Consider the following 288,358-nt stretch of genomic DNA (forward strand, 5'->3'; position numbering starts at 1 on the left):
AAGCTGGCCTGTGATCTCTCGTTCATCCCTTTCGGCCGCACTGCTCAATTCCTTCCCGCTGAAGTTAGACCGCGCACTTGCCTTTGAGGACACAAGACCCTAGCACATAACAATAACTTGACCTCAAGTTACTGGCAGCTGATTTCCTCACTGTGTGTGCATGTGTGTTTATTTCTAAAAACAATAAATTCCCCTACCCAAATCACCAGGCGATACGTGTACAAATGCACAAAACTGAAAAGCCCTTTTTTTGCAGATGACCCAACTCTTTTATGGAAGAAAGTGCAGGTTAAACAAAAAGTGGCTGAGCTAGGATTTAAACTCAGGAAATCAGACTCCATGGTTCGAGCTCTGAGACCCCCTGACTCGGTGGCAGGTTGCCTCTCAGAAGAGCTGCCTGGTCCATGTGTGACAGCTCAGTAAGTCTGACTCTTTGCAGCTCCATGAACTGTAGCCAGCCAGGCTCCTCTGTCCAACTCCAGGCAAGACTACTGGAGTGGGTTGCCATTTCCTCTTCCAGAGGATCTTCCTGACCCGGGGATCCAACCTGCGTCTCTTGTGTCTCCTACGTTGACAGGAGGATTCTTTACCGCTGCACCACCCGGGCTACACCTGAAACTAATATCCTTAAATCAACTGTATCTCACTTTAAAAAAGATTTACTTGGGAGGGTTGGGCTAACAGAAGCTGACAAGCAGAGCCAGGACTCCTGGGCCCTTGTTTTTCCATATCACTAAAACCATAGAGCCTTGGCACTTGCACAAATAAATGACCTTGGAGACAGCCACAGGAGGCAGGCAGAGGGATGCAGAGTGAAGAGCAAGGCACGTCCTTTATACAAAGCAATCTTGCGTTCAGGCTGTACTGTGCCTCTCAGCCATTCTCCAGACAAGATTTTATGCCCAGAGCAGAGACTTTCCCCTAAACAGCAATATTCCTGTATGTTCTACTTTTCATTTCCTTGATTCTCCCTCCAAAGGTCTCCAAGCAATTTACAAACTGTAGGTTGTGTTTGCAATTCGGAGCCTTAAAGTTTATCTGTCTTTCTCTCCCCTCTCACTTTTTCTTTGTCTTTTATGATTGTGATTGAAAAAGAGGAAGAGTTGGGAGACCAAAGCTCATGAATGTATATGAAGCCATTATATCTGCCGGGTGAGATGCGTGCACAGGCACTGTTTTTTAAATGGTTGTCTCCACATCGCCAGAACTGCTTTAGAGCTTTTCCCTCCAATTGCACAAATTCATTATTTACTCTTTTACTGCATCTATTTATAAGTCCACATGGACCCTCTGGGAGGCCCAGTTCGAGCCTCAGAGCTCCCGTAATGAAGCCTAGCTCACTCTCCTTTGATATATCTCCCTGCTACTGCTGCTCGGGGAATAGAGAGTGTGCCCACCTGGTTTTTGGAAGGTCAGCTTGACTGAGGACAAAGGATTTTAAATTGTGCTCTGTGGAATCCTGGAATCCTGAGTAGGCTGCCTAGAGTTCTAGGAAATAACAATAATAAAATCAGCCATGGACATTCTTTTATTTTTCAAGGCACTATGATTTTATTTTGGTTGTTAAACTTTTTCTGGGGTTAAAATAAATATGTAGCACAAGCCAACTGGACTCCCTGCAGTTTGTTGTCAGAGTTACCATAGGCGTGGACCGAGCAGGTACTGAGGACGTTCTCTGGTTCTGACTTGTCCCAGAGAGAGGTTTTTTTTTTTTCTCTGCACTGGCTGGGTCTCCGTTGCTGTGTGCAGGCTTTCTCTAGTTGCTGTGAGCAGGTGCTGGTCTCTAGTTGTGCACAGCCTTCTTATTGCGGTAGCCTCTTGTGTTGTGGAGCATGGGCTTTAGGTGCCTGTGACGCATGAACTCAGTTGCCCCTTGGCACGTGGGATCTTCCTGGACCAGGGATCAGACCCGTGTCTCCCAGGGAAGTCCCCCAAATAGAGATTTGTCATTTGACTAGGATGTCAGCCCCTAGAGTACCTGGCAATAATAGTAGGCACTCAATAAATATTTGTGGGATGAACAGATGAATTTTCTGACCATCCTATGTCCTCTGACAGCCCTACCTGTAGCTTCATTCTGCTTCGGACCTTGTGTCTATTTTGACCAAGGGCAGCTTTGCTCACATGCTTAGAGTCAAGGTCTTCAGGCCTGATTGGGACCAAGTGACCCCCATCGCGACTCCTCCGGTCTCCTTTCCTGCACGAGATTTGCTCTCAAGGGAATTCCTGAGTGCTTGGCTCACCGGGTCCCAGCTCTTCCCTCTCCCTTCTGGTGATGGCTCAGGTGGTAATTCTGGTCCCTGTTCTTTAGTTCCTCTGATTCAAGGACAGAAGCTCTGAGGTTCTGTCACTCTTGGGTTTTTCTCCAAATAAGTGCCTATTCTCTTAACTCGAGAGTCTTGGCCACCAACTGAGATAACCAGGTCTCTGGAACTGAGAACTTTGTGGCCTGGCTGTTTCCTGGAATATGCTTCTCTAGGTAGCCAGACTTCCCAAACAGAGAGCTGAGCACCTGAGTTTGCGGACAGGACTGCCAGGGCTTGACTCAGTTTCTCTTCTAGCTAGTTGCTCCAGTCCCCCAGCCTCCAAACTCTCCAGAAAAAACAGACTAGAGGGGAGGGAAGTCTCTAACTTCTGCCCCACTGCTCATAGGTAAGTTAATGACAAGTGCCTCAACTAACACACATGTGACTCCTTGGGAACATTTTGGAGTTCCTGGCCTGTTTGCTGTCTGAGGTTGCATTTTTAAGAAATGGACAAATTTATTACCCCCAAATTTCTTTATTACAGTTACCTTGGGAAGAGCACACAGAGTGAGAGAACCTTGCTCCTTAGAGGACTCGACCCACTTCCCTCAGTAGGGAGCCATCCTAGTGTGGCTCTGAGGCGGGAGGAGCAGAAGTCCTGCTGGGGACGTAGGTGGAATGGTTCCACGAGGAAGGAGAATAAAGACCTCACATGAACAGGGTACCTGGGGAGGGTTCAGAGAGAGACGTGAAGATGTTAGAGGAAGCAGCTCTGGAATCTAAGAATTAGGGTAGAAGGGAAAATTTTTAAGACATCTTGCTTGGATTACAATTGCAATCTTCTTCAGAGTTTTTAAAGACCACAACAAAAGGTTCAAACTATTTTGGCTGCTAGATTAGCTTACTTGAATGAGATATCACGCTGTAGTCAAAAAACGTGAGAACCAGGGATTTCAAATGTTGAGTGCCAAGCTACTGTGGATATAGCAATGGATGAAACGGACCCAAAACCCCTCCTCGTGGAACTTCCTGGAAGAGATAGACAGTACATACAGTACGTAAATTATGTCATCTATTTTAAAGCTGGAGAAGCTGTAGGGTATTCCATGTTGAAAATTTTAAATATGGTGAGCCAGGCAGGTATTTGGGGGCAGAGTCCCAGAAGAGTTAGAGTTAGGGCATGTTTGCAGGACACCAAGGAAGTCAGTGTGGCTGGAGTGGAGTGATGGAGGTGAAGCGTGGTACAGGGGATTTCCTTGATCATACAGGAGTTTGCAAATGCCTTTAACTCTCTCAGGAGAGCTCTGAGTAGAGCAGAGAGCTCTGATAAATATTATGTCTAAAGTTTTAAAAGGAGGAAAAATGGACAAGGAGGCAGATATAAGGAGAACAGTTAAGAATTACTAGAAAAATTCAGATGATAGAGATGTTGGCAGTGAATATAGTGAGAAGTGTGTGCATTTGTTTATTAACTTAACACATCACTTGATAAATGAATTAGTAAGTATTTATTGAATACCAACAGAGATTACATCTGAAATGGAAGACAAATAATTATCATAAGCTCATTCAACTCCAGAGTTCTAGGAGTCTAGGAATCAGAGAAGAGAGCAATGCTCCTTCCTGTCATAGACAATATTTAGAAGCATAAAAAAGTATTTGGCAGGTGACATTCCTGTTTTGGGTAGAGAGGACAGAGCAAAAGCAGAGTCCCAGAGCATGGGGAATGCTGAGGAATACAGTGTTGGAACCTCGTGGTGGTTATGCACCAAAGGCAGGTGGAAGACAACAGAGAAGGGTGTGGTGATGAGAGAGCTGCTAGGCTGGGGTTGGTGGTGGGACTGCCCTTGGCAACAGCAGTCAAAGGGCACCAACTTCTCTTAGTCTCACCTGTCCCAAGGAAAAGAGACAGCTAGAGTGCCTGCAGCCAAGTGGGGTGCTGAGGCTGAGGGTCAGGGCCAAAAGAGCCCTCAGAAATCCCCCAGCCACATCTTCTCACTATCCAGATGATGTGTGGAAGCTCAGAGAGGGGAGGAAGTCTCCAAGTTCACCAGTTAGAAAATGGCAGAGCTGTGCTCTTAAGTCTGGACAGAGTTCTCTCCTATTGCACTTGAATATGTCAGAAGGTTTCTTCAATCTCCTTCTCTCCTTTGCTCAGTGGAATATGACCCTTTCTCTTTGGCATCTATTGCTCAGGATCCATCTCTGCTGATGAGCTAGTTTCTGTCGTAGACTTCACCTCAAAGTCACACTGGCCTTGGGCTCTTCCTCAGGAATTTTGACCTGTGGCCCTTTGTGCACCTCTGGCCATCTGCCTGGATTCGTGACTTGCTGTCTTGCTTGTGTGACTGCTCCTACCTGGTGACCCGTCTAAGGCTATGCCCAGCTAGATTCTCTCTTTACTAATCTCCCATACAACACACTCTATCAAAGCTTCACTTCTGTCCCACCCCAAACTCTAAACCCAGCTTGTAAGGTCTCCTATGTCTGGATACATTCTTTCCATTTGTTCTTTTCCTTTTCTGCTTTTAATTCTCCTTTTCCTTTTAAGAGGTATCCTCTCCCTCTTACATTCCCTCTCTTGTTGATTATCCTACTATTTATAAAAATGTCCAGGCACTGATTGAATAATTGGCAAGAAATAGTCACTTAGGGAATGAGGGGTAAGGAGGGAAAGAGGCTGTGAACAGTCATACTTCATTGTTGATTTTTGTCTCATCTGTGTTTCTCATAACAAATACAGGCTAGAGTTTTTAATTTGGCCTAGAACGTGGAGGGTAGAGTGGAGAGTAGAGCTGTTATGTCTCCTCTGCCCCTTCCTCTCTTTCCTCCTCCTCCTTACTATGCATTTTCACATAATAGACAAAGATGTCCATTCCTAAGATTGTGGCTTCAGACTGCCAGTATGAGCGTCCTTTTCTTTAACCCACTGTTCCTAAGCCAGGCCATTTTGGTTTGTTTATTGGAACCCCATTGCATCATTTTTCTTGGTTTCAAGTTTTGATCAACCTTCAAATATTTCTTCTATTCTGATGGCCACCAATGTTGTACCTCCAGCCCAAATATCTTTCTAGATTTAAGACCTTAAAGATTGTTACGAAGCTATCACTCTCATGGCTGTTGCAAGTTTGGGGCTGAGTTCTAATCCCATTATTGTCTGGCTATCATCTAAGGTCAGTTTCTTAGCTCTTGAGCTCCTTCTTTCTCTGCTGAAAATAGAAAAGAATACGAATACCCACTGTGAAAGCTGGTGGGAGGAAAAAATGATACAATGGATGTAGAATTGTCTTGTAATTGGATGTTTTAAAAAATCTCTAAGAATAGCTTTGTGAGCTGTATTTGCAACTTCAGCAGATACCCGCTAAATTTAGACATTGCCCCTGCAATAGACATATGTTGCCACCAGGTGGCAGGAGAAACCTGTGATGCAATCAAGGAGAACACAACGTTCCAAAAGCTAGAATGAGATAAATTGTGCTTGTTAAAAGAAGCCAATTTAACGATTATTAAATAAACAAAAAAGCCTATTTACAAATCACAGTGTCCCCAAATAAACCAAATATAAAGCTTGTAATACAATGTGTTTCAAACAGTGTTTTAGGCAATGGTGACCATTTTGCAGGTAAAATCATATACAAAATCTCATAGATGAAATAGATGAGAGCGGCAGGAAAAGTGGTACTGTTTCTGAAGTGGGGCAGGGACACTGGGAGTCTGTTCTCATCCTGCTCTTTCATCCTTGAGCCACCTTTGCTGAACTTCAGGGCTTCATGGGACAGAGTTTCGTTTTTAAATTATTATTATTAAATTTTTATTTTTATTTTACTTTTACCAAATGGTTCTTTATGAGAAAATAGCTTCATTGTAACTTCATTTTAACTCAATATCTTAGGCTATTGCCTAAATTATAGGTTATATCTATTAAATGTATTCTCTAATAACCCTTTTCCCCCCACCCCTTTATTGCCCCTTCCCCCTTCCCTCTCCCCACTGGTGACCACTCGTTTGTTCTCCATATCTTTGAGTCTGCTTCTTTTTTGTTATATTTGGTAGTTTGTTGTATTATTTTAGATTCCACATGTAAGTGATATCATATAGTATTTGTCTTCCTCTGACTTAGATTTATTTTTTTATTGAGGTGTAATTGACATACATTATATTACTTTAAAGTATACAACATAATGATTCAGTACCTGTGTATATTGTGAAATGATCACTACAATAAATCTAATTAACATGTCGCCAACATAGTTATAGAATTTTGGGACAGAGTTTTAAGCCACTATTCTGATATTTTCCCAACACACTCTTAAAACATTGTTTTATCATTATGAAAAAATATATGGTAGTTTAAAAAATACAGAATTTTAAATAGTTTATATAAAATATAAATTATCAATATATAAAATATATAAATATAAATTATAAAATTTATAGAATTCATAGAACAAATGGAATTTTTATAGACTATCCAGGATTATGACACATAATTATAAAATTTTAAATTTTAGAATAAAAATATATTATTTTAAGGCACTTAAAGAAAGTGTCTTAAATAATATTCTTTTAATAAATTTTTATCGAAGTATAGTTGATTTACAATGTGTTAATTTCAGCAAAGTGATTCAATCATATGTATATATATATATGTATACATTCTTTTTCACATTCTTTTCCATTATGGTTTACTACAGGATATTGAATATGCTTCTCTGTGCCATACAGTCATACCTTGTTGTTTATGCATTCTATATAATGGCTTGCATCTGCTAGTCCTAAACTTTCAATCAGTCCCTCCCCCACCTCTCTACCGCTTTGGCAGCCATGTCTGTTTTCTACGTGAGTCTGCTTCTGTTTTGTAGATAAGCTCATTTGTGTCATTTAGACTCCACGTAATTGACATCATATGGTATTTGTCTTTTTCTTTCTGCCTTGTTTCACTTAGTATAATAATCTCTAGGTCCATCCATGTTGCAGCAGATGGCATTATTCCATTCTTTTTCATGGCTGAGTAGTATTTATTCCATTGTTTGTAAACACCACATCTTTATCCATTCATCTGTCAGTGGACATGTAGGTTGCTTTCATGTCTTGGCTATTGTAAATAGTGCTGCAGTGAACATAGAGGTGCACGTATCTTTCTAAATTATGGTTTTCTCTGGATATATGCCCAGGAGTGGGGTTGCTGGGTCATATGACAAATCCATTTTTAGTTTTTTGAGGAACTTCCATACTGTTTTCCATAGTGGCTGCACCAATTTACAGAAAAATAGTATTCTTTATATTCTCTGCAGCTCTCTGTCTGTTAGGTTGATTGCTGGAAATTCTCTGCCCAAGTTTCAGTTCCTGAAGGCAGACTGAGCACAAGCTTTCAACCCCTTTCACCCTTAAGAATATCAACATGATTCATTAAAATGAGAAAGTAGTGTGGCATGTTAGAACATCAAATATTTTGAAGAATTTCTAGAAAATAGAAGGCAGATTGAGTTTAAACTCATGGGCAAGCCAGAATAGAGAGGGCCAGGGCTCAGTCTTGCCCTAGAGACAGCAGCAGGACAGAGGGGAGGCAGGTTTCTTTGGGAAGGGGAGCCTGCCCACCTCCCAAAGTCAACAGTATGGAGGAACACATCATGGGAGTTGGAGGAGTGGCCACAACAGAGATTAAAAAAAAAAAAAAATAGTCTGTAGGATGGCTGGCTTGTTTAACTTTTTAAACTTCCCTCCTTTCCCCCATTAAATCTACCTGCAGAGTGGGTGTCCTTTCCATCTAAGGCTGAAGAGAAAAGCATATTTTCTGAAGAAATCAAGAAATCTGCATGCAAGAGGCCAAGCCCCACAAATTTTATCAGTTTTCTTTATCTAGACATTGGGGCCAGTGGGCACTGGAGATGTTGCTGCCTGTTCCCTACCCTCACACCTTAAAGAGATGCTTCCCAGTGAACACACTCCACCTGCAGAGGGAGAGCCCACGTTCATGCCTCTCCCTAAGGGGTAGGGAGGGGAACGCTGGTAATGGTTGAGCAAACACACACTCATTATTAATCATTAATTAACCTAGTCCTTTATTCAGCAATATGAATACAACCACAGATCACCAGATGCCTGAAGAAAAGAAGGAAAAAATCATAATGCAATAACAGAATTGATCCCAGAGAAAACAGGGATAATTCAGGGAAAAGAAGAAAAGTTGAGTTTGGAGGCCAGACACCTGGATTCAGGTTTAGACTATGTCACAGCTGGGGAAATGGCTTGACTTCTCTGGGCCTTAATTTCCTTCTGGCTCTGAAAATTGTAGGAGCAGGAATGTACCCAGTGAGGGCACAGCATGAGGTATTTTCCTCTCTTTGATGTTACAGATATTGATTTCACAAGTGGCCCTGTTTAATCTCCAGGTTGCTGAATCTCTGCATTTATAACCCGTTGCTACTTTTTTCTCCTGTGGATTTGAGTATAGGATATGAAGGAGTTGAGGGGACACCCTCTTTGACTACTCATCACCCAAATACTGACTAGTCTCTAAGCAATTCTTTCTTGGTAATGCTTCAATCCTGGACAAGTGTGTTATCTCTTTCATAAAGATGAGAACAGAAAAAAATCAATATAAGGTTTATGGAAAAATTCTCAGCACAAGAGAAGCATGGTAATGTACTGTGACTAAGCAAATTCACTTTCCTCTGAAATAACTCTTATGAGAAACCAAAAATACATTAAAAGATATAATTCCTAACAAGATAGACAAGGCACTTGCTTCTATTTAACTGACCAAGCTGGTATGGGAGGGAGAGGAATAAGAAAACAAAAGGGTGCATACAGAGGAACAAATAAAGTAGCTGAAGTTCACATAGGAACCAAGAAAGTGGAGACCATATACTATTAAAAGAAGCAATTAAGTGAGGTGGAAGACAAATTTTAGATGTTCTTAGAATGCAGAAGAAAGGGGCAAAGATATTAGAGCAATATCAAACAAAACGACATCTATAAGCAAGAGAAAGGTGTTGTTTTTTAGTCGCTTCTGTCATGTTCGACTCTGTGCGACCCCATGGACTGTAGCCCGCCAGGCTCCTCTTTCCATGGGATTTCCTAGGCAAGAATACTAGAGTGGTTTCCCATTTCCTCCTCCAGGGGCTCTTCCCCACCCAGGGATTGAACCTGCATTTCCTGCATTGGCAGGCGGATTCTTTACCACTGAGCCACCAGGGAAACCTCTATAAGCAACAGAAAGAAGAAATTAACTTCATAATTAATAGGCACTCTAGGAAAAGAATCCAGAACAAATGCAGTAGAGGAAATAGAGGAAAATATGAAAAAAGGATTTATGGATTAAAAAACTTTAAAAATTAAGAACATTGAATTTCAAAGAAAAAGAAGTAATCGTACAAACATCCTGATAAGAAGGAAAAAACCCAGTTCTGGCAAATGACCAAAAAGTAGATTGACTTTAGAATTCTTGGCAACAGTAAATGTTAGAAAACAATGTCGTAGTGTATGTAGAACTTACTGGAGAATGCTGTGGCTCTCATATGAAGGGTGTAAGAAGACACCGTCAGGTATGTTTGGTACCTGGAGAGACATAACACCCATATAATATTGCTTAACAAATTAGTGACAAGGTGTTCCAGATCATTAAGACATATTTTACACTGTGGTAAGCATTGAATATATTAATTTAGTGGTAAATGTATTTGCACAGAAGGCACAGGACTATATATTAAGAAATTATACATATTTTATATATCTAAAGGAGAAAATAATATTATCTGAATTCAAAATGAAAGAAAGAATGGAGGGCAAGGGAAAAATACAGCTGCTGATTTTCATGTCTTTAATAGAGTACAGTAAAAATGACCGTCTGTATTTGGTAAATAAAGATAGATTTGAGAGTGCTTTTGAAAGTTTTACATGCAATTCACTACTAGGTTTTCAAACGTTTTAGAAGAGTAAAATAAAGTTTAACCTACAGAATACTAGAACAGAAAGGAAATATCAAAGAAACAAAAACCAGAAAGCATAAAATGGCATTGTGGTTGAGTCGCTAAATCGTGTCTGACTCTTTTGCGACCCTGTGGGTCTGCCAGGTTCCTCTGTCCATGGAATTTCCCAGGCAAGAATACTGGAGCAGGTTATCATTTCCTTCTCCAGGGGATCCTCCCAACCCAAGGATCGAGCCCGAGTCTCCAGTATTGGCAGGCAGATTCCACTGAGCCACCAAGGAAGCTCCAATGGCATTAGAGAGACCAAATATAATAAGTATGAGAGTAAATGTAAAAAAGCTTAAACTTTACTGTTTAAACAAGTTAAAATTTCTGAAATTTGATCACAAAATTCAGTGGTTTGCTATATTCAATAATCAAATAAAATGTAAAAATATGTCAGGAAAACAGAAACAAGAAAGAAAGTAGAGTGCTTATAGTAACTGTTAACCAAGTCAGAATTATCTTATACTGTTGCTGCTGCTGCTGCTGCTAAGTCACTTCAGTCATGTCCGACTCTGTGCGACCCCATAGACGGCAGCCCACCAGGCTCCCCCGTCCCTGGGATTCTCCAGGCAAGAACGCTGGAGTGGGTTGCCATTTCCTTCTCCAATGCATGAAAGTGAAAAGTGAAAGTGAAGTTGCTCAGTCGTGTCCGACTCTTCGCGACCCCATGGACTGCAGCCTACCGGGCTCCTCCGTCCATGGATTTTCCAGGCAAGAGTACTGGAGTAGGGTGCCATTGCCTTCTCCGGTCTTATACTGCTAGAACAGCTGATATAGATCTGTGGTTCTTTGAGTTAAGCTGCTTCGGAATCACCTGGAGGGTCTGTTAATAAGCAGATCCCTAGGCCCCACCCACAGAGTTTCTGATTTATTAAGTCTGGGTTGGGTCATGAGGATTTGCATTTCTAAGAAATTCCCAGGTGAGGCTGATGCTGCCAGTCACTGAGAAACAGTGGAGAGTGGAGATTCAATAGTAATGAAAGTGCATGTGCTAAGGAAACATCAAAATATACATAGCAAAAGCACTGGAAATATTAAGAAAGAAAATAACACATTTCAACACATTGTTATTCTTAAACAGAAGTAATTTTTAAAGGGATGAAATTATCTAAATATTAACATTATTATATAGTACATATTATATTATTATATTAATATCATAGCAAATAACATCCTTTCAAGGATGCATGGAATATTTGATTTAACCACAAATTAATGTACCTTTATAGACCTTTATAAATAATCCATTTATAAAGATTGAGGTAGAAAAATATATAATTAAAGTTTTTGGGAAAAAATATTAATTTTTTATACCAAGAAGCTAGAAAAAGAATAAAAACTTTAAAGAAAGTATAAATAAGGCAGTTATAAAAAATATACTTACAAGTAGAAAACTGTGGAATTTGTAGATTTGTCAGAACTGGTTCTTTAAAGAGACAAACCTGGAAATTTTAATCACAACAGAAGTGGAGAAATTATGTAAATAAAAATGTAGCTCAGAATAGTAATAATAGATATACAGAATATTAACAAATTAAAAATCAATCATGTGAACAGCTGGAGCAGAGTAACTTAGAAATGGATGGTTTCCTGGGGAGGGAGGAAATGATCAAAATTGATTCTAAGAAATAGAAAGCCTGAATGGCATGATAATCAAGGAAAAAAATAGAAATAAAATTATTAAATCTCAAAAAAAAAAAAGAAAACATACTCTAGGCTAGAGGTAATTATGGATAATTCTTCCCCAGTTGATAAGAATTGGAGATTTTCATATCATTTGTGGGGTTTGATCCCTGGGTTGGGAAGATTCCCTAGAGAAGGAAATGGCAACCCACTTCAGTACTCTTGCCTAGAAAATCCCATGGAGCCTGGTGCAGGCTGCTGTCCATGGGGTAGCAAAGAGTCGGACATGACAGAGCGACTTCACTTCACTTCACTACTTGTATTGTTTTAGAATATGGAACCTGATGAGTTTAAAGCCAATCACAAAGTAGCATAATCTAGATATTCTCAACCGAGATGGATTAAAAGGAAACCTGGAGATCATTCTTAAGAACCTGAAAGCTTACGAAAAAAAGTGGATGGAGAATGACATAACAAAACCAATTAGGGCTTATTCCATGGAGGAAAGGATTACTTTCAGGACTTTATTACAATAAGACATCATATCCATAGTGTCACAGTGGGATCCCTGAAAAAAGATGTCTAAGCCAAAATCGTCTTTGGTATAATCGGTTGTTGTGATCAAGAGTTCCCATTAATCTCACAACTTCAGTGGGAGTATTTACACTTCCCAAAATAGAGTATTTGATGGGTTCAGTTTGCTCTCACACATATGGTGTATACCTCTAAAGCAGTGTCTATATCAAGCCATCTTAAGAGTTCATGGGGCTTCTCTTGTGGTCAGACGGTAAAAAATCTGCCTGCAATGCAGCAGACCAGGTTTGATCCCCGAGTCAGGAAGATCCGGCTTTCTTCATACCTTGGAAGCTCCTCCCTGCTACCATCAGCTATGGCTGGAGTGGCAAGGTTGCATATGTGACATATGTACTTCAGCCAGGCCATGCTTGTGGAAGAGACCTGCTTGGGGTCCCTTTTCTCAGGAGGAAAGTGAACTGGAAGGCACACTATGGACTTCTTTTGCAATGTGTGCAGTTCATGGGCATCTACTTTCTGAGCCATATAGCATCTGTGATAGAAAAAAACCCAGAAGAAAGAGGTTTAGAAAGAGCAATGATGAAGTGTGACACATTTCTTTATGCAGGAATCCTTACGAATAGAGGTGATGGCACTGAACTTCCTACAGCTATGTGGGTTGAGGTTTTGAGCTATTTCTCTTGGCTATTAACAGAGTGACTTAAAAGCCTAGAAGTGGTGCTAGGACAGCATGATATCCAAATGCACAATAATGAAGCCAAACTCCTATTGCATTCAATATAGGAAAATTAACTCAAACTGGATTAATAACCTTAATGTAAGCAGTACTACTATAAGATTCTTTAAAAAAAAATAGGCCCAAATCTTCATGATCTCAGTTTTCTATATATGGCATTGTTTCCTATATATGGCAACAGAAGCACAAGCCTCAAAGAAAAAATAGCAAATTGGACTTAATCAAAGTTAAAAACTTTTGCTTCAAAAGTTTTCAAAGGACATCATCAGTAAAATGAAAAGACAATCCACAGAGTGGAAGAAAATTTTTGTCAATCATAAATCTGATAAAGGACTTAGATCTAGAATAAAGAATTTTTACAGTTCAATAATAAAAAAACAACACAATTAAAAATGGGCAAAGGAGGTGAATAGATATTTCTCTGAAGAAGACATACCAATGGCCAATACACATAGGAAAAGATGCTCAACATTATTAGCTGATTAAAGAAAATGCAAATCAAAATCACAATGAGACACTGCTATATTCCTACCAGGATGGCTATAATTTAAAAGACAGATAATAACAAGTGTTGGCAAGGGTGTGAAGAAATTAGAACATTCATATACTGCTAGTAGTTATGTAAAATAGTGCAGTTACCTTGGAAAACCAGTCTGTTCCTGAAAATGTAGATAATAGAGTTATTCTATGACCCAGTAATTCTGCTGAAGACTGACAAAAAAACCAAACTTGTGCATGAATATTCATAACAGCATTATGTATTATTATAATATGTATGTGATATATTATTATTATATAATATTATATATTATGAGCACATAATAGCCAAAAGGTGAAAACAACCCAATTGTCCATTACTGGATTTTGAAAAGTATTGAAAAGAATGAATCTAAAAAATACAGTATATGAAAGAACCCAGCCACAGATGACAACGTATTTTATGATTCCATTTATACAAAATATCCAAATAGGCAAATCTATGGAAACAAAGTGTATTATTGGTTGCCTATCCTAGCGGTTAATGGGGGATAAGGAGTTTAGGGATTCTTAAGGGGTATGGAGTTTCTTTTGGGGTTGATGAAAATATTTAAAAATTATTTTGTGATAATGGTTGCACATCTCTGTACATATATACTAAAAAGCATTGAGTTGTGCACTTTATCTGGTAAATTATATGGTATGTATATTATATCTCAACAAAGGGGCTTCCCTGGTGGCTCAGACAGTAAAGAATCTCTCTGCAATGGACAAGAGACCTGGGTTTGATCCCTGGGTCGGGAAGATCCCCTGGAGAAGAGAATGGCTACCTACTCCAGTATTCTTGCCTGGAGAATTCCATGGACAGAGGAGCCTGGCAGGCTATAGTCCATGGGGTCATGAAGAATCTGACACGATTGAGCACAAAGCTGTTATGAAGGTTAGAATACTGCAGACATTAGGGTCATATGCAGTTTGAATCTCAGTATATCCTGCATGTCTTCTTAAATTTAAAAAATGTTTATTTTTCTACTTTGCTCTTCTACTTCAGTAATTTGATTTTCTGCAGTATCTATTTGCTTCCATTACAGCTTTAATTCCCATTTCATTTTTATCTCTATCCAGTCTATCTTGGAGGAGAAGGTGATGGCACCCCACTCCAATACTCTTGCCTGGAAAATCCCATGGACAGAGGAACCTGGTAGGCTGCAGTCCATAGGGTTGTGAAGAGTCGGACATGACCGAGTGACTTCCCTTTCACTTTTCACTTTCATGCATTGGAGAAGGAAATGGCAACCCACTCCAATGTTCTTGCCTGGAGAATCCCAGGGACGGGGAAGCCTGGTGGGCTGCCATCTATGGGGTCACACAGAGTTGGACACAACTGAAGTGACTTAGCAGCAGCAGCAGCAGTCTGTCTTGGTGTCAGATTATTACTTCTTCATGACTCTTTGTTTTAGTTTCATAGATGCAATATATCCTTGAATCTTGCTTAGAGTATGACATAAATGCTTCAAAAATGTCTCCTGCTACTTGGAGTAAATCTCTTTCATAAGAGGAATTTTTTAAAAAAGATATTCTCTCCCTATTATTTATTTTGTAGATGTGACTTTACTGTTTCTCCACTTGGGGCATGCCATCTCCAAGACAGCACTGCCTGGCCTTCCACAATGAACACTGATTAGCTGTTTCCTAAATGTTGTACATGCCCTGGGGTAATGCCAGTCTTAGTTGTCTTCCCTGGGATCAGTCTACAAATAGCTAATGGAGTGTTAACTAAAGTTTGTTTGCCATTTTCATTGAAATTTGTGAGTGGGGATATCAAATGTCTGCTGTAAGATATCAGATATCAGCTCTATTTGCCAGTCCTTTTTTTTTTTTTATCTGTTAAAAGGTTTGATATTGAATTACCTCGTCATAATTTAGGAAGATTGAGAGTCACAGATGTATTGGTAGGAATTCACATAATTGGAAAAGCACTTGGAAAACTTCAGCTTTGAGAGAAGAATGCCTTATCTTGTGATAGTAATTGCGGGAAGAGGCGACAAGAAGACTTTTATCAGAAACACTGGTTAGCTAGACAAGTGGATCTCAGATTTGATTCCTACCATATTCAAAATGAATTCCAGATGGATTCAAGAGTTTAAAGAATGTATAGTAAGAAAATGAACAAAAGTAAAATAGAGTTGTTACCATTTTTTTTTCCTCTGCAGCAGAATACCTTACCAAGCACTGAGGTCACAGAAAAATAATCATTTAAAGAGTCTCAAGTTTGAGTCCATAAAATGAAAACTTCTGTCCATCAACAAAAATAATCAGAATTTAAAAGTTAAACCTACTTTGAAAGGTAATGATAATGACAAAGTCATGATCCTAGCATTTAATATCTACATGGAACTTTAGGAATTATTGGGTTGGCCCACAACTTCATTCGGGTTTTTTGTACTATGTTGTGGAAAAACCCAAATGAACTTTCTGGCCAACTCAATTCTTTGGTCATTTTCCTCCCTGGGTGCAGTGTAGGCTAGTAGACCCGTAGTGGATTTCTGACTAACCTGAGCTATGGGAAGGCCGTCAAGTAAGTGTACTGGTTAAGAGCATGGCCTTTGGAGTGTCTAGGCTTGAATGTGAGTCTCAGCTTTACTACCTACTAGCTGTGTTGCCTTAGGGGATTCATTTCCCTCTGAGCCTCAGTCTTTTCATCTGTGACATGGAGGATAATGACCATTTCTCCTTTACAAGGTTATAGTAAGGGACAGAGGAGATAAAGGACTTAAAATCCCTGACAACGCCTAGCGCATAGAAAGGGCTTGATAAATGTACCGCTTTATTGATCATCACTGTTACCCTCATGCTCTTCATCATGGATCTTTACCATTATCCACATCCTCGTCAGTCTTCGTCATCATCATGACCTGTGCTTGAGTCCTCCTTCAGGTTTTCTGAGGGTCAGAAGCTTCAGTGGATGAGATAAAATGGGGTCAGATTGGGCAGAACATCACATGTCCTTGCTACTGTTCTGCCCTGGTTCCTCTCCTTGCTTGGCTGGTTTCCTGGTTTGGTACTACCCTCTAACTCTGGCATTCCATCCCCTAGCCAGTCCTGATGTGTTAGGGTGCTGTGTGACATTGGGAATGTTATGAAACCTTTGTTTCTTCCAGTGTCCTCACTTGGAAGTTGGGAATAACAATTGTACATGCCAGTTGTAATGAGGATTTTAAAAAGTGCATGATGATGAAATTTAGCATAGTAGCAGACATGTTGTAGGTCCTCCAAGCTCTTAATTAATTTTGCGAGAGGGTGACTTGCTCAATGTCACATATCTGATTGAACTAAGGAATGCCCTTGGGCACCGTGTCTAAGTATTGTTAGATTTATGGCCTGGACTCATGTTAAATACAGAAGGACTGGCTGTTGCTTGGGTGTTCTATGCTTTGACCCGATTCTCTCTGAGCGCCATTTTCATCCACGTCTGAAATTCCGATGGCGGCTTTTCCTCACTCAGTAGCCTTTTGGCTTTCTGTGATAGCTTACTTTTCTTTTGTTTCTTTTCAAATTACTTATGACCACTTGGTTTTTTATTTTTTTTTTTATACATAATTTAAAGAACTGAAGCTAACACCCCTCCCCCATGTAACAGTTGGCAAAAACACTAAAAATATGCCAAACCTTAATTTTATGTGTGTACTTTTTTTTTTACCCCTTAAGAAATAATAAAAAAAAAATTATACTTGCAAAACATACAGTGTGGGTCTTGAATCAAGTAATCAAGTTACTTCTGCCAGATGCCTCTGACAGCACCCAAGAAGGTCTAGATTTCTGGGAATTGCATTTCCCTGTGTTCCCGTCCACATGTCTGCACTTTGTGTGTATGTAAGGTATGGGCTGAATGCAGCTCTCCCACCCCAGGACACAATTCCTGGTGTTAAAAAACAATGCCGAGGACATTTTGGGGGGTTTCAAACAGCATATTTTTGTCTCAACAGTCTGATGCTGAAGCAGACCTCCTCTGGAAAAGCAAGTCTGTTCCTTGTGCAGTTTATCCCCAGCCCCCTCCCACCCTAGCCATATGCCTTTTCTATCTAACTCCCTTCTCTTGGATGCCATAAGGTTTGGCAGAATCTTGGCATGGGGCTCAGAGATCTGAAATTATGTTGGGTGTGATGTCTGACCATCCTCTCCTTGTCTGTCCAGCTTTCCTTTCCGTGGTGAAATGGATATGCGTGATGATGTGGATTTTGATGTGTCCCTCTGGCAGTTGGAACCAGTTGCATCTCATTGATATTGACATGCTCAGTCTGATTTAAACACTGCCTTTTAATTTAAAGCATTTTATTGGGAAGGTGTTCTTAGCATATGTTCCCAAATGACATTATTCTTCTGTAGCTGTAATTCAGTGGGAACTAGATTCAGTAGGAGCTGGATCATTGCCCCTTGGATGTGATTCCTCTACTTATAAGACGTAGTGCCACAGTGTTAGACATCATAGATGAATGGTTTTCCTTGTGTTATTAATATTTAATACAGAAGATGTACTGCAATACTTTGGCCACCTGATGTGAAGGGCTGACTCATTGGAAAAGACTCTGATGCTGGGAAAGATTGAGAGCAGGAGGAGAAGGGGATGACAGAGGATGAGATGGTTGGATGGCATCACCGATTCAATGGACATGAGTTTGAGCAAACTCCGGGAGATAGCGAAGGACAAGGAAGCCTGGTGTGCTGCGGTTCATAGGGTCTCAAAGAATCAGACACGACTGAGTGACTAAACAACAACGGTTGATATGGCCCCTATGCTGTAAACAATTCAGGGTCCTTTGTGAAACACTCTAGAAAGACCACAGTGTTATAGCTGCCATCTTGCTTCCCTGAACTCTGCCTTCCTCAACAATTTCCCACTGGGTTCCCTGACATCGTCTACCTATAGGATTTCTCTTCCTCAAGTCCTGAGCCCATCATGATTAAGAAAGCTCCTGTACTCCTTTCCCTTAACACTATGGTCCTTAAAAGGAATTCACCTGTACCCTAGATCCAGGCCCCAGCAGCTAGCCACCAATCTTGGTTTCTTTTTTGACCCATCCCCTAAGCCATTTACTAAAGTCTGTTTGGTGGTAACCAAATTTTGGACCTATGCACCACCAGGAGCTGGTTCAAGGTACCTATGCAGTCCTTCCTTCCTTCCTTCATTCATTCACTTAACCACTCAAGAAAGATTTGCTGGATCCCTGCTCTCAAACAGACTTTCCCCCAGGCCTCGCAAAGGAGACAGAAAAGCAAGGGGACAATTATACAATAGTAACGTAAAGGCTAAGTTAAAGTGAAGCCCAGAATGCTATGAAGAAGAGATTCTTCACCCAGTCAAGGGCTGAACAGAGAGCACAGAGAGGGCAGTTGTGCAGACGTTTCATTGGAAGCAAATTCATGGAACTGAGTCTGCACACAGCCAGCACTTCTGCCTCTGTCCATGGGACTTGTTTCTGCCTTAGTTCTCTGCCTCATACTTTGCTGGTTGCTCTTTCTAATTCTCCAGTCCCGCCTTTGGTTGGAAGATCTTGACTAGAAGTGAATTTGACTAGACCCCAAGTTCCATGCCTAATTCCCACCAGTACCTCCTTCCCCTCTGATACCTGAGCCTTGGACTCCCATTGCTACAGCATCTTCATGTGTGGTCAGACTGGCCCAGACAGGTATGTGGAGAACCAGACTTTAGGAGCTGGGTGGGGGGGTCATACACTGGTCCACACCAGCCTGTCCTGAGCCAGGTTAGCTCCCTCAGACCCCTTCTCTTTGGTCTCATATTCTTGATTCTCCTCCCAGCTCAGAGTCCACATTTAACCCCTGTCTCCTGCAAGGTTCCAGCATACCTTACATCTGAGCACAACCGAACTACAAGTATAATTTATATTTATGTTGAAAGGGCTGAATGTTGTAGAATAAAATCTGAAAATAATTTTTTTTCCCCCAACCAAGACTCTTTAAATCAATCCCCACTTCCTATTTGTGGGTAAAATCTCAGAGATATGAGCCTTTCTGGCAATTTCACGTATCAGAACAGACTCACTTTTAGAGTACTAACAGGTTCTGTTTGATTTAAATTAAAATTTCACTCTCTTACCCGATTCTCTTTGTCCTCCAGTTCCCAGCTCAGGGCAGACTCAGACTCAGCCTCCTGCCTTGGAAGGGAGGTCTGTTTTTTCACCCTGCCTTCCAACTCCTGCCCTCTCCTCTCCATTCACCTGCTTCTGGGGAGAAGGAATTAGAGGGAAGTAGTAATTCTTGACACTTGCTGGCATAATTGGGTCTTGATGTTCTCAGTGTGGCAGATGCCCAAATGCTCAAGGAGAGATTCTGTAAGTCCCTGAAACCCCGCCCCACCCAGGGGATGGAGGGGCAGCATATTTCTGGCATGGATGATGCAGCCTCTGGCTGGCTAACAGCCTTCCCTCAGTTCTGACTCAGAGGGAACCGATCCGGACTCTTCCCGCTCGCATGTCTTCAGCCTGCGGGCCATCCTCCTGTATGGCTCCAGCCCAGTACTCTTAGTGGAGTCCACCTAACCCATGGTAAACCTACACACATGCCTCACCTTCTGGGTAGGAGGTTCTATCTCCACTCTGCAGTCACAGGCAGTTCCCTGGGGGTTGAGGTGGGCTGAACACCGGAACCCTTGTCATTTCCTTCCTTCATGGAGAGGGGACGGGGATGTCACATACTTCCTGCTGGATGGGCAACCCTTGTCCACAAAACCCTTCCTCCGACTCTCCTAAGCTTGACTAGGCTGAAGGTGGGTGATAAACGGAGGGCCCCGTGACCCATTTGTGGCCACTTGTGACCTTTGGGCTTCAAAGAGAATTCTGAGACACTAGTGATATTCCCCGGAGAAGGCAATGGCAACCCACTCCAGTACTCTTGCCTGGAAAATCCCATGGGAGAGGAGCCTGGTAGGCTGCAGTCCATGGGGTCTCTAAGAGTCAGACACGACTGAGTGACTTCACTTTCACTTTTCACTTTCATGTATTGGAGAAGGAAATGGCAACCCACTCCAGTGTTCTTGCCTGGAGAATCCCAGGGACGGGGGAGCCTGGTGGGCTGCCGTCTATGGGGTCGCACAGAGTCGGACACGACTGAAGCGACTTAGCAGCAGCAGCAGCAGCAGCAGCAGCAGCAGCAGCAGCAGCGATATTCCCATCTAACAAGAGATATGGTGTGAACTGTTTAATTTGAGAAAATGTACCAGACAGGAACAGGCCAGGCTTGGAGGAACCTGATCTTGAACCAGTTGGATTAATGAACTGAGACCCCGCCCCCTCACTCCGGAGGAGACTTCTGGAACCACGGCTGGTGCTGTCTTGGGGACTTCCTGTTGCCATCCTGAGTCTCTATGAGCCACAGGATCTGGAGGGAACCCAGTGGAGAGCTGGAATTGAATTGTGAAGAGGATTAAAGTGATGCCTGCTACCACTGTGGGCCACAAACATGCAATAAAGAGGAAACTGGCTCTGGACAAAAGCTGGTCATGGCGACTGGCTGCGCGTGTGCCTCCAGAAGACCGGACATGGTGGACTGGCCTCACCTCTTGCCTAAGCCCGTGATGGTGGTGAGCTCGGGGAGGGAGGAGGAGAGATGGAGATAGTGCATGTTGAGATTTAGTGTGCTTAAGCGAAAGCCCACTGGAAGAAATTTTGAGTCAGGAGGGGAGGGAACAGGGTGGGGAGAGAGGAGGAGGTAGGAAAAGGGATGGCAAGTGAGAGTGAGTGAGAGAGGAGGAGAAAGCAACCTGGAGCAAGAAAGCCACAGCATAGGTCCAGAACGACCTGCGCTCTGGCCGCGCTGCCCAGGGTGTCTCGGAGCGCGTGCTGCCGGTTCCGTGACCCCGCAGGCCTGAGCTACAGTGTTGTATCCTGGCCTCCCGGCCACCCTCATGCGACTCCTCGTCCAAGTGGCGGAGAGGATTAGTATGACGGGTTCAAAGTAAGAGACTCCAAGGAAAATGCAAGTAAGGGCTTCCTGGAGGTGCAGGTATCCAGCCGAGGGGGTGTTAACAGTCAGGGATGCGGTGACTGGGGAAGGGGGCCTTCAGGAGGTGGGAGCAGCAGCAGGAAGGACACAGACCCTGACCCAGCAGGAGAGTAGACTGGACAGAGGCCAAGAGTCGGGTCAGGGGTCAGAGGTCACCATCACCTTGGCTGGCTGGTTGTTTGCGTTCTTTGACCTTTAATAATTTCCAAGCTACTCAGTGTAGTTGGAGCCCAGGCCCTGACCCTGCTTAGCCCGCAGTGTTACAGTCTCCGTTACAGGGAGTGATTCGGCTTACCTTCCGCCTGGCCCCTCCAGCTGTATCTTCGCCTCCCCTGCTCCCCTCCTCCTCCCGCCCAGCCCCATCCGGCGCCCAGGTGGACGATGTGTCGGCGGAGAACCTTCGCGGCTGCTGTAGTCATAGTCTCCACCAGCGCACCACTGAACGGACTGCAGAATAACAAATAGGCAAGAGTGTGGCTGACTCTGGAGTCTGAAAGCCTAACTTCATCATTTTCTCCTGGACAAGTAAGTCACTTACCTTCTTTGTTTCCAATTTCCACTTAACCCCCCTGGTGATTGTGTAAGAGTCCATTGAAGTCGCTGCTGCGTAATGCACAAATATCAGCCGTTTAACAAAAACTACAAGGCAGGGGTCCCCAACAGGGTCCGTGGACCGGTCCCGGCCCTGAGGCCTGTTGGCCGCAGGGCAGGATGCCAGCAGGGGTGAGCGAGAAGCTTCGTCTGCCGCTCTCCATCTTTCCCCATCCGTCGCATTACGGCCTGAGTCATTCTCGGATCCTGTCTGGGGAAGACTTGTCTTCAGCGAAACTGGTCCCTGGCGCAAAAAGGTTGGGGACCGCTGCCCTAAGGCAATGGTGTTAACTGCATAGGATTGTTTTCTAGCTAAGAAATTTTCCGAAATTACTTATCATGGCCTTATGTGTTATATCAGAGTTTTTCAATGTTTCTCAAAGGTAGGAGTTATCTGGAACTCTGCTTAGAAATACAGATTGTTGGGCTGCTTCCTAGAATTAGAATTTCTAGGGGACAGGCCCGGTGATCTTGCTTTTAGCAAGCATTCCAGATGATTCGGGCAGCAGTCTGGTTTGGGAAATTGGGCTCTGTGATGTTATATAAAACTCAGGTGCTGGGAATCCAGTAGAGGAGGTCAGAGTGAGACATGTAGGTTGAGGGTGTGTGATAAGAGATGTAGCCAATGATTTATTAGAAGTGAAGTCGCTCAGTTGTGTCCAACTTTTTTCGACCCGGTGGACTGTAGCCTGCCAGGCTGCTCTGTCCATGGGATTCTCCAGGCAAGAATACTGGAGTGGGTTGCCATTTTATTAAAGTGAAGCCTTATTTTTTAAGCGTTGGGCAATATAGTTATTGTTTTTTTGTCCCGGTTGTGAATCCGAGTCTTTGCACTGAGGAACCAGGCTGCTCTTCTTCCTGTCACTCTCATCCTGAAGATTAACAGTCATGTTCTTCAGCAGCTGCTCCTGTGGGAGAAAGGCCAGGGCACTGACAGCATGAAGACAAATAAAATCAGAATCTTGAGGGGATAACCACCATCTCATCCTCTCTGCAGCATCATTCACTGTAGTCAAGCTGTGGAAGCAACATAATTGTCTGTTAATAGATGAATGGATAATGAAATTGTGATAAATACACACAACACACACACAATGGAATACTATTCAACCTTAAAAAAGAAGGAATCTTGCTATTTCCAATAACACTGATGAGCCTACAAGACATTATGCTAAATGAAATAAACACTGAAAGAGAAATGCCACATGGCCTCACTTATATGTGGAATCCAAAAAGGTCAAACTCATAGAACCAGAGCAGGGAAAGGGTGGGGGGAAGAGGAAATGCTAGTCAAAGGGTACAGAATCTCAGTTTTGCAGGATGAGTAAGTTATAGAGGTCTAAGGTACAGCATGGTGGAATTATGGTTATAACACTGTATTATATTAATATTATAGATCTTCAGAAGTTCTTACCACATTTAAAAAAGGTAACTGTGAAGTAATAGATGTGTTAATTAGCTTGGCTGTAGTAATCATTTCATAACATGTGTATATCAAAATATCATGTTGCAGACTTTAAATATATACAATTTGTATAGAATAATAAAATGTTAAAAAATAGAGGTTTACCAGCACTGACAATAGTTTCAGGCTCCTGCTGCTGCTGCTGCTAAGTTGCTTCAGTCGTGTCCGACCCTGTGCGACCCCATAGACGGCAGCCCACCAGGCTCCCCCGTCCCTGGGATTCTCCAGGCAAGAACACTGGAGTGGGTTGCCGTTTCCTTCTCCAATGCATGAAAGTGAAAAGTGAAAGTGAAGTCGCTCAGTCGTGTCCGACGCTTAGCGACCCCATGGACTCCTAGTAGACCCTTAAAGACTGCTGAATGAATGAGCTAGTAGATGGAGGCCCGAATCATTTTGTGATGGCCAGGAGTTCATCCTAAACTGGGACAGTTCCTAGCAAAGGATGCGCTGGACAAACAATCCAGTTGTATCTTCCCGGGAGTGCTATTTTCATTGGCAGTAATCACAGCCACCACTAACCGAGCAGACGCCACTGGCCAGGCATTGTGCAAAGTGCTTCATTGCCGGCTGGGAGGCAGGTGCTACTGGTATCACCATTACCCCCTTTTCACAGAAGAAGCTCAGAGAGGGTAAGTGAATCCTTAAGGATCTGCAGCCAGTGGGAGGGGACCTGAGATTTGAACCCAGGCAGCCTGACTGCAGTGCTGGAGTTCTTATCGTTAATATTTTATTTATTTATTTGGCTGCACCAGGTCTTAGTTGTGGTACACGGACTCTTTTAGTTGCAGCGTGCGAACTCGAGTTACAACATGTGGAATATATTTTCCTGACCAGGGGTTGAACCTGGGCCCACCTCCACACAGTACCTTAGCCGGTGGACCGTCAGGGAAGTCCCTAGTGCTGGAGTTATGAATGTGACCCTGAGCCATATCTCAGGCATTGTGTGAGTTACTGGATACCTTTTACTAGAGGAATCAGGTTGGGTCCTCAGGTTGCAATTTGAAATGGTGCTTTGCAGACAGTTCGTAAGGCTGGAGGCAGGGTGACTGCTCAAGAGATCAGGGCAGAGATAAGGAGGTCTGGATCAGGACAGAGGCTAGAGGGCTGGAGGGGAGACCCTGGAGGGGACATCCGACCTCACACCCACCTTCCAGCCTCACAGCCCTGCACGTCTGTCTCTGATTTATGGTCTTCAGGCCCAGGGCACCACATTCAGTGTGATGAACCTTTGCTGACCCTGTAAGTCTGCTGCACTCCTGTGCTCTTGGGGCTGGCACCTGGTGAGGAATAATGGACTATTCTCCGTCTTGGTAAGGACCTTTCAGTGTTGGGTCTGCCTTGACAAGCTTTACCCCTCACACAGCTTTCAAGATTTATGAGGTTGATTTGCAGTCACTGGTCACTTTCCTGTTCTGAATTCTCTAATGCCTTCTCTCATGTTTTCTGCTTAAGAGTCCTTATCCTTTTCTTCTCTTTATATTTTATTCTGCTTGAGTCATGACAGTTTCCCTCTTTATTGCATTGCTTCAAAGAAACCCTTTCCCTCTAACCCAGTATTGTCCGTCAAAGCAGCTCCAAGTGTAGAAAAACCTGGAATCTAGAATCTGAAAAACCTGTGCCCAGGGACCATTTGATAATTAGCTTGAGCCGTGATCTCCTTGACTGTAGAGTCGGGATCATTTACCTTGCAGAATTGTTCTAAAGGTTAAATGAAAAGATGTTTGTATAAAAAGGCTCTGTAAATCCTAGGACATTATGCAAATGTTGATTAAGTTTGTTTAGTTCAGTTGTTCATAATTTCTTCCCATTCAGTCATCTCCTATCTGCCCTGTTCTTGTGATACCTTCTCTCTGGCTGGATGACAGGAGTTACTAACATGTATAACACCTGCCTGGGGTGGCGGGTAGGACCTGATTGAAATCACCTGGTCAGAGAGACGCACTGGATCACTTTCTCTGCTGGAAGTGGGCTTCTCCCTTCCAGCGCGGTCAGAAGACTTTCTTTACCATTCATGGAGACAGACAGTTTTCATATTGTACTTTCTTTTCTGAAATTAATTATAGCAGTACTTTTCTTTATTAAAAGTTAATTGTCAGTCACATTAGGGAATTAGTTAATGATTTGGTAGTTGCATTGCCAAAAATACTTGAGGCCAAAATTAGTGGACTCATGGGGAGGTGAAACATCTTGAAATTTGCAAGTTGGGTTTGAATAGTATTTTCCTAATTCGCTGGGTTTCAGGAATAACCTGGGGTGCTCTCGAAAGCACAGAGTTCCTGCCCCGCACCCGGCCACCCTTGAGGGCATGAATCAGCTAATTCTTAGCATCAGGCAACTCTGGAAAGCACTGATTTTGTACATCTGGGAGATATTTTTTATACCTGTCTTAGTATTCCTGCCTTATTCCTAAATCTTAGTTTTAAAAGCTAACAAACTCAACATATATATTATTTTAACAAATCCAGTGTGTGTGTGTGTTTTTTTTTTTTTTTTGCATATCCCCTACATACTCGTATACAGCAAAAGTGAAACACACTCCCAAGTTTATAAAAATAAAAAATTTATAATATTGAGTTATGAAGTTAGTTTAGTTTCTGTTGTCTTTCTGTTTTGGGGCTTCCCAGGTGGCACTAGTGAAAGAATCTAACTTGGGAATGGAAAGGTGAACTCCCTTGCTGTTGTTGTTGTTATTTTAAAAAATTATTTAATTTTAATTGAAGGATAATTGCTTTCCAATATTCTGTTGGTCTCTTCCATACATTAACATGATTCAGCCACAGGTATACCTAGGTCCCCTCTCTTTTGAACCTTCCTCCAAACTCTCCCGCCAGTCCCTCTAGGTTGTTACAGAGCTCCAATTTGAGTTCCTTGAGTCCTATAGCAAGTTCCTAATGGCTATCTATTTTACATATGGTAACGTATGCTTTTGAACTGTGGTGTTGGAGAAGACTCTTGAGAGCCCCTTGGACTGCAAGGAGATCCAACCAGTCCATTCTAAAGGAGATCAGCCCCAGGTGTTCTTTGGAAGGAATGATGCTAAAGCTGAAACTCCAGTACTTTGGCCACCTCATGCGAAGAGTTGACTCATTGGAAAAGACTCTGATGCTGGGAGGGATTGGGGGCAGGAGGAGAAGGGGACGACAGAGGATGAGATGGCTGGATGGCATCACTGACTCGATGGACGTGAGTCTGAGTGAACTCCAGAAGTTGGTGATGGACCCGGAGGCCTGGCGTGCTGTGATTCATGGGGTCGCAAAGAGTCGGACCAGAGAAGGCAATGGCACCCCACTCCAGTACTCTTGCCTGGAAAATCCCATGGACGGAGGAGCCTGGTAGGCTGCAGTCCATGGGGTCGCTAAGAGTCGGACACCACTGAGCGACTTCACTTTCACTTTTCACTTTCATGCATTGGAGGAGGTAATGGCAACCCACTCTAGTGTTCTTGTCTGGAGAATCCCAGGGACGGGGGAACCTGGTGGGCTGCCGTCTATGGGGTCGCACAGAGTCGGACACGACTGAAGTGACTTAGCAGCAGTAGCAAAGAGTCGGACACGACTGAGCGACTGAACTGAACTGAACTGAATGTATGTTTCCATGCTACTCGCTCCATTCGTCCCACCCTCTCTTTCCTCTCCCCCACTACCCATGTCCATAAGTCTTTTTTCTATCTCTATGTCTCCACTGATGCCCTTCAAATAGGTTCATCAGTACTATCTTTCTAGATTCCACATATATGCATTAATATATTTGTTTTTCTCTTTCTGACTTACTTCACTGTATAATGGACTGTATCCATTGCTTTCTTAATTCCCCAAAAGAATTTGTCCAAGGAAATATTTTTTATAGCTACAAAAGTAATCAAGGCTGTTAGCAGTGAGGTTATCATTTTAGTGGATTCTGACTGAAAAGGATTTCCAACTATTTCAGTAGGACTAATTTGAAGACTCAGATTAAAGACATGGGCACTGTGCTGAGTGCTTTCTCATATGTAATCTCATTTAATTTACATAGCAACTTTGCAAATATATGATCACCATTTTTCAGGTGAGCAAATAAAGGCTCTGAGAGTTTAGGGAATTCACCCCCAAGTTACATGGCTAGTATGAGCTGTGACTTTCTTGAAAACCTCATCATCAAAAATCACAGTTATCCTTGAAATGAATTGCTCTTGAGCCTGAAGAGTTGAATTTGAATGTGCTTTTTTGAGAGATTAATGATTAACCTTAGAATTTAGAATAACAGCTTGGATGTTGGTAACATGCAGAAACGTATTTGCTGTAATAGAAAGAGAACAGAGTTGAACAGTCAGAAAAAAAATGGCATTTAGGAGTTTTGTGACCTTGAACAAATTACTGAACTTTCCTGAAATTTGGTCTCTGAAAAATGAAGACAGTAAGTGCCTAATTCACTCTTCAGAGATGGTTGTGAGACATGAATGGGACTCCGATTTAAAGGGTCTAAGAGTGTTTGTCACACAGTTAGTGCTTAATAAAGTTGAATTCTTTCTTCCTTCCTCCTTCTGGTCACAATTTGAATATCTGCGGTTTAACCCTGTCATTATACATTTTATTCTCAGGCTTTCTACCAACCCTTTTCTAACTGTAATAGGATTCTTAAGAATAATATTTAAATGTATCCATAATAACTAACATTTATGGAGTGTTTTACATGCATTATCTTTGAATTCTCACCACAGCTTTTTGAGGAAGATAGTATTATAATTATCATTTTCAATTTACAGATGAGGAAGCAGGCTGAGAGAGGGAGGTGATTGTCCAAGGACACACACATAGTAATGGCAGATATGAGATGAGACTAGATCTACCTTATATGCTTTTTTAAACAATATTTGTATTTATTTATTGGGCTGCAACAGGTCTTCACTGCAGCATGTAGGATCTAGTTCCCTGACCAGGGGTTGAACCCAGATCCCCTGGACTGGGAGTGCGGTGTCCTACCCACTGGACTACCGGGGAAGTCCCTCACCTTATATTCTTAATTACCATGTTCTGTTGCTTCCAGAAAGATAATCACTTGCCAGTGTTTCCTAGTCTGGAGAGATAGGTCCATGTGGAGGGGAGGGGGGTGGTCAACATCAGTCCTCTGGTTTTCTTGAGCCCAGGACTGTCAATTTTGGTTCTGAAGAATGGGTTGACTTGCTCATGTCTTTCTTTGGGAACTGGCATCTTGTGATGACTAATCTCATGTGTCAGTTGGACTAGACCATGGGATACTCAGAATAGACATTAATTTCTGAGTGTATCTGAGAGTATTTTTGGATCTGATGAGCATTTGAATAAGGGGACTCAGTCAAGCAGATTGACCTCCCAAATTTGGATGGACATCATCCAAATCCATTGAGGACCTGAACAGAACAAAGAGGCAGAGAAGGGGGGAATTCTCTCTCTCTGCCTGACTACTTGAGCTGGGACATCAGTGGTTTGCCCACAGGCTGGGACTTGTGCCATCAGAGCTTTTGGTTTTCAGACCTTTGGAATTGGAGTGAAATGTACACCATTGGCTTTCCTAGGTTGGTCTTTAGCTTGCAGGTGGCAGGTCATGGGGCTTCTCAGCCCCCATAATCACAAGAGCTAATTCCTCATTATCTGTCTGTCTCTCTGTCTATTTCTTTCTCCTGTTGGTTCTGTGTCTCTGGAGGGCCTGGACTAATACACATCTAATCAGGCTAATTTCTAATGTGATGCTTAATCTCCTATTATGATTTCCCCTGAGTTTTCTTGTAACTTTTCTAAGTAGCAGTAGGAGCAGTGGCAGCAGAACCAGCAAGAGTGATTTTGATCAAGTATGTACAGTTTCTGCAACTTTCTCCAGGGCTTCTAGAGCACCAAGAGGACTTGTCAGATGAAGGCTGCATCTGTATTACTAATGCCAGTGTTTGTCACTGATTTCTTTTTAATCTCATAGGTTTATTTTCCCTGACAAAGCTACCTCCCAGATTCTTCAGCTTTCTTTACCGTTTGTTCTAGTACCACTGCTTCCTCTTCTGTATGCCTTCTTGATGAGTAAGAGCAACAGCTGGTGTGACTGGAGCCCTTTATACTGTATAAAGCGCTGTGTAGTTTAATCTTGTCCCCACACTTTCATTGCCCTTGCTGTGCCTTCTGTTTGGAGCACACTGCCCCTTTTAGGTCTGGCAGACTCCTATTCAGGTTCCCAGGTGGCTCCGTGGGAAAGAATCCGCCTGCCAATGCAGGACGTGCAGGTTTGATCCCTGGGTCAGGATGTCCCCTGGAGAAGGAAATGGCAACCCACGCCAATATTCTTGCCTGGGAAATCCCACGGACAGAGGAGCCTGATGGGGCTACAGTCCATGGGGTCACAAAAGAGGCAGACACGACTTAGTGACTAAACAACAACTCCTATTCATCCTGTAAGACCTAGGTCAGATATCCTGTCTGAGGCTTTTGAATGTCCCAACATTCTGCCGCTTTGATAGCTTTGAGCATGCCAAGCATATCCAACTTTGGACCTTTGCATTGAGTAGTCTCTCAGGTTGGAACATTCTTTTCCCAGATTTCTGCATGACTTATTTCATTTCAGATTTCACTCAAAACTTACCTCCTTTGAGAGAGAGGCCTTCATCCTTCATAGACATTAGCCTGTTACTAATGTTGACAAATATTGATTAATTTAGCTCTCTAAATATCTGGTCCCATCACTTCATGGGAAATAGATGGGCAAACAGTGGAAACAGTGTCAGACTTTATTTTTCTGGGCTCCAAAATCACTGCAGATGATAACTGCAGCCATGAAATTAAAAGACGCTTACTCCTTGGAAGGAAAGTTATGACCAACCTAGACAGCATATTGAAAAGCAGAGACATTACTTTGCCAACAAAGGTCTGTCTAGTCAAGGCTATGGCTTTTCCAGTGGTCATGTATGGATGTGAGAGTTGGACTGTGAAGAAGGCTGAGCACCGAAGAATTGATGCTTTTGAACTGTGGTGTTGGAGAAGACTCTTGAGAGTCCCTTGGACTGCAAGGAGATCCAGCCAGTCCATTCTGAAGGAGATCAGCCCTGGAATTTCTTTGGAAGGAATGATGCTAAAGTTGAAGCTCCAGTACTTTGGCCACCTCATGCAAAGAGTTGACTCATTGGAAAAGATTCTGATGCTGGGAGGGATTGGGGGCAGGAGGAGAAGGGGACGACAGAGGATGAGATGGCTGGATGGCATCACTGACTCGATGGATGTGAGTCTGAGTGAACTCCGGGAGTTGGTGATGGACAGGGAGGCCTGGCGTGCTGTGATTCATGGGGTTGCAAAGAGTTGGACACGACTGAGCGACTGAACTGAACTGAACTGAACGCTAGGTGGAAAAAAAGAAAAGATTAATTGACTGTAGGTATGTGGGTTTATTTATGGCTGTCTATTCTGTTCCATTGATCCACATGTCTGTTTTTGTGCCACTACCACACTATTTTGATTACTATAGCTTTGTAGTATTGTCTAAAGTCTGGGAGGGTTATACTTCCTGCTATGTTCTTTTTTCCTCAGGATTGCTTTGGCAGTTATGGATCTTTTATGGTTCCATATAAATTTTGGGATTTTTTGGTAATAGTTTTGAGAGAAATGTAATTTGATAGAGATTGTTTCAAATCTGTAGATTGATTTGGGTGGTGCGGCCAACAACTCCCCATTTTTAAAGTGTGGGCTGCACATAATTTCCTTTCAAAGAGTAAAGTAGGGAAGTGACTAAAAAGAAAAAGGAGAGAGAATAGCATTATAGCAGAGAAAACTGACAAACACTACCTTCGTCAGGTGATTAGTATCAACAGTAATGTCACATTGACTGTTTGCACCCAGGCATATGATGTGATGAGACGGGTGCATTACCTCTCTGGTTTCCTTCCCCAATCATAGCCACAGACTGATCATTAGGAAAACATCAGATACACTTCAGTAGAAGGGAAACCCATAAAATACCTGAGCAGCTCTCCTCACAATGGTCAAGGTCATCAAAAACAAGGAGAATCTGGGAAATTGTCACAGCCAAGAGGGGAGACCTGATAGCTAAATGTGATACGGTATCCTGATGGGATTCTGGAACAGAAGGATACACTAGGTAAAAACTGAGGGAATCTGAATAAACTATCAGTTCAGTTCAATCGCTCAGTCATGTCCGACTCTTTGCGACCCCATGAATTGTGCACGCCATGCCTCCCTGTCCATCACCAACTCCCGGAGTTCACTCAGACTCACATCCATCGAGTCAGTGATGCCATCCAGCCATCTCATCCTCTGTCATCCCCTTCTCCTCCTGCCCCCAATCCCTCCCAGCATCAGAGTCTTTTCCAATGAGTCAACTCTTCACATGAGGTGGCCAAAGTACTGGAGTTTCAGCTTCAGCATCATTCCTTCCAAAGAAATTCCAGGGCTGATCTCCTTCAGAATGGACTGGTTGGATCTCCTTGCAGTCCAAGGGACTCTCAAGAGTCTTCTCCAACACCACAGTTCAAAGCATCAATTCTTTGGCGCTCAGCTTTCTTTACAGTCCAACGGACCTTTGTTGGCAAAGTAATGTCTCTGCTTTTCAATATGCTGTCTAGGTTGGTCATAACTTTCCTTCCAAGGAGTAAGCGTCTTTTAATTTCATGGCTGCAGTCACCATCTGCAGTGATTTTGGAGCCCAAAAAAATAAAGTCTGCCACTGTTTCCACTGTTTGCCCATCTATTTCCCATGAAGTGATGGGACCAGATGCCGTGATCTTTGTTTTCTGAATGTTGAGCTTTAAGCCAACTTTTTCACTCTCCACTTTGACTTTTATCAAGAGGTTTTTGAGTTCCTCTTCACTTTCTGCCATAAGGGTGGTGTCATCTGCATATCTGAGGTTATTGATATTTCTCCCGGCAATCTTGATTCCAGCTTGTGCTTCTTCCAGCCCAGTGTTTCTCATGATGTACTCTGCATATAAGTTAAATAAGCAGGGTGACAATATACAGCCTTGACGCACTCCTTTTCCTGTTTGGAACCAGTCTGTTGTTCCATGTCCAGTTCTAACTGTTGCTTCCTGGCCTTTAATAAAAATATCTACATTGGTTCATAAATTTTAATAAGTGTATTTTGGGAATGTAAGGGTGAGAGGGTGTTTAAGAACTCCCTGTATACTCTCTTCCTAATTTTTCTGTGAATTTAAAACTGTTCCAAAAAATAAAGTCTTTTAAAAAAAAATGCAGATGCTGGATGAAGTCACTGGGGGTGGGGCCCAGGAAGCTGCGGATTTCCACGTCTAGAGGCTTCCCAGGTGGCGCTAGTAGTAAAGAAAAAGTGAAAGAGAAAGTCGCTCAGTCATGTCCCACTCTTTGCGACCCTGTGGACTGTAGTCCATGGAATTCTCCAGGCCAGAATACTGGAGTGGGTAGCTTTTCCCTTCTCCAAGAGATCTCTCCCAAACCAGGTCTCCCGCATTACCAGCTAAGCCAAAAGGGAAACCCAAGAATATTGGAGGGGGTAGTGTATTCCTTCTCCAGTGGATCTTCCCGGCCTAGGAACTGAACCAGGGTCTCCTGCATTGGCAACCCACTCCAGTATTCTCGCCTGGAAAATCCCATGGATGGAGGAGCCTGGTGGGCTAGAGTCCACAGGGTCGCAAGGAGTCAGACACGACTGAGAGACTTCACATCACTTGTCCTGCATTGCAGGAGGGTTCTTTACCAACTGAGCTTTCAGGGAAACCCTAGTAAAGAGCCTGCCCGCAAATGCAGGAGAAATAGGAAACGGTCAGTTCGATTTCTGCATTGGGAGGATCACCTGGAGGAGAGCATGGCAATTCACTCTGGAATTCTTGCCTGGAGAAACCCATGGACAGAGGAGCCTGGCGGGCTGCACAGAGTCGGACACGACTGAAGCGATGTAGCACACACACTCACGTACTTACTATCAGTCAGTGTTTAAAAAATCACTGGCTCATCATACAGTTGGTTGCTTGGCTGCTCCCCACTTGGACAGGATTTAATCAAAGTCGTGGAGCCTGTCTCCTAGTCTCTGAGACCCTGGGCTGATACAGAACCTGGCTCAGGAAAGTGCTCCATAGAAGTGGACTGAATAATTAGTATTAACGACCAGTTCTGCATCTGTGATGGCACCCGTGGAGAGAAACGGTTAAAACAATAACCCCCTAAGTTCAGTTTCAACTAATCTTAATGACACAGCACTTGCTTGCAGTCATTTCTCTCTTGACTCCATCAGGAGGCATTTACCCTGGGCAATGCTGCAATTGTTAATGATTCCTGGTCCCCACTGCCTGGTCTTTGCAAGGCTGAAGTTGCTGTTTCCAGTCTTGGGGCATGTTCTCTGCTCCCATGGGTGCTGGGGGAATGAGAAGGCGTACAGGAAGGGGTGAGGGCCAGTCATCTGCAGATGTCCAGGTGCATGATGAGGGAGGTGCTAATTGAGCAGAGCTGGGAATCAGCCAGGCCACCGCCAGGGGCACCTGCTTGCTCATTCATAGACTCTTGTGGGGCACTGGCTTCCTGCTGACTGGCTGGAAGCTTGGGCCAGAGAAGCTCAGCAGCCTGGGGAACCTCTGCTGTAAACTCCAGAAGTGCTGGAATCTCCTCCCTCCTCTCGTGGCTTCCCTGTGGCCTGGTCTCATTTCCTGTCGTTTTCTTCCCAGGTTGGCTGTCATTTCCTGGCTTTGATCTTTGGCTCTAGCTTCTGGTCCCAGTTTCTTTTTGACTCTGGGGCAGCGGCATCTAAGCAGACTGAGCCTTTGCTGTTACATTCTCTGGCGCTGCCCTGGGATGCCCATTGTGTTCTGTCTTTGGAGGGACCACGTGAACTGTCAAAACAAATTCAAGAGCAGCTTTCAAAAAGGGCTCCGATGCATGAAACAGGAGCAGCAGCTGGCTCGCTCTGGGCCAGGCAGTGTGGTTTGCATGCATTCTCCCAGGTGCCCCTGAACACCAGCCCCGTGAAAAAATATAAACAGGCCCATTTCTCAGGAGGAGAAACTGAGGGCCAGAAAAGTTCAGTCCCTTGCCTCTAGTAAGTGGTAGAGATGGGCTTTGAATGCAGGTAGTCTCATGCTAGTGTATAAAGTAGGTTGATCCTTAACAGAAACGTATGCATTAACAGAGACTAAGTAATGGTGACTTAAAATAGGTTTTAAGTGACTTAACGAAAAATGGTGACTTAAAATAGGTTTATTTCTTTCCTAAAATTCCAAGCTAGGTCAAAGGGATGGAGAGGTGGGTGAGTGTAGCAGACGCATATGTATGATGAGATAGCCAAGGCTTCTCAAGACTTATCACATCTGTCCACCCAGATTACTGACATTGTAACACCTGTACCTGCCTGGGGCTCTCCCTGACCCCAGAGCACTCTGCCTGGAGTCAGAGTGCCCCCTTCTCTAGTATCCCTCAGTGAGTTTCCGCAGCTGTTGGTACATAACTACCCCAGCTCCCTCGCTCCTTGACCAGGACATCTGAGTCACATTCTTCTCTCTCCCAGTATTCCCCATTGTGACTGAGGTCCAGCTGCCCATATGCAGTCAGTAGGTAATGTACACCTCATTGATTTCTCTCCCTTCTCTGTTTCACTTCCCCACCCCCTAGTGGTGATTCCTGGAATCGCCTCTGAAATCAGTGCAGTGGAATCTTTCAGTTCAGTTCAGTTCATCCAGTTGCTCAGTCGTGTCCGACTCTTTGCGACAGGGCAGCCCAAACAAGTCCAGCCATGGTGTACTCTGCAGAGCCTCAGGGACCCAAGTTCCTTCTATCTTGTTGCTGCATCACCCCTCCCACCCCACCAGGGTGTTATCTTCATCTACATGATCAAAGCTGGTGTATTACCAATACATCCATTTTCTCATTCCTGAGAACAAATAGAAAGTGAAGAGCAAGAAGCTTCTTTTTAAAAAATGTTTTATCGTGACAAAAGTCACATAAAACATAATATTTTAACCATATTTAACTGTACATTTCAGGGGCACTAAGTACATTCACACTGTTGTTCAACTGTCACGACCATCCATCTCTCAAATCTTCACTTTCCTAAGCTGAAACTCTATTAGAAGGGATGGGGGAATGGATTGGGAGGTTAGGATTGATACATACACAGTACTGTGTATAAGGTAGATGACCAGTGAGAACCTACTGTATAGCACAGGGGGAAAAAGGTGCAGTCTGTTTGTGGGACATGCATTGTTAACTTTAAAAATGCATTCCAATATACAGTAGGTGCAGACAAGCACTGTTTGATTTCACTTATATGTGCTCCCTAGAATGGTCAAATTCATAGAATCAGGGAGTACATTGGTAGATGCTAGAGGCCAAGGGTGGGGAGGTGAGGGGGTGGGAAGGGGAGTGAGGACTAAATATTAGTACAGAAGAAGGTTCTTTTGAGTGACATGACCCAGGAGTAGTGCACATCACTTTCCCTTATATCCCATGGGTCACAGTCTCGTCACATAGTCATAGCTGTCTGCAAGGGAGTCCTTGTGCTCAGTGAAAACTCCAGAGTTCCATCTCTAAAAGGAAAGAGTGGAAGATGGATTGGCATGAGGTGGGCTTCCCTGGCTCAGTGGTAAAAAATCTGCTTGGCAATGCAGGAGACATGGGTTCCATTCTTGGGTCAGGAAGATCCCCTTTAGAAGGGCAGGGCAACCCACTCCAGTATTTTTGCCTGGGAAATCCCATGGAGAGAGGAGCCTGGCAAGCTGCAGTGGGGTTGGAAAAGAGTCAGCATGACTGATCATCTAAACAACAATAACAGAGACACTACACTGTACTGTTTCTAAGCAATCGAGGGGGAGGGAGTGGGGGTGTGGGTGGATTGTGGTGAGGTTAAAAAGGCAACCTGGGTGAGAATATGCAGGAAGCTGTTAGGCAGGTTAATGAATTATGGCTCTCTTTGCTGGGCAACCCACTCCAATATTCTTGCCTGGAGAATCCCCGTGGACAGAGGAGTCTGGTGGGCTGCAGTCCATGGGGTCGCAGAGAGTCAGACACAACTGAGCGACTAAGTACAAATGAAGAAACACTTCTGTTAAATAAGGGCTTCCCTGGTAGCTCAGCTGGTAAAGAATCTGCCTTCTATGCGAGAGACCTGGGTTCTATTACTGGGTTCGAAGACCTCCTGGAGAAGAGAACAGCTACCCACTCCAGTATTCTGGCCTGGAGAATTCCATGGCCAGAGAAGCCTTGCAGGCTACAGTATTCTGGCCTGGAGAATTTCACGGACAGAGAAGCCTGGCAGGCTACAGTCCATGGGGTTGCAAAGAGTCAGACACGACTGAGTGACTTTCACTTGGCGGTGATGGTGGGGGATGGTCACTGTTTTCAACAGACCTGTGACCTGATGGAATTAAATTTTTAAAAAGAGTGCTCTGTTAACGGATTGGGAGATTGGAATTGACATGTATACACTACTGTGTATAAGATAGATAACTAAGGAGAACTGTCTGTATAGCATAGAGATCTCTACTGAATGCTCTGTGGTCACCTAAATGGGAAGGAAATCCAAAAAAGAGGGGACTATATGTATACTGCTGCTGCTGCTGCTAAGTCGCCTCAGTCATGTCAGATTCTGTGCAACCCCATAGATGGCAGCCCACCAGGCTCCCCCGTCCCTGGGATTTTCCAGGCAAGAGTACTGGAGTGGGTTGCCATTGCCTTCTCCAGACTATATGTATACTGATTCACTTTGCTGTACAGCAGAAACTAGCACAACATTGTAAAGCAACTGTGCACAGGGAAAAGTCCTCTGTTGACAGCGAGCAGTCGAGTTGACCAGGGAGGACTGGAGTCGGGTCAGCAAGTGGCTGACTTGTGCGAGGATCCAGCAGAGAGCCTAATCGGGGGCACTGACAGTGGGGACAGAGATGAAGTCAGGGTATGTTTAATCGGTATTGAGATGAGAGTTCAGGAAAGCATTTGAGTTTCAAAGCTAGACTCCTGGGTTTTGTATTCAGAGATCCGGGACACTGGGGAGCAGTTTCAGCTCAGCCTAGAGGCAGTTTCTTACACGAGAGAAAGTTGCTTTTCTGTGGTTCCAGGCATGCCAACTGAGTGGCCTGAGACAGCCAAGTCACACAATTTCTTTGCTTGCGAGACAGGGATTCTTAGCTTTTGTGGGGTAATTGCTACAGTGAATAAAGAGGGGATGATCCTTTGCATGCAAAATCAATTCAGTCATGTCCGACTCTGCGACCCTTTGGACTCTAGCTGGCCAGGCTCCTCTGCCTCTGGGATTTCCCAGGCAGGAATACTGGAGTGGGTTGTCATTTCCTTCTCCCTTCCTGACCCAGGGATCGAACGCGCGTCTCTTAAGTCTCCTGCATTAGCAGGCAGGTTCTTTACCACTAGCACTACCTAGGAAGCCCATGATCAACTTTGAGGGTGAGTTAAGTGGAAAAATTTTATAATGAGGAAGACTCAAGAAAGTGTTGAGAAGGCTGAGATCTGAGAGGGAGCATATCACATAGGGACATTTGAAAGCGGCAGCTTTCAGAGAGGCTCTTGGCGTATTTGTTGGTATGTTCTTGTTGTTCAGTCACTCAGTTGTGTCCGACTCTTTGCGGCCCCATGGACTGCAGCATGCCAGGCTTCCCTGTCCTCCACCATCTCCTGGAGTTTGCTCAAACTCTTGTCCATTGACTCAATATGGCATCCAACCATCTCGTCCTCTGTTGTTCCCATTTCCTCTTGCCCTCAATCTTTCCCAGCATCAGGGTCTTTTCTAATAGGTTGGCTCTTCGCATCAGGTGGCCAAAGTAATGGAGCTTTGGCTTCAGCTTCAGTCCTTCCAATAAATATTCAGGGTTGATTTCCTTTACAACTGACTAGTTTGACTCTTTGGTGTCCAAGGGACTCTCAAGAGTCTTCTCCAACACCACACTTAGAAAGTATCAGTTCTTCAGTGCTCAGCCTTCTTATGGTCCAACTCTCACATCCATACATGACTACTGGAGAAACTATAGCTTTGACTAGACAGACCTTTGTTGGCAAAGTCATGACTCTGCTTTTCAATATGCTGTCTAGGTTGGACACAGCTTTTCTTACACTGGGTGGAAAAACAGACTTCGGTGTCTAGCACCTAAGAGCACCAAACCTGAGCTCTCCCAAACCAAACCTCTCCCACCTGAGCTGTGTGACCTCAGGCAAGTTACTCAACCTCTCTGAACCTCAGGTGCCACCTTGGGAAAGCAGAAACAAACATGACTTTGTCACAAGACTATTGTGAATATTACATGACGGTGTGTGATGTGCCCAGCACAGAGCCTGGCACACGAAAGGTGCTTAACAAAGGTGAATTTCCCCATCTGTCTAAGAAGAACCGAAAGATCTATTTGATTCTGTTGGTTTAGTTAAAAAAAAAAAATGGAGCCGGGGGTGGGGGTGTGAATTCAGACAGGAAAAATCACCCCCTCTGATATTTGGAATTCAGTCAAGGGAACCTGGTTGTCTGACTCGAATTTTCTTTTTCCACCAGTTGTGTTGGCATGGTCTCAGCATGGCGTTTGTCAGAGCCACTTGCTAGAATACCAAAAGAAGAGACTCTGTGGAAATACAAGGCAGGATTGATATGGTGACTTTGGAAACATAAAATAGGGTGACATGAAATCGATTAAATCATGTTTCCCCTCCCACCTCAGGGTAATGACTCCAGGATTGAGGGGAACGGCTCCAACAGAAGGGAGAGGGAGCCATAGTTGCGGTCCATATGCCCGCTTCATTTTGCAGTCACGCCTAGTGGCCCATCTGTTCGTGGCTGCCTGGTCTAGCCAGGGGGCTTATAAAACGGTATCCACATCTATGGATGCCTTCACTCAGCAGCTGGGAGGATGAGGGAGACCCTCATCCAACACTAGGCGCTTTCTGTGGCACCTTCATGCCTCCCTCCACTCCTGTTTTCTCCTATTTGCCTTTCAATGTCACTTAAATATAGTTCTCAGTTATTGTTATTTGTAGCAGAATGTAAAAAGGAAAGGATGCTAAAATTGATGGAATTCCTGTTCTGTGCTAGGTACTCGCTGGACACTGTGTCTAATATGTCATTGTCTAATCATTCCCATCAGGTAGGCATGATGAAGAAACTTAGGCTCTGAGAAATTAAGTCACTTTTCCAAGTCCATACACTAGGAGATGGTGGCACTGGCGTCAGCCTCTAGTCCCTCTCTGCAGAGATTTTACTCTTAGACTAATGATGAATAACAATTAGAATACCCTAACGCACCCACCCACCCACATTCACACCCTATCATCACCACCACCAAGAGAGGCACACCCACCCACACAGATACACACACACCCATCACCACTACCATCATGCCAACCAACACTTTCTAGGTTTTTGTCTCTCCTAACAGATGATCTCTTACTTTCAGTTTGAACTGAATGACTTCTTTGATGCTAAAGAATGAGCTCCCTCTAGTGGCAGAGTGTGGTTTGGCACAACCTCACTTCCTTGGGGACACAGGTAAATATAGAAAGACAGACACTTTCTTTCATGTACTACAGTCTTGTCAAAAGACATATTATTGAAGACTTTCTTAATACAGTGAAAAGAAGGAATCCAGATCTGGGCAGATCCCCATTGCAAAGTTAATGCCAAGGGGAATGAGGACCTCTTTATCCCAGCGTAGCGAGAGGACAGTGGCATTAGCTACTGTGAAAACTCTGTTTTCACAGAGTTCTGTGATTTCCTGAGTTTTCACATAGTGTCTCAGAATCGTCACAACATCCCTGGGAGGCAGGCGTTCCTACTTTATAGTTAAGTGAGCTAGAAATCAGTGTTGTTAAGTGGCTTTTTCAAGGTTACACAGCTGGTCAGTAGAGGAGCCATAATTCTAATTTGGGGGTTCTTGTACTCTTTAAACTACACCAGGGAGGTTTTCCAGTACAGAATCAGTTCTTTATCACGGTGGGTTGTCTGTCAGGTGAGGGACAGGTAATCATGGTGATAGATATCAGGATTAAATGAGACAGGTGAAATTATAACAGATGGCTATAATTTCCTGTCACTTGTCCCACTCGCCTCTGGCCCATCCTCTCGCTGTGCCAGAAAGATTAAAATAAAAACCACAAATTCCACTGGATCCTTGCTTGAAAACCCCCGCGGCTCCCATGACTCTCAGGATAGAGCCCGGACTCTTAGGCTTGGCACTCACAGCCTTTCCCAATCAGAACTCTCCTTACCTCTCCAGGCAACTTCTCTTTTTCCACCTTAACTTTCTTTCACATTAGGAAACTCACCTTTTTCATCTTTCCCGACAAATATTAGCCCCTGTTATATCCTGTGCCACCTTCTCCATCCGGAGTGATTCTACTAACTTTCCTGTTCCAGGTGAGATGTCACCGCTATCTGAAGAGTCGTGGAATCTCACGGATTACGCTCTGTGCTCCCTTCTCGGCTCTTCTCACATTTGATACGTAATGTTACTTTAAGTGCCTTTCTCCCTCTCTGTCTGTCTGTGTTTCCATCTCTCAGTTGCTGCTTAGTTCATCTCTGGGTCCTTAGCACCTGACATAGTTCCTGGCACATGAGGAGTTGACGAGATGTTTGCTGAGCGTCTACAGGAAAGGTACAGAGTGTTTTCTTTGGGAATTATGGACAGAATCCAAGCCCGCTTGATGTGTAAATGGTGTTTAGGGCTCCTTGACAATTTGTCATAAAAATTTGTTGTGAGCCTGCAATTCAAATGCCTTTGGCCATGGTGTTAAATTCAGTGTAAAAATAAAAAGTACTTTTAGGGGAAAAAATGATGCAAATAAGACCACTTGGTTAACTGTGGGGCTTTTTTCACCATACTTCTACAAATGCTTTTGAGCATGAGGAAGAGATGAGTGTTTGTGGCTTCTTCAGTGAGTCGGCCTTGAAAGGTCTGGGCTATTGTACAGCCCAGATGCGGTTGAGCCGGTCACCACCAGAGGGCGCTGGCGGCGAGAGTGTGCCATCCCCTTCTCCATGGGCTACTGGGGACCACTGTCCCTTCAGGAACCCATGGAGATCTGACCCAGCTGCTCCATATCCCACCTTCCCTGAGTTAAGTTTTGAATTATTTTAATGATCATCTATAAAATCTTATGATTAAACAAATTAAGCCAGAGTCTTTGACCCTCCCTAAGCCATAAAGAAAGTTGAGCGCCGAAGTATTGATGCTTTTGAACTGTGGTGTTGGAGAAGACTCTTGAGAGTCCCTTGGACTGCAAGGAGATCCAACCAGCCAATCCTAAAGGAAATCAGTTCTGAATATTCATTGGAAGGACTGATGCTGAAGTTGGAACTCCAATACATTGGCCACTTGATGCAAATAACTGACTCATTGGAAAAGATCCTGATGCTGGAAAGATTGAAGGCAGGAGGAGAAGGGGACGACAGAGGATGAGATGGTTGGATGGCATCACTGACTTGATGCATGAGTTTGAGTAAGCTCCAGAGTTGGTGATGGACAGGGAAGCCTGGCTTGCTGCAGTCCATGGGGTTGCAAAGAGTTGGACAGGACTGAGCCACTGAACTGAACTGCTTCTGTGGCATCCTTGACCAATGATCTTTCAGCCTCTGCTTGAAGCTAGTGGCCTTAATGCTCTGGAGACAGGCCATCAGTTGTTATTACAAACACTTTCCTTAAGTATTGATCGAAACTCTGCCTCCTTTAACATCCCCCTTGCTAGTTGCTGGGTATGGGAAGAACAAAATCCTCTTTTCTTCCCTCCAAAAAAAAATTTTCCCCTGTCACCAGCTTTTGAACCCATCTTGCTCAGAGGCTTTGCTGGTGGCTGCCCATGAGCAGTCTCCTCGTGGGCTTGGAGGTCTGCCTGAGTGTGGGCTGCACACAGCTGTCACTGCGAGTGTGAAATGCAAAAGAGCGTCTGCCGGCTGCCCGCCAGTACGGATGTGTCCTCAGCTTCCTCTGGTGGGAGACGGTCAAGGCTGCAAAAGAAGTATTTATTACACACTATGATAACAGGAATTAAAAATGCTCCCTCAATCATAAAAATCAGTGGTTTCATTTGCTGGGTTTGCTGCCAATGCCTGTCCATATGCAGAGCTCGTTTTTATAGTTACACTGATAAGGTGCATATTTCATGTGCTTTTCTCTGCCCAATGAATCCGATTTTTCCTGTCATTTGAAAGTGACTGGAATTATTTCAAAGGCTGTAGGACAGGTCTATGAAGGGAAGCACGTTGACTGACTCATGTGTGGCCTGCTGTGGGACAGGCAGATGTTCCCAGGTGATCGTGGATTGAGAGCAACTGGTGCCAATCCCTCCCATGCCCACAGGCCAGCAGTGGCTGCCAGGGACCTGGCCCGGACTGAGTCATCCCAGTCTGCGAACGGTGGTCAGTGGGGCTTCAAACACTCCATGGGGTCTGCAGAACTCCTGCTGCCTTCAGCCTGCTGCCCACGGAGCTTGAGGAGGGCTCTGGTTTGTTCATACCCACAAAACTCCCACCACCTGGCTCTGTCTGCCTGGGTCTCTGTCCTGATTTCCAGTCCCCTCACAGGGAGCCCAGCCCAGCCCCTGTGGTCACATGCACTGTCCCAATGCTGCTGTGCTGGACGCTGGGATGACCATTCAGATCCCTCTCAGCAATGCAGGCTGCAGTCCTCCAGCTGCCAGGAGTGTTACCCTCAGACCCCTCTCTAGCGTCACCTCCACTGTAGACAGCTGCCTCGCCGAAGTCCTGGCCCCTTCCTTGGCCGCCTCCATGATATAGCAGGGAAATAAAGGCCTTGCCGGCTCCCTGCAAGCCTGGCAGCTATGAAGGGCCTCAGAGTGGAGGCCTCGGTTGAGGCTCCATCACAGCCCAGCTTCTCCCTCTCCCCAGTTCTGCCCCCTTCCCTCCCTTTCCTTCCATGGGTGGTGATCCCCCAGATCACACCCGAGTAAACCTTCTCTATGCATTCTTCAGAGGTGAAAAATGAGGCTTAGAGAGGCCATGGCTTTTCCAAAATCAGATTTCATGATGTCTTTAATATAGAGCAGGTAAATAAGTCTATTTACCCCTCACTTTTTTGGTATTTGGGGACACTGTGTAAATTTGGAGACTTGCAGCTTCCCAGAAAAGATAAGACCAAGTAGAAACAAATGCAAGAACAGGATTGGACTGTGAGGGTATGTGGTGAACGGTGCGCAGCCAGCTCCCCTTGTCCTGCACGTTCTCCTTCCTCCCCGTCTTGATGTTCTCACGCAGACTCCAGGGCAGGGAGACTCCCTGCACAGTGATCAGAGACCAGAGGGGCTCCTCAGTGAGACAGTGACAGGTCCAGGAAGTCAGGGGCTGGCGGGCCAAACTCGCTGTGTGCTTGGACCCTGTGGCGTGCATTTGGATTGTGGCCTTTAAAGTCCCAGTGGCTGTGGGAGTCTCTGGCCACCCGATTTTCCCCAGGTGGGTTTGAATCCATTCCTGCCTCACAGGATGCACTGATGCCCTCAACACGTGCTCTCTCCTCTCTGCCCCCAACCCATCCAGGCTGAACCACGACGAGGGCATTCCTGGCAGGAACGGTGGGGGAGGGTGGACTTGGCGGTGCATCAGCCTCTTTGTTAGAGTAGGGATGGGGCTCCTGGCATGGGTCCCTGTGACCCTGGCTGTTGCCTGAAATGTGCCCCTTCCCCCTGCCTCCGCTTCTTGTATCAGGACACCCACTTCCGGCAGTGATTTTACTACTCCTGAGTTCCTCTAAATCTTGATGGATTCCCTATGATTGGCCTGTGTTCTAGTTTTCCTGCTGAGTTCTGTGTGGTGGAGGGGGACTCCCTTCTTTAAGGCTGCCTTCCTGTTTCCCGACTCCAGTCCTCTTACCCTGACCCCCAGTGCCAACGGTGGGCCCACCTTCTGGTTGGGCATTGTCCATTTTTTGTTTATGATTAATAGCCCAGGATCCAGCCTTATGCCTGGCACATAGTAAGAGCTGAATACATATTTTTTAAATAAATAAATTGTAAACATTTAAGGGAAAGAATACGGTTCCCCAGGTGTTTCAGTGGTAAAAAAAAAAAAAAAAAAAATCTGCCTGTAATGCAGGAGATGCAAATTTGATCCCTGGGTCATGAAGATCCCTTGGAGAAGGAAATGGCAACCCACTCCAGTATTCTTGCCTGGGAAATCCCATGGACAGAGGAGCCTGCTGGGCTGCTGTCCATGGGGTCACAAAAGAGTTGGACACGACTTAGCAACTAAACAGCAACAACAAGGTAAAGGATGTTGCAGGAATGGATGGTGATCGGTTATTTGTTTTCAAAGCCAGCATGATATAAAATGCTTGCATTGTTTTTCACCAAAACCTAACCTGTTAGAGAAACCTAAGACTGATCTCCCTAGATTTTAAGAGGTGCCAGAGGACTTAATTTAACATGCTGCAACTCTTCAGATTTCAGAGCAGTTACCTTGGATGCTTTTGCTGTATAATCCTAAATCCTGTTCACAATTCTGCCATTTGGATTTGGTGTGTATTCCCGTCCACTTGGGGATAAACGGCCTTTTTAATGATTCTTTGATAAAATGACTCCAGCCATCTTTGCTGTTCGAAACCCAAATGCACGCAGATATTTATTTATAAACACACCATCTCATGTGGTGTGAAGGGATTCAGATACTCTTTGGAGATACTTCCACTCTAAGAATTCACTTTTTGAAAATGAAACTTTGTGGTTGTTCCCTGTGGGGAAATTTTTTAAAAATTTTACTTATTTTTAATTGAAGGATAACTGCTTTACAGAATTGTATTGGTTTTCTACCAAACATCAACATGAATCAGCCATAGGTTTATCTAAGTCCCTGTGGGGAAATTTTGTGATTGTTCCCTGTGGGGAGACCAGCCAATTGACTGAGAAAGGGCAAGGACTTCCCTGGTGATCCAGTGGTTAAGACTCCTTGCATCCATTGCAGAGGGCCTGGGTTTGATCCCTGGTTTGGGAACTAAGATCCCATGTACCGAGCAGCATGGCCAAAAAAAAAAAAAAAAAAAAAAGGAAAAAAGACACCTACATGTACTGCAGGCTCAATTAAAAAACAAAAATAAAGGGCAATAATAGGGCTGGGCATAAGCTGCATGTGAGGCTGACTTGGGGAGGTGGCCGAGGGTAGGAGATTTCCCCTAGGCCCTCCCTTTGCTGCTGCCTGTTCTTGGGCCATCATTGCGGAATGTCCTGGGCCCAGTTCCTGGAAGTTAGCTTGTGTTCCAGAATGCCTGCCTCCACGTGCGGTGGTGGAGCCACTTCTGCATGCTCTGGATTTTCACATATTGTTCACATGGCCTCTGTCATGGACCGAATTGTGTTTCCTCTAATTCGCATGTTGAAGCCCCAGCCCCCGATGTGACTGTATTTTGAGAGAGGGCCTCTAGATGCTTCCCTGGTGGCTCAGATGGTAAAGAATCTGCCTGCCATGCGGGAGACCTGGGTTCCATCCCTGGGTTGGGAAGATCTCCTGGAGAAGAGAACAGTTACCAACTCCAGTATTCTGGCCTGGAGAACTCCATGGACAGAGGAGCCTGGCAGGCTACAGTCCTTGGGGTTGCAAAGAGTTGGACAGGATTGAGCGACTTTCACTTTCACTTTAGATGAGGAAGCCAGAAAGGGAGGCTGGCATCTGATGGAACTGGTGTCCTTATAGCAAGAGGAAGCATTCTTCCTGTGTGAGCACAGAGGAAAGGCCATGCGAGGACTCAATGGCGAGGGGACGTCTGTTGGCCAAGAAGAGAGTCCTCACCAGAAAGCAAGTTTGCTGGCACCGTGATTGTGGACTTCCAGCCTCCGGAACTGTGAGATATAAATGTTTTTGTGCCACTCAGTCTGCGGTACTTTGTTATGGTGGCTCAAGGAAACTGAGGCAGCCTTCTCATGGGTTTTCTTTCTTCTTTCTCCCCGGGGACATTGTCTTAGTTTCCTAGGGCTGCCGAAACAGATCACCATACTCTTGGTGGTTTAAAGTAGCGGAAATTCATTCTCTTACACAGTTTCAAGAAATCAAGGTGCTGGCAGGGTCACACTCCCTTGGAAGTTGAAATCAAGTCTGAAATCAAGGTGCTGGCAGGGTCACACTCCCTTGGAAGTTTCTGGTTTGGAATCCTCCTTGCTGCTTCATGCTTCTGCTGGCTCTAGGGCTTCCTTCCTTGGCTCTGCCAGCAGAACTCAGATCGCTTCTCCTTCTCTCTGAATCTTCTCCTGCCACTTGTCATTGGATTTAGGGTCTGCCCAGATAATCTGGGCTTCCCTGGTGGCTCAGACGATAAAGAATCTGCCTGGAATGCAGGAGACCTGAGTTCCATCCCTGGGTCAGGAAGATCACCTGGAGAAGGGAATGACTACCCATTCTAGTATTCTTGTTTGGAGAATTCCATGGACGGAGGAGCCTGGCAGGCTACAGTCCATGGGATCACAAAGAGTTGAATATGACTAAGCAACTTTCACTTTCAGATAATCCAGGATAATCTCATTTTGAGATCCATAACTTAATTATATCTCCAAAGACTCTTTTTGCAATAAAGGACATGCTCACAGGTTTTGGGGGTTAGGATTGAGATGTGGTTTTTTTTTTTTTTAATTTTTATTTTATATTGAAGTATAGTTGATTTACAATATTGTGTTAGTTTCAACTGTATAGACAAAGTGGTTAAGTTATACATATACATATATCCATTCTTTTTCAGATTATTTTCTCATATAGGCTATAAAACAATATTGGATAGAGTTCCATATCATTTACAGTAGATCCTTATTGATTATCTATTTTATGTATAGTGGTGTGTATGTTTGGAGAAGGCAATGGCACCCCACTCCAGGACTCTTGCCTGGAAAATCCCATGGACGGAGGAGACTGGTAGGCTGCGACAAGAGTTGGACACGACTTCACTTTCACTTTTCACTTTCATGCATTGGAGAAGGAAATGGCAACCCACTCCAGTGTTCTTGCCTGGAGAATCCCAAGGACGGGGGAGCCTGGTGGGCTGCCATCTATGGGGTCGCACAGAGTCGGACACGACTGAAGCGACTTAGCAGCAGCAGTGTATATGTTAATCCTGAACTCCTAATTTATCCCCCTGCCCATCCATCCCCTTTGGTAACCAGATTCTGAAGCCTGTGAGTCTGTTTCTATTTTGTAAATAAGTCCATTTGTATCATTTTTTTGGTTTGTTTTTAGATTCCACATGTAAGTGATATCATATGATAATCTCTAGTTCCATTTGTGTGAAATACGTGCTTCCGTGTCCTGGTTGTTATAAATATTATAGTGCTGCACTGAACAGTGGGATGCATTTATCTTTTCAAATTATGATTTTCTCTGGATATATGGCCAGGAGTGGAATTGCTGGGTCATGTGGTAGTTCTGTTTTTAGGTTTTAAAGGAACCTCCATACTGTGCTCCATAGTGGCTGCACCAATTTACATTTCTGCTAAGTATGAGGGTTCCCTTTTCTCTATGTCCCTCTAGCGTTTATTGTGTGTGTGTATATATATATATATATATATATATTTTCATCATGGCCATTCTGACAGGTGTGAGGTGATACCTCTCTGTAGTTTTGATTTGCATTTCACTATGGCACCCCACTCCAGTATTCTTGCCTGGGAAATCCCATGGACGGAGGAGCCTGGTAGGCTGCAGACCATGGGGTCGCTAAGAGTCGGACACCACTGAGCGACTTCACTTTCACTTTTCCCTTTCATGCATTGGAGAAGGAAATGGCAACCCACTCCAGTGTTCTTGCCTGGAGAATCCCAGGGACGGGGGAGCCTGGTGGGCCGCCGTCTATGGGGTCGCACAGAGTCGGACACGACTGAAGCGACTTAGCAGCAGCAGTAGTAATGTTTTAGTATTTAGTAATGTCGAGCATCTTTTCATGTGCTTTTTGGCTATCTGTGTGTCTTCTTTGGAGAAACGTTTATTTAGATCTGCCCATTTTTTAATTGTTTTTTTTTTTTTTTGATAGTGAGCTGCATGAGCTATTTGTATATTTTAGAGATTAATGCATTTGTCAGTTGCTTCATTTACAAATATTTTCTCCTCATCTATGGGTTGAGATGTATTTTTTGGGTCACCATTCAGTCCACTATTGATGGGTTATTTTATATAAATGATGAACAAAATTTTTGTGTTTCTTGGTAGATAAGCAGGAAACCCTTTTGACAGATATGAGCTTATGAGATCCTGACAAATGCTGAGAGAGTAGCTCTTGTCAGAATCTCTATTTAAGAGGAGGAAAGGGTGTTAGAAGTGACTTGCTTATGGCTATACAGGGAACACATTATGTGGCTATATTTTAATCCAGGATTTCCTTTCTCCAGATTCCATGTTCTTCTCACTCTGCCCCTCAGTATCTCACTCTATATGGATGAAATAAAGATGATAGTGTTAAAAAGAGTAACTACGAACCTGTGTTCAGTACTCTGGGCCTGGCCCTTTGCAAAGAATTTTATTTGCATCAACCCATTTCCTCTTCACCACAACTCTAAAAGGTAGTTGGTTTTAATATGTACATTTTACATCAAAGACAGTGAAGCACAGAAATCTGAAGTTAGTTGTCCAAGCCTCCCAGCTTGGCAAACTGCAGAGCTGGGATCTGAATCCAGGTCTGTCTCAAGACTCTACACATGGACATCACTAGGTGCCAACACTGAAATCAGACTGATTATATTCTTTGCAGCCACAGATGGAGAAGCTCTATACAGTCAGAAAAAACAAGATCAGGAGCTGACTGTGGCTCAGATCATGAACTCCTTATTGCCAAATTCAGACTTAAACTGAAGAAAGTAGGGAAAACCACTAGACCATTTAGGTATGACCTAAATCAAACCCCTTATGATTATACAGGGGAAGTGAGAAATAGATTTAAGGGACTAGATCTGATAGACAGAGTGCCTGATGAACTATGGACGGAGGTTCATGACACTGAACAGGAGACAGGGATCAAGACCATCCCCAAGAAAAAGAAATGCAAAAAAGCAAAATGGCTGTCTGAGGAGGCTTTACAAATAGCTGTGAAAGAAGAGAAGCAAAAAGCAAAGGAGAAAAGGAAAGATATACACATTTGAATGCAGAGTTCCAAAGAATAGCAAGGAGAGATAAGAAAGCCTTCCTCAGTGATCAGTGCAAAGAAATAGAGGAAAACAATAGAGTGGGAAAGACTAGAGATCTCTTCAAGAAAATTAGAGATACCAAGGGAACATTTCATGCAAAGATGGGCACATTTAAAGACAGAAATGGTAGGGACCTAACAGAAGCAGAAGATATTAAGAAGAGGTACACAGAAGAACTATACACAGAAGAACTATACAAAAAAGATCTTCACGACCCAGATAATCACAATGGTGTGATCACTCACCTATAGCCAGACATCCTGGAATGTGAAATCAAGTGGGCCTTAGGAAGCATCCGAACAAAGCTAGTGGAGGTGATGGAATTCCAGTTGAGCTATTTCAAATCCTAAAAGATGATGCTGTGAAAGTGCTGCACTCAATATGCCAGGAAATTTGGAAAACTCAGCAGTGGCCACAGGACTGGAAAAGGTCAGTTTTCATTCCAATCCCAAAGAAACACAATGCCAAAGAATGCTCAAACTACTGCACAATTGCACTCATCTCACACACTAGCAAAGTAATGCTCAAAATTCTCCAAGCCAGGCTTCAGCAATACATGAACCGTGACCTTCCAGATGTCCAAGCTGGTTTTAGAAAAGGCAGAGGAGCCAGGGATCAAATTGCCAACATTTGCTGGATTATGGAAAAAGCAAGATAATTCCAGAAAAACATCTATTTATGCTTTATTGATTATGCCAAAGCCTTTGTGTAATCACAATAAACTGTGGAAAATTCTGAAGGAGATGGGAATACCAGACCACCTGACCTGCCTCTTGAGAAACCTACGTGCCAGTCAGGAAGCAACAGTTAGAACTGGACATGGAACAACAGACTGGTGCCAAATTGGGAAAGGAGTATGTCAGGCTGTATATTGTCACCCTGCTTATTTAACTTTTATGCAGAGTACATCATGAGAAACACTGGGCTGGAAGAAGCACAAGCTGGAATCAAGATTGCTAGGAGAACTATCAATAACCTCAGATATACAGATGACACCACCCTTATGGCAGAAAGGGAAGAACTAAAGAGCCTCTTGATGAAAGTGAAAGAGGAGAGTGAAAAAGTTGGTTTAAAGCTCAACATTCAGAAAACTAAGATCATGGTATCTGGTCCCATCAATTCATGGCAAAGAGTGGCTGACTTTATTTTTTTGGGCTCCAAAATCACTGCAGATGGAGACTTCAGCCATGAAATTAAAAGACGCTACTCATTGGAAGGAAAGTTATGACCAACCTAGACAGCATATTAAAAAGTAGAGACCTTTGCCAACAAAGGTCTGCCTAGTCAAGGCTATGGTTTTTCCAGTGGTCATGTATGGATGTGAGAGTTGGACTATAAAGAAAGCTGAGCACCAAAGAATTGATGGTTTTGAACTATGGTGTTGGAGATGACTTTTGAGAGTCTCTTGGACTGCAAGGAGATCCAACCAGTCCATTCTGAAGGAGATCAATCCTGAGTGTTCATTGGAAAGACTGATGCTAAAGCTGAAACTCTAATACTTTGGCCTCCTGATTCGTAGAGCTGACTCATTGGAAAAGACCCTGATGCTGGGAGGGATTGGGGGCAGGAGGAGAAGGGGACGACAGAGGATGAGATGGTTGGTTGGCATCACCGACTCAATGGACATGAGTTTGTGTAAACTCCAGGAATTGGTGATGGACAGAGAGGCCTGGCGTGCTGCAATTAATGGGGTTGCAAAGAGTCGGACATGACTGAGGGACTGAACTGAACTGAACTGTCTCAGTCCCCAGCACAAAGTTGTAATCCATGTTAGCTGCTTTCTAGAAAGAATGATGTACTTGACATTTGCAAATACCTATGGAAGAAAATCCCAGAAAGAAATAACAGTCCAGGCCTTGAATTAAGCTTGCAGTCTATACTGTTTGCTTTTTGAGTCTGGAGAAGCAGCACAACATAACCATTAAGGTCATGGAATCTGGAGTTAGTCTGTCTGGGTTTGCATCCTTGTTCTGCCAGTTACTTTCTACATGAGACTGAGTGAGTAACTTCACCCTCTGGTCTGCTTCCCTGTAAGTAACATGGGAGTAATAGTCATAGTATGTATTTTATAGGGTGGCTACATGGATTTAATGAGTTATTATTTGTAAATGTTTTAGAACTATGCGTGGTATGTTTAGTTCAGTCACTCAGTCATGTCCGACTCTTTGTGATCCCATGAATCGCAGCATGCTAGGCCTCCCTGTCCATCACCAACTCCTGGAGTTCACTCAAACTCATGTCCATCGAGTCAGCGATGCCATCAGCCATCTCATCCTCTATCATCCCCTTCTCCTCCTGCCCCCAATCCCTCCCAGCATCAGGGTCTTTTCCAATGAGTCAGCTCTACGAATCAGGAGGCCAAAGTATTAGAGTTTCAGCTTTAGCATCAGTCCTTCCAATGAACACCCAGGACTGATCTCCTTCAGAGTGGACTGGTTGGATCTCCTTGCAGTCCAAGGGACTCTCAAGAGTCTTCTCCAACACCACAGTTCAAAAGCATCAATTCTTTGGCGCTCAGCTTTCTTGACAGTCCAACTCTCCCATCCATACATGACCACTGGGAAAACCATAGCCTTGACTAGACGGACCTTTGTTGGCAAAGAAATATCTCTGCTTTTCAATATGCTATCTAGGTTGGTCATAATTTTCCTTCCAAGGAGTAAGCGTCTTTTAATTTCATGGCTGCAATCACCATCTGCAGTGATTTTGGAGCCCAATAACTAAAGTCTGACACTGTTAGTGCTAAATTAAATCACAGGCAAAACCCAGCAAGCTTCAAGTCGAGTTTCAAGACAGGAATAAGACACACTTTAGGGAACTCATGTGAAGGTTAAATGTAAACGCTCCCAGTGCAGTGCTTGGTTCAGCACAGTGGTTCTCCGACAAACGGTGACTGTTTTTACGATACACAGGGAGGTGAAGGTGGCCTTGATCCCTCCTCTGGACCTTCTTTGGCAAAAGCAGCTTCAGGATTCCAGGAAAGGAAGTCCTCAAACTTCCCACCCTGGTTGGCACAGAGACACAGGGCCGTCTTGGGTGCTGTCAATCGTAAGTCCTGTTAGAGTGTAGTTTGCTGATGTGGGACCACAGAGGACCTCAAGCAGGGACCCCTGTCTCTCCAAAGACCGAAGCCTTCTTGAAGTACCAGGACTAGCTCTGTTCAGATTTTCCCTGACTCCCTCCTCCAAAAGGCACCCAGGCCCATGCAGAGTGTGAGTAAAGTCATCCACGGGGCACTGTGTGTGACAGCATCCCCAGGACACACGCACCTCGACAGCTCACTGTGTGCTCCTGGGATTCTGGGGTCTGGAATGGAGGCCATCCATCTCGCCTGCCTGCAGGGGAGTGGAGACACATCGGGTTATCTTCTCAGCTGTGTGATGCCTGATCTTCCACCACTGGGCTCTGGGCTTCATGAGGGCGAGAATTGGGCTCAGGTGAGATGCTTAGTGAATCAGTGTTTCCAGAATTGAACTGTATGTGTGAAAGAGCAGGGTCAGCTCTGTGGGCATGTGACCTGTGTAGTTGCCCAGTTAGAAAGGCCCTGATGTTGGCTTAATTCTCTGCTGTCTCTGTCTTGAAACTGTTAATAATTTTAGAATAAGGGCCCCTGGGAATCATGAATTGGCCCCAAGGAGGCTTGTTTACTTTAAGAGTTTTCCGACCACAAGCTCTCAGGAGCTCCAAAAAACTGATTTATCCTTTGGATGGTGACTAAAACAATGTACAGGAGCTGAACATTCTTATTTGATCACTTTTCTTCATTATGTATGCTTTTGGCTTCATGGTGAGAAAGCATCTCCCTGCCTTCCCAAGATGATGTATCTGCTGGTCTTTTTCTTTAATTACTGGGTTTATTTTTATTTATCTGCCAACCTGAGATTGCAGGTAAGCACTGCCTTTTGCCAATCAGACAGCTATCGTTTTGCCCAAGAAAGATAATAATTCAGGCCTGCCCACATAGAAACTTTTACACAGTCTACCCTGCTGAGTGCTGGGGCTAGTGAAAGGATGGGCTGGATTGGATCATTCAAAGCAGGGACTAACCTAGAAGGTTGCGTCTCGGGATCCAGAAACGACTAGTCCTCCTTCCTGGCGTTGCCCTCTGGGACACAGAGCAGCTTGTTGAATTAGGGGTCGTTGTTTGCAGGCAGAGGCATCCGGTCTGGATGTCATGATCTCTAGCATGTACAATTTCTACGAACTCGGGCATCAAAGAGCGAGCAAGCGACAAGGTCTCTATCGTCACATAGCTAGGAGCCTAGGGGATGGAGCAGATGGAAGGAAGCCACATAACAGCACAGATAGGTAATTATTGATAACAAGCACTGCTGTGTGTCATGGTAGGACACTGCAGGGAGTTATGTGTGTTTAACAGGGAGAGAGGATCGGGGCACGGAAGGCTTCCAGGGGGACATGATGTGTGAAAGAGAGTTTATCAGGCAAGGGAATGGGGGTGGGGGGGAAAGGCAGAGCAGGTGCAAAGCCTGCTTCCCTGAAATGAGAAAAAGTGCAGGGCACTGGAGAAATTGACAACAACTGTGTGGAATGGAGGAAGTCAGGGGTGAGAGGGGATCAGTGAGACTGGACAGGTAGGTGAAGGCACAAAGCAGAGATGAAGATTTTGTTTTCTCAGTCTTGAGAACAGGAAGTCATGGAAGCCACTAAGAGAATTTAAAAACTTCGTGTTGTTAAAACTGGTCATCCTGAATGATGGAGGTGGGTTGGATGAGACAGCGTGGGGAAAGGGCCGAACTAAGAGCTAAGGGGCGCCTGGACTTGCTGGTGCATCAGTGGGAAAATCCGAGGGCTATTTAAGGAGAAAATGGGCCTTGTGACGGCTTGTTATGGAGGCTGTGAAGACTAGTAACACTTCCTCCCCTCCTGGGGGAGTAAGGCTGGAACCAGACGAGGTGGGAACCATATCTGCCCACAGCAGGCATTCAGTGTACTATTTCCTTGCCCCTTCTCCATTCTGGGTTTCTGGGGTTCTGTCAGCCCTGGAGCCCCCAGCCCCTGTCCCAGCCTGCGGATGTCTGCCTACAGCCTCAACTTCTCGGAGAATTCAAGAGCATCAGCTCCCAGCTTTTTTGACCCCGTCCCCTGGCTGCTGTTGCCTACCACGTTATGGGCCCCAGTAGGGAGATCACTGTTAGCCAGGGCCCTCAGACTTTGTCCTCATGCTGCAGAGGCACACGGCTGCACCACGGACTTTCAATCCAGACCCCCAGGCCACGGGTGAGGAGAGGCCGTGTGCAGGTGGGGAAGTCCCGTGCCCAGGTGGAGCTGAGGTCCTGCCAAGGCCCTGGGGAACCTAAACTACAGAGTGAGCTCTGCCTGTCCCCTCAGAGCAGGAGTGCGGAGGGGCAGGAGCCACGGGGCCCTCTTCCCCTAGGTAGTGGCTGGGAGGGCGGGGCTTTGCAAGGGGCCATGCTCACGGGCTTGTGCACCTGCGTGAGTGAACCTGTCTGTCGATGGAGATGCGCAGGCGCGTGCGAAGGAGCACGTGCATTGTGTTCCCTCTCTGCTTGAATGCTGGAGCGCCGATCTGCACATCCAGGCATACATGGCTCTGTCTGTGTGCACATGCTTGCTTGGAGGTGTGGAATGTGTGTTTCTGTGTGGGTGCACGTCATGGACTGGGGTGTCTCTGTGGGTCCCAGCAGCAGCCCTGGACCTGAGCAGCCCCGCCCCCCCCCCCGAGTCACACACGCGCCCAACGGCCAGCAGGGGGCCCCTGAGTACCACGTGCGGGGCTCCTGGGAAGGGGGCCGGCGGCGTCTATCCTGCCTTCTTGTCTCATGATGAGGACTGCAGGGGCCTTCCTCTCTGCTCTAGTCCCTCCTGGCTTTAGCTCTCTCTCCTGCCCTCAGCCCACATGGAAGCAGAGGTATATCCATAGCCAAGGGAGACACTGGGCGTTGGAGAATGACTCTGACCTGGGGCAGGTTCCCTAGAATGGTGGGGACTGACCTTTCTGTAGGTTGCTGAAGACCAACCGCCCTCCTGGTTCCTTGTTGGGCTCTTGCTGAGAGGTGCTCGGCCTTGACCTTGGCAGGCAACAGGCTCATAGGCGAAACCCCCTGGCCTGGACTGAGGCCTGGGAGGGGTGCAGTCTGATGACAAGGGCCCTTTCCCTGTGGACCACAGAAGGGGCAGAAGATAATGCCTAGAGATGCCTGCTAACCCATGCTTGAAGTGGCAAGATGGACAGATGATGGCTCCCTTTCTTGAAAGAGGGGCTGTAACATCATCTTGAAGGCAGCGTGAGTGCCACAAAGACAGCCAGCCCTGACTGTGCGACCTCAGGAATTGTAATCAGGAAGACTCGACAAAGAACTTGGGACCCACTGGACTTGACACGTGCCTGCGAGAGCCACCAGAATGCCAGGGTCACTGCTGGTATTGACTCGGGCCTGGATTATCTCCCAGGTGCTGATTCTGCAGTACAGGGCCTGGGCTGCTTATGTCTGGACTCGCCGTGCCCAGTGCAGGGCTGAGCTGAGGCTGGCACTCACAGGTGCCTTCATGAGCAGGAGCACGGAGTGGGAGTGCCTGCTACCTGGGTGTAGCAGTTGGGGTGATGGAGGCATCATGGGAAGACACGGGTGGAACTTAATGCTGAGTCTGGACCAGACCTATTCTGGTTGTGCTGGCTAGAATCTGGAGGAGGTAGGCTTCCTGAGAGGGAGGGCTCAGGTCAGACCCTTGAAGACTGAACTGGAAAAGAGCGGAGCCATCAGGTGATCCTGTGGGTTTTATACAGTTTTTTTGTCAGGCCCTGGGGGTCACCTGGATGTACCTTAAGGCAGCCCAGTGGTGGTGGGAAGGAGAGGGAGACAATGGCAAGACTCTGGACCCCTGGCTTCAGTTCAGTTGAAGCTGCTCAGTTTTTTTTTTTTTTTTAATCTTGAGTACAAATTGGAATTCATTTTTAATCAAGGGAGTATTTATGGAGTGCCTACTGTATGCATCTCACTGTTGTACATTCTAGAGATATTAGATTGATGAAAAAGTAATTGCAGTTTTGGATGGTGAATTTCACATCATTTTAGCTAGCCTGAAACACATCTTTATTAATCAAAATAGGAACCATTACAATCAACACATTTTTGGCAATGAGAAACAAGTTTGTTAATGCCTATAGCATAAAAACCCGTGCTTTGGAATTCAGCGACTCTTGGAAAACATTTTCTGCCTCCTGCTGGTTGTGGATGTATTTTCACTGCAAAAAGTTGTCCAGATGCTTGAAGAAGTGGTAGTCAGTTGGTGAGAGGTCAGGTGAATATGGCAGATGAGGCAAAACTCTGTAGCCCACTGTGTTCAACTTTTGAAGTATTGGTTGTGTGAAGAATTGGGTCCTTTCTCTTGACCCAGGTGGTGCAATTTCTTATGCATCTCATTGATTTGCTGAGCATACTTCTCAGATGGAATGGTTTCGCTGGGATTCAGAAAGCTGTAGTGGATCAGATTGGCAGCAGACCACCAAACAGTGACCAGGACCCTCATTTGGGTGCAAGTTTGGCTCACTGGTTGACATATAAAATCCACTTTTCATTGCACGTCACAATCCAGTTGAGAAATGGTTCATTGTTGCATATAGTAAGAGAAGACAACCCATTTCAAAACAATGATGTTTTTGGTTTGCAGTCAGCTCATGAGGCACCCACTTCTTAAGCTTTTTCACCTTTCCAATTTGCTTCAAATGCCGAATGACCATAGAATGGTTGACATTGAGTTCTTTGGCAACTTTTTGTGTAGTTGTAGGAGGATCTGTTTCAATGATGCTCTCATTTGGTCCTTGTCAACTTCTGATGGCTGGACACTACACTCCTCATCTTCGAGGCTCTCATTTCCTTTGCAAAACTTCTTGAGCCACCACTGCACTGTACATTCATGAGAAGTTCTTGGGCCAAATGTGTTGTTGGTGTTGAGAGTTGTCTCTGCTGCTTTACAACCCATTTTGAACACGAATAAAAAAAAAATCACTAGAATTTGCTTTTTGTCCAACATTATTTCTGTGTTCTAAAATACATATAAAATAAACAGCAAGTAATAAATCATATTCTAAAATACATACAAAATAAACAGCAAGTAATAAGTCATATTCTAAAATACATATAAAATAAACAGCAAGTAATGTCATTAGCAAAAAAACATAAAGCAAGAAATATGCATTCAAATGATTTATAACAAAACCACATTTAAGAATGTATTCCAAAGTCAAACAGCAAAGTTCAACAATGCAAAACAATCATTACTTTTGCACCAACCTAATATTTGGAGAACAAAACATGTAACAACTGTGCTCTCTTGACTGTTATATTCTAGTAGGGAGGACAGGTAAATAATAGATGACAATTTAATTTTGGGGTATAAGTGGTATCAGTAAAACAGGGTGTGGGATAGAGCTACTTGGGTGAGGATGGATGGGGCCCCTTCAGGTCCCATGGTTAAGGATGGCCTCTCTGAGGAGGTGCTGTTTGAGCTAAGGCCTGAATGATGACAGTGGAATGAACATTCTGGATAAGATTTTGTTTTAAGAAAACTCTCTGTGGAAAGATTTGAAAATCTCTCAGTCTTCTTTTATTTGTATTCATTTATTTAAATTTCAAAGGTAATACATATTCATTGTAACAATTTCCAACCTTGTTAATGTACATACAGTCAAATGTAGAAGTGACTTCTTCCCGCTTCACCTCTCCCACCCTCCACCCCTAATTCCACTTCTTGAAGAGAATCCCTTTATCACTTAGGTGGATAACCTCCCGGATTTTTCTCTCTGCAATTGTGAATATATATGTTAATTTCCAACTTTGTGTCTGCTTACTTGTCTTGTAGGACAGGCAAGCTCATCAAGGCCAAAATGGACTCTGGACTTTTTCTGCTGAACTTCTTCCTCCCCCGGGTTTTCTCCTCTTTGAAAATAATATCACCACCCCAGCCAGGTGTTCAGGCCCCAAGGCTGGGAGACATCCTTGGTTCTCCTTTACTGTAGGACTCCAAGTCCAGTCTGCTAGCAAATCCTATAGACTCTATCTCCAAAACATGTCCCTGCTGGACGCTTGTTATACCCCACTGCCAACAACCTGGTGTAAGCCACCAGTACACCTCGCCAGGACCTCCTCACTGCTCTTCGTCCTCTCTTGTTACTTCCTACAGTTCTTTCTGCACCCAGCAGCCAGAGTGGTCTTTTAAAACTGGTAAACCTGGTCATGTCGCTCCTTGCTTATACCCCAGTGGCTTCCCAGACTCTTCATCTGCAGACTGATTCAAGGACTAAGTGATCTCAGACCATGGTCCTTCTCTCCAGTCTCATCACGTCCCTTTCACCTCCTTATTCATTACCCTCCGTGTCTCAGGGCTTGCATTTGCTGAGCTAGTTCTTTGTCATCATTCTGATCTTAACTCTGTGTCACCCTCCAGGGAGGCATTCCCCATGGCTCCAGGTACAACAGCCGCCCTTTTGCTCTGCCCCCCTCTACACCTCCAAACATGCTCTATCCCGCACCTTGTTTTATTTCCTTTGTAGCTCTCAGTTTATTGGAAGGCATCATGCTTATTTGTTTTCTGTTTACCATCTGTCTCCTCTGCCCCCCCCCCCCCCCCCCCCCCCCCCGCCACACACACACACACTGAACTCAGGCTCTGTCAGGGCAGAGATTTTGACTCATGTTCATGTTTACAGATCCACTGATGAATAAATAAAACTGTTTCCAGATCGTTGCTAATGATCAAGGCTCTAGTGAACATTCTTGGGCATATATACATCTTTGGGTAATTGTGGAAGGGATTCTGTGGGACACATTTTTAGAAGTGGAGTTTCTAGGTCCAAGGTGATGTATTTTAAAATTTGATGGATATGCCAAATTGCTGCCCAAATTACTGTTCCAATTTGCACTCCCACTGACTTTGATGGTGAACGCCTTCTTCTAAGTCCTTGTCAACACTGGATCATAAAATCTTTTCCTTCTTTTTGGCCTGTGTTAGGAGCAAAAATCAGGTATTTTATTTTGATTTGTATTTCTCTGATTATGTGAAGTTGAATATCTTTTCACATGTTTTTTGTCATTGATAATTTTGAGTGATAAACACAGTGCTGGTCCCACTCCCTAATATAGTTCTGTTTGTAAGAAAGAAGACTAGGCAATGGGTAGAGATTACCACCGTCAGCCACACATCATTTGGCTATTACTACTTTTTACTGGCTGTTTATCTCCGTCTTATTAATTAGTAATGCTCTTTATGTTTTGTGGAGTTTACTTTGTTATGTATGTTGCAAATAGTCTCTGTTTGTCTTTCCTTTATCTTTCAGTGTTGTTTAAGCTATTAATATCTTTGGATCCTTAACTTTTTCTGTTATTGTGAAGATAGCATGTATACCTGTAAACATTTAAAAGCAATCTATCAAAAAAAAAAAAAAATAAAAGCAATCTATCAGTTCACTTCAGTTCAGTCATTGAATAAGAAGTGACTCTCTCCTATTACACTAACTTAACCTTGCATATCTTCACATTTTTCATGTTTATATGCACATTCATATATCATTCATTTATTCTTCAGTGATTCATTCTTCTAGCAAATATTTACAAGCCACTTATACTTCCAATATTTATTGGGTATTTACTATGTTTCTGGCATTGTATAGTTATATTAGAAAAAGATGCATATATTTTCTTCTATTAAACTTGTTTTTGGAAGATGTGCTTTTCTTTTCTTTCTTTTTTTTTTTTTTTTCACATTTCAGATGCTCCTATAACAGGACCTGTATCTGCCTCATTGTTTTTTAATGTTTGCTCACTGTTCTATTTTATGCCTTTGCCAGAATATATTTAATCTGGTCCTTATTGATGGACATTTACATTGGTTCCTGTGTGTTTGCAATTACAAACCGTGTTGTAGTGAGTATCTCTGTAGCTATATCTTTGCAGCCATGTGCAAATATATCTGTAGGGCAGACTCCTAAAATAGAATTGCATTTTAAGTTGATAGACATTGCCAAATTGTCCTCCAAAACTGTGTTCCAATTCACACTCCATCAAGATGTGTGAGAGTGCCCATTTTGCTACTTCATTTGCAACCCCGGATATTATGTCTTTATCATTTTTGCAAACATCTAGTGCTGAGAATGGTGTTTCATTGTTTTATTTTGCACTTTCCTAATTAGGGGTGAAGCCGAGAAGCTTTTCATATATTTATTGGTCACCTGTATTTCTTCTATGAATTGTATGTTCATATTCTTTCCTTATTTTTTAATATCAAGTTGTCTGTTAAAAAAATTTAAGTTGATTTGTAAATTCCATATAGTATGGGTATTCAAACTTTATTTGTAGATTGCAGATATTTTCTCCCAAGCTGTCTTTAGTCTTTTATTTATTTAAATTTTATTTTTGGTTGCACTGGGTCTTCGTTGCTGCATGTGAGCTTTCTCTAGTTGTGATGAGGGGGGGTTGCGCTCTAGTTGCAGTGTGCGATCTTTTCATTGCGGTGGCTTCTCTTGTTGCAGAGCATAAGCTCTCGGGCGAGGGCTCAGTAACTGTGGCACAGGACCCAGATACCCCGCAATGTATCATATCCTCCAGGACCAGGGATCAAACCTCTATCCCCTGCATTGGCAGACAGATTTTTAACCCTGGACCAGCAGGGAAATCCTTGTCTTTGGTCTCTTAATATCGTTTATGGTATAACCCCACCTTGTCAATGGTGGATACCGCTGAATCCCTAGGACTTCCTGGAGCAGCTTTAGAAATGAATGTCTACAGCAATGCTGAGGGGCCATGCCACGCTGTAGGCAATAGAGCTTTTCAAGTAACACAAGGCCATGAAATCCTAAAAGTTCCAACAAACAAAAGTACTTCTGTTTGCAGGAAAACGTGGAAATCAGTGATGAAGCACCATAACAGCACAGGAGAAAAGGTCAGCAAGGCCAGTAGAAGATTCCGCCTCACCTCGAGGTCAGGATTCACCCGTGGTCCCCAGAGTGGGATTACCTGGAAATCTTGGCCAAAAAGAAAAAGGAAGAAATCTACCTAAATACAGGTTGATAACTGCTACAGGAAAAGATCAGAGAAATGTGACCCACACAGGAATTGTATGGGTCTCCTGGACCAGTCACTGCCAAGAGGATGAGAGTAGTTCAGTCGTTTACTACCTGTTCACCTGTGGTGGTTGGTGGACTGAACCTCATCTGGGGAAAGGGTCCCCTTCCCTTGAGTGGCGATAAGCTCAAAACCAGGAAAGGTCATCGTTCAGAAGGAGGGAGAGATGAAGAGGCGACTGACAGTGGTTGCTGTGAGCTGCTTTTATTGTAATCAGTTAATTTTATTTCCCCCAAACATTAGCACAGTTATTGTTGGAGCAATCTGACCCACTACTATGAGGTTTTCCAGTTCACTTCAAATGATCAGATACGTAAGAAAGAGTGCGTGTACGTGTCTTAAATCTGGCTCCACTTCTGGAAGGGACACTTGGTCGGGGAAGTGAGTCACACTTTCTTGCTGTGAACACAACTGAGCATTCAAGAGACTGAATACTTGGTGTGAAGAAATAAAGTTAAAAAAAAAAGAAAGTTGGAAATTTATTGGAGGCTGCGGATTACGTGTACGGCACCTTTACGATGTCCTCACTCTCTCTTCTTTGAATATTTATTGAACACACACTATCCAATTGCAGAATTTTCTCTCTTTGAGTTTGCATCAGTCTAGTTTGGTAACAAAGCTACCATTTATTAAGAAGAATTTCAATGAATTGGTTAATTATTATTATTTTTTTCAATGGGTTGAAAGGAGCTGGGACATGAGCATGGCAGCTAAATAGTGCTCAGCTGGTTCTGGGTATTTTCTCTCCATGAAACAAAGCCCCAGCTTTTGTTGTTGTTTTTTTTCCCAATGAAAATGTGCAGGTTCCACATGTTGGTTAAAGAGAACAGTAGGGTTGTGCAACGGGGGTCATCCTCAAGGGGTACTTCGGGCTCTGTGGCAGGTTACAGTTGCAACGTGTAGATCCCATCGACAGAAATGAGACTTAACATGTTCTGACTGGAGCGGCTGCTGGGCTCAGAAGACACTGGAAATCTAGTTAAGCACAGCTTGTGCCGTTCAGAGCGTGTGGGATCACGAGAAGCGCTGTGCACTGGGTCTGGATGCCCGTGGTGCCCGGGGATTGCCACAGGCAGCGGAGAACAATAATTATGCTGTAGGTAGCTCCAAGCAATTTGAGCTAAAATTGCCCCTCCAGGGTCTGGAACCCAGTCCAAATTTCCTCCAGCTGTTATACTGGGGAATGCAGGAAAGGAAGGAGAAGGCTCACCCCTTGAGATGTTTTTCGATGCTCTCGAACATCAGAACTGATTCTCCAGAATACTTTTTGTTTGTGCATCCAGACATTTGAACATTGCGGCAGAGTCAAGTCTTGAGCTTCCGTAACAAGGTGACCGGAAATGAAATAGCATTCTCAGCTTGGTAAATGTATATTTCATGACCTCAGAGGAAGAGACCTGGGAGGTCCTGTCCACTTGGGGGAGTGAAGCTGGAAGTGCATCCTGGTGCTCCTGGTCTCAGCAGTGGGGTGAGGGGGGGGGGTCGGGGGATGAGCATCAAAGAATGTTGATGATGAGAGAGAGAAGGAGAGGGAGGGAATGTGCCCTGTGCCTGTTTCTCTCTAAGAAAGGCTCTGGTAACAGGTTTCTGGGTAAATGAAAGTTGTATTGTCTCCCATCAGAGATGACTTGAAAATAAAGTGCTTTAAAGCTAATACTGCAGATGTCTGCAGGAAACTCAGCACCACACCGAACACTGTAGTTAGATAGCTGTGCAAAAAAGTACATGAAGGAAAGGGCTAATGTGCAATACTTCTATTTAAGATAGAAGGAGGAAATAGAAATTGTGATAGCATGCTATTTCAAGTAATAATAGAAAGTACTTGATGTTTACATGGTGAATGGATCAATACTAATTCTGTAGTCAGCGCACATACAGTAGTTTGGATTATACAAGTGATAGATGCACTCAGTATAGCTGAAATCTCCACCCTGCAACATTTATTTCTTGCTGCGTGTTAGATGGAATTTTCCACCCAACTATCTGGAAGGATTTGCATAAGAATGGTGATAGAGCAGTATTCTTTAATGATGCGCTTTTCTTTGTTAAACTTCAAAAATGTCTATGGTGCATGATGAGGTTTGGGTGAATTGCCAAGCTAATGCTTTTTATATTTTCTTTAAAGAGCTTATCTTCAGTGTGTTGTGGGAGTTACTTTATATTGTGGTTTTAAAGGCAGTGGCAGTAAAGCTGAATTTGTAGCAATCCCCAATAAATGCCTCCTCCTCCTCCTCCTTTAGGGCTTGGTCTTGCTAAGAAGGGAATCTGGGGAAGGCTGCCTCCAGTTCAGCTGCAAGGAGTCCCTTGGATTTATGTTTTCCAACCTGGTTTTGCTCACCAAGAAGTGAGGTTGTCACTCTCCTACCCAAACAATAACTTCTTGTTAGCCTAAATCAGCCCGGTTCTTGTCAGATGGGCTTGGGGCTCTTGTGGAGGATGAGTTGAGTTATTCAGATCAGAGCCTGGGACCAACTGTGGTTTGGAGAGTGACCGTTTTTGTCCTTCCTACAAGAACCTAATGTTGACAAAGTGGGGAGGAGAAGGGACTGGAATCTTGGGAATTCCAGGAATGCATCCTCCAAGCAAAAGAAGCTTTCCTTCCTGGCTTATGCTCTCAGAATCTGCTCCATGGCAAGGCTTTGCAAGTACAAAGGTGAGAAAACAAAACCCCAAAGCTGGAGCCCTCGAGGGTAATCCAATAGAGGACTTCATGTTAACCTCAGTTTCAATGAGACAAAGAATTTGAAAGCCAAGAATAGATGGAAACTTAAGGTCACCTAATCTTCCCTTTTGTCTAATGCAGGAGTCTCTTTCCCAACACAGCTTTGCAGTGCATTGATCAGGTGCTGCTTGAATACCTCTGAGGACAAAGAACTCACTTCCTCTAAACAGCGATGACAACAGTGACACAAATGGAGGACCTACTATGGGTCAGGCCTGTGATAAGCCTTGAAAAATCATGGTCTTATTTAATGTTTGCAACAACCTTATGAGCACTGATTGCACCATCACTTTACAGATGGGGGAAGAGGCTTCGTGTGTTGCAGAGAAAGGAATTTAGAGTGTGCGTTCTTATTCCCTGCACACACCCCCTGCCCGGGCTGTCCTGTGGGCTGTCCCATCATGGGCAGCCTCAGTTGTTATTTTTTGTTTCTTGGAGACACTTGGAATACACTGTCAACTTAAACAAAAAGCGTAATGTGAGAGTTGCAAGTTAAATTTTATTTGGGGCAAAGTGAGGACTGTAGCCTGGGAGATAGCACCTCAGATAGCTCTGAGAAACTGCTCCAAAGAGGTAGGGGGGAAGAACAGCGTATATGTGATTTTGATGAAGGGAGTGTACGTGCAACCAAGCATATATTTCCCCAGAAGGTTTGTGCTAGTCTTGTGAAGCTTTCTCCTGGTTGTTAGAAACCATTGTCACCATGAAGGATTTTAGTGCTTTTCTAGATATGAGGAGATGTTAATACAAGAATTGAGCTCATAAAATCGCTCCTGATAATACCTAACTATCTGAAGATCTGTCCTGCCGGTACCCACCCCACCCGCCCCCCCCAACCAAGCACAGAGTGCCTCATTTCTGCTCTCCACCCTGAACTCCTTTCAGGCGGTGTTGAAGGTCAGCAGCTGCAGCAGCACATGATTTAACCCTAGTAGAGGTTAGCTGGCAAGCACCCATGGCAAGTGCCAATTTGTAGTTGAGAACACCTTGCCAGTCTTGTATACACTAGCCCTTCAGACATTTGAGGCAGCCTTCCTGTCCCTCAGCCTGCCTCCCAGTTTTCTTTTTTTCTGTTCCATGTCAACTGACATTGCATCTCAGTTTGGCAAGTTCCTCTGGACCCCTTCCTGCTTACCAGTGCTCTTCTCAAAACATATGTCATTTCCGTTTGGAACATTTTGAAGAGACCTTATCACTGTTGCCTAGTTCTATTAGGAGACCGTGGGCTCTGTTGGCAACAGGGACCCATGAAGGCATCTATTCTGGGTGAGGAGGGAGGCTTTCCAAAGAGCACATGGTGAACTTTTTCCACAGCCCTTTCAGGGAGAAGGCATTTAAAAAATCCAGAGTATTGCAACAAGCCAGGGTTGAGCTTCCATGCCATGGCCAGTGGGAAAACCAGGGTCAGAGTAAGGGACGGAGCCTTCTTGCAGGGTTTTTGTGGTGGTCCTCCCAGGCCCTGGCAGAGACAGCTGCTCTGATATCTAACTTGGCCTCTGAGCTGGAATCTCCACAGCTCACTGGCACATCCCTGATGAGACCCTCTGCACTAGCCTCCCAACTTATGAAAGGTAATCATGTTGTTGACACTCTGGAGTTGTCTTTCTCATGGAGTGAGTCCTGACTCAGAATCAGGCCATCTCCCGTTCACTGTGTGACCTTGGGCACATACCTCTCCCTCTTTAGGCTTTCATATCCATATCTATAGAGCTCAGTGTTGTCTTAACAGTGTTAAATTAATTAAACAAGGAGAACATTAGACTGAGTTGGCTTGGATGCCATGGTGCCCACATCAGCAAACCAAAATCTAAGGCTGTAAATGCCTGTGCTTAGTTGCTCAGTCGTGTCCAACTCTTTGTGACCCAATGGATTGCAGCCCTCCAGGCTCCTCTCTCCATGGGGATTCTCCAGGCAAGAATGCTAGAGTGGGTTGCCATGCCCTCCTCCATGGGATCTTCCCAACCCAGGGATCGAACCCAGGTCTCCTGAATTACAGGAGGATTCTTTACCATTAGAGTCACCAGGGAAGCCCTAAACAAAGAGTGGTGCTGGGCCCCACCACAGGGCCGGTGCACCCCTTCCTGTGAAGGTGAGGGAGGTTCTGCCCATATGCTCTGGCAGTTGCCATGGTGGCCACTGCACAGTTGGGAGGGGCAGTGGCTGGGGGTTCTGGTACCCCAAAGCCTAGAAGCCACGAGATCAAAACACTGAAGACAGCCAATCACAGAGGCCAACCTATCACAGAGGCCCCACCAGTCCTAAGCTCCTGCCAATCAATAATTTCCTTCCTTTACTCGTGTGTCTTCTCTATAAAAGTCTCTCCCTAGCTCCTATTGGTGGGGTTTGGTGCTGCCTGATTGGAATGGATTTTTGTTGTTTTTGTTGTTCAGTCACTCAGTTGTGTATGACTCTTTGTGACCCCATGGACTGTCCTTCAGTATCTCTTGGAGTTTGCTCAAACTCATCTATAGAGTTGGTGATGCCATTCAACCATCTCATCCCCTGTCACCCCCTTCTCCTCCTGCCCTCAATCTTTCCCAGCAATAAGTTCTTTTCCAGTGAGTCAGCTCTTTGCATCAGATGGCCAAAATACTGGAGCTTCAGTTTCAACATCAGTCCTTCCAATGAATATTCAGGTTGGTTTCCTTTATGATTGACTGGTTTGATCTCCTTGCTGTCCAAGAGATGCTCAAGAGTCTTCACCAGCACCACAGTTCAAAAGCATCAATTCTTTGGCGCTCAGCCTTCTTTATGGTCCAGCTCTCACATCAGTTCATGACTACTGGAAAACCATAACTTTGGCTATACAGACCATTGTTGGCAAAATGATGTTTCTGCTTTATAAAATGCTGTCTTGGTTCATCGTAGCTTTTGTTCCAACTAACAAGCATCTTTTACTGAAACAAACTCTTAAAATTTTTACGACAGTGTAGTTCATCTTTTAACAGCTCTGGTGTCAGAAAAAGAGCTGCAGGAGGCCCCTCAGAGTCTCCAGGAGCAGGAAGCAGCCATCAGTGGGGACTGTTATAGCCCCCTCAGTGGCTGCCTTCTTGCGGTCTCTGGACGTGATGGGTGAGCCCCTCCTGAGTCCTGGATCCCAGCTCCACAGCTTTCAGACTTGATTTGAGCATTTCTTTTTTCCAGACTGGGTCTGGAACCTGGACAGTAATAAATTGGATCCTACTTAGAAATTGGTCTGAGTCTGGGCTTGAACTGGGTCTGACTTAAGCTGGACTGGGGCCATTGTGAGGCCTCAGGTGAATAAACTTTAAGGCTGAACAAGTAGGTTAACCTTTCCAAAGATCGTCTTGAACTACCGTTGGCATGGTGGAGAACTTTTAACCCAGATGAGCTCATCCATTAAAAGGTGCCCTAGAGAAAAAAGGAGTCTTGGCCACTTTAAAGGGTGGAGGGAAAATTATTTTTCCTTCTTTACAGTTTCTGGGGACCAGGATAAGACCCACTGAGACACCAACATGTTCTGGAGCCTCTAGACAGCACCCTGGGAAAACTAGCAGAAGCCCGCAAAGGGTAAGAATTCTTCCCAAAGTTGGCTTTCCTTGATCCCTATCTGTGGTGCCTGTTCCAGAGACTAAGATAAAATTTCAAATTGTTCCTTCCTTTCTAAGGGCTTCCCTGGTGGCTCAGATGGTAAAGAATCTGCCTGCAGTGCAGGAGATGCAGGTTCAATCCCTGAATCAGGAAGATCCCCTGGAGAAGGGAATGGCAACCCACTCCTGTATTTTTGGAGAATCCTATGGACAGAGGAGGTACTGATTTTTTCTGTCCCAGAGATGGAAGCTTGTCTCATGCTGTGTTCTAAGAATGTGGCTGACAGCCATCAAGTTGGGGGCCTCCAAAATATGGCTGGACAGAAATGTGGATTGCACCCTATTTGCAGCTGGGGTCCTACTGACTATAGCCAGGCTCTCAGGGGGGAACTCATGAGAGTCCCTTGGACAGTGAGAAGATCAAACCAGTCAATCCTAAAGGACATCACTCCTGAATATTCATTGGAAGGACTGATGCTGAAGCTCCAATATTTTGGCCTCTTGAAGTGAAGAGCCAACTCTTAATTAGAAAAGACCCTGATGCTGGGAAGAATTGAGGGCAAGAGGGGTGGGGGTGACAGAATGAGATGGTTGGATGGCATCTGTGACTCAATAGACATCAGTTTGAGCAAACTCCAGGAGACAGTGAAGGACAGGGAAGCCTAGCAGGTTGCAGTTTATGGGGTCACAAAGAATTGGACAGGACTTAATGACTGAACAACAACAGAGGAACTATCTCTTTCTTTTGGTTATCTGTGAGAGTGGCTCTGAATCTTGGGAAGGGAAGTTCTTTTGAACATTCTGGTGTCTAGGGAGTTATTCAGTACTAGCAGGGATATTTTTATTATTTGTCCAAACTGAAACTTGATATGATGTTTGAAATGATTTTTAAAGTAAGTATCTCTGTGGTCAGAAGTTGGCCAAGTTGGAAGCTAATGTTCAGAACCTGATAGGAAAAAAAAATTTTTTTAGGCCTTTTCCCTAAGCTAAAATGAAACTATGTACACGGAGGGAAAGAAAAACATTCTGAAGCCATTGTGGAAAGATTTACTAAAACATTCCAAAGAAATACAGCTCTAAATCTAGAACATGGGAATCATTTGATTTCTGTCTTAGTTGAAGATCTTCTCCTTAATATAAAAGTGAGTTAAAGATACTGTAGTTGGATGGCTGGATCAGCGGCTGGATATAATTCAGATGGCAACCCAATGATTTGAGGAATTGAAAACAACTCTGGGTACGTGCTCAGTCGCTAAGTCATGTCCAGTTCTTTGCGACTCCATGGACTGCAGCCTGCTAGGCTCCTCTGTCCACGGGATTGCCCAGGGAAGAATACTGGACTGGGTCACCACTTTCTTCTCCAGGGTATTTTTCCGACCTAGGGATCAAATCCGTGTCTCCTTCATTGGCAGGAAGGTTCTTTACCACTGAGCCCCCAGGGAAGCCCCCAAAATAACTGTACTTGACTTACAAATCAAGTTTTTGTAAGAATATAGCTGAAGCTCTAGAAACAGTTCAAAACCCACTATTGTTTTCACAATCCCCAGACCTCCCCTATTCAAACTAAAGAGATAGTCAAAATACCTCTCCAGCCATGATGAAGGTCTTTCTGATGGCCAGGCTGTGTCACTGCATGCCCCCAGGACCCCCATGATGGTGCTGTACTGTGTGAATCAGTATCAGGACAACAAATGAAATTGCACTAAAATGAAATTGATGACAGATGACCTCGTTGAAATAATTGTAAGCTTAAGACACGGACTTGCTAAATCAAGGTTATTTTGAGTTAAAAAATGGTCAACACTCATAAACTTAAAAAAATCCTCTTTTAAGGAGCAATTTTTATAAATAGCAATTTTTTGTAATCCTTGTGCTTTTCTCTGCCTTTCTGAAGAATGGTTTTCTTTCCTTACCCACCCATCTTTCATCAGATCCCATAGCAAAGTTAGGAGAGGGAAAGGGAGTGTCATGTCTCTTTATTGGTTTAAAAATATTTATTAAGCATTATATACTTAATTTTTTAAGTTTTCATTCATTGAAGTGGAAAGAGCACTAGGCTGAATTGGGAGATGCTGCTTCTGGTTGTGGTTTTGTGTGACCTTACGAGAATCTCATTCCCCCTCCAGGTCTCCTGTTCTTCTTCTCTTGGGAGCTGGTAAAAGTGATTTGTAAAGTTGTCCCCAAGTCTGGCTTTCATGTGTAAAAGCAACTTCAGGCTGGGCAAGACAAGTCAATCTAGTCAGCACTATTGGAGTCCCTATTAAGTTCTAGACCTTGTGCTGGGCATGGGATATAGTCAGTGAAAATAGACATGGAACCATTCCAGCTGCTGCCACCTGGGACTATAGCCCAATACCAGCTCTTGCTTGCTAGAGAATCTTAGTCCAATTGTTTCTCTTCTGTGCCTCGTTCTCCTCATGGGATTATGGTACTACTGAAATAAAGGAATACATGTCAAGGGATTCCTATAGTACCTGGTGCATTAATGATGTTGACTTTTATTTTTATTATTGGTAGAGGAGGTATATATTAATCCAATAAGCACAAAAATAAATATAGCATTTCAGTTGTACTAAGTGCTCTGAGAACACATATCAGGAGGATTCCTTCAGCGTGGGAAGTAGTGATTAAGCTTAAGATCTGAAGGATAAGTTCACCAGTTGAAGGAGAATGGAACAGACTCCAGGGAATGGCATATGCAAAGCTGCTCTGGTGGGAAGAAGCACAGATATCTGTGGATTTAGAGTAGGCCAGGATGAAGCAGAACAAGGAAGAGGAAGAGAATAGAGGTTGGAGGTGGGGCAGGGACCAGGCTGTGCTGGGCTCTGCCGGAGCCCAACATTTGGAAAAACTGGTTTTGTAAGTGCCTCCTGGAAGTCAGAGTTCCCAGTTAGACCCATGGCTCTGACACTCTTGAGTTGATATTCACGAGGATTTGGCTTTCTACAGATTGGAACCCATTGGAACCAGATTCTAAGGGACACTAGGAAAGTTCATGTGATGAGTTGTGGCTCAATAGGCTTGACACCTCCTGGGCCATCTTGCATTTAGATCGTGTTCTCGGGACCAGAGTCCCAGACTGTATTCTGATCCTTTCAGTGTCCTATTCAGGGTGTCCATGGGTGGTCACATTTGAATAGGGTTGGAAAGACAAAACCAAATTCTTCCCTGTCTACAGGGAGACAAGGCTTCATGCGTCTTAAGCGCTTGAGAGCATATTTACTATTTGAGAATCAGATGAAATCTGTGGATTTTTCTACTTGAGGGATGCATTTACACACTTAAATCCAAATTAGGGTGTACTTTTAGGTTGGGTTTGTGGGTCTCCTTGAAGCTCAAACATGGTCCCAGATTAAATGTCCTTCTGCTGCTGCTGCTGCTGCTGCTAAGTTGCTTCAGTTGTATCCGACTCTGTGTGACCCCATGGCAAGAATACTGGAGTGGGTTGCCATTTCCTTCTCCAATGCACGAAAGTGAAAAGTCAAAGTGAAGTCGCTCAGTCGTGTCCAACTCTTAGCTACCTCATGGACTGCAGCCTACCAGGCTCCCCTGACCCTGGGATTTTCCAGGCAAGAGTACTGGAGTAGGGTGCCGTTGCCTTCTCCGAAATGTCCTTCTAATATAAGACCATGCCCAACATTATGGACATTCAATATCACTTTCAATATCTAACCCCTCCCTCTCTGTCTCCCCCTTTTATCTCCTCTTTCCTTCTCTGTTGCTTCCATTTTGGACTCTTATTGAGGGTCAGTTTCCCCTTAGACTACTTTAATTTTCTTTACCTTTGTCTTTCTGTCTTTAGATTATTATCCAATCACCTCTTCACATTCTATGGGAAAAAGAAAATGTATCAAGGGAGGGATGAAAGTGAAATAAATGAATAAAATTATAAATACAGATTTTCAGAATAAATCAAGCTTATTATAGATAATTTGGAAAAAACATACAAGTTAAAAAGTTTATAGTCTCAGCACCTAAAGGGAATCAATGGTATTTTTTTTCCTAGTATTTTTCTGTGGAAAATTTTTTTTATAGAGTCATGATCAAAATGTATATGTATATATATTTTTATATTTAAACACCTTACTTAACATTTATTTTTCCTTTAGCCCAAATGCATATATGTATTAAATTTCTTTTATTATGGAAAGTATGAAACATATACCAAACAGAGGCAATATTGCAATGAACCTACTACCCATCCCATGTACCCAACACCTAGCTTTAAAAATTATTAGCATTGTATCCATGAACTTCTGATGTGCAACAAATAGCCTCAAACTTTGGTAGCTTAAAATAGTAACTATTGACTTTGTTCAGAATTCTCTAGAAAAGTGATTTTGGCTGGACTCAGCTGTGTGACTCTTCGGCTAGTCATGGCTGGCCTCAGTCTTGCATCTATGTTTTGCTGCCACTTAACTAGATGGCTTTGCTTCTGGGATTGACTGGCTGACATGTGGGGCCACAAGAGGGATTGGGTCCCCGTATCTCTTGTCATTCAGCAGGTTATCCTTAGGCTTCTTCACATGGTGATAGAAGGCTTCCAACCACAGCAAGAGGCAAGTGCCAATGCATAAGTGTTTTTCAAGCTTCTGGTTGTAGCTCACTAATACTGCTATTGGCCAAAGCAGGCCACAGCGTCAATTTACACTCCAGGGGTGGAGAAATAGACTCCACTTCTTGATGAAGAATCTGCAGCATCATTTTGTAAGGATGTGAATATAAGCAGAAGAATTTGTGGCCCTTTTTAGTAAGGGTACGGCTATAGGCAAGAGACGAATTTGCGGCCAATTTTAGAATCTACCACAAATGTGTTGCTAATACTAATATTGGTAAATCATCATTTTGGATGTTATTGGTAGATTGTCATGAATATATTTAGATGGCTGAGTAATGTACCACCCAGTGCATTGCTGAACCTTGTGTGACCATTCCCCTATTGTTGAGGAGCGAGGTCATTGCCATTTTTTTGCCATTATGAATAATGCTACAATAGATGCTTTGTGCATAAAGCTTTTTCTGGTTTTGGGATTATTTCCTTGGAGTAGTCACAAAAGTGGTATTACTGTGTCAAACATTTTAGAGCTCTTAGTACACTTTGCCAAATTGCTTTCCAAAAGGATTGTATCAATTTACACTCCCACCAGTGTGTGTGAGAGTACCCCACAGGGATCCTTCTGAAATGCAAATCTGATTATCTCATGCCCAGTTTAAAAATGATCTCTACTGCCTTCATAATAAAGATTAAACTATGTAAGACAGAACTATGTCTGCTACATGACTTTTGAAAAACTAAAAGACTGTTTTAGCTTGATAAGACCCTGTATCCAAGGTTTATAGACTCTAGTGAGGAAACAAGATTGATAGCCTCAGAACCAAGTGAAGGCATCACCCTCAAGTTGTCCTGGAATGCAGATGTCATCGTTATAGATGAGGAAACTGAGGGTAAAAGACTGCAGTATTTAAAGTAGAAACCTGTTCACAACTTTATATCTATGGCATCATCTATGGATGTGAGAGTTGGACCATAAGGAAAGCTGAGCACCGAAGAATTGATGCTTTTGAATTGTGGTGTTGGAGAAGACTCTTGAGAGTCGCTTGGACAGCAAGGAGATCCAAACAGTCAATCCTAAAGGGAATCAGTCCTGAATATTCATCGGAAGGCCTGATGCTGAAGCTGAAGCTCCAATACTTTGGCCACCTGCTGTGAAGAACTGACTCTTTGGAAAAGACCCTGATGCTGGGAGAGATTGAAGGCAGGAGGAGAAGGGGATGACAGAGGATGAAATGGTTGGAGAGCATCACCAACTTGATAGACATGATTTTGAGTAGGCTCCAGGAGTTAGTGATGGACAAGGAAGCCTGGTGTGTTTTAGTCCATGGGGTCACAAAGAGTGACCCAACTGAGTTGGACACAACTGAGTGACTGAACTGAACTGACTGATTTTAGCATCATCTTTGCAAAGGAATGTACATATAAAAGTTTAAATATATATTTAATGCAAAGTAACTATAATACGTTTATTTTGTTGGTTAGAATTCTTTAATTCCAAAACCTGAAGACTGTGAGACTTAGAATGAGACAGATCTGAGTTTGAATTCTGGCATTTACTAGAATTTGAGCAAGACTTAACATCTCTAAGTCTCATCCACTTTGTTATCTGTAAGATGTGGGTAATAATGCCTACTTTCTAGGGGTTTGGTGATCATTCAACATACATACCAAATGTCTAGCAGAACCATTCAGCAGGAGCTATTCTTCTTCCTATGTGAGATAAATGGATAAGTAGAAGGGAACAATACATGTAACCAAAATGAGGAGGCATTGATAATCTAGGACTATAAAAAAGACTTTGTGACTTTTTACAGCCACATTGCCATGATTTGAATCTCGGCTCAGTCTACTAGCTGGAATTCTTGCCTTTACTGAGGGTTCCTTTTTCCCAGTGTTGTTGAGAATCCCCAGTTCATGAATCATTGGTTCCCCTTCATTCTCACTTTGTCCCCTTGATGCTCACCTGGAAAGGGAGAACGGAGACCAGGACACGTTCCTCAAGATGCAGTTCCTCAGCTGGGGCTCTCCACGCGGCCCTATCTGAGCTCTGCACGCCTCTGGCACATAGCTAGTGGGGGAGGGCAGCTGTTGGCCAGAGCGGGCACCACCCACCCTTGGCACTTTTCCATAGGAGCATCTGATGGAGCCCCCCCCTGGGCCCCAGGAGCCCCAGGACTTTCTTGTTATCCATTGAAAATATATATCTACAGATTTGCTCAAGCCAACCTGATTTTCTGGTGCTCTTTTTTTTTTTTTTTTTTTAACTTCTTATGTTACATGGGAGTGCCTGGTGGCTCAGACAGCAAAGTGTCTGCCTGTAATGTGGAAGACCTGGGTTCGATCCCTGGGTTGGGAAGATCCCCTGGAGAAGGAAATGGCAACCCACTCCAGTACTCTTGCCTGGAAAATTCCATGGATAGAGGAGCCTGGAAGGCTATAGTCCATGGGGTCACAGAGTCGGACACAACTGAGCAACTTCACTGGTAGGTGATTGACGATGTTGTGTTAGTTTGAGTTATACAGCAAAATGACTTGGTTATACATATATGTTAGTTGCTCATTCATGTCTGACTCTTGGCAACCCCACGGACTGTTGTCTGCCAGGCTCCTCTGTCCATGGAATTCTCCAGACAAGAAGACTGGAGTGGTAGCCATTCCCTTCTCCAGGATACCTTCCTGACCCAGGAATCGAAGCTGGGTTTCCCACACTGGGGGCAGATTACCATATGAGCCACTCTATTCCTTTTCAAATTCATTTAGGTTGTTAGGTTTCAAATTCGTTTAGGTTGTTACGTAATATTGAGCAGAGCTCCCTGTGCTATGCAGTAGGTCTTTGTTGGTTTTCCATTTTAATATACAGTGTATACATGTCAATCCCAAATTCCATAACTGTTCCCTGCCCGCCCCCCACACTTTTTTCTCCTGGTAATGATAAGTTTGTTCTCTAAGTCTGTGAGGCTATTTCTGTTTTATAAATACATTTATTTGTATCATGTTTTAGACTCTGCATATAAGCAATATCATACAATATTTGTCTTCTCACTTCACTCAACATGACAATCTCTAGGTCCATCCATGTTGCTGCACATGGCATGATTTCATTCTTTTTAATGGGTGAGTAATATTCCACTGTATGTATATACTGTATCTTCTTTATCCATTCATCTGTTGATGAATGTTTGGGTTGCTTCCATGTCTTGGCTATTGTAAACAGTGCTGCAATGAATATTGGGGTTCATGTATCCTTTTGGACCAAGCTAACCTGGTTTTCTGATAGTCTTTTCCATAGTGATGTTTTAGTGTGAGAGAATATATAATGTCAGTCACAGGTATAATTTTACATTTTCTAGCAGCCATATTAAAATGTGTAAAGAAATAGATGAAGTTAATTTCAACAATATGTTATTTAATGCAGTGTATCTATTATTTAGCATATAAAACATATACAATTATTAATGACATAATTACATTATTTTAAAATCATATATCTCAAAACTGGTGTATTAATAAATCATATGGAAAAAAGGTTATGACCAACCTAGATAGCATATTGAAAAGCAGAGACATTACTTTGCCAACAAAGGTCCATCTAGTCAAGGCTATGGTTTTTCCAGTGGTCATGTATGGATGTGAAAGTTGGACTGTGAAGAAAGCTGAGTGCCGAAGAATTGATGCTTTTGAACTGTGGTGTTGGAGAAGACTCCTGAGAGTCCCTTGAACTGCAAGGAGATCCAACCAGTCCATTCTGAAGGAGATCAGCCCTGGGATTTCTTTGGAAGGAATGATGCTAAAGCTGAAACTCCAGTACTTTGGCCACCTCATGCGAAGACTTGACTCATTGGAAAAGACTCTGATGCTGGGAGGGATTGGGGGCAGGAGGAGAAGGGGAGACAGAGGATGAGATGGCTGGATGGCATCACTGACTTGATGGACGTGAGTCTGAGTGAACTCCAGGAGTTGGTGATGGACAGGGAGGCCTGGCGTGCTGCGATTCATGGGGTTGCAAAGCGTCGGACACGACTGAGCGACTGAACTGAACTGAACTGATGCTTATGGCACATCTGAAGTTGGACTAGCCGCCTTTTCATTGCTCAGTAACTGCAGGTGGCTAGTGGCCACTAAATGGAACAGCACCATTCTGAAACGAAACTACCCGGACTCCGAGTGGTCCACCTCTCCAGTAGTACAGGTCTTGATACCCACATGCAACTATTTTTCCTGAAAACCTACTTCTGATTTAAGCTTGGATGCATCTGTGGGGAGTCAATATACTATCTACTGTACCTAGAATTATTCTTTTTGACATAGTATTGTGTCCGGTTTAGCAATCTGGACTCTGTTTCCCTTACAGTGAATTCCCTTTTTAGGAGTCTCTTGTGTTTTCCCACTTTGCTACCACCCTAAATGATCAGAGAAGAAATGTTTTTAATCCTTGAACATTAATAAGAAAGGAGCAAGAGAGTCAGCATTTTATTTTTATTCCTCCCATGAGGTTCCTCTGCTCCTCTGTGGATTTGTGGAATAAGAGAAGGTGTGGGAATCTGTAATCCAAGTGCACAGGCTATGATGGGGAATGGATATCTCCTTGCAGTGACCAGCAGTGTCTAAGCCTTAGGCAATGGCCCAGCTAAAATGTAGACACTTCCTAGAAAGAATTTTAAATTAGTGATAACAGGTCCTACTATGTGTAAGAGCTTCACATGCCTCGTTTCCCGAGGTAGACATTATTATCCCTGTTTCATAGATGAAACAGAGAGGTTAAGGAACTTAGTTAAGGTCACAAAAAGAACCCAGACTTGGGTCTTCAGTGACCTGATGCTTTCCCTTGTCTCAAAGCCACCCTTCAATACTGGGTGGCTAAGATTGGCTCTGAGGATCAGCTGGCATGTAGCTGGAGACTTTGCTAGAGAATGAGAGATCTTTGCAAGAAACATTTGTCATTACTTACAAAGATACGGTTATAGGGCATCACTGTTCCAGTTACTACCGCTATAAAACAAATCACCCCCGAATGGCAGGCATGCGAGGCCTCAGTTGGAGGACTTGAAGGCTAAGGGCGGAAAACAGCCAAAGAAACTTGTTTACTCATGGACTTGCTGGTCAGTTAGGTAGCTCAAACCTCTCCGGGTGGCCTTTCCGCATTGTCTCCCTGTGTGGACTGGTTCTGGCTTCCTCCCTCATAGCATGGCGACTGGGTTCAAAAGGCTAGAAGAGACACATGGTCTCACCCCAGAAAATCCACACCATGCACTTTATGCATTTTATTCAACATGGTGGTCACAGAGTCCTGTCCCAAGGCTAGGTGAAACAGATTCTGCCTGCTTATGGGACGTGTTAAGGTTTGAGCAGGGTGAGTGGACCCACAAACATTGTCATGGCTGTTTTTGGAAAATACAGTCTGCCATGGTCATTATCAATGTTACAGAGAAGGAAGATGGATAGGTTCCAGGGAAGGAAATGTTCTGTTGAGTGCCTGGGTCTCTAGAAAATGTCAAAATAGCCTTGTGGACTCTGTGGGAGAGGGAGAGGGTGGGATGATTTGGGAGAATGGCATTGAAACATGTATAATACCATATATGAAACGAATCGCCAGTCCAGGTTTGATGCATGATACAGGATGCTTGGGGCTGGTGCACTGGGATGACCCAGAGGGATGGTATGGGGAAGGAGATGGGAGGGGGGTTCAGGATGGGGAACAGGTGTACACCTGTGGTGGATTCATGTTGATGTATGGCAAAACCAATACAATATTGTAATTAGCCTCCAATTAAAATAAATAACCTTATATTTAAAAAAATAGTGAAAGGGAATTAGGAAAATAATGGAAAGGGAAAGAAGTTCAAATGCAAATGGGGAGTATTGGAAGAGGCTTCCTCCAGCCAAAGATCCCTTCCAAAAAAGCAATGACTGTGCCCTCGACTTAGTCCACTGGCCTGACTTATGCTCTTTTTGTAGCCTCAGGTGGCCTCCACTGGCCAGAGCAGGGTGTCCTGAGTAACCTCCTACAGCCCAGTCCCAGGAAGGGCCACAGCATCTTGCTTTCAGCCTGCCCTCCTGGCTTCATGGCTTAACCCTAAACCTCCTTTTCCTAGAGATTTGGAATTTCAGTAAATCAGGGCTTGAACTGAGAAATAATGACTGCTTTTATATGCACTGGCTCTTTACTGGCAGACCATTACAGGGAAGATAAGGTTCCATAACACTGTAGGAATAAAGCCCAGAAAATTATGCGAAAAGCTCCGCCATCCAGGATAAATGTTATAGAAGGCATTAACCTTCCATAAAAAATCCCTTTGCTAGGCAGGAATTTAAATGACAGCCACTGTGAGAGGAGATATTTAGCCTTAGAAACATATCACCACCTTCTCTTAGAATAGCAGGTTCTTTGGTTATCAGCAGTTGAGTATTGTTCCTCTTTTTCATAGGAATGCGCAGCAGAATAGCAAATACGTAGACAAAGTCTTTTCCGGGTACACCCCTATATCGCGGTATATACTTCCCAAGATGTTATGTGTACACTCTCTGCCTTTATTTAGGAAAATTGAATAAGAGATTGATATTCAAATAAAGCTGAAACAAACCTTTATGATAGCCTCCAAATTACTTGTCTTGAGAGAAAAATAATTTTTTCTCCCTGAGGTATAAGTGCAATTCTCCAATGAATGTGTTAGGGCAGAAATTACAGTGATTACCCTCTCTTTTTATATAAATTTGGCTCTTCCAGCAAGCGAGCCAACCCAATCACAGGGCAGAGACTTTGTACAGAAGTTTATGCATGTTCCACATACATATTTATATGCTTTAGGGGAAACAATCTTAGATGATAGCGTAAAAGTGATTATTTTGTTTTAAGTAGTCAATTTCTGTGTCCCCATGCTGAAAGCATTTGGGGCAGGAGGAGAAACAGAACTCTACTCCATTGTCTTAGAGACTCAGCTGAAGTCCCAGAACTGCTTCTGGCCCTTCCAGAGTTTGGTGTGGAAAAGAGGCTGAATTTCCCAATGTGCTAAGTGGATTGAGTTGTAATACCTACTCTCTTGAGCTCCACTCTGCCTCCCAAGTGGCAGGAATTCACACATGGGACCTTATTTTTCTGTTAACTGAGCAGCTTTGTAAATATTGTTTGGAGGACCCAGTATTGAAACTTAGCATCATGGGTGGTTGAGAAATCCACAGTTGCCTCTCAGTTTGTTTAATCAAGTTGACATACTTACAAGGCAGTAAATTTAAGAATTTTAAGACTCTCTCTAGACTAAATCACAATAAGACCAAACAGATTAACTTTGAGAGTCAGAAACAACTCCAAGGAAATGAAAGGAAAATAGAGCTTCTAAAAGGCTTTATGGTTTTTCCTAATGATAACCTAGTGATATACCTGACTAATTTGTATTAGAAAATATTTATTTAGAATATTTAAAAGTTTTGTGCTTTAAAGTAGACTAAGTGAAAAAAATCCTCTTCAGAGGACTGTATCTGATCCCAAATGAGATGTTATTTTTAGGAAGAATGAAACTAATGTTAATCTAGGGCCAAGATGTTCCAGTACTCTTTAAATTCTTATGATCACTGGACAATGTACATATTATTATCCCCCCTTAAAAAAAAAAAAAAAATATATATATATATATATAAGAAAAACCAAGGCTGAAAGAGGTCTATCAACTTGCTCAGACTTCAGATTACCTGGACTAAACAGAGTTTGTTACTCTTCATTTGAGAATCTTTCTAGTTCTTTAGAATTGCTCTAAATTCCAGCAGGGCCAGATGGTTTCCTAAGTGACAAACCTAGGTAAGATGTCTGATTCTTCCTTCCAGTTAAATCTAATCCATTGAAACTGCTCTCAGTTGTATTCCTAAACCGATCACAAAAGCATGCACTTCTTTCTGTTGTCAGCAGAATCGTCCCCTGAGCACCACCATCCTCTGACCCCTTCCCTGGTTCTTAGGTGTGCTCCCTCCTCCCATGCTTGCTCACCTGACATCATGGTTCACAGCAGCTCGAACCATCTTCCAAGAAATTAAGATGCAGTGTGTCTCTCCTCTGTTTGGGACTCTGCAGATCTCCTGCTGTACCAGAGTAACGTTTGACTGTCTCACCTTCGCTTGTAAAAGCTAGTGGCATCTGGCCCTGACCTTCCCCGCCCCTCTTATCTCCTGTACTCTCTCCTCTGCTCTCCAAGCTCTACTCCCCCATACACATTTGACTGTTTCTGGAAAAGAGCAAGCTTTCCCCCCTTCTTGTTCTTTTTCTCTCCTTAGAACATTCTTCTCCTGGCTCTTCATATGGCCTGAGTCTTGCCCTTCAGGTCTTGGTTTAAAGACCAGTCTCTCTGTGAGAACTTCTTTCACCACCCTATTAAAGACGCTTCCTCCACCACGTTAGTTGCCATCAGAGGGCCTTGCTGGCTTTCTTCATGGTGCTTGTCATTACCTATAATTACGTACAGTAAATCCCCTACATACAAACATGTTCTGTTCCGAGAGCACATTCATAAGTCCAATCTGTTTGTAGAGTCCAACAAAATTAGCCTAGGCACTCAACTAACACAAAAAACTATGTAGTGCTGCACAGTAATATACTTTTTGGGCTTCCCTGGTGGCTCAGATGGTAAAGAATCTGCCTACTCTGCAGGAGACCCAGGTTCAATCCTTGGGTCAGAAAGATCCCCCAGAGAAGGGCATGGCAACCCACTCCAGTATTGTTTCCTGGTAAGTCCCATGGACAGAGGAGCCTGGTGGGCTACAGTCCATGGGGTCTCAAAGAGTGAGACATGACTTAGCGACCGACTAATACACATAATACTTTTCACATGTAATACATAAAAGCACAAAAAACAAAACGTTTTTACCCTTATAGTACAGCACCTTGAAAAGTACAGTAAAAGTACAGTAAAACAGCTGGCATACAGGGGCTGGCATCAAGTGAACAGGCAAGAAGGGCGACTGACTGGAAGAGGGAGAGGAGGTGGGAGAGGGCAGAGCTGAAGGATCGTCAGCAGTAGGTTATGGAGGGCAAGCTGCGTTTTCATTCACACCTGACGCTGACGGAACGCCCGTTCGCATCTTTGATGGTTCATGACTTGAAGGTTAGTATGTAGGGGACTTAATGTATTTGGTGTATTTGCTTACTTGTTTGTTATCTATCCCTGTTCCTCGCCCAGCTCAAACTAAGTCACACGTGACCAGGAACACTTATTCTCACTGTTACCTCAGTACCTGGTCTGTGGTAGGCACTCAACAAACCTTTGGTGCAAAAATTAATCATACTTGTGTAGTCCTTCTGCTCTTAAAACCCTTTGCCATTCCAAATCACAGACTATTCGGTAATCCATCATCTTTTCAGTGTTACTGGGCAAAAATATTGGAGTTGACTTTAAGAACCTTGGTCCATACTCCCATCATGCGTGCTAAGTTGCTTCAGTTGTGTCCAACTCTGTGCAACCCTGTGGACTGTAGCCCGCCAGGCTCTTCTGTCCATGGGATTCTCCAGGCAAGAAGACTGGAGTGGGTTGCCGTGCCCTCCTCCAGGGGATCTTCCCGACCCAGGGAAGCCGTGCCTCACAGCCATTAATTTGCTGTACAAGCTTAAGCAAGTTGTTATTCCTCTCCAAATGATCTTTAAATCCCCTCTGAGTCCTGACCCTGGATTGTTTCCAGTTTTTCTACTACTGTCCCCTTGAAGCAACCTTGACAGAAGCAACTTGGTTTTAACTAAGTCATTATGTTGAGATGCAGCCTGCAGTTTATTTAGGGGGACCCAGCGTTTCCCCTCTGTTTCGAGACTCTTGAGTGGTGTTAATGCAGGGTGTCAGGTGATGACATCTGGGGGAAAAAGGATCCTTCCAGGCAGCAGTGCACGTGAGAGGCAGATGGGATTTATTGCCAGCAGCCTCCGTAAAGATGGGGAGAAGCCCATTTGCCTTTTGTAACACCTCCTCTGGCTGAACAGGCACAAAGGAACTGGTGCTTAATCGTATCTAGAGTCTCAACCTTATCACCTGAAGAATGGGAATTCCTCACCAGGCGTCTCAGCCTGCAAAGGCAGCCAGGGGCCAGCGAAAGCAAGATCCTGCCTGTACACGGGCTCTGGACAGGGGCTGGCTGCCTGTCTGTGCCTCCTGCAGTGTTCATCCGGGGATGGCGGAGGAGAGCAAGGTGGGCGCCATGGGCTGTGCTAAACACTCTGTGTACACAGCCTCTCCAAACGCTGTGAGGCAGTTATTATTTCCATACCGTGCCCACTTTCCAGATGGGGATCCTGAGGCATAGAGATGGAGTGATCTGCTTGAAGCCTCAGCGTTAGGAAGTAACTGTGTTCTGGGGCACTCCTTGCGATCTCCCTCTCTGCTCCTTTCTTGTGCCGTTGGTCAGAGTCTGCTGTCACAGGGAACCCAGCTACACAGAAGGCATCATTTTCAGGGACTGTTTGTAAAGCCGTTGTAACGAATCAAATGTATGGGGGTTAGATCTGGCAAATGAATTCCCAGAGGCCCAGCTTCATGACTTGCAAAATATGAGTGCATCAGATATCCACATGGAGACAAATAATGAACTGTGGGAAAGAATCATCTGCTTAATGGAGAAAAAAATAGAAGTACTTATGTGAACTTGAAGAGATGTGTATTTTTCTTTTTTAAACTAAAGAAAAAAATTTTTTTGACCACACCATGTGGCATGTGGGATCTCAGTTCCCTGACCAGGGACTGAACCTGTGCCCTCTGCATTCAAAGCATGGAGTCTTAACCACTGGACCACGAGGAAAGTCCCTGTGTTTTTCTTTATACCCCTATTGGCATCATGATTTTTCCGTGTTTCAGGAAAGCCAAACTTTTCTCGAGCCAGCAAATCAACCTTCTAGAAGGTCATGTGGCGCCTGAAAGAGAAGCTATTCAACAATGTTTATGGAATGATGATGTTGGACCGGGTCCTGCTGGTCACTGAAGATAACGAGGTGAAGAAGGTGCAGCCCCGCCCTTGCAGAGATCAGGCTGAGGCTGCAGGGCAGGAACAGATAGGTGAGAGGCCGGTTTAATACTCCGTGATTCAGAGCTTAGAACAGGAGACCATGCGAACATGGGAGAAAAACTTCCTTAGAGGAGGCAAATTTTGAGATGAGGTTTGAAGGATAAGTCAGCAAAATGGGGAAGATAGTGTGGGCAAAACCCACAGAATCATGGTACATATGGAGTGTCTGGGGAAGTAGGAAAAGAGGCTGGAGAGAAATTTAACCCAACTGTGAAGGGCCTTCCAAGTTGGACTTTGGAGCACAGACATTATTCTGTGCTAATAGCTTGAAAGATCCCTCTGGGGGGTGGGTGGAGCTATTGAGACTGTCCTGGAGAGAACTGACTGGAGGAAGGTTGCCCTGGTAGTCACACACACACACTGGAATATTACTCAGCTATAAAAGGAAAGAAAGAATGCCGTTTGCAGCAACATGGAGGGACCTAGAAATTATCATACTGAGTCAGACAGAGAAGGACAAATACGATATGGTATCACTTATATGTGGAGTCTGGGACTTCCCTAGTGGCTCAGATGGTAAAGCGTCTGCCTACAATGCAGGAGACCCCGGTTCAATCCCTGGGTCAGGAAGATCTCCTGGAGAAGGAAATGGCAACCCACTCAAGTATTCTTGCCTGGAAAATCCCATGGATGGTGGAACCTGGTAGGCTACAGTCCATGGGGTCGCAAAAAGTTGGACACAACAGAGCAACTTCACTTTCATATGTGGAATCTAAAAAAAAAAAAGGTACAAATGAACTTATTTACAAAACAGAAATAGACCCACAGACATAGAAAACAAACTTATGGTTACCAAAGGGGAAAGGGGGAGGGAGGGATAAATTAGGAGTTTGGGATGAACAGATACATACTACTTTATATAAAGTAGATAAACAACAAGGTCTTACTACATAGCACAGGAAACTGTATTCGGTATCTTATAAAAATGTATAGTGGAACAGACTCAGAAAAAGAATATATAGAACTATGTATATATAAAAAGGGTGTTAGTCACTCAGTCTTGTCGAACTCTTTGCTATCCCATGGATTGTAGCCCACCAGGGTTCTCTGTCGGTGGAATTCTCCAGGCAAGAATAATGGAGTGGGTTGTCATTTCCTTCTCCAGGGGATCTTCCCAACCTAGGGATCTAAGCTGGGTCTCACACATTGCAGGCAAATTCTTTACTGTCTGAGCCACCAGGGCAGCCCATGTATATACAAAGAATATATAAAACTGAAGCACTTTGCTGTACACCTGAAACATTGTAAACCAACTACACTTCAGTTGAAAAAAACGATGGTATAGGGAAAGGACCTGAAAAAAAATAGATACTTACTGTGTGAGGTGAAAGTTGAATACAGATGAATCGTATTATGTATATAGTTAGACATTTATATACAGATGCACACTCACCTATACCAGCTATATAATTTTTATGATAAACATGCATATCTGGAAATTTTAAAATATTTACTTTCATTACAGAAAGTGAGTGCGAATTATGGCAATTTTGAAGTGTCTAATGTTCTCTGTGTTAGGATGACAAATTGTTCCTTCCAGATATTCATATTTAGTAACAAAGTTTTCTACTTGATTGCTTATTATTTTGTTGTACTATTACAGATGTTGTATTTGATTTTAGAGTGGAATTTGCTGTTCCATATCATTAAATAAATTCTCAGGGCTATAATTTATTTCACTCCTCAGAGAATAGAAGGAATTCAAGAGTTTTGAAGCATATGCCTGTCTTCCAAGGAGTTAGAAAAACACAAAACACCCTATTGAAATTTTTTTTTTTAAACCACCAATAAAGATAGCTTTCCTTGGGGAGGGGAAGAGGAAGGGGAAGATGATGTTGAAGATGGGCTGTATTTGTTGTATGATGAAGACAGGCTCCCTTTTAAAGCTTATGCCTACTTACCCTTCAGAGCTGGAGAGAACCCAGAGCTGCCTGTTCACCTGAGCTAAATTAGACTTTCCCCCTCAGCCCCCATCCCTCATGGCACCCTGTTCTCATTCTTCACAGTATTTTTCACGATTGTGAAATTATATATTTGTGGTAGATTGACTGCAGCTGCAGATTCTTTCTTCTTCCGTCAGAAAGAGGTGAGATCGTTTGTCCTTGCATTGAATCTGGGCAGGCTTTCTGACCGTGAGGCCAACAGGATGTGGCAGCCCTTATGATGTGAGAGTTTCTAGGCTCTGACCTTAATAAACTGGGAGCTTCTGCTTCCTGTCTCTTGGGGCACTTTCTGGAAGCTGCACACCCCTCAGAAAGATGCCTGATTACTCTGACACTGCCAGGCCAGAGGGTCCTCATAGAGTCCCTTGATCGACCGTCCTAGCCAAGTGTAGTTTTCCAGCTGTTATTGCCAAGGCATCTGACGTGTGAGTGAACTACACTGGACCCTGCAGACTACACCATACCTTCCTGTTGAACTCTGTCATGTGACTTCCACTGACACCATGTGGAACACACTGCCTAGCTGAACCCTGCCTGAATTCCTGACCCTCAACATTGTGAGATCTAATACAGTGGTTGCTGCTTGAAGCTGCTGTGGTTTGGAATAGTTTGTTTTGCAGTAATAGATGACTGGGATAACAGATTCAAGTTTATTTATTTATTAATATCTATTTTCTCTTTTAGATTGTAAGCATTGTGAAGACCACAGGGACCGTGCATGGTTTGTTCACACTGTGTGCTTATTTAGCCCAGTATCGAGACACTCGTTTGTACTTGGTACTTGTATTTCAGTATTGGTACTTGTTTTTCAGTTGTTGAGTTGTGTCTGACTCTTTGTGACCCCATGGCCTGCAGCATGCCACACTTCCTTGTCCTTCCCTATCTCTCAGAGTTTGCTCAAACTCATGTCCATTGAGTCAGTGATGCCATCCACCCCTCTCACCCTCTGTTGCCCTCTTCTCCTCCTGCCCTCAATCGTTCCCAGCATCAGGGTCTTTTCCAGTGAGTTGGCTCTTTGCATCAGGTGGTCAAAATATTGGAACTTCAGCATCAGTCCTTCCAATAATATTTAGGGTTGATTTCCTTTAGGATTGACTGGTTTGATCTTCTTGCAGTCCAGGGGACTCTCAAGAGTCTTCTTCCCAGTACCACAGTTTGAAAGCATCAATTCTTCAGCGCTCAGCCTTCTTTATGGTCCAACTCTCACATACATATATGACTACTGAAAAAACCATAGCTTTGACTATACAGATCTTTGTCAGCAAAGTGATGTCTCTGCTTTTTAATACACTAAGTTTGTTATATTTTTTCTTCCAAGGAGCAAGCATCTTTTAATTTCATGGCTGCAGTCACTGCAGTGATTTTGGAGCCCCAGAAAATAAAAGCTATAACTGTTTCCTCTTTTTCCCCATGTATTGCCATGAAGTGATGGGACCAGATGCCATGATTTTAGTTTTTTGAATGTTGAGTTTTAAGCCAGCTTTTTCACTCTCCTCTTTCACCTTCAAGAGGCTCTGTAGTTCCTCTTTGCTTTATGTCATTAGAGTGGTATCATCTGTGTATCTGAGGTTATTATTATTTCTCCTGGCAATCTTGATTCCAGCTTGTGAGTAGGTACTTAATAAATACTTATTTAAATAATGAACATCCCATGATGGAAGTTGCACAAAGGTGAGTTAGCTTATAATGTAGGTAGGGATCTCCTATTCAGGTTCCTGAATTAATGTGTACTCTCTTGTTGATTGCTTCATTTTTCTCCATCATGCATCTGTGCCCTGATAGTAAAATTATTCTGTTTGCATGCAATACATTTTGAGGATAAGGATACTATTTGCTTTAAGTTAAGGACATAAATTTTTACCAGAATGCATCACATGCATAATTATCTCAGAGAGGTGATGGCAAAGGGTGAGTATTGCCTGGGTCTGAAATGAATTAAGAAGCAATATCTATCTAGGGGCTTCCCAGGTGGCATTTATGGTAAAGAACACACCAGCCAATGCAAAAGACATAAGAGGTGTAATTGATGCAGGTTCGATCCCTGGATCAGGACAATCCCCTGGAGAAGGACATGGCAACCCACTCCAGTAAGCTTGCATGGAGAATCCAATGGACAGAAGAGCCTGGGGAGTTATAGTCCATAGAGTCACAAAGAGAAGGACATGATTGAAGCAACTTAGCCCACACACATCTGTCTGTCTGTCTGTCTGTCTGTCTATCTATCTATCTGTCTATCCATCCATCCATCCCATCAAGTACAATTTTGGCTCTAATGCAAAAATGGAAAAATCATCCTTGGGCTAGCATTTGGTACCACACTGTACATGGAGAAACAGGTATGTTTATAGTAAGAAGAAGGGCTTCTTTGCCTGATTTGCTTTGACAGCCAAGCATCTGCTTTCTTAGTGTCCACAAATCTCAGCTGTTAGTAAGGCTTTCGTTAAAAAGTGGTGCGCTGGCACTGGGTGCTTTGTCTTTTCAACAGACAATTCTGTGTCTGTACCAGCAATTCTAATTATTATTATTCCTATTATATTATTATTTTGTTTGGTTGCAATTTCACTTTCCACACCACAGTATATGGTAAGCATATGGCAATTCTTGAAGCGTCTTTATTAACTTTCTCTGAGAACCTTTTCTATCACCTAGAAGATAGGTCTTGGAGAGGGCCAAGCTGATGTGACTGCCAAGGGGGTTTCACTAATAACATTTTACTTTGTTCAGAGAAGCTCTTTATAGTGAATTAAAAAATGCTGTTGTGAACTTTTAGCAGTCTTTAAGAAACTTTTTATTTTATGTTGGACTATAGTTGATCTACAATGTTGTGTTGGTTTCAGGTGTTCAGCACAGTGATTCAGTTACATGTGAACATATATTTATTCTGTTTCAAATTTTTTTTTCCCATTTAGGTTCTTACAGAATATTGAGCAGAGGTCCCTATAGCAGGCTTTGTTTCAGATAGGTTGTCCAGTCTGAATGCCCATCATTAATACTGCCCTTTGGCTGGAGGTGGGTAGGTACCAAGGCAGTAGGATTGTGGATTGGATGCTTATGCTCTCACAGTGGGGCCCTTTTCTATTAGGTAAACAGGAGTCCTAAAAACCCAGTTGCTTCAGTTATGTGTATTTTTTCCCTTATGGGAATTTGAGAGAATTTAATGACAGTGTAGTCAGAGATCATGCAAAAAGTAGTGCCTAGTAATAATTCATTTGGGAGACTCGGGGAGTAATTCCATGTAGGGGGTCCGTTGGGTGTAGATGTGTAAGTGGGTAGGGGAAGGGGGTGCTCATACTGTCAGTGATCATGTTCAAAGCTGTGTTGCACCAGAGAAGCCTTCAGTCATCATTGAAACTCATTGAGAAAAGTTGGTGTGATAGTTAGGATTCTCTTGCTTACAAATGATGACACAACTCAGACTTTTTTTTAAGGTAAAATTTATTGACCTATAAATGAAAAGTCTAGGTCTTCAGACATTATTTGAATCTAGGAGTTCAAACAATGTTAATGTGTTGGATTTATTCTAAGGAAGGCTTTTTTGAACTAGTGACAAAGATGGCCTCTAGCAACTCAAGGCTTTTATAATCCTTACAATTTACAGTCCCAGAGAACATAGATTCTTTTCTGAAAGTTCTAGCAAAAATCCTGGGGATGATTCTCGTTGGCCTTATTTAAGTATAATTATCTCTGAACCAATAACTGTGGCCAGAAGAAGAGTGTGTGTTCTAAAAGATCCAGGATCATGTGATATTGCTTATATGTGGAATCTAGAAAAATAGTACAAATGAACTTATTAACAAAACAAAAGTAGAGTCACAGATGTAGAAAGTAAACTTCTGGTTACCAAGCGGGAAAGTGGGGGAGGGATAAATTGGGATATTGGGATTGACATACACATTATTGTATATAAAATAGATAACTAATAAGGACCTAGTGTATAGCACAGGGAACTCTACTCAATACTCTAATGGCCTCTCTGAGAAAAGAATCTGAAAAAGAGTGGATATATTTACAACTGATTTACTTTGCTATACACCTGAAACTAGCACAGCATTGTAAATCAACCATACTTCAATAAATTAAAAAAAATCTAGGTCTGGGCCATGTGCCTCTTCTTGGAACTGGGAAGCACGGTCAACCTCCAGTGAGTCATGTTGACTAGAAATGATGGCAACACAACATGGTTTCTTAGAGGATATCCTCAAGATATATTCCTTTACCATTGCTTATTAGTCTTCTGGGATCCCAGGAGCAAAGAATGAAATGCTTCCTGAACTTAGATTCAGGTGGGAGAGAGGTCTGACCCATCTTGTCATTCACTCACTAAATGACTGGGGGCTGGTCACTTTTCCTCGTGGGGGGTCTCAGATTCCTTATTGGTATGGGGAGAAGTTTGATCAGGTGATTCTGATGATTCCATCAAATCAAATTTCTTCAGTTTCCTCTTCCCTAGCTGGAAAGATTATTGGGAGTGTCTAGAGAGCTGAAGTACCGTGTTGTGCTACATAGACATCGACGGTGATGGTGAGGGCAGTCCTGCTCTCTATTAGAAACAGCCCCCCGCCCCATCCTCTGCTCTCACAGATACTGCTTCAGAGCTCCCTCCTCCTCTGCCCCTCAACCCCCAACCCCAGCTCAGTAGTGATGTTGGTGAGAAATTTCCTGGCTGCGGTAAGGTCACGGGGATAAATGGGAAGGTTGGCCCATTGCCTGAAAATGAGTTTGGCTTAAAGGTTCCTTGCCCAAGAAAAGGAAACAGAAACCTGCTGAGATAGCCAAGGGGGAAAGAGAAGAGAGAGTGACCTCTTTAGAAAGAGCTGCAGCCCTGGAAATCTGACTAATGGCTGGAGAGGGTATGTGATGATAACTCACAGCGGCCACTTGGATTTAATTATAGCAACATTTGCAGACAATAAGTGGGTCTTGAGTGAAGCCAGCCTGATAATATGGCAGTGACAAAAGCTGATCTGGATTTCTGGCCAAAAGGATGGATGAGGAATGACAGATGACATAGCATTTCCTTTAGGAGATATCTGTGTGTGTGTGTGTATTTCTTTTTTCTTTTACCATGGTCAATTATTTGTAGAGATTCCTGTGGTGAAGATGAGAGTATTCTGAACTGCAGCAAGACCTGGAGTTTGGAGACCTAGGTTTATGACTAGTTTCCACTTATTCCCCAAGCCTCATTCTCATCACTTGCAAAATTGAGGAGCTTTGCCCTTGATAGTCTTGAAAATTAGTAATTTTCAGACTAGAGGTTTGTTTACTAACGTACATTCTATTTTTTTCATTCTTTGCTTTTTAAAAAAAAATTTATTTATTTTTGACTGCCCTGGGTCTTTGTTGCTGTACGGGCTTCTCTGTAGTTGTGGTGAGCAGGGGAAATGAGGGTAACTAGGTCCCATGTCTTTCATTAACCAGCAGGATAACCTGGGCTTGATCACTTGATGGCTGGATGGGATTTCAAGGGGGATGGGAACTTTTCGAGTTCTTTTGAATCTTAGCAAACTGTCTTATGCTGCATTCTACTTATTCAAACAAGTCAAACCCAGATTCAAGGAGTAGAGAAGTAAATTCCACCTTTTGAGAGACATTGCTGCAAAGTCATGCTGCAAAGTCACATTCACACAGGCAAGAAAACCATTGTATTCATTTTTCTGAACTATCTACCACAGCCATTCCTGTTGGCACTGGGTGACCGCAGAGATTGCCACAGTTGCTACGGAATCATAGCATCCTGCAGTAAGAAAACAAGGTATTGTCTTTAGCAACTAAGTGGAACTTTGATTGTTGATTTTTGTTCTTTTTCACCTCAGAAGAAATTTGGGTTGGGTTTTGGAGTTTCAAGTAACAACACAAAAGAGAAAATGAAAAGTATAGGATAAAAATGAAATAGTAGAAAAAGATGAAGTCAGGAGCACTGTTAGTGTAAGAATGCATGCTTAGAAGTCCTGCATAGTTGCTAGAGGTGGGCATGGTTGGATCTGGGCTCCTAGAAGCCAAGGTACAGAGGAGAACTTCATCACTTGTGTGAACCATGGTGCCCATGGGAGAGAAGAAAGCTAGTATCTGCTGTTAAGTCTGAGTCAGAGTTAGTAGAGTGTAGCTCAGGGAGGGAGGGAAGGGAGGGAGGTGTTTATTTCCCAAGGGAACACCAGAGGGGTTGAATGTACTAAGCAGAATTTGAAAAGAGGAAAGAGTAATTGAGGTTGATCCATATATATTGAGTATTGTTGTTGTTTAGTTGCTAACTCATGTCCAAATCTTTGCAGCCCCATGGACTATAGCCTGCCAAGCTCCTCTGTCCATGAATTTCCCAGGCAAGAATACTGGAGTAGGTTGCCTTTTCCTTCTCCAGGGAGGTCTTCCCAACCCAGGGGTCGAATCTGCATCTCCTGCAGGTGGATTCTTTACTCCTGAGCCACCAGGGAAGTCCATATATTGAGTATATTTGATGGTAACTAAGGCTAACAGTCACATTTCACAGACTGCAGGTACTTTTTAGATAATGCAGTACTATACATCATCATCTACTTGTTGTCTCTTAACAGTGGTGTGAAATAATGAGGGGAAATACAGTAATATGACTCACATATCAGACAGGGAAACTCAGAGAGGTCAAGTGAGTTGTTCAAGGTCATATAGTAAATAAGGCATATCTTCTTACTTTCAAGTCAGTGTGCTGTGTGTGGTATATTGGGTGAGATGCCTTGGAAGATACACAAGAGTGCACGGTATCATGAAACTATAAACTCTCTGGAGGAGAAAGGGTTTGATCATGGTACAAATAATAATAAAGCCTATTTTTCTTTTGGTTTCTTTTTTGATGTCTTATTTCTTTTGATCTTGGCACAGTCCCTTTGTGATAGTATCCCCATTTTACAGATGGTAAACAAAAACAGAGCTCTGAGAGCAGAAATACTTGACTGTGATTTCCCAGATGAGAATAGCAATATTGGTTTCAGGCTCTCTCTTTTATAAAATTCTGGGACTTTCCACCAATTGCTCCTGGCTGAGGCACATGTAAACTTGATATTTTTGTTTTTTTCATGTTTTTATTGGAGGATAATTGCTTTACAATGTTGTGGTGTTCTCTGCTGTACATCAGCATGAATCGGTCATAATTATATATGTCTCCTCCCTCTCAAGCCTCCTTCCCACCCACGCCCCCCCGCCCCCACCCGCCACAATTCCACTCTCTAGATGGTCACAGAGCGCCAGGCCGGGCTCCCTGTGTTATACAGCTGCTTCCTGCTAGTTACCTGTTTTACACATGATAGTGTTTTCATCAGTGCTACTTCGTTTTCCATTTGTCATAGCCTCTCCTTCCCCTGCTGTGTTCTCTACGTCGGTGTCTCCATTTCGTCTCTGTAAATAGGTTCATCAGTACAATTTTTCTAGATTCCATATATATATATATGTTAATATATGATATTTGTTTTTCTCTTTCTGACTTACTTCACTCTGTATAACAGGTTCTAGGGTCATCCACCTCACTACAACTGATATTCCATTGTTTATATGTACCCATATTTTCTTTTTTCATTCATCTTTGATGGACATCTAGGTTGCTTCCATGTGCTCAGTTCAGTTCAGTCGCTCAGTCGTGTCTGACTCTTTGCGACCCCATGAATCGCAGCACGCCAGGCCTCCCTGTCCATCACCAACTCCCAGAGTTCACTCAGACTCATGTCCATCGAGTCAGTGATGCCATCCAGCCATCTCATCCTCTGTCGTCCCCTTCTCCTCCTGCCCCCAATCCCTCCCAGCATCAGAGTCTTTTCCAATGAGTCAACTCTTCACACGAGGTGGCCAAAGTACTGGAGTTTCAGCTTTAGCATCAGTCCCTCCAAAGAAATCCCAGGGCTGATCTCCTTCAGAATGGACTGGTTGGATCTCCTTGCAGTCCAAGGGACTCTCAAGAGTCTTCTCCAATACCACAGTTAAAAAGCATCAATTCTTCAGCGCTCAGCTTTCTTCACAGTCCAACTCTCACATCCATACATGATCACTGGAAAAACCATAGCCTTGACTAGACAGACCTTTGTTGGCAAAGTAATGTCTCTGCTTTTCAATATGCTATCTAGTTTGGTCATAACTTTTCTTCCAAGGATGTCCTAGATGTTTTAAATAGTGCTGCAGTGAACACTGGGGTACATGTGTCTTTTTGAATTATGGCTTTCTCAGGGTTTATGTTCTTAGTTTTTTGAATGTTGAGTTTTAAGCCAGCTTTTTCACTCTACTCTTTCACCTTCATCAAAGGCTCTTTAGTTCTTCTTTGCTTTCTGCCATAAGGGTGGTTTCATCTGCATATCTGAGGTTATTGATATTTCTCCTGGCAATCTTGATTCCAGCCTGTGCTTCATGCAGCCCAGCATTTCGCATGATGTCCTCTGCAGTGCAGTAGGGTTCCCTTTTCTCCTCATCCTCTCCAGCATTTATTGTTTGCAGGTATTTTGGATGATGGTTATTCCGACTGGTATGAGGTGATACTAAACTTGATATTAATTGAGGACACTGTGAGACAGTGCAGCAGCCATAACTGAATAGAGCCTCAGGAAATCAGAAGCAGGGACTAGCCAATCAGGAGCAGAAAGTTAGTGGAGGGACTCAGAATTATCTGGAACCTGAAGGGCTGGCAAAGATGTCAATGGGAAGTTGCTAGGTTGGGGGCGGGGATGGTACAAAGACAGGTTCAGAGGCAGATGTGAGTGAGGTACATTCAGGGCAATGATGAAAAAAATTAGTCTGATTATACTGGACAGTAATTGTTAACATCTTAATTCAACACAATAAGAACTTATGGGCAGAAGGTAAAAAGCTGAATTAGTTACAACTTGGTCTTCAGAAAATTCAGCAGACAACCATAAGGAAGGTAGTAGAACCTAAATTTTGGACAGTACTGTTTGACCAAATATTGGGAGAACTGTCAGGGTAAGGATCTTGGTCTTGATTCTATTGGAGATAAAGAACCATGCAAGCATTCCATGAGCCATGTCACAGATGTAGAGAGGAGAGAATCCTAATGTCAACTATTAAATAGAAAGACCCCTGGCCTGTGTGTCCTAGGGACAGTTTAAATCAAGTCCCTGGCAGAGTTCTAGCATTCTGAAGGCAGGGAATGGTATATCACCTCAGCACCATTGTGTTTCCTGGCCTACAGAATGTATTCAGACCTAAAATGTATTTACATGACTCTCTTAAAAAATATTGTTTTCTCTGATAATAAATGTAATATGTGTTCATGGTAGGAAAATTTTTAAATATAGAAAATAATTTTAAAAAGATATATGATCCAGAGAGAAACATCGTGAACCCTTTGGAAGAACTTCCTTTAGATTCTTTTTCCTAGTTCTGTGTCTTACATAGATGTCTTCATCCAATTCCTCCTAAATGTGGAGCAGAGAGAGAGTTCAGTCCTTGTCTTTATCTCTGATAATTTTTTTTGGAAGTCTTAGAAATGAAATCACTTGTTTGTATAAAGTATCATCACAGTATTAAATTTTTTTCTAGGAAAGGTGTAGCAATTTTTACTCTCACAGTATGAGAATGCTTTTCTTAATGCACCTCTCTCAGCCTTGAGCATAATCATTAAAGATAAATCTGTAATTCTAAACCCATGAACCCAGTATAATCATTCATCAGGCAAATCCCAATGGAAGGTCAGTTTACAAAATACTTCTCAAAACTGTCAAAGTCATCAAAAATAAAGAAAGCTAAAAAAAACTGTCATAGTCAAGAGGAGACTGAAGTGAAAGTTGCTCAGCTGTGTCCAGCTCTTTGCAACCTCATGGACTCCAGTCCATGGAATTCTCTAGGCCAGAATACTGGAGCAGGTAGCCATTCCCTTCTACAGGGGATCTTTTCAACCCAGGGATTGAACCCAGTTCTCCCGCCTTGCAGGTGGATTCTTTACCAGTTGAGTCATGAGGGAAGCCCAAGAATACTAGAATGGGTAGCCTATCTCATCTCCAGCAGATCTTCCTGACCCAGGATTCAAATTGGGGTCCCCTGCATTCCAGGCGAATTCTATACCAACTGAGCTAGAAGAGAAGACCAAGAAGACATGATAATTAAATGTAGTGTGGCCTCCTGAATGGGACCCTGGAACAGGAAAATGCTGTTAGAGAAAATAAGAAAATGTGACAAAAATATGAACTTTACTTAATAATGAATCAGAATTAACCAATATTATAATCAGTGTTAATTGTGTCTTTGGAGTAAGTCTTGAAGTTAGATAGTATAAGTATGCCAACTTTGTTCTTTTTCATTTCCGTATACATCTATTAATATGTAAAATTTTTATAGTTGTGATTTTCTATATAAAAAGCCTTACTGGAATTTTTATTATGTTGAAATCACAGGTGCATTTGGAGAGAGACATCTTAATTACATAGAGTCCTCTAATCCATGGACATTGTATGTTTTTCCATTTAGATATTTAATTTCTCTCAGCAATACTCTGTCCTTTTTTTGTATAGGAGTCTTACATAGATTTTGTTAAATGTATTCCTGAGAATATTTTCATTTTTTAGTGCTATTAGAAATAACATTTTAAAATTGTGTTCCTATTGTTTGCTGCTATTATATAAAAATTCAATTAACCTTTATTTTAATCTTGATTTTTAGAAATTTAAATTTGTATTCTGAGATCTTGCTTTATTCACTAATTAGTTCTAGTAGTTGTTTTCTATCTCCCTCAGGATTTTCTACATAAATAATCTTGTCTTCTGCAAGTAGAGACAGTTTTCCTTCTTTTTTTGGGTGTGATCTTTATGACTTTAAATTTTCTTAATTTATTGCAATGGCTAGCATGACCTGTGTTAAGACATCCTTGCCTTCTTCCTGATCTTAAGGGGAAAGTGTTCATTGTGCCATCATAATGATGACATTGGCTGTAAGATTTCCCCTGGATGTCCTTTACCACACAGAGGAGGTTTCCTTCTATTCATAGTTTGTCTCTGAGAATTTTTATCATGAACGGGAGTGAAATTTTGTCACGTAATTTCCCCCTGCATTTTATTTTTCTCTTTCGTTCTGTTAATATGGTCAATTGCATTGATTTCTTTTTAACTATTAAGGCAGCCTTGCATTACTGGTGTAAACTTTACTCGATCATGATGTATTACTTTTTTGATATCTTACTGAATTTGATTTTCTTAAAGTTTAGGGTTTTTTTCATCTATGTTCATGAAATATATGGATCTTTCAGTCCAGTTCAGTCGTGTCCGACCCTTTGCCACCCCATGAACTGCAGCATGCCAGGCCTCCCTGTCCATCACCAACTCCCGGAGTGTACCCAAACTCATGTCCATTGAGTCAGTGATGCCATCCAACCATCTCATCCTCTGTCATCCCCTTCTCCTCCTGCCCTCAATCTTTCCCAACATCAGGGTCTTTTTAAATGAGTCAGCTCTTTGCATCAGGTGGCCAAAATTTGGAGTTTCAGCTTCAACATCAGTCCTTCCAATGAACACCCAGAACTGATCTCCTTTAGGATGGACTGGTTGGATCTCCTTGTAGTCCAAGGGACTCTCAAGAGTCTTCTCCAACACCACAGTTCAAAAGCATCAATTCTTTGGCACTCAGCTTTCTTCACAGTCCAACTCTCATATCCATACATGACCCACTGGAAAAACCATAGACTTGACTAGATGAGCCTTTGTTAACAAAGTAATGTCTCCGCTTCTTAATGTGCTGTCTAGGTTGGTCAAAACTTTCCTTCCAAGGAGTAGGCGTATTTTAATTTCATGGCTGCAATCACAATCTGCAGTGATTTTGGAACCCCCCCCCCCCCCACCAAATAAAGTCAGCCACTATTTCCACTGTTTACCCATCTATTTGCCATGAAGTGATGGGACAGATGCCATGATCTTAGTTTTCTGAATGTTGAGCTTTAAGCCAACTTTTTCACTCTCCTCTTTCACTTTCATCAAGAGGCTCTTTAGTTCTTCTTCCCTTTCTGCCATAAGGGTGGTGTCATCTGCATATCTGAGGTTATTGATCTTTCTCCCGGCAATCTTGATTCCAGCTTGTGCTTCCTCCAGCCCAGCGTTTCTTATGATGTACTTTGCACATAAGTTAAATAAGCAGGGTGACAATATACGCCTTGACGTACTCCTTTTCCTATTTGGAACCAGCCTGTTGTTCCATGACCAACATGAAATCTTTAGTTTTATTGTAATATCTTAACATGTATTAGCATCAGGACAATTTCACTCTTCTCCTCTATTTTCTGGAGCAGTTTGTGTAGAATTGGTATTTTTTTCCTTAAGTTTGGCAGAATTCACCACTAAAGACATCTGAGTCTAGTGTTTTTCTTTGTAATAAGAATTTTTAACAAGGTATTTTCATTTCTTTAATAGCTATCAAGCAGTCTCTTTCTTCTTGATTGTACTGTGCTAGCTTTCAAGAAAAATATTTATTTTGCTTAGGTTGTCAAAATTTTTATATAAACTGTTTATAATTTTTCTTCTTAATAGTATTTTAGTTTTAACACTTTTTAAAAATTCCTGCGGAGAAGGCAATGGCAGCCCACTCCAGTACTCTTGCCTGGAAAATCCCATGGATGGAGGAGCTTGGTAGGCTGCAGTTCACGGGGCTGCTAAGAGTTGGGCAGGACTGAGAGACTTCACTTTCACTTTTCACTTTCATGCATTGGAGAAGAAAATGGCAACTCACTCCAGTGTTCTTGCCTGGAGAATCCCAGGGACAGAGGAGCCTGGTGGGCTGCCGTCTGTGGGGTCGCACAGAGTCGGACACGACTGAAGCAACTTAGCAAAAATTCCTGACATTGGTCATTTGTGTCCTCCTCTCATACTCCCCCTCCCACTTTCAGCTCGTCTGACTAGGGAGCTAGGAAATTTGTTGATCGGAGAATAAGCTTCTGCCTTTAGTATTCTATTTATTGTTTGCTTTCTATTTTATTGTTTTTTTGCTCTTAGTTTTATTTCCTTTTTTCCTGTTTTGAGTTTGTTAATGCTTTGCTGTCCTTTTTCTAGGTTCTCAAGGTCATTAATAATAGATCTTCTTTTTCTGATATAGATATTTTAAATCATAATTTTTCCTTTAAGTACTACTTTAACTGTTTACATCCCACAAATAGTTGTATGTTGTATTTTCATTATCATTCAGCTCCAAATATTTTCTAATTCTTCAGTGATTTCTTCTTTGACCTTTGGATTATTGAGGAGACTGTTGTCAAATTTCTAGATGTTTGTGATTATCCTAGATATATTATTGGTACTGATTTCTGATTTAATCTTTTAATAGTCAAAGAACATACTTTGTATGACTTTAATTCTTTGAAATTGTTGAAACTTGCATTATGGCCTAACATATGGTTTATCTTGATGAAATTACAATATGCATGTGAAAATAATGTGTATTGTGCAGTGTATGCACATTTATATGACTGATATGTCCAGTCATTCTATTCTGTATATTTACTGGTATTTGTCTAGCTTTTCTATTATTTGTTGAAAAGAGGGCTGTTAAATTCTCTCAGTCTGATTGTAGCCTCATTTATTTCTTCCTTTCATCCTGTTAGTTTTTTTACTCATAGATTTTAAGGCTCTGAATGGCACCCCACTCCAGCACTCTTGCCTGGAAAATCCCATGGATGGAGGAGCCTGGTAGGTTGCAGTCCATGGGGTCGCTAGGAGTTGGACACAACTGAGTGACTTCACTTTCACTTTTCACTTTCATGCATTGGAGAAGGAAATGGCAACCTACTCCAGTGTTCTTGCCTGGAGAATCCCAAGGATGGGAGAGCCTGGTGGGCTGCTGTCTCTGGGGTCGCACAGAGTCAGACACGACTGAAGCGACTTAGCAGCAGCAGCACTAGCACATTTATGATGGCTATGCCTTTCTAATGAACTGATCCTTTTATTATTATGAAATGTTCTTCATCATTTTTCGTAATACTCTTGAGATCCGTTTTATCTGATATTACTACATCCATTTCATCCTTACTCTGTTTACTGTTTATGGTGTCTTTTTCTTGTCCATTATTTACATTTACAATGTGTCTCTTATGCATAGCATTTAATTTGGTCTTGAGTTTTTAAAATTCATTCTGTTGATGTGTGTCTTTTAATCAGAATGATTAGCCAACTAACACTTAATATATTGATATGGTTGGACTTAGAAAATGGTCTGCCATTTTATTCTTTGTGTGTTTGGTTTTGATTAATTAATTTCTGGCTGTGCTGGGTCTTTGTTGCTGTGTGGGCTTTTCTGTAGTTGTGGCGGGCAGGGGCTACTTTCTAGTTGCAGCACACAGGCTTCTCCTTTCAATGGCTTCTTCTTTCAGTGGCTTCTCCTTTCAATGGCTTCTCTTGTTGCAGAGCACAGGCTCTAGCCCCGTGGGCTCAGTCGTTGTGGCTCACAGGCTCTGGAGTGTGGAATCTGGAGTTGTGGTGCATGGAATTGGTTTACCAGTGGCATGTGGAATCGTCACAGATTAAGGACTGAACCCATGTCCCCTGCATTGGCAGGCAAATTCTTAACCAATGGACCACTAGGGAAGTACTTTTTTCAATTTTTTCATCTTTCTTATTCAAATAAAGTAACTTCTATTAATCCATTTAAAGATTCACTTTTACTTTTCATCTTTGTTTTACCATTTAGGCCCATCAGTTGAATTTTAAATTTCAGATTTTGTTGTTGTTGTTGTTCTAAAATTTCCATTTGTTACATTTTTATATTTTTTGTTTCTCTGCTGAAGTTTCTTTCATTCACTATGAGTGTATTTTCCTTGACTTCCCTGAATATATTTATAATAGCTATTTTGAAATACTTTTCTTGTAAACCAAAATAAGGACCATATTGAGGTTGGCATCTAATATTTACATTCCCTTTAGATTGAATCATATGTTGAATATTTTTTACATTATATCCTGGATATTGTGAATGTTATCATGGAGAGACTCTGGATTTTGTTATATTGCCCTAAGGAGTGTTGATATTTTATTTTAGTGGCCAATGAACTTGGTTTGACTGAAACGGGAAACTGCAATGTCTATGGTGAGTGGAATTTCAGACCTGAGATCAGTTCTTCAAGTCTTAACTGCTAGCTGATTTCCATTTGACCCACCAATGAATGGTTTAGGGGTCAGGCACAGACAGGCTAAATTTAAGCACAAATTTAATTTCTTCTTTCCTGACTCTCTTCTCCCTCTGCTCTCTGGTTGTCCAATTTCCCTGGGCTTTTTTTTTCAGGTGGTTCTTCCAGCCAGAATAGTAGCAGACTTTTTTTTTTTTTTTTTTTTTTAATTTCAAACATGCCACTTTGGCCACGATCCTGGCTGCCTTCAGGACATGCCGGAAAAAACTCGAGCTCACTTAGTGTTGATTTCTTGCTATAATTTTTGATTGCCTTCCAAAATATGCCTGCTTTTTTTTTTTTTTTGAGTTCCTGGAGCCCTCAAGGCTTTATGTTTTTCTTCCACCATTTATAGATGTTATTTATGGGAGGATAAGTTGTTACACTCTCACTCCTTGTTAAAACCAGAACTTTGTACTTTGTTTCCTATCCTTGGAGGTCTATGATTTGCTTAGTGCTTCCTTCTAAGGAATCCCCACTTTACTTGAGCTAGCTTGATTGTGTTTCTCTTTCTTTCAAAACCATAACAGAAGCCATTAGTTATGGAGCAGAGAACTGCTATAGACTTGGCATAAAGGGGCATTGGCAAAGGCATAAGGTTTGGGAAACAGACATACCACTCTTTCAGCTATAGGACTTAAGCAAGCATTTGTATTAGTTATCTATTGTTGTATAATACATTACCCGAACACTTAGTAACTTAAAACCAGAAACATTTATTATCTCACAGACATTCCAAGGGTCAGGAATTTGGGAGCTAACTTAGATGGATGGTTCTGGCTCAGACTCTGTCATGGGGTTTTGTAGTGAAGCTGTCAGACAAAGTTGCAATGCTAAAGACTTGACTGGGGCTGGAAAATCTTATTTCTAAGTTCAGTCACTGTTGGCAGGAGGCATTTGGCAGAAGGCTTCCGTTCTTTGCCACATGGGCCTCTCTAAAGGGCTGCTGACTACATGACTCCTCGCCTAAAGCAAGTAGAGAGGGAGAAAGAGGGAAGAAGGATGAGAGAAAGTGAGAGTGAGTGAGTGAGAGGAAGAAGGTGGTTAGCACTTTATCCACATAAATAAGCTTCTTTTCCTAGGCTACCTTTAGCAATTGACTTTGAATTGCCTGGAATCTAAAATTCGAGGTGACTGGTTTACTTACCATGGCTTTCACAGCTCTTGGTCACACTGAACCTGTAGAGACGCCTAGTGACATTCCCAGAACCTTTAACCTGGGTCAGTCTTATAGTTCTGAGATGAATTTGGAGATACACAAGAATCCCAAGTATCAAGCTTTGACTCACTGATGTACTGAGAATTCACTTTGAACTTTGTGAAGACCACCAAGGACTTGGAGCATGCAAAGTTAGGAGGAGAATAACTAAGCTGATTCTGGTCCTTCTGTCATCTAACAGAATCCCCTCCCCTCCTTCAAACCCCCTTCTTGAGTGATTTCCACCAGTACTGCAGTAGGGAGGCGGGTATACTGGCTTTTCCCACACTGCAGCCAACACAGTTCCATTCGTTCTATTCTTGTCCTGGGGAGGATACAAAAGTTGGACCTTAATGGTCAACTCCTTTAAGGTTCTCCTGGTTATTCCCAGCTGTGAGACATTGCTTCTAGGCCACCTCTGGAGTTTCCCATTCTCAATCTCTGTGCTTTTTGGATCCATATTATTTGTACCATACAATTGGGACAGAAGATAGCATTTTGGTTGTAGCTTGTGAACTTTAGAGTAAATTTAAATTCTGAGGGGCTTTTTAGCTTGGGAGGTTGCTAAACACATGGAAATATGCTTGCTTTTAACCTCCTATACCTGTAACATCAACAAATCCTCTCTGGGAGGGAACCCGGAGAATATGACATCTGAACCAAGTCTCCCTCTTGGTTTTTGCCTGTCACAGATTGCCTGACAGAGATTTCCAGTGTCAGAGATTAGACAACGAAGATGCCTTCCCCTGTCACTTCCATATATCTCCTTCAATATTCAAAGGTACCACTCAACCAGTAAAGACACTCAGCCATTCGTCTGACTGATTCTAAAGCCCAAAGAGGACATGGAAAGGAAGGCAAGAACCAGTGTGCTTCTAAGCTTCCTCACTTTCCCCAGTGATTTGGGGTTGGTTGATTGGATAAGACACAGACTGCAGCAGGTACAGGCTCACTCAGGCACCACTTTTTTGAACTAGTGGATGTACTACCACAGCCCTTTCTGAATTTTTCATGTCAGAGCGTATTTTTAAGCCCCTGGGTTTCTTGTTTTCTGTTCAAAATGACATTGTAGTGCCTCTAGGAAAGTGACAGGCATACCTAACACTTAGAGATCTCTGATGTCTTTAGTTGAGAGCACTCTGATAGCTTGAGTTGCTTCTGTGGGTCTTATAGCAGTAGCCACTAGCGCACACCCTGGAGCCATTCTCTCTGGGTTTGCATCCTGGCTCTGACACTAGCAATGTGAAAGTGAAAGTGAAGTTGCTCAGTCGTGTCCGACTCTTTGAGACCCCATGGACTGTAGCCTATCAGGCTCTTCCGTCCATGGGATTTTCCAGACAAGAGTGCTGCAGTGGATTGCCATTGCCTTCTCCAGGGGATCCTCCTGACCCAGGGATCGAACCAGGGTCTCCCGCATTGCAAGCAGACGCTTTACCGTCTGAGCCACCAGGAAAGCCCACTAACAATGTAGTCTTGAGCAAATCCCATACTCCTTGCTTGGTGCCTCATTTTTCTTATCTGTACGATGGGGATAACTATGATACCACTCTATAGAGATGTTATGAATAGGAACTGAGTTAATAAATATGAACAGCTTAGAACAATTCTTGGTACTGTGTAAGCACTTTCAGTATTAGTTGCTGCTGTTGGCCCTCATTCTCTTCTTTTATTTGTCCTTCTCTTTCTTCTTCTTGTGTATTATGCATCCTGGCCATCCTTGTGTTTCCTGAGATGACCACAAGATGTGCCAACATAGGGAGGAACAGAGAGCAAGGCTGGAGGAATTGTGCTTCAGGCCCATATAACTTGTATTTCCAGAAAAATATTATCTATTGAAACCTTAACACATATTAAATACTTAACATCTATTTCTGTAATTCTTACAGCAATACTAGAAAGGAGGTATTATCATTATATTACAGGTGAAGAAATGAGAGGGGTAACTTGATCAGAGTCCTACAGTTAGTAAGGGCAGCACTGAAAATCGAACTTGACCCTATCTTAAAACCTATGAGATTTTCTCTAGGCTCATCAGGATTTCTTAGTTCCTTCCACTCAAATTCTCAACCCTAGTCCTGGGGAAATGGGTGGATGGCAGAGGTTATGTGTGTTCAAATGATGCCAGGAGCTCTCCTTGTAGAAAAAGTACAGAGCAGGACTATGGATCGTGTGGCTAATTGAGTGTGCAACTCCTAGGTTAACTGGCTGTAGGTGGCACCAGCAGCATGACCAATGAATCTGTGGCATTTCACCCATTATGAATGTAATCTTGGCCTTGGTATATTTCCAACTAATTACACTGAGTGCCTTCGGGTATATGTCGAGGTCTGTACAAGGCATTGCAATGGATGGGAGCTTCTTTATTCTGAATGATGTTGATACAGCTTTGCCAAATATGTGGAATATTTCCAACTCCACTGATTCCTTTCCTGGTAACAAAATTATGAGCCATAAATGGACTCACCTATGAACCTTTCTACTGAAAAATGTAGAGTATGGCATTGTGCTTTTGAGTTAGTAAGCAGAGAAGTATGAGCTTTTCTTTTCCTTCTTGTTTTTCCCAGGGTTTTCACTTGGCATTCTGGGTAATGTGCATATTGATTGGGGGTCACAGCCATCCAAACAAAATGTATAAATGATATGTAGAGTTTCTCCTTTAACATATGAACTCGGGGGAAGATGCTGAATTAAAGGGAAGATGCCTTGGTGCAAAATAAAGTGAGTTAGGCTGCCAGCAGAAGTGCTAACAGGGAGACATTTTATAATTTATCACGTTTTAAGTGGTTGTCTCTGTCTCACCAATAAACAGCAGAGTTATTCATTTGGATTAGCTAAAAAGCCTTCTCACAGACAGGGATCTGCGTCTGAGTTTGGGGATTCCTTGCTGATTATAAGTTGAAGTTCCTGAATGGGTTTCCTTGTCATCTCTTCTTTCCCACCCAGCAGAAGGTGGAGTTCTTGGCAGTTCCATTCTAACTCTGTAATTTCTTATTTTGCCTCCTTCCTTACTAATTCATTCTGAACTCCAGACACACTGATTTCTCCTTACTTCAAATGGGCTTTACCTAATTATTAACCCAGCAGGAAGAATTAACTTTTAACTCCAGTGTTGTTTTTTTGTCTCTTGAGACCTCTCAGCATGACTGAGCACCATGAAATCTGAGCAGTGATTTCTGGACCTGGAGTGTGGTTGTAGAGGAGGAAACTTGAGGGGTGACCTGTAACATAATAAAATCATTTTGATGGGAATGTCTGCAAGTGAGCATTCACTAATGAGGCTGAGAGGTTGTTTATAGCAAATAATAACAGTTATTATTCTTTACTTGCTATGAATCACCCTAGGACTGGATCATCTACAACATGCCAAGGTTTTTGCTGTTTCCTTCTTAAGGCATAGGGACAGAACAATTTAACAATGTGATGAGTAATCCAATTAGAAGAGTAGAGATCCTTGTCACTAAGTCAATAAATAAAGACAGATAGCTAATGTGTATATATGTGAAATAACATATCTACAATCCATGTGGTCAAGAAAGGGTGTGTTGAGAGAGAGGGACAGTGTGGAAAGAAAATAATAAACACAGTTAAGTGTTATTTGCTATAAATGTGTTGAGCTCTCATTGAGCTCTTACTTGGTGGCAAGTGACTGTAAGCACTGCCATTTGTTCATATATCATCCATTGCCGTTCTCACACTGTGATAGCCGAGTAGAGGTTGCCACAGGACTACATGGGCCACAACGCCTAAAATATTTACTGTCTGGTCCTTTGTAGAAAAAGTTAGCTGACCTCTGTATTAACTCATTTGGCTCTCCAAATATCCTTGAAAGTGAAAGTATTAATTGCTCAGTTGTATCCAACTCTGTGACCCCATGGACTGTAGCCCACCAGACTCCTCTGTCCATGGAATTTTCCAGGCAAGAACACCAGAGCAGGTAGTCATTCCCTTCTCAAGGGGATCTTCCTGACTCAAGGATCAAATCCAGATATCCTTAGGAGATTATTCTTCAGTCACTAAGCCGTGTCTGACTCTTTTCGACCCGGTGAACTGTAGTGCACCAGGCTTTCCTGTCCTTCACTAGCTCTTGGAGTTTGCTCAAACTCATGTCCATTGAGTTGGTCATGCCATCCAACCATCTCATCTCATAATTATAGGTGACTGCAATTATCCCCATTTTACAAGTAAAGAACCTGAAGCCTAGAGAGGTCAAACACCTTGCAAGGTCATACAGTTCGGGAGTGGCCAACTCAAGATTCAAACTCAAGTCGTCAGACTCCAGAACCTGTAACTCTTAACTGCTACACTGTAGCTGCCCTTCTTGCTGTAGAAGACATGACTCTAGGGTTTTAGTTGTCTTGCAAATAGAAAACAATTTGAACTCACCATCCTGCTGGGCCTTGACAGCCTGGCTTAGGCTCTGGACAGAAGAGTACATTGGGTGAGTTAGAGGTTAAAATGGGGAAGTAGTTGATGATTGGGTCCAGATACGCTGGACTGAGTTCCACTTAGCCATTGTTTTATTAATTTTTACCTCTTGCCTGCAATTGGCACACAATAGGAATTCAAAAGAAGGGTAAAAAGTGGAAACAGTGACAGGTTTTATTTTCTTAGGCTCCAAAATCACCACAGGCAGTGACTGCAGCCATGAAATTAGGAGGAACTTGCTCTTTGGAAGGAAAGCTATGACAAACCTAGACAGTGTATTAAAAAGCAGAGGCATCATTTTGCCAATAAAGGTTTGTAGTTCGTAGTTCATAGTTAAAGCTATGGTTTTTCCAATAGTCATGTATGGATGTGAGAGTTGGACCATAAAAAAGGCTGAGCCCTGAAGAATTGATGCTTTTGGATTGTGGTGTTGGAAGAAGACTCTTGAGAGTCCCTTGGACAGCAAGGAGATCCAACCAGTCAATCCTAAAGGAAATCAACCCTGAATATGCATTGGAAGAACTGATGCTGAAGCTACAATATTTTGACCACCTGATACAAAGAGCCAACTCTTTGGAAAAGACCCTGATGCTGGGAAAGATTGAAGGCAGAAGGAGGAGAGGGTGACAGAGGATGAGATGATTGGGTGGTATTATTGACTCAATGGACATGAGTTTGAGCAAAGTCCAGGAGATAGTGAAGGACAGGGAAGCCTGGTGTGCTGCAGTCCATGGGGTTACAGAGTTGTACACAACTAAGCTACTGAACAGCAACAACAAGGAGCAAAGAATATCTATAGAATAAAGGACTGGATGTCACTGTGGGGTTCCTGCCCAGATTCCACTGCCTGTCTTTCCTGATAACAGCACCTTGAATTTCCTTTGAAAAAGTACCTCTCCACCATAGTCATTCATGTAGATTGAGTTGGATTGACCTCACTTCTGACTCTGATGGTAGGCTCTGATTAGCCTAAACTAACCAAAATATCCTTTCCTTCTACCTATTATGATTGGTTCAGGGATGGACACATGATTAAGCTAGTCCAATCAGAGTGAAGCTCACCACCCTGTGGCATTACAGAGACAATTCCCATGGAGGATGGCACTGTAAGGATTTGAGGAATGAAATTGCCTCTACCATGGGAAGAGATCTTGTATTTGCTAGAGCGCCACCACGTGGAGGGAGCCAACTCAGACTTTAACCTGAGTTTTGCAACCAGACTTATCCCTGAACTATTTAGTTATTAAAAAAAAATAACAGCAACAACAACAAAAAAGGAAAAACTAGGGGGGAGAGAGAAAAGAAAAAAAATTAACTTTTTTGTTTAAGAAGATTTGAATTGGATTTTCTGTTATTTGCCATCAAAAGATTTCCAACTGATGACGACAGTACTATACTTTGGTATAGTTCAAAGAACATGGGACTGGAGTGAGGAAATCTGTGCTTAAGACATGGTTTTCCAACTGAGTTGTTTGTTTCTACATATTTTGCCCTACTTCTGATTTTTCAGTTTCCGCAACTGCTCCATCTTCATCATAAGACTGTTGTGAGGAGGAGGCTACATCATTTATATGATCAGAGTTGCATCTGAGGGTAGAGAAAGAGAGTACCCCCAGCAAGTGATGGTACCTTGCAGACAAAGTCAGCTCTGTTCTGTCCACTGGGTAGAGCAAAGCCTTCCAGAGCTTTTTCAGGCTTGCTCCGCTAGCAATCACACAATGGTTAGATGATACCATTTATGTGTATGGTTTGATGGACATCTCATGTTACTAGTTTCCAAGGGAAAAGATTCTTCTTCTGGATTTTCTATTCTGGATCAGGAGCAAAGGACACAGAGCTAGTTAGATGACTAAGGAGAGTGCTGTGCTGACTCAGATGAAAGGAGTCAGGTGGAGGCTAGATGACTGCACATTAGGATGCAGAGAACAGAAAGGGCACAACTGTGCCAGACCTGCACGAGTTCCACGCTTGTTTCCAGGTGGAAATGTTTAAGTAGTCAGCTCAGCGTACCATGGGGATGGAAAGCAGACAACCAGGCTTGTGGTCTAGATTGTCAAGATCACCTAGACAAACTAGGGGGTCTAGATAATCTAATCAGTATAGATTGTTGCACCACCTCTCTGCAACACCGAGCTAGTAACTAAATGACTACAACCTCTCGAGGCCTCTGGTTTTCTTATCTGTTAAATGGGTATCTTATACTTATACTTGTCCTCCGGAGAAGGCAATGGCACCCCACTCCAGTACTCTTGCCTGGAAAATCCCATGGACGGAGGAGCCTGGTGGGCTGCAGTCCACGGGGTCATGAAGAGTCTGACATGACTGAGCGACTTCACTTTCACTTTTCACTTTCATGCATTGGAGAAGGAAATGGCAACCCCCTCCAGTGTTCTTGCCTGGGGAATCCCAGGGACCGGGGAGCCTGGTGGGCTGCCATCTATGGGGTCGCACAGAGTCGGACACGACTGAAGCAACTTAGCAGCAGCAACAGCAGCATACTTGTCCTCACAACCTCACATTGCTGGTATGGGGTTAAAATGAGAGAACATCAGTGAAAATGCTTTGTAGAAAGTCCAAGTAAGATGATATATCTGCAAAAATTCAGAAGTTGCTCATGTTTTCAAGACATAGTTCTTGCTCACTGAGATACTTTGCACAGGGAATGCTCACTGTATGAATTACGCTTTCCAATGTCATTTCTAACAGGTGATGGTCTTTTCTAAGGTACTTGTGATCTTTAGGACTCTTTGTATTTGTAGCTGCTTTCTAGAAAAAGCCTGTGCTTCATCTTCCTTATTGTCACCATCGTCACCTTTTGTAACCTCTTGCATTAGCTACATCCTGCTCATCATCACTACCATTTATTTATTAAATGCCAAAGGTATGTCAGGTATTATGGCTGGTGCTTTGTATACAATCTGTAGTTTAAAACTTTTGATAACCCTGTGAGATAGTATCCCCTTTTCATATAAGAGAAAAATCAGAATACAAGAGATGGTGTTTCCCAAGGTCACATAGTTCAAGGAGAGCTATGCTGTAACCCAAGCCCTCGCTCTTTCCACTGCAGCGTTATTGCCTCCACCAAGGGAGCTTTGGAATTAGACCTGGAAGTTCTGATCTCATTCCATTGCTTCAGCAATTCAACACAAAGGCTCTGGTCCAACTCCTTTCCTTTTGTGTCTCAGTAAGTCATATTTCATTCCTCTCCCCTCTGATCCCACCCTCATTGCCAGATTCTGGAACCGGCTGTGTGTTTCTGGTCTATAGTTCAGCCTCTCTCCCCAGGCATTTGAGAAAGGCATTCTCCACACAAAGGGAAATCACATTTTATTAAAGCAAACATGCCGTCCTCAGCACTTTTACTTATCTTATTTATGCACTGCAGTGCCGCTTTCTATGACCTAGTGATTATCATTTCCCAGAGCTATCATCATTTTAAAGCTACCTGTTCATCCTGCTTCAGCAGATGGTAGTATGCTAGGAGTGTTGTAAGAGCTTTAAAGAAAGAAAACAAACAAGCAAAGCAAAGATGTGCGGTTGGGTCAGCTGGAGGAAGGACTCACTTATGTTGGCTCCTGACACTGTTCTGCTTCAGCTGGGGCGGAGCCGGTGGAACATTTCTTTTAGAGGTCTCCAACTCGCAGGCAGATTTAGGTGGTGAGATTCTTTTTTTTTTTCCTCCCTCTCTCTCTTTTTCCCTATCAATAGGTGGTGTGAAATAGGCAGTCTACTCCTATTTTTTGGTTTAAAAAATTATTGTACCTGATCTTTTCAACAAAATCTCTTTATCAAAGTCCTTTTTCCCTTCCCTTACTCATGTAACCAAATACCGTTTGGACGCCTCCTCGTGCAAGGTGTTGTTCTGGGTTTGAATTCAGACTGCCACAAACAGTACTACATCTTTGGACAAACCTTTTGCTTCTCTGGACCTCAGTTTTTCCTTCTGCAAAATGAGGGGGCTGGCTCAAGTTGCTAAGTTTCCTCGCAGAAGCAAAGGAATTGAAGCTCATAAAAGCCTTTTACAGAGAGCAAATCCTTGGGTTGCAAACAAGCCAGGCTTATTCTCCAAGGAGAACTCCTCACAGAGTTACAATTCACGTTACATAGGCCGCTCAAGCTGAGTAAGGACCAAGCTATTCCTCTTTTCTGTTTCAAACTCTGAAATTCTTAATACCCTAGAGCAGTATTTTTCAACCTTTTTTTCATTGTCTCCTCCATAAAGAACTTTTTAGACTTTTTCCTAATCCCCTTCTCCCTATGAATATTTAATATAGCAAAAATACTGGATACTTGTTTATGTAAATACTATGAGCCTCGGGAAGGCGGGAAAAACTATTGCACTAGCTAAAATTGTGGGCCGTCAAAAACAAAATTTTGTCACCCTCTCCTTGAGATTGCATGCCTTACAGCAGGGATATTCAAGCCTTTTTTTTTTTTTTTTTTTTAAGCTGATACAAATTCTGTACAAATTCAATATATGAAATTGATAAAAGGCATCATTTTAGTAGTATACATGTACTTTAAATGTTATATAAACGTGTTCTGTCGCAAAGTCAGCCAGCAATTAAACCAGTCAATATCCTGGGAGTCTCCGAAAAGTTCTCATTGAGTATATAATACTTGAATGTACCTCCTATGTTTTATTCTAGTCTTAAAGTATTTCAAAAGATATTTGAAAATTCAAATCAATCAAATTTGAGGAGCCCCTAAAGTACTGGGACACAGTCTGAAAGCCATTTCTCTAGTCTTCTGGAACATAGGCTTGGAATCAGAAGGGTTGAGGTCTGAGTTTATTCTCAGTCCCACGGTCTCCAACTATGAGATTGTGGGCAAGACTTTGTGCTTCCATCTGATCATTTGTCAAGTGTTGGAGAAGACTCTTGAGAGTCCCTTGGACTGCAAGGAGATCAAACCAGTCAATCCTAAAGGAAATCAGTCTTGAGTATTCATCGGAAGGACTGATGCTGAAGCTTCAATTCTTTGGCCACCTGATACAAAGAAATGACTCATTGGAAAAGACCCTGATGCTGAGCAAGATTGAAGGCAGGAGGAGAAGAGGATGACCAGAGGATGAGGATGGTTGGATGGCATCACTGACTTGATGGCCATGAGTTTGAGCAAGCTCCGGGAATTAGTGATGGACAGGGAAGCCTGGCGTGCTGCAGTCTGTAGGGTCACACAGAATCGGACATGTCTGAGCAACTGAACTGAACTGAAAGTGTGTATTGGGATCTTTACCTCATAGGGTAACTCCGAGGATTGAAAGAGATGATCAGTTGTGCCCGGCACATAGTAAACATAAGTCATCTTTTACTTCGTTCTGTGTCTTTGTATCTTCCACTGATCATCACCGCGCATGCTGAACACACAGCAGACAATGGCTACAGAGGAATACGGGGCCAGATCAAACAAGGAGGGGTTCCAGTATCACTTGCAGTGACTCTGGTTTTCTTTTCCTGGACCTGGAACAAGGAGGTGTATTATTACTCTGCCTGAGATCGTGCTGAACTGGTATGAATCCCAGCTTTTTTTTTTTTATGAAACTGGTGGACCCAGCTATGAGCTCTTCATGTTTGGAGTAATGTAAATCTTGTCTTGAAAAAAAAAATCACATATCATTAAATAGAGGCCACCCAGTTTTATAGGTGGAAATACCACATGCTGTTTCATAACAAACTTTCTTGTAAAGTGTGCTGCATCCTAATAGAGTTTAGCAGTGCATGGACCTCTGAGTAGTCTATGTATGTATGCTTATGGATCAGGTGCATCTTGAATGTGATGACAACCATGAAGTATCACTGACCAAAACTTTTTCAAAGCTCTAGTTGGGCTTGCTTTCCATAAAGATGAGAAATGACTCTGTGGGCTTTGAGACCAAGATAATGAAGAACACTACCGGATATAGATGTTATAAGGACAATTCAGAGAATCAGGCTGTGGTCGAGTCCCACTTGAATTCCTTCTGGGATTCTGCTGTGGTCATTTGCAGAAGAGCTAGTGTGAATTCATTGAATGTGTATTCTCTCAGATCCATCAATGTGAAAATCAGAAATGATGGCCTCAATGACCCCCCTTCTCCACCCTAACCTGTTTGAAGAGGGGAAAATGATGTGGGTGGGTTGGAGGGGGCTGGGGAATGAGAAAAGCATGCACAAGTGGTTCTCTGGGTTAACTTTTAACATTTCTGCGAAGGGAAAAAAATGATGTCTTTCTCCCTTTGTATGTGTGTTGCAGCCTACGGTTGATAAAACAAGCTCTACATCATAAATTCCCATTTGGACATTCCGTTTTGAGAACCTGCATCCAGCAGCCTTATCACTTTGAAGGGAAGTCACAATCACTAATGGAATCTGCTAGCTTTTCACACACTGAAATTAGCTTTGATTCTTCCCCCAAACATATGTTGAAAAGCAACATGCGCATACAGTACACTGACCCATCAAAGCAACAATCAGTGCTGTGGAGGAAGTCTGTGGACTCACCTGCTGGGGTTGGGAGAGAGAAATGTATTTCTTTCAGGAGTGGAAACAGAATTTCTGAGCCCTCTTCTGGCCCCAGAGAAGGGAGAGCCTCCTCCTTCCCTTCCTATGGAGAAAGAGAAAGTAAATGCCATTTTCCTTTGCAACTGTGAATAATAACATTTATGCTCTGAGATCGGGTTTGCTTCTTTAATATGAAAAACGATATCCTGTTTGGATGAGACATTTCCTTGAATGCTTAGCATAAATTGAGCCCTTAAGCTTTTAACAAGAAATTCTGGACTGTCTTGCCTGAAAACTCAGAGTGGATCTTGGAAACACTGCAGGTTTCTTGATTTGTGAAAACTAGCCTCTTCCATGAGAGTACTAACAGCACTCTGCGTTTGATATTCAGGAGAAGCCATCTGAAATAATCCATGTTTGGTTATCTTTTTTTTTTTCTCTCTCTGTCTTTGTCTCATTGTCTCTTTCTGAGTCTAGTGCTCTCTTATCCCTTCCTGTCTTTCTCTGTCTTCCTGCTTTCTCTATCTCTCATGTGTTCACACACACACACTTCTTTTTCTCCCCCCGCCCCTGATTTTTTTTTTTTTAACCACTTTCAAATGATACGGACCCAGTGAAGGTATTACAAAGCTGAGAGGTAAGTAAGTGGGAGCAGGAACTGCATTTTTCGTCACTCACAGTGACAATTAAAATGACAACAACAAGGCCAGGCTCTTCCATCATTGTTTTTTAATGCTGTCAGCACCAACTTTGCCAGAATTATCCTGTCTGATGCATGAGTGGACTTTGTCATTTTTCACATTGTGCCACCCAGAGCCAGAATATCATTTAAGAGAGTAAATTAGCTTCCATCTCATTTAAAGGAGCCCTGTAAAAAATCCTTCTCAGCAACATGCTTCCCTAGCCAGAGAAGGTTAATTTGGTGGGCTGGGAGGTGTCTTTGGATGTAAAACCTCTGTCTCTTTGTGGCATGGATGATGGTTTGTATTCTGGTGTCAAGAGAGTAAAGGCATGTCAGTAAACCACATTTGGTTCATGAAGAGGACTCAGTGGGTCAGTTGTAGCCACTGCAACTGGGATTTTAATATACATATATATGAATGTATAAAAGTATTCTAATACATATAGCAAAGATATTCATATATTCTATTCTAATATATAGTAAATATATTCATTTCTATTAATTTTATATGTGTGTATGATGTATCTGATATATGCCTTGATCATCGTTCAGTTCTGGAGAACACACAGGATGACAGTAACACTTGGAGTCCTCCCAAGGAGATATGAATGGCCAGTTGTTTCACAGTGTGGCTCCCATCTTTGTACCAGGCAGGATGAAGCTCCCGGCTAGGCAGAGACTTCACTGAACTTCTTTGAGAAAGGGTCCCAGCCCTGCTTCTCCCTTCTCATTTAGACCCTACAATTGATAGCCTACTGATGGACTGAATGGGGTCTGAAGAAGACCTGTATCACGTCTGCAGCTGCCAGGGACCTCAGAGAATTGGGCTCTTTCAGGGTTTTTTTCTGGAGAGGGAATGAGCTAGAGAGTTGACTGCTGGGCAGAGGCCAGGGCCACAAAAGTCTCAACTCAGAGAGACTGAAGTCTGACCTGTCTTATAACATGGAAACTTCTAAAGTAGACCCTTGGGTGACATGAATCAGTTCTTGGTCAATAAGGAGCATGGATAATAGAACAAATCTGACTTGGCACAGCCAGCATATTTTTGTGTTCCTGGAGGTTGTTGTATTTCGAGGTATATTTATTTGCTTGTCTAAAGATGAGGACCTCACTTGAGGCCTCTTTCTCTTTTGTCCTTCTCTCCAATGGTTAATGTCTTTAAGCCACCACTCAAGTGACTTAGGTTTTTTGTTTCTCTCTCTCTGAGATCGTGGACTGGGTTGTGCCGATCTTGTGGTGCAGGACCTAGTGTAGCACCCACACATTCTAGGTGCTTGGTGAGTACTGAAGTCCATGGACTGATTCATGAAAACATTTTGAGAAAAAGAAGTATGATTCTATGCTCTTGGGCCAAGCCTTTCCCAGCCTTAGTTCAGGTACATGCTTGGAGAAAATTCAGAAACCATGGCATAGAGAAAGGTTATAAATCACTTACATAAAGTCAAAGGAAGCTGAACGTCCCTGGGAACTCATCAATCCTCATTTACTAGGAGTGGGAGATGTTTCACATTTCAAATCCTGGCTTTCTGGTTTTCAAGGGTAACGCCGTATTGACCAATTGTTCATGGCCAGTGTGTCCCCCCTGCTGCTTTTCATCTGTGAATAGCAATCTCATTGATGTTGGGAGATGTTCATGGACGTTGAAAGCATTTCACTTTGTTGTTTAAAGAAGCCTTTGTCCCAAAGGCATGAGATTATTCTTTCACATGAGGTGGAAAGGAAAATAAGAAAGCCTCCCTCTGTCCTTGGGTTCACATGGTAGGAATTCTTTCTGGCAGCAATAAAAGCCTTTGGAGGAGACCTTTCATTCTAGGGGTTTCATGTTAAGAATTGCTCATGGGGATGGATGCTAAATCCCAATTTACTCAGCTGTATTTCCCAAGATCTGTTCCCTGGCAGACGGAAGCTCCATGCAAGCTCCACCAAGCCACTGCAGACCGAGTTAGAGGATTTGAATATTAATGCCATTCGGGTTTCCTTTTAGAAGAAGGTCTCTTAGTCACAATAGTGAGACACTGCCTGCAAGACTATGATTGAACGTAAGAATAAAGAGTTCAGAGTGTATCCATAAAAGGAGAGATTGAGAAAATGCACACAAATCATGTCCAACTGTCCAACCTGTCCCACCTTCTCTCTCTCAGTATGTAGAGAATGCTTTCTCCAGGGACGTGCTCATTGCATAATGAAGTCTTGTCATTTGGGAGCCAAAAGAAAATCAGTTTTCTGTGTAGTCAGATACATTCTTGATGAGATTCCGAGCCTCACAAAAGAATGTTGCAGATTCCTTCCACTCATATCAAACCTCTAAAATGTTGATCTGGAGAAACAAAGAAATGGAAAAGGAAAAATGAGTTTGTTGTCAAATTGAAATACCACGTTTTTGTATTGCTGGCTGATATATCTGTAATTCTCATCTGCCATTCCTCCATCCTCTGTGTGTGTGTGTGTAATTTGTCCCTCAAAACCTGCAAAACATTGCAAAACTGGATTTAAATATTTCAGGCGGACTGCGCCCAGCATTTGCATTCCTCTGACTCATTCAAAGAAGAGACATCTGAGCAGAAATACAGCAGATAAAAGAGAAACCATTAATCCAAGGAAGATTACTGGCACAGAATCTTTATCCTGTATCCTTCCTGAAATGAGACAAAAATCTCACTATGTACATCCCTCTGGCTTACTTTCAGATAGTAAGCAATATAGAGGTATAGATGTGGTCCTTTTTAAAGGCACATTGCATTTGTCTGCAGTCTGAAGCATCATAATTCTGTTAGAGTCTTGCTTTCTTGAGTGTCTTGCTTTCTTCCCCAGGTCTTCTGCCCTAGTTCTCATTCCTTCCACTGTACCTTTCTAATTGGGTCTCTTCCTTCCCCAGGATGTTAGAGATCTGGTTAGTTAAAAGACCATTATATAACATCCAGGGTAGTACTAAGTGCCTTGGGCCATGAGGAGGAGAGATAGGGTCTCAGCTTAACTCATTAACTATAGGACTCTATGTATGATTTTACTTTTTTCATCTGTAAAATGGGCAAATAAAGACCCTTATGCCCTGCTTTATACACAAGAGATACTGAGTTTATTTGAAGAAGCTTTGAGAGGAGAAGCAATGTGAAAATACAAGCTATACTATTTTTAAGCATAATGTTCAGAGCACATTGGATACAGAAGTATCTCATTTGGGGAATATTAGTCCTATTTACTAAGAAAATTTATTTTTTTTCTTTTTTAAAATTTTATTTATTTTTTAATTGAAGAGTAATTGCTTTACAGAATTTTGTTGTTTTCTGTCAAACCTTAACAGGAATTATAGGTATATAGATGTCCCCTCCTTTTTAAACCTCCCTCCCATTTCCCTCCCCATCCCTCTAGGTTGATACAGAACCCCTGTTTGAGTTCCCTGAGACATACAGCAAATTCCCATTGGCTACCTTATTTTACATATGGTAATGTACGTTTCCATGTTACTCTCTCCATGCATCTCACCCTCTCCTCCCCTCTCCCCATGTCCATAAGTCAGTTCTCTATGTCTGTTTCTCCATTGCTGCCCTGGAAATAAATTCTTTGGTATCATCTTCCTAGATTCTGTATATATGCATTAGTATATGATATTTGTTTTTCTCTTTCTGACTCACTTCACTCTGTATAATAGGCTCTAGGCTCATCCACCTCATTAGAACTGACTCAAATATGGCTGAGTAATATTCCATTGTGTATATGTACTGCAACTTCTTTATCCATTCATCTGTCAATGGACATCTGGGTTGCTTCCATGTTCTAGCTATTGTAAATAGCGCTGCAATGAATATTGGGGGTACATGTGTCTTTTTCAATTTTGGTTTTCTCAGGATATATGCCTTGGAGTGGGATTGCTGGGTCATATGGTGGTTTTATTCCTAGTTTTTTAAGGAATCTCCAAACTGTCTTCCATAGTGGCTATATCAATTTACATTCCGACCAACAGTGCAAGAGGGTTCCCTTTTCTCCACACCCTCTCCAGCATTTTTTGTTTGTATACCTTTTGATGATGGCCATTCTGACTGGTGTGAGGTGATATCTCATTGTAGTTTTGATTTGCATTTCTCTAATAATGAGTAATGTTGAGCATGTTTTCATGTGTTTGTTAGCCATCTGTATGTCTTCTTTGGAGGAATGTCTGTTTAGGTCTTTTTCCCACTTGTTGATTGGATTGTCTGGTATTGAGTTGTATGAGCTGCTTGTATATTTTGGAAATTAAGCCTTTGTCAGTTGTTTCATTTGTTGTTATTTTCTCCCATTCTCTAATGACATTTAAATCAGCCTTTCTTAGGAAGGAACTTTCCTGCTGTCTTAGTTGAAGCCAAATACTGTAATAGTTATTCAGTTCAGTTCAGTTCAGTCGCTCAGTCGTGTCCGACTCTTTGCGACCCCATGAATCGCAGCACGCCAGGCCTCCCTGTCCATCACCAACTCCCGGAGTTCACTCAAACTCACGTCTATAGAGTTGGTGATGCCATCCAGCCATCTCATCCTCTGTTGTCCCCTTCTCCTCCTGCCCCACATCCCTCCCAGCATCAGAGTCTTTTCCAATGAGTCAACTCTTCTCATGAGGTGGCCAAAGTCCTGGAGTTTCAGCTTTAGCATCATTCCTTCCAAAGAAATCCCAGGGCTGATCTCCTTCAGAATGGACTGGTTGGATCTCCTTGCAGTCCAAGGGACTCTCAAGAGTCTTCTCCAACACCACAGTTCAAAAGCAACAATTCTTCGGCGCTCAGCTTACCTTTGCCATTTCTTGAGCATTTATTGCACTGTGCCAGATATTATTCAGGAATTATTGCTTTCCATTTTTACAGCAACCCTGAAAAGTGTTATCTATTAACATTTGCATTTTAAAGATGAAGAAACTGAAGCTCAGAGAGGGTAAGAAATTTGCCCAAAGATAGATAGCTAATGGATGTCTGGATTTGAACTCAGGTTTGAGTTTAAACTCAATTATTTAAACTCTAAATTATTTTCAGTATATTGTCCTGCTGCTGCAATTTCCAAGAGCACAATCAGGTTAATGTTCTCAACTTTTATGTTTCTCCATTTACATATTTCCACTCCAGATGGGTGAGAATATGTACAGTTATAAATGTATTAACACACGGTGGTTTAATATGCAATTTCCAAGTTTAACAACCCTTGCTGTCATTTCCCCATGAATCACCCGTCTATGGGTCAAGCCTAGTGCCTTTCATTCTTGACGAAAACCAGGAGCACTGGTCCTCACTCTCACACATAAAGTGGCGTTCTTACCCCGAGTGTCCCAACATGAGGAGGTGCCAAGTCTGAATCTCTCACAGACAAGTGACACTGGTCTGATAGGTCTCTGGTCACTGCAGTTATCTCCATCTTTATAGCGACTCTTTGTGACCCCATGGACTGTAGTTCGCCAGGTGCCTCTGTCCATGGGATTTTCCCAGCAAGAAAACTAAAGTGGGTTGCCATTTCCTCCTCCAGGAGATCTTCCTGACCCAGGGATCAATTCCGTGTCTCTTGCACTGGCAGGTAAATTCTTTACCACCATGCCACCTGGGAAGCCCCTCTGATAGCCATGCCCTCTGCAGATGGAAGGGATAATGATGATAAGGAAGACGATGCTTTAAAGCAGGGGTTGGCAAAGTAAGGGGCCAGCTAGTAAACATTTTAAGTTTTGCAGGTCACACAGCCTCCGTCATTAACCACTGAATTCTGTCATTCTACTGCAAAAACAACCGTTTATAATACATCAGTGATGAGTGTGTCTGGGTTCCAATAAAGCTTTATTTACAAATACAGGCAGTGATCTAGATTTGGACTGTGGGTGTAGTTTGCCAAACCCTGACTAAAACGAAGGTGACCACAATATTTTGAGCAGAAATGATAGTCAAGAGGTGTTCATCCCATTTTCATTTCAGTGGACCTCCTTAACCAAAGATCAAAAGAGCATAGTTTTTCTCTCTGGTCATTGTCCCTTTTTAAGATGGCTAGATAAATATAGGGCAGGATGACAGCAACGGTGATGATTATGAAATAATGAAGCTACTCACAGCCATTTGAGATTGACATAAGCAGTTGTTTCCATCTGAGGCAATAATTGAAAGTCAAAAAATTTTTTTCTGACTGCTGTGCCTGCTGTGGTCACTGGCCTTTTTGAAAATAATATATTTCCACGTTGCAACAGTAGCAAAACCTACTGTGTCCAATTAAATCTCCACTTTCGGGATCTCAGGGTGTGTGATTGCTTTCTGGAGAAAAATCCATGTCCTTGTGACCTTATCTTCTTATACTTTGCATTCAGCTCTTAAATTAAGTTGCAGGAAGTGATTCCATATTGAACCATTCCATTCAAAAAGGCAGAAGCCAAAAGTTCTCTGAGGAGTGGCAAACATGTGAACTGCTTTTTTAGAGAGGCTAACATCTTTAAGTAGCCTCTGTAAACTGGGCCAGAGGTTCAGACATCTCCAGGCCTGGTGGGGCTGGAGCTTTCAGATTTGCTCCAGCTAGTTTTTATTTCTGACAAAGGCCCTTATTTAGATAAAGAGAGTTTGTCTTCCTTGTTTCCTAGGAAAAAAAAAAAATTCCTTTTTTTTAGTTCCCTAGAAAAGGCTCTTCTAGAGGCATTCTCAGTCTGACTTCCTCTTCTGGTTAAGAATCTGACGGACAACATTAAAACTTGAGGTTATAGAAGTTATGCCAACTGGGACTAAGCTGTGAGTATTGTGTTGGTTTAGAGACAGAAAGGTGAGGTCAGAATAGAATCTTGTTTCTCCTGTAATTTAGAGGCTGGGAACCATGATGCCTTCCCCCCGCTCCGCCCTCCCCACCTCCCCGCCATAATGGTCAAATTATCCATTCAGAGTTACTTGATTTCGGGTTTGAAGCTGGAGATCGCAGTAATAATCTGTCTCAGTATGAAGCACTTATTGATGGAGTAGTCTTTGCCATTTTTAATTGCACTTTCCCCTCATGCCCTTATTAATTATCTCTCTGGTTCCTCTTAGATCTTGTCACGATGCCAAATATTGAAATAGAAAGTTTATTTATTTCCGAAGATGCACAGAATGGGACAGGTTTTGCAATTTACTGGTTTGACTCTTAAAGGTTCATGCTTTCAGAGAGTATGTTTCTTAAAAATGGGGGTGCTTTATGCAAATTTAGTGCCCTTGTGGATTTCCTGTTGGTTACAGACCCATAGGAGTGTTCCTTGCTTGGAGCATCCTTGGACTTCTCACAGAGCAAGGTGTTTTGTGAGCCTAGTGAAGGTCAGTGGTGCCCAAATGCTCCTGGGATCACATCCCACCTTCTCTAATTCTCCCACCTAAACGTCCCTGTACTCTGACCTCAGACAAACAGGTCCCTTCAGCGTGCCCAAACTAGTCACAACGCTTTTCTGCATCCAGACTCTTGTCATTTCCTGTATTTGGAATATCCTCGTCCATGCCCCAATCTGTTGAAATCTTACTTATAGCCCTTCAAGGCTCATCAACCTTTGCATTTCACATGGAGCCTTTTATAATGCCTCCTTTGACTCTGCTTGGATGCTTGGATTATACCTCTTTTGTGGTGCTCTGTTGTGCAGCCAGATGTTGTCAACATTAGTAATCTGGTCTTACCTGTCCTAGCCGATCGTGAACTCCTCGGGGACAAGAAGGTACGGACTCATTTTTGTTGTCTGTGCAGTGCTTCGCAGGGTGTTGGGTGCAATAGTTTCCTATTTGGGCTCAGCTAACTCAATTGCAATAAAAATACTCCAGTTCAGTTCCAAGCGAACCACTCCAGAGAAGGTTGGCAATAAAGATCGTCCTCTGAAAGAACAGGTCTGTCCTACTGGGCTTTGAACACTTCAGGGCAGTGGGTGAGGCCTGAAACAAAGTTGATTCTCAAGCTTATTGGGAATAGCAACCCCACAAAATGCCCTTCCTTCACTTGTGTTGACAGAGACGTGAAAAAATAAGATGATCCTTTGTCGTGTGTGCTAAGTCAATTAAGTCTTTGCAACCCTGTACACCAGGCTCCTCTGTCCATGAGATTCTACAGGCAAGAATACTAGAATGGGTTGCCATGCCCTCCTCCAGGGCATCTTCCTGACCCAGGGATTGAACCCACGTCTCCTATGTCTCCTGCATTGGCAGGCGAGTACCTTACCACTAGTGCCACCTGGGAAGCTTGATCCTTTGGCAGTAAACCAAAAACATCTATGGGAATCAAAAGTAATAGGACTTGAATATATATAATATATATATATTTATATATAAATTTACTATATATATATATATTAGTTTCCTAATATTTTGGATTTGAAATATCTATAAATTGTAGAAGGAACCTTTTGGAGTTATAGTGGGATCTTTTTGAGGTTGACTGCAACTTTCTTGTACAAAAATATTCTTTGTGATGACTGTTAGAGATGAGTGTTATCCACAGAGACAACTTTTATGTTTTACTCTTAAAGAATAATTTCAATTCTCAAACTTACCCTTTTCTAACTTGTAGGGCAGTTGGGTGTCTTCTAACTGAATGATCTCGGCAAGACATCCTGACCTTCTGAGGAGGTTAGCATTCCAACAAACATTTGGCTTAGAGAATTCCTAAAAAAGCAATATGTACTCTGAAGGGCAGTTGAGATTCAAGAAGCTGCTGGAAGCTCTGGGTGTGTGTGTGTTGCACTCTCTGGAATGTGAGAGCTGGTGTTCTCTCTCAAAATTGGTATTTTTTTCTCTCACTCTGATTACACACTCAGATCCCATATGTAACAGAGTGTATATTATGTTATTCCTAGACTATTTTAAAGGAAACGAAACATTCCTTTCTTCATGAGTCAGTTTCCTAGTTGTGGTATAGAAAAAGGCAGAGAAGCTGTCAGAGAAGCTGATGAAATGACAGATTTTTTTTTTTAATGGGCTTAAATGTTCTGCAATATTCCAAGTCTGAAGCATCATCTGAGTAGCTCTCCTTTTTGTGTGTAGGTTTTAAGAGTGCCAGTTGTGGTTGAATGTTAATAGTCAATCTGGCCATTGATCTCTGAAGACGCAGAGTACCTCTCCAAATGTGCTGACTCTGACGTTTCATGCAATTTTATGTTCTTGGTGTGGGGAGGAAAGAGAGGACGATTACAGACCAGTGGGATTTGTTTGGTTTTGACATTTTGACATTTGGGCATCTTTCCTTATACATCCATCCCTCCACGCTCATCCCTCCACCCTGCCAACCCCCTACGCCATGCCAGGCTCTGTGCTAGGAGCTGAGAAGTGTTTGTCAAAAAGCAAAGCCCCCATGGGAGACAACGAAAGAATGATTTCTAAGGAAAAAAGCTTCAGACGGTTCCCCAATCACTGCCCTTTCAGAGCCTCCGTTGTCTGCTGCTGGCTTGATCCAAACCCTCTTTTCCTCCTTTTCTAACTCTGTGGCCCCTCGAAACCTTTGTGTGCCTTAGAGGTCAGCTCACAGATGTGGCCGTGGGCCACCCTCCTCTTTATCTATATTGTACTTACAAGAGAACGAGGCACATGGGGCTTTTATAATTTTTTTTTTTTCCTTTTTCTTTTTTTGATTAGCATCTGCACAAATGGCTTCAGTTCATTGCTTGAAACTAACTAATCCGGCTTGTTAAGATGGAGATCGTCATCCACAAGTTGTTATTAGCAGGCTTCTAAAGGAAGAGGGTCTCAGGCAGAGTGGGGCGGGCTTGGAGAAAGGTTATATAATATAATATGTTCTTCAGGCGCCGTATGAGGGGGAGACAAAGCTGCCTTACGGGACCTGCTCTCAAGTGCTACTTAGAGGCTTACATAGTCCTGGCTATTCTACCTCATGAAAAGGGAGATCCAATCACTGCTTTCTGGAGACTATTCTCCTCATCTCTTTGGCTGTCATATGTATTTAACAGTAGTGCCCTCAAGGACAATGGGGTGGGGAAGCGTGCTAGGGGGCTCCAGCCTCCAGCCTGTAGTTTTTCATTTCACATTGCAGGCTTTGCTAAGAATGGTCTTCTTTGTTTCCATTTTGAGTCATGGCTGAATTCTTATATGTTGTCTGATCTTCAAGCTCAAATACCCAAGGGACCAGGCAGCTGTGAATCAACCCTGTCTGTGTGTGTGTGTCAGCTAGCAGGTACTATAGCAAAGAAGACAGTATACTTTTCCTTATTTCTTTAAATCGATAGGGATTTGGAGGAAAAGCCTTTAATAAAATAGAACTGTGACTGATTATTTCCCCCTTCCCGAGCACTGTTGTAAAATCAGAAGGTTATGAATGGCATGAGGGGAAAAAAAATAATAAAAAACCCGTTTCTAATGTAGTCCTGTGGGTTTAAGCCCAAACCTTCGATTTATAATGAAAGCTCAGTGTCTATACACGAACCTCCCCTTATGAGATGGATCTCCTTTCTGATTGCAGAGGGTAAGGAAATCTTTCACATGCTTTCACTTATTGGGAAGGTACACAGTTGCTTATCTGTTGTTTTTCTTCCACATAGTCTACGATTTGGAAATTCGACATCACGTATTTTTTTTTTTTCCCTAGGCCAGATGTTTTATCCTGCTACGTTAAGTCATCTTGACATGCTGCCACGAAATGCAAACAACTGCTAGTTTTAATATCGCTCCATATCTTTATTACAAGGTACGTCCCATGCATCTTAATTCCTCCCATTCTCCCTGTCTGTTGTTCCTCTGATCTTCTTCATCCCAGCCCCCCACTTTGCTCCTGAAGAAGGCATATTGTAATTGCATGACAGTCGTGTCCCAGTAGCTAAAGAGGTTCTAGATAGCGTGATGAATATGCAGTGCATTATCTCCCAGGATGTGTGCCTGTGTCTTTAATCACAGCTGGAATGCAAAATCGGGCTCCACCTTTCAACTCTATCTCCATCATGCTGAGAGAGTGAGAGCGAGCGAGACGGAGACTGCTAGACAGCTCGAAAGAGATTGCAGCTCAGATGTCCTGAAAAACAGCAAATCCCTCAGACCTGGCAGATTCCGTTACCATGAGAACTGCAGATATTTCCATTGTGATGGTTTGCTCCAGCAGCCATCTGTTACACCCATTTGATTAGGAAGTACAGTTCAGCTTGTATGGGATTTTCATCACACCTTATCCCAAGGCAGTATACAGAGCCTCTTGCTTTTTTATATGCTAAACTCCAAGACTTCAAAGTACTGTAATTTACCGAGGCGGAGGGCATTTAATGAAACGGTATGAGAAGGTCACCAAAGACCAGAGCGCCAAGAAGAAATACACACAGGAGATGTGAAAGAGGATTAGATTCCACAGCAGAAATGCAACCAACTCAGAAAATTAACCATATTTAGCAATCCCTTCTTCTCTTGGTGGAGGGGAGGGAGATGAAGACCTAGGTTCTGAGACCTGCAGGGAGGAAGATGTTTTGTGTAGTCATGGTGTGAATGCTTCTAGAGCAGTAACTCTGCCTAAGGACTCCAGGATAGTCAGAAGAAAGGGGGAGAGAAGGGTAATGCCTCAAACCCATCTCGTCAGTTGAGTTGAATCCACTGTATAAAGATTACATTAGCTCTAAAAATTTTATGATGCCATCTAACTTTCCTGTAGACACAAAATGACCTTAAAAGTTCCTTGAAGCAGTGCTGTAATTTACAGATTTAAACCAGTTATTTGGACTAGTGGCCCCTCAGTGTATTTTTGTAGGGGAGGAAATACTGATGGTACATCATATAGACATAAAAATAGGAATTCCCTTCAATTAAGTTTCTCCAAATACCCTTCCCATGCGGTAGGCATTCTAGGTCCAAGCTTCTGAGTTGGCTGGTAGAATCTGGAAGGAGCTGCCTAGAGTGTCTTAAATTGACTGGAGTTCTTGTGAATCCAGGAAGCTAATTAAATGCTTACACACCAATGTGAATTTGTGATTGCTGCACTGGGGCTCTTGATGTGGCCTCCCTTTGTCTCCCGGCCTGTGTTTTCTAGAACAGACCTCTGATAATATATCATTCAGATCGGGCCAGAGCTGCCAGATTTTTTGAAGTTGCAAGTCCCATTATGCCCTGTTCTGTTGGTTGGGCTTCTGGCTGACTCTTGCTGAACAAGGGAGACACTTTCCTGATCTGATTGCTCTGTGGGCTAGAGAACTTCCCCCACTCTCCTTTCCTGGGCTGGTGTCAGGTTGCCATCTAGGGAGGCCGGAATGTCTAGAGGAACCAGAAAACTCAGTCTCAGCTTTGATGCCAGAGATAAAATCAGTGACCAGGCCCTTAGAGATGAAAAAATGAAAAATCAGGGCAAGTTGTTGTCTTTTTTTTTCTTTTGAAAAGTGGATTCTTTTTAAACCTTTTCAGTCGAAAGGCTTGAACTTCATGGATGAGGACTTGTGTTTTCATTTGAATGAGGAACCGACTGTCTGAGCCAGCAGCTGAAGATTCCAAAGAATCATGGTGTCTCCTCTGACAATGGGTCCTTAGAGGGCCCTCTTCTATCCCAGCAGCAAAGGCCCCTCACTGTGATCGTCCGGTGGTGCTGACTTGCCCATGAAACCCTCGGTCCTACACCTTGGAGACTGCCTTCTGTCCAAAGTGTTTGAGACGGGGCCCTGGTTTTATGAACTCAGTGCCTGTCTCTGAAAGACAGCAGATGCAATGAGGCCCCGGATGGAAACAATAAATACCATTCAGATTTCCCGCACGGAGCTTCTTATAGTGGTGCCTTTGTTGAGGGAAACAGGGATTGAAATGCCGTCCCCCACCCTTCCTTTTCCCTCCAGCCCCCTTTCACTGCTAGGATCTCAACCACCTCTGGAAAGCAAAGGTTAAGTATCTGAGGAGAAATCAGTTGACATACCAAAGAGACTCCAGCGAATGTATCACTCACTTGCCAGCAATTCGGTGGGGCGGAGAGCTTCTGGGGAGGGGAATGAATTTTACTTGAAGCCAGAAGAAAAGCAGCCCTGGGAGGGGAGTACTTGCTAGAAATATCCTCCTCTGAGCTGGGATGTTAACAGTGGCACCTTCTGACTTAATGTGGCATCTTTCTTCATCGTTATCAATCTCATGAGAGCTTTCCTGCCATCTGTACCATTTGTGCTTCAGGCTCCCATATGAAAGTCCAATCTGGCAGCATAAATACTGGCTAATGAAGAGTAGGTGTCTGACTGACTGGGAGAGAAGGGATCCTGTCTCAATGATGGGGCAGGATTCATTCATTTGAGGAAAAAACTGCATTTCTATAGCCATTCAAGAAGAAATCCTCTCTCCTTCTCTCTCTTTACCCCCCTTTCCTCCCCTCTCTGATCCTCCTTTCTCATTTTCTTCCTGTGTCATCCTTTGTTAATGGAGTTCATGCAAAAGTCAGCACAAAAATGGTCTTTGCCTAGAATGTTATACCTCAGAGATTAAAAATAGGAATGCGATGTGGACTTGCCGACATGTGGTGGGTTATTTTTTATTTTTTTTCCTCTTCAGTGGGGAAGCTATAACTACATAGATTAGCAAAACTTGTGCAAGAATGGATGTAAAACAGATTTATCTCTGTGTCAGCTTTATCTGATCCATTTGGTCTTGCAGAGTTTCGATGGCCTCCTTTGTTACAATAACCAGCTCTCAAACATCCATATCCTTAGGGTATTAAATGTCAGCCTCCTGATGTACCAGTCGAGGAGAGAGGGTTGACAGTCTGTGGGCTGGGGAAGTTCTCCTTGTGCGCAGGACAGAGGGGCTGCTTGTGCGTCCAGGCTGGCTGCTGGGATGACCTCCAGAAACTTCCACCACCTCCCCGTGTCACCGTGCAGGGGTGTTGAAGCTTACCACCGCCATTAATATCCTTTTACACAGAATTCAAAAAGATTTCCTGTCACTGACAAGGACAGATTTGTTAGAGGTCTCTCAAGGAAATGGACAATAACTAATTAATTGAGCTCTCCAGGACTTTCCGTGCTGTCGTTCCTCATTTATCTGTTCTCGTTTCTCACCACGCAGGTCCAGCTCTCCTTTTTCTTTCTTTCCTTCCTACCTTCCCCTCTTGTATTATGTCCATCACCCCCATGTTTCCCTTATGCTTCATGTTCTCCTAGCTCTTTTTTCTTTCTCTTTTATAGAATTTCTACATTAAAAAAAAAAAAAAAAGAAAGAAAGCCAAACTCTAGCAGGGCACGCATATGTGAAGATTTTTCTAGAAATATGTATCATTTCTTTTGAGTCCAAAAACTGTCTTCTTCCAAGGTTGCAAAGGGCCTCAGAAGTTTCCACTTTGTACTGGATATGCAGATAATCTTTAGTATCCTTGATAAAAAATTACAAACTTTTTGCTAAAAACCTGCAGTGACCATATCTGTGTCTATAACTACATCTGTATGTGTATCTGCATCTATGTCTGTATCTATAATCTCCTATCTGGTTAAATGGAAAATTCATCATAACCTGCAAACAGTTCCATGAGACCCTGAATACCCCGTGTATATGCTGCTTCATCTTTCTTCTTATAATTGGGCTCCTTGGCTCCTTGGTTTAGAGCCGGGCATCAACAAACTCAAGATTTCCTGGTCTCTTTTCAGTCACTCTGTGCACAGAGAGCCTGAATTTCCAATATGCCTGCTCCACCACTTTTGTTTTCGTGTCCATCTATGCAGAGAAGCACCAGGCATGGAGTGGGGTTATTGGAGGTGGCTCAAGATCAAAGCGGCCGGATCTGGGACTGAATCCTGGCTCTGCCACTTTCTTTAAGTTTGTGATCTTTAGCAGTCATTGGACTTCTTGGTTCCTCAGTTTTACCATCTGGAAGATGGGGATACCAACATCTTGAATCACAGTAGTTTATTGTATGAATCAGATGAAGTAAGCCTGTGAAGGTGTTGGAAACTTGGTGCTGACTTGAGGGTAGCTAAGAGAGGAAGGTTGCTTGGAGGAAAGGACTTTCAGTGCAAAAAGTGGAAAAACTGGGATGGTTGGTCATCCTACTCAGAGCAGTCCATTCTGCCCACATCCCCCTGCAAAGACCCAACCCAGCTTAAACAATTACCCCAGTGGGTAATGGAACTTTCTCCACAGTTGAAGGAAATCTTTTTTTGTTCATTTGTTTTTATGTGGATTAATTGCCCTATCTCTTTTCAATCAGTGGACTCTGAACTTTGGAAAATCAGAGTTACTCACTATCTTACTATCTGTCCCCTCAAATCTCAAGGAGTGGCATGAAACTTTAAGCAAAAGTATGAAAATATTTAAAATGAAGCACAGATTCCTTCCTCTGAGTTGGAGCTTGTTCATTCTTCAAGACCTAGTACATTCGTTACCCCATTCATGAGCTTTCGCCCATGAGATCTCTCTCTTCAGCATGATTTGTGCTTTTAGGGGGTAATGTGTTAGGTTATTGCTTTACCTGCAAGTATATTTTTTAAACTCCTTGAAGGCAGCCTGTCTTATATTTTCTGAGTATTCACTGAATGAATGAATCAATGAGAGAATAAATGATTTATAAGTGGGGAAATGAGTCAGAGGGAATAAATGGAGCATGAGAGAGCAAATAAATGCATGAGCAAATTAATGACTTTTCTGTGCTAATTAACAAGCATACATGTCTTTCTAGTCTAGCCCTGTTGTGTATCTCATGTCTAGAATTTTTGACTTGAAATCCTGAATCCCAAGTCCTAGTTCTCAGCCTTAACTACCATCAGTTCAGTTCAGTTCAGTCACTCAATCATGTCTGACTCTTTGCGACCCGATGGATTGCAGCACGCAAGGCTTCCCTGTCCAGCATGCTGGAGCTTGCTCAGATTCATGTCCATCAAGTCGGTGATGCCATCCAACCATCTCATCCTCTGTCGTCCCCTTCTTCTCCTGCCTTCAGTCTTTCCCAGTATCAGGGTCTTTTCCAATGAGTCATTTCATAGCTGCCATAACAAATTCTTAATACTCAAAATGACCCAGCTTACCTTGGGGGCACCACTCACTGTTTGATACACTGGGAGAATACAGCTTATTTTTTTTCTTTAAAATTTTAAAGATTAATTTAAAAATGAGAGTAAAACCTCCGTGTGGCAAATAGAAAAAAACGTTCAAAGTACACATGAATCTAAAATGAAAAGTAAATATCTGTCTTTACCATTTCCTTTTTCTGAAGGAAAGAAATACCCCCCATTTCATTCCTCTGAAATTAAAGTTTCTTCTTTTGGTTTTTTTGGTGGATACAGTTGAAATTCTAAATAAAATAAATTTATGTTTTTGGTATATCAGGATCTGAGCATGTAATCTGACATCCTGTTATGGAAATTGAGGTGTTAGTCATTTTCAGCATTGTCCATCTTTCTTTCTCTGCTTCCTGAGATTCAGTAATTCTAATGGTTAGCTTCATGCCTTTACAGATTCACCCTTATCTGTTTGTCTTTTACATTGAGTCATTGTGCATATGATATTTCCACTATATAGTCCACTTACATTTATTTCTACAACTCCCCTCTGCTCCTGAATTTTGTTGTATTTATTTTTATGTTATTAAGTTTTGCAACATTTGCATTCTGTCCTGTCATTTTTAATTGTATTTAGTAGAGCTTTTTGCATAGGTTCATTCTAAATATTAACCAAATAATGACAGAACTCAACCAAGTGAGGTGACTGGATCCAAAGAGAAGGAAATAAAATGCTAAGTCATTTGCAAGAGATCCTGAGTCAAGGGCTTAGGGGTTTTTCTCTTGATTTCTTCAGAGCTCTCTTTGCTCCTGGGTCATGCTTAGCTATATATATACTTTTTTCAGGTATTTCTCATATCTTGTTTTCTTCTTACGTTTTTGTTTTACTGGAGCACCTCATTGAAACTTTTTTTTTTTTGGCATGTCTGAGAATTTTTGTGTGTATGTGTGTACTTGTTTGTTTTGTTTTGGTTGTTTGTTGTTAGAATATTTTTATTTTTATTCCACTTTTGCCTGATAGTTTGGCTGGGTATATATTTCTAATGTCAAACATTTCTCTCAGTACTTTGATGGTATTGCTATTGAGATGTATGCTGTCATTCTGATCTTATTACTTTGTAGGTAACCTCTCTTCCCTAGGATAATTTTTAGGATTTTTATCTTTGCCCTTGGAGTTCTGAAATTTTATGGAAGTTTGTTCAGATGTATGCTGTTTCTATTCACTTTGCTTTTATCTTGGCAGGTCTTTTCATTATAAAGAGATATCTCTTTGCTTACCTCTGGAACTTCCTCTCTCTCCCCTCATTCCTGTTATTTCTTTGTTATCTTCTTCTCTTTGTTGTCTCAATTTTTGCTTCTAGGCATCATATTAGATATATGTTGACTTCCTGGCTCTGTCATCCATCATCTTGTATTTTCTCTTTTCATTTTTATTCTTAATAGAAAATGTTTTCTCCAGTCTTTAACCTTATCCATTGTAATCATATATTCTATACATTGTTTTAAAAAATATTTTGGTGATCATATTTTTAATTTTCAGGGATTTTTTTCTTGTACTCTGATTGCTTTTATAGCACAGCAGCAATTACACTTAAGTATTTTTTTTTTTATTTTTGTGTTTTTAAAAGAGGTACAAACTTCCAGTTATAATCACTAATTTATTTTGATGTATATTCAACATCCACTAAAATATCTCTGAAGACACGTATTAGAATATTTAAAATTAGTTTCACTTTCTTTAATCATTTCTATTTCTTTTGGTGTCATATTGGCTTCATCCTTTTAATTAAAACTGATCTTCTCAGATGTCTCTTGATCTTGATGATAAATGAAGGAGAGGTTTGATTCATGTGGGTACCATGTATGAAGTTTTCTTTGCAGGTTTTAAAAGTCTGTGTCCTCGGTAGGCTTCTCTCCTGACTGGGATGTCTTACTCTGCTGCTGCTGCTGCTGCTGCTGCTGCTGCTAAGTCACTTCAGTCATGTCTGACTCTGTGCGACCCATAGACGGCAACCCACCAGGCTTCCCCTTCCCTGGGATTCTCCAGGCAAGAACACTGGAGTGGGTTGCCATTTCCTTCTTCAATGCATGAAAGTGAAGTCGCTCAGTTGTGTCTGACTCTTCGTGACCCCATGGACTGCAGCCTACCAGGCTCCTCTGCCCATGGGATTTTTTTCCAGGCAAGAGTAATGGAGTAGGCTGCTATTGCCTTCTCCATGTCTTACTCTGGGCACCTATAAAAGTAAATGAGTGGACAGATTTTCCCATATGTTCCATAAGCAAGTAAAGTACATGTTCCCACAATTTCCAGGGAAATTTCTGAGAACTTTATCTGAGGTTAGAGAACTCTAGTTTATTTTGTGCTTAAATGGAGCTAAGACCTTCCCCGACCTGGTCTAATGTGGAAGTTGACAGTGATTTTTTTTTTCAAACTCTTTCAGGTTTCTTATACTAACTAACTCCCTTTCCCAGTCGCATCCCCATTATTCATAGAGAGAAGTTTTCATGCTTCATCCTGGGGGCATAACATTTGCTGCCAGTCTCTTAATGCTCTGTAAGCCTGGGGACAGAACAAAGGTCTGATTAACACTGTGATTCCTGTTATCATTTTGTAGTTTATTGCCCTGATGATGAACCCTCTGCTTATTCAGACTCTGTTGCACCTTAAGGGTGCTTTGATTGTCTTTGGACTGTAATTTTCCCAACTGTTATTCTTTATTGATCTTATCCTAGCAGCTGCACAATTTGCAAGTGTTCTTCAATATTTCTGTGACAGCTAGCTCACTTTCTTGTATTTGATTTGATCAAGACAAAATTTTTTTTCTATCATATCAATATATAAGTATGAACCCAGTTGATGGAGAGGTGGTGTGTGTGGTGTATCAGCTAGAAATGGAAGGTGGAATAGAATTACTGAAAAAGACATGTATAATGGTGGGGTGACTGATTTGCTTGAAGTATTTTTTTTTTTTTTTTATTTGGCTGCACTGAGGCTTTGTTGCGGCACATGGGATCTTTAGGTACAGCATGAAAACTCTTAGTTGCTGCATGTGGGATCTAGTTCCCTGACCAGGGATTGAACCCAGGTCCCCTGAATTGGGAGCATGGAGTCTTAGCCACTGGACCACCGGGAAGTCTCTCCTCTATGTTTCTTTAAATCACCGTTTTCCCTTGGCCAAACACAGTTTCTTCATTTCTCTGTCAGCCTGTCCTCTTCTGCCATCTCACAAGCCCAGATGCCTTAGCAGTTTCTCTCTGAAGCTTCCTTTGACTTCTCTAGCTCAGTTCTGTTCAGTGGCTCAGTCATGTCTGACTCTTTGCGACCAGATAGACTGAAGCACACTAGGCCTCCCTGTCCATCACCAGCTCCCGGAGCTTGCTCAAATTCATGTCCATTGAGTTGGTGATGCCATCCAACTATCTTATCGTCTGTCGTCCCCTTCTCCTCCCACCTTCAATCTTTCCCAGCATCAGGGTCTTTTCCAATGAGTCAGTTCTTTGCATCAGGTAGCCAAAGTATTATAGCTTCAACTTCTCTAGCTCACTTATAGTCTTTGTTTCTGGAACTCTAGAAGCACCTCAAGTGATGGCCAGAGAGGTAAACACCACAGACGTTTTTACAGCTTTTGTCTGTCTTCTACAATAAACTGATGGTAAAATCCCTCAGGACTGGATCATGTATCTTTCTTCTTGTGTATTTATGAAAGTGTGTGTACACTGGTGGTGGAGTAGGATTTAGTGAGTGAAAAGGTGTGGTCTGCCAGCCCCACAGGGCATGGTTGCCAAACACTTACTTAACTGATGAGGTTAAAAGAAATAAAAGTCTACTCTCTTAAGAACCTGGATCATCGAAAAAGCAAGAGAGTTCCAGAAAAACATCTATTTCTACTTTATTGACTATGCCAAAGCCTTTGACTGTGTGAATCATAATAAACTGTGGAAAATTCTTAAAGAGATAGGAATACCAGGCCACCTGACCTGCCTCTTGAGAAATCTGTATGCAGGTCAGGAAGCAACAGTTAGAACTGAACATGGAACAACGGACTGGTTCCAAATAGGAAAAGGAGTACGTCAAGGCTGTATATTGCTTACTTAACACATATGCAGAGTACATCATGAGAAATGCTAGGCTGGATGAAGCCCAAGCTGAAATCAAGATTGCTGGAAGAAATATCAATAACCTTGGATATGCAGATGACACCACCCTTATGGCAGAAAGTGAAGAAGAACTAAAGAACCTCTTGATGAAAGTGAAAGAGGAGAGTGAAAAAGTTGGCTTAAAGCTCAACATTCAGAAAACTAAGATCATTGCATCTGGTCCCATCACTTCATGTCAAGTAGATGGGGAAACAGTGGAAGCAGTGACAGATATTATTTTTTGGGGCTCCAAAATTGCTGCAGATGGTGACTGCAGCCATGAAATTAGAAGACACTTGCTCCTTGGAAGGAAAGTTATGACCAACCTAGATAGCATATTCAAAAGCAGAGACATTAACTTTGCCAACAGAGGTCCGTCTAGTCAAGGCTATGGTATTTCCAGTAGTCATGTATGGGTGTGAGAGTTGGACTGTGAAGAAAGCTGAGCGCCGAAGAATTGATGCTTTTGAACTGTGGTGTTGGAGAAGACTCTTGAGAGTCCCTTGGACTTCAAGGAGATCCAACCAGTCCTTCCTAAAGGAGATCAGTCCTGGGTGTTCACTGGAAGGACTGATGTTGAAGCTGAAACTCCAATATTTTGGCCACCTGATGCGGAGAACTGACTCATTTGAAAAGACCCTGATGCTGGGAAAGATTGAGGGCAGGTGGAGAAGGGGACAAAAGAGGATGAGATGGTTGGATGGCATCACTGACTCAAGTGACATGAGTTTGGGTAAGCTCTGGGAGTTGGTGATGGACAGGGAGGCCTGGCGTGCTGCAGTCCAGATCAGATCAGATCAGATCTGTCGCTCAGTCATGTCCGACTCTTTGCGACCCCATGAATCGCAGCACGCCAGGCCTCCCTGTCCCTCACCAACTCCCAGAGTTCACTCAGACTCACATCCATTGAGTCAGTGATGCCATCCAGCCATCTCATTCTCTGTCGTCCCCTTCTCCTCTTGCCCCCAATTCCTTCCAGCATCAGAGTCTTTTCCAATGAGTCAACTCTTCGCATGAGGTGGCCAAAGTACTGGAGTTTCAGCTTTAGCATCATTCCTTCCAAAGAAATCCCAGGGCTGATCTCCTTTAGAATGGACTGGTTGGATCTCCTTGCAGTCCAAGGGACTCTCAAGAGTCTTCTCCAACACCATAGTTCAAAAGCATCAATTCTTTGGTGCTCAGCCTTCTTCACAGTCCAACTATCACATCCATACATGACCACTGGAAAAACCATAGCCTTGACTAGACGGACCTTTGTTGGCAAAGTAATGTCTCTGCTTTTGAATATGCTCTCTAGGTTGGTCATAACTTTTCTTCCAAGGAGCAATCGTCTTTTAATTTCATGGCTGCAGTCACCATCTGCAGTCATTTTGGAGCCCAGAAAAATAAAGTCTGACACTGTTTCCACTGTTTCCCAATCTATTTCCCATGAAGTGATGGGATCAGATGCCATGATCTTCGTTTTCTGAATGTTGAGCTTTAAGCCAACCTTTCCACTCTCCACTTTAACCTTCATCAAGAGGCTTTTTAGTTCCTCTTCACTTTCTGCCATACGGATGGTGTCATCTGCATATCTGAGGTTATTGATATTTCTCCCAGCAGTCTTGATTCCAGCTTGTGTTTCTTCCAGTCCAGCATTTTTCATGATGTACTCTGCATAGAAGTTAAATAAACAGGGTGACAATATACAGCCTTGACGAACTCCTTTTCCTATTTGGAACCAGTCTGTTGTTCCATGTCCAGTTCTAACTGTTGCTTCCTGACCTGCATACAAATTTCTCAAGAGGCAGATCAGGTGGTCTGGTATTCCCATCTCTTTCAGAATTTTCCACAGTTTATTATGATCCACACAGTCAAAGGCTTTGGCATAGTCAATAAAGCAGAAATAGATGCTTTTCTGGAACTCTCTTGCTTTTTCCACGATCCAGCGGATGTTGGCAATTTGATCTCTGGCTCCTCTGCCTTTCCTAAAACCAGCTTGAACATCAGGAAGTTCACGGTTCACATATTGCTGAAGCCTGGCTTGGAGAATTTTGAGCATTACTTTACTGGCGTGTGAGATGAGTGCAATTGTGTAGTAGTTTGAGCATTCTTTGGCATTGCCTTTCTTTGGGATTGGAATGAAAACTGACCTCTTCCAGTCCTGTGGCCACTGCTGAGTTTTCCAAATTTGCTGGCATATTGAGTGCAGCACTTTCACAGCATCATCTTTCAGGATTTGGAATAGCTCCACTGGAATTCCATCACCTCCACTAGCTTTGTTCGTAGTGATGCTTTCTAAGGCCCATTTGACTTCACATTCCAGGATGTCTGGCTCTAGGTCAGTGATCACATCATCATGATTATCTGGGTCATGAAGATCTTTTTTGTACAGTTGTTCTGTGTATTCTTGCCACCTCTTCTTAATATCTTCTGCTTCTGTTAGGTCCATACCATTTCTGTCCTTTATCGAGCCCATCTTTGCATGAAATGTTCCTTTGGTATCTCTGATTTTCTTGAAGATGTCCCTAGTCTTTCCCATTCTGTTGTTTTCCTCTATTTCTTTGCATTGATCGCTGAAGAAGGCTTTCTTATCTCTTCTTGCTATTCTTTGGAACTCTGCATTTAGATGTTTATATCTTTCCTTTTCTCCTTTGCTTTTTGCTTCTCTTCTCTTCACAGCTATTTGTAAGGCCTCCCCAGGCAGCCATTTTGCTTTTTTGCATTTCTTTTCCATGGGGATGGTCTTGATCCCTGTCTCCTGTACAATGTCATGAACCTCATTTCATAGCTCATCAGGCACTCTATCTATCTGATCTAGGCCCTAAATCTATTTCTCACTTCTGCTGTATAATCATAAGGGATTTGATTTAGGTCATACCTGAATGGTCTAGTGGTTTTCCCTACTTTCTTCAATTTATGTCTGAATTTGGCAATAAGGAGTTCATGGTCTGAGCTACAGTTAGCTTCTGGTCTTGTTTTTGCTGACTGTATAGAGCTTCTCCAACTTTGGCTGCAAAGAATTTAATCAATCTGATTTCGGTGTTGACCATCTGGTGATGTCCATGTGCTGCAGTCCATGGGGTCTCAAAGAGTCAGACACGACTGAGTAACTGAACTGAAGTGAACTCTTAAGAAGCTTGCCTATGCGTTATTTCTCTTTGATAACATAACTTAGGGATGTGCTAGAACTGTTCTACAGAAACCTTGATAAAAACAGGTTTTTTTAGTTTCAATGATATTTTTTAACATGTAAAAATATCCCATTATGTGCCTGAGAGGTTAGGCTTATAATACCTAATTAGGGGCTTCCCTCCCTTTCCCATTTCCCCTTTCTCCTGTTCCCTCACAGATCTAATTTCCCATATTCATGAAGTCCAACATCTCTGTGATCTTATTATTTTCTTTCTTGCACAAGGAAGGTTGAAATATTAATTGCTGCATCAAACATTTTCAGATTTCATTTTCTCCCCTCATTCTAAGGGCTGCCTACCTCCTGCTCGACTTCTGTCTATTCTGACAATTGTCTGAGAGATAAATAACTGTTAAGTCTCTGCATGTAATCTATAAAATATATTCAAATTCACGTATTCAAACGATTCTTTGTTTAATCTCTAAAATGACTGTCCTAGAGGCTCGCTAGTGAACTTCAACTGAAGACATTGTTTTCCACCCACTCCTATTCCTGTGAAATACATTAGTGTTAGAAAAGGAATAGAGCAGGTGAAGCAGGCCTTCAAAGCCTCTGACAGCTAGAAAGTTTGCAGGGTTACAGTACGATACGCTGGTTTAAGTCAGTAAACCTTGGCTATTGAAGGAAAACCACAAAAATGATAATGAAATTGGTTGTTTGGTGCTAGAAGAGGCATCCTTTGTGAACTCTGTTTGGCATACCATTGCTCTCAGATAAAGAGAAAAATTCTCAATTCCAGTCATTGTTTAATGGTCTTACTCCAAAGAGAGGGTGTGAGGGCTGAGTGATCATATTAGCATCAGGGCATCCATTTCTTATCACTTGGCTGAGTGGTATTTCGTTTCATACCATCTAGTTCATTCTACTCCTCTAACCCTGTCTCCAGCCTCCAATCCTGGTGGGTCAGAGACCCCGCCATGCTCCTCATGGAGTGTTTTGTTCATTCTCACCTCCATGCCTTTCCTCCGGCCATTCTCTTACCTGGCTTGCCTTCCTTAGTTTCCATCTCTAAAGCTACTTTTCCAGTGAGCGAGTAACTTTTCCACGCTATCTCTCAAAATCAAAGAACTAAATGATTTCTTACTGAGGTCCTACTAAGTTCCTTTTATTCTGTTAGCTGTGTCAGATATGGAGAAAGATGTATAATTAACATTTATTTAGCACCTAACTCTGTGCCTGGCGCTGGACAAGACCATTTGCATGGAGCATTATCTGAGTCAACTCTTGCATCTTACAATTTCTAGTTTGTAGATAAAGAAACAGACTAGGAAATTATGCACTTAATAAATGGAAGAACTAAACCCGTATCTGCCAATGTGAGTTGCTCAGTTATGTCCAACTCTTTGTGACCCCATGGACTATAGTCCGCTAGGCTCCTCTGTCCATGGAATTCTCCAGGCAAGAATACTGGAGTGGGTTACCATTTCCTTCTCCAGGGGATCTTCCTGACCCAGGGATCAAACCTGGGTCTCCTGCATTGCAGGCAGATTCTTTATCGTCTGAGCTACCAGGGAAGCCCAAAACACTCATGTCTACTTAACTCTAAATATCATATGCTTTTCATTTTGCTATGATGTCCATGCCCATAGATTCATAATTTACTTGGGGTACAAGATAGGGATATGTAGAGAATCTGAAACTATTACAATCTTGAAGTTGGGAGTGTTTTTTGACATCTTATATTTCAGCCCTCTCCTGGATACTGAATAGTCTGTAAATATTTTAAGAATGAAAAAAAAAAAGCTTCTATCAGAAAACCTTCAGTGCCAGAGATTTCCTATCGGTCATGTTGAATGAATTAGATCAGGTCAGTTGCTCAGTCGTGTCCGACTCTTTGCGACCCCATGAATCGCAGCACGCCAGGCCTCCCTGTCCATCACCAACTCCCGAAGTTCACTCAGACTCACGTCCATCGAGTCAGTGATGCCATCCAGCCATCTCATCCTCTGTCGTCCCCTTCTCCTCTTGCCCCCAATCCCTCCCAGTATCAGAGCCTTTTCCAATGAGTCAACTCTTCGCATGACGTGGTCAAAGTACTGGAGTTTCAGCTTTAGCATCATTCCTTCCAAAGAAATCTCAGAGCTGATCTCCTTCAGAATGGACTGGTTGGATCTCCTTGCAGTCCAAGGGACTCTCAAGAGTCTTCTCCAACACCACAGTTCAAAAGCATCAGTTCTTTGGCGCTCAGCCTTCTTCACAGTCCAACTCTCACATCCATACATGACCACAGGAAAAACCATAGCCTTGACTAGACAGACCTTTGTTGGCAAAGTAATGTCTCTGCTTTTGAATATGCTATCTAGGTTGGTCATAACTTTTCTTCCAAGGAGCAAGCGTCTTTTAATTTCATGGCTGCAGTCACCATCTACAGTGATTTTGGAGCCCAGAAAAATAAAGTCTGACACTGTTTCCACTGTTTCCCAATCTATTTCCCATGAAGTGATGGGATCAGATGCCATGATCTTCGTTTTCTGAATGTTGAGTTTTAAGCCGACTTTTTCACTCTCCTCTTTCACTTTCATCAAGAGGCATTTTAGTTCCTCTTCACTTTCTGCCATACGGATGGTGTCATCTGCATATCTGAGGTTATTGATATTTCTCCCAGCAGTCTTGATTCCAGCTTGTGTTTCTTCCAGTCCAGCGTTTCTCATGATGTACTCTGCATATAAGTTAAATAAACAGGGTGACAATATACAGCCTTGATGAACTCCTTTTCCTATTTGGAACCAGTCTGTTGTTCCATGTCCAGTTCTAACTGTTGCTTCCTGACCTGCATACAAATTTCTCAAGAGGCAGATCGGGTGGTTTGGTATTCCCATCTCTTTCAGAATTTTCCACAGTTTATTGTGATCCACACAGTCAAAGGCTTTGGCATAGTCAATAAAGCAGAAATAGATGTTTTTCTGGAACTCTCTTGCTTTTTCCATGATCCAGCGGATGTTGGCAATTTGATCTCTGGCTCCTCTGCCTTTCCTAAAACCAGCTTGAACATCAGGAAGTTCACGGTTCACATATTGCTGAAGCCTGGCTTGGAGAATTTTGAGCATTACTTTACTGGCGTGTGAGATGAGTGCAATTGTGCAGTAGTTTGAGCATTCTTTGGCATTGCCTTTCTTTGGGATTGGAATGAAAACTGACCTCTTCCAGTCCTGTGGCCACTGCTGAGTTTTCCAAATTTGCTGGCATATTGAGTGTAGCACTTTCACAGCATCATCTTTCAGGATTTGGAATAGCTCCACTGGAATTCCATCACCTCCACTAGCTTTGTTCGTAGTGATGCTTTCTAAGGCCCACTTGACTTCACATTCCAGGATATCTGGCTCTAGGTCAGTGATCACACCATCGTGATTATCTGGGTCATGAAGATCTTTTTTGTACAGTTGTTCTGTGTATTCTTGCCACCTCTTCTTAATATCTTCTGCTTCTGATAGGTCCATACCATTTCTGTCCTTTATTGAGCCCATCTTTGCATGAAATGTTCCTTTGGTATCTCTGATTTTCTTGAAGAGATCCCTAGTCTTTCCCATTCTGTTGTTTTCCTCTATTTCTTTGCATTGATCGCTGAAGAAGGCTTTCTTATCTCTTTGGACCTGGGTAAAACACCTTAAATTTGTTTCCATTGAGTGCCTTATTGTCAGTGTTGGCTTTTTTCCAACTAGTTCAGAAAATTTTGTAATGTTTCATCATTTAATATTTTTTTCCTGTGATATATTTTGATCAGAGTGCCATAATTATTACCATCCTGCCATTAACAGAAATGTCCTAGGGATGGACCTGTGAGCACACTGTCAGAGCTCTCTTTGCTAGTTTACAACTATGCAATGATTGGCATCCTTTAGGTGTGGTCATCGGATTATCTAGAAAGTTCATCAGGATTATTATTGCTCTTAAATTTTTGGTGTGGGGAGACTTTATGAAGTATTTAATGGATGCAGAAGCATTGCATTTGCTCCATCTTACCTTTGTAAAATTCCCAAACAGAAGGAAATAAGTCACCTGGTGTGATTTGCTCTTGCTGAGCTGGCATCATAGCATCTTTCTATTTCTTTCCAAGTCTGCAGAAACTGCCTATTTGCTAATCTGTTCTAGAATTTGCCCTGAAATGATACAGATGACTGGTGACATCCCAATTCTTGCAATTTTGAAAAATTGGGACACTTTGTGAAAGAACAGGAGACAGTTACCTGGTTACAGTCTATAATGAAGCGCCTTGTTTGACGTAGAGCAGATGTACTCGTTGGAGAGCAGAAGGGCATGATGTAATCAAGAAAGTCTTCATTAGAAAGATAGACTCTGGAGCATGGTTAGACTTGAGTCACAGTGGGAAAAGATGAAGTCAGTCAGTCAGTTCAGTCGCTCAGTCGTGTCTGACCCTTTGCGATCCCATGAATCACAGCATGCCAGGCTTCCCTGTCCATCACCAACTCCCGAAGTTCACTCAGACTCACGTCCATCGAGTCAGTGATGCCATCCAGCCATCTCATCCTCTGTCGTCCCCTTCTCCTCTTGCCCTCAATCCCTCCCAGCATCAGAGCCTTTTCCAATGAGTCAACTCTTCTCATGAGGTGGCCAAAGTACTGGAGTTTCAGCTTTAGCATCATTCCTTCCAAAGAAATCCCAGGGGTTGATCTCCTTCAGAATGGACTGGTTGGATCTCCTTACAGTCCAAGGGACTCTCAAGAGTCTTCTCCAGCACCACAGTTCAAAAGCATCAATTCTTTGGCACTCAGCTTTCTTCACAGTCCAACTCTGACACCCATACATGACCACAGGAAAAACCATAGCCTTGACTAGACAGACCTTTGTTGGCAAAGTAATGTCTCTGCTTTTGAATATGCTGTCTAGGTTGGTCCTAACTTTTCTTCCAAGGAGTAAGCGTCTTTTAATTTCATGGCTGCAGTCACCATCTACAGTGATTTTGGAGCCCAGAAAAATAAAGTGTGACACTCTTTCCACTGTTTACCCATCTATTTCCCATGAAGTGATGGGATCAGATGCCATGATCTTTGTTTTCTGAATGTTGACCTTTAAGCCAACTTTTTCACTCTCCTCTTTCACTTTCATCAAGAGGCTTTTGAGTTCCTCTTCCCTTTCTGCCATAAGGGTGGTGTCATCTGCATATCTGAGGTTATTGATTTTTCTCCCAGTAATCTTGATTCCAGCTTGTGCTTCTTCCAGCCCAGCATTTCTCATGATGTACTCTGCATAGAAGTTAAATAAGCAGGGTGACAATATACAGCCTTGACGTACTCCTTTTCCTATTTGGAACCAGTCTGTTGTTCCATGTCCAGTTCTAACCGTTGCTTCCTGACCTTGGATACCTTGATTGGATACCTTGATTTTGGATGTCTATCCTTGAGAACTCTGAGGGAATATATCTTGTTGTTTTAAGTCACCCAGCTTGTGGTAATCTGTCATGGTAGCACTAGGAGGCTAACATACCCCCTTCTGGTTTCTCTTCCCCATCTTGCTTTTTGTCTGAGGATGTCACTTCTTCTGGCACTCTTACCCATGTCTACACCACCTTGTATAGTCTTCATTGGATGTAGCCTTTGATAATTCGCTCAAAGAATTTTCCACAGTTTATTGTGATCCACACAGTCAAAGGCTTTGAGAAGATGAAAGAAAATTCCAAATGATGGGGGTATAGTATGGACAGAAGTATAAGGTCTAAGAGATGAATGAATGTGGTATGTTTGTGGACCCAAAAGACATTGATTTGGCTGCAGTGTGTGCGTACATCCCAGGGGTTATCAAGATTGCAGTGGAACAGGCAGGGTGAGGCTTGCTTGTAGGATAGTCTGGAAGGTGATGCAGAGAAACTTGGCTCTAAACAATGTGTAGGATAAAAGGCTTTGGAGATTTTTAAGTGGAGGAGTAACCTGGCAAGAGCAACATGGGAAGAAGCTGATCCTGAGTTCAGGAATGTATAATGTGGAAGAACTCCTGGAATCTAGGGGGTTTAATTGGAATTGACACAGCAATCCCAGGATAAGGGCGGGTTTGCTACAGGGATATTGGAACTGAATAGCCATAGACATGAGAGTCATTTCAATAGGAAATAAGTCAGATTGAATGTGTGATGGTTAATTTTAAGTGTCAGCTTAATTAGGCCATGGGATGCCTAAATATCTAGTTAAACATCAATTCTGGATGTGTCCATGAGGTTGTTTACAAAAAGATTCGCATTTGAAGCTGTGGAACCAGTTCAGATCGCCTTCCCCAATGTGGATGGATATCATCCAATCCACCGAGGGCCAGAATAGAACCAAAAAGGCAGAGAAAGGCAGAATTATCTGTCTACCTAACTGATTGACTTGGAACATTAGTCTTCTACCTTTGGATAACCAGCAATCCTGGTTCCAGGCCTTTAGATTTGAAGCAGAACTGGCTTGCAAATGGCAGATTGCAGAATTTCTTGGCCTCCATAATCACATGAGCCAATTCCTCAGAATCACTCTCTCTCACAGAGAGAGGTCATCTCTTAGACCTTATACTTTTGCCCATATTTTACCCCATCATTTGGAATTTTCTTTCATCTTCTCCCACTGTGACTCAAGTCTAACCATGCTCCAGAGTCTACCTTTCTAATGAAGACTTTCTTGATTACATCATGCCCTTCTGCTCTCCCACAAGTACATCTGCTCTATCTTTATTTCTCTCTGTCTTCTGTCTATGTCTCTCTGTCTCTTTAAATATCCTATTGATTCTGTGTTTCTAGAGAGCCCAATAGAGGATCCTTGACTAGCTCAGTGATGGAATGAGGATGTGAGGAATTAAAGAGGGCAGTGAGTCAAAGACAGGTATATCAGGGTGGGCATGTATACTTTGGCTGCAAAACTGTATTAATTAGAAATGAAATCCTTTTATAGAACATGACTTTCAGAGGCATTCTAAACACTCCTCTGCCAAAACTTACATTTGGAGGTGAATTCATTGTAGGTATCTCTTTAAATACAAAATAGAGGGGCAGCAAAATAACCTCCCACCCCAGATCTTTACAGAAAATAAGAGGCCCTGTAACTATTGAGGAAAAATACATTCACCTTCAAATTATATTGTTTTAGAGGTTAAAAGTATATAATTTCCTCAGGAACACATTGCGATTCAGCCTGCTGGGAGGCTATTGCTCAATTACTCCCAGCAGTGGTGAAGGTGCCTGCAATTCCTCCAGCTCTGCTTATGCTGGTGGGAGCAGAGGCCTGGCCCAGGCCATGGGCGTACAGGGCAGATTCAGGCCTGAGCAGGCACACGGTCCTGCCCCCTGGGCTGTGGTCCCTCTGCCCTGATGTGTCAAGAGCCTGCCTAATGGCAGGTTGCCCGCACAGGTGGCCCTGGCCTCTGTTCTCCCTGCCTGTTAGCTAATTTGTCTGGCTGGCATAGCTCCGAGCACATTTGTGCTGCAGGCCCCATCCCCGGGGTGTGACCGAGCGGAAAGATTCGTGTAGTTTTCTTGTCTCCACAGAAAGAGGCCAAGTCTGAGCTCGGCCAGTTGGAGGGGCCAGGGTGACCACCAGAGGTGACCCTGCCCTGTGATTGTAGACTCTGTCACCTTTGAGCTGCAGAGGTCTCGCTGAGCAGGATGGGCTGCTGAGAGCTCAGTAAGCAGGTCAAGGCCTGATGCCTGAGAATGCATCTTATTAGGGATGCAGTTGCTCGTTCTGGGTCTCTGGGAGGGGCTGTGGCCACCTTGAATTTTTGTTACTTTAATGACTTAACATCTGATGTCACCAGTGGTGTCTGATGAGATGCGAGGAGTCATCAGACATGTATACATCGGCGTACATTGATAATAATGGAGATACACTGCTTTTCTGTATTTTTTTTTTCCACGTGCACAATTCTGGTAGTCTGAAAAAACAGAATTGTCAAAACCCACTGAAGAATTTTCTGTCTTTCTTCCCACTGCTCTCCTTAATGCTGTCAATTCGAATGTCAGTTGGCATGAGGAGGAAACAGTCCTGGGCCCAGGCAGAAGAAGGAGATGAGAGTGAGCTGGTATCTTCAGAAAGTAGCAAGAAGAAGGAGCTAATCCAGCAGGTGCGGGGGTCTGGGAAGCCTTCATTCTCTCACATCCTCCCTCTCATGACATCAATGCTCCCACCACAACCCTTGAAAGGTTGCTCGTTAAGACTCCCAAGAAGGTGCCACCAAACAGACCCACTGTAGTCATTTCAGAGGTTGATGCTGGTCTGCAGGTGGAGGTTTTGGAAAAGGATCACTGACTCACGTTAAAGATTTATAAACAGGCCCCCAGTGTCAGTCAAAGGCAGAGTATTAAGAAAAGGGAAATGCTAGAATCTTTGACTCCTCAAAGAGAGTCGGTAGCTTTTCTAGCTCTCCCTCCTTTCTGTCTCAGCATCTGTCCTGGTAACAAGGAGAGTTTGGAAATTGTTTTTTAGCAAATGCATTAGAGGGAAGGTTGAAGGGAAGTGACACATTGACAAGTGACTGAGGGAGCAAACCTGGAGAAGGATGCTTAAAAAAAAGGCTGCTGAAAAGGAGGGCTCCCCAGATCCCTTCAAGGTGTGATTGCAGGTGTGCAGTTGACCCACGTAAACTGGAAGCTCAGAGGATGCGGCAGGATGTCTTCCTCCCTTTGAGGAACCAACAGACCTTCACAGAGCCCTGTAGCAGATGCAGTAGCCCCCGCCCAGATTATGCAGGCTGGGTCTGACCTGTTGCCTGGTGCTCTCCATCTGCAGTTTGCTTTATGCATCTCTATCCTTCACCTTCATGCAGATTTCCTACAGTCTCTCACCATCATCATTGTCATCATCATAGTAGCAGCTAGCATGTAGTGATGCTCATTCTGTGCCAGGTATTATACACAGGAATTGTTTTTTTTCCTACCAAGTAAGCCTGTGAGGTCATTACTATTATTATTTCCATTTTACAGAAGGGGAACATTGAGACTTAAGAAATTAAGTGCTTCATTCATGTCACATATCCAGTAAGTCATGGGTTCAACTCAGGAAGCCTGTCCTGTCTCTAGAGCCTCTGTGCTGTAAATGGATAGATGGATGGATGAATGGAAGGAAGGATGAACACTTTCTAGTAGGCTCTGCAGCAGTGTTCTCTTTGCCCTGATTTCAAAATTTCCAGAATCCGTGGGGGTGGGCTAGGGCAAACATCCTCTGAGATCCCCCAGAAATTCCAGAGAAAACAGTGTCCTCATCTCACATTCCAGAGCCACCCTCACTCCTCTTGGCAGCATCCAAAGTCAGAGGGTGCAGATTGAGCTTCCTCTCTGTGAGTGACGATGCAGAGGAGGAGGAGGGGGTAGGACCAAGCACCAAAGTCTGATCCCCCAAATCACCAAATTCTGCTTTAGTTTTGAAGACACCATCTGTAATGGGTGAGATCATGTCCCCCAAAGATCTGTTCAAGTCCCAGCACTACCCTGGTACCTGTGCATGTGACTTCATTTGGAAATAGTGTCTTTGCATATGTGATTAGTTAAGATGAGTGTATATTAGGTTAGTGTTAGTAGCTCAGTCCTCTTTCCATAAGGACATCAGTCACTGGATATACGGTCCACCCTAACCCGATATGAAAGTGTTAGTCACTCAACCGTATCCAACTCTTTGTGACCCCAAGGATAAGTAGCCCACCAGGCTCCTCTGTCCATAGAATTCTCCAGGTAAGAACACTGGAGTGGGTCCCATGCTCTTCTCCAGGGGATCTTCCTGACCCAGGGATTGAACCCGGGTCTCCTGCATTTTAGGCAGATTCTTTACTGTCTGAGCCACCAGGCAAGCCCTTAGGGATAAAGAATCTGCCTGCAGTGTAGGAGAGCCAGGTTCAATCCCTGGGTAAGAAAGATGCCCTGGAGAAGGGGATGGCAGCCCACTCCAGTATCCTTGCCTGGGGAATTCCATGGACAGAGGAGTCTGGCCGGCTACAGTCCATGGGATTGCAAAGAGTCAGACACAATTGACTGACTAACACTTTCATATTGGGTGAGGGTGGCTTCTGCATGCAGTGACTGATGTCCTTGTGGGAAGAGGAGAGGACACACACAGGGAAGAAGGCCATGTGAAGATGGAGACAGAGATTGGAGTGACGCTGCCACAAGCCAAGGAACCCCTACAGCTCCCAGAAGCTTGAAGAGCCAAGGAAGGATTCTCCCCTTGTGTCTTCAGAGGGATCATGGCCCTTCGGATACCTTGATTTTGGATGTCTATCCTTGAGAACTCTGAGGGAATATATCCTGTTGTTTTAAGTCACCCAGCTTGTGGTAATCTGTCATGGTAGCACTAGGAAGCTAACACAGCCCCTTCTAGTTTCTCTTCCCCATCTTGCTTTTTGTCTCAGGCTGTCACTTCTTCTGGCACTGTCTACACCACCTTGTATAGTCTTCACTGGATGTAGCCTTTGATAATCTGGGTGAGAAATAAGCTAGAGAGAAAAAAGAGAGTTTGATATTTCAAGCTGTTGGCACAAAGAAATACATCACATCACCAAGTTCCACCTTGACACTTAGTAAGCGCTCATTAATGTCTATTGTGTCAAAGAAACAGACTGATTTCACTCACGGGGCATAGCTTTCCATCTCCCTTTCTGCCCCTGAGTCACTATTCTGTGGAGTGAATTTTCACGAAATAAAAGATTGATGCTATGTTTCAGATCGTCTACTTCCAAGTATAGACTTAGTTCTTTTGGTGTACAAGCCAGGAAGCAATTACCTAGGGCATCAGGATTAATTGCCTCCATGGATAAAGAGCCTACTGTGTGCCAGGCACCATGCCAGGTCCTTGCATGCATCATCGCATTTACGTACTGCAACCCAATGGGGTACCTACTTTGTTATTATTTAATTGATGCAGGATCTAAAATCCAGATAATTATATTAATGATAATAACAAATATGTTTTGAATACTTATTTTATGCCACGCTGGGACTTTTTATACATGGTTTCATGTCATGCTCCTAGGGACCCTCTGAGGTTGATTGTATTATTTCCCCCAGTTTTACAGAGAGGCTAAGTGACTCGCTCCACGTCGCATGGCACACACAAAAAGTCTGAAGCTGTGGCTCCAGCCCTTTTGGAGCTCGCAATCCAGATGGGGAAAGGAGACTCTAATTCACGGAACAAGTCTGTGTATCTTTATAGACGGGCATAAGGGTGGGCTGAGGCAGAGGCTAGCTTTGAGAAAAGACTTCACTCTGGGGAAATGAGAAGGAATGGGAGGAAGCTACAGAGATTGTTGGTGAAATGACTCATTTTAATTGTGTTGAAGAAAATGTTGGACGTGATGGCAGAAGGTCCTCAAAAATAAGAGGAACAGTTATAAACATCAGTGCAGAATGGCTAAGCTTGGCTGTCTTCATAAGAAAAGAGCTCGAGGGGCGGTCCTTAGATCAGTTCACTTAACAAACATTAGAGATGTTCACACTGAATTAAGATCAACAGTGTCCGGGTGTGTCGAGAATGTCCTCTCTTGTCACCTTTGGGATGATGTGATACTTCATGAGGCTTTGGCTACAACCTGGAGACTCACTCTTAGGATCTTAAATTCTGTGGGCTTGGAGCCAGTGTCCTTAACCTGACTAGGGGGTCTGAGAGGAGCAGAGGACTCTTGATAGAGGCCATATTGACGTTGTACATCATTCCCACTGTCTGCAATGGCCCAGTCTCCTCATTGTTAAGCCAATGAAGGTCGTGGAGCTAGGGACTCAGGCATAATGCCTTGGGAAGTAGCACATCATATCCAAATGTTCCAGTGGATAGGGCAGAAAGGAGTGACCAGAGAGACAGCATGTGAGGCAGAAACTGAATCAAAGTGTGGAAACCACCCAATGGGTCATCCCTCTGAAAGTGCTGAAAGTGAAAGTGAAATCGCTCAGTTGTGTCCGACTCCTTGTGACCCCATGGACTGTAGCCTATCAGGCTCCTCCATCCATGGGATTTTCCAGGCAAGAGTGCTGGAGTGGATTGCCATTTCCTTCTCCAGGTGATCTTCCCGACCCAGGAATTGAACCTGGGTCTCCCACATTGCAGGCAGACGCTTTACTGTCTGAGCCACCAGGGAAGCTGAAGAGAGGTTGAATTTACAATGGAAAAAAGTAAAAAATTAGGGCAGAACGTTATTTTGTATATTTTAAAAATTTGATTGGAGTTTAGTTGCTTTACAATGTTATGTTAGTTTTAAGTATACAGCATGGTGATTCAGTTATAACATACATTCATTCTTTTTCAGATTCTTTTCTCATATAGGTTATTATAGAATATTGAGTAGAGTTCCCTGTGCTATACAGCAGGTCCTTGTTGGTTATCTGTTTTATCTATAGTAGTATGTGTTTGTTAATCTCAAGCCCCTAAGGGACCAAACTTTAAAGATGAACGTAGAGGACTTCCTGGATTTAGAGAAGGTAACTGTAGGGAATTTTTGTTAAGGCCCCTTTGGCTGTGAGCTTGGGCAAGAAGGGTTCATAACAACATCAAACATCAGTGAGTGTCATGGATGTGCTCACTCACCTGGAAAACTCCTATGCATTCTTTAAAACCCAGTACAGGCATTACATCTCCCAAATGACGTCCTTGATCCCTCAGCATGTTCTAGGGGCCTATCATCTGTATTACTGTAATATTGTCTGCTCACTTTTGTATGAATCCTTATTACCTTCTCTTATAATCCTCACTTTATTTTCTCTTTCACCTACTGTGAGCAACTTAGTGTCAGAACAGTGAAATCTTATTTGCTCCTTTTCTGAGTAGCACATGGCTCATAGTAGAAACTCAAAGCATATTTATTGACCCCAGTTACTAATTTAAAAATAGCCATTTTTTCCCACTCACTTTTGTTGTGAATCTAAAACTGCCCTAGTCTATTGGAAAAAAAGCCATTTTGCTCTAAACATCAGTCTCATGAGCTTAGTTGGAACATGAGTTCTTAAGAACTTGATCAGCTCAAGGTACCTGGGCAGAATCATATTTTTGGATCTGGAAATCTAAGTGGATACACCAAGCCCCCACAGGCACCAGCCCTAGGGAGGGAGGTCAGCTGACATTGTGAGATTCAGCAGGGTTTGAGGCTGCCTCTGTCCCCTCGGTCTGTGAAATCTACAGATGGTACTGACAGGTGCTCAACTTGGTGCCTCATAGTGCCCCTTGCTCCTCTGCTGGCGGTCACTGCACAGTGGGCCTGGTGCTGGCAGAAACGATAGGATGTCTAGGTGGAGGGGTGGATTTGGGTGGATGTCTGGGAAATCTGACTTTCATGCTTGGAATGACAACTCCCCGTGTGGTCTGGAGAAAGCGTTCTGGCCTTGTTTGCATGACTTGTGCTGAAATGGCCATGGAGCTGTCATGCCCCGCTGACCCTGGGAAAGGTTTGTGGGCAGTCCTCCATTTCCATCTTCAGAGTGGAAAGATGTCCTGCTTCCGCCTTCAGAGAGCCTTTCTCTGTGCTTCTTTGTGAGGTGTTTCTGAGAAGCACCCGCATTCCGTTTCTGGTGGTGAATTGATTTAGAAGATCCTTTGTTGATAGCCCAGCTTCAAAAGTGCTCAGAGTCTGCTGTTTATCTTCCTTCTTCCTTCCAAACCAGGAGATGCTCTGACAAAGGAGAAGAGGGAAAAAAAAAAATGCCCTTTTATTGGCTTATAAACTCATTGAGCCCTTTGGAGTGTGTATGTGTGTGGGGGCATAGTGTAACTATTTTGTGGGTAAATAGTGTGATTTCCACATGTTTTAGACTCAGTTAACTGGTGTGGAGGTGGGGAGTAATGCTAAATCAAACCATCCTGTGTCTGTGAAGAGTGTGTGAGTTTTATATTACATGTTTCAGTTTTGTTTTCTAGATGCTTATTTAATTTTATTTCTGCAAACATTCATTGAGTCCTTAGTGGGTGGCAAATGTAGATGAAATGAGATCCACAACTTGGAGGGGCTCGTGGGCTACTGGAAGAGAGGCAGGGAAACAGACAGCTGAAGTTTGGGGTTGCATAGGACACCGAGACCCTTTCAGATACTTGCTATCAAGGTCACATTTCTCTGAAAGCAGGTCTAAACTATCTTTATATATTCCAAGGCTCGGGCCAGAGCTAGGCCATATTTTTTTAGCTTGGAGTCCGGGGAAGAAAATCTTGTTTGCAGTTTGGCAAATCCTGGGGATGGACTGATTGGTCTGGCTGAGTCCCGTGGCCTTTTGTGTGGCCTGTGGTGGGGTGGGAAGTGTGACTGGCCAACCCCACTAGAGTAGGTGGTTGGAGAAACGAGAGGCACCGCACCTATATTAGAAAGGGGATGCTGTTCCCAGAAAGAGGGAGATGCGCTTGGCAGACAAGGAGCAGTTCACTACAGCCTAGGGAGCCCTCACTGATCAACACTGATTCCTGGCGGAAGAGTAACCCAAGCCTTGGATTCGTCACTTTAGATGTTTTCATCCTCAGCCACCCCTTTGGTTTAGGGACATCCTAGGCTATCCTCCTCTTTCTCCTCCTGATCATACTTATTGTTTTTTTTTTTTTTAATTGAAGTATAGTTGATTTACAGTGTTATGAATCAACTGTAAAAAAAAAAAGCTGTATAGCACAGCAACTTGGTTATAAACATATACATTATTTTTTAATACTCATTTTCGTTATGGTTTATCCCAGGAGGTTGGATGTAGTTCCCTGTGATGTACGTTAGGACCTGTGGTTTAGTCATTCGAAATGTACTAGTTTGCATCTACCAAGCCCAAACTCCCAGTCTATCCCTCTCCTTCCTCCCCACCTCCCTGGCAACCACAAGTCTGAGCTCTGCATGTCATCCTTACTTACTGAGGATCTGCTATGTGTGAGACACTTGACCCGGTGCTTTACTCACACTATCTTACCGATTTCTACAACAATCCCTTAAGGCAGAAGTTATTTTGCTACTTTGCTGAGGCTCATTCACATGAAGTGACTTCCCAAAGTCTTACACCTAGTAAGTGGGGGAGCTGGATTTGACTTCCAATTTCTCTGGCTTCAATGTCTGTGTTCTTCCTGCTGCCCTATTTCTGCTTAAGATCTTTGCCTCTCTAGGATGAAAGAAGATCTCTAGTATGTCACTAAACTCAGTGACTTTGACCTCAGCCATGGTCTCCAAAAGCCTCACTGGAAATTCTGTGATTATTTGTGCTCCAGGCAAAAGGAAGGGTATTCAGAACAGGCTTGGAGCAACCCACTCTTGCAGCACATCTCACAGGCAGATATGCAGGTATTCATGGTCAGCTAGCTGGCAAAACTGAGAATGGGTGATGGAACACATGGGTTACTGGTTGTTGATGGAAACAGTTACAGTGTTCATGATTATTATGATTCATTTGGGAATGTCTGGAAAAACAAACTGAAGGAATGCCATAAAAATGGGTAATATTCCCAAGAGAATGTTCTGTGTTTAGCCCTAGGCCACCACAGAGTCTCAATTTTGGTTGACTAATACAATAGTAATAACAATGATTACAGTACTAAATGTCCACAGTCTGCCACTGGTTCTTATTTTCCTCAAGTAGTGAAATACATGGGCTTCCCTGGTGGCTCAGACAGTAAAGAATCTGCCCGCAGTGCAGGAGACCGGGTTTTGATCCGTGGGATGAGAAGATCCCCTGGAGAAGGGAATGGCAACCCACTCCAGTATTCTTACCTGGACAATTCCATGCACAGAGGAGCCTGGGGGGCTGCAGTCCGTGGAGTCGCAAAGAGTCGGACACAACTGAGCGACTAACACACACAGTAAAATACATGAAAAGGAGATAATGAAGTTTTATTCTGTTTATTTTTTAAATTTGTTTTATGTTGCAGTAAAAGATATATAACATAAAACTTATCTTGGCCATTTTGAAGTACACAGTTCATTGACATCAAGTACCATTGTGTTGTATTACCATCCATCTCTAGAACTCTTTTCATTTTATAAAACTGAAACTCATAACTGCTTAAATAATAACTCCCCACAGCACTCCCCTTTCTGCCCTTGGAAACCACTGTTCTACTCTGTGTTACTGTGAGTTTGGCTATTTTAAAAAAATGCTCCACATGTAAGTTCAGTTCAGTCGCTCAGTCATGTTTCACTCGTTGTGACCCCAGGGACTCCAGCACACCAGGCTTCTCTGTCCATCACCAACTCCCGGAGCTTGCTCAGACTCACGTCCATCGAGTCAGTGATGCCATCCAACCATCTCATCCTCTGTTGTCCCCATATCCTCCTTCCTTGAATCTCTCCCAGCATCAGGGTCTTTTCTAATGAGTCAGTTCTTCACATCAGGTGGCCTAAATATTGGAGTTTCAGCTTCAGCATCAGTCTTTCCAATGAATATTCAGGACTGATTTCCTTTAGGATTGACTGGTATGATCTCCTTGCAGTCCAAGGGACTGTCAAGAGTCTTCTCCAACACCACAGTTCAAAAGCATCAATTCTTCAGTGCTCAGCTTTCTTTATATTCCAATATCCATACATGACTACGGAAAAACCATAGCTTTGACTAGATGGACCTTTGTTGGCAAAGTAATGTCTGCTTTTTAGTATGCTGTCTAGGTTGGTCATAGCTTTCCTTCCAAGGAACAAGTGTCTTTTAATTCCATGGCTGCAGTCACCGTCTGCAGTGATTTGGAGCACAAAGAAATAAAGTCTGACACTGTTTCCATTGTTTTCCCATCTTTTTGCCATGAAGTGATGGGCCCAGATGCCATGGTCTTTGTTTTCTGAATGTTGAGCTTTAAGCCAACTTTTTCACTCTCCTCTTTCACTTTCATCAAGAGGCTCTTTAGTTTCTCTTCACTTTCTGCCATAAGGGTGGTGCCATCTGCATATCTGAGGTTATTGATATTTCTCCCAGCAATCTTGATTCCAGCTTGTGCTTCTTCCAGCCCAGTGTTTCTCATGATGTATGTATGCTGCATATTAGTTAAATAAGCAGGGTGACAAAACACAGCTTTGATGTACTCCTTTCCTGGTTTGGAACCAGTCTGTTGCTCCATGTTCAGTTCTACCTGTTGCTTCTTGACCTGCATACAGATTTCTCAAGAGGCAGGTCAGGTGGTCTGGTATTCCCATCTCTTGAATTTTCCACAGTTTGTTGTTATGCAGAGTCAAAGGCTTTGGTTTAGGCAATGAAGCAGAAGTAGATGTTTTGCTGGAACTCTCTTGCTTTTTATATCATCCGGCAGATGTTGGCAATTTGATCTCTGATTCCTCTGCCTTTTCTAAGTCCAGCTTGAACATCTGGAAGTTATCAGTTCATGTATTGTTAAAGCCTAGCTTGTAGAATTTTGAGCATTACTTTGCCATGATGTGCTGCTGCTGCTAAGTCGCTTCAGTCGTGTCCGACTCTGTGCGACCCCATAGAAGGCAGCCCACCAGGCTCCTTTGTCCATGGGATTCTCCAGGCAAGAACACTGGAGTGGGCTGCCATTTCCTCCTCCAATGCATGAAAGTGAAAAGTCAAAGTGAAGTCGATCAGTCATGTCCGACTTCTAGCTGCCCCATGGACTGCAGCCCACCAGGCTCCTCCGTCCATGGGATTTTCCAGGCAAGAGTACTGGAGTGGGGTGCCATTGCCATCATCAGAGATGAGTGCAATTGTGCAGTAGTTTGAACATTCTTTGGCATTGCCTTTCTTTGGGATTAGAAAGAAAACCGACCTTTTCCAGTCCTGTGACCACTGCTGAGTTTTCCAATTTTGCTGGCATATTGAGTGCAGCACTTTCACAGCATCATCTTTTAGGATTTGAAATAGCTCAACTGGAATTCCATCACCTCCACTAGCTTTGTTTGTAGTGATGGTTCCTAAGGCCCCCTTTTCTTCACATTCCAGGATTTCTGGCTTTAGGTGAGTGATCTCACCATTGTGTTTATCTGGGTCATGAAGATCTTTTTTATATAGTTCTTCTGTGTATTCTTGCCACTTCTTAATATTTTCTGCTTGTGTTAGGTCCACACCGTTTCTGACCTTTATTATGCCCATCTTTGCATGAAGTGAGATCATGCAATATGTGCTTTTCTTTGTCTTGCTTGTTTGATTTAGCATAATGTCCTCCAGGCTCATCCATGTTGTCACAAATGGCCAGTTTCCTTCTTTTTTAAAGGCTGAATAATATTCTATTTTGTATGTATGTATATACTTACATATATATATACACACACACACTGTATTTTCTTCATTCATCAATCAGTCTTATTTTTGTTTGTTTTCTTTTTACTCTTTTTATTTTTAATAGCAGAATAATTGCTGTACAATGTTGTGTTGGTTTCTGCCAAACAACAACTTGAATCAGTTATAACTATACATATATATCTTAAACTTTCCTCCCACCCCCCTCCATGCTACCCCTCTAGGTCGTTACAGAGTGCCAGGCTGGGCTCCCTGTCTTGTATAGCAGCTTCCCACTAACTATCTAGTCCATATATATATATATATCAATGCTGTATTCTCACCTCATCCCACCATCTCCTTCCAGTGCTACGTCTGCAAGTCCACTCTCTACATCTGTGTCTCCATTCCTTCCATGCAAACAGGTTCATCAGTACTGTTTTTCTAATTTCCATATATATGCTTCACTGTGGATGGTAACTGCTGCTGCTAAGTTGCTTCAGTTGTGTCCAACTCTGTGTGACCCCATAGACAGCAGCCCACCAGGCTCGCCGTCCCTGGGATTCTCCAGGCAAGAACACTGGAGTGGGTTGCCATTTCCTTCTCCAATGCAGGAAAATGAAAAGTGAAAGTGAAGTTGCTCAGTCATGTCTGACTCTTCGTGACTCCATGGACCGCAGCCTACCAGGCTCCTCCGTCCATGGGATTTTCCAGGCAAGAGTACTGGAGTGGGGTGCCATATCATATAGCCATGCAATTAAAAGACACTTGCTCCTTGGAAGAAAAGCTATGATAAACCTAGATAGTGTATTAAAAAGCAGAGACATCACTTTGCCAACAAATCTATGGTTTTTCCAGTAGTCATGTATGGACGTCTGACTTGAACCATAAAGAATACTGAGTGCCAAAGAACTGATACTTTTGAATTGTGGTCCTGGAGAAGACTCTTGAAAATCCCTTGGGCAACAAAGAGTTCAAACCAGTCAATCCTAAAGGAAATCAACCCTGAATATTCATTAGAAGGACTGATGCTGAAGCTGAAGTTCCAATACTTGGGCTACCTGATGCAAAGAACCAACTCATTGGAAAAAACCCTAATGCTGAGAAAGATTGAAGGCAGGAGGAGAAGGGGACGACACAGGATGAGATGGTTGGATGGCATCAGCAACTCAATGGACATGAATTTGAGCAAACTCCAGGAGATAGTGAATGACAGGGAAGTCTGGTGTGCTGCAATCCATGGTTCCAAAGAGTCGGATATGGCTTAGTGACTGAACAGCAACAAATATATGTGCTTTGATATACTATATTTGTTTTTCTCTTTCTGACTTACTTCACTCTGTATGATAGGCTCTAGGTTCATCCACCTCATTACAACTGACTCAAATTCATGCCTTTTTATGGTGGAGTAATGGTTCACTGTATATATATATATACCAAACTTCTTTATTCATTCATCTGTCAATGAACATCTAGGTTGTTTCCATATCCTGGCTATTATAAATAGTGCTGCAGTGAACACTGAGGGGCATATGTCTTTTTGAATTGTGCTTTTCTCAGAATGCATGCCCAGTAGAGGGACTGATGGGTCATATGGTAGTTTTATTCCTAGATTTTTGAGGACTGTCCATACTGTTCTCATAGGAGCTGTATGAGTTTACATTCGCAGCAACAGTGCAAGAGGATTTTCTTTTCTCCATATCCTCTCCAGCATTTATTGTTTATAGAATTTTTGATGATGGCTATTCTGACTGGTGTGAGGTTATACCTCATTGTAGTTTTGATTTGCATTTCTCTAATAATGAATGATGTTAAGCATCTTTTCATATGTTTACTGGCCATATGTATGTCTTCTTTGGAGAAGTATCTGTTTAGGTCTTCTGTCCATTTTTTGATTGGGTTGTTTGTTTTTCAGTAAGTCTTATTTTGAAAAAAGTGTCAAGATACCCTGAAACCTCACAAACATATAAAGATTACCTTAGTATACTTGTTTCGTAATGAATGAATTGGTTTCTGTTATATCATTGATAGTAAAAATGAGGCTGACATTCATCATTTAATATTTTCTGCCCCTGTGAGAAAAATATATGCCCCACCATATATGGAAAAAACCTGAAGGAGGGATGGCTGGGATTATTATTTGTTAAGGCCTGAGATCACAAACTGGCCCACAGTAAGGACTACATAAGTGCTGGTTAAATTCAACAGGATTTTGCAGCTTATAAACGCTTCTGTATGTGTTGGCTCTTTTGACAACAACCTCTTGCAATAACCTTGGAGTTTGGTAATGCAGGGATTATTATTCCCACTTTACACATGAAGAAACTGTCTTCCAGCAAGGCTGAGGAATTTGCTGAGATCATCCAGCTAATAATTAGAAGGGATTAAGGTAGAATCCTTAGATGGTGAAGGACAGGCAAACCTGATATGTTGCAGTCCATGGGGTCGCAAAGAGTTGGATATAACTGAATGACTGACAACATGGTAGAATCCAAGATTCTTTTTTTCTTTTGGGTGGTCAGCCTACTAGGTCAGGGATGGCCAAGTTTTAATTTTCATGGACCAATTAAAAAACTGAGGGGAATGGATGTATATACCCATGTGTTCTGACAAAACGTGGTCCACTGGAGAAGGGAATGGCAAATTACTTCAGTATTCTTGCCTTGAGAACCCCCTGAACAGTATAAAAAGGCAAAAATATAGGACACTGAAAGATGAACTCCCCTGGTCATTAGGTGCCCAATATGCTACTGGAGATCAGTGGAGAAATAACTCCAAAAAGAATGAAGAGATTGAGCCAAAGCAAAAACAACACCCAGTTGTGAATGTGACTGGTGATGGAAGTTAAGTCCGATGCTGTAAAGAGCAATATTGCATAGGAACCTGGAATGTTAAGTCCATGAATCAAGGCAAATTGGAAGTGGTCAAAACAAGAGATGGCAAGAGTGAACATCAAAATTTTCGGAATCAGCGAACTAAAATGGACTGGAATTGGCAAATTAAACTCAGGTGACCGTAACAGCTACTACCGTGGGCAAGAATCCCTTAGAAGAAACGGAGTAGCTATCATAGTCAACAAGACATTCCAAAATGCAGTACTTGGATGCAATCTCAAAAATGACAGAATGATCTCTGTTCATTTCCAAGGCAAACCATTCAGTATCAGTAATCCAAGTCTATGCCCCGACCAGTAATGCTGAAGAAGCTGAAGTTGAGTGGTTCTATGAAGACCTATAAGACCTTCTAGAACTAACACCCAAAAAAGATGTACTTTTCAATATAGGGGACTGGAATGCAAAAGTAGGAAGTCAAGAAGATACCTGGAGTCACAGCAAATTTGGCCATGGAGTACAGAATGAAGCAGAGCAAAGACTAATAGAGTTTTGCCAAGAGAATGCACTGGTCATAGCAAACACCCTCTTCCAACAACACAAGAGAAGACTCTACACATGTACATCACCAGATGGTCAATACCCAAATCAGACTGATTATATTCTTTGCAGCCAAAGATAAAGAAGCTCTATACAGTCAGAAAAACCAGACTGGGAGCTGACAGTGGCTCAGATCATGAACTCCTTATTGCCAAATTCAGACTTAAACTGAAGAAAGTAGGGAAAACTACTAGACCACTCAGGTATGACCTAAATTGAATCCATTATGATTATAAAGTGGAAGTGAGAAATAGATTCAGGGGATTAGATCTTATAGAGTGCCTGAAGACCTATGGACAGAAGTTTGTGACATTGTACAGGAGGCAATGATCAAGAGCATTCCCAAGGAAAAGAAATGCAAAAAGGCAAAATGGTTGTCTGAAAGGCCTTACAAATAGCTGTGAAAAGAAGAGAAGCAAAAGGCAAAGGAGAAAAGGAGAGCTATACCCATTTGAATGCAGAGTTCCAAATAATAGCAAGGAGAGATAAGAAAGCCTTTCTCAGTGATCAATGCAAAGAAATAGAGGAAAACAATTGAATGGGGAAGACTAGAGATGTCTTCAAGAAAATTAGAGATACCAAGGGAATATTTCATGCAAGTTCAGTTCAGTTCAGTCGCTCAATCATGTCTGACTCTTTGCAACCCCATGAACTGCAGCATGTCAGTCCTCCCTGTCCATCACCAGCTCCCGGAGTCCACCCAAACCCATGTCCATTGAGTCAGTAATGCCATCCAACCATCTCATCCTCTGTCATCCCCTTCTCCTCCTGCCCTCAATCTTCCCCAGCACCAGGGTCTTCTCAAATGAGTCAGCTCTTCTCATCAGGTGTCCAAAGTATTAGAGTTTCTGCTTCAACATCAGTCCTTCCAAAGAACACCCAGGACTGATCTCCTTTAGGATGGACTGGTTGGATCTCCTTGCAGTCCAAAGGACTCTCAAGTCTTCTCCAACACCTCAGTTCAAAAGCATCAATTCTTCTGCCCTCAGCTTTCTTTATAGTCCAACTCTCACATCCATACATGACCACTGGAAAAACCATAGCCTTGATTATATGGACCTTTGTTGGCAAAGTAGTGTCTCTGCTTTTGAATATGCTGTCTAGGTTGGTTATAACTTTCATTCCAAGGAGTAAGTGTCTTTTAATTTAATGGCTTCAGTTACCATCTGCAGTGATTTTGGAGCCCAGAAAAATAAAGTTAGCCTCTGTTTCCACTGTTTCCCCATCTATTTGCCATGAAGTGATGGGACTGGATGCCGTGATCTTCGTTTTCTGAATGTTGAGCTTTACGCCTCTTTAACTTTCATCAAGAGGCTCTTTGGTTCCTCTTCACTTTCTGCCATAAGGGTGGTGTCATCTGCATATCTGAGGTGATTGATATTTCTCCCGGCAATCTTGATTCCAGCTTGTGCTTCCTCCAGCCCAGCGTTTCTCATGATGTCCTCTGCATAAAAGTTAAATAAACAGGGTGACAATATACAGCCTTGACATACTCCTTTTCCTTTTTGGAAATTATTTGGAAGTATTTCATGCAAAGATGGGCACAATAAAGGACAGAAATAGTATGGACCTAACAGAAGCAGAAGATAGTAAGAAGAGGTGGCAAGAATACACAGAAGAACTACACAAAAAAGATCTTCATGACCCAGATAATCACGATGGTGTGATCACTCACCTAGAGCCAGACATCCTGGAATGTGAAGTCAAGTGGGCCTTAGGAGGCATCACTATGAACAAAGCTAGTGGAGGTGATGGAATTCCAGTTGAGCTATTCCAAATCCTAAAAGATAATGCTGTGAAAGTGCTACACTCAATATGCCAGCAAATATGGAAAACAGCAGTGGCCCCAGGACTGGAAAAGGTCAATTTTCATTCCAATCTCAAAGAAAGGCAATGCCAAAGAACACTCAAACTACCACACAATTGCACTCATCTTGCATGCTTAAAGTAATGCTCAAAATTCTCCAAGCCAGGCTTCAACAGTATGTGAACTGTGAATCCACATGTCCAAGCTGGATTTAGAAAAGGCAGAGGAACCAAAGATCAAATTGCCAACATCTGTTGGGTCATTGATAAAAGAAGAGAGTTCCAGAAAAACATCTACTTCTGCTTTATTGACTATGCCAAAGCCTTTGAGTGTGCAGATCATAAGAAACTGGGAAAATTCTTAAAGAGATGGGAATACCAGACCACCTGACCTACCTCATGAGAAATCTGTATGCAGTCAAGAAGCAGCAGTTAGAACTGAACATGGAACCACAGACTGGTTCCAAATTGGGAAAGGAGTACATCAAGGCTGTATATTGTCACCCTGTTTATTTAACTTATATGCAGAATATTTCATGCAACATGCTGGGCTGGATGAAGCACAAGCTGAAATCAAGATTGCTGGGAGAAATATCAATAACGTCAGATATGCAGATGATACCACCCTTATGGCAGAAAGTGAAGACCTTAAGAACCTCTTGATGAAAGTGAAAGAGGAGAGTGAAAAAGTTGGCTTAAAACTACATTCAGAAAACTAAGATCATGACATCTGGTCCCATCACTTCATGGGAAAAAGATGAGGAAACAGTGGAAACAGTGTCAGACTTTATTTTTCTGGGCTCCAAAATCACTGCAGATGGTGATTGCAGCCATGAAATTAAAAGACACTTGCTCCCTGGAAGAAAAGTTATGACCAACCTAGATGGCATATTAAAAAGCAGAGACGTTACTTTGCCAACAAAGGTCCATCTAGTCAAAGCAATGGTTTTTCCAGTAGTCATGTATGGATGTGAGAGTTGGACTATAAAGAAAGCTGAGCGCTGAAGAATTGATGCTTTTGAACTGTGGTGTTGGAGAAGACTCTCGAGAGTCCCTTGGACTGCAAGGAGATCATACCAGTCTATCCTAAAGGAAATCAGTCCTGGGTGTTCATTGGAAGGACTGATGCTGAAGCTGAAATGCCAATATTTTGGCCACCTGACATGAAGAGAAGACCCTGATGCTAGGAAAGATCGATGGTGGGAGGAGAAGTTGATGACAGAGGAATGAGATGGTTAAATGGCATCACCGACTCAATGGACATGAGTTTGAGTAGGCTCCTAGAGTTGGTGATGGACAGGGAAGCCTGGCATGCTGCGGTCTATGGGGTCACAGAGTCAGACACGACTGAGCGACTGAACTGAACTGATGTTCATAGTAGCAGTACTCACAATAGCAGAGATATGGAAGCAACTTAAATGTCCTTTGAGAGATAAATGGATAAAGAGGAAGTAGTATATATATATGCAATGGAATATTACTCAGCCGTAGAAACAGATGAAATAATGCCATTTGCAGCAACATGGATAGACCTAGAGATTATTATACTAAGCAAAATAAGTCAGAGAAAGGCAAATATATGATATCACTTGTATGTGGAATCTAAAATACAACAAAAATGAACATATCTACAAAACAGAAATAGACCCACAGATATAGAGAACAGATATGTGGTTGCCAAAGGTGGGTAGGAGAGGGAAAAATTAGGAATTTAGCAGATGCAAACTACTATATGTAGGGTGGATAAACAACAAAGTCCTACCATATGACTATTTCATGAGTGGGCTTTTTGTATCAGATGGCCAAAATATTGGAGCTTTAGCTTCAGCATCAGTCCTTCCAATGAATATTCAGGGTTGATTTCCTTTATTATTAACTGGTTTAATCACCTATATTCAATATTCTGTTATACATCATAATGGAAAAGAATGTTTAAAGGAATATATATATATATATATATGTATAACAATCACTTTTCTGTACAGCAGAAATTTACAACATTGTAAATCAACTATACTTCAATAAAATTTTTGTGAAAATTGAGGGGAACAATGCAGCTTATTCCTAATTTTTCTCCTTCCCCCAATCCATTCTGTGTATACCTCTGACATTCTCTGTGCCTAGCAGGCTGACCATCATAAGCCTTGCAATTTTAGCCATCTTTGCTGGCTGGGTCGCAGCCTGGCATGCTAGTAAAGTAATGCTCAAAATTCTCCAAGCCAGGCTTCAGCAATACGTGAACCGTGAACTTCCTGATGTTCAAGCTGGGTTTAGAAAAGCCAGAGGAACCAGAGATCAAATTGCCAACATCCGCTGGATCATCAAAAAAGCAAAAGAGTTCCAGAAAAACATCTATTTCTGCTTTATTGACTATGCCAAAGCCTTTGACTGTGTGGATCACAATAAACTGTGGAAAATTCTGAAAGATATGGGAATACCAGACCACCTGACCTGCCTCTTGAGAAATCTATATGCAAGTCAGGAAGCAACAGTTAGAACTGGACATGGAACAACAGACTGGTTCCAAATAGGAAAAGGAGTTCGTCAAGGCTGTATATTGTCACTCTGCTTATTTAACTTATATGCAGAGTACGTCATGAGAAATGCTGGGCTGGAGGAAGCACAAGCTGGAATCAAGATTGCCAGGAGAAATATCAATAACCTCAGATATGCAGATAATACCACTCTTATGGCAGAAGGTGAAGAAGAACTAAAGAGCCTCTTGATTAAAGAGAAAGAGGAGAGTGGAAAAAGTTGGCGGAAAGCTCAACATTCAGAAAAAAAGATCATGGCATCTGGTCCCATTACTTCATGGGAAATAGATGGGGAAACAGTGGAAACAGTATCAAACTTTATTTTTTTGGGGCTCCAAAATCACTGCAGAGGATGACTGCAGCCATGAAATTAAAAGACGCTTACTCCTTGGAAGAAAAGTTATGACCAACCTAGAGAGCATATTCAAAAGCAGAGACATTACTTTGCCAACAAAGGTCTGTCTAGTCAAGGCTATGGTTTTTCCTGTGGTCATGTATGGATGTGAGAGTTGGACTGTGAAGAAGGCTGAGCGCCAAAGAATTGATGCTTTTGAACTGTGGTGTTGGAGAAGACTCTTGAGAGTCCCTTGGACTGCAAGGAGATCCAACCAGTCCATTCTGAAGGAGATCAGCCCTGGGATTTCTTTGGAAGGAATGATGCTAAAGCTGAAACTCCAGTACTTTGGCTACCTGATGCGAAGAGTTGACTCATTGGAAAAGGCTCTGATGCTGGGAGGGATTGGGGGCAGGAGGAGAAGGGGATGACAGAGGATGAGATGGCTGGATGGCATCACTGACTCGATGGATGTGAGTCTCAGTGAACTCCGGGAGTCGGTGATGGACAAGGAGGCCTGGCGTGCTGGGATTCATGGGGTCGCAGAGTCGGACATGACTGAGCGACTGAACTGAACTGAACTGAACTTGCTGGCTGGGTGCCAGTTGGATGTGGCCTGTGAAGTCCCTGGCAGAAGACTTGGGGGTGACAAGAGAGAAACTTTGCTTCAGTGCTGCATGTCAAGAGTAGTGATGTCCACTCAGCCCATGGCTTCTGCTGGGTGGCATTTTTTCCAAGGCTCTAGCTCCCACCATGCTCCAGAGACATTGTCTCCTTGCCTTGACTGTTCTGGGCATCTCACCACCCTTGTTTATTCTCCCAGTCCTCTCAGCTTTGTGAGTGATCCCTTCATTAAAGTCTCCTTATTGAACCATCTGGTGTGAATTCAGTTGCCTGCTGAGACCCTGACTGTTACAAAGACCAATATTGACTTGCTTATTTTTAGATTGCCAAGTAAAGGCATTAACAAGTAAGCAAAATCTGAACAAAATTGCCATTTACTACTGCTTCGTTTATCTGACTAAAATAAAGGCATTCGTAATATAAAAAACATTAGGTGGAAAGGAATAATTGTAGAAAATCTTGAGATGTTTCTTTATTCTGATTTTATCATGACCTAGTAAAAACTTGGAGAAGGCAATGGCACCCCACTCCAGTACTCTTGCCTGGAAAATCCCATGGATAGGGGAGCCTGGAAGGCTGCAGTCCATGGGTTGCTGAGGGTCAGACATGACTGAGCAACTTCATTTTCACTTTTCATTTTCATGCATTGGAGAAGGAAATGGCAACCCACTCCAGTGGTCTTGCCTGGAGAATCCCAGGGAAGGGGGAGCCTGGTGGGCTGCTGTCTATGGTGTTGCACAGAGTCTGACACGACTGAAGTGACTCAGCAGCAGCAGCAGCAGTAAAAACTTTATCCAACATGGAGTGTGGTCCATAGGCCAGTGTTTGGAAGCAGATAAGTGAGATCACTTTAGCACTCCAATGACTTGTTCTCCTGGAATGTAGCATAGTTGGAAAGAGATGTCTATACATTACACATGCATTTTCTCAATACATTTCAGAGTGCACTTAGTTCTGTAAGTGCCCCATGGTCCTCTTTCAACAGACCTAAGACTATCCCTAAGAAAAAGAAATGCAAAAAAGCAAAATGGCTGTCGGAGGAGGCCTTACAAATAGCTGTGACAAGAAGAGAAGCAAAAAGCAAAGGAGAAAAGGAAAGATATACTCATTTGAATGCAGAGTTCCAAAGAATAGCAAGGAGACATAAGAAAGCCTTCCTCAGCGATCAATGCAAAGAAATAGAGGAAAACAATAGAATGGGAAAGACTAGAGATCTCTTCAAGAAAGTTAGAGATACCAAGGGACCATTTCATACAAAGATGGGCTCAATAAAGGACAGAAATGGTATGGCACTAACAGAAGCAGAAGATGTTAAGAAGAGGTGGCAAGAATATACAGAACTATACAAGAAAGATCTTCATGACCCAGATAATCGCGATGTGTGATCACTCACCTAGAGCCACCATCCTCGAATTTGACGTCAAGCGGGCTTTAGGAAGCATCACTACAAACAAAGCTAGTGAAGGTGATGGAATTCCAGTTGAGCTATTTCAAATCCTAAAAGATGATGCTGTGAAAGGGCTGCACTCAATATGCCAGCAAATTTGGAAAATTCAGCAGTGTCCTCAGGACTGGAAAAGGTCAGTTTTCATTCCAATCCCAAAGAAAGGCAATGCCAAAGAATGTTCAAACTACCACACAATTGCACTCATTTCACATGCTAGTAAAGTAATGCTCAAAATTCTCCAAGCCAGGCTTCAGCAATATGTGAACCATGAACTTCCAGATGTTCAAGCTGGTTTTATAAAAAGCAGAGGAGCCAGGGATCAAATTGCCAACATTTGCTGGATTATGGAAAAAGCAAGAGAGTTCCAGAAAAACATCTATTTCTGCTTTATTGACGACTATGCCAAAGCCTTTGACTGTGTGGATCACAATATACTGTGGAAAACTCTTCAGGAGATGGGAATACCAGACCACCTGACCTGCCTCTTGAGAAACCTATATGCAGGTCAGGAAGCAACAGTTAGAACTGGGCATGGAACAACAGACTGGTTCCAAATAGGAAAAGGAGTACATCAAGACTGAACATTGTCACCCTGCTTATTTACCTTATATGCAAAGTACATCATGAGAAACACTGGGCTGGATGGAGCACAAGGTGAAATTAAGATTGCCGGGAGAAATATCAATAACCTCAGATGTGCAGATGACACCACCCTTATGGCAGAAAGTGAAGAGGAACTAAAGAGCCTCTTGATGAAAGTGAAAGAAGAGAGTGGAAAAAGTTGGCTGAAAGCTCAACATTCAGAAAACGAAGATCATGGCATCCAGTCCCATCACTTCATGGCAAATAGATGGGGAAACAGTGGAAAAAGTGGATGACTTTATTTTTCTGGGCTCCAAAATCACTGCAGATGGTGACTGCAGCCATGAAATTAAAAGACACTCCTTGGAAGGAAATTTATGACCAACCTAGACAGCATATTAAAAAGCAGAAGCATTACTTTGTCAACAAAGGTCCATCTAGACAGGGCTATGGTTTTTCCAGTGGTCATGTATGGATGTGAGAGTTGGACTATAAAGAAAGCTGAGTGAAGAAGAATGGATGCTTTTAAACTATGGTGTTGGAGAAGACTCTTGAGAGTCCCTTGGACTGAAAGGAGATCCATCCAGTCCATCCTAAAGGAGATCAGTCCTGAATGTTCATTGGAAGGACTAATGTTGAAGCTGAAGCTCCAATACTTTGGCCACCTGATGAGAAGAGCTGACTCATTTGAAAAGACCCTGATTATGGGAAAGATTGAGGGCAGGAGGAGAAGGGGATGACAGAGGATGAGATGGTTGGATAGCATCACCGACTCGATGGATATGAGTTTGAGTAGGTTCCTGGAGCCAGTGATGGACATGGAAGCCTGGCGTGCTACAGTCCATGGGGTCACAAAGAGTTTGACATGAATGAACAACTGAACTGAAGTGAACTGTGTGATTGGGGCCACTTTTCTGTGGCCTTTTTGTCAGTTTTTTCCATTGGAATTTCAAAACAATGAAAATGTTACATATAGACTTTAACAATTTTCCTGAGTAGCTAACATGGGGATTTTCAGTTTTATGTATCATATGCATTGGTTTGTCTGTGTATTTATATATGTATTCTAGAAATTTTCTTAGCAGTTCCTTGGGAAACTAGGAAACTTGGTTTACCCAACCGTAACCTAAGCATCCTTGTCTTATTCGACTGTGGAACATAGGCAAATTACTTATCCTCTCTGAATCTCAGTATCATCATGAGTAAGACAGAAGTGTTTCATAAACTGTAAGGGGCGCCATGAAGGCTCTTATTGCTATTTTTATTAATAGCACAGTTTGGATATATTGCAAATGTCAGTGTAACCTTTGTAAAACTATCCTTCTGACAGTGATTACGATGAGTCTTGATGGCTCTTACAGATTTCAGATCTGGTATCTTTGATAGGTAAATACAAGAAGAACTACTCTTGTCTGAGTAGAATAGATTGCGTGTTTGTTTATATGTTTAAGATCTAAAGAAATTTCAACTATAGTTGCTGCTCTGTAGCTACTACTATTATTGAAATTTAGAATAAGAATAAAATCAATAATTGAGCTACTGGTAGTGCTGGGTCAAGACTTGAGAGTTCACACAGGTGAAGATTAAAGTGTTCATTGGGTTGTGTGATGTGGAGTTCCCAGGTATTCTTGGTGAGAGCATTTAGGGGGTTGAATAGAGAATGAATGGTAGAATTAAAATACATTGAAAGTGAACAACTTTCTAGATACTTGGTTTTAAAAAAGAGGGAGGGACTTCCCTGGTGGTCCAGTGATTAAGCCTTTACCTTCCAATGCAGGGGTGCAGGTTCGATCCCTGCTTGGGGAGCTAAAACCCCACATGCTTTGCAGCCAAAAAACCAAGTATAAAACCAAAGCAATATTGAAACAAGCTCAAAAAAATTTTTTTAAATGGTCCACATAAAAAATTTTTTTAAAAAGGGGAAAAAAGGGGCAGCAGCTACTTAGGGATGGGAGAAGACATCAAGGTTAGGAGACACTTACTCATGTTTCTCAGAGGTGGAGAAGGAGTCAGTAAGAGAGGGAGGATTTGGACTGTCCAAAGTTGAAGGACAATTGATGGGAAAAGTTAAGGCAAGAACGATAAGAAGAATGTGCTTATAGCAGGAGGAGAAACATTTCTTCCTTGGGTATTGGAGGCAGACGGTCAGGATAACATTGTATAGGATGGTGGTTGGTGTAGAGGGCGGAGGGAGGAGAATCCAGGCTGGGTCACCTATTTTGTCTTTGAAATAATTTTCTGTGAGATCATCTGAGGTGGGGGTTTGAAGTGAGTGGTAAGGCTTGGAGCAGTTTCTGAAGGGGATAGAGAGGAAACTGGTCTCAGACAAGTAAAAACAGAGCTAGTTAAAGCACATCAATGACTTGGCTGTTATGAAAGAGCCTGAAGCTGTCCTGGCACCGCTCTGAAGAGCAGTGCCACCTTCTCGGACTCTCATCTTCCTTCCACTTTCTGAGGATACCCAGGATGCAACAGTACAGTTGACCCTTGAAAAGCACAAGTGTTAGGTGTACTGACCTTTTGTGGCTGAAAATCAAGGTGGGATGTTGTGACTCTAGATCTTTCAGTTCCACATTACTAGTTTGGGGCCCCCACAGGGCTCCCTCCCTTCCTAGCTGTCTTTCCCCTGCCACAGAGGGGACACTTTCTATTGCACGCCTTTCGGGAGAATAGTTACTGCCATCTCTACATCTTGATGTTAGATCCATCAAGAAGATGGACCTGGAGAAGACCTTCTGTTAGCACTTAATCAGGTGACAGTGACAGCGTACAGTGCATAAGCTCTGCAGTCATAGAACAAGATTCATGGATGAGGAACTCGGTTCCTTAGAGCAAGCATGGTGGAGATATGGTAGCAGGAGCAACAAGAGCACAGAATTAGCTTTAATTCCATTTGTTAGTTGCCTATTATGTGTTCTATGATTTATGTGCATTATCCTTCATCCTTATGTAGACCCTGTTGAGAAGAATATTATTGTCCCATTTCATAGATGTAAGAAAAACGAGGCTCTGAGACATAAAATAACTTATCTAAGGTCACAGAACAAGTGGAAGGGTTGGGAGTCTAGTCGGATCTGCCTGATCCCAAAGTAACATCTTTTCCTGTTAATTCTCACATTGAAGTCCCATGTGTGAACTCTACACCTGTAGGAGGAGTGAGACATTTAGAGGTGCATCTGTGGTCACTGGGAGGAGAAGCCTCCTCTCAGGAGCTACTCAGGGGAAAGTTCAGGGAAAGAAAGCCCTGGTGGTAGCCTGGTCCAGAAGAAGCACCGGAGGAGATGGGGTCTAACCTGAATTCTTACGTGGTTTGTGTGGGAGGAAATTGTCAGGCTCCTCTTCCATCTTCTCCACAGGTCTTGGGTCATGGTGATTTCGCTCATCACTTGTTATTGGAAGGATCCTGAAGAGAGTTTAGTTTGCCATTTGGCCTGATGTGGGGTGAAGAGAGCATGCATGGGAGTGAGGAGCTGGAGATGCAGAGGACGGAGGACCTCGGGGATATCTGTGTGTGAGGAATGTTCTTCTTGGGAGAAAGAGAAGAAAGGAAAGAGATGAAGGGGAAGATAAAGGAAGAGGGACAGACATGCAGTGGAAGAGTATAAGGTAAAAAAGCCTTCTTGAGAGATAATGACAGTCGCTTGGTCATGTCTGACTCTTTGTGACCCCATGGACTACACAGTCCATGGAATTCTCCAGGCCAGAATACTGGAGTGGATAGCCAGTCCCTTCTACAGGGGATCTTCCCAGCCCAGGGATCAAACCCAGGTCTCCTGCATTGCAGGCAGATTATTTACCATCTGAGCCCCTAGGGAAGCTCAACATTCAGAAAACTAAGATCATGGCATCTGGTCCCATTACTTCATGGCAAATAGATGGGGAAACAGTGGAAACAGTGACAGACTATTTTTGGGGGCTCCAAAATCACTGCAGATGGTGACTGCAGCCATGAAATTAAAAGACACTTGCTCCTCGGAAGAAAAGTTATGACCAACCTAGACAGCTTATTAAAAAGCAGAAACATTACTTTGCCAACAAAGGTTCATCTAGTCAAAGCTATGGTTTTTCCAGTGGTCATATATGGATGTGAGAATTGGACTATAAAGAAAGCCGAGCGCCGAAGAATTGATGCTTTTGAACTGTGGTGTTGGAGAAGACTCTCAAGAGTCCCTTGGACAGAAAGGAGATCCAACCAGTTCATCCTAAAGGAGATCAGTCCTGAATGTTCATTGGAAGGACTGATGCTGAAGCTGAAACTCCAATACTTTGGCCACCTGATGTGAAGAACTGACTCATTTGAAAAGACCCTGATGCTGGGAAAGATGGAAAGCAGGAGGAGAAGGGGATGCCAGAGGATGAGATGGTTGGATGGCATCACCGACTCAATAGACATGAGTTTGAGTAATCTCTGGGAGTTGGTGATGAGAGGCCTGGCGTGCTGCTGGGGTCCATGGGGTCACAAAGACTTGGATACGACTGAGCGACTGAACTGAACTGAGAGATAATGAACTCCAAACCAAAAAAAAAAAGCAGGGAGAGTATTGAAGAGCAGCCAGCTTTCAGGATCTTTTTGAGGTAGAACCAAGCCTTCTTGGTGATTTAGGAGGAGAAAAAGGGTAGAGTCCAGGCTAACTCAGAGCATTACGGATTGCATGTACATTGGCTTCCCTAGTGGTTCAGAGGGTAAAGAATCCTCCTGCAATGTGGGAGACCTGGGTTTGATCCCTGGGTTGGGAAGATCCACTGGAGGAGAGCGTGGCTACCCACTCTAGTATTCTTTCCTGGAGAATCCTCATGGACAGAGGAGCCTGGCGGGCTACAGAGTCAAACACTACTGAGCGACTAAGCACAGCATGGCATGTTGGGAATGCTGAAGGAAAGAAGACTGACAGCCCCAAAAAGGAGACAGAGACAAGTGTCATAAAAAATACGAGCAGGAGTCTCCAACACAATGCAGCGGGTGGAGCAGTGATTTTCACACTGACTAAAGCCTCAGACTCAGAATCCTTTCTTCACGTGGTGTTTTAGCTGAGACCCAAGAAGTACCAGATGCAGTGGTTTTGCCTGGAGGTTGGGGGAGGGGGCTCCCCTTCTGCTGCCCCCTCCGTGCCCCCTGCTGGGGTTCTCAGGAGTTCCCACTGATTCTCAGAGAACGGTCTGAGAAATCCATGAATAGAAGGTAAGGAGGCTAAACTGTGAGAGGTGCAGAAAAGAACAGAATATGAACAAAAGAGATAGTTCCCACAATATTATGCATTGCAGACTGCCGGTGAAAGACAGAAAGTTCCTGGCTTCTTCATGCCCCATAGCAAAAGGCTTTAGAGCCAGAGGACTAATTACAAGGCAGAAAGAAAAAAAAAAAAAGAAGAGTGGCTAGCTATGGTCACAAAGCAAGACCTTGTAGAATTTTATTAGAAAGAAAAGGGAGGAAGAACAAACCCCCTCCTAAGTGGAAGTTATGAACCCTTTAAGACATCAGAAAAACCTGGAAATGTGTAAAAATGTGGATCAGATGGAGCTTTTTATGGATAAGAGAAGAAAGGAGAGGTAGGGAAAATGATTGTTTTTCAAAGCAGAGAGTTTCTATAAATTGACACAACAATTGTGTAGTTTTTTTGTTTTTCTTTTTTGGTTAGGGGATGGGAAAATAATTTGCAAATATGTATTTTCATGGCAAGATTTGACTTTATAAAACCCTCTGAGGGTGAAACAAAAAAATCTATGAACATGTTTTTAAAATGCTTGAAGATAAATAGTATGTGGTGTCAACATATTATTATTGCAATTTTCCCGCACATTCTGTTCCTGGTCATTCAGTCCACAATATTAATTAGCGGCTAATACCTTGCACACAGTATATTCCATTAGAAGATGCTCTCTTCAAGGAAGTCAGAGTCCAGTTGATTTAAAGTCAAAGAACTTGGTCCCCTGTGTTATTTGTTATTGGTGGATCTGTGTCAGGCATACCCTGAGTGGCAGAGGGGAAGGATGGGGAGGAGGAGTAGGTGGAGCTAACCGGGTTTAAGGACTGGGTTGAATTGAAATTTTCCAGATGAATAAGCCGTCGCCAGGCAGACAAGGAGTGGATGTGGGAAGTGTATGTGTGGGTTAAGAAAGTGAAGAGTAAAGCATGTACCTCCAGGAGCTGCAGAGAGGTGGGTGTGGCTACAGAATATGAAGATGTGGCAGGATGGATATGAAGGTGGAGGGGTCATCCAAGGCCAACCCAGGGAGGACCTTGTAGGTATTGCTGAAGGGCTTGAATTGTATCCTGAAGGCAAAGCAGAACCACTTGAAAGGTGTGTCGGTCACCTGCATTGCCAACACTCTACCGCCACTGATTCTAGATTGTGTGCTGAAATTAGCCAGAATTCAGCCACACTGAGACTTTGGGTGTATGTCACTCACATGCCTTTGGCCTCAATCTCCTCATCTGTACAATGGGTTTTTAATAGTACATACCTCATAGGTCTAGAGTAAGAATTGAATTACTTCCTAATGTGGAAAGGGACCCATAAGATTTCTATTATTAGAGTAAATTAATTTTTGTCCCATTTTCCTTTCTGCTTCTTAAACTACCGTGTTCCCACCATAAGAAACATGCAGAAAATACTTCCAGTATTGTTTTAGATGTGAGCACTTTGGTCTAGAGTCATATTTTAATCATGAAGGAAAGAGTCATCACTTTCCTCTGAATACACTCAGAGGGTGAACAGAAATCTGTTTTTTTTATTTTGGAGCAGAGAAGGGTTTACTGCAGGGCCAGGTAGGAGAACTCTAAACTCCTGAGGCTGATGTTTTGGAAGGAAAGGCCAAAAGCCAAACAATGAGGGTGATTTAGGGGCTTACCCTCCCCTGGAGCCAGGACACTTGATGGCTATAACCAACATACCTAGAGCTTTTCAATTTACCTGGTGTTTTTTGCATCCATATGTAAATCCATCCATTTAGTAATGCTTACAGATCTTTGACTTCTCTGGTGGCTCAGACGCTAAAGAATCTGCCTGCAATGTGGGAGACCTGGGTTCAATCCCTGGATTAGGAATATCCGCTGGAGAAGGGCATGGCAACCCACTCGAGTATTCTTGCCTGGAGAACCCCCATGGACAGAGGAGCCTGGTGGGCCACAGTCCATGGGGTCCCAAAGAGTTGGACACAGCTGAGCGACAAAGCACAGCAGCACATAGATCTGTAGTTACTATTCTAATGTTAAGGGCAAGGAAACTGAGACTTAATCCATATCCATAAATAGGCAAGACTTGATCCAGGCCCTTGATTCCACATTTTGTGTTCTTTCCGTTTTCCCACATCAGGTAGGAATTAAATGGAAAAGCTAATTTTTCCTTTGAGGTCACAGAGGTCCAAGCTGGCTGCTTACTGCATTCCTAGTTTGAAAGTTAAGGGAAACTCTGGCCAGCGTCAAGCTCCTTCCTATAGATTTTCCTAAACCCGAGTGGGAAGATGGGTGAAACATAGCCTAATTTATTGTCTAGTGTCCAACAAGTTTCCAGTAAACACCATGAGTTTCCTTGGATTTTCCAAATGTGTGGACTCCTAGTGGGCTGGAAAAAGTGCACTTAGAATTCTTTAAAAAAAATTTCTCCTCTCTTTCTACCCCTTATTCTTTCCTCACTTAAACTTTTACAAAAGTATCGTTTTCATGTTTAAGCCTCCTGATTTTGTAGCATCAATAATTTGTTTTGAATAGAACCACATCTTGTAATTTTAAATGCTTTAGACATAAACTCCTGGGATGCTGACTACAGAAAGGAGGAAAAATCTCAGTGCGAGAAATGAGACTGTGGTAAGGAAAGCTTATCAACCATCATGGGGAGGCTTAAAAATTCTGCAGCCTCCCTGTGTACTTCTCATTCAGAAAAAAAAAAAAAAAACACATCGTTGGTAAGAACCAGCTGCAGTGTCCTGCTGAACTGATTGTTCCAAGACAAAGCATCATCATCTCTGTAGCTTCCTGCTTCCCATCCATCTCCTCTCTCTCTTCTTTGCAGCGCTCGCTCTTCCCTTTGCTTTTCTTCTGTTCTTTTCCCTCACTCTTTACTCCTCCACCACCTTGGATATTGTGTTTCTTTTCATGACTACCCACTGGAACAAAAGAAAAAAACAGCTGTGAAAGAAAGAAAATAGCTTAAGAAGCCATTTTCTGCCATTTTCTTAAGAGAAACAGTAATTTTTTTTCCCTGGGGAATTAACAAAAAAAAAAAAGAAGAAGAAGCTTGGGTCCACCTCTTTGCAAAGTTGCAGGTCTCGGTTGTGCTCTTGCTCACAGATTATGTGGAAGCAACATGTAAGCTTGAAAAATGAACCTTTCCTTGCTGGGTGAAACTTTGCCTATCCCCCTCTATCATAATTATCGACAGATTTAGATTGAAGTGATTGTGGAAGGCATTGTCCTTTTAAGATATTCAGGGACGTGACCACGAACAACTCTGATGGAAAGACTGAAAGCGGTGCAGTTCATCATCTGAGCCCCTGAAATGGCTGAGATATGCAAAAGTGCTGGTTTGATCCAAAAGGTATAAATAGCATGCGAGGGGGGAGGGTGAGTTGGGCTTGCAGGCTGCTGTGTTGGAGGAACAATTTGACAGAGACAGAGCAAGATGATGATAACTTGGAAAAAGGATAATTTGTCATGATTACCTCTTTCCCCCTCCTCACTAGAGAGAAGAGCTTGCACCCAATGGAATTCATGTGTGGGTTAAAAAAATATGCAAATTGGCATCGTAACAAAGAAAACATATCATTTTATCTTTTTCCTCTCTGGGTCGACACTTTGGGTGCACGGTGGCATCAGATTGTAACCATTCTGCTAAAAAGCTATGGCCTGTGGTTAGGGTTCTTCTGAGATTTTAGACATTTTTGGACCAGTAGCTTCTTCCTAAGTGGTGTTCCTAAATGCAGGTGCTTCTGGTTTATGACTGCTTATGCAGAGTCGTCAGACAGCCTTGTCTGCCCCACTGATTTTGTTGCAAATGCATCTGCCCCATGAACTCAACAGGCACTGCTATCAAAGGTCTGAGGATAAATCCTAAAATTTTCATGGCAAAATTTTCAAATAGCCTACTTTTCCTTTTAAAACGACACTGAGTTTTAGAGTTAACTGAGTTTTAAAGATCTGATTAAAAAGTAGCGTATAGTCAATGTAGCAGTTTTGGAAATAAGGAAAAGTATGAATATTCATGCTTTGAACTTCATAGCTGTGGTGCTAGAGAAGACTTCTGAGAGTCCCTTTGACTGCAAGGAGATCAAGCCAGCCAATCTTAAAGGAAATAAACCCTGAATACTCATTGGAAGGACTGATGTTGAAGTTGAAGCGCCAATACTTTGGCCACCTGAAGCGAAGAGCTGACTCATTGGAAAAGACACTGATGCTGGGAAAGATTGAGGGCAGGAGGAGAAGGGGGCACAGAGGATGAGATAGATGGCTGGATGGCATCACTGATGCAATGGACATGAACTTGGGCAAACTCCAGGAGATGGTGAGGGACAGGGAAGCCTTGAGTGCTGCAGTCCATGGGGTCATGAAGAGTCAGACATGACCTGATAACTGAACAACAACAACAACATTGGGGAATAAAATAGTATCTGTAATTCCGTCGCCCATGTTGTGGTACGATTTCCCGAAGACCTCGAAATCTTGGGTCTAACCTATGATGGAGGTGGTTTCCTTTCCGTTGTCCTGCCCCTCTTCCTCTTCTCATATTTGCCTTTTCTCTTCCCCTGCCCTCCTTTGTGTCTCTGATTTTGGTCTTTATTCTCTTCCTGTGGCTAATCCCTGAGTTCTTTCAGGAACGACTCTGGAGGAGGATGGTGGTAGTTTCTTTATTCGAAAATTTGATGAGCCACAGGAATGCATTGCAGAAAAACGACTTTGCTTATTTGCCAAGAGGGGAGCACTCTAGAACAGCATTTGAAGACTCCTATTCTGTGGCTAGATTTCCTAGCTCAGATTTCCTCCTCAGATTTCTACTCCAGGCCATGGGCAGGGTCACAGTGGGGAATCCCTGGATGAAGATGTGGGCTGAAACATAGTCAGATTAAGCAAATAAAAATTCTGAATGCCTTGAGACTACCCGAGAAGTCCAGTGTTTAAGACTCTGTTCTCCCACTGCAGGGAACTCAGGTTCGATCCATAGCTGGGGAACAAGGATCCTACATGCCACGTGTGTGGCCAAAAAACAATAAACATTAAAAAAAAAATCAGAATGCCCAGATGTTTCACAGGACATACGTAGGTGTAAAAAAATTTATTGTTCATCTGAAATTCAAGTTTAACTGGGTGTTCTATATTTTATCTGGCAAGCCCTCGCTGAAACAGTAGCTGAACCTCTAGAAGGGCAAGAGTTGGAAAACAAAAGAAGAGACCATGGAAAGTATACTCATTCTGATTCACTGGGTTCATGGGAGCCCCTGTTTGTTTCCAGAATGGGATGGTTCCACCCGAAGACCTAAGTCAGACCCTCTCCCTCCCCTCTCTACCCTCAAACCATTACTTGCCATCACCTAAAAACCCCTTACCTTCACCGCCACCTCCCCCGCCCCCACCATCCATTGAGGCTTGCATGGTTGAGGACCTTGACCATCATGATGCATCCTTGGACCAGACTATAATATATTCTCTTCTGAACCAGCTTCTACAATGGTGCTGAGAGATCTTTCTAACCACCAAGTTGGTTAAGTCCACTCCTCTGTTTAAAACCCTTCTCCAGGTCCCCTTAGGAGACTGCCCTTAGGAGAAAGTCTAGACTCTAGGAAACCTGGCCAGACCTCGCTGAGATGGCCTCTGCCCTGCTCTCCACCCTCTGTCAGGCTCCACCTTTACACTCGTCTTAATTTTTGCCCCCAACTCCCTGAAAAAGGCGTGCTCTTTTTTGCATCAGGCCCCTTGTACACACTTTTAATTCATTCAAAAAACACTTATTTCTCCTCCACTAAGTGCCAGGCACTATACGTGGTATTGAATCCACAGAGGTGATAAAGACATGGTTCCTACCATTATGGAGATCTAGACCAGGGGCTCAACACTCAAATGTGTATAAGGTCTGGTCACCATACTGATGAGGACAGAGAGCGGGGGGAAACATGGCTCCCTCCCTCTCTCCTACCCTATTTTGGCAAAAACACGGATGTAAGAAACATCTTGCTTTTTCTTGAACTCTTCTGTTAGAAAGACAACATCACAAGCTCTGCAGTGAACATCAACTAAGCTTCTCTGCTGGTGCACAAGAAGGAATGGTGGGGACTGTTTAAATTAGGGCCTGTTTAAAGGGGCCAGTCAGTACTCAGTTCTACCAGATTGTTTTTATAAGGGAATTTCCAGAGAAATCAGAAATCTGAATTTTCATGTGAAACCTTCATCGTTGGCCAGGAATGAACAGCAGCAGAATGAAAGCAACAATGACAAGCCGACAAAACCGTGGGCCACACACAGTACGTTCACGAGTTTGCTTTTCCTCTTGGTCCTGTCGTGCTGGAACGCTGAATGTTCCAATAGCTTGATTCATTCTTTACCTCCTCTTTACCTGAAAAGCTCTTACTCACCCTTTAGGCCACAACTTACCATTTATTTCTGATAGTCACTTTCCGTAACCACCACTCTCGACCCTGGACTGTGTCCTGTCACTGTGCAGGGTGTTTCCATGGCAGGGCTCTATAGGAAGCCTGCCTTCCCTGCCATGGCACTTGTTTTAATTGCACGGTATTGTAATTGCCTTGGTGATTGTTTGTCTTGTAGCAGATAGTCATCTCCACGAGGCTAACAGTTCTGTTGATGGTGTGACTTCCGGTCCCACGGTACAGGATGCCTGAAGCATAAGGGTGCCTAGAGATTAATGGCCAAATGAATGAGTGAAGTTTATATTCTCCTACATATGTGGCTGTGAGCCTGCTTTTTCTCTACTCTCTTAGGACTTGGGCTGTTCATTTATTTGCAGGATTCTGCGCCCTCTGCCTTCTCCTCATCTTTATGCTCCAGGCTTCGGTCAGCTGTCGCTGTGCTGTTCTTACTGCAGAGATGTGAGAAAGGTTTAATCTTGCTTGGTTCTTGCCAGATAGATCGGAGTATGAATAAATAAAAAGCAGATCCCTTGTTGGGCAGAAACATGGATGCTCAGACACTATCTGTATATAGTATCATGCAACATCCCTCACTCGCTCCATCTCTCCCTCACCAACTCAGTGGGTATCAGTGTTTAACCCTTTCATACCTGGTGTCATCTGGCTCCAGAAGTGTTCCTTGACATCAGCAAAATGTGTCAAACACTTGATGAATAAGGATGATGCCCTCAGAGAGTTTTATTATAGTAACTACTTAAAGTAAGTCTTTGATATTATTTTAAGTCAGTTCTTCAGAGCAAATATTCTATTTTCTTTGTTAAGGGGCTGAGTTATTTTCTCCCTAAAAATTTGCCTTTGTTGGTTAATTTCTGAAACTCTTTGTGAGGTCTGAGGGGTACTTTATGCATAGGTAAGCGCAGCAGATGGAGTTGTATGTGTGTGTGTCCATCCCAGTGCTACCTTGGTGGGAGACCTTAAGCTGGTTCCACTGGTCTCACTGTGAACAAGTGTGGGAATAACCCCCAGCCCCATCCCTGTGTCTGCAAGGCACTATTTTCTACTTAGTGCAGGTGTGCGAGTGTGTGTGTGTATAGAGGGGGCCCTTCAAGTGCCCTGGGCCATTTCTGACATGGAGTGGGTTGAATGAGAAGCTGGGCAAACTTTCGGATGGAGAGGAGATGAACCCCTCCCCTCCTGGGGGATGTGGGGCTGTCGTTGATTGGTTGTCATCAGTAGATGAAAGTGAGGGAGCTGGGTTTCCATTCAACTCCCAGGTTGATGACAGGGATGGGTGACTCCTGCTCAGGGAGATGCCAGTGCTCATTCCATCTCACTGTTTCTGTCCATGGGGTCTCTCCTCTTCTACTCTCTCAACCTGTCTTTTTAGTCCAGTCTAGTGTCAAGAAGTACTCTGAGAATATGCTCTAGATCTGTCTTATACTTGGACCAGGGATGTTGAACTTAATATTTAAGAATATTCCCTCTTAGTTTTCTGGTTCCTCCATTTCTCTCTTGCTTCCACACATTAGATGACTCACATATGTGGAGGTGGATGTCCTTGGAAGAGCAGTGAAGAAAATCAGTCATGAAGGAAAAACACACTGATTACTCCTCCAAAGTATTATTTTGTACCATATAGGTGTGTCTTATATCCTTTTTGCTATTTGGTAGCCATATGGTGTCTGATTCTTTGCAACCCCATGGACTGGGGTTTGCAAGAGAGCCAGGCTCCTCTGTCCATGGGGTTTCCCAGGCAAGAATCCTGGAGTGGGTTGCCATTTCCTTCTCCAGGTGATCTTTCTAATTCAGGGATCAAACCCGTGTCTCCTGCATTGGCATGCAGATTCTTTACCATTAAGCCCCCTGGGAAGCCATCTTATATCCTGCTTGCTTGTAAATGTATGTTCAAGATTTTAATGAAAGAACATTTCTAGGGGCAGGCATTTAAAGAATTTAGGCACATTTGCTGAGCTGACCAGAGGATAGACCCTTGAGAAAGTCAAACAAGGATGATAGCTTGTATCACCCTTGGTTAGCAGAATACTCTTACATGTGATACTGTCCTTCCATCCAGATTATGAAACAGCCAGGATGGGTGGTATAATCCTAAGTAACAAATGAAGACCCAGATAGTCATGTGACTTCTGGAGAGTTGCAAAGAAAGAGGCAGAGGATCCACACCTTTGGACTTCAGTCCCTGGCTTGTTCTGCACCCCCAGGCTGCCTCTCCAGGGTATGAAGGATTAATCGTGTCACTGAGGTATCTCTTCCCAGGAGGTGCCTACAGGGTGGGGACAGGATGTTTCCTCACCCTGTGCCTTATGTGGCACCATCCCTCCATCCTATGGAAGGTCAGCCCTAGACAGACAAGCTTTCAGGCTTCCCCGGTGGCTCAGCAGTAAAGAACCTGCCTGCAATGCAGGAGCTGCAGAAGACTCAAATTTGATTCCTGGGTCAGGAAGATCCCCTGGAGGAGGGCATGGCAACCCACTCTAGGATTCTTTCCTGGAGAATCCCGTGGATAGAGGAGTCTGGTGGGCTATAGTCCATGGGGTCGCAAAGAGTTGGACACAACTAAAGTGATGTAGCACACACGCAGGGGAGCTTTCATGAAGACCTCTTGGCCTCTTTTCCTGCCATGGCTGCCAGGACTGCAGAATCCTAGTTTGTTTGATGTTCAGTGAATTAGTTAATCTACGCATCAGTTTTTATTGATGATCATCCTAGGCTAGGCTGAGGGGAGAGAGGTGTGTGAGTTGTCCCCTGTCTGGCTGAGATGCAGAGGGATGAGGAAGAGGGGATGAGACTTAGCGCCAGTGAGTGGCTGACTGTCCGTGCAGTGCTGGGACAAGAGAAGGGGTCAGGGAGAGCTTCATGGAGTGGGTTGAGATGCCGGCCAGGCTGGGGTGGGGAAGGGACATCAGGCAGGGGGGTCAGCTTGAAGAAAGTCATGGACGCCTGAGAGTGGGTAGGTTTATCTGACTGGTGCTGAGCTTGGGCAGTGATGGGAGAAAAGGCCATGGAGATGAAACCATTTTCCTCAGATTGAGACTGAACCCATGTACCAGGACTCAAACTTGGCCAAAACCTTGCTTGGGACTCTAACCTACATGGCTGGTACTCGAACCCAGCCAAAACCCACAGTAATGAAGCCCAGGTTCTTGACATCTCATCGCAGAATGAATTCAGTGAGAAAAGAAACAAAGTGATGGTAAGAGGTGGATTTATTCAGAGAGAAACACACTCCACAGACAGAGTGAGGGCCATTGCAGAGAGCAAGTGTGGTGGCCTTGAAATATGGTGTGGTTAGTTTTTATGGGCTGGGTAATTTCATAGGCTAATGAGCAGGAGGATTGTCCAGCTATTTTAGTGAAGGGCTGGAGATTCCCATGAGTTGGGCCACCGCTCACATTTTGTTCTTTTGATGGTGCCTCGGGGTGTATCATTTAGCTTGCTGATTCAGGATCAAGTTCTAGTCAAAGTGTAACTTGTTTGTCATCTCAACCCATTTGATTCTAACTGGTTTGTGTGGTGTCCTTAGGCTGCGTCATTCTTTCAAATGTTGTGCCCTGCCCCCTTCCTCCAGTTTCAGAGATGGACAAAGGTGAGATGATGAGGGGCCCCAGAGCCCAGACTAGGTCTGGACTTTACGCTGAGGCAGGTGAGAATCACTGGGAGGTGGTGATGAAGGTGAACAGAATAGTAATTAAAAAACAGCAACAACAAACACGCACTTTCCTGCTGCAGCATAGAGGATGAATTCGAGGAAAGTGAGGCTTCAGGCTGCAACATCAGTTAGGAATGAAGAAGGCTACACTGGGTCACCCTCACAGGCTGGAGAAGAGGGCGTGGGTACATTTGAGAAGTAGTCCGCAGAGAAGGTTGACCTCAGTGGAGATGGATTTGATGAGGTGACGGGGGACAGAGGGAAGACTCTGGGCCGACAACCCTTCCTGGACAAGGGGAGCATTGCTGCTCAGGAAAATGAGGGGTGGAGGATGAATCCAGTCTGGCCAGGAAAACTAGAGAGCCCCGCAGTGGTGTGTACCCAGCAGGAGGGGATGTGGGTCCAGCGTGGCCGAGCACACGGTGCTCAGAGGTGTGTCCTTCCAGCCCTGAAGGAAGTCCGGCAGAGGGCTGTCATCCCCTCTGTTCTCTCCCGCGGCATCGCCTTCATCCCTGAGACAGGGTCTGGACCAGCCCTGAGGGGGAGGTGTTCTCAATTCCAAACGTGTGTCCTCACACTCCTGACCCTTCATCTCAGGAGTTTAAGGTGTGCTCAGGCAGTGAGGGGAGAGAAAAGAAGGCAAACACTTGTAAAGCAACTGCAATTAAAACCAAGAATTAGAGCATCAGGTGCTTGCCCAGCCTGTCAGCGGAGAAGAGAAGTAAGTTCGAATTAAACCTCACTTGATCTGGGTTTGAAATAGATTTAAAGCAGCTCCACCAAGCCAGGGCAGGTCCTTAAATCAAAGCTGAGGCTTCGGGTTCCTTTTGTTAAAGAAATGCCCTTACTTGATGGAACACCAAAACCTCATTAAATTGCAAACACGGGACTATAAAAGATGGAGAATGAGCAATTCCACTTAAACGCGGCAGCTCTCCACACGTTGCCCCAGAAGGACAATGAGTTCTAAAGTTCAGGGTTACACATGGCTTGGTAAGTGTTTTTCTGCGTCTAACACTAAACAGGCTTGGAAAAGGGCCAATGTGAGAAGGAAAGAGAGCAAGAAGAGAGAGGGAGAGACATTCTCTAGTCAGCCTCCTTCAAGAATGAAAAATAAACTTTTCCCCCCTGCAGAAAAAAAAGAAAAAAACCCTGAAGAAAAGCAGACAGCTGCTAACTAGTTGTCTAGCTGTCTATTTGTGGACACTTCCTTTCATCTTGTCATATCTTTTGTGCTGTTTGAAATGTTTGGAGCTTAAGAGTGGAAGAACGCTCAGTGGAATCCAAACTTTCATTAAAAGAAAGGGAAAAGGAGACAGAAAGTTCTGACAACAAGTGTGTGTTTAGATGTCTGGGCCATATTCTGCCCAAATACCAAGCAGAGGAGAGATGTATTTTTAGCTAAATGAAGTCCCGCAACACACTTCTATTAAAAAATACACAAGAAGCTAACATGTAGGAAGCCAACCGATTTTGTGGGGAGGCTGCAGAGAGATACAAATGGACCTTAAGAAAGGTCCAGGAGGGGCCTCCTTCCCAGGCTTGGCCAGGGTCCCTTTGTGCTGGTTCATTGGAATGCTAATTTCTGCCCCATTGTCCCTCGGAAGCCACTCTCCTTTCTCTCACTGGAAGCCCTTTCTCACTCTCTTGTCTTAGGTGGTCTTCACCAGCTGCTCCTATTAGCTGAGAACCTCAGGAGATTTTATTTCTCTGAGTGCCGTTGTGCTCAGGCCTTTTTTTGTGTGTTTTGATCGATTCCTCAATTTGATTTTCATTTTTTCCCCCCTTGCATTCTTCATCAGGGGTTAGACCACCAGATTATGGTTTCCTTGTCAAAATTAGAAACCCAGCATGGATGGTCACAAGAATCCCAGGGTTTTTTGCCTTTGACATCCATTTTGGAGGAAATGGAGATTGAAATCTTAGCAGGAGAAGCTCTTCAGGGACTCTTTGATTTTTCCTTTAAAAGGAACCAAGTCCTGAATTAAAATAAATACCTAGACTTCAGATGAGGCGACGACGTTGAATCAACAGAGGGCCCAGGCCTTTGTTTCTCGGGCTGTCTGCGTGCACCATAATTAGGGGGAGAGAGCTTGGGGAATTATCTACAGCTCAGCTCACACAGCCAGGTTTCTTTTCAGACCCAGTCCTTACCCTAAGACTCAGAGAATGCATTTGAAGGGCTTGTCTGGATGCCGATGGTATGGCGCGGAATGGCAGAGGGGCAGGAGCAGAAGAGATGGGCTCTGCTCATTCGTGTCCCGAAATTCCAGCAGCCTTTGGTCTGCCCATCCCGGTGGCTCTGGCTGCTTTTTACCCAGTATTAACCTGCATTGTGCCCTCTTTCACTTTCCACTGTGTCAGGAGGCGGCTGGTGCAGGGTGACAGGGTGGCATGACAGGAAGAGCTGGGGTGGGGGTCAGCCAGATCTGGCTTCTGCCCCACCTCCTCTCTGGGCCTCGTTCTCCATGCCTGTAGAATGGGGATCGTCTACTTTATGGTCATGTGGATGATACGAGATCATCTATGTTGAGTTCCAGGGATCTGGAAGGCATTCAAGAAATATCAGTCTCACCCCCCTCTATTCCTCCACTCCTGCCTCCAGGGAAGACTGTGGTATGATTCTCAACTTAATACCCAGCTTGAGTCTGTCCCCTGAATGTGCTCTGTTTCTTCATGGCTCAGTGATTTATTTGACCCCGCTGCTCTTCTGACTGCAGTGGTCTTGCCCCAGATCCTCCCACAGCTGGTTCCTATGCATCATTTAAGTCTTAGCTCAAATTTCAAAACCCTTTCTTGACCTGAAGGTAACCCTTGGTTGGTTCCTTTCTAATAACCCTCTTTATTTTTTCATAGCACTTGCTGCTGTCTGAAATGTTCCTGTTCTTTTGTTTTGCCTTGATGGGTGTTATTGACTTCCCTCTACCGGAATGTAAGGTTGCAGGCTTAGGGGCTTTGTCTGTCTTCTTCACTAGCATACTGGCTGGCATCAAAGTTTATATACTTTGGTCTGGTCCTGGCTGGAGATACAGCATGAGAAAGACCCAGATCCTGCTCTCCAGGAGTTTATAGACATGTAAACAAATAATGATGATGTGCACAGGATTCTTACGATGATTCAATTGACTTTTGGCTTCCAGAAAGGAAACAGATGTATACACACAATTACATAGTACTCTGAGGTCAAGGCATCAATAAAAGTGTTCTAGGTATAGTTGTGACACTATAAAAAAGATTTGACAGTTCTGCCTGGATGTGTTCGGTAGGGCTTCCAAGAGAAGACAATCCAGCCAGGATGTGCAGAAGGAAGAGCAGATCCTGGCTAGGTAGGCCAGGAAGGGAGCTGTTCTAGGCAGGGAACCAGCATGAAAGGTGGAGGCACAAAGCAGCACCCAGGGGCAGTGGCGCATACCTGGTTCAGGTTTCAATATTAAATCTGTAAAATTTCATCAGATTGGTTTCTGCTCTACATTCCAACCTGTTGCTTTCAATTCTTCACCTAACATCTGTGATATTAATCATCTCTCCTGACTTAGAATCATCTGAAATGTGTTCATAAAGCCCTATAAAATTGATCAGCAGCTGGGACTGAAGAGGAAGAATGGAAATGGGCATAGGAAAGGAGATGTATGCCCAGGAAAGTGATGAAATTTGAGCTAGTCACGGCGGGGGCAGAACGCGAGGTGCAAAGTATCCTGGATCTGAAGTTGGAAGCCTTGGACTCTCGCCCTTTTCTGTCACTCCTTGTGTGGTCTTAGGTGGATCATTTAATCTGTCTAAACCTCAGTTTCTTCATCTGTTTAAAAAAACTCAGAACCACTAGTTTAGCTAGTAATGGTAAGAAATGAGAATCATAGGAGAAAAGTCTGAGCTTCCAAGGATGCTTTGCCATCAGTGAAGTGGTACTAATGGCTATGAGAGCACCCGGAGGTGCTAGGATTCCCTGGGCTTGAAATGCTTCTTATTCAGTTTCCTAACTGTTTCCAGGTTTACGTTTAAATATTTGTATATAATTTTATTGATTCATTTTTGGCTGTGCTGGGTCTTCGTGGCTGCAGGGCATTCTTCTCTGGCTGTGGCTGCCCAGTGGCTACTTTCTGGCTGCAATGCTTGGGCTTCCCGTCTCAGTGGCTTCTCTTGTCGTGGAGCACAGGCTCTAGGCACGTGGGCCTCAGTAGCTGGGGTACGTTGGCTCAGTAGTTGCGGTTCCTGGGCTCTAGAGCACAGGATCGGTAGTTGCGGCTCATGGGCTAAGTTGCTCTGAGACATGTGGAATCTCCCTGGACCAGGAATCAAATCAGTGTCGCCTGCATTGGAGGTGGATTCTTTATCAGAGAAGCCCCAGGTGTAGGTTTATAAAACCTTTTCACTTACTTTTTTCCCTCAATCTCCCCCTACATTCATTTTTAATCCAGAGTACTGGTGTGTCTTCTACTTTATCAGTCAACGGTTCAGCACTGGAGAGATTTCTATTCCAGGTCCTTCTCCAAGAAGTGATCAAATAATACCCATTCTTTGGTGTATCTCCTTACAGAGACGTTAGTGAAGGTTGGAGAGAGTCACTGGGCATCTCACCTTATGTCAGCATGTTAAATCCATTTTTAAGATTGCTCAGGGTATGAGTCTTTGTTGCTATGATATGAGCTGGAGTTCTGCCCTTCACTGGCTGTGCCATCAGGGGGTATGTATGGTGTGATAACTTTAAGGAACCCCAGGCATCATCTAATTCAGCTCATCTATTTTGCAGAAGAAGAAACTGAGGCCTTAAGAGAGGAGGGGATTTGTTCAAGGCTTTGCAGTCAGTAGGTGAGTCCAAACAAAGCAACGGAAGACAACAGAAGAAAGAAAAAAATCACCCCTGGTATAACCGTCATGATTCTACTCTTGTTTAAAAATACGTAAAAACTGTCATGTCAGTGTATGGCAGAAACCACTACAATATTGTAAAGTAATTAGCCTGCAATTAAAATTAATTAATTAATTTAAAAAACTGTCAATATACTAACTTGTTTCCAAAAGGATCAGGGTGACTTTTAAAAATATACACTACAAAAAGATTTCTATGATTGAGAATGAGCAGACAGGCCACAGATTCAGAGAAAACATATGCAAAGACATATTTGATTCAAGGACTGTTATCCAAAAATATACAAAAGACTCTTAAAAGTAAAATGACCCAGTTAAAAATGGGCAAAAGATCTGAACAGACACCACACCAAAGAAGATATACAGATGTCACACACTGTATGGAAAGATGCTCAACATCACATGTCATTAGGGAAATGCAAATTAAAACAACATGGTACCACTATTCACTTATTGTTGTTCAGTCCCTAAGTTGGGTCTGACTCTTTGAGACCCCATGGACTGCAGCACCTCAGGTTTCCCTATCCCTTCACTGCCTCCTGAAGTTTGCTTAATTCATGGCTATTGACTCGGTGATGCCATCCAACCATCTCTTCCTCTATTGTCCTCTTCTCCTCCTGCCCTCTCTCATTCCCAGCATCAGGGTCTTTTCCAGTGAGTTGGCTGTTCGCATCAGGTGGCCAAAGTATTGGAGCTTCAGCATCAGTCCTTCCGATGAATATTCAGGACTGATTTCCTTTAGGATTGACTGCTTTGATCTCCTTGCTGTCCAAGGGACTCTCAAGAGTCTTCTCCAGCACACAATTCGAAAGCATCCATTCTTCGGTGCTCAGCCTCTCTGTGGTCCAACTATCACATCCATACATGACTACTGGAAAAACTGTAGCTTTGACTATGCAGACCTTTGTTGGCAAAGTGGTGTCTCTGCTTTTTAATACTCTGTCTAGGTTTGTCCTAGCTTTTCTTCAAAGGAGCAAGTGTCTTTTAATTTCAAGGCTGCAGTCACTGTTCACAGTGATTTTGGAGCCCAAGAGAAGAAAATCTGTCACTGCTCCACTTTTTCCCCATCTAGTTGCCATGAAGTAATGGGACCAGATACCATGATCTTAGTTTTTTGAATGTTGAGTTTTAAAACAGTTTTTTTTACTCACTTCTTTCACTCTCATCAAGAAGGCTCTTTATTTCCTTTTTGCTTTCTGCCATTCAGTTCAGTTCACTCACTCAGTCATGTCTGACTCTTTGCAGCCCCATGGACTGCAGCACGCCAGGCCTTCCTGTCCATCACCAACTCCCAGAGCTTGCTCAAACTCATGTCCATCAAGTTGGTGATGCCATCCAACTATCTCATCCTCCGTTGTCCCCTTCTCCTCCTGTCTTCAATCTTTCCCAGCATCAGGGCCTTTTCTGCCATTAGAGTGGCATCATCTACATATCTGAAGTTGTTGATATTTCTCCTGTCAATCTTGATTCCAGCTTGTGTTTACGCAGCCTGGCATTTTGAATGATATACTCTGCATATAAGTTAATTAATCAGGGTGACAATACACAACCCTGTCATACTCCTTTTCTAGAGTTGTTCCAGTCCATCGTTCCATGTCCAGTTATAACTGTTGCTTCGGCGCTCAGCTTTCTTCATAGTCCAACTCTCACATCCTTACGTGACCACTGGAAAAACCATAGCCTTGACTAGATGGACCTTTGTTGGCAAAGTAATGTCTCTGCTTTTCAATATGCCAGCCCTTAGTAACCACTAAATTTTTACTGTTCTCATAGTAAAACCTGACCTTCAAACAGGTTTCTCAGGAGGCAGGTAAGGTGGTCTGGTATTCCCATCTCTTTAAGAATTTTCCACAGTTTGTGGAAAATTCCACAGTAAAAGGCTTTAGTGTAGTCAGTGAAGAAGAAATAAATGTATTTGTGGATTTCCCTTGCTTTTTCTATGACCCAGCAAGTGTTGGCAGGTCCCTCTACCTTTTCTAAATCCAGCTTGTACATCTGGAGGTTCTCAGTTCATGTACTGCTGAAGCATAGCTTGAAGGATTTTGAGTATCACCTTGCTAGCATGTGAAATGAATGCAATGGTATGGTCGTTTGAACACTCTTTGACATTGCCCTTTTTGGGATTGGAATGGAAACTGACCTTTTCAGTCCTGTGGCCACTGCTGAGTTTTCCAAATTTGTTGCCATATTGAGTATAGCACTTTCACAGTATCATCTTTTAGGATTTGAAATAGCTCAGCTGGAATTCCATCACCTCTAGTAGCTTTGTTCATAGTAATTCTTCCTAAGACCCCATTGACTTCACACTGCAGGATGTCTGGCTCTAGGTGAGTGACTACACCATCGTGGTTATCCAGATTGTTAAGATCTTCTTACTAGACACACTTATTAGAATGGCTAAAATCCAAACGACTGATAACATCAAATGCTGAATAAGACGTGGAGCAGTAGGAACTCTTTGTTTTATTGCTGGTGGGAATGCAAAGTGGTACAGTCCTTTTAGAAGACAGTTTGGAGGTTTCTTACAAAACTAAATATACTCTTACCATACAGTTCAGCAATTGTACTCCTTGGGATTTAGCCAGAGGACTTGAAACCATGTGTCCACACAGAAACCTGCACACAGATAGCAATTTTATGCATAATTTCCAAAACTTAGAACAATCAAGATATCCTTCAGTAGGTCAATGGATAAACTATAATATATCCAGACAGTAAAATATTCATTGCTAAAAAGAAATGAGCTATCAAGCCTCGAAAAAGGCTTTAAATGCATATTACTAAGTGAAAGAAGCTAATCAGAAAGGCTACATACTGTATAACTCCAACCATATGACATTCTGGAAAAGGTAAAACTATGAGAACAGTAAAAATTTAGTGGTTACTAAGGGCTGGGGGCTAGGGGTGGGGGAAGGGATTAAATGATGAAACATAAGTCACTGAAACTATTCTATGTGATCCTATAATGGTGGGTACACATTTGTCCAAGATCATAGAATATACAACTTAAGTGTGCACCCCAATGTAAGCTATGGGTTTTGGGTAATACTGAGGTCAGTTGGTGTCAATGTAGGTTCATAGATTAACCAGTCTGGCGAGTGACATTGATAATAGGAGAGATTGCATGGGTAGAGGAAGGGAATATATAGAAAACCTCTACTTTCTGCTCAGTTTTTCTGTGAACCTAAACCTCTCTAAAATAAAGTTTATTGAAAGTGTAATTGGGGAAATTAAGTCAAAAGGAAAATAATGGCAGGGAAATAAATGGGAACCCTGGGTGAGGTTAATGGATAAAACGTGTGCCTCAAATTTTTGCACACTTGCTAGAGGTGGGTCACATACTTAACTTCCAAACAGATAATTTCAAAAAAGGAATCATATTAGTACTGGGTTGGCCAAAAATTTTGTTTGGATTTTTCCATACCATCTTACAGAAAAACCTGAATGAACTTTTTGGCTAACCCAATATGTATTAAGGGCTGATTGTATCTCAGTTGGTAAAGAATCTGCGTGCAAAGCGGGAAACCCAGGTTTGATTCCTGGGTCAGGAAGATCCTTGGAGGAAGAAATGGCAACCCACTCCAGTATTCTTGTCTGGAGAATCCCATGGACGGAGGAGCCTGGCTATAGTCCATGGGGTCACAAGAGTCAAACATGACTTAGCAACTAAACCAACCAATATGTATTAATATTCATATGTGAAAAATAATTTAGCACAGTTGATTCCTTTAATCCTGCAACTAAGCTCAGAGAAGAATTTCTCTTATGTTTCTCTGTACTGGGGACAGGATGAAATAGTGAACAATGTCCTCAACAACATTTTCTATGTAATTAAAACAGTAGATTTCCTAGGTAGAGGCGCTAGCCTTATAATGCAGTTTACCCAAAGGGGTCCTCAGTGGTCACCTGAGGCATTCTGGCCTGGCAGTGTAGGTCTATATGAATAACAGGTTGGCAGACCTCCCGAAAGAAATTGTCATTATTGCTGCTAGGTCTGGTTGCTACCTGTCAGGGGAACAGAGGGTGTCCTCAGAGTCTCAGGCAGTGGACTGGACACTGGTGAGAGTTGGCATTCACCTCCCCCCGCCCCATTAATTAAATGCCAGGACTGTGGAGTGACTTCAGATAGAGCACTGTAATTGTGTCGACCTCCTTCCCTCTAAGGAACTTGTTTCTTTTTTTGAAAGAATATTGCACAGGACTGAAAGAATGAGGAAATTAAAAAAAAATCAACTTCGTTGAGGTGCAATTTGCATATAATGAAACTTACACTTGCTAGTGTACAAGCTACTGACCCGTGTAACTCCCACCCCACGAAGACACAGAACATTTCCATCTCCTCTGACTGTTTTATGAATGTCTCTCTCTTCTTCGGTTAATCTCTGCCTCCTTTCTCCTCTCCCCATTCCCCACCCCAGGCACAAGCTGACATATCACAGCAGATTGGTGGTCTGGCTAGTGTTTCATATAAATGGACTCATACGATGTGGGTGCTTCTTTTGTGTCTCGTTTCTTTCATCTGGTATAAAGTCTGTGAGATTCATTCAGTATCCTTGCATATGTCAGTAGTATACTCCTTATTGTTGACTACTATTTCATTTCAAAAGTATACCACTATGGATTTATCTGGTCACCTGTTGATGAACACTATGGTTGTCTCCAGTGCTAGGGTGTTGTGAGTGTAGCTTCTGTGAACACCCATGCATGACTGCTTATGTGGACACATGTTGTCGTGTCTACTATTGCTGTGACTAGTGGGTGGTGGTGTGTGTTAAAGATTACCTACTCCTCATGTGCTGTATCTCTTCCTGCCTGTTTCCTGCTTCCTTTTACCCTCCAACTAACATAGCCGACCTAAGAGGGTTTCTCTTGTGTTTTTCATTTCCAGGTGGTAACACTTACTCAGGTGGTGCCTCTCCTTTATGAAGATGCTCATCAGCCTCTGTTCAACCTGCGATGGGCTTTTTTTTTTTTTTAACTGAAGCTCCAGAGTATTCTCTGGAGGCATGCCTGAACTTACAGGTCCTTATTTTTGGCCTTAAGGCAAGCCTAGTTCTAAAATACAGCTTTTCCCAGAGAGAACAACATGGAAGGGTGAGGTAGTGCTTGCTCTGTTTAATAACCCTCACCCCCCTATTATTCTCTCTTATAAAATGCAGTTACTTGTCTTCATTATATTTATCACAGTTGTTAATTATATACAGTTTATTTGTGGTTTATTGATTATAATGCTTGTCTCTGCTATTACATTGCCATTTTATTAACCACTGTGTACCCAGCACTTAGCATGGAATTTGGTTTGAGTAGGCACTAAAAAATATTTGTTGAATGAATACAGAGGCTCCAGCCATCATACAGTCTCCATTATTGCATGTTTCAGACCAGGATGCCTAAAGGTAGGTCAGTTTCTTGGCCCTGAGATGGTTTGCCCGGGTTGCCAAGGGCATTAAGATTTCCCTTCCTCTGTTTAATGTACATATGATGCAGAAGGCTGCCAGACATCAGTAGCTGAAGTGATGGAGCTGCATCCTCATACTGATGGGGATTTGAGACCCAAAGGGATTTTTCGAAGACATCAAGCCCTATTTCAAGCATAATGGTTTTGGGACTTAGAATGGTAAGACTCGAGTTTGATTCTCAGCTCTACCACCAAGTCATTGTGATTTTGATCAAGTAACTCCCTGAGCCTTGGTTTCTATCCTAACAGGCCTTTTGATACGATCACAGCTCTTACGTCACTTAAAGCCATTTCCAGGCCAGATGGTTTCTTTGACAAGTTCTCTTGTGCCATGAGTTTAAGTCCACTTATGTTATGGATACTTTCAACTGAGGTTTCCATTCTCTTCTTGTGGAGTGGAATCCAGAGGTGAGAGCAGCCACTGCTCAAGATGTGGCCCAATAGTGCAGAGATAGGCAAGGTTATTTTTCCCTTCTTCTGGGTGCAGCTGAGGGGCATGTCAGCTCTCATGGTGGACACGTTGCTGATTCAGGTCCAATTCCTCATTGATTAATAACCCCACCTCCTCTCTTTATGTCAGTCATTATCAACATTGCTATTATCTCTTTAAATTCAGTTTTAAGCCCACTTGCTGTCTTGGTGACTTTAGAAAGTCGGACCCTCTTGGGTATTTTCCTGTTGGTTCTCAGTTGATCCTATTGCCTTGAGGTAAAAGCAGAAGCCTCAGTATTGCCCTTATTTCCAGGAAAACCTTGGCGTTTCATCTCTGTGGGTAAATCCTCAGGACAGGGTTACTTAACAACATCTGTGAGTTCTTATTATGTGCCAAGTGATGTGTCAAGTTCAGTAGGGAAGACAGAAAAGAGGAAATTCTTCTTCAGGTAATAAGTGCATGGATGAAGGGAAATACAGGGGCTCAAACAGCAGAGGAGGGACCCCAAAACACAGAGACTGGAGCAGCAAGCCAGCAGTTCAGCATACAGGCTGAAGGAGGAATAGTTAGAGTTGATCCTTGGGGTGGATAGTGTCTAATTCATCAAATTCTTTGCAATTTGAAGCTTCTGCTTCTCCCAATCTTGCCATGCCATTAACCAGCACCATATAAAAGAGGAATTCCATACCGGGATGATCCATTGATTTCTTTCAGTTCAGTTCAGTTCCGTTGCTCAGTAGTATTCAACTCTTTGCAACCCCATGGACTGCAGCATGCCAGGCCTCCCTGTCCATCACCAAAGCCCAGAGTTTACTCAAACTCATGTCCATTGAGTCGGTGATGCCATCTAGCCATCTCATTCTCTGTTGTACCCTTTCCTTCCCACCTTCAATCTTTCCCAGCATCAGGGTCCTTTCAAATGAGTCAGTTCTTTGCATCAAGTCTGCCGCTGTTACCACTGTTTCCTCATCTATTTGCTATGAAGTTATGGGACCGGATGCCATGATCTTAGTTTTCTGAATGTTGAGCTTTAAACCGACTTTTTCACTCTCCTCTTTCACTTTCATCAAGAGGCTCTTTAGTTCTTCTTCACTTTCTGCCATAAGGGTGGCGTCATCTGCATATCTGAGGTTATTCATATTTCTCCCAGCAATCTTATTCCAGCTTGTGCTTCCTCCAGCCCAGTGTTTCTCATGATGTACTCTGCTTAGAAGTTAAATAAACAGGGAGACAATACAGCCTTGACATACTCCTTTTCCTATTTGGAACCAGTCTGTTGTTCCATGTCCAGTTCTAACTGTTGCTTCCTGACCTGCATATAAGGTTCTCAAGAGGCAGGTCAGGTGGTCTGGTATTCCTATCTCTTTCAGAATTTTCCACAGTTTATTGTGATCCACACAGTCAAAGGCTTTGGCATAGTCAATAAAGCAGAAATAGATGTTTTTCTGGAACTCTCTTGCTTTTTTGATGATCCAGTGGATGTTGGCAATTTGATCTCTGGTTCCTCTGCCTTTTCTAAAACCAGCTTGGACATCTGGAAGTTCATGGTTCATGTATTGTTGAAGCCTGGCTTGAAGAATTTTGAGCATTACTTCACTAGCGTGTGAGATGAGTGCAACTGTGCGGTAGTTTGAACATTCTTTGGTATTGCTTTTCTTAGGGATTGGAATGAAAACTGATCTTTTTCAGTCCTGTGGCCACTGTTGAGTTTTCCAAATTTGCTGGCATATTGAGTGCAGCACTTTTACAGCATCATCTTTTAGGATTTGAAATAGCTCAACTGGAATTCCATCACCTTCACTAGCTTTGTTTGTAGTGATGCTTCCTAAGGCCCACTTGAGTTCACATTCCAGGATGTCTGACTCCAGGTGAGTGATCACACCATCGTGATTATCTGGGTCATGAAGATCTTTTTTGTATAGTTCTTCTGTGTATTCTTGACACTTCTTTTAATATCTTCTGCTTCTGTTAGGTCCATACCATTTCTGTCCTTTATTGAGCCCATCTTTGCGTGAAATGTTCCCTTGGTATCTCTAATTTTCTTGAAGAGATCTCTAGTCTTTCCCATTCTGTTGTTTTCCTCTATTTCTTTGCTGAGGGATCACTGAGGGAGGGTTTCTTATGTCTCCTTGCTATTCTTTGGAACTCTTCATTCAAATGGATGTATTTTTCCTTTTCTCCTTTGCCTTTAACTTCTCTTCTTTTCACAGCTATTTGTAAGGCCTCCTCAGACAGCCATTTTGCTTTTTTGCATTTCTTTTTCTTGGGGATGGTCCTGATCCCTGTCTCCTGTACAGTGTCACGAACCTCTGTCCATAGTTCATCAGGCACTCTGTCTATCAGATCTAGTCCCTTAAATCTATTTGTCACTTCCCCTGTATAATCATAAGGATTTGATTTAGGTCATACCTGAATGGCCCGGTGGTTTTCCCTACTTTCTTCAATTTAAGTCTGAATTTGGCAATAAGGAGTTCATGATCTGAGCCACAGTCAGCTCCCAGTCTTGTTTTTGCTGACTGTATAGAGCTTCTCCATTTTTGGCTGCAAAGAATATAATCAATCTGATTTCACTGTTGACCATCTGGTGATGTCCATGTGTAAATTTCTTTATCCATTTCTTTATTCAGTGAATATTGCAGCATTTTCCAAGTGCAGGGTCATAAAAGGGCACAAAAGAAATAAAATATCTGTTCTCATGGAGAGATGGCCATCACAGTCTCTGGCTTAGACTGCCTCAGGCCCTTCTGTGCCTTCTTGACCTGTCCCCAAGATTCTGTGTTTTTGAGTTCCTGGTTATTTGCCTTTTTATTGCTTCAGTGTAACCTTATAGCAGAGACTTAACACTGCTTCTCTGGAGTCCCCTCACTGATATAACCCAGACTCTTTCTGGCTATATATATGACTTTTGAAAAATATTCTCAGCTTAGTTGTAGCCCTGAGACCTGTTACCTTCACACACAAGCCTCTGGGTGTCAGTGGGTGGCACACCCCATGGGGTTTGTTTTAGCTACACCAGTCAAAACTGGAGAGCTGAGAAGCTGAGTGGGTCCAATCAAGGGTGATTCTTGATATCAGAGTGTGTCATGTTTGGTTTATAGCAGAACTCCATGCTGGGCTGAAAATAGAACACACTGAACTTTACTGGAAAAGGGAGCTGGCAAGAGCTTTGCCATGCTTAGGACCCAGTCACATGGGCTGGGATTTGGGGCAGGGATCAGGTCTCAGGAGGGAAACCAAACCAAAAGCCCCTCCTATAGCCTGTGATGACTGTGATGGGAAGGAAAATTAAAATAACGAACACTGATAGTTTTTACAATGGACTTGACACTGTTCTAAACACTCAGCATCTACTTACTGATTTAATCTGGGACTAATTTAGTCTTTGTCTTTCCTAGGAGGTCTTGAAAGGATGCCATTAAAAGAGGCTAAGATAAAAAGAATAAATAAAAAGGGCCAAGATCACCAGATGGTCCCGCCGAAGACAGACACATTTACACTGAGAGCTGAGGGCTCTCAATGTTGCCTCTGTTTCTCCTAAGAATGTACCATTATCTTTCTTGACTGTTGTGATGCTGACGGAGGTTAAGAGGGAAGTGTCCTCACAGTTCAGGGTGGTGTGCATGACAAGTCGCTTCAGGTGTGTCTTGACTCTGCGGCCCTATGGACTGTAGCCCCCCAGGCTCCACTGTCCATTCTCCAGGCGAGAATACTGGAGTGGGTTGCCATGCAGGGTGGTGGGAGGTGGGGTTTAACTTCTGTGAACCTTTGCAACAGCTTCTCTGTGCAACCGTTGCCACCTTAGATTTTATTTCCTACTCTGGCATCCTGCATCTTTTTCACTTTTAAGCAGAACTGAGCATAATGAGCCTGTTGAAAATCTCAGGAACCTGTCTCTGGGTCTAGATTGCTTTTGCCTTTCCCCTTACAAAAGAAGCCTCACCTCCTGGTTTCTTGTTGATTTTTAGAGGCACGGCTGTTTGACAAACCATTTCAGGTGCTGTCGGCAGGCTGCCTAACGAGTCCTCATCCTTCACATCACTGACTGTTCAATTGATTTAGGGAAAAGTGCCCCCCACTGATGTGTAAGAAACAGATGCCGCATAATTGTTCCGTATCTTTTTTCCCACCTTTTCTTTTCCTCTGTCTCTACTTCTGTATAAGCTTTTCAGGAGATCTGATGGTTTCCCTTGCCATTTCTCTACTGGGAATGTATTCTAATAATGCAACTTACTGCCAGTTAGGGTATTATATTAGTTAATATCTATGGGTATTCTTACCTTAAGGTAAGAAATTACCTTAATTTCTTAATGTAATTTAAGAAATTAATGTTTGTTACTGTTTCAGCGTATGTTCATTATTGAATGGCCAGTTTTCCTATTTCTTGGTTACTTTAAACTTTGAAAACACTTTGAGCTTGTCTTTAAACATCACCTCTGTTTCCCCCTGATTTGGTGGTTCTTCTCTTGTCCTTTCTTCCTAAGGTGGTAAATGGAAATTCTTGTGGGTCTGTGGTTAACCTGGTCCATAAGTACCTTCAGCAAACTTCTCTAGCTGTGTGACTCTAAGTGGCAACCCTTGAATAGAACCTATTCATTTTGTTATCAATCTGATTTCCTCCATGGACTCATATGCTTTGTATCTTGGGAATAGCAGAATACACATCTGAGTTATGGGCTCCCAGGGCTCAGTGAGACCTGAAAGGGGGTCTAGTTTGAATCCCTATCTGATGCTTTGCTTGACTTTCTTGGCAGCATAGAGATATCAGAACTTCTTACCTGCTTGTGTGTTCTGGACAGGCGAGGAAAAGAAAAGAGTGTGTTGCTGAATTCAAGAGACAGATTTTTCATTTTCATGAATAAGTCTGCAGTTGTGCTAATTTCAAAAGAGCAGACTTTGTTCTTGTTGTTTTTGTTAGATTAGAATGTGTTGACTATTACCAGTCAGTGAGAATTGGTAGGTCCTTGGTGGTTTGTGGATAGAGCCTTAATACGCTATTACAGATGTGTTGCATGTCTATACGTGTCTCTGGTCTTCCCCAGAGTTGCAGGAGGAACCCGGTCATAGTGATTCAATTAATCCTGTTTTGTAACTAGGATGGAAAAGTTCAAGGGAAACTCAGCTGCCTGTGCCAAAACCCAGAAACTTGATTCTAGGAGCTGCTTAATTGTGGAGGTTATTTTAAGTGTAATTATTTGAACCAAGGATTCCTGTCTTCTCTGGAAATGCATTTCTATCCTGATCTGTTCCACAAAGGATTAGAGACAGCTCAAATATTTCTTTTCATTACCCAACAACCCTTTTCCTCAAAGAGCTGAATGGAACATATTTATCTTTCAAATTAGCATAAATTAAACGAACTGTGTTTTGAACATTTTTTGAAAATTAGAGGGGAAATGCAGTAGGAAAAGCTCTGGAGTTAGATAACCTGGCCTCTTCTCCCAGTTTCACTGATTAATAAGAGCTCTGTGGCTTTGGATAAGTCATTCTAATTTTGCATCTGTAAGATGGGGAAAGTAATACAGATGATTTAATAGTAACAGCTTCCACTTAGTTCAGCTGGTAAAGAATCCACCTGCAATGCAGAGATCCTGGTTCAATTCCTGGGTCGGGAAGATCTACTGGAGAAGGAATAGGCTACCCACTCCAGTATTTTTGGGCTTCCCTGGTGGCTCAGCTGGTAAAGAATCTGCCTTCAATGCAGGAGACTTGGGTTCGATCTATGGGTTCCATTCCTGTGTCGGGAAGGTCCCCTGGAGAAGGGGATGGCTACCCACGCCAGTATTCTGTCCTGGAGAATTCCAGGTCCATGTGGTCGCAACGAGTTGGACATGACTGAATGACTTACACTTTCATGTATACATTATAGCTCTAAATCCCATTCTGTCCCTGCAAAGTATGTTTTGATGTCTCCTGTTTAAAGATGAGAAAAATGGAGGCTGAGGACATGTCCACACAAGTCCAAATAAATAAATAAGTGATAAAAAATTAGAGCATCAAGGCTCCTTTTGTGATGCCAGGGTCTGTAGGTAGAGGGAGGAGCTGATGACTGAGATTCTGTTCATCACATGTTTTTTTGATGCTCATGGAGTGGTGATCAATGATGTAGCTGCTGCCTTAGCACAGGGATAGTCATCTCACTGGGGCCGCTGAGCCCCTGCCGCACTTAAATCCACAGTTTGTAAGCTTGTTCTGGCTATCCAGTTTGTTTCTTACTTGTGCAACTGAAGAAATAAAGGTTTGTGTTAGGATAACCTGGGTTCACGCTCCACTCTGCTTGCATTAATTATGTAGACTTAGTGGCTTTGAGACTTCTCTGGTGGTCCAGTGGTTAAGAAGCCACACTTCCAGTGCAGGGGATGCAGGTTTGATTCCTGATGGGAGAACTAAGATCCCACATGCCATGCTTGCAGTGAGGCCAGAAAAAAATAATAATTAAATTTAGTGGTTTTAAATAATATGCAATTATTATCTTGTAGTTTCTGTAGCTCAGAAGTTCAGGCCTGGCTGAGTTAGGGCCTCTACTCAGAGTCTCAGCGGGTGCAAACAAGGTGCCTGCCAAGGTGTGTTCTTATCTGGATGCTTGAAAGGAGAAGAATCCAACTCCATCTCATTCAGATTGTTGGCAGAGTTCATATCATCATGGTTTATAGAAGCCAGGATCTTGGCTTCTCACTGGCTATTGGCTATTGGCTACTGGCTATTGGTCCCCTACAGTTCCCTGCCAAGTGGCCCTTTCCACAGGAAGTTCAAACACAGCAGCTTACTTCTTCAAGGCCACCAGAAGAGCTGGAGTGAGCTGGCTGGTGAAGTGGAGTCTCACATTAAGTAATGTAATCACAAGGTTGACATCCCATCTCCTTTGAGGTTTTCTATGGGGAACCCACTCCAGTATTCTTGCCTGGAGAATTCCATGGACAGAGAAGCCTGGTGGACTACAGCCCTTGGGATTGCAAAGAGTCAGACACAATTGAGTGACTAACACTGGGTTAGAAGCAAGTCATAGTTCCTGTCCATGTGCAGGGAACTCTCAAAGCTGGTTTGGAGTTTTCTGTGGGAGCTGGATCTATTTATTTATTTCTTTTACTGAAGATGGTCTTTGAGTCAGGAAGGGTTGGCCATTTGTGCAGCTTCAAAAGAGTACAGAACTAGGGGAAGGTCATACCTACCTGGGTGACCACATAGCTGAATCAATTTGGTGCATACTTGTTGAAGCCAAATCTTATTATCCTGAACCTATGTTTGGAAAGTCCCTTACTTTTTTTTTTTTTGAATTTTCTTACTTTTTATGTTGGGATCTTAATTCCTTACCTTACAGGGTTAAGATGATGGATGTCAAAAAGGCTATTTGCAAAAAGTAACATGGGCTTCCCAGGTGGCTCTAGTGGTAAAGAACCCACCTGCCAATGCAGGAGATGCAAGAGATGTGGGTTGGATCCCTGGGTTGGGAAGATCCCCTGGAGGAGCAAATGGCAACCCACTCTAGTAGTCTTGCCTGGAACATCCCACAGACGGAGAAGCTTGGCGAGCTACAGTCCGTGGGGTCCCAAAGAATCAGATGTGACTGAGCATGAGGACAAAGCGTAAAACAGTAACATAATCCATACAGTAGTCACCTTCCCGCCCAGATTCTGGATTCCCATCCACATCAGCTTCTGAGAGATGGCACAGTGCCAGCTTCTTTTCCAGGAGTTCATCTGCCCCTGCCCCACGAAAATAAAAATGCAAACGCTTTCTGGTGTGATGAAAAATAATGCAACGATTTGCACATTTTGGATGCTTAAAAATCAACAGGGGCCATTGTAAAGAGTCTTCCAAGCATCTTTTCAAAGGACTGACATGTCATCATTTTGCTGAGAGTTTTCATCTCTTTTTCATTCTACCTTGTAATTTTCCTTCTGGACCAGTTAGTGAAGAAAAAAAAAAGTTTAAAAAGCAGCAGTAAAAGAAAGCCTTAAAAAAACACTCCCATGCTCCACAGTTAGAGGTTTCTGAAATGGCCACTTCCTGCCTGATTCTGGCCTTGCATCCTTATTCAGGTGCCTGAGTTAGGAATCCTTGGTTAAGAAAACAGGACCATAATGATATCTTCTGTAAACATATGCTCACTTCTAAAAGGATTCTTATGATTACCAGAATATTTATAATTTTCACCGTGAGGATTGGATGGTTTAGTTTTTGATGGTTCTAAATCTTAACATGTTTGCTCTGACAAATGGTGGATGGACTTGCCTTTAGCGGCCACTCCTTATGGTTGTGAAATGAGATGGTTTAGCTCAGTTTTGACTATTACAGTTTTCTATATTCCTTCTGGGGTTATCATGAACAATACTGAGCAATTTTTATTATACTTTTATCTATAATAGTAGCTAACTTTCACTATTTTTTGATCATTGTTATATTCAAATTATATATTTTTGAGGAGGATATTGATACCTACACTTGGCTTTGCCTATTCCTCTATAATTCATAGATTAACTGGTCTCATTTATCTATGCATGGATCACCCCTTAATGCCCAATCTAGTTATCTAATTGCTGGGTTTGATTTTTTTAGAAGAATCTTAATGCAGGCACTAAATCAGAATCCCCAAACAAAGCAGTATTTTAAATGAACCTGTTAATTTTCTTTTTACATTTTGGAAACTATTTCTCACAAAACTTTATCTGAGAGTCAGTTGTATGCAGGCATTCTGATTGAGGCTAGAATACAAAGAAAACTATAATTGCAATAGTATTAGCTATAAGTTCCTTGAAGGTAATGGCTTTGTTTTACTCACCTTTGAATATACCAAACACAAGCTCTTACAACATACTAACAATCATGAAAGAAACGGGTAATGTTTTATAGAATTATTGATAAAATGTTCTGGAACCAGATGATTTTAGTGCTAAGTTATTTCAGAATTAAAAAGGACAGATACATAACTTATTTTCTATTGGAAAGAAATGAGTAAGAAGCATTTTTTGTTGTAAGGGAAGTGGCATATACTCCAAACTCCCTCCATCTGTTTGTGTGAGTCCTCATAGGAGGCATGACCCACTTCATGCTGAAATGGACATGTAATTGCCTAATATAAGCTGAAATAATATAAGCTGAAATGAACATGTAATTGCCTTCCTTGGGCCCAGAAACTGGGCTTTGTGCAGGCTGTCATACCAGAGTTTTGAATCTGAATCAGTGGAGCAAAGAAATAGGAGCAGTTTAGAATAAAGAATCTGGAATGGTGGGAATGGCACCTGGAATCCAATGATAGACGTGTCAGTGGTCATGTACCCAGGGTCCCTTGATTTACAGGACTGGTTTCCTAGCTTTGTTACTAACCTATGGACTGTCCTCTCTTGTAACTGACAGAGGCGTACATATGGAAGCCTCTGGAATCCTCCCATCTTGTTAAGGAAATTAAAGCAATACTCCATCTTTGCAGGGAATTTGCAGTGGTTAACTTTTTAATCAAAGAAGTGAAAATATGAAGGTAGAGATTCCTATAATATTACATTTAATTCTCTAAAACAAGCAATGCACAGTATGAATAGATCTTGTGAAATTTTTAGAGCAATATAATACTGATAGTATACAGAGGAAAATGGTAGACATTCTCACTAATGAACTGATACTAACATCCTAAATAAAATGATTGCAAACTGAATACAATAACATCAAAAGAATCATTCATAGTGACTTAGTTTGCTTTATTCTGGGAAAATGAAGGTAGTTCTTTTATTAATTCCAGGACGGAAACAAATCAATTAATATAATACATCATAACTCTAGGTAAAAGAACAAAGAACTATATGATAATCTTAATAGACAGTGAAAAGACTTATAATAACATGCTGCTGCTGCTTCTAAGTTGCTTCAGTTGTGTCTGACTCTGTGCGACCCCATAGATGGCAGCCCACCAGGCTCCCCCATCCCTGGGATTCTCCAGGCAAGAACACTGGAGTAGGTTGCCATTTCCTTCTCCAATGCATGAAAGTGAAAAGTGATAATGAAGCCGCTCAGTTGTGTCTGACTCTAAGCGACCCCATGGACTGTAGCCTACCAGGCTCCTCCCATGGGATTTTCCAGGCAAGAGTACTTGAGTGGGTTGCCATTACATTCTATATTTAAAAATATAAATCTTAAGAAATTAAGAGTAGTTTTTTCTCCAATGTGCCAAAAATGAACTATTCGAAAATAAACACTGTGATATTTAATAATGAAACATTAGGCTCATTGCCACCAAAATCAGAACTTTTTTCTGGAAGTTCTGGGCCATGCAATAAGATATCAAACTGAAATAAAAGACTATGGTAAAGAAATACATAAAGGCATCACTATTTGTACATGTTTGTCTTCCTAGAAAGCCTGAAAATGTTAACTGTAAAACTCCTATAAGTATCGAGTTAAGTAAAATATCTATATATGAGATAAATATATAAAATGAATAGGTTTTCTCTATATCACAAATAAAATATTGGGCAATATGATAGAGAAAAATATATAACAATTATAACAAAAACAAGTAGCAGCAATTTTAAAGCATGAAGGAACTATTTAGCAAATTATATGAAGTAGTATAAAGAGCATTTGGATAAGTGAAAAGACATAGCATGATCTATATTCTTAAATGAGGAGACCAACTAGTGTAAAAATGTCTTGTCTGCTCATAGACACCATGCTCAGTTCTTTACTCCTGTCAAGTAGGAGATACATAGTGAGGCCTGATCATAGACTAGTCATCATTACCCTGTTGCAATACAAGTACCGTATGGACAATATATAGCACTGTGACTCGACCAGCAGAGTAGAAAGCTGTACTCAGGACCCAGACATCAGATTCAGATGTGGCTTGCTAAAGACATTCTGAGACATAAAGTCTCAGAATGACATAGCAGGGAGAGATAAGAGACTCGCTGAGGTCCCACTTGGGTGTTTCCATTCCCTGGTTGTACCTCACCCAGTACAGACAGACACCATTGATGGCACTCAGGGGAACTGGTGGAGACTCAGGAATCCCCAGTCAGGTTGATATTCTTGAGTAAACAGGGTAATATAGTGTATAAGTGTGTTACCTTTACCAGTGCACCGGGACTCATACTCAAAAGGGTCCTGCACTGGGTTTAATGCTGTGCTGTTGAGATCTTGAAATTCTTGATAATTTTTGAACAAGAACACCTGTTATTTTCATTTTTCACTGCATATTGCCATAAAAATCTAACTTATGTGAGATGTCAGAGTATTCATTTTTGTCTGTCTTCGAAGCTAGCTGTTGCAGGACAAATTCGACTTTAATGCTGTCTTAATTAAAATTCTCCTTTTGGGCCCCTATCGTCCCCACATACCCTGGAGAGAAACTACAGGTCCTTTATGAGTATGTATTCTGTAGGACTCTAGTTTATGTGAGACACAGAGATGAAGGACATAGTCACCATTCTCAAGATGCCCACTGATGTTGGAGTGAAGTGATAGGAACACAAACAAATACAGATCTTCTTGCAGTCCAAGGGACTCTCGAGTCTTCTCCAACACCACAGTTCAAAAGCATCAGTTCTTCGGTGCTCAGCTTTCTTCACAGTCCAACTCTCACATCCATACATGACCACTGGAAAAACCATAGCCTTGACTAGATGGACCTTTGTTGGCAAAGTAATGTGTTCTCTAAGAGAAGCATAAACCAAGAATTCCTGGACAAGGAGAGGAGCAGTTAATTGCTGTACACAGAGATGTAATGTTTCTTCTGGTCTTTGAGGATGAATAGAGATAAACAGAGTAGCTGGGGGAGGGCAATTCCAGGCAAATGAAGAGTATAAATAAGAAGGTCATGAAAGAAGAATGCATTTCAGGAATGGCTGGAGTTCATGGTGACTGGAAGAGGGAAATGGGGTGAGAATAATGGGTAGAAGATGCTACTGGAGAGGTAAGTTGAGGTAGACTGAAGCGGTTTGCATACCTCTTTGCAGGTAATTTAGATCTTATCTAGTAGACAATTAAGATGGTGTGAAAGTTTTTTTTTCTTTTTTATAAAAATGAAAAATTTCATAAGTCAAGTTGAAAGACTTTGATTGTGAACACTTCTCATCACCTAGATTCCATCATTAGCGTTTCATCACACTTTTATTTATTTATTTTTTTTGTGTGTAATAAAGTTTTATTAAAGTATAAAGGAGATAGAGAAAGCTTCTGACATAGGCATCAGAAGGGGGTAGAAAGAATACCCCCTTGCTAGTGTTAATAATGAAGTTATATACTCTCCAGTGAATCCAAAGAATGTCTGGAGGTTGTAAAGACCTCATCAGACCTACTCCCATAATTTACATTTTAAGATAACAGAATTAGCCAGAAGGTTTAATCCAAAGACTGTCCTTAATCCAGAGACTGTCCTCAGGCAGGATACATTATTGTTATATAATCCTAAGGAATGTGGAGAAAGAAAAAAAGTTTGTCCTTTCTTCCTCCTTGAGAATTCCAGACCCCTCTCTCGTTGGGGACCCCTAGACTCCCTATCAACCTGCCTAGGAACTGACTCTCTCATTCCCCCCTTTTCTTTTAGGAGGATTATGTTGCCTAGGGAAAAGGGGCGTCGTTCTCGTTCCATAACCTTAAAAATCACATAGCTTTAAAAAGTGTTTAGTGAGGAAGCAGGCCCAATTCAAAGGGTATGGAAGATATACTGGAAGTAAAGAAATTGGTGGGAAGATATCAGGTAAGAATCACTTCCCATGTAACACAGAACCCAGCATAAGAATCTCAAATGAAGAATGATTTTCCTGGCTTCAAACATACTCATATAACAATATTTTCCCTCAAATCTTTATAGACATTGGTTTATGACCTTCTGAAATTTTAGTGTTTCAGAGTAAAAATCTAAGGTCAGTTTGAATTTTGTTCCTTTAAGGATAGCTACTTTTTTTCTTCTTGGAGGTTTTTAAGACTTTCTCTATTAACTATATAATTAACAAAAATTTCAGCTATTTCTTGATTTTGCTGGACCAAATATTCAAAAAATAGTCAAAAATTTTTTGGCCTCTGGGAAATTTTCTTCAGTTATGTCTTTGATTGTTTTTTCTTACTCCAGATTCCTAGAAGCATCCAATATTCCTAGATTACATCATAATTTTTTCCTCTCATTTCCCTATTAGAACTTTTTGCTCTTTTCCTTTCAGTTCTTAGGGAACCTCAGCTTTTCCTTCATATGTGTATCTTGATTTTCCCTTTATATTTGTGAAAAAGACTTTCACAATCAAAATAGATTTGTCTATTCTGTTTCTAATAGAGATATATCTACTATTACTCTCTAATTTTGCCAGACTCATTTTTTCAGTTCAGTTCAGTCACTCAGTCATGTCCGACTCTTTGCGACCCCATGAATCGCAGCACTCCAGGCCTCCCTGTCCATCACCAACTCCTGGCGTTCACCCAAACTCACATCCATCGAGTCGGTGATGCCATCCAGCCATCTCATCCTCTGTCGTCCCCTTCTCCTTCTGCCCCCAATCCCTCCCAGAATTGGGGTCTTTTCCAATGAGTCAACTCTTCTCATGAGGTGGCCAAAGTATTGGACTTTCAGTCTCAGCATCAGTCCTTCCAATGAACACCCAGGATTGATCTCTTTTAGGATGGACTGGTTGGATCTCCTTGCAGTCCAAGGGACTTGCAAGAGTCTTCTCCAGCACTACAGTTCAAAAGCATCAATTCTTCGGTGCTCAGCTTTCTTCATGGTCCAACTCTCACATCCATACATGACCACTGGAAAAACCATAGCCTTGACTAGATGGACCTTAGTTGGCAAAGTAGTATCTCTGTTTTTGAATATGCTATCTAGTTGGTCATAACTTTCCTTCCAAGGAGCAAGCATCTTTTAATTTCATGGCTGCAGTCACCATCTGCACTGATTTTGGAGCCCCCAAAAATAAAGTCTGACACTGTTTCCACTGTTTCCCCATCTATTTCCCATGAAGAGATGGGACCAGATGCCATGATCTTTGTTTTCTGAATGTTGAGCTTTAAGCCAACTTTTTCACTCTCCTCTTTCAGTTTCATCAAGAGGCTTTTTGGTTCCTCTTCACTTTCTGCCGTAAGGGTGGTGTCATCTGCATATCTGAGGTTATTGATATTTCTCCTGGCAATCTTGATTCCAGATTGTACTTCCTCCAGCCCAGCATTTCTCATGATGTACTCTGCATATAAAGTAAATAAGCAGGGTGACAATATACAGCCTTGACGTACTCCTTTCCCTATTTGGAAGAAGTCTGTTGATCCATGTCCAGTTTTAACTGTTGCTTCCTGACCTGCATACAGGTTTCTCAAGAGGCAGATCAGGTGGTCTGGTATGCCCATCTCTTTCAGAATTTTCCACAGTTTATTGTGATCCACACAGTCAAAGGCTTTGGCATAGTCAATAAAGCAGAAATAGATGTTTTTCTGGAACTCTCTTGCTTTTTCGATGATCCAGTGGATGTTTGCAATTTGATCTCTTGTTCCTCTGCCTTTCCTAAAACCAGCTTGAACATCTGGAAGTTCACAGTTCATGTATTGCTGAAGCCTGGCTTGGAGAATTTTGAGTATTACTTTACTAGCGTGTAAGATGAGTGCAATTGTGCGGTAGTTTGAGCATTCTTTGGCATTGCCTTTCTTTGGGATTGGAATGAAAACTCACCTCTTCCAGTCCTGTGGCCACTGCTGAGTTTTCCAAATTTACTGGCGTACTGAGTGCAGCATTTCACAGCAGCATCTTTCAGGATTTGAAATAGCTCCACTGGAATTCCATCACCTCCACTAGCTTTGTTTGTAGTCATGCTTCCTAAGGCCCACTTGGCCTCACATTCCAGGACGAACCTTAGCTAATTACCTTTTCTTTCTTTCCTTTCCTCTTAGTTTTCTAATGTCTTTATTAAAATAATAGTTACTTTTATTTTATAGAAGTTGTATGATTAAAAGCCTCCCACAGTTCCCTGTTCCTAGAGGACAAATTGCACTTTTTCTGGTATGTCATTTATGGTCCTTCATAGCAGGCCCCACCCACTGTCTCCCTGTACACACATGCTATGCTTCAGCCACTCTGGATATTCTTTTACACCTCTCTCCCATTGTTTATGCTGTCCCTTCTGGGTGGAATGCCTTCTTTTCTCACTTCCATCAGGAAAATTGCTATTTGCCCTCAGTCAACTAATAATGACTCCAATGCTATTGTTTTAGCAGTCTTCCATTATTTCTCCACTTAGAATTAATTATTTGTTCTTCTATGCTTCCATGATATAATGATTCGAGGACTCAGTTTTACTTGTGTGGATGCATTGTCTTTTCCAATAAATTCAATGTAATAAGAATCCCATTTTGAATGGATATAGTACAACAGCTGATATTAATTCAATGAACAAATATTTATTGAAAAGCTACTCAATGACAAACACTGTGCTAGGCACTTGAGATATACGGGTGAACAAGACAGACAAAATTCCTGACTTCATGAAACTCATAGTTTGTGAAGGGAAAATAAATGACTAGTAAATAAATAATTTCCTCTGATGACCCAAAGCAGCCACTGGTAAAGTGTTAGATGAACTAAAATTTTTGAATGAATCTTTGGTGCTAGCACAGAAGAAAGTATAATTTTTGTATCAGTTATCTTTGGCTTCAAAGCATTTAATAACCAGGAAAATTTCAGTGGTATACAAAGATAAGCATTTTTTAAACTCATGTCTGTGGATCAGCTCAGTTCTAGGTTAGGCTCATACAGGTGGTTAAGCAGAGTTCACTCATGTGTCTGTGTGACTTGCTGGGGTTAGCTGATCTGGGCTGGGCTTGTATAGGGGTAGCTTAGCTTCCTGTTGCAACCAGCTGAATAACTTTGACAAACTCCAATAAGCAACCCTATTCCAAGTCTTTGCTTGTGTCAAACCTGCCACTGACCAAAGCCAGGCACATGGTTAAGCCCAGAGTCAAAGGGGAAGGAGGTACACTGTACCCAAAGCAGGAGGCACTGCCAAGTTACATGGCAAAGGGTGATTTGCAATTCCATTATTGGACAGGGTATGAAAAGTTAGAACAATAACCCAGACTGCCTCAGGTCTCTTGATGTACATGACATCATGTAATTGTCGTTTAGTCGCTAAGTTGTGTCCAACTCTTTTGTTACCCCCAACGGGCTGGAGACCACCAGGCTCCTCTGTCCATGGGATTTCCCAGGCAAGAACACTGAAAGGGGTTGCCATTTCCTCTTCCAGGGGATCTTCCCAGACCAGGGATCAAACCAATGTCTCTGCATTGGCAAGACAATTCTTTATCACTGAGCCACCTGGAAGCCCCCATAAGAATGACTGTTCAATAGCTAAGTCACGTCTGACTCTTTGTGACCCCATAGACTGCAGCAGGCCAGGCTTCCTTGTCTTCCACTATCTCCTTGAGTTTGCTCAACTTCGTGTCCATTGAATTGGTGATGCCATCCAACCATCTCATCCTCTGCCCTTCTCTTCTTCATTTGCCTTCAATCTTTCGCAGCATCAGGGTCTTTTACAATGAGTCAGCTGTTCGCATCAGGTGGCCAAAATATTGGAGCTTCAGCTTCAGTACGAGTCCTTCCAGACTGATTTCTTTTAGAACTGACTGGTTTGATCTCCTTGCTGTCCAAGGGACTCCCAAGAGTCCTCTCCAGCATCACAGTTCAATAACACAAATTCTTTGGCATGATAAGAATGATTAGAGTCTGATGAATCCTCAAGCCACTACTTGGGTAAATTTTTTGACCTTTCCTTACCCAACCTACCCTCCCCTGACACCCCATTTCCCATGCAACACCACCAACATATCATTTACTTGGTCTTGATTCACTTATTTACTCAGTGATGTGGTTTCTAACATTTACATCTCTTGCTTGGGAGGCTTTTTTTCCCTTTTCTTTGGTGTGTATATACATGTCTTGGGCTGCTCTGCTGCACAGCAGGGCAGAAGTACCAAAACACTAATACCAGCCAGGAGTTTGTGTATAGATATTCCAGTTCCTTCAGTCAAAGGAGAGGGGTGTCTGAAGCATATCTTCCACTCCCTACCCAGAGTTTCTAATGGAATCAAACTCCTTGTTTGGCAGTAAACCCTTCAGTGACTGTCTCATGCCTCAGCTCCCCTACTGGTGTTTCCTGGGATCACTTTCAAATAAACTTGTTGCTGTTCAGTCACCCGGTCACGTCCGACTCTTTGAGATCCCATGGACTGCAGCACACCAGGCTTTCCTGTCTCTCACCATCTCCCAAAGTTTGCCCAAGTTCATGTCCATTGCTTGGTGATGCCATCCAGCTGTCTCATCCTCTGACGACCTCTTCTTCTTACTTGCACTCAAATCCTTGTTTCAGGGTCTGCTTCTGTGGAAAGCTGAATAAGAAAGCATGTATTGAAAGTCTGCCATGAGCAGAAAGTGGCGTGGGAGTCCACTCTTCTGCTAATAAATGTATCCTGAGAAGTTGTATTATTGCTGCTATCAGTTTATCGGAAAAAAAATAGGTGGGTAGTGAAAACAACAGGGGGCTTTGGAATCAGACAAAGTTGGGCTCCAGAACTTTCTCCACAACTTACTTTCCTACCCTTCCTGAGTCTTGTTCATGATAAAATGCAGATAATGTCCGTCTAAAAGTGTAAGATGATGCAGTAACACATGTAAGTGCTCTTCACCGTGCCTGGCACATGGTGGGTATTCAGTAAGTATAAGTTCAAGGAATTAGCAGAGAGGTACCTGGAAGTATCTATGAGAAAGTAGCTCTGAGAGAGAGGCCGATACTCTCCCACATTCCAAGGTTCTTCTTTCCTCCTTTTCATGTCATTTCACTCTCCCTATAGCTCTCTATCCATTAAGAGGACTAATGAGCCTCATGGATTCAAAGTTATTCCAGAAATTCCTGTTTAGACTTGGACCAAGTAATGTGCCTCTTTGTCCTTCGATTTCCTTATTTCTATAATTGAGATTATAACCCCTAATGTAAAAGTTGTTGTAAGGATTAATGATAATGATACATTTAAAAGGTTTAGCCCACAGCCTGGCAGAGAAAATGCTCAGTAAGTGGCATCAGTTAACATTTCCTTTAAAATAACGACAGCATTTATACAGCATTGTGAATAGACAATATCTCATTTAATCCTCACAACAAGTGCATGGGGCAGGTATTATTATTATTATCATCAGACCCATTTTATAGAAAAAGACGCTAAAGCTCAGGGAAGCCAAGAGACTCACCCAATATCACTCAGTTAGTCTTGGGCATCAGAAACAAATCTTCCCCTTCAACATCCATATTCTTTCACTTTATCTTCCTTCTGCTATCTTGGTTATTTATTCTCTGCCTTGCCTAGTGAAAGTTCCCCAAAGACAGGAATAGATTTATTTTCCCCCTGGATTCTGGGGCTCCACTTAGGGAACTTGGTTATTGAGAAAGGAATTAAATAATTGTCAGGGGAAAAGACAGCTTGTAGGAGAATGTGATAAATTCAACTGAGAAAGCGCCAAGGGCGAAGACACATGCAAAGCTGGCACCAGAGCACAGGCCTTTAGGCTGTTGCTTAATAATATTAACAAGTAATATTTGTCTAGCATTTTACAGTTGTCAAAGTACTTCCTGATGTTTAGTCTCACTTGATTCTCACAACAGCCCTGTGCTCTGCGGTAACTCTTTTCACAATATTTTTACTGCGGCTCAGATAGGATAAGGGATTGGTTAAAACAATCCAGCCAGTAAATGTTAGAATCGGAGGGTCTTGGAGAGTCTGGAAACCAGATCTTCTATTGTCTGATAACAACTAGAATTTGCATCGTGCTAAGGCTGCTGTCTATGGGGTCGCACAGAGTTGGACACGACTGAAGTGACTTAGCAGCAGCAGCAAGGAGTCAAAGCACATTCACAAATGTCATCTCGATTTTTACAATTACGAAGGCATTATCCCCATTTTATGGAGAAGAACACTGGGGCTCAAGGACACTGATGGCAATTGCCTGAGTTGGGTTTCAGACAGGTGTCTTTCGACAGCAAAAATCCATCTACCCTGCCGGACCCTGAATGCCGCCTCCCTAATTAAAATGAAGAGATCAATTTTCTTAATCTATTCCCAGTGTCTTCTCAGGGAAAAACCTTCCTTTTTGCCCCTCTCTTCTCTTTAGACCTTAGTCACCATGGGAACAGTCCCCCTGAGGGGCAGGAGAGGGCCTAGGTGGAAGGCCTTGGTGGGAGCCTAGCTCATCCCATTTGCTTATGAAGATCAGCTGAGCTCTCTGAGTTTTCCTGCCTCTCAGAGGAGCAGGGAGGCATCTCACTGAGTTAAAAATGCAACTTCAGAAGCAGATATTTCTCACAAACCTGGAACCCATGTGGCTTCTTGGGCAGGAGGGAGTCTCCCAGGCGGGGCCTCTGATGTCCTTCCACCTCTCTCCACCCACAGGAAAGCAGGGGAGTGAAGACAGGGATGAGGTGGGAATGGAGGCTAAGCTCCCCTCTTCCCAACGAGAAACAGCTCCCTGCTTGTAAACAGCAGACGGTCTGGGGGAAGACCGAGTTTTGGTATCACATCAAGCCAGAGAACTTCTATATCAGTTGCAGGATCTGAATAGTTTATTTTTCTTTGCTTGTATTGCAAATTTATAACAAACTGAGAATAGAGTATACTTTTTTTTTTTTTTTAGTTGTCCTCTCACTCTCTTCCCCACAATGTCTGGGTTTTCCTCAAAGCTACCAAGTGCTAATTTGAAAAATATGTTGCCGACAAGTGGGAGAGAAAAAGGCATCCAACATGAAATGCCCTCTGGGGCATGGAGGAGCTCCCAGAGAGAGAGAAAGCGAGAGAGAGCAAGGGCGCATGCGTGTGCCTGGGCTGTGTGCTCTCTGAGCAACAGGAAGAAATGGGAGCAGGAAGAAGTGCGGACTGTTGGAGTCTAAGACATGGAAGCCGGCGTGTACCTCGGTGCTGGATGAAACTCTGTTGCATTTAAGGTACTACACAAATCTTATTGTTGGCATTATTTGCTGCATTTCTCAGGGTCACCTGTGGGACACTTCCTAAGAAAAATTTAGAGTTAATAACCAGGAAAAAAAAAAAAAAAAACTTCTACTGAAGAATTTATATGTTTCCTTTTCAGGGATAAAAAGACCTAGGTTATGCATTGTTTCCAATTTTGCTTTGTCTGCCAGGAAGCTTAGAGCAAAAAGAACAGCTCAAACAGAGCCTTGGTAGAGATGCCATCACCTGCTTAACCACATTGTTTTTATCCCATGGCTTAACTCTCATATTCTAATTCCCTTCCTTCCTTTTCTTTCTCTTTCTCTCTTTGACTTAAAGACAAATATTTTATCATTCTATGTATGTAATATAAATGGCTTTGAATTCTTTGTGGAATATGGCAATATGTAAGTAAATAAACAAATGTACCCATAAATAAGCCTTGCTGGAACAAACTTTGGGTGAGCAAGTTAAGAGGATAAAGGAGCGAGGAAAGGAAATCCTGAAATTGACTTCAGGCTTTCCTCATCTACATCAGATTACATCACCTCATTCCCAGCTGCTTCCAATCTTGACATCTACACCAGGGATAGGGAGAGAACTTCCAAGATAAAGCTAATAGGAAGGGCTTGTGGTGGCTTGGTGCTGACCCCTTGCACTTCCTGTCTGCAGAACACCAAGCACAAAGGGCATAGAATTCAATTTGAACATTTCAGAGAGACCTTCCTCTGGGTTCTTCCCATGGCAGTCTGGGTTTTTAAAATTTAGGTATAGGTGATTTACAAATTAGTTTTAGGTGTACCGTATACAGGGAGGCCTGGCGTGCTATGATTCATGGGGTTGCAAAGAGTCGGCCACAACTCTTTGAGCGACTGAACTGATAGTGATTCGATAAATTTTTAGAGTATACTCTATTTGAGGTTATAAAATAATGGCTATAATTCCCAGTGCTGTGCAGTATATCCTTATTGTTTGTTTGTACATAGTATTGGTATTTTGTATCTCTTCATTCTCTATCACTATCTTGCCCCTCCCTGCTTCCTTCTCTCCACTGGTAACCACTAGTTCTCTCTGTGAATCTGTTTTATTTTTTAGTTTCTGTGTATAAGTGATAACAGTATTTATCTTTCTCTGACTTATTTCATAAGGATAATACCCTTTAGATATATCTACCTTGTTGCAAGTGGCAAAATTTCATTTTTTTTATGACTAACATTCTAGTCTTTATGTATAAATATATTTATATATGTGTAAATATATCAATCTTTATCCGTTCATCTGTTGAACACATCTTAACAATTATAAATATTGGGGTGCATGTATCTTTTTGAATGAGTGTTTCATTTTCTTTAGATATAGACCCAGGAGTGGAATTGCTGAGTTATGATAGTTTTTGCTGAATCAGTTTTTTAGCTTTCTGAAGAAACTACATACTGCTTTCTGTAGCAGCTGCAATTTACTTCCCTACCAGAGAAAAGGGTTCCCTTTTCTGCACACCTTCACCAATATTTGTTTCTTGTAGGGAGGTCTGTTTTTTTTTTTTTGTAAGTATTAGAAAGAATATGGGATTTAGAGGCCAAAGACTGTAAAGTTTCTAGCTCCAACTATGAGGACTTGGGGCTAACCTCTTACTTTTTGCAAAGAATGGATAATGTTAACAACTCTACGTAGTTAATTTAAGTATCAAGTGAGAATAAAGGTGAGAGTGTTATGTTGAGTGTCAGATCAGATCAGTTGCTCAGTTGTGTCCGACTCTTTGCTACCCCATGAATCGCAGCACACCAGGCCTCCCTGTCCATCACCAACTCCCGGAGTTCACTCAGACTCACGTCCATCAAGTCAGTGATGCCATCCAGCCATCTCATCCTCTGTCGTCCCCTTCTCCTCCTGCCCCCAATCCCTCCCAGCATCAGAGTCTTTTCCAATGAGTCAACTCTTCGCATGAGGTGGCCAAAGTACTGGAGTTTCAGCTTTAGCATCATTCCTTCCAAAGAAGTCCCAGAGCTGATCTCCTTCAGAATGGACTGGTTGGATCTCCTTGCAGTCCAAGGACTCTCAAGAGTCTTCTCCAACACCACAGTTCAAAAGCATCAATTCTTTGGCGCTCAGCCTTCTTCACAGTCCAACTCTCACATCCATACATGACCACTGGAAAAACCATAGCCTTGACTAGACGAACCTTTGTTGGCAAAGTAATGTCTCTGCTTTTCAATATGCTCTCTAGGTTGGTCATAACTTTCCTTCCCAGGAGTAAGCGTCTTTTAATTTCATGGCTGCAGTCACCATCTGCAGTGATTTTGGAGCCCAGAAAAATAAAGTCTGACACTGTTTCCACTGTTTCCCCATCTATTTCCCATGAAGTGATGGGACCGGATGCCATGATCTTCGTTTTCTGAATGTTGAGCTTTAAGCCAACTTTTTCCCTCTCCACTTGCACTTTCATCAAGAGGCTTTTGAGTTCCTCTTCACTTTCTGCCATAAGGGTGGTGTCATCTGCATATCTGAGGTTATTGATATTTCTCCCGGCAATCTTGATTCTACCTTGTGTTTCTTCCAGCCCAGCGTTTCTCATGATGTACTCTGCATATAAGTTAAATAAACAGGGTGACAATATACAGCCTTGACAGACTCCTTTTCCTATTTGGAACCAGTCTGTTGTTCCATGTCCAGTTCTAACTGTTGCTTCCTGACCTGCATCCAAATTTCTCAAGAGGCAGATCAGGTGGTCTGGTATTCCCATCTCTTTCAGAATTTTCCACAGTTTATTGTGATCCACACAGTCAAAGGCTTTGGCATAGTCAATAAAGCAGAAATAGATGTTTTTCTGGAACTCTCTTGAATTACAAAAATTAATTACTATCACGGATTCAGGGTTCTTTGCAGTCGTCTCCCACCACCATTTGATACCTTAGTTCACAAACCCCGTAACTAGCTGTCTCTGTGCTCCAGTCATTCCTTGACCATGCCTGGGTGCCCTTCTGTTCCCCTTCAGTCCATAGTAGGTTCGTACACAACCTTTAAAACCCATCTCAAATATCACCACCTTGATAAAGTCATAGCCCCACCATTTAGAGTGAATACATTACTCTTTCTTACTTTTGGTCATCAGAGGATTTGGTTCATACCATTAATGTCGCATTCATTATATTGAACTTGGTTGCTTTCTGCCTGTTAACCTCTCTTGTGTTCAGTTTTAAATCTCTAACACCATGTAGGTACATCTAGCTTTGAGCCATTACATCACAGAGTAAACAGAGGTGAATTTTGAGACTTGTGAGCAGGGAACAAAATTTTTGCAAAATCCATATATATCTTAGAAATATTTTGTGCTACAAAAAGCCAGGTTTATAAAAATGAAATATCAAGCAATAGTATTGAGGTGGGCTCTTTTATTTTGTTACTATCAAATGTGATGGATGAATGTTCCCAGTTTATTCTGAGAATTCTTGATTTCCAAATCTAAGGCTACATCAACTCTAGACTGGGACATTAGGGAACTGTAAAGAGATATCTGTGGACATTTCATTTTTATTTATTTTTTATTTAAATTAAAAAAATTTTGTAGTCACAACTAAATTTTATTATAAAAAAACAATTCAGGAATAACTGAATGGAAGAGAAACATAGGAAAGGGAGGAGGAGGAGGGGAACGCGGTTTTCATGCCTTTTCCTTACACAATCCAGTGCCTTATCATCATGGCATATTAATGTGTTTATGAACCAGGAAGCTCCACTGAGCCTCAGATCCAGAATATTTACTGGGGTTTTGTCGCATAGGTATGATTAACTAAATCATTGGCCATGTGACTGAATCCAGTTTCCAGTCCCTCTCCCCTCCCAGGAGGTTGGGAGTGGGAATTAGGAGAGTGGGGCTAAAAGACAAAGAGCATTTTGTTTTTAAAAAGGATATGAGGCAGATTGGCAGTGATGGGAACAGCAAAACAGAGAGATTTGGACCCAGACTGTGGCATCAGCTGCCTGAGTGAGCAACTTACAGTGTTTCCTTGTGGTGGTTAATTTTGTGTATTAACCTGCCTGGGCGAAGAGATGCCCAGATGGCTGGTAAAACATTCCCGGGTGTGTCTGTGAGGGTGTCTCAGGACGAGATTGGTTTTTGAATATGTAACCTGAGTGAAGAAGCTGCCCCTCACCAATGCCAGTAGCATCATCGCGTCCATTGTGGGCCTGAATAGAACAAAAAAGCAGAGGACAGGCTAATAGTCTCTATTTGGTTGAACTGGGACATCTGTGTTCTGTCCTCAGACATTGGTGCTCCTGGTTCTCCAGCCTTTGGTTAGGATCAGGATGTATGCCATCGAGTGCCCTGGTTCTCAGGCCTTTGGGTTTGTCCTGAAACTATTGATATAACAACCCTCCTGGGCCTCCAGTTTGCAGGTGGCAGATTATGGGACTTCTCAGCCTCCATAATCATGTGAGTCAGTCTTTCAGAATAAGTCTCTTTTTATGTAGATCCTATCAGTTTTGTTTCTCTGGAGAACATTCTTCATTTGAAAAATTTGGGAATAATAATAGCATGCATCATTTTGTTTTGAGAGTTAAATGAGATAATAACGTGGAAAGCAGTAAGTCTAGTGCTTGGCCCAGGGTAAGTACTCACCAGATGTCATCTCATAATTAAAGTGAAAGTCACTTAGTTGTGTCTGACTCTTTGCGACCCCAGGGACTATACAGTCCATGGAATTCTCCAGGCCAGAATACTGGAGTGGGTAGCTGTTCCCTTCTCCAAAGCATCTTCCCAACCCAGGGATCGAACCCAGGTCTCTTGCATTGCAGGTGGATTCTTTACCAGCTGAGCTACCAGGGACTCAATTAAAAGTGCAACCTCATTTTCACAAAAGAGGCCTGTGTATCTCCTGAGTTTTCAGAGTTAGGGTGGCTCTCTGCAGCTGGCTTCTCCTTTCTCCCTCCTGAATATATATATGCTTGTGTGAAGTGGGTGACATCAGATTCCAGGGAGTGACCAGAACCTGAATGTACCCCAACAGAAGGCACACAGCCTTGTTCTGCTCTGCTCATGTGTCATCAAAAGCACTGATTCATGCTTTTGATGCAGCATTTAGGAAGGATCATTGTCCAGAAGGACCATGTTCAACAACTTCCTTCCCTGTCTATATGATGAAGATGACACTCTGGTAGCTCAGCTGGTAAAGAATCTTCCTGCAATGCAGGAGACCCTGGTTTGATTTCCTGGGTCAGGAAAATCTGCTGGAGAAGGGATAGGCTAACCACTCCAGTATTCTTGGGCTTCCCTGGTGGCTCAGCTGGTAAAGAATTCACTTGCAGTGCAGGAGACCTGGGTTCAATTCCTGGGTTGGGAAGATCCCCTGGAGAAGGGAACAGCAGCCCACTTCAGTATTCTGGCCTGGAGAATTCCATGGACTGTATAGTCCCTGGGGTCACAAAGAGTTGGACAAGACTGAGCAAATTTCACTGGAAGGAATAAATGATACAGGTATGTCAGGGTGTCTAACAGTAAAAGAATGGTCTGTATCTTTGGCATTACGATGGGCCAATATGAGGAGGAATTCAGTCTAAACAGCAACATCAAATTCATGCATGTGCAAATGGCTTACCCCATTATATAATTAGCCATCAAGCCCAGTTGTGGGATGTTATTCTAGGTATGGAACAGTCACGAGCAGATAGATTTCAGTGATATTTTTCAGTACTTTCTGTTGGATGTGGATTTTATTAGGAAAATAAATGAATAAAAAGAGAAGACATCCTTGCCAGCTCTGAAGGACAACTTGGAGCAGTCTCTCCTGGTTGACAGAAAACCATGATCACCTCTGCTGACCTGAGAGAGCTCTACTTGGATGATGGAAGGTTGTCACAGAAATATTGTGTTCACTTAGCCCAGGGAGCTGCATCAGCATTTTAGGAGATTGCTGAACTCAACTGTTCAGAAAGCCCTACATCTCCCTGACAGGACACCGCAGCCGTGGTGAGGGTGAGGGGGAATGGGACTGTTCTGGCAGGGACATGGTGATTTAAACTCAGTCCCTACTCACTTGGATAATGGGCAGCAAAGTAGGGAAAATCTTGTTCCAGCTGTGAGTGTTCCTCATTTGGATGATAGCTGTTTGTGTTCCTGGAGACTTGTGTGCAAGGCAGTTTTCAGTAAACCAAATCATTATTTTCTGGAATTCACTGGGAAGTCTGAGAAACTTTTTTTCTGTGGTGAAAGTTTTAAATGTTGGGTACATTTGGAGTTTTTTGTAAGTTGCATTGTTTTTGAAACACGGACAATACTGGTAACTGACAAAAAGCTGCTTGTTTTAAGTTTTACTGTGGATTTCTTAAGTACTATAGCAGGCTGTATGTAATATTTGCATCTGTATAGAATTACCAAATAATGCAAAGTTCTAGATATCATTGGAAATTAATTGAAGTAACCTGGACAGTTTGCTTGGAGTGCTGTGTGAATCTAATTCTTTGGCATTTTATGAAGTAAAGGCATTGGGCACTCACGCATGTCTCTTAGATCTACAACTCATTTCTCAGGTATCCTTTTAAAGAGTGGAGCTGGCTCTTAAATATTCACAAAATATTTCTATGAGATAGCTGAAGTGCCTGCAGTGTTTTGTTTCTGTAACTCTATTTTATATTTTGGGAAATGGCTTTGCCTATCAGCTTACCCTGTGCCATCATAAACTGAGCACCTACGCTCTGCCTGTTCATTATACCATTTTATCATTACAAATGCTATTATTTAACCTACTTCACAGATGAGGAATCTGAGGCTCAGAAAATTTAAGTGACTTTCCAGAGGTCAAGTAGGTGGCAGATCTTAAACCAGAGGTTTTGTTCTACATTATCATATAACCAGGGAGCAAAATTGACTAATGATGTGATTCAAGACTGAAGGATGGAGGGTTAGAAAGGAGAATTTCAAACTAGTGACTGAAGACAGTTGCAAAAAATGGAAAGGCTTTTTAATATGGATATAAGAACCATATGACTACCATTTATCAAGTACTTATCATGAACTTGGCATTATGCTGTGTTTCTCAGGAAAACCAACAGAATTCCCGGGAAATACTGTTCTGTTTTCCAATCATACAGATGAATAAATTGAGGTTCTGAGATTTAAATGAATTCACCTCAGGCCATACAACTTAATAAGCAGAAGCATTTGATCTTGGACCCATTTCTGTCTCCCTTTAAAGCTTGTACTTTCTCTGCCCATTATCCAAGCAGCAGAGGATTCTCTGCTTGCTCCCTGTCCAAACTCATGAAATGTGAATGCTTTTGCCCATTAATGACAGCTGGAATTTAGGCCTCAGCTCAAGACTTGATCAATACTATACAAGGCCATGAAGCCATACCAAAATGTCCTTTGAAACTTAAAGACCAGCATTTTCTTAACAGAACAACAACAAAAACCTTTGATGCTGTGCAAATAGTAAAAATGTAGAACATGTCTTCCCTAAGATTCTGCAGAAGCTTAAAATGTGGCAAGATAGCTTTTTAAGGATACATTTTTATAAAAGTTGCAAGTACACATAGTTTAAAAAGTCTAGTAGTTTTACATGACTTATAATGGAAAACAGCAGTCTCCTGCCCACACCCCATCCCCTTCCCACTTCCCAGAGGCAACCATTCACATTTATGGTTGCCCTCATGCACTATTATATATGTGCTATATATGTATACATATGCACTCTCTCTCTCTCTATATATATATATACTGCCATTTTTTGTTTGTTTATTTACTTATCTGCCTACCTACTTATCTACCAACCTACCAACTGAAACTTCTTGGCCCTGCCATAAATAAGTGCTACAAATCTGTGGCTTAAATATCGGAAATTTTTTGTCCTGTAATCTGGAGGCTAGATGTCTGAGATCAAGGTGTCACAGGGTTGGTTCCTTCTGAGGGTAATGAGGCAGAATCTGTCCCTGCTGGGTAACTTTGGTGTTCCTTGACTTGTAGCTGCATCACTCTGATTTCTGTCTTTATCGTCACATGACATTCTCGCTATGCAAGTTTGTGTCCAAATTCTCCCTTTTCATGAGGACCCTCAGTTCAGTTCAGTCGCTCAGTCATGTCCGACTCTTTGCGACCCCATGAATCACAGCACACCAGGCCTCCCTGTCCATCACCAACTCCTGGAGTTCACTCAAACTCACGTCTAAACATATTGGATCAGAGCCCAGCTTAAGCACCTCTTTTCTGCTTGATTGACCCTATAGAGACTCTGTTTTCAAATAAGGTCACATCCTGAGGTACAAGGGGTTAGGATTTCAATATACCTTTTTGGAGAGTGGACACAATTCAACCCATAAGGATTATCTATTGTTTTCCTAATATACAAGATGAGATTCAGCTCTCATCTTTACATCTTCCTTCCACTCACGTTTAGGCTTCCTATCTGTCTGGTAATGGTTTTTGTTAGATTCAGTGTTTATACTGTTATGATTGTGAAAATATTACTTGCATCTGGGTCATGTAATGAGTATGATTAAATTTTCCTTTCAGTGCAACTCTTGGTTTTCATGGAATTATTAATGGTCTTATGTCCTTGTTTGCTTAGTTTTCTTTTTCTTGTTTATTTTTAAAACTTTTTATTGGTGGAAATTGCTTTACAATTTTGTGTTGGTTTCTGCCATATACCAATGTGGATCAGTCATAATTATATATAATTATGGGAAATACATGTATTTATATATATATATATATATATAAATTAAGGGAAATATATATATATATATATATATTCCCTCCCTCTATCCCATCCCTCTCAGTCATCATAAAGTGCCAGGCTGGGCTTCCTGTGTGGTTTAGCAACTTCCCACTTACTGTATTTTACACACGATGTATGTATGTCAGTGCTACTTTCTAAGTTCATCTGACCCTCACCTTCCCTCACTGTGTCTAGAAGTCCATTCTTTACTAGGTTCATCAGGAACATTTTTCTAGATTTCATGTGTACACAGTAATATATGATACTTGTTTTTCTCTTTCTGACTTACTTCACTCTGTGTAAGAGACTCTAGATTCATCCAACTCACTAGAACTGACTTGAATTTGTTCCTTTTTATGGTTGAGTAATATTCCATTGTGTAAATGTACCACAGCTTCTTTATCCATTCATCTGTTTGATGGACATCCAGGTTGCTTCCATGTCCTGGCTATTGTAAATATTGTTACAATGAATATTGGGGTACATGTGTCTTTTAAAATTGTGGTTTTCTCAGGGTATATGCCCAGTAGTGGGATTCCTGGGTCATACATTCCTGCCCATACATTCCTAGGCAGATGTATTCCTAATATTTTTAAAGGAAATCTCCATACAATTTTCTGTAATGGTGTTATCAGTTTACATTCCTACCAACGGTGCGGGAGGGTTCCCTTTTGTCCACATCCTTTCCAGCATTTATTGTTTGTAGATTTTCTTGATGGTGAATGAACAGTCACACCATCCGGACTGGTATGAGGTGGTACCTCATTGTAATTTTGACTTGAATTTCTCTAATAATGAGTGATGTTGAGCATATTTTTGTATGTTCATTTGCCATTTGTATGTCTTTTTTGGAGAAGTGTCTGTTCAGGTCTTCTGTCCTTTTTTTCATTGGGTGGTTTGCTTTTTTGATATTGAGCTGTACGAGCTATTTGTAGATTCTGGAGATTTACCCTTTGTCAGTTGGTTTATTTGCAGCTATTTTCTCTCATTCTGAGGGTTGTCTATTCATCTTGTTTATGTTTCCTTTGCTATGTAAGAAACTTAAGTTTTAAACAGAGTCCCACCTAATTTTTTTTTCCCCATTAGTCTAGGAGGTGGGTCAGAAAGAATCTTGCTGTGATTTACATCAAAGAGTGTACTGAGTATGTTTTCCTCTATGAGCTTTGTAGTTTCTGGCCTTACATTTAAGTCTTTAGTTCATTTATTTCTAATTTCATTCTTTTGCACATAGCTAATTTTTCCAGCATCAATTATTGAAGAGGCTTTTTTCCATTGTATATTCTTCCCTCATTTGTCAAAGATAATGTGCCTTTAGGTATATGGGTTTATCTCTGGGCTTTCTATCTTGTTCTATTGGTCTATATTTTTATTTTTACATCAGTATCATATTGTCTTGATGACTTGTAGCTTTGTAGTATAACTTGAAGTCAGGGAGGTTGGTTCCTCCAGCTCTTATTTTTTTTTTTTCCCCTCAAGATTACTTTGGCTATTCAGGGTCTTTTGTGTTTCCATACAAATTGTGAATTTTTTTGTTCTAGTTCTGTGAAAAATGCCATTGGTAATTTGATAGGGATTGCATTGAACCTATAGAGTGCTTTGAGTAATATAATCATTCTGACAATATCAATTCTTCCAATCCAAGAACATTGTGTATCTCTTTGTCTGTTTTTGTTGTCTTTGATTTCTTTCATCAGTGTCTTAGAGGTTCCTGCATACAGATCTTTTGTCTCTTTAGGTAGGTTTATTCCTAGGTATTTTATTCTTTTTGTTGCAGTGGTGAATGGAATTGTTTCCTTAATTTCTCTTTCTGATTTTTCGTTGTTAGTGTATAGGAATTCAAGGGATTTCTGTGTATTGATTTTATATCCTATGACTTTACTAAATTCATTGATTAGCTCTAGTAGTTTTTTGGTGGCATTTTTTAGGGTTTTCTCTGTATAGTGTCTGTGCCTCAGTGGTAAAAAAATCAACCTGCAGTGCAGGAGATGGACATGTGGGTGCAGTCCCTGGGTCAGGAAGATCCCCTGGAGGAGGGCATGGCAACCCACTCCAGTGTTCTTGCCTGGAGAATCTCATGGACAGAGGAGCCTGACGGACTGCAGTCTATGGGGTTGCAAAGAGTTGGACATGACTGAAGCAACTGGGCACAGCAGGGAGCACACACGTGTATAGTATCGTGTCATCTGCAGACAGTGAGTTTCATCTTTTCGAATCTGGATTCCTTTCCTTTTTCTCCTCTGTTGCTGTGGTTATGACTTTCAAAACTGTTGAGTAATAGTGGTGAGTGTGGGCACTCTTGTCTTGTTTCTGATCTTAGGAGAAATGCTTTCAGTTTTTAGACTAATGTTTGCTGTGGGTTTGTCATACATGGCCTTTATTATGTTGAGGTTGGTTCCTTCTATGCTGATTTTCTGTAGAGTTTTTTTTTTTTTTAATCATAAGTGGGTGTTGAATTTTGTCAAAAATGTTCTCTGCAATATTGATATGGTCATGTGGTTTTTATCTTTCAATCTGTTACTATGGTGCATCACACTGAAGAATCCTTGCATCCCTGAGATCAATCCCAGTTGATCAGGGTGTCTGAGCCTTTTAATGTGTTGTTGGATTCTGTTTGCTAGAACTTTGTTGATGATTTTTGCATCTGGTTCATCAGTGATATGCTTTGTTTTCTAAATTATTAATAAATGAGACCAAGTTCTAAATTGTAGAAGAACTTCTACAAGTCAAAAAACACAAGAAATTAGTAAAACATAAGGGAAAGGTATGAAGAGTTAATTCCAAAATGAAAAAAAAACCCATGGGTTAGTAAGGACATAAAGAGATGCTCAAACCCATTGGTGATTAGAAAAATGAAAATGTCAAAATACTACTTTTCTTCCACGAGATTGGCCATGGTTGGGAAGCTGGATGGTGCTAAGCGTTGTCAGGTCTGTGGCAATACAAAGATCGCCAAGTTCCGTAGTGGAAGTATGGACCAGGGCAGCAGTTCTGGAGAGCACTCCACCAACTATGCCAGTACTTGCTGCTCTGGTACACTCCAAGATGTACGTTCTACAGAAATTCTACTTTGTTCGTGATAGCAGGAAGTCGGAGACAGTTGGGTTGGTAATCAGTAAAGGGCCAGATAAGTACATGTGGTGAATGCATTTTGAGGACTACTTGTGAGTTGAAAGCAATGAATTTGATGTACACATAGCAGTATGCATAGTTCTAAAAAATGGTACTGAATGAAAGAGGTAAAGAAAAAGCCTAAGATACTTAGCAAATTAAACTTGTATAAATTGAAAATATGTGCATATAATTTAATATACATTTTAAAAGAATTCATATAAATGAAATGATACATTTCACACATATCAAGGTGGTTATATATGGGGAGAGGGAAATAAGGGAAATGCATAAATGAAGAAGGGAGGGTTCTGCTGAGACCAGGGCTGGTGAGCTAGGGATTGAGGAATGTGATTGACTCAACCATCTGCACTTGAGATCTAAAAATAGACTCAGTGTTTACACAGTTATGACTGAATAAATATTATTTACACCTGAATCATGGAGTGTATTATGATTACATTTCCCTTTTGGGATAGAAGGAGGTAGTTTACTTTCTTGGAATTAAAAATGATTGGAAAATTTTTTGTTCGCTTTTCTGTGCATATATTGCTGTTTCATCCCTGAACTATTTGCCAGTGAATATATCTCTTCCCTTTGTATTCAAATTCCTCAGATAATCTATGTTTTACATTTTCTTTTTTTTGTGACATCCATCTTAGAGCCTTTGGTCCTTGGCTGTGTACTGAATTGAGTCCCCTCCCCACCCCTGAAAAGTCATGTTAAAGCCCTATCCAATGTGACTCTATTTGGAAATAGTCTTTCCTTAAAATTTTGATTTTATATTGGAGTATAGTTGATTTACAGTGTTGGCTAGTTTCTGGTGTACAGTGAAGTGACTCAGTTGTCCATATATAAAAATCTATTCTTTTTTGAATTGTTTTCCCATTTAGGTTATTATAGAATATTGAGTAGAGTTCCCTGTGTTATATAGTAGGTCCTTGTTGGTAATCTGTTTTAAATATAGTAGCATGTATATGTCAATCCCAAACTCTCAATTTATTCCCCCTCCACCAGTCTTCCGCTTTCGTAACCTTAAGTTTGTTTTCTGTGTCTGTGAGTCTGTTTCTGTTTTATAAATAAGTTCATATGTATCATTTTCTAAAGCTTCCACATGTAAGTGATATCATATGGTATTTGTCTTTGACTTACTTCACTTGATATGATGATCTCCAGGTCCATCCACGTTGCTGCAGATGGCATCATGTCATCCTTTCTAATGACTAATATCCCGCTGTATGTATGTACCACACTTTATTCATTCCCCTGTAATGGACATTTAGGTTGCTTCCATGTCTTGGTTGGATTTCCCAGGTGGTGCTAGTGGTAAAGAACCCGCTTGTCAGTGCAGGAGACTAAGAGACATAGGTTTGATCCCTGGGTCAGGAAGATCCCCTGGAGGAGGGCCTGGCAACCCACTCCGATATTCTTGCCTGGAGAACCCCATGGCAGAGGAACCTGGTGGGATGTGGTCCATAGGGTCACAGAGAGTTGGACACGACTGAAATTACTTAGCACCCACACACGCATGCATGTCTTGGTTATTGTAAACAGAACTAGAATGACCACTGTGGTGCGTGTATCCTTTCAAACCATGGTTTTCTCTGTATATGTGCCCAGGAGTGGGATTTCTGGATCATACAGTCACTCTATTTTTAGTTTTTTAAGGAACTCCATACCCTGTTCTCCATAGTGGCTGTACCAATTTACATTCCCACTAACAGTATAGGAGGGTTCCCTTCTCTCCACATCCTCTCCAGCATTTATTGTTTGTAGACTTTTTGATGATTACCATTCTGACTGGTATGCCGTGATATCTCATTGTAGTTTTGGTTTTCATTTCTCCAGTAATCAGTGATGTTGAACACATTTTCATGTGCCTCTTGGCATCTGTATGTCTTCTTTGGAGAGTCTATTTAGGTCATCTGCTCATTTTTGATTGGATTGTTGGGTTTTTTTGATGTTGAGTTGCATAAACTGTTGGTAAATTTTAGAGATTAATTCCTTGTTGGTTGCATCATTTGCAAATATTTTCTTTCATTCTGTGGGTTGTCTTTTTGTTTTGTTTATGGTTTCCTTTGCTATGCAAAGGCTTTTGAGTTTAATTAGGTGGAGATAGTCCTTAGGGGGGCTTCCCTCATAGCTCAGTCAGTAAAGACTCTGCCTGCAATGCGGGAGACCTGGGTTTGATTCCTGGGTCAGGAAGATCCCCTGGAGAAGAAAATGGCAACTCACTCTAGTATTCTTGCCTGAAGAATCCCATGAACAGAGGAGCCTGGCAGGCTACAGTCCATGGGGTTGCGAGAGTTGGACATGACTTAGTGACTAAACCGTGGGTCCTTAAGAGGTAATGAGCTCCTAAGAGAGGAAACCTAATTTAATTGTACTGGTGACCTTCTAAGAAGAGGAAGAGATCTCTCTCTCTCTCTCTCTGCCGTGTGAAGCGTAGTGAGAAGATGACCATCTGCACCCAACAAGTGAGGTCTTACCAGAAACCAGCTCTGTCAGATCTGAGACTTCTACCTTCAAGAATTGTGAGAAAATAAATTTCTGTTGGTTAAGCCATCCAGTCTGTGGTATTTTGTTATGTTAACCCAAGCTGACAAAATACAGATTTTGAAATCAAGAAATGGGTTGGAGCTGTAACAAATACCTAAAATGTGAAAGCAGCTTTGAAACTGGGTGGTGGTTAGGGGCTGGAAGAATTTTGAGGTGCATGCTTGAAAAGTCTAGCCTGCTATAAAGAGATTGTTGATAGAAATATGGACATTAAACATGATTCTTTTGAGGACTCAGAAAAGAGCAGAGCTAGAGAGAAAGCCTCTGTTTTCTTGGAATATATGTCAATAATCACGAACAGAAAGTTGGTGGAAATACAGATGTTAAAGGTCATTCTGATGAGGTCTCAGATGGAAGTGAGGGACACATCATTGGAAACCAGGGAAAAGGCAATCCTTGTTATTAAGTGACAAAAAACTTGTATTCTAGTGTGTTTTGGAAGGAGAAACTTGTGAACAATGAAATGAGATATTTAAGTGAGAAGATTTTGAAGCAAAATGTTGAAAATACATCCTGGGTCCTCTTGAATGCTATGATAAAAGGTGAGATGAGAAATATGAAGAAGAAACTAAGTGAAAGGAGCCAGAACTTGAAGATTTAGAAAATTTGCAGCATAACTATATTGCAAAAAATGAGAAAACTAGTTCTGAAGGGAGGTTGAACAACCATTTGATAAGGAGATTAGTATATAAGTGAACTATGAATTCAGTCAGCCACTTCAGCAGAAACCAGAATTGGGGATAGGATTATATCCACAGAAACACTGCCCGTTTTAACTGAAGGAGATGGAGATGGATGAAATGAGGAAAGACTGTCAGGATTTCTTAGATTCTTCAAAACAGGACAATAGGGATATTTGGCTGTAATACTGTGCTTCTAGTTTCATGGAATAGGGAAGAATGATCCTGAATTTTCTTCTCTGCTCTGGTTTCTCTGTTCTCTTCTCTAGACATTCCAAAGTAGGACTTTAATTTCTTTCTCTTTCCCTTCTAGTTTCCATCTCTTTTTCTTCTGTACTTTCTGAGAGATTTTCTCAACTTTATTTTCCAACCCTTGTATTGATTTTATTTCTTCTCACTTATTTTTAATTTCAAAAGATCTCATTTTATGCAGACTGATTCTCCTTATTTAATAGATGCATACTCTTTCTTTATCCTTACAATATTCTTTTTTTTTTTTTTTAATTTCTTTGAGGAGGTCAGTTTTTTGGAGATGTTTTCTTCTGGTCCCTGCATTATTTTTCTTTCCTGTGAGATCCTTTTACTTCTTGATTTCTTTTACATCACAAGCTTTCCCTCAAGAATCTGGTGATGTGGGACTGTTTCATCAAAGAGCAGGACACTAAAAACTTAGGGGAATGAACATTCAGGGAGCAGGGACAGAGCTTGTTAAATGGTGAATTTCATTGTAGGGTGATCTGGTAGGGTTGTACAAAGACAAAAGCAAGAATACCTTTAGCTCTTTTCTATTAGGCTGATCACTGTCCCCAGAGATGAATCTTCCAGTCTTCCTCCTGGAGAAGATATGCTTGGCTTCTAAGCATTCCTGTTGCTGAACTGAGTAAGGAGACAGGTGCTTTTGCTGCTGCTGCTGCTGCTGCTAAGTTGCTTCAGTCGTGTCCGACTCTGTGTGATCCCTTAGACGGCAGCCCACCAGGCTCCGCCATCCCTGGGATTCTCCAGGCAAGAACACTGGAGTGGGTTGCCATGTCCTTCTCCAGTGCAGGAAAGTGAAAAGTGAAAGTGAAGTTGCTCAGTTGTGTCTGACCCTCAGCGACCCCATGAACTGCAGCCTACCAGGCTCCTCCATCCATGGGATTTTCCAGGCAAGAGTACTGGAGTGGGGTGCCATTGCCTTCTCCGACTGGTGCTTTTAGCATTCAGTAAACAGACCTTCATGTACCCCTCCAGTTTTCAGTATGAAATCAGACTTCAGCTCTGCTTAAGAACCCTGAGACCAGAATGTCTGGTTCAGTCTCTTTATGCAGCCTGTATCTAGTCTTCTGCTGGAATGGGAGGAGAGGTTCCCCCAGCTGCAGATTCTGATCCAGATTTCCAACTTTATCTCCTGTTTCTGTCTCATTGGTCTCCAATTTTCAAAAGTGCATTGAGCCATGAATTCCTGAGCTTTTTTGAGTTCTTCCACTTGCATAGGCTTGTTTCTGGAATACCCTCATCATCAGTTTAGAATTAAATTTCCATGTGTCTAATGAATAAGTTACTACCTTTCCATCTGCTCTCTAGTTTCCAGAATTTCATTCCTGTCGCTTTCTTTCCCATCCTCTTGTCATTGCGTCATATCTTTTTGTACCGCTGTATCACTGTGATTTGTTTTGAGAGGGAGAAATGGCAAAACACTTCTGTTAAGTCTTCAGCTTGATCAGGAGTCCTATAAAGTTTTTGAGAAAAATAACTAGGGATATTTGGGAGACATTTATTATTTATTGAAATAAAGGATTTCAGAGGCAAAAACTTGAAATTTAAATCCTGGTTCAGAGTCTTCATTAGCCATGCGCCTTGAGCATATTAACTGAACCTCTCTTGGTCTCATAGGTTTAAAAAAAAAGGATTATAACACCTACCTTATTGACTTATTAGAATTTAGAAGTATACATAAAAAGCATGTAACTCAGAAACTGATATATAAGAAGTACTGGATAAGTAGCAGTTTATATCATTTTATTGTTGACAGATAGAGGTACCATTTATCTATTATTTACTGAGAATGGGGGAAGAGAAACAAAGGCAATTCAAGTGTCAGTTTTATTAGAGGTACCAGGGAAATGTCAAGTAAATCTCTCTCCATGCTTCTCAAATGCAAGATTCTCTAACAACAACTAGATTGGAGAATGGAATTGGATCTCCTGTTTTCCAACTAGAATGGACACTATTTACATATGTCCAGTAGAAGCAACTTAACTTACTTCCTTTATTGCAAATAGGTAGAGAGTTAGGAAGTGGTTAACTTTCTCCATACTCTACAGAATCTCTGCCCAGGAATCTTTATCCTCTCTGGAGTCTAAAAATGCAGTTAGAGAACAGTCTTTTCAAATACAGGTAAGTGTAAGAAGAAACAAGAGAGAAAAGACACCTTAGACAGTGGTGGCCTCTGAATGCACTGACCCACCCACCCTTTGGTAGAGCTATGGCCCGTTGGATGACAAATGTCACTGACCAACCTAGTTCCACACCAAGTCATATGGTTTAAAGAAAAACTGGAAGACCACTCCAGATTTACTTCTTAAGCCTGTCCTATAGGGAGGGAGGAGAAGGCAATGGCACCCCACTCCAGTACTCTTGCCTGGAAAATCCCACGGACGGAGGAGCCTGGTAGGCCGCAGTCCATGGGGTCTCTAAGAGTTGGACATGACTGAGCGACTTCACTTTGACTTTTCACTTTCATGCATTGGAGAAGGACATGGCAACCCACTCCAGTGTTCTTGCCTGGAGAATCCCAGGCATGGGGGAGCCTGGTGGGCTGTTGTCTATGGGGTCGCACAGAGTCGGACACGACTGAAGTGACGCAGCAGCAGCATAGGGAGGGAAGTAGAAATCCCCTTGATGATAAGAACAGAAGAAGAGTGGTTCCTTCCTGAAAGAATTCTTGATACTATTGGGGTCACATCCCATCTTCTGCCATATTCCTGTTCCTGTCACCTTCAGAACATCGTATATCATTTCTTTATATACATTTTTGTTTGATTCTCATTTCTTTGTAATTAAATTGCCCATAGCCTAAAATATATCTCTTTGTCTTCTTTAACTTCCTGAGGGAGAGAATGCAAGAACTGTTTTGTGTGTGTTAGTCACTCAGTTGTGTCCGACTCTTTGCAACCCCATGGACTGTAGCACACCAGGCAACTCTGTCCATGGAATTCTCCAGGAAAGAATACTGGAGTGGGTTGCCATTCCCTTCTCCAGGGTATCTTCCCCACCCGGGGCTCAAACCTGGGTCTCCTCATTGCGATCAGATTCTTTACCATCTAAGCTACCAGGGAAGCCCTAAGAACTGTTTTTTCCCCAAAGTAATTTTTTCAAATCAATTAGCAAAGAATGAGAATTTCAAACAAATCAAGAACTACTCTTTAAATTGCTGTTCCCTTGATGGGAGTGTGGTCCACAGAAGTCCACTTTCGTAACAGAAATCAAACATCCAGTCTTCTCCCTCATCCAATATCGATGTGAGCCTTCTTCCCTGGGGCCATGGTACACAGTCAGATGGGTCCTTTTCTGGGTTATTACAATTTTTCATGCCTTGGGCTTCTAATCTGAGATGAAGGGATGCTTTCCCTGTGGGATTGAAATGCAGAATCTTCCCCAGTGACTTCCTTTCTTTGGAGAGTGATTATTAAGTCTGGATTTGTGTGTGTGTGCCAGATTTAGCTTTTGTAAAAGCGAAATTCCTATAGAAGGAAGATCCCTGTTGTGAGAACAATGAGTATAAAACAAACAAAAGCCCTCCTGGAATGGAGAGGTTTCTACTCATTGTCATGATAGAATTTCACATCTCCTTCTCCTTCCTCTCTCGCTCCTTTCCCCACCTCTTCTTTTCTGTTTTCTTTTCCGTTTCTCCTTTTTCTGCTTCTTTTTATCTTTAGTTCTCTCTCGCTTTTGTTTTTTCTTATTTAGTTTATTTTACTTTCCAGCTCCTCTTTGTCTTCTATTCCCTTTCTTCCCTCCTCGTTCACCTTCATACTTCTTGGATTGTCACGACTCAGCTGAATTAAGCAGGATACTGAGCAAAAATTTTCCAGAGTTACTAAAAAAAAAAAAAAAAAAAGACTTCTGTTTCTCATGAAGCTTAACATTTGAGAATGTACACTTGTGAACATAATGGTACACAGGACCAACTTAGGAATCTAGGGCCAAATCTTTGTGCTTCTGTTGAAATGGTTATTCCTGGAAGAGTCTGTGGGTGTCACTTACGAGGGTGGTGACTACAAAGCGGTGGCCTCCTCTGGGACCTCCAACTCATTTCTCAGAGGGCACTGGGAGCCCAGCAACCACTACAGCTCTCTGCAACTTTCCACCTCAGATAGATCTGAACTGATGACCTGAGGGTGAGAAGCTCTGTATAACTTGATTACATTTTTTAACAATTCCATTTTTCTCATGAAAAGACACCTTCAGAACACAGTGTCAGTTTATCTCTGCAATTTTAGACATCAAATAGCTTATTTTTTTAGTTCTCTCTGGGTCAAAGAATGTTATTAAGAAGAAAAATGTAAAAAAATATTGGCTTTGTAACAATTCGGAGTCCAGACTGAAGGCTCTCATAAACCCACAGAAATGTTCTTGCTTTGAAATTCTTTAGAGGAGAAAGGAAGATAAAAATATTGTACAGGGAAAGAGTGTCCTAAAATATACATTAAAAAATGAAACCAAGCCAATAAAATGGCCAACAGATTTTGAAGGTTAATGTGCCCAAACACTCTTTTGGTGGAATTATCATGTAGGTTCTAGATGTGATTTTACTGCTTCTGGGGAGATCACCTTAGAATCCAGAGTATAGATTTTGCATGAACAGCAAATGATAATTACTCTTCACCTTCCTTATTTATTTTAGAATCTGTGAACTGAGATGTTTGCTCCATTTTTCAGGACTGGCAAAAGATACTGGATCTTATTTCAGGTTCCCCAAATTAGAACTTCATCTCCAGATATTGTGAGTTTGCTTCATCAAAACGGGCACTGAGAAATTAAATCAACGAACACAGTGGAATGAAAATGAACAAGCCATTCTTTTTTTTTTTTTTTTAAGTGTATAGGAAAAAAAATCAATAATTTGTCTTCAAGTGCTTACACCTATGCAGGAAAAGGAAGTGGAAAAATGAATTGTTCCATCTGTAAATTTCAAGCAGGGAAAATGAGTTACAAGCCTATCAGCAAAGTACAGACAGAGGTGGACCTGGCGAAGCAGAAGGAAAATGACTAACCACTGTTTCCCCTTATTCCCATAACTGATTGGACATAAACAAAGCGTTCTCACCCAAATGAGACACAGAAGTCTGATACTGAGCAGTGGCTACTTCTCAAGATATCTTTGTCAGCAAGATGGGTTCAAGTTATGATTTCACCATTTCTATGATTGACATTGTTACGGTTCTTGGAGCAGTTACCATGGAAACAGAAGGGCCTTGCATGTATTTGAAATAATTCACCTGACCTAGTGCTCAAAATGAGGGAGGGCTGAGTGCTAGTATTTCACCCAAGTATTCCCCATGATCTAGCTGATGCAGGCTGCAGTCTTGGCTCTGATCTGAAGAGGCTGTCGAGCAGTACACATGAGGAAGGATGAGAAAAATGGCAAATTCCTGCATCTGTTTAGACAAATTCCAGCCAGAGATTTCCCCTCGGGGGTTACGCCGCTGTCAGTAACCTCTGGTATTTTCTCCTTCCTAAATGTGGACTTGATTTCTGTCCTTTGTCTCCTGATATCCACTGGGGAGGCCTACCGGAAGGATGCTTCAATCAATTTGCAGCAGGACATTTGTGTCACCCCTGGGCAGAGGGAAATGGGGAGAGAGACAGATTGAGAGAGAGCCATGAAGCAAGTTTAAGGTGCTTCTCTGCCTTGGGGCAGAGAATGCATCCCATTCCTCCAGAAATAGTATCTGGATTAGATTAAAAATCAGCGTGTGATTTCCCATCCCTTTTAGATCAGAGGGCAAAACTCAGGCTCTGACCATCAAACCATCACTGCATCTCACTGTATCACTACAACCTTGATGTTAGTCAAATCTGTCCAGGACTCAACCACTCTCCACATTCTGTCTGCCCCCCTTCACTAATACGTTCCTCTGGACTACACAATGGTTCCTCTCTATTTCAGAGTGTTCCCATTTCTTTAAATTTGTGGAACGAGAAGGAGTGCCGGCAGTTTTCCCCACTGCCCCTTGCTTTTTCTATCGACACTCTTTAGTCTTCTTTTTGAGAAACTCAGGTTACCACTTGGACCGTTTTTTCCCATCTTCCTTGCTCTCATTAACTGTCCTTTGGGGTCTTCTGTTTGCTCAGTGACCTTAGCCCCTGAGTTGGTGTCGTGCTTCCTGACTTCTGTCTCCTGATGCACAGGGAATTCAGTTTCACACTGATAACTCTACTAGTATGTTGGTCCTCTCCCTTTATTGACCTCTCAACTCTGATCACCCTAATCTGGCCTCTAATCATGGTCCCTAGGGTAGAAATAACTACTTTTTGATCTCATCTTCACCCAAAATTGAGATGTTTCCTCTACTCCCACATCTTCCTGTTCTTTCACCTGATCTAGTCTCACTCTCAATGAGCCTTCTCCTGATTCCGATGACACCTTCCATCTTGGGAACCACTGTGCTGTCTTTCTGCCTCTCAGACCCTTCATAGCTCCTCAGACAGTCTCACCATAGGTCACTATGGTTATTGAGTTCAGCTCTCTTCTCAACAACAGTTTGGTCTCTCTCAGACCCTGTACACTGAATTGTACATGATATGAACTCATTCATTCATGCCCCATTCATTAAGTATGTATTAAGCAGCTGGTGTTTTTATATTGGAGACATGGACCAGTTCTCTGCCTTCCTGGAACTTGTGAAATAGTGGATGACCCATACAGTTAACATGAAACACCGAAGTACAAACTCAAGTGTTAGCCGGAATTGACGAGGTACTGGGGTGATAAATTTGTACTAAACATTTGTAAGGACCAGGCGCTTTTCTAAATTTCTTATGATTATTAATTCGTTGAATCACCATAACTACCCTCTGAATAGTTGCTTCACATTATTCCCATTTTATACTGGAGGAAAATTCAGTTTCTTACCTGGGGTCACACAAGTGACGGAGCTGGAATTTGAAATCAGGCAGTTTCCTCATGCCACCATCTTAACTGCTAAATCCCTGCTCCGGGGCAGTGGTTAGGGGATTTTCTTAGACAAGCTGGTCATTGAGGGCCTTTTGGAGAAGAAAGTTTGTAGCCTGAGGCTTCAGGAAAGAGAAGGAATCCTACACACAGTCATAAATAAATGAAAGAGCTAGCAAAGAATATTTCAGTGAACGCAAGTAGAATGGAGAAAGGTCTGAGTAATAAGGGGAACAGGGTTTATTTGAAAAATGGAAAGAATGTCAAGATGCCTAGACTATGGTTAGGGAGGGAGAATGGTCTATGATTGGGCTGGAGAGGAGAGCTGGACCAGATGATCTGAGGCAGTTTTGGCAGAGTAAGGGATTTTTATTGTAGTCAAAGAGCCATAGAGGAGCTGGAGTCAATTTTTACTTTTGAAATCTCTTTCTGGCAATTGTATGGAGAGTGTGGATTGAGAGTTAATAGAGGAAGTGGGGAAAGCAGTTGGAAGCTCTTGCAGAGTCCAGGCTGCAAATGGTTGTGACTTGGACTGCCGTGGTGGCTCTGTAGACGGAGAGCGTGGCTCCGTGGTAGATACACTTTGGAGGCAGGATCACCTGGACTAGGTGACGGGTGAACACAGGGAGTGAGGGGAGGGACGGGACTGAGGATGGGTCTCAGGTTTCCGACTCATGCCTGTGAACTTTGCCTTCATTTTACCAGGCAGACAAGACCAGCAGACAGCCCAGTCCTCACCTCTCTTCCTTTTACCCTATGAATTACCACGGCTTTTCTTTCCTCCTATTTCCAATACCAGGGAGTTTATCTCCTTACCTCGTTCATATGTATGGTCTCCAATCACCTGTCTCCAGCCACCCTTCCTGTCTTCTGTGTGGTGTCGCTCAGTCTCTTAGCCTCATTCTGTCATGTACCTTCAAGTTTGCTTCTGCTGGCATCTTCTTTCGCTTATACAACAAATTCCAAGTTTTATATACTCTGAAACAAAGTAGATAGCTGTGACCTTGGACCTGTGGCTTGACCTCCTTGTGCTTCAGTTTCCTGATACGCACAATGGAAATAATCCTAGTAACTATTTCAGACTGCTGTGATGCTTAATGAGTTGCCATCTGTAAAGTATTTACAATATTGTTTGGTGCATAGTAAATGCTCAGATTGGAGAAGGAAATGGCAACCCACTCCAGTGTTCTTGCCTGGAGAATCCCAGGGACAGAGGAGCCTGGTAGGCTGCCGTCTATGGGGTCGCACAGAGTTGCACACAGCTGAAGTGACTTAGCAGCAGCAGCAGATACTCAGAAAGGCAAAGGAGAAAAAGAAAGATATAGCCATTTGAATGCAGAGTTCCAGAGAATAGCAAGGAGAGGTAAGAAAGCCTTCCTCAGTGATCAGTGCAAAAAAGTAGAGAAAGACAATAGACTGGGAAAGACTAGAGATCTCTTCAAGAAAATTAGAGATACCAAGGGAACATTTCATGCAAAGATGGGCACAATAAAGTACAGAAATGGTATGGACCTAACAGAAGCAGAGATATTAAGAAGAGGTGGCGAGAATACATAGAAGAACTATACAAAAAAGATCTTCATGACCCAGATAACCATGATGGTGTCATCACCCACCAAGAGCCGGACATCCTGGAATGTGAAGTCAAGTGGGCCTTAGAAAGCATCACTACGAACAAAGCTAATGAGGTGATGGAATTCCAGGTAGCTATTTCAAATCCTAAAATATGATGTTGTGAAAGTGCTGCACTCAATATGCCAGCAAATTTGGAAAACTCAGCAGTGGCCACAGGACTGAAAAAGGTCAGTTTTCATTCCAATCCCAAAGAAAGGCAATGCCAAAGAATGTTCACACTACTGCACAATTGCACTCATTTCACATGCTAGCAAAGTAATGCTCAAAATTCTCCAAGCCAGGCTTCAACAGTATGTGAACTGAGAACTTCCAGATGTTCAAGCTGGTTTTAGAAAAGGCAGAGGAACCAGAGATCAAAATGCCAACATCCACTGGATCATGGAAAAAGCAAGAGAGTTCCAGAAAAGCATCTATTTCTGCTTTATTGACTATGCCAAAGCCTTTGACTGTGTGGATCACCACAAACTGTGCAAAATTCTTCAAGAGATGGGAATGCCAGACCACCTGATCTGCCTCCTGGGAAATCTGTATGCAGGTCAGGAAGCAACAGTTAGAACTGGACATGGAACAACAGACTGGTTCCAAATAGGGAAAGGAGTATGTCAAGGCTGTACATTGTCACCCTGCTTATTTAACTTTTATGCAGAATACATTATGCAAAATGCTAGGCTGAATGAAGCACAAGCTGGAATCAAGATTGCTGGGAGAAATATCAATAGCCTCAGATATGCAGATGACACAACCCTTATGACAGAAAGTGAAGAAGAACTGAAGGGCCTCTTGATGAAAGTGAAGGGGAGAGTGAAAAAGTTGGCTTAAAACTCAACATTTAGAAAACGGAGATCATGGCATCTGGTACCATCAGTTCAGTTCAATCATTCAGTCATTTCCTACTCTTTGTGACCCCATGGACTGCAGCACATCAGGCCTCCCTGTCCATCACTAACCCCAGAGTTCCCTCAAACTCATGTTACTGAGTTGGTGATGCCATCCAGCCATCTCATCCTCTGTCATCCTCTTTTCCTCCTGCCTTCAATCTATTCCAGCATCAGGGTCAGTTCTATGCATCAGGTGGCCAAAGTATTGGAGTTTCAGCTTTACCATCTGCAGTAATTTTGGAGACCAAGAAAAAAAAGTTTGTCACTGTTTCCATTGCTTCCCAATCTATTTGCCATGAAGTGATGGGACCAGATGCCATGATCTTTGTTTTCTGAATCACTCATTCCTTTTTTTGATCTCTCACAATACATTTTTCTATAATAATGATTATCACAATGTGATGATTGTGATAGGCGGTGGCTTAGAAAAAAAGAAATCCAAAACCACAGCAGTGTTCTTACCATCTCCTGTGTTATTTCATGTGATACATGATCTATAGTGCACATTCAACAAATGTTTATTGAATTAAGGAAATGTGAGAAATTTTGTGGTAATTTAAAGATAAATTAGCAGGGGACCCAAGGTGAAGTTATTGCTAATGAAATCAGCTATGGTGGTTAACCAAATTACATAGTTATTTGTAATTTTGTAATTTTAATCTTTGAATATATTAAATCTCTCTCTATATGTACTAAGATGAAAGTAGGAATCAAAATTTAATACTGTGCAATCTATGTGCTATATGCTTTTTATATTATAATTACTACCATACAGTGGAAAAATTTGATTTGGAGTTCAGTGACTCATCTAAGGTCACAAAACTCATGAGTGGTTGAAAACTTATGTAGGTTTCCAATCCATAGAACCAAACTGTAAACTCTGTCTGATCTTTTTACTTGCCTGTATTTTATTTCTCCCCTTCTGTTGTTGGTAACTTTCTGCCAACATCTCTAACTCTACTTGCATTGACAATTTTATAATTTAGTTATAAGAGCCTTTGGTTCACTGATGGTTACACTTTACTTCTCATGATATTTTTCTGGTAGTCTAAAAACGTTTTTGTGACCAGATAAAGGAATTCTGGGTATGAACGGAGGAGTTGCAGTTGTTCAGTTCAGGCTGGTAAAAATATCAGACTTCAACTGTCAGCTCTGCTTAGCTTCACAGTCCTCCACTGGCGTGGTGTAACCCCAGCCATGAAGGACACGTCTCCCTGATGGCTCTCTTAGTTATGGAGGAAATTAGTACTTTTTGCCTTCTAGTTTCTCCAGCCTTCCATCAGTTTCAGGTTGAACATCCCTCAAACCAGCTGCCATGCTCTTCAGTCATGAAATTCCCTTGGTTTCTCATACAGGAAAACTTCCTTCTTGAATCTTTCCCTTTCCTGGGCATTCCCACTTAAACAGTGTCCCAGCAGTGACTGCCCTCTGCTGCCATGTTCTATAAAGTTAGTTGCTCAGTGCTTCTGCATGTTGTATTCCACAGAGGTCTTTCAACCTGGAAAAAGTCCTGCAATCTCTGAGACATCATTTCTCTAAACTAAGATTTCTTTCACCTTGTATCCCTCCTTCCCAATAGTTTCAATATTCAGACTACCCAGGCTTCTATCAGTGATGAATTTGGCTCCTCCAGTCCCTGTTTTGCATTTGAGAACTTAGTCAACTGGAAAATAAGATCAGATTGCCCCGTTGTTGAAGGGGGTTTGTTTTTCCTTCTCTTTTTAGTTACAACACTAAATGATGTATGAAAAACATTATACAGTGCTTGATGGCAAAAACTTGGGGATAAATTTGTAGTCTTACAAAGGTGTATCTATTTCAAAAGATCTGGTAGGTTAAATAGATTACATTACTTTTGAGTAACACATATATGGTATCTCGGGGCAAACAGTAACCTACTAATTAAATGATGGATGTTTGTGCAGCACAGCCTCCCTCTCCCCACCATTTTTTGAAGGATGGTATTTTAGTTAATGGTGTCGATTTAGGGAATTATTCCATAAGCAGGTGGTCTTCACTAATACCTGCATAGATTTGGTTGTTAGGGAAATTAACCATTCCTGTGCTGCAGCCTAGGGCTTCCCAGATGGCTCAGTGGTTAAGAATCCAGCTGCCAATGCAGGAGATGCAGGTCTGATCCCTGGGTCAGGAAGATCGTCTGGAGAAGGAAATGGTAACCCACTCCAGTATTCTTGCCTGGATGATTCCGTGGACAGAGTAGCCTGGCAGGCTGTAGTCCATGGGGTCACAAAGAGTCAGACATAACTGAGCGTGCATACACTCATGTTCAAGCCTTCCAATCAGTGGCAGATGGAAATGCATTCCTGATTTATCTTCTTGTTTCTGCCCTTGTCATCTTCCTAAACACAGCAGTCAGAGAGATTCTTTTAAAGTGCTGCTATTGTTGCTCAGTCTAAGTTGTGTCCGACTCTTTGCAACCCCATGAACTGCAGCACGCCAGGCTTCCCTGTCCTTCACTGTCTCCTAAAGTTTGCTCAAACTCATATCCATTGACTTGGTGATGCCATCCAACCATCTCATCCTCTGTCATCCTCTTCTTTGGCCTTTGATCTTTCCCAGCATCAGGATACTTTCCAGTCAGTTGGCTCTTCACATCAGGTGACCAAAGTATTGAAGCTTCAGCTTCAGCATCAGTCCTTCCAGTGAATATTCAGGGGTGATGTTCTTTAGGATTGACTGGTTTGATCTCCATGCAGTCTGAGGGATTCTCAAGATTGAGTCTTCTCCAGCACCACAATTTGAAAGCATCAGTTCTTCGGTGCTCAGCCTTCTTTATGTTCCAACTCTCACATCCATACATGACTACTGAAAAAACCATAGCTTTGACTGTATTGGTCGATTAAAGTATAAGTTAGATAATTCTTCTCCTGTGCTCAAAAACCTGCAGTGACTTCCCCTTTCTTACCAAGTGAAAGTCAACCCACAAGATCATCCATAATCTGTCTGCTGCTTTACTTCTTTTCTTTGATTCTTCTACTATAGCCATGTTGTACTCATTGCTAGTCCTTGGACTTAACAGGCATTCTCTCGCCTTAGGATCTCTGTAAGCTTTTCCTGCATCTTTCTCTGGTATCCTTCTGGCTCCACTTATTTCAGATCTTCATATTCTTTGGGAGCTTCCCTGATGACCCCATTTAAAAACTACAGGCCCCACAATTTCCAATCCTTTTCTTCTTTTTCTCCATCGTAGTATTTATTGTGTACATTTAAATATTTTATCTCTTTCCCCCTCTGAAATATAAGCTCATCTTGGTCAGAAACCTTATCATTTATTCACTGCTTCAGGAATAGTGTCTGGTAGGTATTCAATAAACATTTGTTAATTGAGTGGTGCAGTCTATGATTTTGGCATTCTTTCCATAGACTTCCCTTGGAGTTCTCTGATAAGGTTATATGTAAGAGCATGGATCTGGCTCCTTGAGGAGACCACCAGGGATTTGAATCTGCCACTAACACCTGCACAGTACCCACCTCTGGACCTTGGTGGCTCTGTGGGTGAGCCCTTGTTCTTTAAAATCCTCGTTTCTTGTATTTTCATTTTTTCTTATTGTAACATCCCACGTGTAAGTGGGACCCCAGTCTGTCTCCCATGATTGAATTCAGTCTTCACATGCACCCTGTGAGATAGATTAAAAAAGGAAAGAACAAAACCAGCGATAATGGAGCATAACTTTGTTTCTGGGACTAAGCCAGGGACTTTCACAGTGGTCCTTTCATGTTTGTGTCAACCCTAAGAGGGAAGTGTCTGCATGCCTGTTTTACAGATGTGGCTCAGAGAATTGGTGACAGGCAACTTGCCTGAGATCACACCTAAGTCTCTCATACCTGAGCCTCTTCTCTCTTCCATCCTCTTTCCTCCATGCTCCCCAAATCTCCTTTGTGTGGGAGATAGTTTCATTTAAGTCATGTTTTAGGCTTGCTTCTTTTTTAAAGCCTCTTTGGCTTTGGTGAAAACAAATAGTTGTAGGTTCTTCATTTTGGCTATTTGTCCTTGAGCATGAACCGAGTCCACAGCAGTCAGATAGTTTAATGAATCGCAAACAAATGGGGTTTCCCACATGGCGCAGTGGTAAAGAATTTGGCTGCCAATGAGGAGATGTGGGAGATACGGGTTCAATCCCTGGGCCAGGAAGATCCCCTGGAGAAGGAAATGGCAACCCACTCCAGTATCCTTGCCTGGAGAATTCCATGGACAGAGGAGCCTGACAGGCTACAGTGCATGGGGTTGCAAAGAGTCAGACATGATGGAAGCAAATACTAAATGAACTGTCGCTCAGTCATGTCCAACTCGTTGTGACCCCATGGGCTGTAGCCCATGTAGGAAGTAGGTAACCATTCCTTTCTACAGGTGATCTTCTCGACCCAGGGATCAAACTCAGGTCCCCTACTTTGCAGGAGGATTCTTTTACCTCTGAACCAGCAGGGAAGCCCCAAATGAACTGCTTAGGGTTTTGACTCATTGAAAGAAAGTTACCCAATAAGTTCAGGGCACTGTAGATGACAGAAATGAGATTATTTTCAACATTTAACTTGGCTTCTTGACAATGCACACTGGGGATTTTATTTTGGGAACAATACTGAAGGGTCTTCATCCTGTAAAGGAAAGATTTAAACTCTTATAAGGCAGCATTTGAGTTTGTTTTCTGAAAAAAGACGGTTGATTGGAAGGAAGCATATTCGTCTCTAGCAAAAGTGCACACAACTTAAAAAATAAACTCAAGCCAAGTTTTCTCTGTTGGCAGAGTTCAAGACATACCCTCATAATCAGTCTAGTTCTGAAAGAACGTCTCAAAGTTTAAAAACAAAAGTCCCCAAATTATCCAAATAGTGAAGCTTGAAAAGCAGCCAAGGAGAATTGCATCTTTCCTATTACTACCACATGTGCTGTCCTGCAAACCCCATTTCACAAAAAGCTGAATAATGGTTCACTGTCTCTACCAGAAGTGCTGCCCCACATCATCCCCTTGGCATGATGGCATTCTAGAGCAGGAAGCCACAAGCCTGTGGTTTTCCTTGCATGGTGTTCTCATCCTTGCTTACTGCCTGCTTCATTCTCACCCAGCTCATGTGCTTTGAATTTAAGTTGTTTTTTCTTTTTCCCATGTAGGCTACAAGTGTTACATTTACACACAGTAAAGTGGTTTTATTTCTCATTTGAACAATCTTGCTATAGTGCTTTCAGAATTTGTTGTTGTTGTTCAGTCACTAAGTCCTGTCTGACTCTGCAACCCCTTAGACTGCAGCACACCAGGCTTCCCTGTTCTTCACTATCTCCCGGAGTTTGCTTAAATGCATGTCCATTGAGTCAGTGATGCCATCTAACCATCTCATCCTTTGCTGCCCTCTTCTCTTTTTGCCTTCAATCTTGCCCAGCATTAGAGTCTTTAACAGTGAATCTACTTTTCAGATGGGCGGCCAAAGTCATTGGAGCTTTTCAGCATCAGTCCTTTCAATGAGTATTCAGGGTTGATTTCCTTTAGGATTGACTGGTTTGATCTTGCAGTCCAGGTCTTCTCTAGCACCACAGTTCTTCAGCACTCAGCCTTCTTTATGGTCCAACTCTCACATCCGTACATGACTACTGGAAGAACTTTGACTATATGGACTTTTGTTGGCAAAGTAATGTCTCTGCTTCTTAGTACACTGTCAAGTTTTGTCATATCTTTTCTTCCAAGGAGCAAGCATCTTTTAGTTTTATGACTACAGTCACTGTCCACAGTCATTTTGGAGCCCAGGAAAAGAAAATCTATCACTGCTTCCACTTTTCCTCATCTATGTGCTATGAAATGATGGGACCGGATACCATAATCTTAGTTTTTTGAATGTTGAATTATAAACCAGCCTTTTCACTCCGTCTTTCACTCTCATCAAGAAGCTCTTTAGTTCCTCTTCCCTTTCTGCCATTAGAATGGTATCATTTGCATATCTGAGGTGGTTGATATTTCTCCCGGCAGTGTTGATTCCAGCTTGAGCTTCATTCAGCCTGGCATATCACTTGATGAACTCTGCATATAAGTTAAACGAACAAGGTGACAATATACAGCCTTTTTGTACTCCTTTCCCAATTTTGAATTGGTCAGTTGTTCCATGTAAGATTTTAACTGTTGGTTCTTCACTCCCATACAGGTTTCTCAGGAGACAGGTAAGGTGTTCTGGTATTCCTATCTCTTTAAGAATCTTCCACAGTTTGTTGTGATCCACACAGTCAAAGGCTTTAGTGTAGTCAATGAAGCAGAAGTAGATATTTTTCTGAAATTCTCTGGCTTTTTCTGTGATTGAACAGATGTTGGCAGTTTGACCTCTGGTTCCTTTGCCTTTTCTAAATCCAGCTGTACTGGATTTAGAAAATCTGGAAATTCTCGATTCACGTACTAGTAAAGCCTAGCTTGAAGGGTTTTCAGCCTGACCTTACTAGAATGTGAAATGAGCACAATTGTGTACTAGTTTGAAAATTCTTTGGCATTGCCCTTCTATGGGATTGGAATGAAAACTGACCTTTTCCGGTCCTGTGGCCACTGCTGAGTTTTCCAAATTTGCTGACATATTGAGTGTAGTGCTTTAACAGTGTAATACTTTAGAATTTGAAATAGCTCAGTTGGAATTCACCTCCACTAGCTTTGTTCATAGTGATGCTTCCTAAGGCCACTTGACGTCACACTCCATGATGTCTGGCTCTAGGTGAGTGATCACCCTATGGTGGTTATCTGGGTCATTAAGATATTTTTTGTACAGTTCTTCTGTGTATTCTTGCCACGTCTTCTTAATATCTTCTGCTTCTGTTAGATTCTTGCTGTTTCTGTCCTTTATTTGTGCCCATATTTGCATAAAATGTTCTCTTGGTATCTCCAATTTTCTTGAAGAGATCTCTAGTTTTTCCCATTCTTTTTCCTCTGCTTCTTTGCAATGTTCATTTAAGGAGGCTCTCTTATCTCTCCTTGCTATTCTCTGGAACTCTGCGTTCAGTTTGGTATATCTTTTCCTTTCTTGCTTGCTTTTTGCTTCTCTTCTTTCCTTAGCTATGTGTAAAACCTCCTCAGGCAACCACTTTTCCTTTTCGCATTTCTTTATCTTTGGCATGGTTTTGGGCGCTGCTTCCTGTACAATGTTATGAACCTCTGTCCATAGTTCTTCAAGCACTCTGTCTACTGGATCTCATCCCTTGAATCTATTCATCACCTCCACTGTGTAATCATAACAGATTTGATTTAGGTCATACCTGAATTGCCTCTTAATTTTTTCCTACCTTTGTTCAATTTAAGCCTGAATTTTGCAATAAGGAGCTGGTGATCTGAGCCACAGTCAGCTCCAGGTTTTGTTTTTGCTGACTGTATAGAGCTTTTCCATCTTTGCTGCAAAGAATATAATCCATCTGATTTCAGTAGTGACCATCTGATGATGTCCATGTGTAGAGTCATCTCTTGTTTTGTTGGAAAGGGTTTTTCTATGACCGGTGTGTTCTCTTGACAAACCCTTTTAACCATTTCTCTTCTTCGTTTTGTACTCCAAAGCCAAACTTATCTATTACTCTAGGTATCTCTTGACTTCCTACTTTTGCATTCCAATCCCCTATGATGAAAAGGACATGGTTTTGTGTTTTTTTTTTTGGTGTTAGTTCTAAAAGGTCTTGTAGGTCTTCACAGAACCTGTCAACTTGAGCTTCTTCGGCGTTGGTGGTTGGGACGTAGGCTTGGATTACTGTGAATTGTTTGCCTTGGAAATGAACCGAGATCATTCTGTCGTTTTTGAGACTGCACCCAAGTATTGCATTTCAGACTCCTCTGTTGACTATGAGGGCTACTCCATTTCTTCCAAGGAATTCTTGGCCACTATAGTAGATACAACGGTCTTCTGAATTAAATTTGCCCATTCCCATCCATTTTAGTTCACTGATTCCTAAGATGTTGATGTTCGCTCTTGCCATCTCCTGCTCGACAACATTGAATTTACCTTGAATCATGGACCTAACATTCCAGGTTCCTATGCAGTATTGTTCTTTACAGCATTGGACTTTACTTTCACTGACAGATACATCCACAACTGAGCGTCATTCCACTTTGGCCCAGCTGCTTTGTTCTTTCTGGAGCTATTATCATTCAGGATACATGCAGACAAATAAAATGGTTTACTACCCAAAAGAATGTTTTAAAAAGTGTTCAAGTAGAAGCCTATCTGGAAGAACCCTTTTGGTAGAAGCAAAGCTGACTACTGGGTACAAAAAAAAAAAAAAAAGATTTGGGCTTGCAAAATGTAGAAGGCATGGCGCCTGGTACATGTGCTTCATGACTTGTCATCATAGTTAGGTCACGATTGCTGTGATTGTGGATTGTCTGTTTAGTCAAAAAAAAAAACAAAACAAAAATGTTGTCTGATATTAGATCTAGAAATATCTGTATTTAAAATATTAGCTTGTCTTCTATTTATATAGCTGGTCTTGGCTATGCCATTTCACATCTCTGAGTCACATATGCCTGATCTGTAAAACGAGAGTGATAATCTCTCCCTTCCAGAGCTTTAGAGGAAATATCTACATAATTACAGTATGTGTATCCTATTCCCTTCCTTCACAGTGTCACCCGACATTGACGGCATATTGGTTCTCTGGGTGTAACTGGGTGGGTTTTCTCGTCCATGCTACTTTGTAATCCAGCTAGATCATTCCCGCCTCATTCTTTTTCCTTGAAAGATGTTTTCCTAGCTGTGATTTTTGGAGTGGATGTACTGCAGGTTGAATCCTGAGAGGATGCCAGCACTGAACATCACATAATGATCCACTGTTAAATATGAAAACTAATATTTACATTGCACTTGAGCATTTAAGCAACACTTTCAAACATGGCATCCTCTTTAGTTCTTAAAATTATTTTCTGAAGTAGTTATTAGTATCTGTTGTTACTCCATTTTCTAGGAGAGGGAATCAGGGCTCTGAAACGTTCAGGGACTCAACCATAGTCGCATAGCTGGAAATAATGGAGTAAGCATGGCTTCCCCCAGTGACCCTCATAGTAATAAATAGTATGAATACTTTGCAGTTCCTGACCCCACCTCTGTCTTCTGTATTCCCGCTGCCTTGCTGACACTATGTCTTGGTCCCTTGTATTTCTGGGCATCCCTGTGGACTCTTTCATAGGTCCTCATGCATGCATGCTCATAGTTACTGCTTGGTGTTGGCCATTTTCCTCCTCGTTAGGTTGGGTTTATTTTGGTGAGGTCTGCCACCTGAAAAGAAGCATTGTGAAGGTGCCTCCCTGTTGCCATGGCTACCGGTGCCTGCCATCAAAGGAACTTAAATTGAGGGCCCAGTCTCATTGTGTTCCCAAAGTCACTGGTGTTTTTCCTCACCTTGATGCTGCCTAAGCATAGTGACTGCTGTCCGATGCCTCTGTGATAAGAATGTCCATGTGGGGAGGAACCCTCAGCCTGTTGTGACGCGAATGGGGCTTTATTCCTCAAGCCCCAAAGCAGTACTATTTTGCTCCTACTCCAGTGCTTATGAAGTTTGGTGAAAATAGTCCTTTCAGTTTTATTATAGTCCTCTTGAAAGTCCCAGTGAGGCCTTTTGTTAGCCAGGGTTCTCCAGAGAAACAGAACGAAAAGATAGGTAGCTAGGTAGGTAGGTAGCTAGAAAGATAGGTAGTAGATAGATAGAAAGATTTATTATGAGAGATAGGTTTATGTGATTATGGGAGATACTCTCAGGGTCTTCCATCTACAGTCTGGAGGCCCAGGCAAGCAGGTGTGTAGTTCCTGTCCAAGTCAAAATGCCTAAGAACCAGGAATGCAGGTGTCTGAGGGTAGGAGAGATGAGTGTCCCAACCAAGAGGATGGACTGACTCTTCCTCTACCTTTTTGTATATATGAGCTCTTAGCTGTTTCAGTGTTGCCCACCTGCATTGGCTAGGGTGACCCTCTTCCCTTAGTCTAGGGATTCAGTTGCTGATCTCTTCTGGAGACACCCTCACAGACACATCTGGAAATAATGTTTACCAGTTTGCATTGTCTTTCAGGCCAGTGAAGTTCACATATAAAATTAGCCATCATAGGTATTATTGAGATACAAAATTATCAAAGATAAATTCAAGGGACAGGTAACATGGTGACCTTATTAGAATCATCTTCTGACTCCATTAACTGCTGTGCCTGAGGAACTGTTTGTCTTTCAATAAGTTTTTTTTTTTTTTTATCTGAATTTCCTTTGTTCTTTAAGTAAATAAACTACCTTCTGGTGTCCCTACTTGTCTTCAAACACAACCAATGCTGTTTGGTGACCACAGCTCAGGTCCATATAGGGTCCTCTGCCATTCACATAATATTTTAGTAGTACTCTGACTTTTGGACTTCAGAGATCAATAACAGTTCAGAAACAATTTGCAGAAATAATATTGAATTGCCTACTGTTTATTTTGCCAACTGAGAAAAATAAACCAAACAGAATAAAACCCAAAACAATAGACACTTACTAAACCATACAGAGAGAAAGAGCTGGACCTTTGCCAACTCTTTAGTTTTAATAATAGAAAGATGATTTTTCCACTGAAAGAAGAGGAAAGAAGTACTATCCAAAGAATAGGCATGTTATAGAATATGTAGCTTTATCCAAAATCCATACATCCTTCTCCCCTGTTGTTGCAGACTGTAAAATACTTGTCACACTGTGGTATTTCGGAACTATTCGATCGCTTCATTTGCTATTCACAGCACTTACTGTGAAGTAAGTGTTATCATTATCCCATTTTACAACTGTAGAAATTCAGGACCAGAGAAGTTGGGCATCTTGCCAAAAGTCACAGTAAATGAGTACCTGAAACTTAAATTCAAGCCCTCCACTCTCAGTTGTGCATGGGCTTGGCTGAACAACTGCAGATGATGGGGATATTCATATGAAATTGTCTGCTTATATTTTTCGAATGTTTTGAGTTTTTAAAATAAATTTATTTAAAGTAGATTATTGTTTGCAGTTTCCCCAGTGTGTCCTTTTGGCTATGTGATCTTTATTAATAAACATGCATATGTATCTATAAAATGTATCACTCTGAATAATTGGCCTTATAATTTGTGAGCAGATTCTTTTGTCTCTTTAGTCTATGAAGAATTTACTACAGAAAAAAAAAAAAAAACCATGGATTGTTGTCATTCTGAGTGTTGCAAAGGTCCTCTCTGTATGCTCACAAAAAATGGACAATATGACATCTTCCTAGATTTCATCTTTCCCTTCTCTCCTCTGCCTCATTCTTCATGTTTCTGTCTCTTCCCTGGATTTTTTTGTGTATTTTTCTCCTTTGAGATATTGGTTTTCTGGCCATTCTGTATTTTTCTGTATTTGGTTGTCTGGCCATTCTATATTTTTCTCCTTTGAGATTGTAGTTGCCTGGCCATTAGAAACTTCTCTAGGTGTTCAGTTCAGTTGCTCAGTCATGTCCAACTCTGTGACCCCATGGACTGCAGCATGCCAGGCTTCCCTGTCCATCAACAACTCCTGGAGCCTGTTCAAATTCATGTCTGTTGAGTCTGTGATGCTATCCAGGCATCTTATCCTTTGTCATCCCTTTCTCCTCCTGCCTTCATTCTTTCCCAGAATCAGGGTCTTTTCCAATGAGTCAGTTCTTCGCATCACATTGCCAAAGTACTGGAGTTTCAGCTTCAGTATTAGTCCTTCCAATGAATATTCAGGACTGATTTCCTTTAGGATTGAGTGGTTTGATCTCCTGGAAGTCCAAGGGACTCTCAAGTGTCTTTTTCAACACCACAGTTTAAAAGCATCAATTCTTTGGTGCTCAGCTTTCTTGATAGTCCAACTCTCACATCCATACATGGCTACTGGAAAAACCATAGCTTTGACTAGATGGGCCTTTGTTGGCAAAGTAATGTCTCTGCTTTTTAATATGCTGTCTAGGTTGGTCATAGCTTTTCTTCCACGGAGCGAGTGTCTTTTAATTACATGGCTGCAGTCACCATCTGCACTGATTTTGGAGCCCCCCAAAATTAAGTCTGTCACTGTTTTCATTGTTTCCCCATCTGTTTGCCACAAAGTGATGGGACCGGATGCCATGATCTTAGTTTTCTGACCATTGAGTTTTAAGCCAACTTTTTCACCCTTCTCTTTCACTTTCATCAAGAGACTGTTAAGTTCTTCTTCACTTTCTGGCAGAAACCAGTTCTTAATTAACAGATTAAGATGTCCTCATGTCGGGATAGTGCCTTTGTCCAGATCAGTCTACAGTTTACGTCAACCATAAGCATGTACAGAATGGTTTATTCTTGACGGGGTTGGGCTGAAGGGATAGAGAAAATCAGGCAGTAGACTCTTGGTGTGCATGGACCTGACGTTCGACGTTTCTGCTTTTCAAAAATGAGTCTAGAGGCTAATGCTCTGCAGTCACCTGTAATTTTGCCAGGACAGACATCAATTTCAACCGAATGTGTGAACTCTAAGGACTGCCCAGAATCTATATTGTATTTATAGATTTATTTATTTGTTTGGTGGTGCTGGGTCTTAGTTGAGGCATGCAGGATCTTTAGTTGCGCTATGCGAACTCTTAGTTGCGGCATGTGGGATCTAGTTCCCTGACCAGGTATGGAACTCAGGCCCCCTGCATTGGGAGCGTGGAGTCTTAGCCACTGGACCACCAGGGAAGTCCCCAGAACATATTTTAATATGGCTTTTATTGTTTATATATACTTCATGGTCTTGTTTGGTTCTTATGAAAAGTGATGTGGATCTTGGAAATTTGACAAACTATATTTGATAAATGTAGGGGTAGCAGAAAAAATTGAGGTACTTAGAAAAGTCTTGGTTCCATTATTCTCAAATATAAAGGATGTATGACATATTTGAGCCCTTTCTACCAAAATTATGTTGAAAGGCCTCCTTTCATCCCACTTCATTTCTGGAATTTTATGCATTAGCCTCTGGGGAATTCAATATTCTTTTGAAGCAAAACTCTTTCAAAAACTTATTTTGGTCATTTACGTATTTATTTTTAATTGGGAAAAGTAAGGAGAATTTGGGCTCTAGAGACTTGGAGAATGGAATATGAATATGAACATAAATTCTTTGTTTTCAGGGAAGATTGTTTCAACTTCTCGTTTTCATCAGCACTTATAGTGATCATGATACAAATATGTTTCTGTTCTATCCACGGATTGCTTGTTTCCCAAGATAGATACTTACTGGGGCAAGACATTTCCTTGAAGCCTTTTGATTTTCCAGGTGGAAGGACATCTAATTTTCTTTTAAATTGGGTTCAGAGAAGACTACATCCCTTTTTCTCCTACCTTTTGCCAAGCAGCTTTTCATGGTTACAGAAAAGTTTATGAAAACATCGGTCTCTGGCTTTCTCTTCTGGAGAAATCGCTCTTGGGATTCTGGGATGAAAGGTGGAATGAAAGGAGGAGTAGGAGGATCTGAATCAAGGGGGGATTTTGAGTATCAACTAGAAAATGCAGAATTTTACAAGTGATTATTTCAGTGTTTATAGTAAAGTTCACTAATTTCTCAGAAGAACAAGTTGTCTGGGATGAGTGGATAGGTTCCTTTGGGATAGATTGATAAAATTTTGTCTGATAAGTTTTTATTCTTTTATCTCAATTTGTAATTTCCTGCTTACTCATAAGAAGGCTTGGGGGACCCTAGGAGATTTCAAAACACAGATTCTCTGGAACTTGAGAGATTAAATGTCATACATCTGTTCAGTCATTCAGCAAGTACTTTCTATGTATAACTTCTCCAGGCATGACAATAGAGGCTGAGTATAAAGTGGGGAACTAAATAGTCTCTACTCTTGTGAAGCTTACTGGGGAGAGGGAAAATAAATACAGCAATACAAATAATGGAAATTTTGTTAAGGACTGTGAAGGAAAGGGGGAAAAGGAGCAGGAAGAGGGAGTTTGGGTTTCTGCTCCAGATCTTGCCTCTTTACAATTAGTGAAGCTCTCACTCACCAGCCAAAGCCCATCCAGCAAGAGAGGACACCTACATGCCAACAGTGTTCCTAGAAAGAGCTCTGGACCATTCCTTGCCTTCGGCCTGTTTCTTGCCTCCTTTCCATCCATCTGTTCATTCACACATTGATTTAGCACACATCGGTTGAGCATGGGGTCACTTCCAGGCAGGCTTGTTGTCAGGCACTGGGAGTGTGATTGTGGAAGACAGGTGTGGTTTCCAGCCCCAAGGTGATCACTGACTGGTGCAAAGTGAAGACTATGTATAACCATAGTTACCAGGCAATTGAAATGCAGTGGTTATGGACTCTGGTAGAGACAGTGCTGGGAAGTAGGAGGTGGATAACTCTACCTGGGGATGGGGATAGTGTACAGAAGACCCAAGATGAAAGGGGAATGCGTGTGAAGAGTATTCCAGGCAGAAAAAAACAGCTTATACCAAAGGGGTAGGAAAAAGCAGGGTTTCCCAGTGAACCGGATAAAGTTAAGAGTGATGGAGTGAAGATGTGGGGGGCACAGACAATTGGACAAGGTAATGCAGGACTTAGAAGATCATGTTAATTAGTTTGCATCTACTTAGAACCTCAGTTTTGGCATCTTCTCTCAGTTTCATCCTCATGCCTTTCTTGTTTTATTCTAAGAACACTGCTGCTTGATTATACCTCAGTCCCTGGAACCCAACTCTTTTATCTCTCTGCTTTCTTGGTGTTCTTGAAAGGGGACTGGATAATAGGGGCTTAGATTCAGGGAAACTTTCAAAATACTTAAAATGTGGACTTAAAATACTTAAAATGTGGACTTAAAACGTGGTGTAGACTGTTTTTATGACATAAATGTACTGAGCATCAAAAATGAGGAAGAGCTGGTCTTACCTGAACCAGGGTGGATAGGTATTGGAGTGAGTCCTGGAAATGACAGGACTTCCAAAGGCTGGTAGCCAGGAAGCTTGTGTTCACTGCATTGTGAAGTATTTCTGTCTCTTGCTTTCTGAAGATCAAGCACCTTGTGAAGACTGAGGCTGCTGAAAGGATACATGTTGGTGAATTTGCTTCCTTAATCCTCCTAAATCCCCCATCCTTGAGAAGTAACAAGAGTTACAAGGGATTTCATTTAGGCCCACAGTCTTCCATCTGAAGTGCTTGGAACCAAATATATTTCACATATCAAATGTTTATGGTTTGACAAAAGTAAAATGGAGCATGCTTTTGTGACACCCCCAGAGGGTCTGGAGTGGCACCTTGCGATCACCAGGTTAATGTTTCTGCAGCAAAGTGTATATATAGCCACACAAAGTTAGATGAACTGAGATTCTAAAACGTATTTGGACAGTTCAGGTCAGGTTTTACCCCCAAAAGAGTTAAGCTCACAACAGGTTTGGCTCCTGGATGAGTTAGGTAAAGACGTTTAGATTTCAGAGCTTTTGTATTTCAGAATTGCAGATTAAAGACTGTGTGGATCTGTAGCATATCATTTTGTTAGGCACAGTTGAAAAAAGTATTCACAATAGGAATTTAGAAACTCCAGAAGATTCTTAACCAGGGGTGTGCAGATCTGGTTGGAGACCTCGTAAATCAGGCCATCTGGGAGTGGACTGGAGAGAGATACTTTTAACAAGCTCCCCAGCTGACTCTGATTCACATCAAAATTTAAGAAGCTCTGCTGTAAAAGAAAATTTCAAGGGAGATTGTGAATCTTCTCTACACATTTAAGAAAATGTTGATTTTTTTTTTTTTAGATCTCTGTGAATTGATAAATGTATCAACTTTGCATCAAACAGGTTCCTCTTTGCTAAGATTGTGGTTCAGGTACTGATTCAACTTGTTGGATTTCCTCGTGCCTTTAGAGATAAAAACTACCCTGTGGGAAGTCCTGTTGGTGATTCACTGGATCTTTGACTCTGCAGATCCCACTGCAGGCTCCCCAGTTACTCAAGTGCTTTGACAATAGCTTTTATATGACCAGCCCTCCACTGGGCACTGTAGGAAGAATGGCTGACTCCTGCCCTCAAAGAGCTGAAAACACCTGAACATGTTAATATTAATGAATGCCGAGACCTTTGAACTTGGTCGCAGTTCAGCTCAGTACTGTTACAGTTTCAGAGATACATTGACACTTGTTCTTTTAAAACTTTTATTTAATGTTTACTTTTTGACATTTGGGGAAATAATCAACTCATATGGCAGACATACTAGAGAGGGAGGGAAACTCTTCAGAAGCATATGGGAGACATTTTGCAATGGATCAAGGCATGAATTTTTTTTTTTCATACCCTATTTTTATAAACAAGGGATTAATTGGGAGTGGAGTGAAATAACAGGGTCTTTGGTAACCAGCTTTATTAGCTTTATGCCCTTGGGCATATTAACTAAATTTCTGCATCTCAGTTTGCCCATGAATACTGTGAAGACATAATGTGTACTATGTGGGCTTGCTGTGTGGATGAGGTCAGCTTCTCACTATGGAACACTGAAACAGTGAACACTGATTTCTTCATTCTCTGTGCTCCATAACACTTTGGGTGTTTGTGTGTCCGCACTTGCTTCTCTGTCCTTTGCTGTTGATCTGTTACCTGTTGATGTCATACTGAATTGTGAGCTCTTAGAGAACATGGACCTTGTATTTCTAACTCTTCCATTCCTTGCGACTTTCCTGGTGGCTCATACGGTAAAGTGTCTGCCTACAGAAATGGTAGGGACCTAACGGAAGCAGAAGATATTAAGAAGAGGTGGCAAGAATACACAGAAGAACTGTACAAAAAAGATCTTCATGACCCAGATAAAAACGATGGTGTGATCACTCACCTAGAGCCAGAGATGCTGGAATGTGAAGTCAAGTGGGCCTTAGGAAGCATCACTACGAACAAAGCTAGTGGAGGTGATGAAATTCCAGTTGAGCTATTTCAAATCCTGAAAGATAATGCTGTGAAAGTGCTGCACTTGATATGGCAGCAAATTTGGAAAACTCAGCAGTGGCCACAGGACTGGAAAAGGTCAGTTTTCATTCCAATCCCAAAGAAAGGCAATGCCAAAGAACGCTCAAACTACCGCACAATTGCACTCATCTCATATGCTAGTAAAGTAATGCTCAAAATTCTCCAAGCCAGGCTTCAGCATTACATGAACCATGAACTTCCAGATGTTCAAGCTGGTTTTAGAAAAGGCATAGGAACCAGAGATCAAATTTCCAACATCTGCTGGATCATCGAAAAAGCAAGAGTTCCAGAAAAACATCTATTTCTGCTTTATTGACTATGCCAAAGCCTTTGATTGTGTGGATCACCACAAACTGTGGAAAATTCTTCAAGAGATGGGAATACCAGACCACCTGACCTGCCTCTTGAGAAACCTATATGCAGGTCAGGAAAGCAAGTCAGAACTGGACATGGAATAACAGACTGGTTCTAAATAGGAAAAGGAGTACGTCAAGGCTGTATATTGTCACCCTGCTTTTTTAACTTCTGTTCAGAGTACATCATGAGAAACACTGGGCTGGAGTAAGCACAAGCTGGAATCAAGATTGCTGGGAGAAATATCAGTAACCTCAGATATGCAGATGACACCACCCTTATGGCAGAAAGTGAAGAAGAACTAAAGAGCCTCTTGATGAAAGTAAGAGAGTGAAAAAGTTGGCTTAAAGCTCAGCATTCAGAAAACTAAGATCATGGCATCTGGTCCCATCACTTCATGGCAAATAGATGGGGAAACAGTAGAATCAGTGGCTGACTTTGTCTTTTTGAGTTCCAAAATCAGTGCAGATGGTGACTGCAGCCATGAAAGTAAAAGATGCTTACTCCTTGGAAGGAAAGTTATGACCAATTTAGACAGCATATTAAAAGGCAGAGACATTACTTTGTCAACAAAGGTCTGTCTAGTCACGGTTATGTTTTTTCCAGAAGTCACGTATGGATGTGAGAGTTGGACTATTAAGGAAGCTGAGCACCAAAGAATTGGTGCTTTTGAACTGTGATGTTGGAGAAGACTCTTGAGAGTCCCTTGGACTGCAAGGAGATCCAACCAGTCCATTCTAAAGGAGATTAGTCCTGGGTGTTCATTGGAAGGCCTGATGCTAACGCTGAAACTCCAGTACTTTGGCCACCTGATGCGAAGAGCTGACTCATTTGAAAAGACCCTGATGCTGGGAAAGATTGAGGGCAGGAGGAGAAGGGGACGACAGAGGATGAGATGGTTGGATGGCATTCCCGACTCAATGGACATAGCTTTGGCTGGACTCTGGGAGTTGATGATGGACCGGGAGGCCTGGCGTGCTGTGGTTCATGGGGTTGCAAAGAGTCAGACATGACTGAGTGACTGAACTGAACTGAACAATGCTGTAGACCTGGGTTCAATCCCTGGGTTGGAAAGATCTCCTGGAGAAGGAAATGGCAACCCACTTCAGTACTCTTGCCTGGAAAATCCCATGGATGGAGGAGCCTAGTAGGCTACAGTCCATGGGGCCAAAAAGAGTCAGACACGACTGAATGACTTCACGTTCTTTCACTTTCTTTTGGGTCTGGCATGTGGTAAGCACTTGGCAAAGGTTTGTTGAAAAGAAAGAGAGCAGCCTCGATTACAGACTTTGAAGGAGTGGGCTTTGAGCAGTGGTATACTAATATTTAATGACCTATCTAGCCAGTAAAAATGTGTGTTCTTCTTATTATTCTTTGTACTTACATGAAGCATGTATGCTATGCTATGCTAAGTCGCTTCAGTCATGTCTGACTCTGTGCGACCCCATAGACGGCAGCCCAGCAGGCTCCCCCATCCCTGGGATTCTCCAGGCAAGAACACTGGAGTGGGTTGCCATTTCCTTCTCCAATGAGTGAAAGTGAAAAGTGAAAGTGAAGTCGCTCTGTCATGCCTGACTCTTAGCAACCCCATGAACTGCAGCCTACCAGGCTCCTTCATCTATGGGATTTTCCAGGCAAGAGTACTGGAGTGGGGTGCCATTGCCTTCTCTGAAGCATGTATAGCACACATTGATAAATCATGATGAAATATACAGTACCCTTTATTGTCAGTTTCATAGAGCTAATTGATTCTCTCAGAATGCCTCCCTAAGTCTAGATCAGTGCTTGATAAACAGTGGTCAAATATAACCCACCACCCACTTTTATAAATAAAATTTTACTGAAGCATAGCCATACCCAATGACTGCCATTGTGCTACAGTGGTAGAATTGAGAATTGTAACAGAGACCATACAGCCCTCACAGAATATGTATTATTTAGTTCTTTAGGGAAAAGCGACGGAGAAGGCAATGGCAACCCACTCCAGTGTTCTTGCCTGGAGAATCCCAGGGATGGGGGAGCCTGGTGGGCTGCCATCTATGGGGTCGCACAGAGTTGGACACGACTGAAGCCACTTAGCAGCAGCAGCAGGGAAAAGCGAATCTTTGTCTCTTCTTCTCTCCTCCTGTTCCTCTTCTTTCTTTTAGAACCCCTTAAAAATATAAAAAGTACTTTTAGCTTGTGGACCATCAAAACTAAGTTAAGGGCTAGATTTCATTGAGCCATAGATCACTGAGCCCCATTCTAGCCGGTCAACAGAACAATAAGTCAATCTCTGATTTGTAGTGTTTTCCAATTACTGTGGTATAAATACTTCCAACATGGTTGATTTCCAGTTACCAACAGGATATTACTGAACATGAAATTAGAACAGATGCACAATAGCACACCCTTATGTAATATTTCAACTATACAGAATCAACAGATGTAAATAACCATAAGAGCATAGATAATAGTAAAATGTAGTGAAATAGTTAAGTGATGAATTTTGAACATTTATTACCTTTGTTTTTAATATAACATGATAATGTTTATATAATTTAATTTTTAGCATATTTAATTCATTTATTTTTTTAATTGAAGTGTAGCTAATGTACAATGCTACATTAGTTTCTGCTGTACAACAAAGTGATTCAGTTATATATGTATATATACACACATATCCATATTCTTTGTCATATTTTCCATTATAGTTTATTACAAGATATTAAATATAGTTCCCTATGTTATACAGTAAGACTTTGCTGTTTATCTATTTTATATATAGTAGTTTATATCTGCTAATCCCAGACTCCTACTAATTTATCCCTCCCTCTCTTCCTTTCTCCTTTAGTAAGCATATATTTGTTTTCTATACCTGTGAGTCTGTTTTTGTTCTGTGAACAGGTTCATTTGTATCTAACTTAATTTTTAAATAATAACTGTTAAACTGACAACTGGATTGCAAATTTCCTGAAAATTTAAGAGTCAGCTCTTGCAAGTTGGTAAAATCTGGCTCCATCACATTTCTGGATGTTTGTGTTAGTCCCTAAAGGGTCTTGATAAGCCGAAGAAGAGAGAGGCAGGCGTTCCATCTTTGCACCTCATTTCTTTGTCCCATAGCTTTCATCTAGTTAAAATCCTAACAACACTGACATAGAATCTGATCTGAATTAGCTGCTGCTGCTGCTGTTGCTAAGTCGCTTCAGTCGTGTCCGACTCTGCGCGACCCCAGAGACGGCCTCCTACCAGGCTCCTCTATCCCTGGGATTCTCCAGGCAAGAACACTGGAGTGGGTTGCCATTTGTTTCTCCAATACATGAAAGTGAAAAGTGAAAGTGAAGTCGCTCAGTTGTGTCCGACTCTTCACGACCCCATGGACTACAGCCTACCAGGCTCCTCTATCCATGGGATTTTCCAGGCAAGAGTACTGGAGTGGGGTGCCATCGCCCTCTCTGGATCTGAATTAGACTTCCTCCCTACAAAACGTCTAAAGTGAGCTAGCAAAGGTGAAGGTGAGGGTGAAACCCAATTCGACCCCATGGACTGTAGCCTGCCAGGCTCCTCTGTCCATGGCATGCTCCATTCTCCAGGCCAGACTACTGGAGTAGGTAGCCATTCCCTTCTCCAGGGGATCTTCCCAACCTAGGAATTGAACCCAGGTCTTCTCATTGCAGGTGGATTCTTTACCATCCTAGCCACCAGGGAAGCCCAAAAGGGCCACATAGAGGTTCCAATTGCTAAAACTGTGCTCTTTACCATTGGACACCCTAGTCAGTCCTGCCAACTCTATTGATAATTCTTATGACCCTCTTATGAATAGGCTTCATCCGATGGTGTAAATGGAGTTTTGGGAGGAAGGAGATGAATTTTTGGAATTGTTTGACTTCATTTATTGTTGGCTACATATAGTAACTGGACATTTGGCTTCTCTGCTTGAGAGGCTTATCCTCTTCTTGGATGGCAAGGTGATGCCCTATTATTTGCAATATTACACTTTTAGGGAGGAGCAAGGAAGAGGCAAAGCCAGCTCATGTAGTCATTATCATGAACCAACAACAGGGCAAAGCAGGCTTCATACCATGCCTTTCACACCGAGCTCAATGGGTGTAATTTTGTTAATCTTGCAGGAAGGATTCTTTAGGTCACTCACACCATGAGAGGCAAAAAGGAAAAGCTAATTTAACAAGGTTGTCACCTTCTTGAAAGCATATTCAAAAGCTTGCTACTTGAAGACATTTGAAAGAAGGCAGGGGTGAGTGCCAAAAGCTTTTTCCCTTCTCCCCAGTTTACTTTTCTTCGTTCAACAGGGACTTGTGGAAATAAAATATGTCTAAGGAATAGAGAAGGAAAGGAGAAGAGTGAAAAGCTACGTTGCTTTTTTTTTTTTTTCTTTGAAATCTGTACGTGAAGGATCTGTGGCTTGTGTGGAGTGGGTGAGGTGCTCTGTAGCTCTCGGTGACATTACCAAGGGGAATCTGGGGCCAGAGGTGTACAGGTGGGGCTGTCAATCAGAGACAACATCAAGGGCTCTTACAAAAACAAAAGGAAAGAAAATGGATGTTTAATCAATACAGTTGCTCTCTGCTTAACCTTTTGTGTTTTAAGCAACATTCACTGGAGCCCAGCGCCAGAGTCCAATATTTAACACATAAAAGGTACTCAAAAAGGTGAAGCCTTGGAGAGCAGCTGAAAAGTGAGGATGGAATTGAGGGTTAAGAAATGGAAAGAAAAAGACGTGAAGGAGAGGCAGGTCAAATGGATGTTAAAGGCTGGGATCCATTAATAACAGGCTGGGGACCACTCTGGGACAGATAGGTGAGCCCGGGATAGACTGCACGGATGCTGGGTGCCTGGTGATCCTACACTGTGTTCAGCTCAGTTTCCCTTTCCTTATTCCTGGAGGGAATCAGAATAACTCCAGCTTTGACTGAAAAAGAGGAAGAAGTAGCCTCAGCAGGCTCAGGTTGTCGCTTGGTCTACTGTTATGTCTGGTGATGCCTGGCCTGCTCATTATCTCCACTCTACCTTCAAGTACATAATTAGCAATGGTGGAGGAGGCAGCATCAAGCAAATGTCAGAGAAAAGAGCCTGGAAGAGCATTCAGCTCTTTGGCAACAGCAAGGCTGGGCCACTCAGACTCTCCCACCTGGCCTGTGAAAGTAGCCTCTTAAGTAATAGCCTGCCTCCACATTCAGGTCATACTCCACACTTTTACCACAGTTGTATTTTTTAATTAAAACAATTTTGAAAATGTGAAAATCACAAAAAAGCACAAAGAGGGAACTGAGAACCATTTGTGTCTCACTCAGCATATTTTTATTTGTCTTCCTTTTGTCTTTATCCTTCTTTATTTATTGAGTACCTACTATGTGGCACAAATGGTCACATTATATTATAGGAGATATAAAGATGAATATAACTGACCCCTTGTCTCAGTCTGGAGGGGAAGACATGCAGACAAATGAATGTAGTATTCTGTATCAGCATATGCACATGTTTTGGTTTTATTTTTATAATTAGCTTGGTTATTCATTTTGATTAAGAAATATATATGCTGCTGCTGCTGCTGCTAAGTCGCTTCAGTCGTGTCCGACTCTGTGCAACCCTATAGACGGCAGCCCACCAGGCTCCCCCGTCCCTGGGATTCTCCAGGCAAGAACACTGGAGTGGGTTGCCATTTCCTTCTCCAATGCATGAAAGTGAAAAGTGAAAGTGAAGTCGCTCAGTCGTGCCCGACTCTTAACGACCCCATGGACTGCAGGCTACCAGGCTCCTCCATCCATGGGATTTTCCAGGCAAGAGTACTGCAGTGGGGTGCCATTGCCTTCTCTGAAGAAATATATGTAAGCAGTACAAAATTCAAAAATTACAAAAGAGCATCGAGTGAGAGGTAAATCTGTTTTGTGTCCCTGTCCTTTAATCACACAATTTCCCATCTTAGAGGCAACCACAGGTACCAGTTTCTTATTTTTCATTTTCTCTTTCTCTCAGTATATATACATGCATATATTTATAAGTAAATATATATATACACACATGGAAGTATATATAATTTATATGTAGCATAATGCATACCTCATTTTGTATCTTCCATATTCTTTTAGTATATTTTAGAGATTATTCATCAGCACAGAAAGAGCAGCTTACTTTTTTAATTAGCTATATAACATTCCACTGTACATATACATATATTAAAATTCATATAAAAATAGGCATTTTATATATAAAAGTTTACATCAACCATATATAAATATCAAAACTACATATATTTTAAAATCTACCCTTGGCTATTATAGGCTCTCTGGTACAAAGTGTTGAGTTAATTGTACTCCTCAATTCATGGAATGTCATCAACAACAATCCTTATGAAGTTTTCTCCTTTTGCTCAATACTGTGTTTTTACATCTATCCATGTTGCTTTTTAGCCAGCTTTCAAGTTTTTAGAAGTTTTTATTGCTCATTTTATTGACTAACATTTTTAAAAAGTTAAGATTCTAATTTTTAGAACATTTTATGATTCACATCAAAAATAAGATGACAGTTCAGAGATTGCCCATATTCTACCTGACCCCACAAATAATAACCTCTGCCATTATCAAAGAGTCAGACACTACTTAGCAACTTAACAGGGTTATCAACGTCCGCCAGTAAAGCGGTACATTTGTTATAGTTGAGGAACCTATACTGACACATTGTAATCACTCAAAGTCTATAGTTTACCCTATGGTTGACTATTGGTATCCTATATTCTATGAGTTTGGATGAATGTATAATGGCATAATCTTCTTGTGTGGGTTTTGGCAAATTGTGTTTTTCAAGGAATGGTCTGTTTCATCTAGGTCATCAAATTTATAAGCCTAGTATTATTCACAACATTCCCATATTATCCTTTGAATCCCCATGGGATCTGTAGTGATTTCCCTTTTTTTTTTTTCCCATTGTTTCAATGTGTCTTTCTGTAAATATAAATGAGTCTGGGCATATTTTCGTATGCTTGCTAGTCTGTTGAAATTCCTCTTAAGTGTCCTGTTAGTTCATGTCTTTGTTCCATTTTCTGGCTAGACTTCCTGTTCTTTCATTATTGATTTCAGAAGTTCCTTGTATATCCTATGAATTCTGGATATTAGTCTCTTGTTTTTAGACAATGAAAATAGTTTCTTCTGTTGTTCGTCTGTTAACATTGTCAACGGTGTTCTGCATGAAATGGATGTCTATAGTTTTTATGTAATGAAATCTATCATTTTTTTTGCCTTATTATCCAAATTTCAGATTTTTGTTTCAGAAGTTCTCCCCATCGTAGGGATATAGATATTCTCCTACATTATTTTATATCAAACCCATTGTCCCTGTCATCTACATCTTCAATTCATCTGTAGTCAGTATTGTGTATGTTGTAAAGAAGGGTCTAAGTTTTAGTTGTTCTTCACATTGAGCTAGTTATTTCTAATACCATCTATAAAGAATCAGCCCCTTTTGATTCTTTTGCTTTGGAGTGCTACCTTTATTATGTATCAGGTTACCATAAATTCATGAATCTATTTCAAAACTATCTACTACCCTCCATTGGTTTGTTTGCTGTTGTTACATGTTGATTTGATTGCAGTGGGTTTGTACATATCCTAATATCTAGAAAGCAGGTTTCCACTCTTTTTAAAAAATTTTATTGAAGTATACTTGATTTAAAATGTTGAGTTAGTTTCAGGTGTATAGCAAAGTGGTTCAGTTATACATATACATATATGTATATATTTTGTATATGAATATACAAAATAAAAGAATAAATTTGTTTTAATAATAATAAAGAATAATAAATAAAAATTATAAATAAAAAATAAAGAGAATTTTTGCATTCTTTTTTCTTTTAAATTTAATTAATTTATTTTACTTTACAATATTGTATTGGTTTTGCCGTACATTGACTTGAATCCGCCATGAGTGTACATGTGTTCCCCATCCTGAATCCCCCCTCCCACCTCCCTCCCCATCCCATCCCTCTGGGTCATCCCAGTGCACCAGCCCCGAGCACCCTGTATCATGCATCAAACCTGGACTGGCGATTCATTTTACATATGATATTTTACAAGTTTCAATGCCATTCTCCCATATCATCCCACCCTCGCCCTCTCCCACAGAGTCCAAAAGACTGTTCAATACATCTGTGTCTCTTTTGCTGTCTCACATACAGAGTTATCATTACCTTCTTTCTGAATTCCATATATATGCATCAGTATACTGTATTGGTGTTTTTCTTTCTGGCTTACTTCACTCTGTATAATAGGCTCCAGTTTCATCCACCTCCTTAGAACTGATTCAAATGTATTCTTTTTAATGGCTGAGTAATACTCCATTGTGTATATGTACCACAGCTTTCTTATCCATTCATCTGCTGATGGACATCTAGGTTGCTTCCATGTCCTGGCTATTTTAAACAGTGCTGCGATGAACATTGGGGTACATGTGTCTCTTTCAATTCTGGTTTCCTCGGTGTGTATGCCCAGCAGTGGGATTCCTGGGTCATATGGCAGTTCTATTTCCAGTTTTTTAAGGAATCTCCACACTGTTCTCCATAGTGGCTGTACTAGTTTGCATTCCCACCAACAGTGTAAGAGGGTTCCCTTTTCTCCACACCCTCTCCAGCATTTATTGCTTGTAGACTTTTGGATAGCAGCCATTCTGACTGGCATGAAATGGTACCTCATCATGGTTTTGATTTGCATTTCTCTGATAATGAGTGATGTTGAGCATCTTTTCATGTGTTTGTTAGCCATCTGTATGTCTTCTTTGGAGAAATGTCTGTTTAGCTCTTTGGCCCACTTTTTGATTGGGTCTTTTATTTTTCTGGAATTGAGCTGTAGGAGTTGCTTGTATATTTTTGAGATTAATTCTTTGTCAGTTGCTTCATTTGCTATTATTTTCTCCCATTCTGAAGGCTGTCTTTTCACCTTGCTTATAGTTTCCTTTGTTGTGCAGAAGCTTTTAAATTTAATTAGGTCCCATTTGTTTATTTTTGCTTTTATTTCCAGTATTCTGGGAGGTGGGTCATAGAAGATTCTGCTGTGGTTTATGTCAGAGAGTGTTTTGCCTATGTTCTCCTCTAGGAGTTTTATAGTTTCTGGTCTTATGTTGAGATCTTTAATCCATTTTGAGTTTATTTTTGTGTATGGTATTAGAAAGTGTTCTAGTTTCATTCTTTTACAAGTGGTTGACCAATTTTCCCAGCACCACTTGTTAAAGAGATTGTCTTTTCTCCGTTGTATATTCTTGCCTCCTTTGTCAAAGATAAGGTGTCCGTAGGTGCGTGGATTTATCTCTGGGCTTTCTATTTTGTTCCATTGATCTATATTTCTCTTTGTGCCAGTACCATACTGTCTTGATGACTGTGGCTTTGTGGTAGAGCCTGAAGTCAGGCAGGTTGATTCCTCCGGTTCCATTCTTCTTTCTCAAGATTGCTTTGGCTAATCAAGGTTTTTTGTATTTCCATACAAATTGTGAAATTATTTGTTCTAGCTCTGTGAAAAATACTGTTGGTAGCTTGATAGGGATTGCAAAAAAGATTTTTTTTTGCATTCTTTTTGCATTCTTTTCTTATGTAGGTTATCACAGAATATTGAGTGGACATCTCCACTCTTTCTTTACTCTTTCAAACCTGACTTAGCTAATCATAAGCATTTTTTTCTTCCTTATAAATTTTTGAATAAATTGAGTTCCTTAAAGACCTAACTAAAATATAATATCAGATCAGATCAGATCAGTTGCTCAGTCATGTCCGACTCTTTGCGACCCCATGAATCACAGCACGCCAGGCCTCCCTGTCCATCACCAACTCCCGGAGTTCACTGAGACTCACGTCCATCGAGTCAGTGATGCCATCCAGCCATCTCATCCTCTGTCGTCCCCTTCTCCTCTTGCCCCCAATCCCTCCCAGCATCAGACTCTTTTCCAGTGAGTCAACTCTTCGCATGAGGTGGCCAAAGTACTGGAGTTTCAGCTTTAGCATCATTCCTTCCAAAGAAATCCCAGGGCTGATCTCCTTCAGAATGGACTGGTTGGATCTCCTTGCAGTCCAGGGGACTCTCAAGAGTTTTCTCCAACACCACAGTTCAAAAGCATCAATTCTTTGGCGCTCAGCCTTCTTCACAATCCAACTCTCACATCCATACATGACCACAGGAAAAACCATAGCCTTGACTAGACGAACCTTTGTTGGTAAAGTAATGTCTCTGCTTTTCATTATGCTATCTATGTTGGTCATAACTTTCCTTCCAAGGAGTAAGCGTCTTTTAATTTCATGGCTGCAGTCACCATCTGTAGTGATTTTGGAGCCCAGAAAAATAAAGTCTGACACTGTTTCCACTGTTTCCCCATCTATTTGCCATGAAGTGATGGGACGGGATGCCATGATCTTTTTCTGAGTGTTGAGCTTTAAGCCAACTTTTTCACTCTCCACTTTCACTTTCATCAAGAGGCTTTTGAGTTCCTCTTCACTTTCTGCCATAAGGGTGGTGTCATCTGCATATCTGAGGTTATTGATATTTCTCCCGGCAATCTTGATTCCAGTTTGTGTTTCTTCCAGTCCAGCATTTCTCATGATGTACTCTGCATAAGTTAAATAAGCAGGGTGACAATATACAGCCTTGACAAACTCCTTTTACTATTTGGAACCAGTCTGTTGTTCCATGTCCAGTTCTAACTGTTGCTTCCTGACCTGCATATGGATTTCTCAAGAGGCAGGTCAGGTGGTCTGGTATTCCCATCTCTTTCAGAACTTTCCACAGTTTATTGTGATCCACACAGTCAAAGGCTTTGGCATATGGTACATGGTTAGAAAACCAACTTTGTCTTGTTTACATACTTATTAAACTTTTTCTAATAAGAGAAATATAGATCGTAAACTTTTAGATATAATATTTTCCATGCTAATGAAGTTCCCTTCAATCCCTGGTTTGCTAGTTTTGTCATAAATAGGTGATAAACTTTGTTTTTTTTTTTTTTTTTTTTGCTATATCTAGGGTTTTTCTGGTTTAGTTTTCTTGCTATTAATGTGTTGTGTTTCCTTGGAATTTTTTTTTTTTTTGTATTGAATCATCTTTGCCTTCTTGGAACAGACCTTATCTGACCATGATGCATTTTGTTTTATATATACTGTCAGATGTTGTTAGCCTGTATTTTTGCTTCTATGAAATTAAGTCTGTTCTTTTGGAGAAGTATGGCATAGCGCTTAAGAATACAATCTCTGGAACCAGCTTGGCCACTCACTAGCTATGTTTTCTGAGGAGGCAGTAAACCTCTCTGGCTTCATCTACCCCCATCTTTAAATGGGATCAATGTTTATGGTACCTAATGTAAACCTTGTATTTATGAAGAAATGACTTAAAGTAGAGAAAACACTTAGAATACCTGACATCAAGTAAGCTCTGTGTAAATGCTTACTATGATCAGGGTACCAAGTTTATTTTATTGGGGCATCAACATGACAGTAATCTTATAAAATAATCTAAAGTTTTCTTACTTTTTCCTGTTTTCTAGAACGATTTGTATAAAATAAGAATTATCTGTTCCTTGAAAATTTGGTAGGAATCAACAATAAAGCTTTGTGAGCCTAGAGAGGTCTTTGTGGAGGTTGTTTTAACTTCCTTGTTATTTTAACTTTTTATGCTTATTGGTCGGAGAAGGCAATGGCACCCCACTCCGGTACTCTTGCCTGGAAAATCACATGGACGGAGGAGCCTGGTGGGCTGCAGTCCATGAAGTCGCTAAGAGCCGGACACGACTGAGCGACTTCACTTTCACTTTTCACTTTCATGCATTGGAGAAGGAAATGGCAACCCACTCCAGTGTTCTTGCCTGGAGAATCCCAGGGATGGGGGAGCCTGGTAGGAGGCTGTCTATGGGATCGCACAGAGTTGGACACAACTGAAGTGACTTAGCAGCAGCATGCTTATTGTTACAGTCAACTATTATATTTCTTCTTGCATCAACTTTAGCATTTTGTGATTTTTTATAGCAATCTATTCATTTTGTCTAGATTCAGATTACTTAATGGATAGTTGGTCAGAATATTCTTTTTATAGACTGCTGCTGCTGCTAAGTCGCTTCAGTCATGTCCGACTCTGTGCTACCCCATAGATGGCAGCCCACCAGGCTCCCCCGTCCCTGGGATTCTCCAGGCAAGAACACTGGAGTGGGTTGCCATTTCCTTCTCCATTTTATAGACTAGTAGTCTTTAAATTCTGTATTTAATTATTTAGATCCTTCTTTCCCTCTCCCTGTTTTCCTCAGTCTTGTTCAAGTAGTATCTATTAAATTTTTTCAAAGAACCAGTTTTTTTTAAAGTCAAATTCTCCTCTTCTTTTGCCTATTTTATGGGTATATATACTTATCTCTTAATATGTACTGCTTTTGTGTTTCTTGGAATAAATGTTCTCTTGGGACTACACCCCCCCTCAATTTATTGAATTAAAAACTTAGCTTTTTTTAACATTAAATTATTTTGTCTTTGTTCATAAAATGTATCTCAACCCATGTACTTATAACTACTTCTTTGACTATAACATAAATATTGGCATACTATGTTTATTACCATTCAGTTCTAAGTGTTTCTAATTTCTATTCTAATATCCTTCAAACTCAAGGGCTATTTAATACCATATTATTTAGTTTTCAGATATATGGTTTTTTTTTAAGTGAAGGCTTTTTTATAATTGAGATAATTTTTATACTTACAACATTTGGTATGTACATTGGATACACAAGATATAAACAGTTTAAAATAAATCTAAACTAAAAAAGAATGTAAAGGGAGAAAGGTTACCTTTGCCTAGGCTACTCACAAAAAAAATCTAGAAAATTGATTCAAATAACTGTTAAATTTCAGGTTTTTAAAAAAGAGATACTTGACCTGTTAATCTTATTAAATAAATGTTTGCAAAAGAAACTTGCAGTTTTAGTATTTGTATCTGTAAGACCAGGAGGAAGTTTTCAAACCATGTGCTAATAGTCCATGAGTGAATCTGTGAATCCATGAATCTTTTTTCCCCCTGGTCTAACAGGTAGTAGCAAAAACAACCACCTCTGGGGACTGGAATGCAAAAGTAGGAAGTTAAGAAACACCTGGAGTACCAGGCAAATCTGGCCTTGGAGTACAGAATGAAGCAGGGCAAAGGATAATAGAGTTTTGTCAAGAGAATACACTGGTCATAGCAAACACCCTCTTCCAACAACACATGAGAAGACTCTGTAGAGTCTTGGACATCACCAGATGGTCAATACCATAATCAGATTGATTATATTCTTTGCAGCCAAAGATTGAGAAGCTCTATACAGTCAGCAAAAACAAGACTGGAAGCTGACTGAGGCTCAGATCATGAACTCCTTATTGCCAAATTCAGACTTAAAGTGAAGAAAGTAGGGAAAACCACTAGACCATTCAGGTATGACCTAAATCAAATCCCTTAAAAGCATGCACTGGAAGAGAAATAGATTCAAGGGATTAGATCTGATAGACAGAGTGGCTGAAGAACTAAAGACGGAGGTTTGTGACATTGAACAGGAGACAGGGATCAAGACCATCACCAAGAAAAAGAAATGCAAAAAGGCAAAATGGCTGTCTGAGGAGGCTTTACAAATAGCTGTGAAAAGAAGAGAAGTGAAAAGCAAAGGAGAAAGGGAAAGATACACCCATTTGAAGGCAGAGTTCCAAAGAAGAGCAAGGAGAGATAAGAAAGCCTTCCTCAGCGATCAGTGCAAAGAAATAGAGGAAAACAATAGAATGGGAAAGACTAGAGATGTCTTCAAGAAAATTAAAATTGGAGATTCCATGAAAATGTTTCATGTAAGGATGTGCTCAATAAAGGACAAAAATGGTATGGACCTAACAGAAGCAGAAGATATTAAGAAGAGGTGGCAAGAATACAAAAAATATCTTTACGACCCACATAATCACAATAGTATGATCACTCACCTAGAGCCAGAGATCCTGGAATGCGAAGTCAAGTGGGCCTTAGGAAGCATCACTACAAACAAAGCTACTTTAGGTGATGGAATTCCAGGTGAGCTATTTCAAATCCTAAAAGATGATGCTGTGAAAGAGCTGCACTCAATATGTCAGCAAATTTGGAAAACTCAACAGTGGCCCCAGGACTGGAAAAGGTCAAATGCCCAAAATGCTCAAACTACTGCATAATTGCATTCATCTCACATGCTAGTAAAGTAATGCTCAAAATTCTCCAAGCCAGGCTGCAGCAATACATGAACCATGAACTTCCAGATGTCCAAGCTGGTTTTAGAAAAGTCAGAGGAACCAGAGATCAAATTGCCAACATACATTGGAGCATCAAAAAAGCAAGAGAGTCCCAGAAAAACATCTATTTCTGCTTTATTGACTACACCAAGGCCTTTGACTGTGTGGATCACAACAGACTGTGGAAAATTCTGAAAGAGATGGGAATACCAGACCACCTGACCTGCCTTTTGAGAAACCTATATGCAGGTCAAGAAGCAACAGTTAGAACTGGACTTGGAACAACAGACTGGTTCCAAATAGGAAAAGGAGTACGTCAAGGCTGTATATTGTCACCCTGCTTATTTAACTTATATGCAGAGTATATCATGAGAAATGCTGGGCTGGAGGAAGCATAAGCTGGAATCAAGATTGCCAGGAGAAATATCAATAACCTCAGATATGCAGATGACACCACCCTTATGGCAGAAAGTGAAGAAGAACTAAAGAGCCTCTTGATGAAAGTGAAAGAGGAGAGTGAAAAAATTGGCTTAAAGCTCAGCATTCAGAAAACTAAGATCATGGCACTTGGTCCCATCACTTCATGGCAAATAGATGGGGAAACAGTGGAAACAGTGACAGACTTTCTTGGGGTCTCCAAAATCAGTGTAGATGGTGACTGCAGCCATAAAATTAAAAGATGCTTGCTTCTTGGAAGGAAAGTTATGACCAACCTAGACATCTTATTAGAAAACAAAGACATTACTTTGCCAACAAAGGTCGATCTAGTCAAGGCTGTGGTTTTTCCAGTAGTCATGTATGAATGTGAGAGTTGGACTTTAAAGAAAGCTGAGTGCTGATGAATTGATGCTTTTGAATTGTGGTGGAGAAGACTCTTGAGAGTCCCTTGGACTGCAAGGAGGTCCTACCAGTCCACCCTAATGGAAATCAGTCCTGAATATTCATTAGAAGGGCTGATGCTGAAGCTGAAACTCCAATATTTGGCCACCTGATGGGAAGAACTGACTCATTTGAAAAGACCCTGATGCTGGGAAAGATTGAAGGCAGGAGAAGAAGAGGATGAGATGGTTGGATGGCATCACTGACTCACTGGACATGAAGTTGAGTAAACTCCTATAGTTGGTGATGGACAGGGAGGCCTAGCATGCTGCATTCCATGGAGTTGCAAAGAATTGGACCTGAGTGAGCGACTGAACTGAACTGGGGAGCTTCCTTTTTCGGGATGCAAAGTCATAGCTGTTGCCTCAACCCATCTACTTGGAGGGAGGGACTTCACAGACTGCAGTATGGGTGGAGGCCCAAAGTTACCAACCTTTGGCTGCATTTTGGTGAGTTTTTAAGCCATGTTTGAGGGTAAGATTTGAATAAATGGGAGCAATGTTTTTTTTTTTTTATTTCCTACAGTGTCCCTGGGGATGATTTTCCCTTTTCTATTTGCACACAAACTTCAAGTGGAGGTGACCAAAAATTCTGTGTTGTGAAATATGGACTGCTTACTTTAAAGGCATTTTTGTAGGAGGCAACATCTTCAGATGCAGAAGAGATTGCAAGTAGGCAGTTGGGGGGAGGGGTGGGGAGGAACCACATGAACTGTGAAGTTCAGCATGTGATGGGAATCTTGACTCTCTGAGGGGTTACAGAGAGGCCCAGAGACTGTCCAGGGATCAAAAAGCTTAGGTATGGTTGAGACTAGTATATGGCATTAATATTTCCTAGAAGCCGTTAAGTCTCCTAGGTTTTACTGTCAGCCTTTAGGTCTCACATGAACCAGTTGATTAAGGAGGTCTTCCCTGAGCTTATGGAACTGTTTTGTCAGGTAACTCTCTCATTCCTGCCATCCTTGGATATATTGGTTAATGATGCGATCCTTTCCTTCTTTCCTCTGGGCCAAAGAAACATACTTGAGTACACAATGTACTAGCTCGTCTCAGTTCTTGGAAGACCGCTCTGGGAGAAGATACAAATCCTTTGTATAATCTTTCAGCATCCTCTTAACAGTAGTTATTGATCCAAATTAAAAAACAAAACCAAAAAACTTCTTAAGATTTCCTCATAAACATCATCATCCTGTTAACAGAGTGTCTAAAGGCTCTGAAGACCAGATTCAGAGGGATTACATCTTCATTTAATCAAAATCTGACAAAACCTCAATAATAGATCTGGTCTGGCCTGAGGGTTTGTAGTTTAGTCCATTCTCATTTAAATTACCAAATTATGAAAAAAAGTTTAGCCAGGAAATTTCCATCAAGTTTGCAAAAAATTCTTTAATGAGCAATCAGACGATGTCCACAGAGGCTTTCCAGCCACCATTTCTCTAACTGGACTGATTAGGAAGTTTTCCGGTTTCTTAGAAACATCCTTGAGTATTTCTGCAATCCTGGCTTGTCATCTGGAAGTGCTTTGGCCTGGCTAACAAATTATATGATCATCATGTCTGTAACTGTAGGTTTTAGGTCCTCGGCAGTTTGAATATTAGTTAGTTGCCACTCTGTCGACCCTCAGATGGTGCTTGAGTCAAGTCCACTTCACATGCCAGGCTCCAAGGGTACACTGAGGAAAGCAGGCACGTGGGGTGATATAAAGGGCAGATAAGACATACTGGAGCTTGCGCACTTCTTGCTGCAGTCTTCTACAAAGAGTAAGGTCAGAGGGACTAAGTCTGCCATGCAGCACATGAGGTCAGAAGAGGGAAGTGCATATGATTCAAACAGAAATACACTGAATCATGACAGAAGTTCTCTGGACAAAAAACACTGTGCAGGCGGAAAGCAGGTGAATCTGTATAGCTCACCATGAGACCAACTGCAGTGGCAGTTCAAGAGGGAAAAATGCAAATTCCCTAACTCTTCTCTAAGAGGACTACGTTGTTTTTTCCTTTTTTCAATTTTTGCAAATCCTTTTCCCCTTTAGTATGGATCCTGAAAGCAGTAGAGGCAGTGGTGGTAAGGGTGATGTGGAATTTCATAGATTGTGTTTTGATTTCAATGTTTTTGCTGTTGGTCTCTATGATATTAATTATATGGAATATACTGACCCTTTCTTTGTAGCCCAGAACATGCTTAGTCTATGTAAATCTTGACCATGTGTTTGAAAACAAAGGATAGTCTTTATAATATGAAAAGATCTCTATATATCTAATAATATAAACTTTTAAATTATATTTATGTCTTCAGTATATCTGATTACTTTCTGGTTTCTAAAGGCGTATTTTCCACCACAATTGCCAATTAACTACCACTGTTGTGTGTGCACACGCTCTTGGATGTATTGACTATTTGTGACCCTGTGGACTATAGCCCACCATGCTCCTTTGTTCATGGGATTTCACAGACGAGAATACTGGAGTCCAGGGGATCTTCCCGACCCAGGGATCGAACTCCCATCTCTTGTGTCTCCCGCATTGCAGGTAAGTTCTTTATCCGCTGAGCCACCGGGGAAGCCCACTTCCCACAATTAGCAACTCATCTGCTTCCTTCTGTATGCCTTTAGTTGTTGCCTTGTATAGTTTGAGACTCTGTTGTTAGATCCATATAGGTTCATGATTTTTAGATATTATTGCTCTATTCTTTGTGACCCCATGGACTATATACAGTCCATGGAATTCTTCAGGCCAGGATACTGGAGTGGGTAGCCTTTCCCTTCTCCAGGAGGTCTTCCCAACCTAGGGATTGAACCCAGGTCTCACACATTACAGGCGGATTCTTTACCAGCTAAGCTACCAGGGAAGCCCTTTAGATATTATTGCTCTATTCTTTGTGACCCCATGGACTATATACAGTCCATGGAATTCTTCAGGCCAGGATACTGGAGTGGGTAGCCTTTCCCTTCTCCAGGAGGTCTTCCCAATGTAGGGATTGAACCCAGGTCTCACGCATTGCAGGAGGATTCTTTACCAACGGAGCTACCAGGGAGGCTCTATTCTTTATTTTATAAGAATATAACATCTCCTTTTATTACCTACTGTGATTTTGTCTTTATGTTTTGAGAGGTTTTATACATTCTAGATTTCTTTGGTTTTGTCTATTTGAAGATTTTCCTGTCCCAAAACTTGGAGAAAATCATCTGAAAGAGTTTGAATAAGATTCTTCAACCTTGGTACTATTAAAGTGTTAGTCAAAAAAATTTGTTCTGTGTCGGCGGGGTGGGGAGTTGTTTTGTGTCTTGTAGGATGTTTCCTAGTATCTCTGGTGTCTAATCACTAAACACTGGCAGTACCTTTTCCTAGTTGTGAAAAGCAAAGCTGTTTTCAAACAGTACCAGGCATTCCCTGAGGTGGTGGGGGATTGCCTCCAGTTGAGAATGACTAGATTAGAGGGGACAATCTCTAGAGCTCAACCAAGACCAGCAATAATTTGTGTTTCCACCAGTCCAGTGGAAAAAAACTCATGATTCATGTAACAGGAAATAGAGAACTCAGAGGGATATTGCTTCAATAGTGGAGTGTAATTAACCCTCAACTAAAGGTTGCTCTGTTCTTGCTTATTAAAGCTTAAAATAAAACCTCAAAAAATATCACATTGTTCCCAAAGACTTAACTATATCCCAGAGAAAAGCTCAAAAATATTTGTAATAACACAAAAATATCCAGGACTTAGCAAGATTAAATTCAAAACGTCTGCTATCTGATTAAAAAAAATTACCAGATATGCAAAGAAGCAGAAAAATGCTATTCATAAAGAAAAGTCAATCAGTAGGAGACAACCTAGAAATGACACAGATGATAGAATTAGTAGAAAAGGACAAGAAAACACAAATGGGAAAGACTCAAGATTCACTGGGCGTTGGGTGGACTACACAGAAGGCTCTTGCCTCAGTGGTACAGATCCGGCATCTCTCGACTAAGCATTGGTTCTGTCCAGCCCAACACATCACAAAAGCACGGCCAGATTTTGTCTTGATCTAAGCTGGAGGTTCAGATCCAAAAAGTTCAATAAATTCGAAGTACAAGGCATGAAGAAAATTGCACCAATGAACATAATAATTCAGTTACTAAAAATCAGTTATAAAGATAAAATTTTTAAAGCAAGAGAAAAAGGACACACACACACACACCACGTGCTAAGTTGCTTCATTGACCTCTAAGTTTTTGTGACCCCATGAATTGTAGCGCATCAGGCTCCTTGGTCCATGGAATTCTCTGGGTGAGAATACTGGAGTGGGTTACCATTTCCTTCTCCAGGGTATCTGCCTGACCCAGGGATTGAACCCACATTTCCTGCATGGCAGGCAGATTCTTTACCACTTGAGCCACCAGGGAAGCCCACAGAAAAAAATGAGAGTGATAGCAGATTTCTCTTTGGAAAGAATGCAAACAAGAAGACAGTGGAGCAGCAACTTCATGTATTTGAATTAGTTTCCTAGGACAGAAGTAGCAAAGTACCACAAGTTGAGTGGTTTAAAACAATGGAAATATATTGCCTTATAATTTTAGAGCCTGACAGTCCAAGAGCTAAGTGTTGGCAGGATCTCCTCTATGGGAGAATTCTTCCTTACCTCTTTTGAACTTCTGATGCTTTGTTAGTGGTATTTGGCAATCCTTAGCTTGAAGCTACAGCACTTGAGTTTCTTCCTCCATCATCACTTTGCTTTTCCCTCTTGCTTGTCTGTTTCTTTACATGGCGTAATCTGCTTCCTTTGAGGACATCAGTCATGATGCATTAGGATTCACTGTAATGGCTTGATTGTGTTTGCAAAGACCCTATTTCCAAGTAACATCCCATTAACAGGCACTGAGGATTAGGACTGCAACATATCTTTTTGGGAGTGACACTATTCAACATATAACAGTAATGAAAGAAAAAATTGTCAACTTACATTTCTAAAACCAATGAAAATATTGTTAAAAAAAGATAAAGTTAAGACTTATTTTTAATAAACGAGAGTGAGGTTTGGTAGTTTGTGTCTTTCAGTGTATTTTACGATTTCAGCTGAAGTGTCATATTTATTGGCATAAATTTGTTATCAGTATTTTGCTTATTATCTTTTTGATAGCTGTAGGATTTGTAGTAATGTATCCTCATCATTCCTAATGTTGAATATTCCTTTCTTTCTCTCTCTTGCTGGTTAGTCTGATTGGAGCTATATCTATTTTATTGTTGTCCAGTGTTTGAAAACTCATGTTTCATATATGTTCTCTAGTTACCTATTTTGGAGAAGGCAATGGCACCCCACTCCAGTGCTCCTGCCTGGAAAATCCCATGGATGGAGGAGCCTGGAAGGCTGCAGTCCATGGGGTTGCTGAGGGTCGGACACGACTGAGCGACTTCACTTTCACTTTTCACTTTCATGCATTGGAGAAGGAAATGGCAACCCACTCCAGTGTTCTTGCCTGGAGAATCCCAGGGACGGGGAGCCTGGGGGGCTGCCGTCTCTGGGGTCGCACAGAGTCGGACACTACTGAAGCGACTTAGCAGTAGCAGCAGCAGTTTCCTATTTGAGAAGGTAAATTTTGTTCTGGTTACTGTCATGGCCAGAAGCTAACTGCTGCGATCTTAACCTTTAAATGATCATTTGGCTGGACAAAACTTGTTCCAAATATTCTTCTTCCCGTAAGAAAATGAGGAACCACTGCCTTCTTACATCCAGTGCTTGCTCTTGAGAATGTGATGTTATGATTCTTTGGTCTTCTGCAGCCCCTTTTTGGATTTTAAAAATAAATGTACTAATCTTTCTAATGTTCACCTTAATCTAAAATTTGTTTTAATACGTATCAGTGAGGGTTCTTCTGTATCTGTTGTGATTGGCACTCTGTTGAGCCTTTAAGTTAAACATGTTTCATCTTTTTCATCTTGTTTTCAATCTGAAAGTTTTTATCATCTTTATTTCTTCCTTTATTTTTTTCCTCATACCTGCTGGTACTTCTGTTATCTGGAAGTTAGTGTCCAAATCTCATCTCTGTGTTGCTTAGCTTTTCTTTCATATTTTTTATGTCATTATGATTCTTTGCCTTTTGGAGGAGCTCCTCAATCATATCTTATGGCTCACTAATTTATTTGTCAGCACCATCCACTCTGCAATTTATTTCATTTATTTACATTCTTTAACTGTTATATTTTTCACAGTTAATATTTGGTCCTTTTCATTAATTCTTATTTCTATTTTATTTAATCAATATCTTCACTTATTTTAAAAATATTTATTATACTTAATGTAAAACATTTATGTTCCTATAATTATGCTTCCTGTAGCATAGGATACTCAGTTTGCTGTTTTGTTTTTTTTTTTAAAGTCATTGTTCACCTTAGCTGTCTATTTTCTCTTTGGATCATTAACTACCATCTACTAGTGGATATTGGGCAAGAGACCAATACTCAACCTCGGTTACATTCTTCCAAGTGAATATACGAAAAGGAGAGAAAAAAATTGTTGACTGTCTTTTTCTTTTGGCCCCTACTCTACCTGGCAACATCTTTGGTTAGGGATTCTTCTCTAAGCTATCTAGTAAAAATAGCACTGAGTAGAGTTAATCCCAGAGAATGGTTTTCCAGGGGAATGTTTAATAGAGTGCAACCACTGTTTTAAAAATGAAGTAGAATTGAATATAATGGAAAATGTCATAGAACATCACAGTTGTTAAATAAAAGTACTGTTGAGTGAAACTTTTGTTTCAACTCCATATCTCTAACACAAAGATATATAAGTGGGAAAAAATGTATTCCTTACTGTGAAACAAAATCAAACATTTTGAAAGTCATTGTCCTGGATTATAATCTACTAGTCCTAGAAAGCTGGGGAAAGCTGCTGATCTATTTCTACCCCCCCTTTTTTTCTCTGATTCTTCAGTCCAACAGGGCTTTGGATCTTCCTTGTTATTGTCCTGCTGACACCATGGTTTTTATCTCACAGGGGTAATGGGGTAGCCATTATCCATTTAAGATGATATTAGAGTGAGGCTGGAGCAGAATGTAAATGCTATCTTTCAATTCATCCTCTGCTATCCCTGGAGCATCTAATACATATCACTGTACTCCTGCTTCTTTCCTTCTTGAGATTACTGTATCCTTCAGGCTCCTTAAGCAGCTCTCATAGTATTAGGCAGTTCCCAGATCTTTCCTTTCTTCTCCCTTTTCAATCACAGTTATCAATGTGGTTGATCATTGAGGGTTGAGAGAGAACCAGTCACACCAGTTACTTTTTCACTTTTTCTGGACCTAGAAATACAAACAGTTTGAATATTTGATATTAAGTCCTCTATTAAATTCAGAATCCTGTATTTTAATTTAACATAACATACATTTTCCTTTATTGCCAAAAATGAATACCATTTGAATGGCTATACAATATTTCAGCAAATTATTTTACCATAATTTAGTCATTTCTCTATTGTTGGACATTTAGATTGCTTCTCTCCCTCTCCCCCCTCCACAGTGAAGTATAACTCCAGCTTGGGAATTTTTATGCATAAATCTTTGCCCAGGGTTTAGATTAGAATGACCTTTTAAATTTGCACTTCTTAGTTTACCAAGAGCTCATTTTTCCCCACTGATGAATTGTTGTAGCTGAAAGGAAAAATTGCTATTAAACAATGACAGTGAAACAACTGGAAGCACTTCTGCAGTCTAAGGTTGATGAGGAATTCTCAAGGAGAAACCTGGTATTTTATTTAGAAGGCATACTAATGGAACTTTTGCTGTGAAGTTAAGATAATGTGAGATGGTATGATGAAGTGTAGTTTAAGGATACTAAGTTTTGCTGTATTATGATAAATTGAAGGTTAGAAGCTCTTTTGTTATGCAAACATGTTTGACTTCATCAGAGTGTATCTCTGATCAGCAGTTTGTAAGGAGCCTTGGCATTGGGAAGGTGAGAGAAGGTGGAGGGAAGGACCTGGTTCTGAGTAAACACAGATCTAGAAAGATTGTTGCTGCTCAGTCGCTGAGTCATGACCAGCTCTTTGCAACCCTGTGAACTGCAGCACACCAGGCTTCCCTGTCTTTCACTGTCTCCCCGGAGTTTGCTCAAACTCATGTCCATTGAGTCGGTGATGCCATTCAACCATCTCATCCTCAATTGTCCCCTTCTCCTCCTGTCCTCAATCTTTCCCAGCATCAGAGTCCTTTCCACTGAGTTGGCTCTTCGCATCATGTGGCCAAAGTATTGGAGTCTCAGCTTCAGCATCGGTTCTTCCAATGAATATTCAGGACTGATTTCCTTTAGGATTGACAGGTTTGATTTTGCAGTCCAAGGGACTCTCAAGAGTCTTCTCCAGCACCACAGTTCGAAAGCATCAATTCTTCGGCACTCAGCCTTCTTTATGGTTCAACTCATATCAATACACGACTATTGGAAAGACCATAGCTTTGACTAGAGGACCTTTTGTCAGCAGAGTAATGTCTCTGCTTTTTAATATACTGTCTAGGTTTGTCATAGTTTTTATTCCAAGGAGTAAGTGTCTTTTAATTTCATGGCTGCAGCCACCATCCTCAGTGATTTTGGAGCCCAAGAAAGTAAAATCTGTTGCTGTTTCCACTTTTTCCCCAGCTATTTGCTGTGAAGTGATGGGACCAGATGCCACGATCTTAGTTTTTTCAATGTTGAGTTTTAAGCCAGCTTTTTCACTCTTTTCTTTCACCTTCGCCAAGGGATTCTTTAGTTCCTCTTAGCTTTCTGCCTTTAGAAAGATAGGAGTATATCTGACTGATGAGAGAGGAGGGTTCTAGCAGGAGATTCCTTTGACAAGCTGCGTGGATGTGTTGCTGATGCAAGGTTATCTGGTACTCAATACTTACAGCTTTAATTTTCCTTTTTCTCCTTCCTTCTCTTCAATCACTGTAAAATTTTAATAGACCCATATTAGCAACCAGTTTAGTTAACCTTGTATTATAAATGCTACCTTGAAGAATAGCAGGCCCCTCTTGTGATTACTGTGAAATCAATCCGAGAGAGAGAGAGCAGCAGGCCCAAGGGGACTTAGAGAAAACTTGGGCTGGTAAGAGACATCCATGACTTGTAAGCACCTGCCTCAGGACTTCTTGGGAACATTCCTGCAGAAACAGGATTTCCAGCCAAATGCACAAAGGAGCTTGAGTTGTTTAATTCAGGTGGTAAAGGACAGAGGTCCTTATAAGGGAAAAGAAGTTGGGGATGTTTGGCTACCAGTGCGTTCTTTATACCTTATGCTTCTTTTTCATCTTATCAGTCCCTTTTGTCAAATAATTATGTATCTAGTTGTTCAATGTCTACTTTGCCATTAGCATATGAAGTACATAAGGCCAGGAAGAGGTTTGCTTTGATTGCCAACATCTAACACAGTCTCTGGCCTAAGATAAATGCTCAGTAAATGTTCGTGAAACAAAGAGTTGTCAACAAGTATTGTTAGTTCTATGTTATTAAAAAGAAGCACTCAAATACAACAATTATAATGCTGAAATATTGGGATTATGGGCAGTATTCTATTTTTCATACTTTCTATATACTTTTTATTTTATTTTTCACTGAGAGAGAAAGAATTGACTTTTGCTTGGTAAGACCTTTAAACAGAGTCTTATATTCTTGAGAGTTTGCCTCTGTTTCTGTGTTCCTTCTGATAACGGAGATTGATTGGTGAAGCTCTGCCAAGTTGTCCAGATTTACCCACCAGAGAGCTAATTACAGCCATTCAGTGGCACTCCCCTACCTTTTGGATCTCCAAGTTTTGTCCTCTAGCCTACCAGAGCTGAAATTTATGTTTAGATTCTGGTTCTTCTTGTATATGTTTTGATAAATGATGAAAATATTGCTTTGATGAAAAATATTATGAATCTAAGATTTTTGTATTCATAGGCACATGCTGTGTCCTTAGAGGAAAGGGAGGGTTTCCATAAATCAAATAAACACATACTTCCCTCTTTTTTGGTTGCCTTCATTAATAATTAGTTGACCTTCACTTACCTTGAAAAATGTTATAAATTTTTGACCAGCTAATTCCTTTAAGAATTGAGCAGAGATTTGTTCCATTGAATGTAATGAGCAGGCTGGTAAATCCAGATTCTCTCCATTACTGGCATTCTGTCTTGAAGTTTACATCCTGTATTTGTTCTTGGTCGTCTCCTCAGCCCTTTAAAGTAGCCTCACTTTGATAACATTATTCTGGTAGAAGCAGCTGCAAAAACCGAAGGGAGAATGAATATTCTTTATTGAGACTGGATTGAGAATAAAACAGAAACCTTAAAACACAACCCTAATGGAATGAGGGTCTCAAAGAGTTGGACATGACTGCATGCGCGCACACACACACACACACACATACAAAATGCAATGGAATGGAAATGTATGGATTCTTCATGTTCCCACTTCAAAGTAATAACACTCAATGTCTTTGCTGTCCTTCACTTTGAAACTTTTGGTGAAAGTGGTCTACCCTTGTGTTCACTCCCTCACCTCTCGTTCACCCCTCAAGTTACTGCAGCTGCATTCCATCCTACATCACCCTGCTGAAACACTGATGTGATTAATTAACTCCTAATTGACAAATGTGAAGTATAACTTTCAGTCTGCCTCTAATTTGATGTCTCCACATTTTTGTTTGCCTCTGTTGATCCTCTCTCCTTGAAAATCTTTCCTTCTGTGTATTGTATGACCCTGAAATCTCTTAAAAGTCTTCCTCCTCTTTTAGATTCTCCTTTTCACTGTTTTTAATGTCTTTTCTTTCTCCACTACCGTTTATATGTTGGTATCCCCAGAGGTGCCATTCATGGCTGCCTTTTCTACATCATAAGCACTTTAGATGATCTCCTTTCATACTATGAGTTTAACTAGTGCAGTAGTACTGAGTGATAGTAATTCCAAAGTTTATACTTTCAGCTGGGACTTCTCTCCTGAAATTTGGATTGCATATTTCTTATTACCTATGTGATACATCTTTTATCAACATAACTAAAATCAATGCAGACTCATTATGTTTAAAGATGAATTTATTTCATTCTTTTCCCCACAAAACACCTGGACCCCCCTCCTGTATTTCCTGTCTTAGATAATGAGGGCATCATATGCCTTCCAGAAATCTAGAATTTACTTCCAATCTTTTTTTTCTGCATGTGTAATTAATCACTGCTACCTGCTAGGTCACTTCAGTCGTGTCCAATTCTGTGCGACCCCATAGACGGCAGCCCACTAGGCTCCCCCGTCCCTGGGATTCTCCAGGCAAGAACACTGGAGTGGGTTGCCATTTCCTTCTCCAATGCGTGAATGTGAAAAGTGAAAGTGAAGTTGCTCAGTCATGTCCGACTCTTCGCAACCCCATGGACTGCAGCCTACCAGGCTCCTCCATCCATGGGATTTTCCAGGCAAGAGTACTGGAGTGGGGTGCCGTTGCCTTCTCTGAATTAATCACTAGGCCCTGTCAATTATAATAAACATCTCTCAAGTATATTTTGTCCTCTCCATTTCACATACCATTGTTCACATAACTTCCACCAATTCCATCCTCAAAATTGTCTTTCTAAAATACTGATCTGAATCTTGGAACATGCCTGCTTAAAATCCTTTATTACATAGAAAATGAAGTGCAAGCTCCTTAGGAGGCCAATAAGGTTCCTCTCACAAGAAAATTCTTTCTTCTGTATTACCATGCACTTCAGTCATAACTCTCTTATCGCCCTTGGTATATTGCATGTGCTTATTATGTGGACTGGGCTTCTCAGGTGGCACTAGTGGTAAAGAATTTGCCTACTGATGCAAGAGACACTGGTTAAATACCATTGGAAAGATCCCTTGTAGTAGGGGATGGCAACCTGCTCCAGTATTCTTGCCTGGAAAATTCCATGCACAGAGGAACCTGGCAGATTGCAGTCCATGGGGCCGCAAAGAGTCAGACACGATTGAGTGAGCATACATTATATAATTGTGAAATGGATTGACAAACTTCTTGAGAACAAGGGTTGTTTCTTTTTCCCTTTTGTATTTCCAGTGCTAAACACATGGAATAGAATCATATTTAAGTATAATGGGGTAATGGATGAAATGGACAAGAAATGCTAAGATTCTCTCTGCAAAATGACAAAGACCAAAAGATCAAAGTATGAGAAATAGATGCAGAGGTGTGGAAATTGCAAAAATGAGAGGTCACCAGATTATAGAAGTTCATTAACTGGGACATTGGAAAACTTGTCATTCTAGAATCTTCCCTATACTTTCCTGTGGGCTGCCTCCCTAGTGGTTTTAAAATATGCAAATTCTTGACACTTCTCCCTTCAAATGGTACAGCCTAATTCTCCCTCTGTTGAATGTGAGTCAGACTTAATGACTTGCCTCTGACATTAGTGTGTGGCAGAAGTGTTGCTATATGACTTCCAAGGTTATGTCGTTAAAGAATAGCTTCTGCCTGGATCTCACTCTCTTTCTCTCTCAAATCCCTCCCTTCCTCTGTGGAGTACTAGTCACTGTGTTGTTGAAGACATTCAAGCAGCCTATGGAAAGGCCCTTGCAGGGAGGAGTGGAGACCTCCACCAACAACCAGCCCTACCTTTCCAGCCATGTGTTTCTCACCTTGAAGGAGAATCTTCTTGCCAGTCAACTCTTCAAATGACTGCAACCCCAGCCAAGATCTTAAGGGCAACCTCACGAGAGGTCCCAAACTGAAATCACCCAGCCAGGCTGCTGCTGAATGCCAAACCCACAGAAACCATAAGGACAGTAAAGGTTTATTTTTGTTTTAATCTACTAAGTTTGCATCTACTACATTTGTTACGTGGCAGTAGATGACCAATACACTCTCCGCTAAGAGTGGCTATCCTCTCAGTCTTTTAGAATCCTATGATTCTTATTTTTTAAAAGATTTTTTTATATGGACCATTTAAGAAGTCTTTATTAAATTTGTTACAATATTGCTTCTGTTGTTTATGTTCTTTTCTTTTTTTTTTTTTTTAGCTGCAAGGCATGTGGGATATTAGTTCAGTCCCAATCAGGAGTTGAACCACACCCCCTGCATGGGAAGGCAAAGTCTTAACTACTAGACTGCCAGGGAAGTTCCTTGAATCCTATGTATTCTTGATTCAACTGTTTCAGTTTTGGATTGCTTCAGTTTTTTCCAAGTGTAAATCATGTTTCTCTCTCATAGTTTTGACTTTTTTTTTATCGCTTAGTATCATTTTGTTTTAGCTAAATGTATTCCTTGTCTGCTGTGTGCTATAGTCTGTGGTAGTTTTGGGGGACCCAAAGATGAGAGATTCAGAGCTTTTGGAAAAAAAATTTTTTTAACCTCCCTCGATATATCCAATTTTCTTTGAAAAAACACACTTTTTCTGATTGTTCATCCTCAAACTTAAAAGAGTATGAGCTCTGGGCTGGTAGTGTCTGGGTGAGGATCCAGGTCTTGGCTGACTGTCTGCCAGACTTTAGACAAGGTACCTCCAGAGGTTTCAGTTGCTCTGTCTGTAAGGTGGGCATAACAGTAATCCCTGCCTCATATTGTTATGATGAGGATTAAATGGGATCATGCATGTGAAGTTCTTAGCATGACACATGGCACCAAGTGAGTGCTCAGTAAGCACTTGTGAGTTTGTTGTTCTTGACTGTCCCACTCAGAATCTCACAGAATGACCTACAGTAGGTTTTCAGGAAGTGTTTGTTGGATTGAAATGCAGTAGGGATAGGTTAGTGCTGCTGCTGATGGGGGTGTCAAGAGTGTCAGGCCTGGATGTCAGTCACTGCACTGAGCATTGAGTATGATCAATCCAATTATTTGTTAGTTGGTTAGTTTGTCAGAGATTCATTTATTTCTTATCAGATGCTATTAACTACAAACAGAAAAAAATGAGTGAAGGGCCTTTAGATGGGCAAGTACTTGGACACTGGAGAAAGTACTTGTAAACTCAGTGGCTTACATAGGAAAGCAATACATTCAACAGTCACTGAGCAGTTCTTGTGTGCCAGGCACTGTTACAGGAGCTAATAATAAAGTGAATGATTTATTTTCATTTATTCAACGAATATTTATTGAACACTTGCTGTAATCCAGTCATTCTTCCAGGTTCCAGACAAGGATTTCAATCCCCATGGACCTTTCATTCTCAAAGGGCAGGGCAGATAAACAAATGATATTTATCATAGATAATTGTATAATATGTTGGAAGATGAAAAAAGTAATTAACAGAAGCAGAAAAAGAAGGCGAGGTGTGTGTTGGAGACTTTGCAGTTTAATCTATTTCTCACTGAGGAAGTGAGGAGGGGAAGAGATGAGAGGGAGGTGAGGGAGTTCATTTTAGCAATGAGCAAGGCACCTCTTTTACCATCTAGTGGAAGTGACAGACAACAAGTAAATAAATCATTTAATCTCAAATAGTGATACATGCCTTGTAGAAAAGAGGATAGCATGAGAAATTTAAGATTCTAGCCCTGGATGTCTGGCTCTTCCATGAGGCTGCTGACAGTCCATGGCCATCTTGCTGATCAGTGTGTTTCTATGGCCAACACATACCTGCCAGGAGGTGGTCACAACCTACGCATCTTAGAATAGGACAGCAGGATTGCTTTGTGTTGTAGCAGGCCTTATAGTCCAGCTGATTAGCTGACAGAAGAATAAATGTTTATAGTCTGTTAGTCAGACTTCTGGTGACATGAATGGCTGATGATGGATTGTCTGACTCACACCCGGACTCAAGCTCTTTGCACGGGACAGAAAAAACTGGGTAAAGCTTGGCCACTGCCCAGAGAGTGGATGTTGTCACTGAGTGCGGAAAATCCCATTAGCACATTTGTGTATCTGAAAACAGAATTCCTCATAGGTCTGGATTTAACTTTCAGTGAAGACCAGTCAATCCAACTGGTCAACCAAGATCCAACCAGTCAATCCTAAAGGAAATCAGTCCTGAATATTCATTGGAAGGACTGATACCGAAGCTTAAACTCCAATACTTTGGCCACCTGATGCAAAAAACTGACTCATTGGAAAAGACCCTGATGCTGGGAAAGATTGAAAGCAGGAGGAGAAGGGGACGACAGAGGATGAGATGATTGGATGGCATCACCAACTTGATGGACATGAGTTTGAGTAAGCTCTGGTAGTTGGTGATGGACAGGGAAGCCTGGCATGCTGCAGTCCATGGGATCGTAAAGAGTCAGATACGACTGAGGGACTGAACTGAACTGAAGACTACTAAACGAAGATGGCTCTTCAGTTTTTTTTTTTTTTTAATTAAATGTTAACATTGTTACTAATCAATATGTTAATTTCTCATTTTCTGAGGAGTGATCTGATTTTTTTAAATTTAATTTAATTTTATTTTTTAACTTTACAATATTGTATTGGTTTTGCCATATATCAACATGAATCCGCCACAGGTATACACATGTTCCCCATCCTGAACCCTCCTCCCTCCTCCTTCCCTATACCATCCCTCTGGGTCGTCCCAGTGCACCAACCCCAAGCGTCCAGTATCGTGCATCGAACCTGGATTGGCAACTTGTTTCATATATGATTTGTAATATATTTGTCTTTTTCAGTTCATTTGAAGGCAGGAAGAGGGGGAGTTTATATCCAACTTGAAAGGATGTAGATAGTGGAGGGTTATGCAGAACAGGGCCACCAGGGTGATTAAAGGGCCCTTCTAGCTGGTAAACTGAGAATACAGACCAAGGCTGAAGAAATCTGATGTTAGTGTCATAGGATTTCCAATTGAAATGTTCCTTTGTCCTTTGTGCCACATACTTTGGGCCCCAGGCTAATGTAAGTGCAGCACTTTTCAGTGATGTCCCACCTGGGCACAGGGACAACGTCAGCTTTCCTTTATTCTCCACATTCTACGGGAAAGCTATGGGAGCACAGATTCAGCTAGTGTTTTTTTATTTAAATAATGTTGCTTGACGCTTTTGCATACGATCCATATTCTCCAGCTTAAAAAGCCAGGATGTATGAAATAAGCCCATTTATATGAAATGTCAAATCATATATATACACACACACCTTTGTAGTGAGTCATAGAAAAAAATATATGAAAGATGGCCAAGAAAATGTTAATGGTGCTTACACCAAGAAGGTGGAATTCATGTGACCTTTACATTTTGTTTATAGTACCGTGTAGTTTTTGGGTTTTTTACGATGACAGTGTATCATTGATATAGTCAGAAGACAAACAAGAAAGTTATAATAAAGCCATTGAGTAAAAAATACTACCAGCCACATTCTGTGGTTATTATGCTGTCACAAAGAGGGAGAATAATTCGCTCAGGATTCAAATCCAAACCTCACTGCGAGGCACGTGACTGGTTTATTAGGTAATTTGGGTATACAGTAGAGCCACCTGGGAACTAACAGCCTGATTGAAGAAAAAAGTCACAAAGGCCAGAGACAGAAAATAAAATAGCTAAAGCCATTGACAGAGACAGAGAATGCCTCAGGCATTCTGTGAAGAGGTCAAGGAGGGCTTCCCGATGATGGAGGGATATGGAGGGATAACAAAACTTGGATAGCTTGGGGAGAAGGGGAGCAGGCTCTTGGTGGAAGGCAAAGCATAAACAAAGCCCCAGGGCCTGGCGTAAACAAAGCAAGTGTGGCAGGACAATTTGCTGAGATTTTAATTGTCTTGTGACCTGGTTTCTGCAGAGGTTTAGCTGCAGGACTAGAAGCAGAAGTTGCTTGAGGACAACAGGTTTTGCTAGCTATTGTATTCAGATGCCTCAGCTTATTGGGGGAGTTACCGGAAGGAGAGAGGGAGTGATGTATGCCTTTGTATAAGGATGCAGAATAGACAGAACAGAGGAGTAGACTTTCCCCCCAGAACACGTGGGCTTTGCAAGGGCAGTTTCATCTGCTGTACACCTTCACAGAGCCCCACGGAGGTTGACCTTGGTAAGGAAAGGCTGCATGGTACTTCCAGGTACCTCCAGTGCCCGGCCTTGGCAAAGACCCTGAGCTAAATGTGAGATTCTCAGTATATGTGTAACAAAATAGTAATTTTAAAGTGCTGCAGAAAACACATAAATTACATCTATAGTCACTTGTGAGAATGTCATCTTGACCAAGTCAGTTACCTTCAAAAACTTCAGTTTCTCTAGTTACCAAGAAAAAAAAAAAAAAATGGGTGTATCAGTCCCTTCCAGTTTGAAACTTGACTTAATCTGTGAAATTGGAGTATCTGTTTCTGGAATCGCTTCTTTCCACCTGAAATGCAGGGAGGATGGAGTGCAAACTTCATTTTTAAAGAGCGACCCCCAGAATCTGCACGTAGGCATAATGTTTTTGAGCAGGAAGGAGGTGTACCCTGTGTAGTAATTGAAACTGCCTTTTGAATCTTCTAAGCCAGCAGGATCTGATACCCGATCGGATGTGCATTGTTTCCTCCTTCCTGTAAAATCAGCTAAAACGGGAAGACTCAAGTGCAAATTTCCATCACAAACTGAAGAAACCTTCACTCCCTCATCCACCCACTCTCTCTCCTCACCTGTGCCCTTTATTTGTATAGATTCTTGCTTTCAACCAAAGGGACTTAGCTCCAGAGAGAGACAAATCATGCACAAAGTGAAAAGAAAATCGCCTCCTAGACCTGAATATTTACTGATGAACTAAACCTTTGGAGAAGGGGAAAAAATGATTCTCTTGCAAAGGGAAAGTAAATGTCCTCCAAATCAACGTGAAAATGGAGAACGAGGGAAGTGAGGTTCACCTCTATCCTTAACGCAGCTTTGCAAGGATGGTCGCAGAGACAATAAATGATATATCAGACATGGCACTCTGCTTAGAAATTGCAATTCTAAATGTCATGCATGGTGAGCCTCTCTCGCTCCTCACTGCATAATTCAAGACAATTCACAAGAGATGACTTCTTTTCTCCACCATAATAATATTCTCTTGCTTGTATCCCAAATAAACAACTTTGGTTACTGCTTTAAGCAGTAGCTTCTCCATTTGCCCACACCACTTTAATCAGCAACCCCTTTCCCTGTGATCCACATCTCGAGCCCCTAGCCTTGTACTTGGCTGAAGATACCCTCTTCATTCTGGGTCTCTATTCCTTATCTCCCGTGTTACTAAAGAGCAAATCAGCACTGCTCCACTTGTACTGTAGGTTTTCACCCTTCTAGATAAAATGGGAATATTTTACATCTTCCTATTTTTCTTCTTAATCTTTATCATGATCTACATTTTTTTCAAACTGGTGGTTTTCTTCTGAGAGTGGATTTTTTCTCCCCCTTTTTATTAATCTTCGCAGACTCCAATCCAGCCCTCTCCTTACTGAAATGAGAAACCTGGTATTCACATCACTCAACATGGTTGGTTTTGGAGCTTGGGAAGATTAAAAACACAGGAAGACTTGCGAGTAACCTAGAGGGAATAGAGAGGTTGCTGTTAATGTGTTTCTTCATTGAACAGGGCTCGTGCATGTATTTGGAAAGAAAGAAAGTGCCTGTTTGAAGATACTGGGGGAAGTGCTGTCTGGCTCATTTTATCCTGAGATTTTATAGTAAATTAAGAATGGCCCAAAGTGAAATGTGACATCACTATAGCTGATCCCAGTAACATCAAATTAATGCCAGCTGCTTCACTAAATAGTAGCCAGGGGAAGAAACTGTCCCTGGGGAGTAAGGCTGGTCTCAGAGAAGAATAAAATGTCCTGGGCAGAAAAATAGAAATGGCTGCATGTTATAAGAGCTGTTTGGTGTTGGCAGAATATTCAGTCCTTTGGATTCCTCTGGCCCTTCAGAATTCCTCTTCTTTTCCCTGCACACGTTAGATGTCCTCAAGAGTAGGTAATGAGGTGGCCCTCTGAAGGTAAAGTATCCAGAAGTCAGCAAAGATTCAGTCAATTGAACCATCGTCAGATTTGGTCAGCTCCTGAGATGTTCTATACTTGTGTGATTGAATGGACAGGAAAGTGGACACAGAGCAGTTATAGATTCAAACAATGTGTTTAGGATTTACCTTTAGGGCTTTGTTGTTGTTTAGTCACTGGATCTGGCTCTTTTGCAACCCCATAGACTGCAGCCCGCCAGACTCATCTGTCCATAGGTTTTCCCAGGAAGAATACTGGAGTGAGTTGCCATTTCCTTCTTCAGGAGATCTTCCAGACCCAGGGATTGAACCTGTGTCTCCTGCATTGGCAGGTGTATTCTTTACCACTGAGCCTCCAGGGAAGACCTAGAAGCAGTTAGCTTAATAGAATTAAAGTAGTAGCCACTATTAATTTAACAACAATCACGCAAGTGCTGTGCTGAGTACATTCTTGCTAAGTATCATCACAGCCTATGAAATAGGCTATTGGCCCTACTTTCAGTTCATTTGTCACTCTTTGTGACCCCCATGGACTGCAGCATGCCAGGCTTCCCTGTCCACCACCAACTCCCAGAGCTTGCTCAAACTCATGTCCATTGAGTCGCTGATGCCATCCAACCATCTCATCCTCTCTTGTCCCCTTCTCCTCCTGCCCTCAATCTTTCCAGCAACAGGGTCTTTTCCAAGTGAATCAGTTCTTCATATCAGGTGGCCAGAGTATTGGAGCTTCAGCTTCAATATCAGTCTTTCCAATGAATATTCAGGACTGATTTCCTTTAGGATTGACTGGTTTGATCTCCTTGCTGTCCAAGGGGCTCTCAAGAGTCTTATCCAACACCACATTTCAAAAAGCATCAATTCTTCGGTGCTCAGCTTTCTTTATGGTCCAACTCTCACATCTATACATGACTGCTGGAAAAACCATAGCTTTGACTATATGGACCTTTGTTGGCCCTACTTTATGGATCAACAAACTGAGGTTCAGATAAATTGAGTTATGTTGCAAAGTTACACAGCTTGTCAATGATGGAGCAGGCTTGGTTG

General features: G+C 42.1%; 1 long non-coding RNA gene across 1 annotated transcript; it reads left to right on the plus strand.

The window, feature by feature from the left end:
• Positions 1 to 6,697: 6,697 nt before the first annotated feature.
• LOC109563316 (uncharacterized) lies at positions 6,698 to 126,629 on the plus strand. Its single transcript, XR_002181328.2, has 3 exons — positions 6,698 to 22,136; positions 124,021 to 124,119; positions 125,808 to 126,629. It is a non-coding gene; the product is annotated as an uncharacterized lncRNA (long non-coding RNA).
• The last annotated feature ends 161,729 nt before the right edge of the window (positions 126,630 to 288,358 follow it).

This window comes from Bos indicus, chromosome 8 (genome assembly GCF_029378745.1).
Source record: "Bos indicus isolate NIAB-ARS_2022 breed Sahiwal x Tharparkar chromosome 8, NIAB-ARS_B.indTharparkar_mat_pri_1.0, whole genome shotgun sequence".
NCBI classification, from domain to species: Eukaryota; Metazoa; Chordata; class Mammalia; order Artiodactyla; family Bovidae; genus Bos; species Bos indicus.